The sequence below is a fragment of the Ascaphus truei genome, chromosome 1 (genome assembly GCF_040206685.1).
Source record: "Ascaphus truei isolate aAscTru1 chromosome 1, aAscTru1.hap1, whole genome shotgun sequence".
Lineage (NCBI taxonomy): Eukaryota > Metazoa > Chordata > Amphibia > Anura > Ascaphidae > Ascaphus > Ascaphus truei.
In genome coordinates this window covers 382542062-382830419 of record NC_134483.1, presented here as the reverse complement: position 1 = coordinate 382830419, position 288358 = coordinate 382542062, and the positions used below count along the sequence as shown (strand labels likewise).

Here is a 288358-nt window from a genome sequence, read left to right as displayed (position 1 = left end):
AGAGTTACCTCTCATTTTCAAGTATGTCCTGGGCACAGAGTGAAACAAAATAATACATGGTTACAAATACAGTTACATAAATGAACAAGGTATACATTATATACAAGACATTGCGTGCACAGTTAAAGAAAATATATATTATGAGCGTAGGAAACAGTTACAGACCAGATTAAAGTGTGAGACAGCCTTAGATTTGAAAGAACTTAAGCTGGTGGTGGATATGAGAGTCTCTGGTAGGTTGTTCCAGTTTTGGGGTGCACGGAAGGAGAAGGAGGAATGTCCGGATACTTTGTTGAGTCTTGGGACCATAAATAGTCTTTTGGAGTCTAATCTCAGGTGAGAGGTTCTGCATGTGGTAGGGGTGAGGAGCTTGTTCAGGTAGCTGGGTAGCTTGCCCAGAAAGTATTTGAGGGTGAGACAGGAAAGGTGAACTTTGCGCCTAGACTCTAGTGATGACCAATCTAGTTCTTTGAGCATTTCGCAGTGATGTGTGTTGTAGTTGCATTGGAGAACAAAACGACAAATTGAATTGTAGAGGGTGTCAAGTTTGCTAAGGTGGGTTTGAGGAGCCGAGCCATATACTATGTCTCCAGAGTCAATAATTGGCATTAGCATCTGCTGTGCAATACGCTTTCTGACCAGGAGACTTAGGGAGGATTTGTTCCTGTAAAGTACCCCTAGTTTGGCATAGGTCTTGGTTGTCAGGGTATCAATGTGCATCCCGAATGTTAAGTGGGAGTCAAACCATAAGCCCAGGTATTTAAAACTAGTGACAGGTGTTAGGGTGGTGTTAGCATTGGTTCTAATCAGGAGCTCAGTCACTGGAAGCTTTACAAATTTAGTCTTGGTCCCAAATACCATTGTTACAGTCTTGTCAGTGTTTAAAAACAGTTTGTTTTGGGAAATCCAGTTTTCGAGTCTCAAACAGTCAGACTGAAGTATGTGTTGAAGGTCAGAGAGGCTATGGCTGTGTGCATACAGGATTGTGTCATCTGCATACATGTGTATTGAGGCTTCCTTACAAGCTGTGGGAAGATCATTAATGAACACTGAGAAGAGTAGGGGCCCCAGAACAGAGCCTTGCGGGACACCACAAGTGATATCCAGGGGGTTGGAGTTAGAGCCTGGGATGGACACATGTTGGGATCTTCCTGATAGGTAGGACTGAAACCAGTTTAAAGCATGTTTCCCTATTCCAGAGCTCTGGAGTTTGTTAAGCAGGATAACATGATCAACTGTGTCAAAAGCCTTTGCAAAATCTAGGAATACTGCACCAGTGAGTTGTCCCCGTTCCATTCCACACTGGATTTCATTGCAAACTTTTAGCAGGGTAGTTACGGTGGAGTGTTTGGGACGAAACCCAGACTGGAATTGGCTAGGGAAATTTGTCTTGGTGTAGAAATCGCTTAATTGGGAGTGGACACATTTTTCCATAACTTTGGATAGAATTGGGAGAAGTGAGATTGGCCTGTAGTTTGAGACAGTGTTTTTGTCCCCACTTTTGAAGATTGGGACAACTCTGGCAGTTTTCCAGGTCTTAGGGATATGGCCTGCAGACAGGATAGAGTTGACTATGGACGCAATTGGTTTGGCAATGTCTGGGGCACCAAGTCGTAGGAACCTAGATTGTAGTAAGTCGGGTCCACATTGGCTGCTTAGTTTTAGTTTGAGGAGCGCTTGTGTAATCTCCTCTTCAGATACTGGGCTAAATTGAAAATTGTGGGCATGTCACATTTTGAGGAACAACACATCTATGGCACACAATTTTTTGGTAAGATGCTCTTTTACTGCCGTTATATAGACGACCTCTTTATCTTCTTGGCGGGAAATGAAAACGAATTAATTGAGTTCTTTACATACTTGACAGAATTACCTACGCCAGTTAAATTTACTAAAAATTGGAGTAAATCACAGATATCATACTTAGATGTACACATATAATGGACATGAGTTGCATACAGATCTATTCCGGAAACCTACGGATAGAAATACTACCTTACATGGATCTAGTTTTCATCCAGACTCTTTAAAGAGAATGTTACCCTATTCACAAAAAATAAGGGCGGGAAAAATTGTTGACAGGCCTCTGCACTTGGCTAGAACCATAGAAGAAATAAAAACAAGGTTCACAGAAAGAGGACACAAAGCATCTATAGTGGAAAAATCTTTGAGAAAGGAACCACTGGAGGAGAATAGGCCAGTTGATAGTGAATAAAAAATGACCTTTGTCAGCAAATACACGACTGCAAGTAGATTTGTTAAACAAACTATACAAAAACAATGGAAGATTCTTCAAACAGATCTGATATTAGGACAAATATGTAAGGAAACACCTAGATTTGCCTATCAAAGAGGAGAAAATATCAAGGATATTCTGATCAAAGCAGACAAAAAGGAACATTACGTGGGTACACACTTTCTTAGTGATCCTAAAGCAGGCTGCTATAAGTGTTTTAATTGCTCGGTATGCAATAGCTTAATGACAGGCGATGTATTTTGTCACCCAAGAAGTGGTGCAAAATTTAAAATTAACAAACGCATCACCTGCACTACCACACAAGTTATATATATTATTAAATGCCCCTGTGGTCTTTTATATGTGGGTAAGACAAACAAGAGTCTGAAGACCAGATTCATTGAACATAAGAGCAGAATCAATAATAAATCAGAAAACACTGTTTTTATTGACCACTGTATAGATTACAAACACCCAGCCTCATCCCTTCGTCTAATGGGGATAGAGCACATAAAAAGAAAAGCAACAGGCATTGATATTAATGCACTTTTATTACAGCGTGAGTCATACTGGACATACACTTTAGACACAGTTCATCCGAAAGGCTAAATGATTACATATCATTCAACTGTTTTCTTAATAGGAGATAAAATGTTTCTTAGGTGGCATGGCTGCTGTTGGTGTTAATGCCTTAAATGTGAGTAAGTGACAGAATAGATTGACAAGCATTCCAAACGTTTTTATTAAATGTTGTTTTTTGCACTTACTACTTTTTTTTACACTGGTTCACACTATAGAATGCCACCCCTGATCACATATAATGATTTTCTCTATGCATACTAAAGGACTGATATTGCACACTGAGAGACATAGAAGAATAGCTCACTTTAACAGAAGGAGAACAAAAGACCAGGATGACAACAAGATGACCATGATGATGGAGGATGCAGGAGTATCTCCCACACCGCGACGCAGAGAGAGGGAAGGCTAACAGCTCACAAGATGAGGAAACCGCCCCCACAGGATCACGAGGATGGGAGAACCAATCCAAACGCGATGGCAGACGTCATACCTGGTCGACGGAGAGAGGAGGACGACGCTGGAACGCAAGCACTGATGGTGCATGCACAGAAGAGGATAATGACGTCACTGGAACGCAAAACCGGAAGAAGATCAAAAAAATGGAAGAAGACTCTCACGGACTGTTATGGCAATGTACGAAGATAGGACTGATCAGGGGAAGCGGATAGGGGACAGCTGAGCTGATTTTATAATTGTTTTCACCTGTTTTGTTAATGTTAGAGGATATATATACTGGGTAGATCCTCATTTGGTGTATGCCTAGTCACTTGAGAAAGACCTATTGGCCGAAACGTCGTGTGGCACAATAAATTTACTTATTTAGAAATCCGTGCAGCGCTGGATCCCTTTTTTCCTGAGTGTACTTTGGAATTTGCCTGGCAGGTACTTCCTTGAACCAGCAGCACCGGTAAACTGTATGTCTTATTTTATTTGTGGAGTGCAGCCTTAACCCTCTTTACATTAGCTTAGGTGGAGCCATGTTTTGCAACAATGTTCTTTGTCTATCAAAATACATTATACAAGTGCAGTGTACACCATCAATTATTTTATATTTTATCTTGAAACAAATGTCACAAGCTTATTGGTCTTTTTATAGACCTGACAGGTTTTTTTTTTTTTAAGATAGTCTAGGTTAATGTCAGCTCATGCTTAACAAAGTATTTTTTTCATTTTGCCACAGACATATGTCCCTTCCACAACCCTCCTGCCTTAAAATGGGTAATGATAAAACTTGATGGTACTGTAACATTATTGGGGGAAAATGTTACAGATATTTAATGTATACCAAGAGAATGATTCATCACATAATTGATGCAAAACAGCTAGAGACATGACTTTAGGACAAACATTGCATGTTTTTTTAACAACCATCATGGAGCTTGATACAGACCACATTGACTAAAAAACAAGATAACCAAACTTGTAATATTAATGACCCAAATAAATTATAAAAGTATGCTGTATCTAATAGCAAGAAAATATGGTTTTACAAATGCGAGTGGTACAAGGTATAAGGTCAGCTGGAAAACAGCTTTTCTATTGTATGGTAGGTCAAAGAGTGTTGAGTGCATATGTAGACAGGAAATATTTAGACGAATTGGGAATAAGATAGGGAACAAATTAAGTAAACTGCAGGAAACTATATATTGTTTCCCCAGACAATGTATGTTACTTTTTCAAAAATACATTTAGAAATTAATTTAAATTGCAACAATCACAAACCCACATCTATATGTGAATATATTCTTGAATAAAATGCAGGATGTTTTATTAATGCACTATATACAATGCGTGGTTAACCGCTAAGGTAATGAAGAGGTTAAATAATAGTGTTTATTAGTAGTTACTGCGCGCTGATTCCTCACTCTCCTAATACCAATATTGTTGATCTCTCTTGCAGCTCATCAAATCTCTTGTGATCAGCGGGGTGAGATAAGACACTATAATAAACAAAAAAGAAAACCGCACACGAGAGAGCTATCAATCAAAAGATTGAGTATTTTATGTCAAATATACACTTATTACAGACTACATGTCATAGATAAAAACGGTTGTATCTCCCCTCCAACAAACTCTAGTATGTTGAATGGTCAGCCAGTTCCAATATCGGTAAAGGGAAACCCTGGTGTCTCCTATGCACTCTGTAACTAGCAGGGCCAGGAGCAACCAGGGAAAGGTAAGGGGGTCGGAAGGGGAGGGGAAACAAGGACCTAATATGGAATACAGTCTCAACAAATACAACCCTACATGGAGACAGTGAATGAGGCAATCACAGTTGTACCCACAGCTGCTGTTAGTATGCCAAAACGCAGTGCCTCTCAGAGGAATGGGGTGAGGAGGTGAGTTACCAATACTCTAAGGACCGGGCAGGGAGAGAGTTCGATCCGGACAAACGCAACTGTAATAGAAACGCCGGTCGCGGTGTCCTTGTGATGGGTACTGATGTCGTCACGGCATCAGGCATCAAGCATCGTAGAACCAGAAGACTCCAAGCTTATACGCGTTTCACGTCATATGACGCTTCTTCCGGAGGTGAGTCATTGGTTGTGGGGGAGCTATATATATATATACTACCTCCACTTATTACCATTAATCTAAAAATCTGACAGAGGTATCCCTCATATACTAACTAATTAATTATACAAATCAACTTAAATAACCCTAACAATACGTAACAGTTAATTTATATAAAACAAACAACAGTACAACATATTTACAATGATTAGAACCAGGATGACAAAATTAGAAAAAGGAAAAAATAAAAAAAATAACAAGTATAAAACTCATCAATACAGATATTCATATGATGTTCCAATATATTTCCTAAATGATACCTGTTTCAGTTGATTCTAAAAATATAATTATTGCATTAGGACGGACAATTTCTTAATGTGTTCTTGCTATAATACAGTATCACAAATCATGGTGAAATCCCAGTCATATTAATTCTCCACTGATCTAATTATATTAGAAATATGTTATATCATACAAATTTGCCATTGCTTATTTTATAGCTTAATATCATATAGTAATGAACTCCATATGATATGTTAACTCCACGAAATATATCTACTAATAATAGGGTCATTATATTCCACACAACATGTATACTTTTGTAACCTATTATTCGATATCATATGTTGGTTTAGCATTTCCTTCAAAAAAGAGGTCAGTTCACCCATCTCAAGGTCTGTCTGATTTTTAGATTAATTGGTAACAATGGGGAGGGATCAAACTCTCTCTCTGCCCGGTCCTTAGAGTATTGGTAACTCACCTTCCTCACCCCATCCCTCTCGGAGGCATGCATTTTGGGTTGTAGTTTTTGGGACTTTATTCCATCTTAGGTCCTTGTTTCCCCCCCTCCCCTTCCCATCCCCTTACCTTTCCCTGGTTGCTCCTGGCCCTGCTAGCTACAGAGTGCATTGGAGACACTGGACCTGGCTGACCAATTAACATTCTGGAGTTTGTTGGTGGGGAGATACAACCATTTTTTATCTATGACATGTAAGTCTGTAATAAGTGTATATTTTACATAAAATACTCAATCTTTTTATTGATAGCTGTCTCGTTTGCGCTTTTCTTTTTTGTTTATTATAGTTAAATAATAGTTCCGGTTTATTGTGGGTAGCGGGGTGGGTGAAGGTGGTATTTGGCCAGTGGTGGGAGTTTATGCCTACGGGTTGGTAACGGGATGTGGTTAACCGCTAAGGTAATGAAGGGGTTAACTCCTCCCACAACCGTCCCATTCACATAAACACCCACCGCGGGCCAAAGACCACCTTCTACCATCCCCTTTACCCCAATAAAAATTAAAACGCAATACTAGCCAATACACCCATTGATTGCCAGTGTGGTTATCTATGCCCTCAATGGGAGCAAAGTTAACCCAATGGCAATTAATGGGTACCCTACTACCTACCCTCTCTACCCGAAACAACCCCCCCCCCCCCCAACACATACAATACAGTAATGGGCAAAAACCCTATTATCCATATCTGGATAATAGCTCATTTGCCCATTACAAATAAAACATTATCCAGCCAGCCATAAAGTAAATTAAATTTGCACTTACCCATGCTAGGATGAAGACCATCCTCGTCCCCCTCATCTCCTATTCTTCAGTCAAGCAGCAACATTACAATAAAAAACTAAGTACTGGCCACTAACCCCTTAATCACCTTAGTTGTTACTAACTGCTATAGTAATTAAGGGGGTAACCCCCCTCCCGCTACTCACCTGGGGGGGTTAACCACCCTTTCCATCGCAACTACCCCCTCCCCCTCTACCTATTGATTGTCACAGTGGTAAACCATGCCCATAATATGGGCCACATAATAATTGCCACAATGAATGGGCAAGCTACAAGTAAAAAAACAAGGACTGAATAAAAGACATAACATTTCAATAGAAAAAACTTTTGCCAATAAACCAATTGATTGACACAGTGGTAAACCATGCCCATAATATAAGCATGGTTTGCCAATATGGCAATGAATGGGTAAAGCAGAGACCCTAAACTAGTGAAAGGAACAGAAATAGTATTGGGGAGTATGCCCTGGGGAAAAGTTCTCCAAACACTAGGTTCAAGTGCTATTTATGTGTTTTTCGTGCAAGAGAAGTGGGATTTCACACTTCCAAATATGATACCCGAAAAAAATGTGCAACAAGGGGGATTCACCTGTATAACCTGAGGCCACATGCTTTAAATTTCCTAGATATTTATTTTTTTATTTGTTCCTGCAAATTGTGTGATTTGCTTTTTCATGCACTTAATGCATGTTTCTTCCAAAAAATTTGTTTGCTTTGTTTCATTTAGACTGTCTTTAAAGAAGACTATATTGTTTCTTCTGTTACTTTTCTGTTCCTCTGTTCTGCTGTTCTGACTTTGATCCAGTCACAAAAAGACCCCATAAGAAAGACAGAATGTAGCCAATTCCTATACATTTTTTTTTAGAAATACCTTTTGCAGAAACAATTAACCTTATCAATAAATCTGTTTTTATTCAATTCATATAGTAATACTTGACACCACTGCATGACAATGTAACTTTTGCCAAAATTATGACAGCTTGTTTATGTTGTGCTTGTAAAGATGACATCACCAAAATTGTAGTACATGACATTGGATGAAATGTGTTCATGACTTGTCATTGTAAGGAAGTAGCTTGCTTCCTGCATGGAAGTAATAGAAACAATCAAATAAAACAGAGGGTAGTTATCTTGTTAAAGCAGCTGTCTATATTTGTATTGTTAACAGAGGATAATGTATTTAAAAGCATTGCTGAATTTTAGTCAGTATACATTGAATTATGCTTTGCAAACATGTTTCATGAAAATTCCACCATATACAAATATAATAATAACTTTATTTCATATATAGTTCTTCACAATTACAGTATAGTGCACGGTACACTGCCCATAGGATTTTTACAGACAGTCCTTGCCCAGATGAGCTTACAATTTATGATTGTGTACCTGAGGCACAGGGAGATAAAGTGACTTGCCCAAGGTGAACCAGGTTTCCCCTTATTCAGACTCAGGGCCTCATCCAGTAAAGTCCGATAGAAAATATTACCAGGGTTTTTAATTCACCATTTTTGACAGCATTACTATCACGGTATGCAGAAAGCCCTGAATACCAGTGATAGCAACATTTGCAAACATGACGAGGAGCTGGAGACGAGATGATCAGCCCTCTGAAAAGGGCTCACCCGGTGAGTTGATTCTGCTGCAGAGAGAGACGCTTCTCTCTGCGCAAATCTTGGCCAAAATAAAAAAATTCTAATTTCAATTTTATTACTAGTGTAGAAGAGCAGGGCCGCATTTATTTCAGGTCCGGGGACTCCCTGCTTCCCGACATACAGGCCCCATTATGGGGTGCCGGTATCTCCTATGCATTGAAATGTCACAGTCACGTGACACGGGACATTTACATGCATAAGAGATACCGGCACCCAATAACGGGGCCTGTACAGTATGTTGGGAAGCAGGGGGTCCCCGGACCTGAAATCAATGCGGTTCTATGCCGGAGACCTCCTGCTCATCTACACTAGTAATACATTTTAAATTAAAATATGTAGTAAGCACAAATACACAACCCACCCCCATGACCCCACATAAACCATTATTTATTTATTTGAACACATGATTGATAACATAGGCCGGCGGGGGACCTATGGTTGCCCCATTGGTCCCCGCTGGCCTGCGGTACCATTTGTGTTGTAAAAAAATAAAGATGGCCTACATTTCAATAAATACACCTCCCCCCCACCCCAAACACATACAGTACAGCAATAAAATGATGTTGTAACGATGCTCGTTTCAAGCAGGAAGTGGAACCGCAGGAAGGTGAAAGAACCGACCTGAGCTGAGGGACAGATTCCTGATGAAGTAGTGTGTTATAGGCCGAAGGTGCACTGCAAACCTGGCAAAGAAGAAGTGCTGGACGTAATCCGTAAGAAAAGGTTAATTTGACCAAAAAAAATCACATATCTCCAGAAAAAACTCTGACACTTTTCGTACCTGAGAAGATACTTTATCAAAGAGTAACTGGGTATGCTGAGGGGTACAAAAATTATATATCAATGGCGCTCTGCACTAGTAAAATATAAACATATAATATATAGTAATGGAAATATACAACCAGTGGCGTGGATGTTTCTCCTGGGAATGGATGTTCCACATGTGATGGGAAAACATGTAAGGGAAAAAAAATCACAACATAGTGTAATACTGTGAGACATACATACAAACATATAACATAAGACGGACGCTGGGAACAACAAGTGACCAATTACAAACACATTTAATAAAGCATCTCATTAAAAATACATAAAATACATAAAATAGAAACTGTTAGGGCACTCCAACTCAGGTGGGGGTACCTGCTGTCCCCCTTGGAACCTGCTAGCAGATGCCCGTTGGCTGCCGAATCCGGGCGGATATCCATCCGCGTTCACTACAGCTCCGTTTGGCGCGCTTTCAACAGCCGAGCAGGAAGAATCTTCCGTGTCCAGGGCGCACAGAGGCTTATGCTACAAACAGAGGGAGCAAGCACTATCCACGGCTAACAACACACGTGTGAGCCCAGCAGTCCGGTGCAGCAGCAGCCATCCATAGAGGGGATACTCTTATATATCCACTGCCTGATACCTTCTTACTTTTGGTAAGCAGGTACCCCCACCTGAGTTGGAGTGCCCTAACAGTTTCTATTTTATGTATTTTATGTATTTTTAATGATATGCTTTATTAAATGTGTTTGTAATTGGTCACTTGTTGTTCCCAGCGTCCGTCTTATGTTATATGTTTGTATGTATGTCTCACAGTTTTACACTATGTTGTGATTTTTTTTCCCTTACATGTTTTCCCATCACATGTGGAACATCCATTCCCAGGAGAAACATCCACGCCACTGGTTGTATATTTCCATTACTATATATTATATGTTTATATTTTACTAGTGCAGAGCGCCATTGATATATAATTTTTGTACTGTTCGATACCTGACTGGGGTTCAGGGATATATCATAGGCTGCCTACACTTTAGGATATAGCGCTACCTATTTGTTTTGGGTATGCTGAGGGGGTCCTTTTATAGCGGCTCTGGATAAAATTAATCCAAAAATGACCAGGTAAGTAGAAAACTTCACACCTGAAAACTAATGCAAACTCACAAAGATACTAATAGTCTATGAAGGAAAACTGCTATTCATTGATATCCCCTGAGAAAAATATACAAATAACTACAAGATTAAAATGTATGGCCAAAATAATATTGTAACTAAAATGTAATACTGTACATGTTACTTGACAAAAACACTTATAACACAAGGAAACACCATACATACACTGGCGACACACTTTATTCGAGCTCGGCTAGTCCCACGAATTCGGGTACACCCGGGTGTATTGAGGTTTGTGACTGTTTTCTGCCCGAGTGCATTGAGGTATTTTCCAGGCAGGGATTGAAGCATTTTATTCCCGCTGGCTGCAATACTGCACAGTATATATATATATATATACTGCATTACAATTCATGAATTTATGCCATCTGGTAGACACGCGAAGCATTGCAGCCTATTAAATCCTAATCATTATCATTTAACAGATCAGCCGCCCGTCAGCCAGGCATGAACCCAGGCTGGGAAGGCAAACGCAACGGGGCTTGTCAGAGGTGAGGAGCGGCGCATTCCAGGTATCTGCCAGGTACATACTGGGTATTTGCTCGAATAAGGTGTGTCGGTGCAGTAAGCAAACATAACATTGCATATATATATATATATATATATATATATATATATATATATATATATATATATATATATATACATTGCATCTGTATATATATACAGAACTACTTACCAGGCAGACCCTCAGATCCAGGAACGCGCATCAAAGAAGAGACAGCACTCGTTGTAAAGTCCAAAAAGATGTATTGTATGAACAGGCACAGTGGTCCTGGATCTGACGGTCTGCTTGGTAAGGAGTTCTGTTATATATTTTTACCTATTGGACAAACACCCACTTACCCATTTATGTGGGTGCCATCTGGTTCTTATAACTATATATATATATATATATATATATATATATTTCTGACTGGTAACAGTCTATGGAGGTTAGGTGGCACCTCCCCCCAAAGCTCGCCCCTCCCCACCTTTTTAACTTGGGAGGTTCTGGCAACTTGCTGAAATGGACAGGACTCACTGCAGTTCCTTCCCCTCATACAGAGGTAACAGGAAGGGTTCACAGTTTTAGTGTTAGGACCTGCATTTTGGTTTACCTTGACGTTGGTATGCAGGCTTACGACGCTTTGGCCAAAGGGTTTAACTAAAAAAACAAGTAATTACTATTATTATTCAAGTATTTAAACTTTATACTCATTACCATATATGTTTTCTCAATTTGATGTAGCATTGGGCACCCGTGTCTTCTGTTGTACGTATACATTTGCCACGCTCAGTAGCACTCATTTTGGCATAAATATATATTCATGATGTGGTGGATGTAGGAGTTTGAGCTATCTGGGAATGTGTGTTAATATATACAGATTATGAATATATGATACCTATACAGACTTTGCCTCCTTTCTTAGCAAGGGTAGTGTGTCATATTTATATATACTTATTTGATAATTACTATTTTTTTCTATGATTGTTTCATTAATATTGACTAATACTTAGTATTAAGTTTTTTCATGTTAATCCGCTTTAGCATGATTTTCATATACAGTATATCTATTTTTCATTTTATATATATACAATGAAATGAAAAATAGATATATATGAAAATCATGCAAAAGCGGATTAACATGAAAAAACTTAATACTAAGTATTAGTCAATATTAATAAAACAATCATAGAAAAAAATAGTAATTATCAAATAGGTATATATAAATATGACACACTACCCTTGCTAAGAAAGGAGGCAAAGTGTGTATAGGTATCATCTATTCATAATCTAATAAAGGCTGGAGCACGCTTTCACTGTTACTCCAGATCACTATGGATATTTCAAAGTGGTGAGCTTTTCTATTACCTTCCTTTGCATTGGTTACGGGCCAGTGTGTGACAGCAGGGGGTTTAGTTGGTCGTGGATCAGTTTTGATCTGCACAAAAACACACCAAACGGTGGGCTCGCCGGTTGCTGGTCTATACTTCCCCCCTGCCCATAACTGTGTTTTTATTTTTTGTCCACACGAATATGAGGTATATTTCCTCATAATTTTCATACAGCAATTATTATTCCCATTGCTTCAGAAAATACTTTTATTTTTAATCATATATATTTGATATTATTCAATTCCTCCTCCGTGTTTCTGGAGCACAGGATACGGAATTGGCTCCCATTCTTCACTTTCAAAATGTTTTTTGTCAATACAGTACATTTAGTGCACATGTATTCCATAAAGTTCTTATACTGTATACTGTACAGTTCGCATTCGCAGAAATTCAATGACATGCATAAGCGTTTCAACCAGGTTCCATAGAAATATGCATGCACTTACAAGTTAATTTGTAGTACACGTACCACACAATGTAATGAATGCATCAAATAATAATAATAGCATGTTCTTATATAGCGCTGCTAGTTTTACGTAGCGCTTTACAAAAACATTTTGCAGGCACATGTCCCTGTCCTGTGGACATGTTTTTGGTGCCTGAAGCACAGGGAGATAAAGTGACTTGACCAAGGAGCCAAGACCAGGAATTGAACCAGGTTCCCCTGCGTCAAACTCAGTGCCAGTCAGTGTCGTTACTCACTGAGCCACTCCTTCTCCTGTTTCTTCTTGGTTATTAATACATAACATTCTCATTTTACAGGTGAAAGTGTACAAGAGCCAGCCCGAAGAAGATGCCGATTGAAGATGATTGTACATTTGGAAAAAGATCAAAGAAAATTATATAATTGTATTTTCACTGTCTTTGTGCATTATCTCTAAACAGTCATTTACTTTAATCTATTAAAAAAAAAACTATTTTAAAAATTATTTGAGTCACCTGAAGTTTTTAGGGGAATGATTGGTGGGTTACATTGAAATAAATGGGATATGCTATCATATGAAATGAATGGGAATAAGGGATGGGTTACATTGCATTTAAATTTTAGACACTGTAGCACACTAGCGCCGCCTATCATTATTGCAAAGTATTTCAACCAACACACCAGTGAGTCTGCTATCAGCAGCCAACAAAACATTGGGAGATCAGACTTACTCCGCAAGACCCCATCAAAAGTATATGACGCTACATCTGTAACAAACAAGTTTTGTTTGGTTCAATGGCAGACACCTGTATCAACATCTAGGTACAAAATACTTTTGAAGATATTTTATTTTTAAGAATCACCATGGCTGTCAGCTCAATTTTGGTTCTATAATAAAGTTAAGCATTCTAAATGGTGATCTGGATGTACATTGTTCTGCTACAGGGACTTTGTAGGATGTGGATGACAAAGTATTCCAAGAAAATCAAGTCTTGATTTGATAAAGGAGACCATCCTGTCTCAACCCAATTACATAAACATAGTCAGATCCAAAAATGAAGGAAATTGGCTTAACAGATATTTTCACTAGAACACAGATGATCATTTTCAAAATATTTACTTGACCGTGATAGTTCTAGCTTCCTGTTTATCTTCCCATGTACACATTTTCACTACAATATAATGCAGAGAAGAAAACAGAGTCAATTTGTTTGCTATCGCCAATGTCTCCCAGCATCTTCCAGTAACTCCATACATTTAAACAGCATGTTAGGCATACAGATTTATGATGCCTCAGTCCAGAAGGGTTTGTTGACTAGTGAGATAAAGAATAACCTATTAAGTTTTTCATGTAATTCTGTAACTCCTGCTTCCCGGCTGGCTTACTGATGCAAGAAGAACAAAAATAGGAGTAACAAAACTTTAACAAATTGATTCTAAGAAAAGTATGGTAAAAACAGCAATATGCAGGAAGTTGACAAACATATCTATAGTGCATACTGTCTACAGATCCCTATTTAGTTCAGAAAATAAGCAGCGTGCTATAAAAACTACCTATCCAGCTTAGTGACATGCATTTGAAATAAATGTCAACCTTCCAACACACATGTATACTCTTCAGACAATTTGAGTTAACCATTCCAATTGAAATAGTCCATATCATATTATCATAAGTATTTAAATCACAACACACAGTTTCTCTTTATTCAAAATATAAACAAACAAATTGATCCCCATTCAAAATAAGAATTTAAAGCAAGCTATTCTATCATTCTTTGGTATTTTTCACCATCCCCCAAAGCAATAGATGTTTCCCCACTCCTTCCCATACCCTTCCCTGGTTACCTCACTCCTTCCTCATCTCTTTATTCTGGAAATAGTCATCATTTGCAAAAACCCTTTGATACTTGTTCCAAGGCCAAACCTCACATGAAATAATATATGGTGAGTAAAATGTGAAAAAAAAAAACCATCAGCATACAGCAAATAAAAATATCACTTTTTTACCCACCATAACCTATTTGAGGTGTTTGAAACATATACAGAGAAAAATATCTAGGCACACGGTCTTCATATAATGTGATTTAATCAGCAAAAAACTTCCAACATTACGACTGCCACACAGTCTTTGTCAAGGTGACGGCAGACGAAACGTTGGAAGTTTTTTGCTGATTAAATCACCTTATATGAAGACTGTGGGTCTATGCACTAAGCTCAATGGCTTTGCGTTCTGATTTTCGAAAAAAACAGGTTTGTTATAAAGTGAAGCCAGGGACCCGATTCACTAAGGCCTTGAGCCCATTTTTTAACGTACCTGCTCAAAATAGCTCAGAACACCCACAGCGTACGTGATGCTTTTTCCCCCCCTGCTAGCATTCTTAACCTTTACGTACGCTAGCTGATAGAAAAAAAAGCCGCTTGTAACATTTGCATGGAGATTCTGTATCTCCATGCAAGGCTGTTACAGGCGATCGTACACTAAATAAATAAATTTTAATAATAGTGTACATGAGCAGGCGGTCTCCTGAGCTGAACCGCATTGGTTTCAGGTCCGAGGAACCCCTACTTCAGGAGATATAGGCCCCGTTATGGGGTGCCGGTATCCCCGGCACTTTAACGCTCCAGCGTCACGTGACCGGGACATTTAAATTCTGTAGGGGATACCGGCACCCCATAAAGCGGCCTGTATCTCCTGAAGTAGGGGGTGCCCGAGGCTGAAACCAATGCAGTTCAGCTCAGGAGACCCGCTGCACATCTACACTACTGTCAAAACACACATATCAATAAACAATAATTCCTTACCGTAGCGGCTATCCGCTATGGTAATGAAGCTGCATTAAAGTACATTTTAATAATATTGTGCGGGAGCAGGGGGTCCCCTGAGCTGAACCGGTTCAACTCAGGTGACCCCCTGCTCCTGCACAAAATTATTAAAATTTACATTAATGCAGCTTCATTACGTTAGCGGATAGCCGCTAAGGCAATGAAGGGGTTAAGGCACAATAGCATGTTTTTTGGGGACAATTGCCCCCAAAAAACATAGCAGTATACAACACACATCCCCCCCGCCCCCTAACACATACAGAACTGTAATGGGCAAAATTACTATTATCCACATATGGATAATAATGCATTTGCCCATTTTAAATACATATAAATTACAATAAATACAGTAAAAATATATTACACTTACCTTTTACAGGCACCCACAATGAAGGCCATCTTCATCCTCATCTTCATCCTGCCCATGCCCCCTCCGATGCTGCAAAACATACACAAGAATAAAAACATCCTATGTAATGTCCCCTAACCCCTTAATCACCATGGTGGTTATTAACCGCTACAGTCATTAAGGGGTTAACCCACCCTCACCCACCACTCGGGAGGCCTACATACCCTCCCCACTAACCCCCCACCCCGTGAGGCCTAACCACCCTCACCCACTACCCAGCCGGGTGGCCTACCCACATACCCTTGGGGCCAATACCCCCTCCCCCCACCCCCAGTACCCACAATAAAAACAATACACAGCCCCACAATAAAAATCATTCTATTTATTAAATACATAACCCACCCCGTGCCCCCCATAAATATATGATTTATTCTTTTACATACAGGGTTCATACCCCAGGCCCATGTGAGTCCCCGGTGGACTTGACAGGTCACCTCACAGACCTACAGGTTACCAGCAACTTGTTTCATACAGGTTCTGGAGGCCTGTTGGTGGGTCCCCCCAGGTGCCATGGCCCACCAGGTGGTCTCCGCGGGTCACCATGGGCCACAATTGGGTCCCCACGGTAGGCCCGCGGATGTATGGGAGCCCCGGGTCAGACCCACAGGTGTCTGAGGGGCCGCGGGCAGATGCGTGGTTTTTTTTGGTCCGGAGTGAATTGCGTTATTTTAGCGGTCATGATAGTAGCATTGTATTCTCGCTGTCTGCAATACTGCAATACCGTCTAAAAACTCAGGGGGGCGTTCGCGATCTGTTGTCTTGGAAGTCTAATACTTTAGCAGTTCAACCTACGTCAGTACACAGTCTGCGTGTGCGCGCGTAGTAATTGTAAATTTGCATATTTACTGTATACTGCACCGACACACCTTATTCGAGCAAATACCCAGTATGTACCTGGCAGATACCTGGAATGCGCCGCTCCTCACCTCTGACAAGCCCCGTTGCGTTTGCCTTCCCAGCCATGGTTCATGCCTGGCTGACAGGCGGCTGATCTGTTAAATGATAATGATTAGGATTTAATAGGCTGCAATGCTTCGCGTGTCTACCAGATGGCATAAATTCATGAATTGTAATGCAGTATATATATATATATACTGTGCAGTATTGCAGCCAGCGGGAATAAAATGCTTCAATCCCTGCCTGGAAAATAACGCAATGCACTCGGGCAGAAAACAGTCACAAACCTCAATACACCCGAGTATACCCGAATTCGTGGGACTAGCCGAGCTCGAATAAAGTGTGTTGCCAGTGTACATGCATTTGCAGTGCTGTATGTCTCATTTGAAAATTGTTGAAATGCATAGGCATGTACAGTACTGTAACAGTGTCACATTTCGGCATCTACAGCGCTCTCCCCTCGCTCGCCCTCGCACACACACAGGATAATTTACTGCACTGCAGGGTATTTCAACTTCTTCTCTTATCTACAGTGCAGTACATCTCTCCCACACCATTCCTTTGAATGTGTGTCTTTCTGGTTTCAATCACATTCCTGCTTGACAGCAGATGATTACTGTGCATGCACCTGTAACTTCACCAATGCTTGCTTGAGTGAGTGACAAAAAAATAAAAAAATAAATTTTCTCCTCATTTTTTATTTTTATTTTCTCCACAAGCCTGCAAAAACCGTCTTGATATTACGATATTCAATCTGTGCTGTAGCTTTTGACTGCGACCCTGTAGCGTTTGACTGCACATGGTTGATTTGTGTGCTTTTTATGTACTGTATTTGGGGGTGTAGGGATCAAATTATTATGATGACCTGCCTTTTGAAATTATGTCATTTATTTGAACTGCAGTTCAACTAATCCTTCCTGCAGCTGTACCATGTGCCCCCCTCCCCCCCACACACACACACACAAGGCTTGCTCAAGGATTTGAAACTCTTATCGACAGACACCTCTACAGAGTCATTCATTTTTTGAAGCTTTTCATTGTGTTTTTAATCCGTCCCTAGCCGAGCGTCACCTCACGTGCCTGCGTGTAATCCTCTTTGAGATTGGAGCTATCTGATTACTGCGAATGACTCACCCAACCCCCCCCCCCAACCCTTTGAGGCTTTGTTTACGGTAACGCTTTGGAAAATCCCTTCTCGAATTTGATATGTAAATCTGATTTGCACAGCATTGTGAGAATTGAGAGTTAAAAAAAACATTAACTGATTCATGTTGTTTTGTCATTCATTCTTTTTCTTTGGTGTACTGTAGGTGTGTGTGGGGGGGGGGGTTGTTGTCAATGATTATGATTATCATGATTGTAAATAAATATTTATTTTATCAGGAACAAAAAAAAAAATATAAAACGCTTGCCATTGTGTTTTTACTGTAATCCGTCCCTAGCCGAGCATCACCTCTCTATGCGCCTGGGTGTAATCCTCTTTGGGATGGGAGCTATCAGATGATTACTGCGCATGCGCCTGTACTGTGACTTCACCACTGCTTACTTGAGTGAGTGAGCAAAAAAAATTAAATATTTTTTTTATCCTCATTTTTTATTTTTATTTTCTCCACAAGCCAGCAAAAACCATCTTGATATTACGATATTCAATCTGTGCTGTAGCTTTTGACTACGACCCTGTGTGTTTGACTGCACATGGTTTATTTGTGTGCTTTTTATGTACTGTATTTGGGGGTGTAGGGATCAAATTATTATGATGACCTGCCTTTTGAAATCATGCCATTTCTTTTAACTGCTGCTCAGCTACTGTAATCCTTCATGCAGCTGTACCCTGTACTCTCCACCCCCACGCACACACAAGGCTCGCTCAAGGATTTGAAACTCTTATCAACAGACACCTCTACAGAGTCATTCATTTTCTGAAGCTTGTCATTGTGTTTTTAATCCGTCCCTAGCCGAGCATCACCTCACTGCGCTTGCGTGTAATCGTCTTTGAGATGGGAGCTAGCTGATTACTGCGCTTGACTCACCCAACCCTCCCCCAACCCTTTGAGGCTTTGCTTACGGTAACGCTTTGGAAAATCCCTTCTCGAATTTGATATGTAAATCTGATTTGCACAGCACTGTGAGAATTAAGAGTTAAAAAAACCATTAACTGATTCATGTTGTTTTGTCATTCTTTGTTTTTCTTTGGTGTACTGTAGGTGTGTGTGTGTGGGGGGGGGGGTGGTGGTTGTTGTCAATGATTATGATTATCATGAATGTAAATAAATATTTATTTTATTTTATCAGGAACAAAAAAAAAATATAATAGAAATAATCATTAATAATACATAATGCAGTCTTTATTAAGTTTTTCTGTCAGATGGAAATTGAGGGCCGTTGGATGATCATGAATAATGCACATTGATAATAATATTAATTAATAATATATCATATATAATATATAATAATATGTATATATAGTAACATAATTTTTTCCGTCTTTATCTTCTTCCTCATTCTGTGTACAGTACAGTAGTTCATTGAGAGAGGAGAGGTTTTGTGTACTGTACATCATGACTGCAGTTTAGATACTGTACATTTAGCTGTACTAACAGTTCACAGACTTCACACGATACCCCCCCTCTCTCCCAGGCCATCCTTTTTTTCTGAAAAGACAAGAAAACAAAAAATTAGTGCAGTTATGTGCATACTGTATTATGGCATTGTGTGCTGTGTAGTACTGTCAAACTAATCTATACTTGAACTACTGTATACTGTGACAACTGTTAAATACTGTACTTTGTAACCAGATGGCTGGTGCTGCTCTCTCTGGAAAGGAAAAAATTGAGCAGTTACTGTATGTGCATACTGTATTATGGCATTGTGTACTGTATAGCTACTCCATATTGGACTACAGTATGCAGTTAGTACTGTCAAACTAGTCTATACTGGAACTACAGTATACTCTGACTTCTGTTACTGTAAATACTTTGTAACCAGATGGCTGGTGCTGCTCTCTCTGGAAAGGAAAAAATTGAGCAGTTACTGTAGGTGCATACTGTATTATGGCATTGTGTACTGTATACAGTATCTACTCCATATTGGACTACAGTATGCAGTTAGTACTGTCAAACTAGTCTATACTGGAACTACAGTATACTCTGACTACTAGGAAAGAAAAAATCTGTGCTATACTTACCTGTATCATACTGTACTTACAATACTACAGTACAGTACTATACCATACTACCTTCCTGATGCTTGCCCATTATGCGTGATCACAATCGGCAACACAGTCGCAATATGGTCAATATATTTATTGCATCGTTCCACGGTGAGTACATCGTTCCAAAAACTTAGTATGCCATGCGCCAATTCATCCTTTTTGGAGGGTTTCATGACTTTTCGGATATGGTCAGCTGATGCCAGACCATTTCGATCGGATTGAAGTCTGGCGATCTGTCATTGGAGGGGGAAAAAAAGGACAATTAGTTTAAGAGATACAGTACACAGTAAAAACAGTGGGAAAAAATGAGACACGGTTACCGCACTTACTCCGCTGGCGTCTTCACCCCATCAAGGATATGCGCTGTTGATGCAGTGTGCTTCGGATCGTTGTCCTGGTAGAAACAGTGACCATCCGGGAACTCACGTGTGATGTATTCCACAATCTCAGGCACAATTTTGTCTTGGAGGAAAGCTTTATTCATGATTCCTATAGCAAGAAAAGAAAAGTGCTCAAAAAACTACACACTAGTACAGTGCATAAGGCAAAATTATATTTGATATATTTTACCTTCAAAGATGACAATGCATCCTGGTCCACGCCTAGAGATGGCACCCCACACATGCATCTTCACTGGGTGTTTTGGACACGGCTTTATAGATATGCGACCTTTTTTGTGGAATGCAAAGGTGGCCAATTTCTCCAGCGATACAATAGACTCGTCAGTGAAGATGCAATCCTTGAAACCTCTCTTGATTTTGTTAACGTCCCTTATCATGGGGTACGCTCTGTAATGAGAAGGAATAAATAATTTTAGAGGTACAGTACAGTTTCCTCCTGTACTGTCCAGTACTAACCTCACACGTCCATATTTCCATCCAATTCTGAGTCTCATCTTCTTTATGCTGGTCTCGGATACAGTGAGATTGTGATTTTCTTGCAGAGTGTATTTGACCTTTAATGCACTCTTCTCATCATTCTCCTCACTTATTTTGTCGACCAGAAGAGTTGTCTCCCTACAATGTACAGAAAAACTTTCTGAGGAAGAAAGCGGATAGCTTTCGAAACACGTAGGGTGGCGGATTTAGTACCTCTGCATCAGTGTGTTTGGCGATTTCCCCTCCACGACAAAATCAGCGTTTGTTGATATTCAGATAGCTGGTCGTCCGTGACAGTGAGTTGAATCTGCTGCTGCCAATTTGGAATAGCTGTGCGTCCCCTCCAGTGTGCTGCGTGAGACCATCTGCCCACACGCCGGCTGGCGTGCACACATCCATGGAGACGCCCAGGAGCAGCAAGCAGCTAACATCACCGAGAGGGGATACTCTCTAATATATCCACTGCCTGCTTACATCATCCATCTGGTGAGTGGGCATTACATCTGAATCCACCGGTGCTGCAGTGTGCTTAAACAATCTTTTATTGTCCATATTGTTTTATATGTCTATGTATGCTATATGAATTGTGTTATTAAATGTTTTTAACTTAATTTTTCACCCATCTGATCTCTCAGCTGATCTATGTTGTCTTAAGTGTTGTTTGTCCTCTTACCAAACAGTATTATGCTATTTCTTTCTTTTAAGCACACCCTGAGGAGCCATTTCCTGATCGTCCAACAGGCTTGGTTTTTATATCCTTTTTTTTATATATCATTGTTCTTACAGGCGCCTCTAGATACATATTCCCTTTCCATGTACTTGTTCTGACCAGGGGGTCAGTTTGTTGTATCACTAGGCAGCCCCTTACATGTGGATATTGGTCCACACATAAGGTGTTATAAAATATTATATTATATTTATTGCAAATTGGTTAGCGCTACCTGTTTTGTTGTTTTTTTCTGCCTCGGTGGTGATTATATATCACATATTGCCTTAATATCATTTATATATTGTGAGTGTTTTTAATCCCCCCCACCATTCCCTCCCCATATTAAATGTTACAGTGTCACACTATGGGGCGTGTGCTCTCTCTGTTTTTTTGTTCTTATAGATTTCACATTGTTCACATGGTTCTTCCATCTGAGAGCTGCCGTGGCCCCGTGGATCCTGTACATCATCCTGTTGCTACCTATCAGGACTTACCTTAGGGTTTGGACATTTGCACTCGGACTATATATTTATATTTTTTATGTACACATTTTTTGTATTAGAGTGTATATTCTAGTTTGTAATTAATTTATTAGTTTGGGATTATTATTATATATATTTTATTATTTTACAGGTTATTTGTATCCATTTGATATTATCTCATGTTTATTATTGTTTCACGATTGGCGCTACTTTTCACTCCTTTCCTGTATATATATATATATATATATATATATATATATATATATATATATATATATGTTATAGGAGAAAGAACGAACCCCGCGTCCACACAACTATGTAGAGGCAACCAATAAACTGACAACATGAATATAAACTACGTAATATGTCAGTGGTGCTACATGGGCCGGTAAGTATGTAAGTAAAGAGAAGAAAAGAAGCCCAACATTATAGCACTCAGGTATACCAAGTGGAATAGCAAAATACAATTTTATTAATTAAAAGTCACAAAACAAGTTAAAAGATAGCAAAGAATGTTTACAATTAGGCATGAATCCCCTGTACGTAAACCATGGCAGTAGCTATCTCACACAGCAGATGCCTAAGACACAATATCTCACATGAGAAATAACAGACAGAATAAGTCTGAAACATGGGAAAGTGACTACAGGCATACCCCGGTTTAAGGACACTCACTTTAAGTATGTACACTCGCGAGTAAGTACATCTCGCTCAATAGGCAAACTGCAGCTCACGCATGTGCCTGTCAGCACGTCCTGAACAGCAAATACCGGCTCCCTACCTGAACCGAAGCTGTGCGCAAGCGGGGAGACTATAGAGCTTGTTACACATGCGTTATTTACATCAGTTATGCACATATATGACGATTGCAGTACAGTACATGCATCGATAAGTGGGGAAAAGGTAGTGCTTCACTTTAAGTACATTTTAACTTTACATACATGCTCCGGTCCCATTGCGTACGTTAATGCGGGGTATGCAATATATACAAGACTGAAACCCAAGTTGTTCAATGTAATAGACCACTACACTTGGAGTGAGGAAAAAAAGTACCCTGGTATGCTCAACAAGGCAAAACTTCATACTGTGGAAACACAACTGTGAGAATGTATCCAGGCAAAGTCCTATAGCCAGTGAAGTATGCAGCACAATCCTAACATGTATCACAAAAAGTGTCAAGGCAAATAAATGCTTGGAGCAGCAGCTCTCTATATAATTACGTGTCCCAGAGGGGGGAAAGACCAGGGGATTCTGCCTGCTTCACCCACTCCTACGCGTTTCGGCGAAAGTGCCTTCAACTGGGAGAGGTGGGGTAGGCAGAATTAATGACAAGCTTAAAAAGGATTCCTTTGGCGCCGAGAAACGCTGTGTACTGGTGTAGATAATCATCTTTTAATTACCTAAAGTGTTCTCAGTTTTGCTACCGCATATCCTATTGGTTTGCGTGGTAGCGTGATGACGTCATGGGCGGGAGCCCGACGGAGCGTCTCTAGACCTATATTTCCATTAAGCTGGCAAAAATTGCCTTCACATCGCAATCTGCGCATGCGCAGCCAGACAGTGCAAATATAAACATGTCAGGCCGCCTGGTGCTTCAGAATAAGCTGGTGCGCTTGCGTAGATCTGAAATCATAGCCCTATGTTTAAAGGGAAAGTGCCAGAACTCACCACACTGTATAAAAACCACACAGAATAGAAAAAAACATGGATAAAGAACCTCCATTATATTAGTAATACCTGGAATGTGTGTCAGTATAACAACAGCATATCTAAAGATATATTTGATCTATAAAAAGCTGATTAAACAGATGCAGTTTGTAAATCCATACCAGATATATACATTTGGAGACACAAAAATATATTATTTAGAAAAATGGTTTTCCCTCAAAAGGATGAGTCTGTTATGTCCAGTCTTCATTCCTATTATCATAGGCAGTGGTTGACAAATCACCAAAAAATCTACTCGCCACACAAAAAAATCTACTCGCCACTTAGTACCAAACGTGTGCTGCTTGGGCCAATATTTACTCGCCCGGGGGTTAAATCCACTCGCCCGGGGCGAGCAAATGTATAGGTTTGTCGAACACTGATCATAGGTATATCTATGTGAAAGACATTTTTAGCAAACACTTGGTGATAATAGACAAATAGCACTCATGAGAATATCTATTGACAGAGATAAGAACTGATGAGACATAAAGTCACGTAAGGGAAGTCCCAGTATATATATGTGTGTATATATACATTTGCATGATGAAGCCACTGTCCAAATGAATGGGTGAAGTGTGGTATCGGGCCAGGGTGGCTTAACCCCTTAATTACCTTTGCTGTTATTATCTGATAAGGTGATTAAGGGGTTAATTGATATCTGAATGTAATTGCAATGTATTGGCTATGTATTTTGTTGGCAGCGGAGGACAAGCATTTTGCTGGCAACGGGGGCTTCTTATTGATGAGGTCAGTAGAACTTTATTTCTGTTATTATGCTAGTTAATGTGTTTAATAATGGGCAAATAATCTATTATCCATATCGGGATAATAGTTATATGGCACATTATTGTACTGTATGTGTTGTGGGGGGGGCGGGGGGATTGATGTATTGAATGTATAGGTCAGGTTTATTTTTTTTACATACAGGGTTGGTTCCTTTGGTCTGCGAGAGACCTCTGGAGACCACCTGAGGTATCCTCGGGCTTCTCACGGGTACCAGGCTGCGTGGTCCACGGGGGACACCTGTGGGGAAGAACCGGTGGCCACACATCTGTGGGGGCACCGCGGACCCATAGGAACCACCCGTGGGTCGCCAGACCCCCGTGGGAACCACCCGAGGCCCCTCAGACACCTGTGGGTCTGACCCGGGGCTCTCAGACATCCGCGAGCCTACCGTGGGGACCAATTGTGGCTCGCGGTGACCCGCGGAGACCACCTGGTGGGCCATTGCGCCTGGCGGGACCCACCAACAGGCCTCCAGAGCCTGAACGAAACAAGTTGCTGGTAACCTGTAGGTCTGTGAGGTGACCCGTCAGGCCCACCGGGGACTCACGTGAACCTGGGGTATGAACCCTGTATGTAAAAGATTAAATCATGTATTTATGGGGGGGCACAGGGGGTGAGTTATGTATTTAATAAATAGAATGATGTTTATTGTGGGGCTGTGTATTGTTTTTATTGTGGGTACTGGGGGGTGGGGGAGGGGGTATTGGCCCCAAGGGTATGTGGGTAGGCCTCCCGACTGGGTAGTGGGTGAGGGTGGTTAGGCCTCACGGGGTGGGGGGTTAGTGGGGAGGGTATGTAGGCCTCCGAGTGGTGGGTGAGGGTGGGTTAACCCCTTAATGTCTGTAGCGGTTAATAACTGCTATGGTGATTAAAGGGTTAGGCGACATTACATTGGATGTTTTTATTCTTGTGTATGTTTTGCAGCATCGGAAGGGGCATAGGCAGGATGAAGATGAGGATGAAGACGGCCTTCATCGTGGGTGCCTGTAAAAGGTAAGTGGAATATGTTTTTACTGTATTTATTAAAAGTTATATGTATTTAAAATTTGCAAATGCATTATTATCCATATGTGAATAATAGTAATTTTGCCTATTACTGTATGGTATGTGTTAGGGGGGTGTATTTAATTATAAATATTGTTTATTATTTTTTGAGGCGCAACATTGGTACCGCGGGCCCGCGGGTACCCCGGGACTCCCACGGGGTCAGCCGGGGACACCCGCACGACCCCCGGGCTCCCCCTAAGTCCAGCTTTTTTTGCGTCTTCTCTGACCTGACGTGTTCTGATCAACGCAACTTTCGCGTACGCTAAGGTTGCGTTGCTTTGTGCATCCCGCTTAAGGGCAGAATTTAACACAGACAGGGTTACGAACGAGCAAAGTTGGACTTAGAAAAAATTCTTGAAAAAAAATCAGTTTTAGAGCGCAAAGTGCCTGTTTGCATTGCTTAGTGCATCGGGTTGAGCGCAACATCACGTTCTAAGAGCACTTTGCGCTCTAAAAGTGACTTATCGGAGCTTAGTGCATGACCCCCTTTGTGTCTGGATATTTTTCTCTGTTCGTGATACCTACTGGGGTTATGCAGGATTTTCCCCTATTTCTGTGGGCACCGGCAACCTACTTCTAAACTACACTGATGAGACGTGTGCCTGCAATCAAGTTTGTGTGTTTGAAACATATCCCAGTTAAAAATGGCAAAGCTAGTATAACAATTCTCACACTGATGAGACCCCAAAGGTAGAAACAGTTGTCTGTGAGTAAGTTTAATGGCTATGTACATCTTTAACCCAAGCTGTGCTGGCATACTGTGTATTACAGCAGATATAAGCTTATAGGGAGTCCATATTCAAATGGATATGAAGCAAAAAGTGACAGTGTGTTCATTTGCATGTCATTTCCCTGAATCCATGGCTGGATGGAAGCCTTGGCTGATAGGGCTTGGTCCCCGCTTGCTGCTTCAGGGACAAGAGCCGCCCTCAACGGGGCCGGGCCCCCTACAAGGGGTGGCCGCAGTGCTGTCAGTTTTTCCAGCACACTGGAAAATTGTGCTCAGTACTAGCGACGCAGTGCTTGGTCACGCCCCCTGGCGGTTCAGCCAATGAGGGTGAACCTGTTGGGTGACGTCATGGCCGTGCTCCCCGTCATGCCCTCCCTGTATTTCCCCCTGCAGCTCACTGCAGACAGGGGAACTCGGCTGCACACTCAGCCATCCTGGCAGGCGCGCATGCAGCGCAGACAGCGGGGCCGAAGCCTAAGATATAATGGTGAAAGGCAGGGCTGCAGACCTGTCTGATACATGTGAATGGGCTCACAAGTGAATTTTATTTGCTATATGTCCTACGGTAGAGGTTTTTTTTTTCCATTTTCGCCCACCATAACTTATTTAATGTTTGATTGAAAACTATCCCAGCTTCAAATCGCAAAGCCAGCGTAACCATCGACACACTAATGTGACCCAAAAGTTTGAACTAACTGTCTGTGAGTAGAGTTACTGGTTATGCACTTAACCCAGGCTGTGCTGAAAATCTCTTTGAGACAGCAGGCATAAGTTATAGGGGTTCATGTAAAAATGGCTAAGAAGCATAAGGTGACACTGTATGCTCATTTGCAGGTCATTTCCGCGAATCCCTAGCTGCGGAGGAAGCATTACTGCTGCGGCCGAGTTTATTCGAGCATTTGCCCGTTCTCGGCCGCAGCAGTATTCTGGCGCGCGCCAGAGGGTGCCGGGCGCACGCCAAAGACACGGAGGAGCGCCCTCCGATCGGGGCTTTCTCCCTCCCGCTGCCGGGTCCGCCGGGTCCCCCGGAACCCCCTGCCGCCGTCCCCCACATCGCGGGACACCAGGGCTCCCTCGGGGAGCCCTGGACGTGCGTGCAGGGGGCGCAGGCACCCCATGACGCGTGACCGCGCGTCGATGATGCGCGGCACGCCGAGGGAGTGCGGCTAGCATGCCGGGGCCTCCCCAGGCTTGCGGAGCTAACCGCACTCAAATAAAATGTGCCGCCTCTGTATATGCTCAGAAATAATGGTTAAAAACAGGGTTGCAGACCTGTCTGAGACATGTGAATGTGCTCACAAGTGATATTTGTATTCGATGTATGCGGTAAAGCCCAGTCTGGAATTCCCATTGCTTTCATCCTGGTTCATAAAGTTGGCCCAGCAGCGCCACCAGTGGGTCAGCAACATGCATGACTATCCTATAAAGATAAATGCTGCCTTTTTGATAATAGACTTTACTGAAAGTTTTGAGATCCCAGTACAAAATACAGTAAGGTTAATAGTAATACAAAGCATAACAATTTAAAGTCTGCCAGTATGCATCCAGAAACAGTGAGAGAGAAAATTGTTAAAGAAATCAAACTTTAGTCAATACAATGGCTTTGCTAAATCACCTTTTAAGGACTTGGTTAGATTACTGCTGGGTAGGCCCCTAAAAAAGAAAAGTGAAAGAAAGTAAATTCAGGCTAATACAGCTAACGACACCATTGATTTTTGCAAGATACAATACATGTTTTTTGACCCTTTTGATGCTTCAATTTCCAAAAAGTCTTTAGCTTTTGCCTCTAGGCAGCGGGCTTTGTCACAAAGAATCTTTTGCATGCACGTTCATAATGGGAGTGGCAACCCCCAATTGCTTTAAATAAATCTCCTGCTCCACTCCTCACTCTCCATTGCCACTGCAGCATTATCCACCATCCTCTACTCCATTACAACAACATCATCCTGTGGTGGGTCGCATCATTCCTTCTAAATAATGCTATTCTTTAATCTACCGTAGGCCACATTTGGACTGTACAAATACCAGACTGCAGAAATAATAATACAGATGTAAGTATAACATTCAAACACACACACTCAGAAATGGGTGCCAAGAGGATACTAGAACACATATTTCCTAGATGTACTGTATTGTGCCTTGCCTGCAGATAGCATGAAAAATAGGTACAGTAGATAGAGGTGTGGATAATGGGCTATTCATTATCCACTGGGCAGGAGCAAGGGCGTAATCTGTTGATGCAGCTGCCGTTATTCGAACGGATCACGAATTGGAAAACGATATAATCCCCTAATTCTCTCCGGTTTTGGCGCATTATAATTTTTTTAATGACCGCGATGCATTAGCTTCCCAAAGCTGGGACCCCAGCTGTGTGAATGCTACCGGCGTCTGCCTCTGTGTAATAGACGCGCAGAAAGAGAGTCTGAATCAGTCCCTCTAACTGCGTGCCTGTCACAGGCGATTGCGGGGGTTTTATTAAAATTTTAAATGACAGTTTTGTAGCATGTGGTCTCCTGAGCTGAACAAAGTTGATTTCAGGTCTGGGGACCCCCTATGTCCCGAGTTACAGGCCCCGTTATGGGGTGCCGGTACACCCGCCATGGTAAAATCCTGTGGGATCGAATCAAAACAATGCCGAGCGATACCGGCACCCCATAACAGGGCCTGTATCTCGGGAAGTAGGGGGTCTCCAAGGCTGAAATAAACTTTGTTTAGCGCGGAAGACCCCCTGCTCCCCCACACTAGTATCAACCCCCCCTCCCCTTCCAAATAAAAAAATCATTACCTTAGCGGGTAGCTGCCAAAGTAATGAAGCTGCTTACATTTTATTTTTGTTCATATTGTGCGTGAGCAGGGGGTCCCCTGAGCTAAACAAAGTTTATTTCAGCCTTGGAGACCCCCTACTTCCCGAGATACAGGCCCTGTTATGGGGTGCCGGTATCGCTCTGCATTGTTTTGATTTGATCCCACAGGATTTTAACATGGCGGGTGTACCGGCACCCTATAATGGGGCCTGTAACTCGGGACATAGGGGGTTCCCGGACCTGAAATCAACTTTGTTCAGCTCAGGAGACCCCCTGCTACAAAACTGTCATTTTAGAATTTTAATAAAACTCCCGCGATCGCCTGTGAGAGGCGCACAGTTAGAGGGACTGATTCAGACTCTCTTTCTGCGCATCTATTACACAAAGGCAGACGCTAGTAGCATTGACACAGCAGGGGTCCCAGCTTTGGGAAGCTAATGCGTCGTTGTCATTTCATTAAACACAGCGAGCTATGTCCCCATTGTGATCACGGTTTCCCGCATTAATTGCCTCGTGAAGTGTTCGAATAACGGCCTCTGCATCAGTACAGTACAAAACACAGGGAACAATTAGGTGTGAACTTAGAGAAACATGTTCTTGCACTTGTTCGGCTACAGGGGTACGTCTTTGAAGAGGCTTCTACCAGAATTATGTATAATTAGAGAAAAAAAATTCTAATTTGGTTCTGCTAAAATCCTAGTAGTGCAGTAGCAAAAAAGAGACATTATAACCTTTGTAAAGATTGGATGGTAAGACTCTGTGAGTGAACTCTGTTCCGCTGTAAACCTGAACCAGAAATAGAGCAGGCAAGGAAAAGACCAATATCTGTGGTCCCATGCTAGGCAACATAACAGGTAAGGTCAAATCCTGCTCTTTGCCATAGGTTCAGGTAAATAAAATCATGCATGGATTGTAGGAGTGGCTCAGTGAGTAACGACACTGACTAGCACTAAGTGTGATGCCGGGGAACCTGGTTCAATTCCCTGTGTTGGCTTCTTGTGACTTTGGGCACCAAAAACATAGATTGTAAGCTCTACAGGACTGTGTCTGCAGAATGTCTCTGTAAAGTGCTAAGTAAAACTAGCAGCCCTATATAAGAACATGTTATTATTATTATTATTATTATGCAAATCATATCCATTCCCAACCTTCATAGGTATCTCCAGGGATAACGGTATGTAGCCTACAATAAGTTAAATGAAATGTAGTAATGTACACAAAGATCTGTTGTACCGAGGGTAATCAGTCCAATCATCGGGCGCAAATCCCACAGTGCAGCCACCAGTATTAGAACGCTTACCTGGGAGATTTTGGGGCAGTCTCACAGTAAATGCCTCAACATTTCTGTGAGATTCTTAATGGCTCATCAGATTAACACAACGGGGCTTCCCTGCTGTCCCATTCAAACTGAATGGGACTACAGTGACCCGTGCTGTGTTAATCCGATGGGCCATTAAGAATCTCACAGAAATGTTGAGGCATTTACTGTGAGACTGCCCCATAATTTCTCAGGCAAGAGTTCTAATACTGGTGGCTGCATGTAGAAATAAACAAAAAAAGGAGCACTGCAAAGCAAGAGAACTGGAGACACTGGATCAAAAATAGAAAACAAAACTTACTACCAGAATTAACCAAGATACAGTAAAGAAGGGGTGGGTGACATTGTTGTACACCTCTGCGGAAACAATGTAGCAATAGAAAATACTACAGTATAAACTTAGTATAGAAAATTCATTCAAACGGTGCGTGGCTGAAGGTACTGTAAATATAGTCCAAGGTAACAAAAAGTAGTGGAATCTGCCATGGTTATATTGAAGCAGAATTGATAGTGCTAGTAGGAAACTGAAGAAGGCCATCAGCAAATTGATTAGATCAATTGGAGATTCAAGAAATAAAACATTAACATTCAATACCACAGCCTTAACAGGAAAAAGGGGGAACACCTATCCAAAATTGGCCTTGACATATTTAACATTACAGCACACTTTACAGGATGTAGGTCATAAGATCAGAGCTGTGTAATACAGCGAATATGGGACCTTCATATGGTGGTCTGGCCAGGCCAACTTTAAGCAGTACCCCATTTGAAAATCTCCACTTTCCCAGGTAATAGAAAAAAAAGCAGGACATGGGATCACTTTTCTGGCTGGTCCAAGCAACTGCACTAAGCTGGGCAAGTCGGGAGTGGGGCCTGGTGGCCACAACAGACTAACCCCCTATAACCGCACCCGAGTACATGTTAATAAAGATATTTAGAAGCTGGCTGGCAGGCATTAATACAAGCTGGCTTGCATAATATACATGTAGTTTATATTCAGAATGTGTAATATACAGATAAAGCAGGTATTATTGTATCCATTACCGCACGCCATCTTGCAATTAATTAGCAAAATTGCATTATGTTATCACTGGCAGCCCTATTTGTTTTAAAAGAGCCATGACAAATTGCGAGACATACATCACAAACGTGTTAATGCAATATCATGCAAAGGAGTGTAACATTTTTAATATATATTTTATGTGTTACTGTATATGTAAATAAAGCTACAATATGACCTTATTTTTCAAATAAAAAGCTGTGTTCCCTCATTTATGAGGATCATTGTGTTAGTATGGGCAGGGATTCTGGTGCCCATGTGCCCCTTAAGATTAAATGAAGGCACTGGAGATAGTTAGAAAGGAAGCCATCATGAGCAGAGTGCCAGAGATAAGCACTTTATCACAGCCAGATACACCAACAGTCTAGTTAAAAGGGCACTATCTGTTTAGGAGAGATACATATTTACAGTGTTCCAATGAAAATAAAAGGCATTGTATAGCTGTTGTAAATATCTCTGTACAGTTCTAGCTTCCTATTAGATTTAAACTTAGAGAAAATAGAACTCAGTGAAGGAACATTTCTTAGAGGATCACCATACCTGAAATATCAACCTTGTACTAAAGACCAGAAATAACGAACAGGTCATCTCTACAATAAGGGTTTCACTATTGTGTGCTGAGTTAGAGGAACAGCTACTGTACAGTTGGTCAGCTATTCCAATTTTGTTATAGAAGTAGTCTGTGTTCTCTTAGCAGGAGAACCACTAACAGGTATTGCCCAATGGTGTGTGTGCTGGCACTGTACTAAGGCATAAGGAGTATCACTACTATTTATTTACAAACTATATTTACACTTTCTTTTAAACAAAAAAGAGATTTACTATAGAAATCTGTCCCCACTTTCTGTTAATACAACATCAATATTGTTTAAGTCCTTCTAAAATATACTGTAGTTGAATGATCTTTGTCCGATGTTTAATAAATTTAGATATATTTTTTAAACCAAGTGCAGTACCACAACTGTTGTAATCCACTTCTACCAGTTGCATCACTTTATTCCACCACCTTCCTTTCCAGAATAGTTGTGAGGGCCCGAAGTGATAACATACAACTATGAGGTAATTAAAACTGATACTGCATATGGCAGTATTTATTAAGATTGTTATCCATTTTTAATGCTAGAATACGCCAGACGTAAGAAAAAATATTTTTCTGTCAGATATCAGGCAAGTAATAAGATTTTCCACTTTCTGGTGAGCATAATTTTGATACGAAACACATGGTGAATGTCAGTGAATGAGAGGTCAGGAGAAGTTCCTTTTCTCATTTTATCAAGGGAAAATACGTACACTGTGTTTTCTCAAGATAACATTTCACTTCCTTATATTTTTCTGGCAGAGCTTTTGCATGCTCAAGTGCATTCTATTAATTATAAAAAAATAAATTAAGGGAGGTTTAGAGGAAGTTGATTAATAAAGAATTATCGTTATATTAATGTGTACTATGTGCATACTGTATTAACTGGTAGCAGTCAATCCCTGACATACTGTCGGTACAATTGATATTCCTTAATTGTCTGCCAATTTAATATGGAACTCTTATTTAGAATCGATGAAGATGGGATTAAAAGCATGCAGCATATCTCTAATATTAGATTGCAGAATGGTTGATGGGTTGATTGATTAATATATATTTGAAATATGAATCTATATATGTCTGTGACTGCCCTCTTGCATCAGGCTAATCAGTAATTGGAACACTGCATTTTAATAGGTGTGCGTGCCATATTTCTATTTAATAGCCTCCACTTCCCTAAAAGAGCCTAATAGCCAAAGAAAAACAAACAAAAAGAAGCACTCGAAAATGTGTAATAAAGTAGCAAGTCCCAATGGGACAATTAATCAATGAAAAATTGAAAACCATGCGCATCCAAGGGAGTAGTTACCGTATAGTAGTTGTAATTGCAAAAATAGCCAGGTTCAGCATGAGGCATGTAGACGTCACAAGGTTAAAGAGACACATTCTCATTGTAGCATAGTGTCCATTACATCATTGTTATGTTATATCATCTTACCAGAATAATCGTCTATCCATGTCATTTAGGAGTTCTAACCTGACAACGGGTTAAATGATAATATACGTTGTGGGAGAGTCCTGAGAGATGTTTCAGACCCTCCATTCTGTCATCTGCTAATGATGGTGAGGTACTGTAATACTGAACATATGTCCCAATGATATGGACAGACACATTCTGGTAATAGGATATACTGTATCGCCACGCATTACGGAATGGACACAATGCTAATAATCTGCAATGAAAAAGTGATTTTTTTAAAAAATGTTGTGAATGTAATATGCTGCTAGAATTTTAATGTTGAGCAAACACATGTTACAATAACCTGGAAAAAAAAAGTATGCTGTTCTCAAAAATCTTCTGCTTGGATCTACTTTTACACCCCTAATAGACATGAATCTCATCTGTGGAGATTTGCTCTCTCATCCTGGATGAGTGAGATGATGGAGTGAGGGAGTTATTCTGTGCTTTAGGTGTGGGGACTCTTGTGCCTTAACTTGGGGGGCTTCTAGAAGAAGCTGCATTAGAGGGAGCTGCAGGATAAAGTGAGTGAAAAAGGGTGCTGCACATTGTTCCCAGTTCCCACCTAGCCTTCCTTTGGTGCTGACACATCAGGTCTCATCAGTGTAAGGGGGTTGCTGGCCTTGCAATATGAAGTTGTTGCCATTACAGTATATACCAGGGGCAAAAATAAGTTATATTGAGACAGACATTTAAACAGTTATCCTTGAGTAGGTTTGCTGGGTATGCACTTCTTTGACCCAAGATTTGCTTTAAAAGCTGTAGCTTTTCCTATCCATGGATAAGTGGATCAGTGGATAAGAAACATAAAGTGACACCGTGAGTACTCATTTGTATGTCATTACCCAGAATCCCTCGCTGCAATTGAAACAATGCCTGCGGTGTGAATATGGAGTAAGGCACATTTGGGGGTCCTTTTTCAGACATGTGAATGTGCTCATAAGTGTTCTTTAGCCATACTGTACTGTATTAATTATGTACAGGGTATGTTTTAATTACCCAGTACCTATTAGGACCATTGTTCTCTTACTGGAAAATATACTGTAGCTGTGGGCCCATGCAGACTGGCTTGTTATGGGTAGGCTCTGGTAGCTGTAAAGGAACTCAAGAAAATTGGCATGCATTCCATGTCCTTTTAAAAGTAGTTAAGTTCAGATGGGCAAAGAAACAGAAAACAAAATGTTCATCTTCAGATACTCCTGCAGACAAACACTTTAGAACACCCACACCTGCAGACAGGTCCCATGCACACCACACCTACAGGTAACCATACATACCTACACCTGCAGACTAGTACCTTAGCATACCCACACTGGCATTCAAACACCAATATACACTTATACCTGCAGACAAGCACTTTTGAATACCTACAGATGCAGCAGCCATTATCCGACCATTTCTCTGGTTGAATCAAGCGCTATAGTGCGTGATAGTCCGAGATGGTCCGCTGCAGACTAAATGGCTCATTCTATTAACACAGTAGGCTGAATCAGTCACTCTACCTGCGCCCCCCTATCAGGCGATCGTGGGTGGGTTATTTAATTTTAACACTACTGTATTGTAGCAGGGGGTCTCTGAAGCTGAACCGCATTAATTTAAGGTCTGGGGACTCCCTACTTCCTGAGTTACTGGCCCCATTATGGGGTGTTTGTATCCCTGCCATGTAAAAATGCTGTGGGTCACGTGACCGTGGTATTTTAACATTGCAGGAGACACCGGCACCCCATAATGGAGCCTGTATCTCGGAAAGTAGAGGGTCCCCAAGGCTGAAATCAACTTTTTTCAGCTCAGAAGACCCCCTGCTCCTGCACACTAGTATCAACCCCCCCAAAGAAAAAAAACGTTAACTTAGCAGATAGCTGCTAAGGTAATGAAGCTGCTTACTTTTTATTTTTATTTATAGTGTGTGTGAGCAGGGGGTCTACTGAGCTGAACAAAGTTGATTTCAGTCTCGGGGACCCTCTGCTTCCCACGATACAGGCCCCGGTATGGGGTGCCGGTATCCCCGCAATGTTAAAAGCCTCCTGTCAGGTGATGCAGAGGATTTAAACATGGCAGGGATACCTGCACCCCATAACAGGGCCTGTATCTCAGGAAGCAGGGGGTCCCCGAGGCTGAAATCAACTTTTATCAGCTTAGGACATCCCCTGCTCACACACAATATAAATACAAATTAAATGTAAGGAGCTTCATTACCTTAGCGGCTAACCCCGAAGGCAATGAAGGAAGGGTGGGAAGGCGACTCCCTTTTGTATTTGGAGCCTTGTGAAATCCATCTTTCTTGGAAGTTGTAGGGTAGCTTCTCCAAGATGGGTCTCACTTCGTGAGCTGAGTCTAGGACGTTGAGACCTGTTAAGGAATGGTCTTTCCTTGCAAACTCCAGCTCTTGCAGCAGGTCCCCGAGCCCTCGTAACTTCGAGTAGTCTTTAGCTGTGATCCAGGAAAAGCTGTCGACTCTCTTGAAGAACGAATCTTTGACTGCTTCGGGGCTACCGTAGCACTCTATGAGCCTTTCCCATACTAGGTCGAGACCTACTTGGGGGTGGTTCGCGTTTGCCGTCCAAAATCTCTTCGCGTGCTCCCTGGATTCGTTTCCCAGCCATTTGGATAGCAGGTTGAGCTCTTCCCTTGCTGAGAAGCCCAGGCTGTTGATTGCGTCCTTGAACGTGAACTTCCACATCCGGTAGTTCTCAGGACGGTCGTCAAAGTTGGTGAGTCCTGTTTGCACCATGTCACGCCGGATCATGTACTTGGCCATGTCTGTCAGGCCTGAGGCATCGGCGTGTTGGTCGCGTTCTGAGGTAGTTGCTGGGAGGGTCCTTGCGGTCGCCTCTTCCTTGGTGTGGACGCGTGATGACTGCTGGTCAGTGTGAGGGGCTGTGTTTTCCCGTGTGGGTGTACCTGGATTGCGAGCCTGTTGAAATGTACCTGTGTGCACGCTGGCATGTGGGTCATTGTTGCGGCTGTGGCTATCCCAGGTAGCACGTACCCTTAAAGGAACAGCGTTTCCTCCATGTGGACCTAGCAAGTCTTCGGTGTCTGTGAAGTCACTCCCTTCGTATTGAGATGGTGCGCTGGTGTTTACGCTGAAGAGGCTCCTTACGTAGTCTTCAGTGCGTTGGGTTGGATCCTCTGAGGCTATCTATCTGTACGGTTGCTCCCCACCATCCTGTTGCGTGGCTGCTTCTAAGACTTTGGCTTGGGCTATGGCGGCAGCAGCTTCCCTTTCTTGATTTAGGGCCTCTAGGTTAACTTCCACCACTGTTTTTTTCCATGCAGTTGCTGCAGCGGCGGTGGCAGCGGCTGTCTGCTCCTCCTCTTCTATGCAGGCCCTTTCTAGTTTCATGGCTGCCTCTTTCTGAGAGTATGCAGCCTGAGACTTGCGGCCTCTGCGGTGCCTCGCGCCTTGGTGGCATTTGCGCTTGCGCTAGACACGTGAGATTGCGCTGATCTTGCTGACCTTGACGAGTGTCTGGATGTGCTGGAGCGCTGAAATGCGGTCTCCAGGAGGAGCTCTTTTCTCTCGCTTTGGGCGTCCGTGATGGCGGTTCGCACGCGGTTGTCACGTGTCAAGTCAATATTATGCTGTAAGTCCCTTTCTTGCAGGCTTTCGACGGTGTTAGCCCTGGCCATGTAAGTGACGTATGCCTCTGACAGCTCTTGGTAGCATGAGTGATCTATCTTTAATTGAGTTATTGCCTGCTCGAGCTGTTGTATGGAATTGCCAGCGCCGGCGACATTGCGTATTCCAAGTTTTGTTGTTTCCCAGGCCTTCTCTAATTTAGTGCAGTGCGCTTCAATGTCAGTCTCATATTTTTTGCGGACCTTTTGTGTCAGTGTAACTATCCGTTTAGGCCTTGTGTCTGCCTGCGCCTGTTGCAGTTGCGCCGCGGTCTCTGTGTCTGAGTGGTCACTCTCCTGCGTGATTGTGATTTTTTATAACATTTTTATAAAATTCTCCATACAGTATGCACTATGTCCGTTCTTCTGTTATTCACTTAAGGTCTCTAGTATTTACCTTTCCATTGAGATTAACCTATCTGATGGGCTGCCACTCAAAGATACCTTTTATGGGAACATTACTCACTCTACACTTGTGAGTATTTAGCACACTGCGCCTTGAATATTTATTCACACGTTTATCACATTTATTGCACCATCAGAATATTTCTTCTGTTTTACATGGTTTGCGCTTCCCGATGATCTTCAATTCTTCACTCTCCTGCGTGATGTCTGGTGAGGATCTGAGTTCTGCCATGCTGCAGGTGTGTGTAGGCCTTTAGCCAGTGCATGTGGCGTGCGGTCTGTTTACCTGCGTCAGCAATGGATGACTGTCTCGGATAGTGCCAGTAGGTGTCCTGCAGCGGTAAGTGTAGGGGTAGCTGTACTCACAGGTGTCCGGTGGCTCTGACCCATGTCCTGGTAGGTGTCTGGTGGTGTGGCCCTTGGTGGCGCTGGCCGTGGGGACGTGCGCAGGGTTAGGTGAGATGGTAGCACCTCACTGAGAAACTGTGCAGAGGGTGGACTCAAAAACAGAGAAGGCAATCAAAGTTCTGTGTGCTATGAACTGTCTGTCTGCAATGCTGCTGCCTTGTGTGCAAAGTTGTTTTGCTTTTTTGGGTTTGCTGTTTAAAACTGCTGCTTTTTTTCCAAAAAGCTGCTGCTTTGTAAAGCTGTGCAATGTAAAACTTTCCTTAGCATGAAGCTGTCGCTTATTTCTGCTGTAGAGGCTGCTCTGAACATCAGTGTGGGGCATAAGCTTATGCTGTGCTAGTTTGTAAGGCTGCTGCTTGTCAGTCTGCAGACACTGCTCTGTGTCTAGCATAAGACTGAGTAGCAGCTCCTGTGTGTGTGTAAATCTGCTTGCTTGTCTTTGCATAAAGCCATAGTAGTTTGCTGTATAGAGGCTGATGGCTTTGTGTAGCAATGTGGAGCAGTATGCTTGTACTGTGGTGGTGAGAGACTGCTGTTTATTTGCTGTGTACAGGTAGATGACTCTGTGTAGCAGTGTAAGCAGTCTGCTAGTCCAGTACCTGTTTCCAGAAGCTGTGTCACTGCAGCTACTGTGCTGATTTCCCCAACACACGGTCTCTGTTTTTACTTTCCTGGAACCAGGGTCACGAATGATGTATGAATAATTCCAGTTAGCTAAACTCATGCCTTCCCTCTTCCAAAGCACAACAAGTCCGTTTGTCTTTCTTAGTTTTATTGAGGGAAAATCACAGGAAGAAACGTACTTGCAGATGTAGTGTGGGTAGAGAGTGCTTCTCTCTCTGAAGTGCAGTGTATCAAGATAAGCCAGTGTAAAAACAGAAAGGCCTTGCTGGGGCAAATAGCAGGCAGGTACTCACTCAGAGTCCAGGGTGAAAAGGAAGTGAGGGGCAAGGGCTACACTAGAAGTGAAGTGAGACTATACTTATTGTCAGCAAGGACAGGGGGGTAGGAATAGCCCACTCTCAGATATGAGAATAGGAGATTGTAGGCAACCAACACTGACTAGGGCTGTGTAAACAACATGTAACAATAATGTTGCCTTTTCACATGCAGCTAGCTGCTGAGACAGGGAAAATAGCAGGCAGCTAAACTAGGGAGACATGAATCCTATGAGCTGCAAAGGGAGACAGAGAAATGTAAAATCCTATTCCACGACAGTCAGTGTGTGTCAGTCAGTGTGTGTGTGTGTGTGTGTCAGTCAGTGTGTGTGTCAGTGAGTCAGTGTGTGTGTGTGTGTGTGCGTGCGTGTGTGTCAGTGTGCTGCTGCTGCGGTGCGCTCTCCCCCTCTCTCCTGGCATGAGCATTCCAGGTCCCCCGGCTGGGAGCAGCCCCCCCCCATCTCCTCCCCCGGTAGAGCTGGTGCGGTGTGCTCTCTCCTGACATGATCTCGAGGAGATTGTGTAAGGTGGGGGGAAGAGTACGTGGGGGAGGGAGGAAAAGGAAGACAATTTAGCACTGATAGCTACAGGAATCTCAGACAAGTGATGGAGCAGAGAGCAGCAAACATTACTGAGAAGGCAGACCAGCGACAGAGTGCAGTAACAGAGAGAGAGAGTGAGTGAGTGTGTGTAAGTTGACATACAGTAGCATTGTCCATTTAACAACAAGCATTTTTGGGTGTCAGAACATCTTGTGTTGTACAGTTTGTGTTTCTGATCCCAGTAAGGGCAGGTGGTGAAAAGCTCCAAAGCACCGGCACCCACATTTATTGTCCTTTTTAAGTTTTTGGGGGGGAAGGGGAGAGGAGGTGGATCCCTCGCTGCGAAGAAGCTGCACACATTTAACAGTGTGTGTATCCAGCGCTGACTCCTCCTGGTGGAAGCTGTCAACACTGACAGCCTCTTCTGCCAGGAGTAATGTCACTTCTGTCATCACTGACTTCCGTCTCAATCAACTGCATTCATGCCGCTAAAGAAGTTTCACTTCAAAAGTTTGTGAACCCTAATGATGATTTTGGAAATTCCATCGTTTTTTATGATAACCTTCTTTAATCAAAACCACTGAAGCACGGGATCAAGAGCACAAATACTCCCAAAATTATGTGGAAAAAACAAGACAAGAACATATGGTAGAGAAGGTCAGGGGAGCATCATTACCTATAGGAAAAAATAAATAAAAACCATAGTGCAAAAAGTAATAGTAAAATACACTTGAAATGGTAGAGCTCTCTTAAGAGCATAAGATGCTAGATGGTGTACACTTCATCCATAGACTAGCAACAAGGAGCAAAAATCAGGAGGAAAGTGCGCCCAGGACAGAGACACAGAGTCAAAAATAAAATGCCAAACTTTTATCCGACAATGATAAAATTGGAGGCTTACGAGATGTCAGATGTTAAACAGCATTGGTGTATGGTAAAGATGTTCGCCGAGTCGCGTTCTCGGAATCCCCGCACACTGCTGCCGCATTCACCGATCTCAGACCTCCAACCTGTACTGCTGGAACCGATACGTCACATCCGGTTCTCTCAACTCGTATGGTAGACGCCACCGGAACTCCACCGGAACTCCACAGCAGTCTCTCCCTCTGGATCTAACACTGGGGGTTACGCTCTACGCGTTTCGCCGTGCGTGATGACACTTCATAAGTATCTCAATCACAATTGTGAAGATGAATATAGGTGGTGCAGTTGTTCACTGACCCAGGGTGGTCCATATGCCTGTATTTATAGCACTTTTGTAAGTGTATTACTTTTATTTTTAACTTTATATAAACAAGCTATACAATCTGTGTTCTCTCTGTTCTATTCTTCACATATGGGAATTGACCCATCCTTCTTATCCTGTTCCTGAGGGATGTCCTTCAACAACATTAGAAGAAATTTTCTGTGAGTTGGTGACTGAACAACAGCACGGCCTATATTCATCTTCACAATTGTGAGTGAGATACTTATGAATTGTGACCGTATTAATTAATTAGCCAAACAATATTGCACCATATGTTCTTTTCTTGTTTTTTCACATAATTCTGGGAGTATTTGCGCTCTTGATCCCCTGCTTCGGTGACCTGTTTGAATTTGAATTGAGTCTTTTTTCTGGAGCTGCAGTACTTTCATATGTAATATATTTTATTATTATATCACTAGTGTGTTCACTGAGGTTTCACTTAAATGGTATGTGCCCTTGAACCCCTTTTTTGTCTTAAATCAAAACCAGACTTTTCTTAAAATTCTAAAAGTTTATATTAAACAATTCCATGTCTTTTGAAACAAAATGATGTATTAAGTAGTCAAACAATGAGTAATTAAGAGTCAGGGTATGTGCAAAAGTAAGTGAAACACTATTTTTCAAGCTAAATTAAAGGGGATAATTAGAATCAGGTGTTTAAATGATTAAGTAGATTTTTAGGTGTGAGTTTGGGAGGCCCCACCCTATATAAAGATCAGAAACTTTGTGAGTTTTGTCTTCACCATACAGGTGTGTGGAAACATATCATACCACGATCAAAATTAATCTCTGAGGACCTCAGAAACGCAGTTATTGATGCTCATCAGTCAAAAAGGGTTACAAAATATTTCTAAGGATTTGGGGCTGCACCAATCCACTGGCAGACAGATAGTTTACAAATTGAGTCACTCTACCAAAAACGGTCGTCCTACCAAAATCTCTCCAAGAATAAACCAGCAAGTTATCCAGAAAGTCACAAAGAACCACAGAGTAACATCCAAGGATCTGCTGGACACTCTCGCCTTGGCTAATGTGAGTGTTCATGACTCTACTATAGTTACATAGTTACATAGTAGATGAGGTTGAAAAAAGATGCACGTCCATCAAGTTCAACCTATGCTAAATTTAGACAACAGATACTTTATCCTATATCTATACTTACTTATTGATCCAGAGGAAGGCAAACAAAAAAAACCCAGAGTTATATCATCCAATGATATCTCATAAGGGGAAAAATAAATTCCTACCTGACTCCAAGGCAATCGGATTAATCCCTGGATCAACATCCTTCCCATGTATACTTATTTGGTATATACCTGTATACCTTTCCTTTCTAAAAAGATGTCTAGCCTTTTTTTGAACAAATCTATTGTATCTGCCATCACAGTCTCCATGGGTAATGAATTCCACATTTTAACTGCCCTTACTGTAAGAAAAAGACTGGACAAGAATGGTGTTCATGGAAGGATAGCCAGGGTGAAACCACTGCTCTCTAAAAAGAATATTGCTGCCCATCTGAAGTTTGTCAAAGAGCACATAAATGATCCACAAGACTTCTAGAACAATGTTCTCTGGACAGAAAAGTCAAATGTAGAACTTTTTGGCCTCAATGAGAAATGTTATGTTTGCCAAAAACCAAATACTGTGTTCGCACAAAATAACCTCATCCTAACTGTCAAGCATGGTGATGTGATGATTTGGGGCCACTTTGATGCTTCTGGATCTGGACGACTTGCCCTCATTGACACAACTAATGAATTCTGTATTGTATCAAAAGATTCTAGAGACTGTCAGGCCATCCATCCATAAGCTTGTACTGAACCAAAAGTGGGTCATGAGTTGAAGCAATTCTGTAAGGAGGGATGGGCCAAAATTCCTCAAACTGAAGTGAGAGACTGATCAGCAGTTTACAGGAAATGGTTAGTTGAAGTTATTGTTGCTCAAGGGGTACTGAATCTAAAGGTTCACATACCTATTCACATATAGATATTGAATGATAAATCATGTGTGGATAAATAAATGTTGAAAAAGTATCATATTTTTGTGTCATTTGTTTGATCAGTTTATCTTTATCTATTATTAGGACAGATTAAGATCTAATAACATTTAAGGTTTGAAATGTGTCTACTATAGAAATATATCTCTAGTTCCATAATGTATTTTCTATGGAGTGATGCCCAAAATTGTACTCCATATTAAAGGTGTGGTCTTACTAATGCTTTATGAAGAGGCATACTTCCCTTCCATCCATTGCCCGTTTAATGCAAGATAATATCTTGTTTGCTTATGCTGCTACTGCATGACTTTGGGCACTATTGCTAAGCCTGCTGTCTACAAGCACTCCTAAATTCTTCTCCATCAAGAATTCTCCTAATTTATCCCCATTTAATTTGTAAATTGCCTCTTTATTCTTTTTTCCCAAAAGCATAACCTTACATTTATCTGTATTAAACCTCATCTGCCATTTACCTGCTCAAGTTTCCAGTCTATCCAAGTCCTTCTGGAGAGAAATTACATCCTGCTCTGCTTCTACTACCTTACACAAATTAGTGTTGTCAGCAAAGATGGAGACTTTGCTCTCTATGCCAACCTAAAACAAGTTAAAAAGCAGGTGTCACAGTACCAATCTGTGACGGTGAAAGGGTTAACCAGGCCAATAATAAAGGTAATATGCCCGTGCTGGGACGGAAGGGGTTAAAATGTATTGTAACCATAATACCGTTTTCCCCTACACTACCTTTATTGTCTCTGTTTTGCAGCTCAGAAGCTAGCTGCAGTTAAATGAATGAATGATAAATGTGCTAACTGTATTTGCAACACAAGGGTGAGCTTCTAGCGCTGTGCCAAGCACTGATTGAAGAAGCATGCCTGTGAGTAAGTGGCTGCTTTGAAGATGGGTATCGCTTTCTAAGCCGCAGACTTCTAAACCGCAAAGTCAATAGAATAAGTGGTCTGCGGTTTAGCTGAAGTGCCTTCTTCATACATGGTATCCTGCCATCTCGTTACCCTCTTAAGGTAAATTGGTGGCACGCGTCTGCGGTTACCGGTCAAAGCCAGCACGGATACATTGTAGGCCGGCTTTTAACCCAGACCAATTATAGGTCAAACCGTAACCCACATCATAGAGCCTCTTCAATTAAGTGGATAACTTGCACTAGGAAAGAGCTAGCACTCTAATTTTTGGAGTGCAGCTAGTTACAAGTGTCCCAACATAGTGGTTTTATATTTGTTGCACCTACAGAACATACATATATAAATAAACTATATCTCAATGGTGTTTTCAATGCAAAGGCAGGAACCCCTTTCCTGCCGGTCCGGCGATGAATCCATTAACATGCCCATATGTTATGGATGAATGAGCTGAGGAATTTTTCATCTCCGAACTTCAAAGGTCACCCTGCTAAATTGGTGCCCCAGTGTCTAGAGAAGTCCGGAGTTGAAAAGCCTCAGAGACCCTAGGTGTTAGGGTGGCCGGATTGTTCCCAAGTACCAGATACCAGTGTGAAGTATGGGTGCTTCACACTTGGTAGCCAAACCCCAGACTTACTGTCGCCAGGTAAGAGGTTGGACTCGGTATGCTAAGTAGCTCAGGTGTGAGGTTAACGCATGCTCTTAGTAGACCGGGAAGCAACTTCTGCCTGTTCTATGAACTCTTGGCAAATCTGGGATAGGTGGGAAAAGTTGTTCCCACAAGAGGATTGGGTGTGTATATTAGGAATAGGACCCTTAATCCTATAAAGATGCCTGCAGCACAATACCAGTCAGATTCACCTGATTCAACTAAGATCAACCAAGAAACGTCCAAGTACAGCGTCAGTGGTTCCGGAGTGTGAGGGGTTAACTACACCATAACAAAGAATTGCACCCCTCTTCTAGAATTCGTTTGAGCTAAGGATTCCCGAACAAATCCTGTACGGACATTACGAAATCTTTCCTATTGGCGGAGATATAGGGGTGGCAAGTTGCACCCCTAGCCAAGGACTGTCGCACGTCTCAAATCGCATACACACTTGCATGCGTGCAGGGGTGTCCAGAGACTTTGTTTCATTCTGTTGACATTTTATTTAGTTCCCCATCCCAGTAAGTGTTTATTGAGTGTAATTATGAAGTATTGTGTGTTTGTCCTAAAAGGAAATAAATTACAATTTATTTTAACCGCCTTGTTCTGCTCAGTCCAGAATCCCAGTATTATTTTGTTGGTAAGACCTGGTCTACTGTGACACGATCCTTGAGGTACTCCACTCACAACTTTAGCCCAACCATGAAAAGTTCCATTTATGACAACTCTGCTGTCTATCCTTCAACCAGTTTTCAATCCATGTGCAAATATTTTTGCCGAGTCCAATTTGCTTTATGTTGTACATGTACATTTTTTGTTTTATGCTTTGTTTAGTTTAATTATTGATGTAACCTTAAATACATTTAAACAACAGTATAAAGAACAACAAAAATCTTTATTTTTTACACTAATATTTACAATGACAGGAATATATGTTTATATAAGCTTCACATGTTTGGACATACAGTAATCTTTTGAAGCAAGTACTTCTTGGAGCGAATGAAAATAAATTACGACAAATAAAGCATGCAACACAATTTCTAGCAAAAAAATTATAATACATTTTCAACTATGAAAACAACCATATTTTGTCTGTGGTACCATCTGAAGAGAATAATAAATTACAGACACATATTAGACAAAGAGATAGACCTTGTTGTTTTTATGTTACCTCTTTTTAAACAACTTGGTAAACTATTCCACATTTATATTTTATATCATGTTCAAAGTTAATGACAAATATTATGGCACATGTCTTTTATTACAGCACTCAAATTATATTAAAATAATGACATTTACAGTAGTCCTTTCTGTTAACTGACACAAGTATATATATATATATATATATATATATATATATATATATATATATATATATATATATATATATATATATATATATATATATGTATATATATGAACATACAAACATAGGCAATGTTTATTTGTTGCATATTTGACAAGCATGTACAGTATGTGAAGTGCAATAAAATTCAAGCATATGGTACGACCCAATTCTTTTCTTTTTTTTTGCGAGAATTGAAGCAAATGCTTTATTTCACATTCTACTGATTTAAACATCTTCCATTTCTATTTTATATTATGTCTGTATCTTTGAAGCAACAGTTTTAAATGAAATATAACTGTATTGAAGGAGAATGATATTCACAAGCAAGTATATAACCCACTGTTTCATATTTATTTAACGTTTTTCGAGTTTAACCTTTTCACAGAGTAAGCAGTTTGGTTTTACAGATTGTTGCCATGTTACATTCAACATTTTAAATTCATTTTGGTAGGTTTAACTTATTAATTTGTAATGTTTAATATAATATACAATTATTGCTGAAATAGAATACACATAAAGTATATACATATTTTCTAACTATACTAACCAGAAATGGTTAAGGAAGACTTCTATGTTGGATTTCTTATACAGGAAATTTTGTAATAATTAATCAACGTTGATATAATATTTCGTTTATACATATTTTGGGTATCTTTACAAGGATCCTATTAATCTTTGGAATTCAGGTTCCTCTCTATTTATGGTGAAAGGATTTTCACTCCATGATTGAACAAATGTCAAAACATTTTTTTCAAAGGCATCTTTGCATTTGCAAATACATTTTCATTTTTCCTTTGATGACATATTTGATTATTTTAAATGTAAAGATTAAGAGGCCTGTGTACTAAGCGTCAAAAACAGCTTTGAAGTCAAACTCAATTTAACTTGCACTTGTGCGCACCTATGTACAATACTAAAATGTCTCCATCAGTGCCAGTCACAATAAAATGTGTGATTTATTTAATTTATATTGGCGCATAGTATGTATAATGTCTGCGCACCACGAAATCAAAGAAAAATTGGGTCAAAATTGTCAGTCAATTTGAACTTGGCATAAACCTTTTAAAGACTTAATAATGTTCACGGAAAATGAGAAATATTCCCTTTTAGTACATACCATTTACATCTGCATGCCAATCACAGATCATTTCTGTGCGCCAAAACAGATAAAAAAAAAAAAAAATTCTTGCAGGTGGCACAGGTGGAGACATTTGAGCTTAGTATGTACAGTAAATGCACACAAGTGCAATAGAAATTGAGTTTGACAAGAGCAAATTTTGCAACGCTTAGTACATATTGTAGACCCTAAAATGTTAGTACAAATGCAGCCACCAGTATTAGAACAGTTACCTGGGAAATTCTGGGAGGTTCTGGGGCATTCTCACAGTAAATGCCTCAACATTTCTCTGAGATTCTTAATGGCCCATCGAATTAACACAGCGGGGGGTACCTGCAGTCCCATTCAAACTGAATGGAACTGCAGGGACCCCTGCTGTGTTAATCCGATGGGCCATTAAGAATCTCACAGAAATGTTGAGGCATTTACTGTGAGACTGCCCCATAATTTCCCAGACATGAGTTCTAATACTGGTGGCTGCATCTGTACATACTGTAGTGCCGACGAGTATTCTAAAACAAATCTGGGGCAATCACCAACAAGACCCAGGTACATGCTGGGTACATCCTGGGTACATGCTGCAACATTTCAGTGACATTTCTGCAGACAGACTAATGGCCCATCGGATTAAAAGCGGGGGTCCCTGGCAGTCCCATTCAAACTGAATGGGACTGCCAGGGACCCCTGCTGTGTTAATCCGATGAGCCATTAGTCTCTGCAGAAATGTCACTGAAATGTTTGCAGCATGTACCTGGATATTGTTGGTGATAGCCCCAGATTTTCCAAGGCAAGTTTAAGGCAAGTTTTAAAACACTCGTCGGCGCACCTTTACGTCCCTTTGTTAAATCTCACTTAAGCATTTTCAAGTTATTTAAAGGGACGGTGATATGTTATAATGGTTAAGACTGATTCTTTTTATCTAAACAACAAACAAGTAAACATATTTGTATATTTTTTTTTTACTCCAACTGTCCTTTTGGGTGGCTGTTAAGGAAGGAGTGATTCTCGTAGCATGAGGTGTGACATGTAAGACAATCATTTTCGTCCTCAGGGCCCGTCTTCATTAAAACAATATAAAATATCCAGACTTTCAGAAATTATGGCACAACCCTAAGTCCCCTCTCACAGTTCGAAGCACTGCAGCAGCTTTAAGATACTGTATATTAACACCAATAAACATAGATTTTTCTTCTAGCTTAATTTACTGTACCACACTGCAGTGTTGAACTATTGTACACCATTTAAAGTGACATTCTGGGTTCCCCATCACTTTCCATTGCTGTTTTTGTTAACAGATTCTGATAAAAGAGATCACTCTGAGTTCAGTGCCTTAGAATAGAATAATGGCCACCAGCAACTTTACTGCTGTTGGATCAGCACTATGAACACATCTTACTATTTCTAATACCCCAATGCCTTCCAAGATCTTTTATATCCAAAAATGTAAGAAATAAGTTTGATTTCCTGGCATTACACATTTATCAACCTAATAGTATGTATGTATCCTGAACTGGAAAACACAGGTTTGCATGATAATTTCCAACATTTTACCTAAAGTTATAATGAGAAAGCAAAGGTAATATATAGATGTAGCCCATCTAATGTTCCCTGCAGCCGGAGAATACCGGGGAAAGCCAGTGGACAACATGGAGCTGCTATGGCTGCTCGCGGCTGTCACATTCTCTGGCGCCTCAGCTTTTTTCCCACAGCTCTGGGGAAAGTAATTTGTGCTACAGTACATCTGTATGTCGTCTGCTTTCTTCCTTCCCATATAATATCTATGAAAAATACAGGTTTAAATCGTATTGTAAAAAACAGAAAGACAAGGCGCACAACGCACATAGTGTGATAGAGTATAAAACGTGACTTTATGGTTAAATCGTATTGTACCTACAGTACATGTTAATCATTGCTCCGCACTAGCAAAGCTAATAACAATTTGCATGCCAAGAACTCCTAAACTCTCCAACTCTAATTTGCAATGATTCGTTCTGTAACTGCTATACTGTACAAACACGTACTGTATGCAATGCTTATATTTTGAGCAATGGAAAAAAAACCACACACTGCAAACCTTATCTAAATGTGACAGACGGTTAAAAGAAAGTATTAGACAAAAATGTTCAAAAAAAGAAAGATTAAGCTACAGTAGTTGTTCTTTCATCTTAAAAGAGATGTTGTTTATTTTAATTGGAATGTAAGAAAATAATATTTGAATGCCACATTATAAATAACAATTTTATTTAAAAAAAGGTTCTTAATGGTGGTGACGGTTTCAATGTGTTAATGATGCTATTAATTAATTTAATGTATTAAGACAATTTTTGTTAATACACCAAAAGAAAGCTCAGATTTAATGGATTGCACTGCAGCTCTTGTATAGAATATATAGGTAACAGCACTGCCCACAGGCTGTATTGCATAACATTTTTCTAAAACGGGATTTGGCACCACAAAAGCTTTGAAAATATTTTGGGCCATATCAATTTAACAGTGCTATGCCAAAACACACCTTCCAATTCCGGAAGACATCATATGGCCCTTGTACTGTGCTTTATGGTATAGTACTGTGCAGTAAGTATGGGCTATTAAATTTACACTTTCATTTCAAAGCTGAGTTTTATGAAACGTACAGTACAAGTACCTTACATTATATGTATTGTGGCATAGGCATTTATGTGACATTTGTCTCTTTATTTGCTCACATAATTATACTGTTTGAGCATGGACACTAATATCTGGTAATATTAAAACTCACAAACTGCCGTACCTCTGCAAACAAAGCTGAAAATAGTACACCGGCTTAAATTATTTCTGTCAAATTGTAGTGAACTTTTTAGAGAGAATGACGTTTATTTGGTTTAATTGTCACAAATTGACTAAAGAGTCAAATATATAGTTTACAACTTGTTTTAAACCTTTTACCTTTTTATTAACTAAACTCAATTAACAGTCTAATGTTACATATAGTGTGTATACCTGTATCCAGATGATTTAAAGAAAGTGACAAATGTAAGCATAAGGGAATCATTTAAACACATTGGTTGTATAGCATTTTTTATCTTCAGTTACTGTGTACATTGAATCTGTTCACAAACCATTTTCAACAACGAAAAGAGTAACATAAAAGCACACATTACTGGTTGGTGAGCAGGCTATATGGTGACAAACAGATCATAACCGTCCATGCATATATTAGCTACAGTATGCAAATAAATGAAACACATTTTAGTATACTGTAGGTGAACATAGCATTCAATTACTAAAATGAATTGTCTTCATGAGATAATCCAGAACTGTTTTTAATTAGGTGATTTACAATTCCACAGGTTTATCACCATAAAAACCCTTGTTGCTGTCCCTAATGTTCAATGCAAAGATATGCAATATGTTTGAAGCCATGAAACAGATGTTTGCTTTTAGCTCTGTTTTGTATTCTCTGAGGTGTATTCTGAATAATAAAAATGCCACAACATATAAAAGGCAGCGAGAATGAAGGAATCATGCAATAAGCTCTTATATTGATATTGATTATGGATAATGCAGTATATATATATCACATATTTACAGCTATGTGCCGGACAGACCTGACCGTTATATGTATAATTAAAGAGAGTGTTGTACATTGTGACGCATAGTCCATTATTTTAATACTGTATAAGATATTTTATATAAGATAAAGTACAATATTACTTTGCTTTTTAAGTGTACTAATATCTCTATTTTGTTTTTATATATCACCAAACTATGGATAAGACAGAGGAAATGAGCTGGAAATGGGTAAACAGTAGAGATGGGCAAATCCGCCCAAATTAGTTTCCCGGAGTTTCTCGCGTTTTCCCCCCAAGATCTGTTTTGTAGTGTCAAATCCAACAGTGTAGTGTAAAAAAACAGATTTGATCGGTTTTAATCCGCGTGGATTGAACAAAAACTGCCATTGGATACAATCCATTGACGGATTTGTAGAATCTAATGAGTGGATTCAGAGATCCATTGGCGGATTCTTAAAAATCCGTCAACGGATTGCTGAATCCATAAATTGAATGCTACAAGTCCGTCAATGGATTGTATTGGCAATCATAATAAACAAATCTGCAAAACCCGAATCCCTCTTTGTGACATTGATCCGCTGAAATCCGCGGAGCAAAGGAACCGGCAGATCCATTGCGGATCCAAATCCGGCCAAAAAATTGCCCATCTCTAGTAAATAGGACTTGAAGCTTATTCATGTTACAGAATACTGTGAAAAATGACATAAACATATATTAGGATTTCTATGAATGGTGATAACATCATTATTTTGATGCATTTTAACACATTTAGATATTGTATATTCATTTATAATTTAGACATACTTTATGTATTGCACCATACCCTTTCTTCCACTATTCTTACTCTGACACTATTGGGCTGATGATCCAAACATCAACCAAGTGAAGCAGGAAAAATACAATGGGGCTCTTGCCACAAAACAATTCTTTGAAGTCAGCTAAGAAAAGAATGCAGTATAGACTGATTCTAAAAAAAAGCACTCAGATACAGTATTAACAAAACTAGAACCATCCTACAGTAATGACATATAAAAGGGTGCTCCATCATATAAATAGCTAGTGCTAATAAATTGAGTTTGCACATGGTCCACATGTATACTAAATGCTACATTTACACTGAAGAAACATTAAATACATTCTAACGGAGGAAATATCCCCTATAACTTTTCTTTCAATCATTGAAAATCATTAAACTCAGTACAAAATATTTTCCTGATAATGTTATAATATAACTATCTCTTTAAAATAATGCAAAATCTCAAAGAACTAATATATATATATATCTCAGAATTGTTAATAGGGTGGTAACAGGTACCACGTATTGTGTGGAAGTAGCAAGGCCATTCAGAAATATGTTGCTATTGTGGTTTTCACAGTATTATAAGAGTCTAAGCAGAAGTTCTCATCAAATTGGACAATGCTTGACTGGAGCCTACGCTCCCTTAGGCATTACATGGTCATTTATTTTAAGTTCAAGGGGAAGCTATTTTCCATTTACAAAGTATCGTATGCCAGCCTGATTATGGTTATGCCCTATATATTTCCTGTACTTGTACAAAATGTACCATTGATCTTATTTCAAGAAAATATTATTTTCTACGCAAAAATATAAGAAGTCAATGCATTGACAAGTTTTAAAAGTTGAAAAAAAATCTGTTGTATGCAAATATTATAAGTTGTAGTCACAGTTGTAGCATTTAAGCAAACCGTTTTGGTCCTGTTTTGTAAAATTGTTTTATAAATAGTATCATTTAAAAAAAATGAAGTATGTGTATCGATCTCACGGAATCATTGTGTATATAAACAATTGGCAGTATATTGTAGCTGTAATGCATATTGTTGTGGTTTTCCAATAGTAAAAGATTTTCATTTAGTTGGGAGGAAATAAAAACAGATACTGAAACTTCATTGGTTAATGTATCATACTGTAACTTTGCACAGCTAGACTCTTGCTGAATATACCAGCCTGTACAACATCCATTCATTCTTTTAATCTTGCTGCTGGTGAATGTCCTCATGTCTGAGAATTTTATAGATAACCCAGTAGAATATGTTGAAAATCAAAAAGGTTAGAGGGAATCCAGCTCGTGAAATTGTGTCAATCTTCTTTGCTCTGTCGATAAATATCTTCCTCATCTCGTCATGGGATTTGGGTGCTGCTATAGCTGGGTTTATTGGTCCCTTTGGAGTAACCCCATCTTTTGCTTGTAGACATGGTCCCATTCCATAGGCTGTAAAACTAAAACGGCTTTCCCTTACCTCATCATCCTGCAAAGACAAAGTTACACTTCTTTAATTACATGCAAAAGTACAGCTGCCTACAGCTGTATATCTTTAAACACTATGCATATCTTGTACATTCTCATTTATGCAAATAAATATGTTTGTCTACATTGCAGGCTGTGTATCTAAGAAAATGTTAAATTGCTGCATTCAAAGTGGTGCCAAGAGAGGGATTTTATATATATATATATATATATATATATATATATATATATATATATATATATATATATATATATGTCCGTTAGTAACGATATTCAAGCAGCAGTCCCGCATAAAATAAATATAATGTTTTTAACAGCATTGGGTCCGTCAGAGCTGAACCCCGTTACATGCAGCCAAAGGGAACGATCTGCTTTCCAACATATTTACAGTGTAATTATATGGCCATCCAATAAGAAGGCACAGAGAATAAGATGTTGCTTCCTGTTGGCTCACAGGACAATAAGAGGGTTCCAATGCTGTTAATAAAAAATAAAGTAAAAAAAAAAAAACTGCAACCAGGATTGTTGCTTTAATGTGTTCCCCGCCCTCCCATTTATTTTCCCCAGTGAGAGATTTTGAGAGGAGTTACAGGTCCTACTAAAATTGATGAAATGTTTACATTTTTGCGACTCTCTGGCTATCATTTTTCTTCCGTTACAACCTCTGCCATACAAGTGAGGGAATAAACTTCTGTGGATAACAGATCTGCATCAAATACTAAAGAAGAAAACTATGACGATAACATATGGGCTAACACTTTATTAGGTTGTAAAAAGGAACCAAAAAAAAAGTATCAGCATTTTGATTTTAAAGCCAGACCTTCATCAGGGACATAGAAATGTGAGAAGTTGTCACAGTTCTATTTGTGAATATTTTTTAAAAAATATTTTTAAATGTTTACGGGTTCCTATGATATGAATACTCTTTTCTGAGGTGGAGAAGATATCAGCACCACTCATATAAATGGGATATGGAAGCAGCTGCAGAGCATATCGAATAAGAAAGTAACAGGGTTATTTATTACAATGCCACAGTTTTTATCACATCATTACCTTTAAGACAGATAGGTACAGATAGGTACAACAGTATGGTAGTCTAGTGAATAACTCTCTAAGACCATTATTTTCTTCATACATGATAAATCTTCTAAATAATGGGGCTGATGGAACTAAACAGCGTAGGCATTTTAACACTAAAATTCACTTTAATGAACTTTTCACTAGTTATATTTACATTGTTTGGGCTTTACCAAAGAAGTTCTAGGTTACCTCGACAAATTGTAGTATTCACTACTTTCCAGGAAAATGCCAAACATACCTGCTGTCATTAGATAATGACATGAAATGAAATATATAAAAGCTGCAATATACCTGATAAGAGTAATGGGTGTGGATTACACTGGAGACGTTCAAGATAAAACAAAACTAGCAGGGTAAACACAAGTCACATCACAAAGCATAAATCTTACCTAAAAAGCAAGAAGGTACCTCTCCTGTAAAAACATAAATTGGAAGATATATTCTATATTTTAAAGCACTTAAGCAGTGTGGTTTCAATTATGATTTATAAAACTATATTTCATAAATGAGCCTTGTGCCCTCTGCTGCTTCTCAGGAAAACTAATTTTCATGATCTGCCCGCTCTTGCTCTATATTCAATTATGTGATATTATTATTTTATTACCTTTACAGCAAGAACACTGAATTATCTACATACTGTTCAGTAAGTAGTATTACACTATAAGCTATAGCCGGGTCTAAAGGGATGGAAATACATTTTTAAATTAGGAAAAATAGTAGACATAATAAGTTTAGTATTTAACCATACAGTGTAATTCAAGTATTAAATTAAATTAAAGGGATTGTGTGTGCCTAATAAGTGATTTTCACATTTGTCAACAAGGGATGAATTACCTTTAGCTTTGGACTTTGTTCCTTGTTAACACGGATCTAGTTTGTAAATGTTGAATAAGCACCTTGGGTAATGAACAAATAGAAGACTGTTCCTCAATATAGCCAGATAAGATTGTCAATATAATTTTGGAAGCATTACGAAGTATGCTACAGAACATGGCCCTTGTAATAATAATAATAATAATAATAATAATAATAATAATGTGTGCATGAATTGATGGGCAAATTGACTTGGCCATGGCACAGATTATTTTTGCAGTGATTATTCTGCTTATTTTGTAAACTCTGCCAGTGCATACATTTAGCTACTAATAACTGGAAGCTTAAAAACACCATACAATGGTGGCATTAACTGGCATACACTGATAACAACTACAAATGTCAATTTAATATGTAAGTAACTCCTTGTCACCAATAAAAGATTTGAAAGTAGAAGGTGCAAAGTAAGTAAGTAAAAGCCCCCAAAAAGTAGGTGGTGTTTTTAATAACTGTATCAAATATGATAACCTTTCTTGGTAAAAGATCTGGCAGGACGCATAACTTTAAATAGCGTCTGCTCTAAATAGTGAACACCCACTGTAGCCAAGCATACAGTAGGTCTCTAATTTATATAAAAAAATATTAGAGTGGGTAAAGCACATACAAATACTACTAATAATATGGAACACGTCAATGCACTTGTTTTATCTACAGCACATGAATTGAATATTAGAGTGCTTTTTATATTTCCTTATTATTTTGTTTCTGCAAAGTCTTATCTAAATTTTACTCTGAATTGTAGAATTTTACAATTTAGGTTAGTTTACTAAATTAACAAGACAGGTACCTTAATATCAACTATATAATCACACATGGTTAGCAATGAAGGTTAACATGGGAAAACAAGGGCTATATTAATGACTGGATTTCACAGTTTGACAAATGGGATATTTGTTTGTCACATAGTTTACCCTGAAATTTGAACTGTAGATTTGAGCCAAAGTCCCGTATATAGGTTCTGCACTTCTCATGCCATTGCTACGCCGCAATGATTCAAGGTTTTCATTTCCACCAAGCACTCCCTCAACATTCTTTCATCATAATGGAAGGGTTAAAGCAAAAGAAATAAAAAAAAAAATCATAATTGTAAAATCCATGTTTGTAAAAATGTCTTCATAATCAGAGACATGTCATGATACTGAGGAATGGAAAGTAATTTAAACTGACAAACCGTTTTAACTTTTTAACGTTTTAGATGAAAAGTAAATGTAGCAATGCAGTTGAGGTACAAATTAAACCAGTGGCCCAAAAAATTAGCAAATAATTTAAACTATATTATACAAATGTTACTCGTTGGGGTTATCCCTAAACTTTTATTCGTTTGCCTATGGCCTAATAAAATATATTTTTATCATGCTTTGAGTAATCCACCTTTATCTTTTTTCACGGAGGAGCTGTGCACCGCCTAACCACTCTCCCACGGGTCTCCACTTCCGGTTCTTGATCTACGGCAGTATTGGTATTTGGTACCTTCCAGATTAAAACAAAAATATCCTATAGTCTCAGACAGATGTTGACGTAACTGTTCGATGAAAGGTTCATTTTTTCATATATAGTGGTCTTGCTCTAAAATACAAACCTTTTGGATACAAGTTGTAGAAGTCATAAAAAAATGACTGGTTTTAGTCTCCAGTTGGATCCTTTAGTGGTTTTGTTGGGTGAAGTAGATGTGGATAAAAAGTATGTCCTTAAATCTAACACTAGTTTTCTAATCACACATTTACTATTAACCGCTAGATTGTGCATTGCTTCCAACTGGAAGAAGGTATCAGCACCAAATATGTCACAATGGTTGACTAGAGCATGGGAGTTATGTGCTTTAGAGAGCATTCATTTTTCCTTACAACAAAAACACTCTAAATTTATGGATATCTGGTTTCCTTTCTTGTCTTATTTGGAAATACATAATTCTATCATAACGAGACCTGATGATGCTGGGAGTTATATTATATAGATTATAAAAATCTGAATTTTCTTTTTCATATAAATACAGCTCAACCCCGGTGTAGTGTGATCCGCTTCAACACGAATCTGCTTATAATGCGGTCTGAGCATGGCTCCCGAGATTTGAAAACCTCCATTTTGCCGTGCGAGGACTTACCGCCATCTAGATCTGTCTCTCCTCTTTCTTTTCAGCTCTCTCCTCACTTCATATGGCTGTGTCCATGTGCTCTCCTCTCGACAGCTGTCAGCTCTCGTGTGCGGCGTCGCAGAGGAAGAAGGGTCACATGACACAACACACATTTTTTAAACATTCAATTCAATGCTTTAATGCTAACGGCCACATACACATACCTACACCATGTGGGAATTGAACATTAATATTAATACATTTTATATAATACACCTGAAGGGATAGAACTTTGGACCTTCCACATGAAGTGAGGAGAGAGCTGACAGCAAAGAGGAGAGAGATCTAGATGCGCTCTCATTCTGTGGCCCCCAAGGACCGCGTTATAATGGGGTTCAGCTGTACATATTTATTTATTCTGAAATGAAGAGGTCTCAGATATGAAGATTGTGTCTTTTTTTATTTTGTTGCAATGTCTAATGTTCTTACAGAATACTGTACCTAGATAATATATGAGCTATGGTAACGGGGGGGGGGGGGGTAAAAGTTTAGTAGTTATTAATAAGTTTAGTTTTTTTGATGCTAGATTTATATAATATACTGTAGATGATTTGACAGTATGTTATTCAGTGTTTTAAATATTTTATATATATTCATTCTACTATGTAGGTTTAATTGTTTTATTTATATTGTTTCATATTATTCAAAAACTAATAAAAATATTTTTTTGTAAAAGCATACTTTAATGAGGTATTTCTTTTTTTAATGAGTGTCTGTTAATTTACTCTTAATACAGTATATTGATTCTATATCTAATTTTCTTTTTGATACCACAGGTACATCTTTCCTTCTCTAGACCTATGTGGTATTGTCAAATATCCTCTCTACTGTATGTCTATTTTAGTCTCTTGTGGCAAAGAATCAATAAATGACTACATCGTTGAAGAAAAATGTCAGTTTTGTTCTTTATTGAAACTACAGCCCAGGAAGATGTACTGTTTTCGGCACCAGGATAGCGACCGCAACTGCCCTAGTGCCGGAGAATTATTGCTATGTGTGATCCGATCCGGAAACATGGATGCTCCGCAGCGATAATGCATCATCATCTCTGGGGTCACAGCTTTAAGCTTTTTCCGCCACGGCTCCAGAGACAGAAAGTCCTGCTACATCTGTATCTTCTATGCTGTCAACATTCAATAAACGGAATAGATTTGCTAACAAAAAATACCTCTTTTCAGTATGACTATCGTGGGTAGAGCTGAGGATATCCAACTTGCCCTAATCGGTTTTCTTGCTGCTAATAATATTATTTCAATTACTGTTGTTTTTTTCTTTTTTTCTAGACTTTTTCTCCTGCTGGTGCCTGTTTTATATCACAGGCTAATTCTGTTCTGTGCATTAGTTTGTATAGCTTTTCTCTCCCAATGTCTGCTATTATTAATTGGTTAATGATTAACATTTCCAGAAGCATCTCATGTACGTTTCCTATCTCTGGAAAATCTTTTTCGCCCGGACTCCTTCCTCTTCTGTTTATGTAATTAGTGAAGTGGCGATCATGTGATCACTCTGAGGAGCGGGCTCGCGACCACAATATACGAGAGGGATGTGGTACTCTGAAGATGCAGCCCCTCTTGAACACAAAGGGTTAAAGTAATGGTCTGTGCCTCGCAAACAAATTTTAAATTTACTTCACATTGAGGAAAAGCTATTGTGACCATCTTTTAGAACAATTTATGCAATATTCATGCTTTAAAAGCATAAAGACGAAGAGGCTTCCTAAAATATATATATTTTCTTTAAATAGAAAGTGGAACCATTCGTCTGTCAACAAATTCTGTGGTTCTCTGGGGTTTGTAAATGAAACATGAATGGTAGTCTCCGTAACCCCAAGTAGAAATGTGTATACTTTTCACCAACTTTTGCAAATAAAATTAGCCTTTTTTATAACAACAGTTCACATTAATCTGCAAGGTTTGCCTAAATAAATTGTCTGGCATTAAACGTCAATGAGCAAGGTCACGTAGCCCTTTATATACTGCCATTTATTGCCAATTTGTAAAATTTCTGTTGAAAATGGCAACATTTAAAAAAAAAAAAACATTTTTGAACATTGTGAAAATGTAGCAAAAAACGCAACACTTTCTAAGCATTTGCAATACATTTTGCACTTTGAAGGCATTTTTACACTTATTCTAGTATTATTTCACTTCAAACACTTGGCAAAACTATTCCTTACACATGACACACAATAAGCCAGGGAAATTATCACTGCCAAATAATTTTATTTCTTAGTAACAGAAGATGTTATCTGTCAATAACTTCAAGAACGATGTTAAAACAAATAGTGTTTAAAGGGAGTTGTCTTTCTTAATAGACTCACTGGGGTTCAATTCAGTATACTTTGACAATGGAATTGTATTTCTTAAGATTTTATTGCATGACTACATCAGGAAAAATGTATTTTGTCTACAAATTCGTTTTGGCTATGTAATTTAGTGATTAGCTGGAAACTCGTAAAATTACATACAGATGTAGCCAGACTTTATGGTAGCGTGACGGTGCTGAATGCGGCCTGGGAGGATTAATGCTGTGGGAGATCTCATTGAAAATAATGGACCCCCGCAGTACTATTGTGGCAGCCACCTCCTATAGTATCTCCGATTTACAGTGTGTCATCCGCGGCTGACCCGAACGGAGAGGCCGGATACATCTATATTCATGGACTATTCATTAAGGTGCAAGTTTGTATATAACACAGAATGTCACGGCCACAAATCTCTCCTCAAATAGATAGGTAAAATAGAGATATTTCTCTCTCTCCATCTCTCCACTCTAGCATAAGCCTAATTTTACATATCTGATGGAGGTGAGATTTGTGAGCGGTATTGCTGCAAATCAGGTGAAAAGTGTCAAACGTTTCCATTTTTATGCATATAATATTATCATTAAAAAAATGTAGAACAATTTTTTTATTTCAGAAGTTGAGTTGCATGTATGGAAAAAGAGTGAATAAATAGAGAAAAAACACCAGATTTCCATGTTTTTTTTACGGGTGACTTTGCATTGGCAATATCAGATTTGAATGAATAGGCCTCACAATTTTCTACTCTTCCAAACAGTTTTCTGTTCTGCTCCCTGCTGAAAACAGAGCATATTACCTGTCTAGATGTACCACTAGGTTAAATCTGGGTTTGTAATTTCAAAATGCTACTGTATATTGCTAACTGATACATCATTGGTTGCTGTTATTTTGTCTAAGCAAATGTTTATTAGTACAATATATTATTACATAGGTAATAAAAAACTAATCGCCTATAATATACAATGTCCTAAAGAATGGTATGTGCAAAGGAGGTAGTTAACACATATTAAACAGAATGAACTCAAGAAGAAGAGTTCAAAAGCACCCCTCTACAGTATATGCACTCTTACCTAGTAATATTGAGTGACCCTTTAAACCACAAGATGAATACCTACAACCAGGAACTAGAGAGCGAAAGACGACGAAAAACAAAAAATAATTTAATACATCATAAAATATATACACTCAAAAATTAAAATATGTGATTGAATACCCTCAGAGGAGCAGTGGAGAAATGATAGGGACATATCAATCTAATTGACTGTATATATATTGGTATTAACAGAGAATATCCCTATCTCTCCCTGCGGTTGGATTAGGCATGTGATACCCACTATGGCTAGGCAATAAAATAACAATTACCTCAGATAAATAGTGTGGTATTTAGCAAACAGTCAGGCAAGGTTAGTCTTTAGTACAGGGTAAGTATGCTCATTCAAGTTGTTCCACATTGGGATGATGTTGTGGTTATTTTGGGGGTTCAATAGGAGCTTGTTAGGTGTCCAGTATATTCCACATTGGGATGACCCTGATTTCTTGAAAATGCAATAAACCACAGACTCTATCCTAGCCTGAATAATGCCACATAGTATCACGCATATAAAGCAACAAAATCAACTGTTGTTACGCTTGTAAGGGCAGCCATCCGTTCAGTACTATCCTTCTAATGGCAACACCACTTCCCTAGCTCTCATGTGAATAGTATATAGTATACAGACTTAGCCAAATAGTTGCTGCATATAGTACTTAAATTGAAACTGCAGTGGGTTACAGCGAACCCCAGCCGAAACAGTATGCAGTTTGTATATACAAAGTTACAATCACAGCTGTATGGAAACAGCACGCAGCTCGTCTGCACAGGACAGGCAGTGAAGTCACTAGTATGAGAGGTGTGGGGAAGGGAGGGAGGGGAGAACGGGTTACGGCGAACCCAGACTCCTCCCCCTGAAGAAGTGCGTCACACGCGCGAAATACGTGTTAGTGATACTGACGTCACGAGGTTGACGTCACAGAGGAGCGACTGCGGTGCCTGTTCCAGATACCCACACGGCTTGTATACCTCTTGGCCTCTGCCTGGGTTCGCCGTAACCCGTTCTCCCCTCCCTCCCTTCCCCACACCTCTCATACTAGTGACTTCACTGCCTGTCCTGTGCAGACGAGCTGCGTGCTGTTTCCATACAGCTGTGATTGTAACTTTGTATATACAGACTGCATACTGTTTCGGCTGGGGTTCGCTGTAACCCACTGCAGTTTCAATTGAAGTACTATATGCAGCAACTATTTGGCTAAGTCTGTATACTATACAGTATACGATTCACATGAGAGCTAGGGAAGTGGTGTTACCATTAGAAGGATAGTACTGAACGGATGGCTGCCCTTACAAGCGTAACAACAGTTGATTTTGTTGCTTTATATGCGTGATACTATGTGGCATTATTCAGGCTAGGATAGAGTCTGTGGTTTATTGCATTTTCAAGAAATCAGGGTTATCCCAATGTGGAACAACTTGAATGAGCATACTTATCCTGTACTAAAGACTAACCTTGCCTGACTGTTTGCTAAATACCACATTATTTATCTGAGGTAATTGTTATTTTATTGCCTAGCCATAGTGGGTATCACATGCCTAATCCAACCGCAGGGAGAGATAGGGATATTCTCTGTTAATACCAATATATATACAGTCAATTAGATTGATATGTCCCTATCATTTCTCCACTGCTCCTCTGAGGGTATTCAATCACATATTTTAATTTTTGATTGTATATATTTTATGATGTATTAAATTATTTTTTGTTTTTCGTCGTCTTTCGCTCTCTAGTTCCTGGTTGTAGGGATTCATCTTGTGGTTTAAAGGGCCACTCAATATTACTAGGTAAGAATGCATATAGAGGGGTGCTTTTGAACTCTTCTTCTTGAGTTCATTCTGTTTAATACAATATATTATTGTAAGAATTCTTGATGCAGTTCGGTTTTTCCAGGTTGACTGCCCTTTTTGCTCAGTTCAGCCATATTGTTTACTGGCAGCCTGCTAAATACAGATGCAGTGGTCATTATTCGAACATTTTGCCTGGGTACATTTTGCATTGTGCCGCGCGTAGATTGCGATACATTCATAAGTTTTGCCGCTGCAGACATAATGACCCATCATATTAACACAACAGTGGTCCCTGCTGTGTGAGTCCTACCAGGGTCTGCCTTTCTGTAATAGACACGCAGTAAGAGGGCTGAATCAGTCACTCTAACTGCGTGCCTCTCACAGGCAATCGCGGGTTTTTTATTTAATTGTTAACATTACAGTAATGTAGCAGGAGGTCTCCGGAGCTGAACCATATTCATTTCAGGTACAGGGACCCCCTTCTTCCCGAGATACAGGCCCCGTTATGGGGTGCTAGTATCTCCTATGCATGGAAATGTCCCGGTCAGGTGGCGCGAGACATTTCCATGCATAGGAGATACCGGCACCCCATAATGGGGCCTGTTTCTTGGAAAATAGGGGGTCCCCGGACCTGAAACCAACGTGGTTCTGCTCCAGAGACCCCCTGCTACATTACTGTAATGTTTAAAATTAAATATCTACAAGGCACCAATACACAATGAACCCTGTGCTGTAAAAATAATATTTTTGTGGGAACTATATCCCCAATCTGATTGGATGAAGTACCACATGAGGGCAGCCATTTTAGATTTAATTATGTCATCTTAAAGGGAAATTAAGCATAGCCATTCTGATTGGCTGCTTCATTCCCTTTAAATGACTCTCACAGCCAATCACAGGCGTGAGAACCATTTGCCAATCAAATGTGACATTACAGGCCATATTTAAGGCTGTGAAGGCTCATTTGAGATCAAGAAGCCGGCAAGTCAACATCGTGGATTTAACAAGGGGTTTGATTGACAGATGAAGAAAAAGAAAGAAGATAAAGAAAGAAGATAAAGAAAATAAAGAAATGGTCACAGATGAAGAAAGAAGCATTTTGTTACCTGGTCCGGATCTTCATCATGGATTCATTGTGGATTTACATGGTTTTATTTATTTAATTGATTGGTTGGCTAGAGGTTTTAATTTTACAGTTTGGGGGTTTAGGTGCTTGTTGTATACTGTAGGTTTTATTATTTAGTATTTTGGATAGTCAGGCTTTTGTATTAGGGTGCCCATTGACTGCTATAGTAGCTTATTATGCCGTATTATATGGATATGATGTACTACTATAACAATCAATAGGTACAGGGTGGGTATAGTGGATCCGGGGTAGTTAGGCCTCCTGGGTGGGTAGCTGGTCAGGGTGGGTTAACCCCTTAATTACTTTAACGGTTATTAACCGTTAAGGTGATTAAGGGGCTAGGGGCCATTAGATTGTATTTATATTGTATGCTTTCTGGCAACTGAAGACATGGACCTGCAGTAAGTTGCCAAGGGCGCCCTTCACATTGCCAGGGGTAAGTAGAGCGTTTTTTATTTACTTTATTTATGCTGCATGGCTAATGTTGTGTTTAATAATGGGCAAATAATCTATTATCCATATCTGGATAATAGTTATTTTGTCCATTACTGTACTGTATGTGTTGGGTGGTGGGGGTGGGGGGGGGCGTTTGTATTAATTGTAATGTAGGCCATGTTTTATTTTCTTAAATACAGGATTGGTATCCCAGGCCAGCGGAGACCCACGGGGACCACCGGAGGACCCCCGGATGCCCACGGGAACCACCTGAGGACTCACAGAGGACACCTGTGGGTAAGAACCAGGGGCCACATAGCTGTGGGGGCCCTTGGGACTCACCTGAGGGCCCTCAGACACCCGTGGGAACCACCCGAGGGCCCCCAGACACCTGTGGGGATGACCCGGGGGCCCCAGACACCAACGGGGACCACCCGTGGACCCCGTTGGGGCCCACGGAAAACTTCAGGGACCACCTGGAGGCCACAGAGCCTAGTGGGACCACCCAGAGCCCCCCAGACACCCGTGGGCACCCCGTGGGCGCACTGTGGGGCCTGCAGACACCCGTGGTATTTGTCCTCTGGTATTTATCCTGTGTGTAAAATAAATAAATATTGGTTTTACAGTATGTGGAGGCATGGGGTAGGTTGTGTATTGGTGCTTACTAGATATTTAATTTTAAACATTAAAGTAATGTAGCAGGGGGTCTCCGGAGCAGAGCCGCATTGGTTTCAGGTCTGGGACACCCTGCTTTCCGAGATACAGGCCCCGTTATGCGGTGCCAGTATCTCCTATGCGTGGAAATGTCTCGCATCACGTGACCGGGACATTTCAATGCACTCTGTCCCTGGGTCTGGTTGGTTTTTCTGCATCCCTAACTCAGCCCTGCGGGTCCGCTTCCTGATTCGAGATGAGCACTGTCATAATTATTACATAAATTGTTAGTACAATTTATTACATAAACTCAGCGATTTTTATACATTAAATAGCAAAAGCTTTAAAAAGAGCTGTAAACATCTCATTATTTTTAAGGGCAAATCTGTTTCTGTTTAATCTCTGTAGCAAAACTGGCAAAAGTTCTTAGACTATTACACATGCAATTAGGTGCTCATGCTCTAAAATATGTAATGGTTATAAGTGGTTGGCATTTCATTAGTTCCTATGAGGATTAATTCTGTTATGTCGGTGATAAAATAATTATGTTCTCCATAGGAAGTGTCAGTTTTAATTACGATAAATTATGATATATGGCTATATCCCCTGCTACAAATATATGTATACTGTAGACAATACAGAATGAATCTGCTCCACCTATCACATGCTGCAATAAGGAATAAGAGATACTGCCCCTGATCTGCATGGCATCACCTGACAGCAGATATGGGATTGGCTATGAAGAAAAATGGATAGAATTAAGAAACCAGTTGTCAGTGAGACAAAAACAGAGATAGGTATTAACAGTCTGAGAGGCACACAGAGAGACAGCCCAGGTGACCGTGACAGGGGGTTAAGAGATACAGTCTGACACTCACAGAGGTGAAAGAGGAGGCTTGTAGGAGACTGCTAGCCAAGCAGAGAGGAAGTGAGAGACAGCAGAAGATACACATCTCTTACACACAGAGAAAAAGAGATGATCAAGCTACTTGTCAGGCTGTTACAGCCCTTTATCACATCTTCTGGGTATCCTTTGTGTATTACAAAAACCTCACAAATGTTTCACACTTAACATGCCTGCAATGCAACTACACACCATTTTGAGATAAGAGCTCCAACACAGTGATGGCTATATTATTGGCCTAAGTGGCTTCCACATTGGACACTGGGATTAATATAAGGGAAAATAGCGCAGCGTCCTCATTTATTGTGTATTGCATATCTACACACACACAAATCTTTCTCTCTCTCTCTCTCTCTCTCTCTCTCTCTCTCTCTCTCTCTCTCTCTCTCTCTCTCTATCTACATATATATATATATATATATGTACAGTGTTCGACAAATCCGGTCGCCCACACGCCCCGGGCGACTGGATTTGACATTGTGGCGACCTCCTATTGGCCCAAGCAGTGCACGTGTTTTTTTATTTTTTTTAAATTTTCCCTGCTCTCACTGGAAAAAAAAAAACACAATCCCCCTACCTGATTGCTGATTGGCACACGCTCCCAGGCTTTGTGGACGCGCGGCCAGGCTCTATATGAGCCTGCACCTCATGAGCGGCATTATTTTTCCACCAAGACACAGTAAGTACTCTCTGCCTCCCCATGCCTCCTGCACGGCCTCCAGCCGCGATCCCCCGGTCTCCACATGCCTCCGGCACTCACCCACGCGGCCCCCCTGTGTCTGTCCTGCTGCCTCCCCATGCCTCCTGTGCGCCCTCCCGCCACTATCCCCCGGTCTCCCCATGCCTCCCGCACTCACCCCCATGGCCCCTCTGCCTCTGTCCTGCTGTCTCCCCATGCCTCCTGCTCGCCCTCCCTCTGCGATCTCCCGGCCTTCCCATGCCTCCCGCACTCACCACTGTGGCCCCTCTGCCTCTGTCTTACTGCCTCCCCATGCCTCCTGCAGTTCCTCTGGCTCCCACGGTTCATCCGTACACCACCCGAACGCCCGCCTGCCTAGATAAACTAAGTACACCCTTTCTGCTTCCATAGGAATTAAGATGCTACGTAGCAGACAGGTGCTGGTAATCAAATGCCCTTGATTAATTGATCATCAGCAAGTGCGACCACCTCTATAAAAGCCGAAGTTTTAGCAGTTTGCTGGTCTGGAGCATTCAGGTGTGTGTTAACACAATGCCAAGGAGGAAAGACATCAGCAATGACCTTAGAGAAGCAATTGTTGCTGCCCATCAATCTGGGTAGGGTTATGTGAGGACTCAGGGGTCACGGCAGTCGCACGTGACCCCCCCCCTTACTTCCTACAGCTCCCGCTGCAGTGGGATGTCTGCGCCGCCAGTCCCATCTGGTCCCCATGGATCTGGGGTTTCCCCGTCGTCCTCGACGGGCCATCGCTGCCCCGCAGGCACCCCGCACTCAGGCGGCTGCCATTTGTCCTGGGCGCGCGCTCTCCAACATTACAGAGCGTGCGCCAGGCGAAGATAATTTATTCACTGCTCTGGCACTGAGACCACGCCCACAACACACATGCAGGCTCAATGCCAAAGCTGCTCACCTGTCTGCCTATCAAGGTAGTAGTAGTATGTCTTTATTTATATAGCGCCATAAATATACATACACTGGCGACACACTTTATTCGAGCTCGGCTAGTCCCACGAATTCGGGTATACCCGGGTGTATTGAGGTTTGTGACTGTTTTCTGCCCGAGTGCATTGAGGTATTTTCCAAGCAGGGATTGAAGCATTTTATTCCCGCTGGCTGCAATACTGCACAGTATATATATATATACTGCATTACAATTCATGAATTTATGCCATCTGGTAGACACGCGAAGCATTGCAGCCTATTAAATCCTAATCATTATCATTTAACAGATCAGCCGCCCGTCAGCCAGGCATGAACCCAGGCTGGGAAGGCAAACGCAACGGGGCTTGTCAGAGGTGAGGATCGGCGCATTCCAGGTATCTGCCAGGTACATACTGGGTATTTGCTCGAATAAAGTGTGTCGGTGCAGTAGCGCTTCACAGTAGTAATACATGTTGTAATCATATAAATAACAAATAATATAAATAACAGGTCATGGGAATAAGTGCTTCAGACATAAAAGTAACATTAAGGAAGAGGAGTCCCTGCTCCGAGGAGCTTACAATCTAATTGGTAGGTAGGAGAATGTATAGAGACAGTAGGAGGGAATTCAAGTAAGTGCGTCTGCAGGGGGCCAAGCTTTATGTTTCATGTGTCCAGGATTATCCACAGTGCTATTCATATGCTTCTTTAAGCAAATGTGTCTTAAGGTGGGTCTTAAAGGTGGATAGAGGGGGTGCAAGTCGGGTATTGAGGGGAAGGGCAGTCCAGAGGTGTGGGGCAGTCAGTGAGAAAGGTTTAAGGCAGGAGAGGGCTTTAGATACAAAATGGGTAGAAAGAAGACATCCTTGAGAAGACCGCAAGAGTTGGGATGGTGCATAGCGAGAAATTAGGGCTGAGATGTAAGGCGGGGCAGAGGAGTGTAAAGCTTTAAAAGTGAGGAGGAGAATTGAGTGTGAGATGCGGGATTTGATCGGAAGCCAGGAGAGGGATTTCAGGAGGGGAGATGCGGAGACAGATTTAGGAAAGAGTAGAGTGATTTTGGCAGCAGCAATTAGTATAGATTGTAGGGGAGACAGGTGAGAGGCAGGGAGTCCAGATAGCAGGAGGTTGCAGTAATCGAGACAGAAGAGAATGAGGGCCTGAGTCAGAGTTTTAGCAGACGAGTAACAGAGGAAAGGGCGTATCTTTGTGACATTGCGGAGGAAAAAGCGACAAGTTTTAGAAACGTTTTGAATGTGAGAGGAGAATGTGAGAGAGGAATCAAGTGTGACCCCTAGGCAGCGTGCTTGGGCTACTGGGTGAATGATCGTATTTCCAACAGTAATGTGGAAGGAGGTAGTAGGGCCAGGTTTGAGAGGAAGTTTAAGGAGCTCTGTTTTTGCCATGTTAAGTTTCTGTCGGCGAATGGCCATCCAGGATGATATTCCAGAGAGACAGTCAGAAACTTTGGTCTGTATAGCAGGTGTAAGGTCAGGGGTTTAAAGGTAACCAATCCAGGACAGCTCCTCGTGCTCCTCCAGGCCTGCCTCCGCTTCCTATTGGTCAGCCGCACTACTTAATGCCTGTTGTACCACTTTCAGATTGCTTGACATAGACTCTGCTTGCGGATGTCTATTCTGGCTCTACCTTTGCTCTTCGTTTATTCAGGTTGCGACCTGGCTTGGCGGACGTCCCTCTCTAGCTCCGGACCCCGGCTCCCACTTGACCTTGCTGCTTCTCTCATCCCTCGACCACAGTTTGGACCTCGACCTCCCGGATCTTCTCTCTCCCTGAACTTGGCTAACGGCAACGATTTCATCTCTTCTGTACCGGTACCGGCAAGTATTGCTACACCTATTCCCACCTGGCCTTGCAACGCCAAAACACCACACTCCGGACACACTCCTTCTGGTGCAGGTGCATGCTCATATATGTCCCCACCTCAGTATAAGGGACGAGTCTGGTCTGCAGGCACCACCGGCGTAACATTATGTCGAGCCCACAAGACGCAGACCAGACTGATATGGCCTCCATGATGACGACCATGTATTAACAAGTTCAGGCCCTAACTGATCAGATGGCTCTCCTCACTCAACAGGTACAGGACCTTTCATTTCAGACACCACCTGTGGCCGCACCACCAGTGTCGGCAGAACTGGTATCCGCCGCGATCTCCGGCCCGAAGATCCCGGCACCTAAGCCATACGCGGGGGATCCGCACGCCTGTCGTAGTTTTCTCAATCAATGCGAGATCCAGTTTGAGATGGCCCCGCAGCAGTATTTTACTGGTCGTAAGAAAGTGGCATATGTGTACAGCCTACTCACAGGGAATGCGCTGGAATGCCTCAAGTCTATTCAGCAGTTTCTAGGGTTTTCCAATTATTACCGGAAGTTTATTCGTAACTTTTCCACCATCATCGCTCCGATCACGGCACTGACCCAAAAATGAGCTGATCCTTGGTCTTGGTCTCCTGAGGCAGTCACGGAACATTTCGAAACATTGAAACAAGCATTTGTCCCAGCTCCCATCCTCCGACACCCGGACACCAAATTTTCTTTCACCCTAGAGGTAGACGCTTCGGACTGCGGGGCCGGAGCAGTCATATCCCAGAGATTTTCTCCCCAGGATAAACTTCAACCTTGCGGTTTTTTCTCTAAGAAGTTTTCCCCAGCTGAGAGGAACTATGACGTTGGCAATAGGGAACTTTTGGCCGTCAAGTTGGCCCTTCAGGAATGGAGGCATCATTTGGAGGGGTCAAAAGAGCCATTCACTATTTTCACGGACCATAAAAATCTTTTATACATCAAGAATGCCCGCCGCTTAGGCCCCCGCCAAGCCCGCTGGTTGTTATTTTTCTCCAGGTTTAATTTCATTTTGTCCTACATTCCCGGCACCACGAACGTCAAGGCAGATGCTCTCTCTAGACAATATTCTTCTGAAGAGAGACCGGAGAAAACTACCAAGTCTATCCTTCCCAAGCAAAAGATCCTCACGGTCGCTGCATTCAAGAATCTGGAGAAGATCATCAAATCTCAAAAACACCTTCCTAGCGATCTCGAGATCCCGAAGGACACCTTATACGTGGAGCCCAAGTTTATTCCTGAGATTCTGGAATGGGGGCACACTTCCCGTTCGGCAGGACATCCGGGTTTCAAGAAAACTTTGGATCTCATCCATCGCACCTTCTGGTGGCCCAATATCGCCAAATACATCCTTGAATTCACTCAGGCCTGTCCGGTATGTGCATGTAATAAGATTCCTCGTCAGAGACCCCAAGGTCTCCTTTTGCCTTTCCCCATCCTGGAACGCCCCTGGTCCCACATATCCATGGACTTTATTGTCGAATTGCCTTAGTCGAATTGCATGAACACCATTCTAGTAGTGTTGGATCGGTTTTCCAAGATGGCACATTTTATTCCTCTCAAAGGATTACCCTCTTCACCCGCCCTTGCCGATATTTTCTCCAAAGAGCTTTCCGGATCCATGGCATTCCCACATCCATCGTATCGGATCGTGGCTCTCAATTCGTTTCCAGATTCTGGAGGACCTTCACCAGAAGACTGGGCATTTCTTCCTCTTTTTCTTCAGGATATCACCCTCAATCTAATGGGCAGACTGAGAGGGTTAATCAATCTCTCGAGAAGTATTTAAGGTGCTTCTTCTCTGACTCCCAGGATGACTGGGCGGAATTACTTCCCTGGGCTGAGTACGCCTTTAATTCCTCCAGGAATTAATCCACTTGTGAGACGCCTTTCTTTATAAATTACGGATTCTACCCGGCTCGTCCACCTATTTCCAATATCTCCTCTGGAGTAACAGCTGTGGATGAACACATCTCCCTCCTACAGGACTCTTGGGCTAGAATTCAATTGGCACTTCAAAAGGCCTCCTTGACTTCAAAAATCCAGGCTGACCATCGTCGCCGACCTGCACCCAATTACAAGCCAGGGGATAAGGTTTGGTTGTCTACCAAGAATATCCACCTCAAAACCCCTTCCCCTAAATTGGCACCTAGGTTTCTGGGCCCATTTCCTATCATGGAGCAGGTAAACCCGGTGGCCTTCCATCTTCAATTACCTCAAAGCATGAGAATTCCTAATGTTTTATACACATCTCTTCTTAAACCGTTCATCTACAGTCCCCTCTTTCCGGACCACACTCTTAAACCAGATCCAGTGATCATACAGGGCAACGAAGAGTACAAGGTCAAAGCTATACTAGATTCCTGTCTCTCGAGGGGTAAGGTCCAATTCTTGGTCCATTGGAAGGGCTTTGGACCCGAAGAAAGGTCTTGGATACCACTTAAAGACATTCATGCACCAGGTCTTCTCAACGCTTCCGTAAGAAGTTCCCATCCAAACCGTAGGAGAATCGTCCTGAGGCCGACTCTATGGCTCCCGCTGCCGTGGGACATCTGCGCCGCCGGTCCCATCCGGTCCCCGTGGATCTGGGGCTTCCCTGTCGTCCCCGATGGGCCACCGCTGCTCCGCAGGCACCCCACACTCAGGCGGCTGCCATTTGTCCTGGGCTCGTGCTCTCAAACATTACAGAGCGTGCGCCAGGCGAAGATAATTTATTCACTGCTGTGAGACCACACCCCCAACACACATACAGGATCTTACTTAGTGCCAAAGCTGCTCACCTGTCTGCCTATCAAGGTAACCAATCCAGAACAGCTCCTCGTGCTCCTCCAGGCCTGCCTCCGCTTCCTATTGGTCAGCCGCACTATTTAATGCCTGTTGTACTACTTTCACATTGCTCGACATAGTCTCTGCTTGCAGACATCTATTCTGGCTCTACCTTTGCTCTTCGTTTATTCAGGTTGCGACCCGGATTGGCTGACGTCCCTCTCTGGCTCCGGACCCTGGCTCCCACTTGACCTTGCTGCTTCTCTCATCCCTCGACCACAGCTTGGACCTCGAGCTCCCGGATCTTCTCTCTCCCTGACCCTGGCTAACGGCAATGACTTTGTCTCTTCTGTACCGGTACCGGCAAGTATTGCTACACCTATTCCCACCTGGCCTGGCAACGCCAAAACACCACACTCCGGACACTCTCCTGCTGCGGGTGAGTGCTCATATACGTCCCCACCTCAGTATAAGGGACGAGTATGGTCTGCGGGCAGCAACCGCATAACAGGTTATATGGCCATTTACAAACAATTTAAAGTTCATCATTCTACAGTGAGAAAGTTTAGCCAAAAGTGGAAAACATTCAAGACAGTTGCTAATCTTCCCAGGAGTGGACATCCCAGCAAATTCACCCCAAGGTTATACCGTGCAATACTCAGAGAAATTGCAAAATACCCAAGAGTTACATCTCAGACTCTACAGGCCTCAGTTAGCATGTTAAATGTTAAAGTTCATGACAGTACAATTAGAAAAAGACTGAACAAGTATGGTTTGTTTGGAAGGGTTTCCAGGAGAAAGCCCCTTCTCTCTAAAAAGAACATGGCAGCATGGTTTGCAAAGTTGCATCTGAACAAACCACAAGACTTCTGGAACAACGTCCTTTGGACAGACGAGACCAAAGTGGAGATGTTTGGCCATAATGCACAGCGCCATGTTTGGAGAAATCCAAACACAGCATATCAGCACATACACCTCATACCAACTGTCAAGCATGGTGGTGGAGGGGTGATGATTTGGGCTTGTTTTGCAGGCACAGGACCTGGGAACATTGCAGTCATTGAGTTGACATGAACTCCTCTGTATACTAAAGTATTCTAGAGTCAAATGTGAGGCCATCTGTCAGACAGCTAAAGCTTGGCCGATATTGGATCATGTAACACGACAATGATCCAAGCACACCAGCAAATCTACAACAGAATGGCTGAAAAATAAAAATATCAAGGTGCTGCAATGGCCCCGTCAAAGTCCAGACCTCAACCTGATTGAAATGCTGTGGCTGGACCTTAAGAGAGCTGTGCATAAACAAATGCCCACAAACGTCAATGAACTGAAGCAACGTTGTAAAGAAGAGTGGGCCAAAATTCCTCCACAACGATGTGAGAAACTGATAAAGTCATACAGAAAATGATTACTTCAAGTTATTGCTGCTAAAGGTGGTTCTACAAGCTATTGAATCATAAGGTATACTTAGTTTTTCACACATGGCTTCTCCATTTTGGCTTTATTTTTGTTAAATAAATAATGACACAGTGTAATATGTCATGTGTTGTTGTTCATCTGAGGTTGTATTTACCTAATTTTAAGACCTGCTAAAGAACAGATGATTGTTATTATGTCCTGATATGTAAAACCATGGAATTTAAAGAGGGTGTACTTTCTTTTTCACATGAATGTATATATAGTGTGTTAAGTATAGAGTGTTTTCTTTAAGAGTAAGGGCTGCTGGGTTAAAGCAGCAGTCCAAGCTGCTGTTTTTTGTCCCCCTTTAATATGTGCATCAATACAATCCACACAATGATAAGCAATTAGTTAAGTTGCCAATCGTTCTCCTGTGATTGATCCATGAAGATTCGTCTCAGGGGTTCACTAAAAGGTTGCAGAGGAGTATTCTGCAGTCAGTAGAATGCATATGCATATTAATATGACAAAGTTCTGTGGGGAAGATCATGTGACCAGGCTGTCACTAGATACAATTGGGGCACTGCTAGAGAGAGGGCAGGGCTGGCAGAGGAGGAGGACTGCAGGTGGCAGTGGGAGAAGAGGACAAATGATGGCAGGAGTGGAGCAGGGTGGCAGAAAAGGAGGACGGCAGATGGTGGTGGAAAAGGGGATGGAAAACCGCCGGAGTGAGCAGGGCGTTAGAAGAGGATGGTGGGCGGCAGCAAGAGAAGAGGATGAAGGATGCAAGAATAGAGCAGGGGGTGGCAGGGGAGGAAGGTGGTGGCAGGAGAAGAGGATGGAGTACAGCGGGAGTGAAGTAGGATGACTGGGAAGAGCTGCGCTGTAGCAGCGGAAGACACCAGAATTCAGTGAAGACTACTTGTTTGCACTGCTGGGGCGTACTCCTCCCTGTCATTCTTCTCTGCCACCTTGCTCCACTATCCTCTGTCCTCTTCTTCCGCTGCCGCCTGCTGTCCTCTGCCACCCTGCTCCGCTCCAGCCATCTGCCTCCTCACCCTGTGGCCACCGCCCCTTTCCGCTCCCGCTGCCCCCCAAAAAATGTGCGCCCTAGGCGACCTCATAAGTCACCTAGTGGTTGTATCGGCCCTGTGTGCACAATTCCTTCTTTTTACTGTTCATGTTATTGTTTTGTTGGAAGTTAACTTCTTAGCTACAGTACATTTGCATTTGACAGTTAAACATTATATATACGTGAGAGTCATCTAATGGCACACTATAATGTGCTATACATCGCCTATTCCTTCCCGCCTTCATTTTTTATTTCTCTAAAAATGCTGTGCCAGTTTGAATGCACAGAATGTACTTGAACATCTTAAATTCATGATACTTATTACTATAAAAAACTGGTAACAGATTACAAGATTTGCAAAGCATTTAAATCTATAATATACTATATAAAATAGAAGTAGCCGAGTTGACCAATATATTATACAATTAGCAACAAGCAGCAGTAAACATTGTGTTGACAAATTAAAATTGGTTATAACATTATAACAGCCATAAAATAAAGAAAAAGCATGACTAATTAGACTATGAAGTAGGCAAAACATTTGAGAATAATGTATAATACGGTAAATTGAATAAACTATACATAGTGCAAAAGCAAAACAATAAAGCATAGATTTGCCTTGAATACAAAAGCATTCTGCAGTTATAACAGATGTAGGGCAATTTTTTACAGGTAACAATTGCCTTCAAACCAACAGTGTGTAGCAGATAGAAAACAAAACAAACCAAAAATAAAACCAGTACAGATGCAGCGGCCATTATCTGAACATTTCACGATTTGTATTCCTAGGGCATTCCCAGGTCGTGCCGCATGATTTCTTCAAACTTTCCTGCGGTTAGACGCGTGTTTACTAGTGTTTTTATCAGGTGTTTTTGTCTTAAAATCTGAGTAATTTGAAGATTAACGTTACGAGTTCATACTGTACATGGGAAAGAAGTCCTTTCTGAGGCTCCTTAGCCATACATAAATCCTCTAACTGTAGCAGATTACCGGTGTGATTGGCGGCATTCACGGCAGCATTCATGGAAGAATAATGAGTGAATGCTGAGTGGAATACAGCAGAGTTCACAAAAATAGCTCCGTGAAATGTTCGGATAACGGCCGCTACATCTGTATATTGTTTTGCTGACAATTTTTAAAGAGCAAGATATTCTCCTGGTCAAGATACTAACATTATGTGAGTTACATTTATATAGTCTTCTGGGGTTAATGCTGCTTCAATGACATAAGCCTTTGGTAAAGGATTAGTTATAACGTATTTTGTTTATTTTAACATTTTTATAATTTAGCATTTTAATTTTTCAGGAAATGTATATATTCACTAAAGTGATCATGAAGATTTTCAACATAAATATTCAACCATTTTGACATAAAATTTTACGATACTTGCCAATATACACAAAAACAGATGTAGCAGACACTAATACCCCTATACATACCATGAATAATGTAGAAAATAATGAGTGCGCTAAAGAGAATGCATGAATTAACATGGTTTTCATATGGAGCTGTGGTATTTATTGCGTTAAATATCACAGTAGCCTTAACACATCCATTGTGTTTATAGGTACAATAACATCAGCTACATATTTATGTATTTTAACAGGTATAAATGCTGCTAGAGCTAGTTCAACATCCATTCCATTTTTCAGTCTTGGAAGGAAACTGATAGTTCTCTAATAGGCACTGTAACAGGTGTTGCTGGGACCTGCCGGCCGGCAGGCCTGCCTTTGCACCTTGCTTGCACACAGAGAGGTTGAGAGTTGAGAAACATGTTCAGGATTCTCTGTTTCACTCCTTGTCTCCCCCAGTCCTGAGTGGCCAATTGGACAATGGGTATTAATAGTCAAGACCCCAAATACTGTAGTAATGACACCAGTGGGCCTTGCTGGGGGCAGCTGGATAGTGCCCTTGCATACTTAGAGAGATTGATACTTGTTGATCATCCCCCTCACTTTGTAAAGTTAGTCAGTAATCCAACATCATCAAACACCAGCTGCCTGCAATACAATTTTCCTTAGCAGCGCAGTAACTCACTCTCTACCAACTTCAAACTCCAATCGGCTAAGATTGTATTTCTCGGTATCTGTTCTCTTTTTGCACTAAATCATTGAATTCAAAGGAATTTTCTCATTAGAATTTACAATATATCATTAGTTAGCTCGCCAAATTTTGAGAGCGATAAAAGTCCAAAATGTACCAGTTTCATAAACTTGTGAGAGAGTTTCATATGTCTTTCCCAAGTAGTATTTTAAGGAATTATATAACAAAATTGTTGCAAAGTATTTTCCTACTGTTTTGTGCCAATGTATCAAGGTTATTTGCTCTAAGTGGGGGCCTCAGATGTACGAGCTTACTGTAGATTTTTGAGGTGTGTTATATAGGAGAAGGGAGTTTCAGATACCCATGATTTAATTGTTCAAATTAAATTCTCTGCCTCTTCCCATCATTTTCATTCTCTGTCTAATCTGCATAAAATATTTCTGTGCCTAAGAACCTTTATCAAATTTGTTTACAATGTTCTTACATTTGACACAGTTGCAGGCAGAAAATACAGGAGTGGGGCAAAAACTGTGACAAAGTTAGTACATTGGATTTGTGCAAAGAGGTGCAACACAAAAGTGAAGCAATTTGCACCACTGTCGCACCCAAAATCTGCATTATCAGTGTTATTTTATTTATTAAATATTTAGAATGACCATCAGAGTACAATTGCAGAAAATCTCCCATTGACTCAATTGGAGTTTACGTGCCATAGTACCATGTTCTGTATTATTGAAGCTTCAACTAATGACTTTATGTGCGAAAAAAATGCAAGTGCTCCAAATACAGCTCAACTCCGTTATAGCGTGGTCCTCATGGGCTACCCGATCCAACCGCGCTATAACTGGAGTCGCAGTAGTTCTCCCAGCATTCCCGCACTCCCCTCAGCAGCGCCACACCAGCCAACCACGGATCCCCGCAACTATCCCCCAGCCTCGCACCGATCCCCCCCACCTATTCCCTCCCAGCCTCGCACTGATCCCCGCACTGCCCCCCCCAGCCTTGTGCCGATCCCTGCACTGCCCCCCCAGCCTCGCGCCAATCCCTGCACCAACCCCCAAGCCTCGTGCCGATCCCCTTGCCTTGCACCATTCCTCCCCCCCAGCAGCCCCATGATGCCCCCAAAGGGGGGCTGTGACACCAAAGGTAGGGGGGCTGTGTGTGTGGTGTGTGTGCTGTGAGTATGTGCAGTGTGTTGTGAGTGTGTGCTGTGTGTTGGTGCTGTGTGTGCTGTGAGTGTATGCAGTGTGCTGTGAGTGTGTGTAGTTTGCTGGTGCTGTGTGTGCTGTGTGCTGTGAGTGTGTGCAGTGTGCTGTGAGTGTATGCAGTGTGTAGTGAGTGTTTGCACTGTGCAGTGTGCTTTGTGCTGTGAGTGTGTGCAGTGTGCTGTGAGTGTATGCAGAGTGTAGTGAGTGTATGCAGTGTGCTGTGCTGTGTGCTGTATAGTGTGTGGTGTGTGGTGCGAGTGTGTGCAGTGTACAGTGAGTGTATGCAGTGTGCTGTGAGTGTGTGCAGTGTGGTGTGAGTGTGCTGTGAGTGTGTGCAGTGTGTGCAGTGTGCTGTGAGTGTATGCAGTGTGCAGTGAGTGTATGCAGTGTGCAGTGAGTGTATGCAGTGTGCTATGTGTGTGTGTGTGCAGTGTATGCAGTGTATGCAGTGTATGCAGTGTGTGCAGTGTGCAGTGTGCAGTGTGCAGTGTGCAAAAAAAATGTTTACATTTTTTTTTTTTAATTCGGGGTCCACGCTCAAACCACGTTATAAGCTCCGGGGTTGAGCTGTAACCTGCTATTTATAGTACAAATTCCCATGCCATTTACTGTACTGGCAGGATACAGCATGTGGTTACATACTGTACTTTTATAGCGTTACAATACATGTAAATCCTATATAACATTTAGGGGCCTATGCACTAAGCGTTCATAAAAAAAATCGTCAGGCCTGTTACGCCGTAGTTTTTTTCCAGTGTATTTATCATGGTATTCACAAAGACTTTATGAAGGCTGCTAGAATAGGCCTCTTTCCTTGACCAAAACTTATGGGGATTGGTGATTCGATATTCGCCTCTATCAAAAGGTCTCACCTATGCATCTGCAGCGATCTGGCCCAGCTGCATAGAGAGCTGCACAGAGAGAGCCACCTCTCCCTGCGCATATCTCTCCAGCGATCGCAGGGTTTAAGAAAATATGTATTACTAGTGTACATGAGCAGCGGGTCTCCGGAGAAGAACCGCGTTGAATTGAGCTCCGCGGGCTCCTTGCTTCCCGAGATACAGGCCCCGTTATGGGGTGCCGGCATCTCCTATGCATTTAAATGTCTCGCGTCACGTGACCGTGGGATTTAAATGCACAGGAGATACCGGCACTCCATAACGCCTTCATTGCCTTCACGGTTACTGGCTAAGGTAATGAAGTTGCCTGTAAATGCATTTTTATTGCATCGGATTGATGTCGGGGGTCTCCAGTGCTGGTATTAATGCGTATCAGATCCAGAGACCCCCGGCATCAATCTGATGCACGAAAAATGCTTTTTTTTTTCTAAGTCTTCTCTCGCCGCCTTCTCTGCTGGTTCTCCCCAGCTTCACACCAATTTTTCCTGGCGTGAGGATTTTTGGAGAAATTCACCATTCTAGAGCATCAATAAGCCTTCATAACCTTATCAAGGCTACTAGAATTGCACACATTTTAAAACCTAGTGATAAGAGCTTATCACCACTCGCCCAGTGATGTTTTTTGAATGAGAGTAAAATGTTGCGATTCAGCCCTTTATCACTGACTTATCAAGGCTTACTGACTACCAGTAGGCATTTTAGCCTTAAAGGCCTTCATAAGTCACTTATGAACACTGAGTGCGTAGGCCCCTTAGAATATGTTCTACTATAATTGATTGATATAACATTTGTTTAAACATTCTAAATGCCAAGTATAGATTATGCACTTACTAAATTAATACAATTGATATAAATAAAGATCAAATTTTGTTTTCTGCTTGAGTAGAGGTTTGTAATGTAGAGTACATTAACTGTGTGAACAAATTCCTAAATTCAATTACACATTTGCCTAAAGATACCAACTTGTCTAGTCTTCTGCTGAAAGTTAAAGGGGATATGTCAAACAATGATCTGGATCCCATTTGAGTTTCCAAAATTAAACAGTAAAATTGTTCATTATTAATAAAAATTATTTTTATGGTTATACTGTACTATATGTAAGTTCAAGAAATGTATGTATTTCTATATATTTCATTACACTATTATGACTACAACATTGTTGTCATTAAAGGTACAAATAGGAGGACCTGCCAATGTGAGACATTCATCTATACCTCTCATTTAATACTTTGACAATGAAACAAAATGGGGGCTATTTACTGTATTAAACTGTAATAGTGCCAATCTGGAAGTGCGACGCAGAAACTCATATTTACATAAATGGGATCAGCACTATTGCAATTTATTGGAAGAAAAAACCCACCATATGTTCTAAAAATGTTTTAACATAAATCTTATTTTATTCAACATCAAACTTATTTACAGATGTAACAGACATTAAAAATCCCGTTACATAGTTCCATATTAGTTAAGGTTGAAAAAAGACGTACGTCCATCAAGTTCAACCTATGCTAAATTTAGACAACAGATACTTTGGGGGCTATGCACTAAGTTCCGAGCTTTTGCACCGGGCTGAAAAAAATTAGCACGTCCGATAAAAAATGAAGCCGGCGGCGCGATTCACTAAGGCCCTCAGCCCATTTTCTATTGGACGTGCCCAAAACTGGCTTATCGAGCTTGCAAGGTTTTTTCCCTCTGCTAGCACACTGAAACTTCCCGTACGCTAGCTGATAGAAAAAATAAGCCGCCTGTGACATTTGCATGGATATTCTGCATCTCCATGCAAGGCAGTTACAGGCGATAGTACACTAAATAAATACATTTTAATAATAGTGTAGATGTGCAGGGGTCTTCTGGAGCTGAACAGCATTGGTTTCAGGTCCGAGGACCCCCTACTTCAGGAGATACAGGCCCCGTTATGGGGTGCTGGTATCCCCTGCAAAATTTCAATGTCCCGGTCACGTGACGCGGACGCTTGAAAGTGCAGGGGATACCGGCACCCCATAACGAGGCCTGTATCTTCTGAAGCAGGAGGTCCTCGGACCTGAAACCAATGCTGTTCAGCTCCGGAGAACCCAAGCACATCTACACTATGAAACACATGTATATTAAAAAAAGATTTAACAAACATCAATACACAACACTCCCCTCCGCCCTAACATATACAGTACAATAATGTGCAAAATTACTATTATCCAGATATGGATAATAGATTCTTTGCCCATTATTAAATACTGCATTAGCATAGCTAAATAAAGTAAATAAAAACAGTAGCCAGCTAATCCAATGAATACAAGCAGTAACAACATCAAAAATGAATTAATTAAACCATTAACCAATTAAACCAATTTATTCCTAAACCAACTCAAAATGAATAGTAACACTAACCAATCAAACCAATGAATTACTACAACATTAATGAATGTAAACATTAAAAGACAAAGAAATACATTCAAACAATATCTGAAATAACTATAAAACGCATTAGCTAACATAATACAACATTTACTACAAACAAACACCAATCGCAAACATATTATTACCATTAAGCAGGAAAAAAACAAACAATCACATCCACATAAGAAATTGATATTTAAAAAACCAACAGCAATACCAAGCCACAAATGCCCCCCAAATATTGTCATAATAATGTATTAATCTGTACCCTAAGTGGTACAGATTAATATATTATCAGTCAATGTGCCTCCCACAAAAAATCAAAAAACACATCCAATGAAGAAACCTGTAAAAAGAGACATTTACAAACATTCAATATATTACTTACCATTAGAAGTGATGGCCCTCCGACTCCCGGGGTAACCGGAAGCTTACGTACCTTGAAGGCCTCCAACAGCATCCGATGCCATCTGCCATTAAGATCTAGATCAAGTACCCAAATCTTCTTTTTTCTTTCTTTAATCACCTTCTTCTATCTTCATCTGTCACTATTTCTTGATATTCTTTATCTTCTATCTTCATCTGTCAATCCAAAAAAAACACATGGTAAATCCCAACCGATGTTGTCTCGTCGTCTTCTTGGGCTCAAATGAGGCATCACTGATTAAATAGGGCTTGAGACGTCACATTTAGCCTCAAAATGGTTAACAGCCACCTGATTGGCTGTTCAAACCATGTTCCGACTTTAATTTTTTTTTACATGACGTCACTTAAAGGGAATGATGCCAGCCAATCAGAATGGCTGTGCTTCATTTGCCTTTAAGATGACGTGCCGAAGCCAGCGTCACATGGTATTTCAGCCAATCAGATAGTGGGAACCAATTCCACACTCTGATTGGCTGAAACACCATATGACGCCGGCCATCTTGGATTTAGTGAAGTCATCTTAAAGGCAAATGAAGCACAGCCATTCTGATTGGCTGGCATCATTCCCTTTAAGTGACATCATGTAAAAAAAAAAATTAAAGTCGGAACATGGTTTGAACAGCCAATCAGGTGGCTGTTAACCATTTTGAGGCTAAATGTGACGTCACAAGCCCTATTTAAGGCAGTGACGCCTCATTTGAGCCCAAGAAGACGACGAGACAACATTGGTTGGGACTTAACATGGGGTTTTTTGGATTGACAGATGAAGATAGAAGATAAAGAAGATCAACAAATGGTGACAGATGAAGATAGAAGAAGGTGATTAAAGAAAGAAAAAAGAAGATTTGGGTACCTGATCCGGATCTTCATGGTGAATGGCATCGGACGCTGTTGGAGGCCTTCAAGGTACGTGAGCTTCCTGTTTCCCCGGGAGTCGGAGGGCCACCGCTTCTAATGGTAAGTAATATATTGAATGTTTGTAAATGACTCTTTTTACAGGTTTATTCATTGGATGTGTGTTTTGATATTTTTGGGGGAGGCACATTGACTGATAATATATTAATCTGTACCACTTAGGGTACAGATTAATATATTATTATGACAATATTTGGGGGGCATTTGTGGCTTGGTATTGCTGTTGGTTTTTTTAATGTCAGTTTCTTATGTGGATGTGATTGTTTGTTTTTTTCCTGCTTAATGTAATAAAATGTTTGCGATTGTTTGTAGTTAATGTTGTATTATGTTAGCTAATGCGTTTTATGGTTATTTCAGATATAGTTTGAATGTATTTCTTTGTCTTTTAATGTTTACATTCATTAATGTTGTAGTAATTCATTGGTTTGATTGACTACTGTTACTATTCATTTTGAGTTGGTTTAGGAATAAATTGGTTTCATTGGTTAATGGTTTAATTAATTCATTGTTGATGTTGTTACTGCTTGTATTCATTGGATTAGCTGGCTACTGTTTTTATTTACTTTATTTAGGTATGCTAATGCAGTGTTTAATAAAGGGCAAATAATCTATTATCCATATCTGGATAATAGTTATTTTGCACATTATTTTACTGTACAGTATGTGTTAGGGGGTGTATTTAGTTAGAAATATTGTTTAGTATTTTTGTAGGCACAACATTGGTACCGCAGGCCCGCGGGTACCCCGGCACTCCCGCGGGGACCCCGGGATGGCCGCGGAGTCAGACGGGGACACCCGCGCGACCCCCGGCCTCCCTCGGGGACCCCTGCGGGGTCAGCCGGGGACACCCGCTGGCCTGTTGTATGGGTTTTGCGCCTGCAAAAATGTAAACAAAGAAATTTTTCAAAGTCCAGCTTTTTTATCACCTGCCTTGAGCTGGCGACGTTTTTTGAACGCAACTTTCGCGTACGATAACTTTGCGTAGCTTAGTGAATCCCGGAGAAGGGCAGAATTGAGCGCAAACAGGTTATCGTACGAGCAAAGTTGGACTTTGAAAAATTTCCAGGAAAAAGTCCGTTTAAGAACGCAAAGTGCCTGTTTGCGTGTCTTAGTGAATCGTGTTCGGCGGAACATCACGTTCTAAGAGCACTTTGCACTCTTAAAATGACTTAACAGAGCTTAGTGCATAGCCCCCTTTATCCTATATCTATACTTACTTATATATATATCTATGCATACTTACCTATATATATCTATACATACTGATAAATTTGAGAATATGGTTTAAGGAGGAGGGGGGAGTCTGACGTAAACAGCACTAGGATCTGAGCAGCCATTTTTAGTCAGCATCCATCTTAGGTGCCTGATATTGTCATCCATTTTGTATATTGTCTGCATGAGTGTTGGTATGAAAAGGTAGGTTTAAAAGACACATTTTTTTCTTCTTTTTCTGCTCCTAAGTTTTTGTGATAATAAGCCTTTCAGCTAACCACAAGACCTTGGAGATGGGAGAACTGTTATGAAAATAAAATATAGATAACAGCCACTTCTCACATTTAGGGGGAGGTTCTCATGGTCAAATACACCCTTTCCCAGAAATCACGTATATAGAGAAAAGGTCACTGGCTTGTATAATACATTTAAGTATGAATCTTACAGTTATGTTATTAACTCAATGTTCTCATATTCATATTTTGTTTATCTTATACGCTTATGTAATGACGCACTCGCCACCTCATATAGGGGGTGTGGACGTAGTATTTTGGTATTAATATGGCTTGTAGACCAATATTTTGATGGGGAAGTTTTATTTAGAAGGAAGCTTCAATGTGTGCATTTTTTATTCTGTGATTCTCAGATTTGTTCCTTTATTCACGCTTTTCATAATACCCTATATCTATACATACTTAGAATGCTTTGCGTTAATGCTGCTGCAATATTTACCCAAATAAACTACACAGCTCCATTGACAACAATTAGAACTCACGTGTTATATCTTGAACACATGTATACAGATATGTCTGTCATTGATTGATTGCCTTAACATCGGTAATAATGCTTGCTTACATCTGTGTCTACTCTATTGTTTCCATTACAGTTACTCTGTTATTAAACCCTTAGTGAGTATGCCCACAATTAGAGCATATTATCACTTAATAAAATAGAATACAAAAAGATTTGTTATAGAAAATTAGGAGAAAATGTTGTCATTGAAAGTATTCATCATAGCAACATTAGCTAGTATGACAGTAACGAAGAAAGATTTTATGCAATTACTGTATTATATTATTTGTTAAATACAAAATAATAGCATATAAAGTTAACGGAATGTGTCAGGATTATTAAGATATACAGTACATGAAATTGTTTCAATTATTTATTTTTTTCCAACTAGATTATTTTTCATTTAAACTTTCTTTTTATTACTGTATAGTCAACCAAAACTATGGTAGCAAAATAAAATCTGAAATTGGAATGGTATGATATGATATGACATTGGGCTTTTACAAACCTTATCCTTCTTTCTCTTGCGTCGGAATCTCAGAAGTTCTTTGTGCTGCCTTGACACAAAGTTTACAGCAGCATACTCCAGTAAAGCAGAGAAAACAAAGAGTAGACACACTGCCATCCAAATGTCAATTGCTTTGACATAAGACACCTATGAAGTACATTAATGGAAAAAATCTGTTAATATAAATGTAGCTGAGATATTTAAAGATTTTAAAGCTGAACCAGTAATTTTCTTATGTGAACAATTTATGTGTCCAGTAAAGATATCAATATTTGTACACATACAAAAAACGTCTAACAGTATAAAATCCCTATGAATAACTTATTATTATTATTATTATAGATATGTGAATTTATTTTTGCAGATTTGGATCCCCCTCGGATCGGCCGGTTCCTTTGGTCCACAGATTTCCACAAAATCAGGATCAAAAAGGGCAATTCACTGACAGTCCACATGGCGGATTCTGCAATCGTCGGTGAATCTGTGCACGAATTGCGGAGTCCATGGATTGGATTCTTAAAAATGAGTCCGGATTGTATCCAATGGCAGTTTTGCACTAATTCACACGGATTGAAAGTGGAACAATCCGTCTACGGATTTTACACCAGAGAACAGATTTTGAATGGAAAGCTCATACAATTCTGTGGCTTACTGTAATAAAATGTTTCGCAAGGAAAAAAAATTGGGGGAAAAAACATAAACATTTGAATGACTGCATTTTGGATAATTTTGTCCATCCCTACCTAAAAGGTGTAATTTTGCTCTATGTAAGGAAATGTAAAAGGTCAGGAAGATTACAGCCTATTTAGGTGACACTGCCTAGCCCTTGAAACTGAAAAAGATAATGTTACCTTAGTAATATAATAATACATTGTAGCTACTGAGTTACACTGACAAGGATTGATGGAAACTGAAAGGCAATCATTTAGTGAACACTCGGAGACAGGATATTTGCTGATTGATCATGGAAAACTAATCGATCAGCAGTTTAGTTAATTTGTTTTCGATTAAAATAATCAAAGGCTTTTTTCTTTTAAATGCAGCTTGGATTGCCTCTTTAATTCAGCAATTACATAGTATTACAATTAATTGCGGGATATGGACATGTTTCTTGCATTTAAAGTAACTCTCATGCAGCTAAATCATTTAATAAGTAATTTAAACCTATGTCTCACATATAACACAGATCTATTGCCAGAGGAGCTTTTGACTGTTCAAGTTATTAGCAAGTAAAACATAAATTGATTTAATCTGGAGTGTTAAATCAAAAGCCAACTGCGATTTATTTTTGTTTTTTCAATGCTCTGCCCAATGTTCACAAAAATAATTATCAAGATAGTATGGGTATTACCACCCTATTTTCATGGTTGATGATTGTGAAAGTTCATGCTCAATACAGTAAGTCAAATTTCACGGGATGAATAAAACTGCAAACATCCTGATCGGGTCTACAGGCCAATTTAGTAGCAATCTTTGTACAATATTAAATGCATCTTTAAGTAGTCTCCCGTACCTTAGGAAGTGAGGCTCTGGACCCAGAGCTCTGTGTTGTCATAGTAAGCACAGTAGTTATACCTAAAGCCACCCTGGCTGGAGCTGCATCCATATTGATCCAAAATGACACCCATGATAAAATGACGATCAAGAGACTAGGAATGTACATCTGAATCAGGTAGTATCCCATTTGCCTCTCTAGATGAAATCGCACTTCTATGCATGTAAATTTTCCTTAATGGAGAAACACAAATAATTAGTAACTACACAAGATATAAATGTAACTATTGTTAACATACAGTATTCTGTATAATATTATGACAATGTCAAAATCATGCATTATATTATCTCTGATGAAGTGGCATTGTCTGAGTACATTTGTTTCTATTTTATAGAGGGTACACTATGTATTTTGTCCACAAGGATTAAACAGCATATTATGTTGACTACTTTATTTCCCCTGTTTACTCAAACTGTACAGCAATACTATGTTGAACATTGCCTGACTGACATTGTGTCATATATCTTTATATATCTATTTCATATGTGCGCTCACCACCTCCTCCATTCTACCGTACTTCCTTCTATGTCTACATAATTTGCTTGAGCCTATGCACCGGAGGACATTCTGCTTTTTCCAGTTTAGATAATTACACTGTTGACCTACATGTATATTTATTGACTACATGTCAATTAAATTTTAGAATTTGCAGGGAACAGTGCTTTGATTTAAATACCTGTATTGTAGTGCTTGGTACAATAACGTAAATCTTTTTCTTCTTTTAGAACGAACTGCGGCAAAGTGAGTCCATCTGCAATTTGTACAGGTGCCTGCTCTTGCCACTCAAAAATGAGATCGTTCATGGTGTATCCAACTGGGAAAAAAAAAATCACTGAATACATAGATGTTCTGACAGCAGAATGCACAGTACAACTGTTATATTTCTCTGCAAGATTCAGAGCAACATGAGATGGTGATGATTTATTGATAGTTATAGACTGTTTGGTTTCTTTACCTTTTCTATTATGCATTTCCTAAAATGTTAAGACAGATTGTAATCCTTTATCAACTCAAATTGATAAAAGTCCAATGAAGATTTTGTAAATCAAGGAAGCATGTTCATCTGCTATAAAATGAAGCACGGGATGGCGAGTGACGGGATGGCGATGTGACGGGAAGTTGGCCTATTTAAAAATAGGCCAATGACCAATACAGGTTAAAAGCCGAAATATAAATGAAGAATAATATTTTACAAAAATCCATTAGAAATCCTGGGATTCATGTCCTCATGCAATAAATAAATAAAATAAAAGGTACAGAGAGGGTGTGTGTCTTTTACAAATACTTATTATTTGACCTCTTTATAAATGTTTCTTCTAAATGCTATTACCAATGGAGTCGGTAATATGATCGCAAAATTCGCTGATACTTAGAAGATATATAATATATCTATATGATGTAGACCTCCAAGTCAAAGGACTTCGATACTCAGTTGCATGGTATGCATTCAATTGAAAAGCAGCTGTGAGTAAAACTGATTATCATTTGAAGCATGTCATTTATTGCCAGAAGAAATATCCCAAATTCAAAGTCATTGAACTGACAAGAAACAACTGCTGTGTCAAAATGTATTTCACCAAATTTAATTTATTCATTTAAGATGCATCTTTAAAATGCAGATTTCCTTCTACGGTCATCAATGTTACATTTTTTAAAGTTTAAGTTTGAAAACATTCAAATACTATTTTATTTAAGTTGTAGTACAAGAGTTGCAGTACAAGACATGTGGGAATTTCATATAATCCAAGTGCTAAACTTATAATGAATTAATATATAATGTATGTATGCAGATCAATTGATACCAAACAAGAATATTGGATCAGTGTTATATAGTTGTCAAAACAACACAGTGAATTCACTCAACCTCTGGGCATGGAGAAAGAGCTGTTATACATCTCTATAACAAAAACTAATACAATAATAAAAGAGAGAAATGTCTAAAATGCCATAGTGGCTCAATGGTACACAGGCTACCTAGAGGAGTCAATAAGAATAAATCATTGAATCATGGGTCTACATGGATGTCCTCTTCACTATTTCTCGTAATACAGTTTACTCTCCAATAGTCTGTGACTCTCATGCTCAATCAGTGATGATGGTATCTGGTTAATATGACTAGCATTTGGGTAGTAGGCACCAAACATACAGTATCTAGGCAGAGTGCGGAATGTGCACATTACCACTTACGCTGCCCTCATGACGTACCCTGTCCATCAGAAGGGCTGGCAGACCAAGGGCCCTGATGACATACAGGGTACATCATGAGTTTGTTTGCTTATTTTCTAGGGGTCGCATTCATCTCATCCGTTCACGTCTCTGGGAGCTGGTTGTGACTACAAGCAATGTCTTTCAGTACAGAAAGGGTTAAATAAGCCCAGTATAATTCAAACATTTCTTCAAATAAAGCGGTCTCAATTATAAGGAAAAAGCTGAAAGTAAATCATATAAAAGGAAACTCTGAAACATCAAACTTTCAGTCTAACTGTAATTTTAAGTGCTGGCTAAAAATAGTAACTTTATTCATTTACAACAGTATCTGCTGAAAATGTCTCTGTCTTCCATTAATCTCTACACTGTATAAACGACAAACTTCTGCACCGTTCATTAAAGTCTCCTCTGCATCGTCATATATCTAAACCCTCTCTCGTTAGACCCCTACTTACAGTACATTCGTGCCAAGGATTTTTCATCTTTGCACCTTTAACCTCTACAATTAGACCCCTACTTACATTTGTGCCAAGGATGTCTCATCTTTGCACCTTTAACCTCTACAACATTCACATCTTAAACCTTTTTCACTCATCTCTTCTCACCTACAGTATGGCTCTCTCTTATACGCAAAATTCTTCAGCCAAATTCTCGTTCTATTTTTACATTTGGAAAATTTCCCTCTAGAAAGAAGCACCTTATTAAATGATTTACTCCTGCACTATCGACTCCATGTGCCGTTGACCTCCCTGACCTGCACTTTTAATAAATGCACTTTTACTTTTACTGCAAGTCTCAAAATATAACACTTGGGCTCAAATCCACAGAGGTCTGTTCTTGACTTAAGTATCTTCAAACTAATGCATTGATAAGTGCTGTTTTCAGAAGGAAATGGCATTGCTTTAACTATAAAATGTGTTATTGCTAACGATATGCAACAGAGGTATTCCCTCTAACACAGAGCTCCATTATAGTTAATACAGGAATGTAAGGAGACTTTAGTTGTGGGAGAGAGTAATTTAAATACACTTAGCATATCCCAGATATCTCTGCTGTGTTCCTTTTTGTGCACAGGTGTCTCTCCATATTTTGTCTAACCGTTTGTTTGGGGAGGTATATCATTAACTTGGGATTTTAACAAAGAAAAGTCTCTCCTGCTCTCGCTCGATCACATTTATCACAGATCTCTTAGCAACAGAGGTTAACACCACGTAAACCTGGAGGATTTATCTAACATAAAATAAAATGATATCTTAGCGGGGGCATCTTCACCTCCTAGGGCCCTCTCCCCATGGCTGGGATTTATCAGTCAGTAACTGACTGAGGTGGTTGTTGGGAATATTACTGTAGCTTCCCCTGGAGAGCGCAAGGCTTAGCAGCAGCAGCTGATTCCCTGCAATTCAGTGAGATTTTGGTGCATAGGCAGTATAAATACAAGGCTACTTATATAATTGTTCCCGAGGATAGAAGAAACGTAGCTATCTGTTAAATAGAAATGGGTGAACCTGTCGAAATCCGTTCCACGGTTTTTCCCGGGTTTTTTTTTTTTTTTTTAATAACTTAAATTTTTATTGAGTTTTACAGATATATTGTACAACAGAACAAGACATATAAAATGTAGTATGTCTACCAGAGATATAAACTTATAACATATATTGGGTGAGTCCACCTTCTATTGTCTAATAGCTTAACTGAACAAGTTTTTGAGTTTCGCTGAAAATTTAACAAATACACGCCCAAATAAGCCAAAAAACACAAAAACAAAACAAAAAAAACAAAAAAAAATAAAAAACACAAAAAAAAAACAAAAAAAAAGGGTGGAGGGGGGGGGGAAGGAAGAAGGTGGGGGGGGGGTGGTAGGATAGACAGTGTCTGTGGTATTGCTCCTCATTTGTCGCATGGAACGTTCCAGTCCGTGGTCTAGCTTGATGTAGACGAGTCCTCCCTAATGTCCCTGTGGTATCTCAATGGTGCTATAGGGCAATGTCCTGTGTCTCTAGATTGGAGATAGTTACTCCCTTCCCAAGGAGAACGCATCTGTTTCTATCATAGCCAAATTGATTCTCTCTCAACCCCCAGGATATCCGTCTGGGCCAGCCAAGGCATCCAGACTTTTAGATAATTGGTGCCAGTGTCATTAACTAAACTCGTTAACTTCTCCATCTGGCATATAAACCACATTCGATTCCGAATCTTTGGGATATTTGGGATGTCGGGGCGTTTCCATAATGCTGCGATCTCGCACCGCGTGGCTAGTGCAAAATGTGCAATTAGTTTATTACTTGCTTTGGTGAGGCCCGTTAATGGTCTGTTCAGAAGGAACAGCCATGGGTCCAGTGGTATTTCAAGATCGAAAATCTTCTGGATCCGATTCCTAATTGATTCCCACAGTGGGGAGATCCGCGGGCAGGACCACAGCATATGTAACAGGTCTGCCGTTCCCCCGCACTGTCTTGGGCACAGCGGGGAGGAACCCGGCACAAACCTTGATAATTTCAGTGGGGTGAAATACCATCGCATAAGGACTTTATATGCGTTCTCCTTAAGAGTGGAGCAGATGGAACTCTTTGCCGTGGCTAAAAAGATAGCCTTCCACTCCTCATCCTCAAGGGTCTCTCCTAGATCTGTTTCCCATTGGGACCTGAAGGAGGGCATTTGTTGTCCCTGTGCAGCAGAACTAACTACCTCTCCATATAACTGTGAGATAAGTCCCTTAGTATCTGTTTCTGCCAGACAGAGCTTTTCGAAGGAAGTTAATGGGGGAAATGGAGCAAATTTATTGTAGAACGCTCTAACCTGGAGATATCTAAAGAATTCTGAGTGGGGCATATCTTTTTCCAGTCTAATGTGATCGAATGTTTTGATCCTCCGATTATAACCCTCCAGGTCTTTAATACATTTATAGCCTTTTTGTTTCCAAATTGAGGTATTACTACCTAATAGGCCAGGAGCGAATAGAGGATTGTTCCATAAGGGGGTCATCATGATATTGTGTTGACGTGAGGGAATGCCGCAACTTATTTGCCTCCCAGACTGCCAGTGACTTGGTCATCGAGGAAAGCGGCGTGGCAGCGGATTTTCGCACTGTTTTGGGCATCCAAATCAAGCTGCGAAGTTCCAATGGGGAGCAAGCAGCGCTTTCGAGCTCCACCCAGCATTTCGAATTTGGGTAGGATTGCCATTGAACAATTTGGCTTAATTGTGCCGCTTTGTAGTATGATAACAGACAGGGCACCGCCAGCCCGCCCGCCAGAACAGGTCTTTTCATATTCAATTTATTTACTCTCTGTTTTTTCCCTCCCCATATAAAGTTAGATATCTCAGACTGAAGTGAGAGTACATCCTTCAATCTGAGAGGTACAGGCAGCGTTTGGAAGAGGTAAAGGATACGGGGGAGTAAATTCATTTTAACGCTATGTATCCAACCTATCTAGGAGATTCTCTGGGAGGTCCATCTATATAGATCAGATTTTAGAGTCCGGATCAGATTGGGGTAATTTGCTTTATAAATGCTAGTAAAATCCTTAGTGATATGGACTCCCAGGTATTTAATACTCTTCTTTTGGCAATAAAATTTGAAATTCAGTTGAAGTAATTTCTCAGTATGTCTAGGGAGATTGATGTTGAGAGCCTCATATTTAGACTGGTTGATTTTGAACCCTGAGATCTTTGAGAATCTATCTAACAGGTCAAAAAGATTTGGCAGGGAGGTGAGGGGTTTTGTAATAATGAAGAGGATGTCATCTGCATATAGGGCCGCTTTGTGAGATTGTGCATAAGCGCTCAACCCTGAGATGTCTGGGTTGCCTCTGATTTGTGCTGCCAGTGGTTCAATACATAGGGCGAATAATAGGGGCAAAAGTGGGCAGCCCTGTCTCGTGCCACTCTTTATCGGAAATGGTCGAGAGGGGTAGCCCTGATGTTTGACCCTGGCGGTAGGGCCTGAGTAAAGCGCCAGAATCGCCTCACTCACCTGATCTCCAAAGCCGAATGCCGCAAGCGTCTCTTTCAGATAAGGCCAGTCTATCCTATCAAAAGCTTTTTCTGCATCCAGACTTAGTACCATACTTTGGGTGTTTGTTTTATTAGCCAATTCTATCAGATCAATAAATCGTCAGGTATTATCCGCTGCCTGCCTGCCTTTAATAAATCCAACTTGATCTGGGTGTATAAGTCTGGGTAGGATATGACAAAGTCTATTGGCCAGTAATTTGGCGTAAAATTTAATGTCTGTATTAATTAGTGAAATTGGCCTGTAGCTTTTACAGTCCAGTGGATCCTTACCAGGCTTATAGATTAGAGATATGAACGCCTGCAGCATTTCTCTGGGGATGGGAGCTCCCGCTAAAATTGCGTTAAACACTTGGAGCAGCCTCGGGGCGATCAGTTTGACAAATTTTTTGTAATATAACCCCGAAAAGCCATCCGGCCCAGGGGCCTTTGATGGTTTCAGCTCTTTGATTGCCTGTGAAAGCTTCTCGATAGAGAAATCTGCCCCGAGGGCCTCTCTATCAGTAGCTGTCAATCTCCTTAGATTTGAGCTGGCCAGGAAATCTCGCAGAGCCCCGCTCGTTATAGGATTATGGGCCACCTTCTCCCCATTATATAAAGATTCATAGAATGAGCCAAATTCTTCAACTATTTTCATCGGGTTGGCTGAGGTGGACCCGGATTTTAGGCGTATGGCTGGGATGTTATATTTTGACTGCCTGCTTTTTAGCATACGTGCCAGCATTGTGTCCGGTCTGTTTGCCTTCTCGTAAAATTTCCTCTTTGACCAACTCAGTGAATTCTCAGCTCTTGTAGTCAAAAGCAGATTCAACTCAATTTTGGTGTTCTTAATTTCTTGAAGGGATTGAGGGTCTGGGCTATTTTTGTGTTTTAAGGAGAGTGAATGTAATTTAGATTGGAGTGTGATAATTTTGGCTTCCCTTTCTCTTTTTCATTTGGCCGTGAGATTAATTAGCGTGCCTCGCAATGTTGCTTTATGAGCTTCCCATAATGTGAGGGGGGAGTTGACTGATCCTAGATTGAGATGGAAATTTTTTTGATTTCACTGCCAATAGCCTCACATATCGAAGGGATTTTTAGGATAGATTCATTGAGTTTCCAATTAGCTCCTGGTCTAATGGCCTGAATATTATTGCACCTTAGCTCTATCGGTGCATGGTCCGACCATGAAATATCATGGATCCCGGCTAGGGAGACCATAGGAACCAGTTGACATGAGATAAAAAAGTAATCAATTCTGCTGTATGAGCCATGAAGATGGGAGTAGAATGTGTAATCTCTGTCCGTCTGGTGTAACTCTCTCCAAATATGATGATTATGATTAGCTTTGAGGCCCCTACGGAGAGAGATCCCGGCTCCCTTATTATCTGCACCTGTCCCTCCTGACCTATCCATATGTGGTTGCATGACCATATTGACATCTCCCGCGAGCAGAACGTTCCCCTTAGCTGTGTGATTTAGGATCATAAAGAAATGATCGAAGAAGGACGCATCCTGCTCGCAAGGGGCATAGACCGAGGCCAAGGTGATATATTTGCCTCGAATTGTGCCAGTAATAATTATGTATCTGGCATCTGTGTCACGTTTGGTGGATTGTAATATGAACTGGGTCTTATTTCTAACCAATATGGCCACCCCCTGCTTTTTTACGGAGGCCGAGGATAGATAAACCTGGGAGAACTCTTTATCTAGGAATCTAGGGGTGTTTTGCGTCTCCTGTAGTAATAAGATATCTACATGCTTTCGTTTATAATCTGAGAATGCTATCTTCCTTTTGGTGGGATTGTTGAAGCCCTTAACATTGTGGGATATCAATGTTAAATCCATAATTTAGTGTTTGTGTGTAGCAGTAGCTTAACATTTGACCACTCACCCGAGAAGTCCTCGTTAGAACCGATACTGACCATGCCTGGGCCGTGTACCTGAACGATAACCCCACTTTTGCATTCAGATAGGTACCTCCAGCTGTGTGGGGAGGGAGGGGGATGGTGGTGGAGGCGGTGGGGGTAGGGAGGTAAGACAGAACATAGGGAAGTACAAGAGGGAGAAAACTTATATTACACCAAAGAAACAAATCAAACATAAAAACACAAAAAATGAAATGAAATAAGAGCCCCACTCGGGGGCTCCCGAGTGCGGCTCTTCTGCCCGAGGGAGTATGCAGCTCACCGAGCGATCTCTTTCCACTGGAATCTGCCCTCCCTGGGACCTGTATGCGATCCCCTGTTTTCGGGGACCGACATGAGAAACACATGCGCGCCGACATGGGTAAATCCACCGGCGCCTGTTTGTATGTATCCGCAACAGCAAACCTTCTGCACGGCTGAACATTGGTAATTTGGACTAACACAAAATCAACGTTAGAGAACTTTCCTCCGTTGCTTGAGAGCAACTCCTGGAGGTAACATGATAAACATTATAAACCGTTTAAACTATGTGAACAATTAACAAAAGTAATATGAACTAACTTTGACCTGGCTAAGAATCTAAGGATACCCGACTCTATGCTTAACGCTATTTTCCCTCGCATCTATTGCTCTGAGTGCGCTGATGGTGAAGATCCATAAGAGGATATTCAATCCCAGTGCCTAATAAGTAATTCACGAGAGGGAGGCGTGATTAGCTTTCCTTATCACTAAACTGTCTATCTATGTTGTGTCCGTAGCTGCTGTTGGGATAGTGAGGTGGATGTGTGATATTGGAGAAGTGGTTTTATTACTACCTCGCATACCCTGGAGATATCAGGGCTAATTTTAATCTTTCTGCCTTTACCTTACCCCCCTCGCTCCTAAATCCCCCCCTCAATCTCCCCCCGTCTACCCTCTCCCTTCTATTCCCTCATCCTCTCTTTTCTTAATTTTGACCCCTATCTTTCTCCCACCCCTCCCCCCTCCAATGCCCTCTCCCCCTCCCCTCTCTTATGCCCTCTCCCACTCCCCTCTCTTCCATATCCCGCTGCTCCCTTTACCCGGCCCTCCTCATTGCCCAGAGGTTATCAGGGGGCCATCTTGGGGCGGCCGGGGCCTTTGTAGGGCTGCGCCGACCCCCCCATGACACATGAGGGGTGTCACAGCCATCTCCTCATGCGCGAGTGATGGATCCCCTCCGTCTGCCGCCATGTCTGCTCTGGGGCTGCGCGCTGCGTTGCGTTGCTCTGGGGCTGCGTTGCATTGGCCTTTCCCTGGCGCTTCCTGCGCTCCGTTCCTTCCGGCACGTGACATCATCGGCAGGCGCCGCCGCCTCCCCCAGAGCCTGAGTCCAGGTCTCACGAGACAACGGAGCACCCCGCCGACGTCATCGGCAGGCGCCACCGCCTCCCCCAGAGCCTGAGTCCAGGTCTCGCGAGACGATGGAGCACCCCGCCGACGTCATCGGCAGGCGCCACCGCCTCCCCCAGAGCCTGAGTCCAGGTCTCGCGAGACGACGGAGCACCTCGCCGATGTCATCAGTATAGCCCGCGAAGGGCAGAGGGACTCCCGCGCTCCGCGAGGAAGGAGTAAGGCAAGATGGCCACCGTTCCGGATTTGCATGTGGGTCGTGGGAGAAGACATTGAGGTATTTATCATCCACCAGGGCTCAGCGGGGGAGGATTATATCGGCCAGGTAGTTCTCATCCTCTCCTTTTAGAAATCATAGTCCAGGTCGTTTAGGTATTGGTGAATGACAGAATCCTCTCGGGGGAGCTGGCAGCCGATTCTGCAGCCTGAATCTCCATATGAGTGGTACCAGCTCTGTTCCATGTGAGGGCTGGGGCGCCATCTTTAGCTGCTGTTAGCCTAGGGGGGCTTAGGGAGGGCTCCGAAGCCCCTACCCATTTGAGGAAATCATCTCCGCCGTCTGCATTTTTGAGGGTGTGAGCTACACCATTTTTTATTACAAGCAGTGCACAGGGGAACAACCACCGGTAACGGATATTCTGGCCTCTTAGTGACTTAGTTACATGGGCTAGGGTGCGTCTTTTAGCTAGGGTAGCTGGGGACAGGTCCTGGAAAACTTTAAATTTGATCCGTTGGAACTCTATAACTTTGTTTTCCCTGGAGATTCTGCAGGTCTCCTCCTTGACCCTGTAATGATGGAAGTGCATCACTATGTCCCTGGGGGGTCTCCTTTTTGGGGTCTCCCTTTAAGCGCTCGGTGACATCTGTCTAAAATAAGATCCCCTGCAGACTTATGTGGAAAGAGATGTTCCAGCCAGCTCGTTGAGAAAGCTTCAGGGTCAGTGACAGATTCAGGTACTCCCCGCAGTCTGATATTGCACCTCCGATCTCTGTTCTCCCCATCCTCTATTTTGTCCTCTAGGGTTCTGACTTGATCCATTAGTGTGTTCACTTGTTTGTGGGTGTTTGTCAGAGCCCCTGCAGTCTCGTCTGACCTGGATTCCAGGGCTGCAGTCCTCTCACCCAGCTCATCCACGTCCTATCTCAAAGCCCAATGCTCCGATTTAAAGAATTTTTTCATATTGGAACAAAATTCCTTCATGTCTTTGCGCCGCATGATGTCGTGATCCTCTGGTTCAGGCTCGTCGTCCGCAGTCTCCATCTCTGGGTCTGAGCAAGGTGGTGGGGCCTGGATCCCTGCTTTGCCTGTCTTTGCTGGTTCTTTACTTTTAAAGTAAGTGGTGATAGGTTGGGTCTTTTTCCGGAGAGCTTTGCTCGTTGCCATCCCTGTCTATTCAGAAACACACTCGTCGGGAAATAAGTAGTGATCGCCCGCTGTTGCTGCTATATTTTGAACTAAAGGCGCCGGTGGGAAGGGAGCTCTGCCACTAAGCTTCCATTCACCTTCCCGTCACCATGTGATCTCCCCCCGGCTTTTTGTTTGACGTCAAATCTGCGCAATAAATGAAATCCGCAGGTGGATTGTGCCCTCCTTAGTCCATGCAGAATCCTCAGAATCCACAGGTGGATTCAAGGCATGAGGTATCTGCGTAATACACGGTCGGAACAAACGGCATACGTTTCACGTATTAAACAGCGTCCGGAACCTGTTTTTCACACACTTTTTGGTGAGGGAAGGGAGAGGGTGTGTGGGATTGGGTGGTGAGGGAAAGGAGAAAAAGAAAAAGATAAAAATAAATTAGAAATAGAGAGCGGGTTTTATTTTTGCTTTGTTTTTTTATTATGAGTGTTAGCAGTCAGGGCAGGAGGTTCTCTGCTAGTGTCCCTCCCTTGAGACTGACAAGGAATTTTTTTCTTTCAGGTTCAGTTGGCAGCAAGGGCAGCAGTTGATATACAGTACTGTACCAGTCGATTTTTTTTGTGTCACTCGTAGCAGTAGCTGTAGTACTGTGGCAGTAGCAACCTCGGTTGTGTGCATAGCTCATGAGCCTGCTGCTCTCACAGCTGTTTAGCCTGTGTCAGAGGAATAGGTTATGTTTAAAAGTAGCTCTGAATAAGAAGAAGGTAGGTCTGAAAATTTGGAGGCTATTGCCTATTTTGTTGGAGAAGCAGTTTCTGCCAGGCCCTCCTATTTCTTCTGTGTCAGTGACCTCAGATGATTCTGTCTATAGTGATAGAAATGAACAAACTTGCCTAAGCAAGAGAGAAAGAGTCCCTTTAGAAATAGCACGCACCCTAATGTAAAGAGTTGTGACTAAAACGTAAACTTTAATGGCGAATGATAAATAAAATGGATGGGCATACAAACAAAAATGCGTACAATACACCACACGTAACTAACATATAATGAAATCACGTCTAAAGTTCCAAGTCATGTGTCAAGTTTGCTAAGCAAGATGTTACATTGGTGTCTGTTGTAACTGTCTATTAATGTATGCAGGTTTAATCAGTGGTAATGGAATCCTATTGTTTTTTTCAGGAACAAATAGGAAAAAGAGAACCACGTTAACAACGAATAAAATAAACCAATAATTAACAAGTACACTGTAACTGCAATATGCAGTGCACAAAGTCAGGAAGGTAAAGGGAAGATGTTAAAAATGTAATAATCCAAATGGGTGGTTACCGTCCAGCCCGCCTGTGATTCCCACTGGAAGGAAGATAAACTCTAAATCGTCCCACTGGACTCGGCATGAGTAAACTCTACCCGTATATGATAGGGCAAAAGTGCCAGCAACAATACCACAATGTTCATTGTGACCTTCAAACACAGCTTCCTGGTCTTAAATAGCCAGATTAGCTAATGCCAGGAGCAGGTACGTCATTGTGGTCACTGTTCATTAGCCAGTAGTATTGCTAGAAAAAAGTTGTAGACAAGACCTCCATAGTGTGAGTTTCGATTCTTAGTCTGGGGACTTGGGGGTGGAGGGAAATGGAAGCAATGCAGCATCTGTTTGTATTCTGGTCTTCCTCTCTGGTATAGTAGTGCTTGGTCCAGGTCTGCTCTAATGTCAGAATCAGTGGGTTGCTGGTAGTCCCTATTCTGAAACTTTTGAGGGGTTTATTCAAAGCCCGAAAAGGACTCCGCCAAATCACTATTTGACCTTGATGCAGCATCAAGAAGTTTAATTTCATACTCCTCCATTGTGAGATAGATTTCCCACAATGGTTTTGTGAAATACTGACCTGCTTGGGCCCCCACTTGATTGTCGTTCCAATTTTGTTTTAACTGATCTCATTCATGATTAGTTTCTTCTCTCCTATGTTGAGAGAGACTTCTGAAATTCCACCCTGGCATTATTTACAGAAAAAATATTATCTAAAATATATTAACTGAAGAGTGGGAGTGGCTGGGTCAGTGTCATTCACACATATAACACTCAAAACAAGAGTATTTTTCACAGTGTAATAAACATTGATTATTGAGAAGTGAGAATACACAAATAAAAAGTTTTTTTCCTTGATCCATGCCTCACACCTGCGAGTTAATGAAAGATGAAACAGTAACTAGATCTAGGACATACAAATGTTAAATAAGTCAAAGCACTATGACAACAACCAACCTTGATGTTAGCTAATGGTGGCTGTTAGTGGGCATGCAGTGCCAGGTAACAATTCCACCCTATAGTAGATGTGATGTTATGGAACTGCATGGCATAGCACCGCAGTTTGGGTGCTGGTTTGTTTGGGCTCCTACTGTATGGTCAAAGTTAAATAGGATGCTCCTTTTAATCTTTTGCAATTAAATAACGATGAGGGACCGGTGGTGGCAGTGGTGGTACATTTTGGACACTGAAAAGTCACTCCGACAGTGGCAGTGAGATGACAAGGGATACTTTACTTAAATACAAAAATAAGGAAAAGATACGGTGGAGAGAAGCACGAAACAGATTGCATTTATAACACAGTACAATGAGATGGCCCCAAAAATCAAACAGATTCTAAATAAACATTGGCCTATTTTACTTAAAGATGAAGTGTTGGTGGATATTCTTCCCAAAAAAACAAATATAATATTCACCAAGGCCAATAATTTAAAATCCAAATTAGCCCCCAGCTGTCCTATTAAACAGCATAAACAGAAACAAATAGGGAGTCTAAGGGGTTTCTTTACTTGTGCCAAGTGTGTGGCCTGTTCCTTTGGCATAAATGCTAGACAATTTACATCTACAGTTACCTCTAAGAGTTACCCAGTTAAAACATTTATTAACTGCCATTCAACATTTGTCATTTATTTGCTGCAATGCCCTTGTGGCTTGCAATATGTTGGCAGAACTGGGAGGACTTTTCAGAGACGTATCTACGAGCATGTCTACAATATAAAAAAGGGACTGGTCACACACAGTGTCTCACACCATTTTCTTTTATGTCACAATAAGAGCCCCTTAGGTTTACGGTGTCAAGCCATTGAGGAGGTACAGGCGAACCCTCGAGGTGGGAGCAGACTCAATCATGCCAGTATGCGTGAAGCATACTGGATCTATGAATTGAAAACACTCTCACCAAAGGGGTTAAACATAGATTTTGAATTGAAGGCCTTTTTATAATTCATTCTTGTTCCTGTAAGCTTCACTCAATATTTATATTTTTAGACTTTTTAGTAACTTTTATATGTTTTTAATGTTTTAATGTTTAATGTTTTTTGTTGTGTTGGTTTGTGATGATTATGTATATATGTAGGTTAGCCAGGCTTTGTAGCTAGCTACTCTTATTCTGGCACTCATGTGGTTAATGATCACCATGTTTAATTGTTTAATTAATTTTTTGACCAATTAGAAACATGGACCATGGGTATTTAAACCACCCAAACTTAGGGGCAGAGACATCCCTTGAGAAAGTGCGCGCATGCGCATGAAACGCGTTGGGAATACTGATTTTAGAGTTGAAGATTGTGGTTCCTGGTATTAGCAGCCTAGTATCCTGAATTGTGCTGTGGGGGGACGAGAATCACGAAAGGACAAGATTTCGGCAGAAGGAGCAAAGAGGAAGGAGCGTGACGTCACGTCCGTTTGGTGGTACAACTCCTGTGATTCCTGCGGCCCGTGCGGCTTCACACTGCATCCCTGTCACGTGGGACGCCAGCAAGAAGACTCCGGTTGCCATCTTGGGATCACTAAAGACTGTGTCTTTATCCTCACTGCTTGAAAACTTTCTTACTGCGTGAGTAGGGCAACGATTTTACCCCCCACCCTTCGATTGAGGTCTGCATACCATAGAACCCTACAATTAGTTGTTAATAAATTGCTTTTCATTAATTTATAGTCTGGCTTGTGTTAATGTTAGTTTGTCTAGTGTGTCATGTTTGTACTGTGTTGTTAATGTTATATGTTCCATGGTTTTATATCTGCATTGACTGATATACTGCACCATAATATATTTTCTTTTATTTTCACATATTTCACCACCCCTTGGAGAGTTTCCACAATCCGGTTGATTATCCACTGACCATCCAAGGACATTAATTGGACCATCACCCATTTGGTTTGGACTTTATATTATAAACTTATTAGTCACTGTCACGCTTGGCGCCGGCATTCTTTTTTCGTTATGCCTTCCCACTGACTGTACTGTCAGTTATTGTCTGGCTGCCATTATTGTATTTTTGATTGTATTTCACGTGTGTCCCATCAGGGTTGTTATTGTTGTTATTTTTAGCGCTGTTTTGCACCGTCTTTCTTCTGCTAGTGAGATGACAGTGTTATTTGTTGACTGTCAAGTGCAGTGGACTGGACATAGTCCAGTTGATATAGTGTCAGCAGACTTATCTATGCCACTATGGACATTGTCAAGTCAGTCACTTTGCTCGCCATTCAAATCAATACTCAGTCATACTCACTGACAGCAGCTTTACTTCTCAGTCACTCTCAGTCATCATTCATCAGTATCGCTTCTTACTTTCACTAATATTCTTTCACTAGTCTAGAGAGAGAACTTGTGGTGGGCTCAATTGATGATGTATAAGCATAATAATTTAGTGGTGGTGGACCTAGAGCACACAATAGAACAATAAAACAGCAAGACTGTTGCCAAGAAGATTTAAGAAATCCACAACATAATGTAGTGATACTTTTCAAACAATGAGATAGTTGTCAATATGATTGTCAAAACCAGCAGGAAAACTGCATGAAATGATGAAGCATTTTTCATCATAAGAAAAAAAAAAGTTTATGACCTGGGGCCCTCCCACCTACCCATGCATTAATGAAAATGGAACAGTGGTGCAAGGGTGCATGGGTAACTTAATATCTTATTGATAACTCAAGGGTTTGTCCGATGGTAAAATTATTGAAATATCTGCTGTTTAGGTCGCAGGAAGGGAAGTTTTGTTTATTCATTAGAATTGAGCTACAGTATCCAGTTTCCAATGTTGGCAGTTTTTGGAAAAGATTTGTGTAGGCTGGATTTAAATGTAAAAAATAAATACATTTCAAATCCAATTTTTTTTCCGCATAAGGGCAGTCGAAAGAGGCTTCCAGGTTGGGGCTAGGGAAGGACACTATTAAGTGAATAGCGAGGTGGGAAACTGGATATTATGTCATATCTATTGGAATCTGGTGAGATTTGTGTTATTGTATATAAATTTACAGTTTGGATTATTGGTCAGTAATTCGTGCATTGGGCAGCTAAGAGAGTGGCAGAATGGCCGTAGGAATATGAGCGGAGTTTATCTGCAATGATTTAGGGTGAATGAAGAACATAGAATTAATTATAACATTTACAAGGGATTCATTTCAGTTAGTGGAGCTATTTCAGAATACAAATGTATTTGGTCAGATGTTGTTCCTAGATTAGCATGGGAGAGGAAATGGAATTGTAAAATCTTAAAGCGTTGCCAAAGAAAATGACATAAAGGAGTTTCTGGTTTGGTTAAGGGCTGGGGAGTTTGTTATAAGGCATGTTGATTTAGAGGGTTGAGGTAAAGGCTTTAATATGGATAATGGGGCTCATGATTTATCTGTCTGAGCTATGGTGTGCAGTGGGACTATACAGGACAGCATTGGAAAATCTCTATTATTTAGGCGGATTGCCTTGGTCAATTTGAGGGTTCTAATGTGTTGTGGAAACCTTTCCAGAGGTCTGGGTATGGAGCAAAAGGTAGATTGGTCCCCAATTTGGGTATGTGGGAGGAGCATTGTAGCATGGCTTTGAGTTAGCCTTATTCTAGTGGCCTCCAGAGGTTTGACTATGGTTCAAGGTAACCATAATCCCCTCTTGGTTTAAAGCAAGAGGGGGGATTGGTGTCGTTAGGGCTGGCAAGGTTTAGATGTTGCTAACATTTTTATGTTAGCATGTTTGTTGCTGATACTTCCTAATCTTTAACTGTAGTAGAATCACGCTTTTCTTCCTCTGTAGGTGGACTGTATGGCGACAGTCGCAGAGCGTTTACGCAAATAGCTTTCTCTCACCAGCCTTCCTTGGATAAACCTCTGTAGTGTTTCTGAAGTGTCAGAACGCTTTTTTGTCCAGGAGCAAGTCCAGTTCCTCAGTGAGACCTCTGTTTCGTGATTGCATCCTGCAATTCTCCTCTCAGGGTCAACATCTCTTCCTTGTGCTTGCTCTGAGTTTGCATCAGTGCATCCTTCATATGTTGGAGCTCTGCAGATTTCATCACCAGGTAACCATTGCTTGCGATTTCCACATATCTTTTTCCTGAGTGTACTGACTTTTGGGGATGGAGCAGCCTCTCTGCTTCTCCATCTCTTGCTCTAGTTTCTCAACCTTCTTGTGCTCCCTCTCATACAGAGTCACCTGGCTTCTAAGCTCCACCTCCAGAGATGCTCTTGTGACGCTCAACGTGACCTTCAGCTGCTCATGCTGCTCAGCGAGTACACACTGGGTACACAGACGCTTCTGCTGAACTTTTACTTTATTAGCATCCAGGATAATTTCTTCCTGCAGGACCCACTGCTTCTCCTTGGCCTCCTGTAGATGCACACGCAGCTCTTGCAGCTGGCTCTGCAGCATATGCTCTGCTTGTGTATGCTGCTCTAGGGAGAGGCATTATTTTTCCAGCATTCTCTCAGCATTCTGCAGTGCTGCCTGTACTTCTAAATTTTCCATGGACAATTGTTCTGTCACTTTTTCTGGTTGGTGAAGCTTCTCCTTTCCTTCACTAGCCTGGTCAGACAAATCAGAATTGTCTTCTTTCAGACTTACATTTTCTCTCTTTACTTCTCTAAATCACTCAGGGCATACTTATAGGCCTCCTTCATTGTACACAGCTCTGTGTTTAGACCATGGCCCTCTTGGCGAGCTCTGTGCTGCGAGCGTGAACCTCTTTATGAGAGACTTCAAACTTTCTATGGCAATTGCGAATCTCTTGCAGTGCTTCGCAATATTTCTGTTTCAGGTTAGCAATTAGTCTGTCAGACTTGTTCTGCTTTCCATCCATGGCTGCTGCCACAATGGTTGCCCTTTCCAGACTGGCCATCACCTCCTCCAACTCACTCCGTAAGAGACTCTCTGTTTTTTTCAAAGTCTCATACTCATATTCATGTATAGCTTGGAGTATAAAACTCTGTAACTCAGCATTAGCCTCCTGTACCTTGGCGTTCGCTTCTCACTCCTTATTCAATTGTTCCCACAGGACTTCATAATCATGGTGGGCAGTTTGGAGTGCTGAAATTAAGGCCTCTCTATCCTTGATCAAGGATTCAGCTTCCCTTTGCTCCTCCTTTTTCTTTGCCCCCATTCCCGTGACGATTCCGCCCATCACTTCTGCCTGCAGCACATCTCGGTGCCTTTCTGACGCATGTTGTCCTGACATTGCAGACTCAAGTGGTTCAGTCACTTCCTCTGTGACTTGATAAATACTTTTCTTTTTTTTCTTCTTTCTCTTTGCTTTATTAGATCCAGAGACATCAGTAGTGCTGGGCACACACTCACTGGTATCAGCTTCCACATCTTCCTTACGCTCACAACGTGATGCTTGCTTTTGCAGCTGTGGGAAACAGTATTGCTCGTGCTGCTGCTGTTGCAACTGTTTGTATTTGAAAATTTGGGGAGACACTTCTCCCGTGTGCCCTGGTTTATGACAGACCCAGCATACCGACTACTTTAGTAAATCACCTGGTTATCTTCTAGCCATCACGGCTCCAAATTCTTTGGCACTGACTCCAAGGTTATGGGATCCTGCGCTCTTGACGCTGGTCACTTTTGCAGCTTCCCTCTGCAGGTATGGCTCCCTTACTAGGGCCACATATGAGTCATCATCATCGTATGGCCTGAACAGACACTTTGCATAATATATATTAGCCACAGGGGGGGGCACCAAATAATTCACTACTTGCAAAATAAATAATGAAGGAGAGCTGCCATCAGGAACACTCTACGCATTCATCCACTCTGGGATGAAGCCCACCTAAAGGGTGACACGCGTATAATGCGTAGTTATGCGAAGGACAGGTGCTTTACTCTGGCTCTATATGGACTGACCTTCATCATTCTGAGCTGAGTATTTCTTAGCCTTTAAACAGGGGCTTTTTTACTATCAGGACTGGTTCATCCTTCTGTTTTGTGGTACTTGCTGGTACAGCTAAACCCCGTTATAACGCGCCTCGCTATAACGCGAATCGGTTATAACGCGGTCTGAGCATGGCTCCCGAATTGAAAGCCTCCATTTTGCCGGCTTACCTGCATCTCAAATTTTCCATTTTGCTGCCTTACACTCACCTCTTACAGCTTCCTGTCCACGTGCTCATCATCTCTGTGCTCATCATCTCTCTGCACTCTTCCTGCTGTCCACGTGCTCATCTCTCTGCCCGTCGTGTGCCATCGGGGTTTTTTTTTTCAAACATTCAATTCAATGCTTTATTGACTACCAGACACAGACACAAATAAACATTAATACATTTTGTACAAAACACATGCAGGGATTGAACTCGGGACCTTCTGATACCAATGCCTTGCCTCTTACCTCTACACCATAGGCTTGGTGTGACAAGACAGAACCTATAAATATATTTATCCTCTACAACACAAGGTACATGTCAATGTGAAATCTTAAGTCTATTTCTAGCTGTCTATGACATCACACAGTTCTGTAGTCTAGTGGAAGAACTCTTACCAACATATGCAAGGGTCCTGGGTTCAATTCCTGTATGAAATGGTATAATTAACTTTTTTAATAAATTATTATTTTAATTATGTTGTATAATTTATAAATATATAATTCTTTATTATTCTTTATTAAATAATAATTATTCATTAATCAATAATGATGTATTAATAATAATTCATTATTAACCATTCTTTATGATTAATTATGTATTATTAATAAGTATGTGTGTGATGTCATAGACAGCCAGAAATAGGCTTAAGATTTCACATTGACATGTACCTTGTGTTGTACAGGATAAATATATTTATAGGTTCTGTCTTGTCACACCAAGCCTATGGTGTAGAGGTAAGAAGCAAGGCATTGGTATCAGAAGGTCCCGAGTTCAATCCCTGCATGTGTTTTGTACAAAATGTATTAATGTTTAATTGTGTTTGTGTCTGTGTCTGGTAGTCAATAAAGCATTGAATTGAATGTTTGAAAAAAACAATGGCATACGACGATGAGCAGAGCAGAGAGATATGAGCACGTGGACAGCAGGAAGAGGAGAGCACTGGTAAGGCGGCAAAATGGAGGAGATTTAAATCTGGAATGAGGAAGCTCCAGAGCTGATGCCGGTGAAATTTTAACGCGACCCAGGTTGTAACGCGGTCTTTGGGTTGTGGACCCCAAGGACCGCGTTATAACGGGGTTTAGCTGTATTTGTCTAGCTTTTGCATGGGAGCAGCATTTTTTGTATCCCCCAGTGCCATAAACATGGATGTTTTCAGGCACCTATGTATACATTTTGTACTATTTAAGATAATTTTTCTCTTACATGTGACTGTTTTGCATTGGGTATGAGTTTTTTTAATTCTTTGTTCTCCCCTCTCTCTTCTCTGGTCACATTTTTTCATGTGTGTATTTTTTAGTACATATAAGTTTATTCTATTATATCTTCTCTCCTTTTTGTTATATACAGTATATTTCTTTTGAGTTTAGATTATTATTTTCTAAACTTTTAGTGGATAGAGGAATTTAGGGAGTTTTCTGCCTTTAGACCTTATTTGTACCTTCCAATTTTTCTTTAACTATTTTAGTTATTGTTTATACAGTAGAGGCAACTCTTATTCGAACAAAAACCAGTGGCAATTCCCCAAAAAACCCAGGAAACACCCAGGTACATTCTGAATACATGCCTTAAACTTTCCTTAAACTAGCCCCAGCATTTCTGCATTGATTAATGGCCTATCAGATTAACAGCGGGGGTCCCTGGCAGTCCCATTCAAACTGAATTGGACTGCCAGGGATCCCTGCTGTGTTAATCCTATGGGTCGTTAGTCAATGCAGAAATGCCTTAAACGTGCCTGAAACTAGCCCAGAACATACCCAGCACATACCCAGCACATACCCAGAATGTAACCCGGCTAGTTTACGGCAAATGTTAGAATAAACGTTGCCTCTATTGTAGATAGGTTTATTATCTTGGTCTATTAGTGGAGCTTTACAGTCATTTGCTTACAGATGTTTTGTATATTGTATGCAATTTTTTCCTTGCTAATTATTGAGATTTGCTGCCATCAGTGTTTGTATGTTTTTAATGTTAGTGTGATCTCCTGCATTTAATTAAAACCATTTTCCATTTTTCTATATTGACTATTGTACCTTGTTTTGTTGCATGTTTTATTGATAAGTAGGTTTATTTGAATGCTATCTTAGGGATCTTGTTAGTCTTTTGTGTGTTTATGTATATATGGATAGATAGATAGATAGATAGATAGATAGATAGATAGATAGATAGATAGATAGATAGATAGATAGATAGATAGATAGATAGATAGATAGATAGATAGATAGAATTATGGTTGTACAGTAAATCAAGTTTGTAAATTAATAAATGTTCTTGCCTATAGCTCAGGAAGGCATTGTGTTTATTTCATTTAGGTTAGAGAAAATGCATCTGGGAGAGCTAGGAATACAAAACTGCACCAATAATACAGTAGGTGTACATTTTCATACATCTCATTAAAATATTGCTCTTACTTTCTCCTCCTGTAAACTCCCCCCAAAACGCTCATAATGCATTGGCAATTTGAAGCAAAAAAAATAGAGCAAAGCACTTTGATACATTGACACAGTCACACAGTGTACTGTAACTATGAAATTTGCTCTATTTTTAGTAACGCTCCAGTCTGCAGTGCTTCATACTGTACATATCCCCTTAACCAGCAATCAAGCTACTGTACCAATTAATTTTAAGGCAGCCATATTGGAAACTGATTGAACATGTCACGATATAAACATGAAAGTTTACAACTAGTTTTCTATGATATAATTAATAATATGAATTCCATAATGTCAGAAGCGGTGCGATTGGCCTAAAACTCCCATTAAAGTCATTGAGAGGTTTGTAGCGATCAGTCGCTTCGGGCAATACAGAATTACCCCCCTAAGAATATGCAATTTTATGGTATTAGGATATTCCATTATGTAGTTCTAAGCTTCTTAGCGGCACATTCACAAAACTTCGATAAGTGGCTTATAGTACTATAGATGCCCTTATAGTGCGATATTGCATGTGTTGCTATTCACAAAGCTCCGATAACAGTGCAATATCACACAATAATGGCTTTTTATAGTACTATAACACTCTGGCAAAAAAAGCCATATGATAATCAAAAAAATGCCCAAAACCGCAATTTTTGCCAGAATTGCAATTCAAAGCAGTGAAAAGCATATCATACTTTAAAAACTTGCAATATTTTCTCGCCAGCTACAAGCTGGTGCTAAAGATATTGCATGATGCATAAAAGCAGTTTCTTTTAGTTTTACTGCACAACATTGATACTGGTGGCCGGCGGGGAGGCCCGTGGGGACACCCAGAGACCTGCATGGAGTCTCTGTAGACCTGCGGGAACCCGCAGAGATCCGAGGGTCCCCGCAGGTTCCCTTGGGTCCCTTGGCTGTTCCCGCGGCCCCACATCTCTAGGGGGCCCCATGGGTATCCACATCGCCAGGGGACCTGGGGGTCCCCGCGGTTCTCCTGGGGTCCCCACTGGCCTCCGGTATCACTCCTGTGATGTAAAAATAAAATTCAGCCAGTTTCATTACCTTAGTGGCTAACCGCTCAGCTAATAAAAGGGTTAAATAGCAGGCACTGCATAGTTGTTGGTACAAGGGGTGGGTGAAGCTTGTAGTTGCCTCAGGGTGGGTGTTCAGGCCTTGCGGGAGGGTGGCAGTAGAGGTTAACCCCTTCATTACCTTAGCGGAGGTAACCATTAAGGTAACAACAGAAATGGCTAAAAGTGCTATTAACCAAAGATATCTAATAGCGCTTTTCCACATTAAAAAAAAAAAATACAGTGCAATACATAAATACAACCCCCCTACTCACCCCAACACATACAGTGCAGAAATGGGCAAAATTACTATTATTCAGATATGAATAATCCTGCATTTGCCCATTAAAAATTAAACCAGCCAGCATAAAGTAAATAAAAGTTACACTTAGCACTGCCAGGTTAAAGGCACTCATCACCGCCTCCCCCCCCCGTCCTTGTCCTTCATTGGCAGGAACATTTCAATAAAAAACCAACTAATGGCCACTAAACCCTTAATCACCTTAGCAGTTATTAACCACTACACTAATTAAGGGGATAACCCCTGTCCCCTGCTCGCACATGAGATACTGGCACCCCATACCGGGGCTTGTACCTCAGGAAGCAGGGGGTCCCCAAGGATGAAATTAATGCAGTTTAGCTCATGAGACCCCCTGCTCCCATACACTATTATTAAAATTAATATTTAACTGCACGATCGCCTGTAAGAGCCAGGCATGGAGACGCAGCGTCTCCGGTAGCTCTTCCAGGCTGCAGTTTAAACAAACAGATTCAGTGCGATAGGACTTATAATAATAAAAAAATAAAACAAGTAGTACGATCTTGCATTTTTTGACCGCACTTTAAAAAAATTGTGTTTCTTCTTAGTGAATACAATTTTGACACACATGTTTTAGTGTGCGGTAAAACAATGCAATGTCGCTCTGCAATGCACTGATTTTATCGAGGTGTCGTGAATAAGCCCCTTAATCTTGTACATTTTAATTAAAAGGAAAGTTCAAAGAGAAGTATTGGAATAACTTTCAAAGTAAGGACGCTGGCCTGGGAACCCAGCTTGTGATCTGTGTGACCTGATAACCTGACCTCTAAAAATATTACGCTATACACTTACCAGTGCAATGATGAGCCATTAATATATTTTTTTTTTATCAAACATTCTTTTTGTCAAATAAATAAACAATATGATTATAATTCCACAGAAAAGGATGCTACCAATTAGTTAGATGATGTCAAGTACATGTAGTTTATGCAACATCGTTATCTCTAGTTCTATATAAATGTATGCAATATAATTTAAAGTATTCATTCATTTTTACCACATCTCACTTACAGCTTTCTAGTTGCATTATACATGTTTGGACATCCATAGGAAAATTCTTCAGATCCATTGGACAAGACAACGTTAGGGTCAGTCTAAAATGAAACAAGAAGTAAAATAAATTATTTCATTTGTAAAATATCTGTGTTTTAGTAGCACCAAGTCAGATGTAATTTTGGTAATATACTGTAATTCTCATTCTATTTAGAGAACATGAATATAGTGTTGTCTATTTATTCTAAGTAAGACTACCAAGAGGAAACTGTTGTTGTAATATAAACAAATATACATTACCTGGAAAATATCTGTTCAGACATACAGTACAGTATTTATCAAATATTTTTACATTTTTCTCAAAATAAATTTACCAAATATTAGCAAATAATGGACATATTTTAATATTTGTTAAATAAGGGTCACAGTGGTGTTAAAGGTACAACACCCTCCAAACAGTTGGGAAAATACAGAAATTTCCATGCAAATATTTTGTTACATGAAAAAATGATATGCATCAGATATGTATTAAATGGTTCCATTTAAGGGTAACATTTATAAATGTTACAGACTGCATCTGTGAGATTTATGGAGCAAGGAAAGTGGTATTTTCCTTAGTTTCATTATACTGGTAACATGCAACACATTTTAGATACCCAAAGATCCCCGTGGAAATGTATTTTCCACAGATTTTCCACACCACCCTGAATGTGTCAATTATATTTAAAACTAGAGATGGGCGATCTTTTTTGGCAGATTTTAAACGACCTCGGATTGGACGTATCCTTTGGCACGAAGATATCCGAGGATCAATACCAAAATCTGTCCCCCACATGGTTTTTATGTTTTTTTAATGGTTTGAAGCAGGGGCTTCAGAGCTAAAACACGTTGATTATCCGTTCTGGGGACCTTATGGTGAACCATCTGTATTTGCTCTCGTGAAGTCTTCTCTTTATGGTAGACTTGGATAATTATATGCCTGCCGTTTGGAGAGTGTTCTTCACTTGGCTGGATCTTGTGAAGGGGTTTTTCTTTACCATGGAAAGGATCCTACGATCATCCACCACTGTTGTCTTCCGTGGACATCCAGGCCTTTTTGTGATGCAGAGCTCACCAGTGCGTTCTTTTTTTCCTCAGAATGTACCAAACTTTTATTTGACCACTCCTAATGTTCCTGCTACAGTATCTCTCTGATGGATTATCTTTTTTTTGCAGCCTAAGGATGCCCTGTTTCACTTGCATTGAGAGCTCCTTTGACTGCATATTGTGGGTTCACAGCAACAGCTTCCAAATGCGAATGCCACACCTGGAATCAACTCCAGACCTTTTACCTGCATAATTGATGATGAAATAACGAAGGAATAGCCCACACCCGTCCATGAAACAGCTTTTGAGTCAATTGTCCAATTACTTTTGGTCCCTTGAAAAAGAGGGGCTACATATTTAAGAGATGTAATTCCTAAACCCTTCCTCCAATTTGGATGTGAATACCCTCAAATTAAAGTAGAGACTACACTTAAAGCCCATATTCATTATTTAACTGTAACTTGAATTTATTTTGGTACACAGCCGAAATAACAAAACTTGTATCAGTGTCCAATTATTTCCGGACCTAACTGCATATATATATATATATATACAGCTCAACCCCGTTATAGCGCAATTCGCTAAATTGAGGATCCGCTTCTAATGCGATGTGAGCTTGGTGCCCGTTTTTTCAAAAAGCAAAATAAACAAAATGTTTTTTTTTTAAAGCCTTATTACACACACAATACTCCCCTGCACATCACATTCCATCCCCTTGCCGATCACATCCCTCCTTCCTGCACATCACTCCCCACCCATCATATCCCCCTTCCTGCACATCACCCCCCCCCCAGTCTACGCATCACCCCCCCTGCACATCACATCCCATCCCTCCCTGCCCATCACATCCCCCCTTCCTGCACATCACATGCCCCGGCATGTACATCACCCCCCCAGCCTGCAAATCACCCCCCTGCAAATCACATCCCATCCACCCCTGCCCATCACATCCCCCCTTCCTGCACATTACATCCCCTGCCTGCACATCACACCCCATACACATCCCATCCCACTCCCCCCCACCCATCACATCCCCCCTTCCTGATCATCACCACACACACGCATATACACACACATACACACACACACCTCTCCCTCCCACCTTGTACCTCCACTTGGGGGGAGAAGAGAAGGGAGCTTGTTTCTGCCTGGCTTCTCTTGACTCTGTGAGATCCCCCCCCCAACTCCACCCCCTCTCGCAGACTCAAAGCTTCTCTGCACAGCACACAGATCGGCTGCTGGTGCTTCAGGTAAGTGCTGCATGGGAGGAAGGGGCTGCTGCTGCAATGCCAGGTTCAGGGAGAGCTGGGAGAGTTATTCCAGCTCTCCCTCCTTGGCGGATGCGGACCCACTGATCGCGGCGGCCATTTTTTTAGATCGCAATCCCAGTTATAGTGCGGTCGTATAGGGTGGACCCGAAGGACTGTGTTATAACGGGGTGCAGCTGTATATATATTTTGCCATAGGGCAGGGAATAATCTTTCATGTTTTTTGGGCTTTACATTTTTAGTGGCCATCAGGCTAATATATATATATATATATATATATATATATATATATATATATATATATATATACACAACAGATGACAGAGAAGCCCAATGCTACATCCAACATGACAGAAATACACAGTAAAATACTTATATATTCTCTTGAAGTAGGGTCATTTAGTTTAACCCTTTGGCCAAAGCGTTGTAAGCTTGCGAGCCACGTCAAGGCAGACACCTTTTTTTTGGGCTTTACATTTTTAGTGGCCATCGGGCTAATATATATATATATATATATATATATATATATATATATATATATATATATATATATATATATATATATAAATAATTAAAGGTATTACTTATCCCTGCAGGGATGATGACCCTCCTCCTCATCTTCAAAAGCACCAGCAGATAATTCCAATTAATAATTATATATATATATATATATATATATATATATATATTATTAATTGGAATTATCTGCTGGTGCTTTTGAAGATGAGGAGGGCCATCATCCCTGCAGGGATAAGTAATACCTTTAATTATTTATTTTGGGCATACATATATTGACAATGTGGCTATCTAGGCCCCCATTGAGGGATTAGGAAGCCATGGTGGCAATCAACGGATTAAAAGGCTAGAGTTGTATTCAGTTATTATTTATTGTAATATATATTTTGTGGCCTGCATTTTTATAATGATTCTCTATGTATATATATCCCTATTACTGTGTAGGTGGGGGGAATGGTCTTATTAGCGGTTAATAAAGCATTTAATGGCAATGTTATAACTAGCCACTAAGGTGGCCAAGGGGGGATAAGTAATGTTTTTAAATATTATAAATGTTTTAGTTTATTTTGTTATACCATACCATTGATTGCCAATGGGGATTATAGGGCTATTGCCCATTTCTGTGGTGAAGGGGTGTTTTTTGAGGGGCTTAGGGGTTTGGGGAGGTTAGAGATGAGGGTAGTTACAGGAAGTGGCAGGAGGGGTTACCTTAGTGGCTAATAAAGCATTGCATGGCAATACTTTATTACACACTAAGGTGTCCAAGGGGGGTAGGTAGTGTAGTTGTATGTTTATATTAACCCCTTTGTAGCCCTTTCTGGCCATGGAAACTCATGACTAGATGACCTGTGGGCTACTAAGGGGTTAATATGTACTGTATTTTCTTATCTATTTCAGATTGGATTAGCTTCCCGAGATACTTATCTCCGTAGGTGCTGCCGGTATCACTGCAGTGTAAATGTCTAGGTTATGGATTCCTATTGGCCCACATAACCAGGACATTTAAACATCAGAGAGATACCGGCCCCTCCTTCCAGGGATAAGTATATCGGGATGCAAGGGTCCCTGGAGCTGAAATCAAATTGTTTTTACAGTTTGTTATCCGACACAAGACCTCATGCAGTAAGCAGTGATAAGCCACATATCGACATCTGTTCGGCAAAAAAGACTACTGCGATTCAGTAAGCCCCGAGAAGCTGGTGATAAGAGCAAAAATCACCGGGTTTTTTTTGCCCCCCCCCCCCAAAAAAAAATCAGCAGATGCGCGGCCATAAGCAACTTTAAGGCACTGATCTCCAGTTATTCAAACACGCTCAATTATATAAGCCCTGATCAGCTTATCGTGGTTGATCGCCATTTTAGAATTGAGATTTCTTCTCCAAATCGTCCCGCCAAAAAAAGTTAGCAAGAAGGTGGGGAGAAGCTACCGACGAGCGGCGATATGGCACTTAGAAAATAAAATGCATGTTTCCTACATCGGATTGATGCCGGGGTCTCAGGAGCTGATATCCATTAATATCAGTACCGGAGACCACCGGCATGAATCAGATGCATGAAAAATGCATTTACAGGCAACATCATTACCTTAGCGGCTAACCGCTAAGGCAATGAAGCAGTTAAACACCCGTGCCAGGCTTATTGTGGGTAACGGGGGTAGGTGAAGGACCCCGGAAGAAGTCGCGAGTAGAGCGACGAAACGTATGTCGGGTCTTAACCGACATGGTTGCACCTACTGTTTGAAGTTCTTTTCAGTTTGAAAGCGCTTATGTAGCTAGTCAGGACTTTCTGTATAATCTAGCAGGCACAGGCATCATAGCCAGAACTATCATTCATATGTGTCAGCGGATCACAGAACATGCACTAGCGTTTTGCAATACGATTTAAATATACCCACTGCGGTATTGGAGAGACGGGTTCAAAGTCAGTCTTCTGACTGGATTATTTGAAACTGGTAGCGATTTCGTTGTCAGAGGTGTGCAAATGGAATATAAGATCTACATTAGACAGCATAACGGGCTGTCCATTTTGTATGAACGATGTCACGAATTTACCCCAGCAACTCTCAGCCTGATCTTTTTACACATGCATAGCCCTGCTCACTAGAACCAAGATTAACCTCAATTTTAGAGTTTATCTCCACTGACTCCATCAGACGACACTAATAAACATTGTGAAAACAGACAGTCTCTCATGAACACTCACTTATGAGAGAAACGGTTTTCCATCTCTATTCCGAACAGGAACAACGTCTGTGTATATTAAAGTATCATCGCGGAGTTTATCTTGTACAGGGAATATCGCGCATGCGCAGATCATACACCATTAGGCTGAGTCCCCAGTCTTCACTGTGGCACGCGTGCCCGGCGGGGGGGGGGGGCAGCGCGTGCACAGCGCTACACCGCAATCTGCGGTCTGGGGGGAGAGGGAAGGTTTGCGACGGGAGGGGGCGTGGCTGTGGGTTTGCGGGGGCATGGCCATGACGTCCCGCGGCTGGTTCGCCCTTATTGGCTGAACCGCCGGTGGGGGCGTGGCCACGCCTCTGTCGCAGATGTTGAGTTTAAATTCTCCTGCCTCCCTGAAAACCTGTCGCGCACCGCTGGGGAAAGGTGCGCGACAAGGTAGGGAGTGGGACCGGCCGGACTGGGGGGGGCGGTACTTGATAGCACAGCGCATGCCGAGCCGTGCGCTGTGGCAGTCACTGGGGCCGCAGTCTTAGATCACCACTAGGGATCTTTTCACTGCAATACGCGTGGGTTTACTCACCCACTAGATGTCCTTTCTACACATACTTTGTAGTGTTTACAGTGTACCATACTTACTCAGGCAGCTATATGCATTCGTTTATGCATCACTGACCTGCACTATCACTATCTTGGATCACCAGCTATTGGATGATTCATCTCAGGTTAAACGATACACAGGAGATATCCCCTTTTCATAGGATAGATATTTATCTATCCAAGGGAACACTATGACCCTTATGTGAGGAATATACTTTACATTTCCTCTATTGCAGAGACGTCTGCTCACTAGGAGATAATAGTATATATGATCCCTGGTGCTATCTACCTATCTCATTGCACACCAGCTTCACTGGTGTTTTGAGAGTATAGCTGGTCCTGACATCCATCCGCAGAAAGCACTTAGACTATACCCCTCACTGAGTAATTTTGACATCAATATACAGCTGGAATTTCAGCTGGAGGAACCTTATACATGTTTATCCTATTCTTCTGAATTTGGATTCACATTATTATTTTTAACTAATATCACACATCTATGAATAAATTTTATTTTAACTGTCAACTCACAGTCGCACCTTGACCTTATTATATTATAACCATAGGTCTGCAGTGCGCCACTATTTGGGATTCTCGAATGTGTACCCTGTTTTCTCAACAGAGTATACCAACTCTTTATTCTATCTAACCTCTACCAGGCAGCACACAGCAACATACATTAGGGGTTTGAGCGAGGTTCTATATCATTTTGATATGCATGGTCATAAGCAACTTTTCGGCACTGATCGCCTGTTATTCAAACACGCTCAATTCTATAAGCGTTGATCAGCTTATCGTGGTTGATCGCCATTTTAGAATTGAGATTTCTTCTCCAAATCGTCCCGCCAAAAAAAGTTAGCAAGAAGGTGGGGAGAAGCTACCGACGAGCGGCGAGATGGCACTTAGAAAATAAAATGCATGTTTCCTACATCTGATTGATGCCGGGGTCACAGGAGCTGATATCTATTAATATCAGTACCGGAGACCACCGGCATGAATCAGATGCATGAAAAATGCATTTACAGGCAACATCATTACCTTAGCGGCTAACTGCTAAGGCAATGAAGCAGTTAAACACCCGTGCCAGGCTTATTGTGGGTAACGGGGGTAGGTGAAGGACCCCGGAAGAAGTCGCGAGTAGAGCGACGAAACGTATGTCGGGTCTTAACCGACATGGTTGCACCTACTGTTTGAAGTTCTTTTCAGTTTGAAAGCGCTTATGTAGCTAGTCAGGACTTTCTGTATAATCTAGCAGGCACAGGCATCATAGCCAGAACTATCATTCATATGTGTCAGCGGATCACAGAACATGCACTAGCGTTTTGCAATACGATTTAAATATACCCACTGCGGTATTGGAGAGACGGGTTCAAAGTCAGCCTTCTGACTCGATTATTTGAAACTGGTAGCGATTTCGTTGTCAGAGGTGTGCAAATGGAATATAAGATCTACATTAGACAGCATAACGGGCTGTCCATTTTGTATGAACGATGTCACGAATTTACCCCAGCAACTCTTAGCCTGATCTATTTACACATGCATAGCCCTGCTCACTAGAACCAAGATTAACCTCAATTTTAGAGTTTAACTCCACTGATGCCATCAGACGACACTAATAAATATCGTGAAAACACACAGTATCTCATGAACACTCACTTATGAGAGAAACGGTTTTCCATCTCTATTCCGAACAGGAACAACGTCTGTGTATATTAAAGTATCATCGCAGAGTTTATCTTGTACAGGGTTTATTGCGCATGCGCAGATCATACACCATTAGATCACCATTAGGGATCTTTTCACTGCAATACGCGTGGGTTTACTCACCTACTAGATGTCCTTTCTACACATACTTTGTAGTGTTTACAGTGTACCATACTTACTCAGGCAGCTATATGCATTCGTTTATGCATCACTGACCTGCACTATCACTATCATGGATCACCAGCTATTGGATGATACATCTCAGGTTTAACGATACACAGGAGATATCCCCTTTTCATAGGATAGATATCTATCTATCCAAGGGAACACTATGACCCTTATGTGAAGAATATACTTTACATTTCCTCTATTGCAGAGACGTCTGCTCACTAGGAGATAATAGTATATACGATCCCTGGTGCTATCTACCTATCTCACTGCACACCAGCTACACTGGTGTTTAGAGAGTATAGCTGGTCCTGACATCCATACTCAGAAAGCACTTAGACTTCACCCCTTACTGAGTAATTTTGACATCAATATACAGCTGGAATTTCAGCTGGAGGAACCTTATACATGTTTATCCTATTCTTCTGAATTTGGATTTGCATTATTATTTTTAACTAATATCACACGTCTATGAATAAATTTTATTTTAACTGTCAACTCACAGTCGCACCTTGACCTTATTATATTATAACCATTGGTCTGCAGTGCGCCACTATTATATATTTGGGATTCTCGAATGTGTACCCTGTTTTCTCAACAGAGTATACCAACTCTTTAGTCTATCTAACCACTCCCAGACAGCACGCAGCAACATACATTAGGGGTTTGAGCGAGGTTCTATATCATTTTGAGATGCACGGCCATAAGCAACTTTTTGGCACTGATCGCCAGTTATTCAAACACGCTCAATGCTATAAGCCCTGATCAGCTTATCGTGGTTGATCGCCATTTTAGAATTGGGATTTCTTCTTCAACTCGTCCCGCCAAAAAAAGTTAGCAAGAAGGTGGGGAGAGAAGCTACCGACGAGCGGCGAGGTGGCACTTAGAAAATAAAATGCATGTTTCCTACATCGGATTGATGCCGGTATCTCAGGAGCTGATATCCATTAATATCAGTACCGGAGACCACCAGCATGAATCAGATGCATGAAAAATGCATTTACAGGCAACATCATTACCTTAGCGGCTAACCGCTAAGGCAATGAAGCGGTTAAACACCTGTGCCAGGCTTACTGTGGGTAATGGGGGTGAGTGAAGGTGCTATTTGGCCCTCAGTGGGAGTTTAGGCCTTGTGGCGGGGTTGCGGTTGGACTTAACCCATTCATTACCTTAGCGGTTAATACCGCTAAGGTAATGAAAGGGGTTAACCCTCCAGCTACCCACCTGGTAGGCCTAAACACCCCTCCTTGGGGTTACTACCCCCTTCACCCACCACCGCTACCCACAATAAAAAACAATACACACACAACAGCCCTACTACCCACCTCCTAAGCTCCCAATAAACCATTACAATATCTAATAAACACCAATACACAACCCACCCCATGTTTTATTTTTTTACACACACGATTAATACCCCAGGCCAGCGGGGGTCCCCGGGTGGTCCCGATGGGTGTCCGCAGGCCACTACAGTGCACCCAGGGGGTACCCACAGGTGTCTGGTGACCTTTGGGTGGTCCCCGCTGGACTCCGTGGGTCTCCAGGTAGTCCCCATGGGTCACTGCTGGCCCCAACGGGGTCCATGGGTAGTCCCCACAGGAGTTCCCGGGTCATCCCTACAGGTGTGTGGAGGACCTTGTGTGGTCCCCGCATGTCCCCGGGACCCCACAGCTGTGGGACCCCCGGTTCATCCCCGCAGGTGTCCCCTGTGGGTCCTCAGGTGGTCCCCATGGACGTCCGAGGGTCCTCAGGTGATTATTTGCCCATTATTAAACATAACTGTAGCCATGCAGCATAAATCAAGTAAATAAAAACAGTTCTACTTACCCCTGGCAATGTGAAGGGCGTCCTTGTCAGCTTACTGCAAGGCCATGTCCTCCGATGTCAGCAAGAATACATAATAAATACAATCTAATGGCCCCTAGACCCTTAATCATCTTGGCGGTTAACAACCGCTATAGTAATTAAAGGGTTAACCCACCATGCCCTGCTACCCACCTGGGAGGCCTAACACCCACCCCGGACCCACTATGCCCACCCTTCCCCCATTCATTGGTACATTGGGTACATCATGCTCATATAATATGGGGATGATTTCTCACGAACTGGTGAAGGAATAAAAAAACTGGTAGTGTTAGGATTTTGCGAACTGGGTCTGCCTTGTTGTGGCTTGCAAGCTTACAATGCTTTGGCCAAAGGGTTAAACTAAATTACCCTTTTTCAAGAGAATATATACAGTAAGTATTTTACTGTGTATTTTTGTCATATTGGATGTAGCATTGGGCTTCTCTGTCACTTGTTGTATACATTTGCCACGCTCAATAGCTCTCCTTTTTGACACTTATATACATATATATTTTGTGGGGGCTCAGGGGTTCCCAAAAAGAGCTTGCTGGGGTTCTGTGTGTTGTTTCTTGAAGAAGCTCTCCAGGTGCTTTCCTTTTTTGTCTGTAGCAGCTAATTAGGTTGGACATCCATTGACTGACTGAAGAGCTGCATTCAATGTTGGGTTAATTTTGATCAAATATGGCCAATTCACTATCAATGTGCTTAAATGCCTCACTCAATGGTTTTGTTGTAAAGGCTTAATGTGGAGGAGTCTCTTCAACAGATTGGTGGGCCTCTTCATCATCTGCAACGTTTTCCTGTTCCAATTGCAGAAGGTACTCATTGCTTAACTCCTTAGAATGTGATGCCAGCAAGTCATTAATATCCTCTGTTTCCACCGCTAAGTTGAGATCTTTGCCCATTTGCAAACAGTTTAAGTAATCTTTGCCATTTTCACGGTAAAGCCTTGGAAATCAGAGAAAAAATCATAGAACAATTTGCACAAAACACCATTCAAATTTGATTGTTTCCAACTCATTCCATGCCTCACCAATGTTTTTCACTGCATGGAGAATTTTGAAACCGTTCCAAAACTCTTTAAAGGTTGGACTGCCTTCCTCATAAGTTACCCTGATTTGCCCAAGATAGTAACCCTTGAAAGAAGCAATAAGCCCCTGGTCCATAGGCTGGATTAATGAGGTGGTGTTGGGGGACATAACACCCCCATGATGTTTGGCTGCAAGTCATCCAGGGACATAGAATGGCCATTGTCCAGGAGGAGCAATGCTTTACAAGCAAGATTATTATTCTTGCAATATAATTCCACAACAGGCACAAAATGGTGTTGGACCAGTCCTCAAAAAGGCAAATGCGTAAGTTTGTCCTTGGCAGATTTAAACCCAGATTTAAAATGTTTCCCCTTCTGCAATGTAGGTTCTACTGGACATGTTCTTTCAGTATAGCCCAGTCTAATCTACATTGAACACTAGAGGAGCACAATAGCCACCATCCTCTATTATTTTTCCAATTCATCAGATCATTTTTTAGCTGCCTCATCAGCACTAGCAACTTCACCAGTCACTTTAATGTATGGCAAGTTTGCCATATTGTTTAAACACATAAACCAACCCATACTTGCAAAAGGAGGAGCACAAGTATTATGTACAGTCTTCCACAAATCTTAGGCTAATTATTTTCCATGCTGCATACTCAATAAGGGCATTTAATTATAGTCTTACTGATACATTGCGTCGTAGGAGTAGGTTTTGGCTCAACTGGTTTCTGCTTTACTGAGCAGTTCCTTGGAGGTGTATAGCTACTACCTTCAGGATAGAGTCCCTACCAATTCTACAATTAGCATAAAGGTATTATACACCTCATTGCCAGTCTCCACATCACCCTCCACTGAAGAGCAGGTGAGTGTTTATGGCTTGTTAGAAAGAAAAGATACGTGTACGTTTTAATATTTCACACTAGGGTATTTGTGCACCCACAATTCACCTTTATAATAAGGGAACACTGATACTGGCTTCGGCCAGCTTTTAATTGAACTAAATCACAAAAGCACATGCTTCATTTATTTAACCCCTTCATGGTATTTTCACATATTTCACAAAGTTTAGTCCATGGGACAGTAAGAAATTGCATATATTCAGTGTAGGTACCTTGATGAGTTTGACAGGCATGAATCATGTTTTAATCAAAAGATGCAACCAAATGACTCCTTCATCACACAGACAGGTTCTAAACATAAACATGTCACTAGTAGATTTCTGGCTCAAATTTGTAGGAGTGCAGGATCTGTGTTTGTTTTCCTTACTTGCAGTGAATGTTTCTTTGGACCCTTTTCCATGCTGCTGTTTAATGTCTTCAAAAAGACTCAAAGCCTTGGCTTGAATTATGGCTAAATTTATTGGCACACAATGCTGGAATTGATCTTTCAGCCATATGATGAGGAGTTTTTCAACCTAAGGCAAGAAGTCCACCACGTTTCCTTATTGTTTTTGCTTGCATAGGAGCTGAGTCCTTAACCTGCTCTAATATTCTGGCATTGTCTTTAAGAATTGTCACAATTGTCATACAATGGATATCCAATGATTGAACAATTTCCGTATTTGACTCTCCCTTCTCTGAACGCCTTATAATGTTACACTACACCTTGAAAGTGACAGGCTTTCTACTATGTTTTTTTTTAGTAGAAATATCACTGGTAGTAGTATTTTTCCTTTTCTCAGAAATGATTAAGGGCAAAAAATGTCTAAAACACTACACACAGTTCACACAGACTGAGCTGACGATTTTGCCGCGCTGAACCTTTTGCGATTTGGCAATTGAACTTGTTCGTCAGCGTGGCGTCATGTCGGCTATGAGTGTTGGTTAGTGCTGAAGCAGGTGTTTGGGGCCTGAAAACTTCCCATTGGTATGTATTATAAAGCATTGGATATGCTTTTTGTCGAAAAGTGAAAAGTCGGAAAGCAGGGACCGCCTGTATTTATAGATTATTCAATTAAGTATCTAGATGTTCTGTATATTGTATATGTAGATTATAAACATAATTGCCAACCATCTGACTTTGGTTCTACTGAAACTCTATAGAGCCTATTAATTGTACTGTGATCATGGCATTTCCGTGCAAATACATAGATTTTTGCAGAGATTTACATACTGTAATTCATTAGCAGTTCATTAAACTTATTAGTTTAGTAACACAAAAGTCATCAAAACATTCTGCAAATGTGATACTCTCAAGGGAGGTGTAAATACATGTGTAATGAATTTCAGGCAGGCAACAACCTGATAATTGTTGTTGTTTTGATGTTAAACAAAATATCTTAATAGTTCATACACTAACTTGGCATGATAAAAAGGAAGGTTCTGTTTCCTGAAAGTTAACCTAATGCCTTAACCACCATATTCAACCCAAAACCACACAACGCCATTTGTTGGGTAAATTCACCACAAGATATATTAAGAAATAAAAATACCTGGTAATATTAAAGCTAAACCGGTCCAGGTAGCACCTCCATATATAACCAAACGTATACCAGCCACCCACTATACAAGCCCAGTGGGCACATTACACAGGGATCTAGGCAAAAAGCTTAAGGCAAGGACCTCCAAGGTAGTATTTTCTGAAATACTACCAGTGCCATGTGCTACCACAGGGAGACAGTCAGAGATCAGGGAGGTTAATGCATGGCTAAGAAAGTGGTGCAGGAAGGAGGGGTTTGAGTTTTTAGCGCACTGGGACTCCTTTTCTGAGAGGTGCCATCAATATTCTAGGGACGGATTGCACCGCAATGAAGAGGGATTTTCTGTGCTAGGGGGGAGAATGCTAAAAAGGTTGGAGGAGATTTTAAACTAGTGTAGTCATGCCTAACAATGCCTACTGTCATCTCTCCTGCTGGCAATAAGACCTGGTAAGTTACAGGAGTGCCAGCAGTAATTATGGAGGTTTGCCCTCACACCCTGGTGAGGTGCCCTATGTATGGATGGGAGTGGCTACATGTTTTGAGTCCATTGTTAGTGACCTCAGAGATGTGCCTGCCTCCTGAGGTATATAAGGCACTGCACTGCCTAAAGTTAGTGCACGCACGTACGGGAGTAGAAGTGGAAGGTTGAAGTTACAAGTTAAAGGTGCCCCCTAGTGTCGTAACTAGGGGTACCACCAAATCTTTAAGTGAGCTAAGGCCAACTGTTCCAGGGACCTGGAACAGGGGTGATCTCCCTATGGGGAGAGGGAATCCCACTCCATTGGGAGGGCGTACCTTTTGAAGGGAATCACGGAGAATGTGCGGCTGAGAAGTTTCACTGCACAGGGCAGCTCGCCCACCTCTGGTACAATAAAGATGACTTGTAAAAAGGAAACCCCCTGGTGTGAGTTTGCAATTACTCTCCGGGGGCCCTCACCACCTAGAAGGAGTTCCTCATCAGGACCATCTACCTGCATCTGCATAGATCCTGATGAGGTGGAGGCGCTGCACATAATGTGAGTAAGACTCGAACACCCACTACCTCAGATACTGTCTTGCTTGACATCCCCCAATACCATCAAGCGGGAGACTCAGGAGTCCTGTTGCCTACAGGTTCACCATCATACACAGACATGTAACTGGGCTGGATAGACCACAGGGGCCAATGTGGGATCGGGTGGGTCAGACCAGACACGAACACCCGTTACACTAGGATGGAGGGGGGAGGGGAATGAAACAGATAATGAACTAAATTGAATAGAGGAGGATACAAGGTGGTATGGAGGTAGAATGGGGGCAAGTGAGAGTTTGACAAGCAGTGAGACACCCATAGTAAATACAGATAATACTAGAAAACTTCTAAAGACTAAACAAAGTGGGCGCAGAAAGGATGGAGCAGATAAGATAATAGTACAGGCTTTCATTGGATGTGATTTTTGATTTTATTGGGGGAGGCACATTGACTGATAATATATTAATCTGTACCACTTTAGGGTACAGATTAATACATTATTATTACATATTTGGGGGCATTTGTGGCTTGGTATTGCTGTTGGTTTTTTTCATGTCAGTTTCTTAGGTGAATCAGAAAAGGGGGGAAGGGAAACACAAAAATGACTGTGCACCCTAAAAGAATTCACTTATATGCACACCAAACTAGTGTAAAAATTAACTTTTAATAAATTCCTTAAAACATATATTACCAAAGTAATGTGTAATGTGGATTAAAAATGTATTAAATCAGAAATATCTGGCATCCATGTCTTTGATTATTGAATCGTGCTGTCCAAGATGTCTACTTAATAATAGTGGGATACAAGAGACAGGGGATGCTAGAAGTCAGGGTGTTAACCCCTCTGGAGCAACGATGAGACCCAGTAGTGAAATTATATAGTTGTTCATAAGTAGGTGGCCAGCAACTAAAGCTTCCTTGCTGGATGGACCAGCACTGCGCACTGCAATGAAGGCTTAAGTGTGTTAAAGTGCAATAGCCTGGATAGTAAAGCTAGCACATACAGTGTAGGGATAATACAAACACTGCAACATACGTCAGACACAGCAGTGCTGGGGTGAATAGCACATAAAATAACTGTGGAAACACCTCACATAGAGTGCAAGGGAAGCAGGCACACAAACTATGGAAATAAATAAATAAACAGCTAACTACTAGGGTCTATAAGGTTAGAACCAGGAGACTACAGACACTACATTAAAACAGCTCCAAGTAGGAGACTGACAACATTGCGCGTCCAACGCGCGTTTCCCTCCAGCAAAGGAGCTTCTTCAGGGACAAATTTTCTGATTCACTTTTCAGTTCACAGTTTGCACCCATCCTTTTGATTACCTCACTTAAATATTTGATTACATTACTCAATTGGTATGGTCCTGTGATCACTCCCTATCCCTCCGTTGTTTCTAACAGTTTCTTAGGTGGATGTAATTTGTTTGTATTTTTCCTGCTTAATGTAATAAAATGTTTGCGATTGGTGTTCGTTTGTAGTTAATGTTGTATTATGTTGGCTAATGTGTTTTATGGTTCTTTCAGAGATTGTTTGAATGTATTAATTTGTCTTTTAATGTTACATTCCTTAATGTTGTTGTAATTAATTGGTTTGATTGGTTAGTGTTACTATTCATTTTGAGTTGGTTTAGGAATTAATTGGTTTCATTGGTTAATGGTTTAATTAAATAATTGTTGATGTTGTTACTGCTTGTATTGATTGGATTAGCTGGCTACTGTTGTTATTGACTTTGGTTTCAGGTCCGAGGACCCCCTACTTCAGGAGATACAGGCCCATTATGGGGTGCCGGTATCCCCTGCACTTTCAAGCGTCCGCGTCACGTCCGCGTCACGTGACCGGGATATTGAAATTCTGCAGGGGATACCGGCACCCCATAACGGGGCCTGTATCTCCTGAAGTAGGGGGTCCTCGGACCTGAAACCAATGCGGTTCAGCTCCGGAGACCCCCTGCACATCTACACTATAATTAAAATGTAGAAGTAATAACAAATATTCAAGTCCTGGAACATTTGGGTAACAGTGATCATAACATCTCATTTGAAATAAATTATCAAAAAATTGATTTCTTGAGTTCAACAAAGACCTTAAACTTTAGTAAGGCAGATTTTAATAAACTGAGGTCTAGTAGTAATATAATGGGATGATGTTTTTGCAGGGAAAAATGTTGAAGATAAATGGGCAGTCTTTAAAACATTGTTAGAAAAGCACACTTATCAGTGTATACCCTTGGGTAATAAGTATAAAAGAAATAAGTCAAAACCAATGTGGCTAAATAAACAGGTAGGGGAGGAAATGGACAAGAAGAGGAAGGCGTTTAGATTCTTTAAATCAGAAGGGACGGAGACATTGTATCAGAATTATAAGGAATGTAACAAAAATTGCAAAAGGGCAATCAAATTAGCAAAAATGGATAATGAAAAAAGGATTGCAATAGAAAGTAAGGTCAACCCTAAAAAGTTCTTTAAGTACCTTAATAACAAAAAAATGAGAAAAGAAAATATAGGACCCGTTCAGTGTGAGATGGGAAGGCAGATTATTGGAGATAAGGAAAAAGCTGAGGTATTAAACAAATTCTTTGCCTCTGTGTTTACCAGGGTAGAATCAAGCTCAATAGTAGTGCCTCAGGAGGAAGCCACAACCTCCATATTAATGAATAATTGCTTAACTGAGGAAGAAGTTCATAAGCGACTTGAAAAAATTAAAGTAAATAAAGCACCTGGCCCGATGGCATACATCCAAGAGTTCTCAAGGAGTTAAGCTCAGTAATAGCCAAACCATTATATTTAATATTCAAGGACTCCATTTCCATAGGCTCAGTACCACAAGATTGGCGTAAAACAGATGTGGTGCCTATATTTAAAAAGGGAGCTAGATCACAACCGGGAAATTTCAGACCTGTAAGTCTGACTTCAATAGTAGGGAAACTACTTGAAGGTTTAATACGGGATATCATTCAGGAATACTTAATGTAAAACAAAATTATTAATAATAGTCAGCATGGATTTATGAAGGATAGATCTTGCCAAACTAACCTTATTTGTTTCTTTGAGGAGGGACCCCTGCTTTTTAACTTGTTTATTAATGACCTTGAGGTTGGGCTTGAGAGCAAAGTCTCCATCTTTGCTGATGATACTAAATTGTGTAAGGTAATAGAATCAGAACAGGATGTAATTTCTCTTCAGAAGGACTTGGAGAGACTGGAAACCTGGACAGGTAAATGGCAAATGAGGTTTAATACAGATAAATGTAAGGTTATGCATTTGGGATGCAAGAATAAAAAGGCGACTTACAAATTAAATGAGATATATTGGAGGAATCCTTGATGGAGAAGGATTTAGGAGTGCTTGTAGACTGCAGGCTTAGCAATAGTGCCCAATGTCATGCAGTAGCTGCAAAGGCAAACAAGATCTTATCTTGCATCAAACGGGCAATGGATGGAAGGGAAGTAAACATAATTATGCCCCTTTACAAAGCATTAGTAAGACCACACCTTGAATATGGAGTACAATTTTGGGCACCAATCCTAAGAGAAGACATTATGGAACTAGAGAGAGTGCAGAGAAGAGCCACCAAATTAATAAAGGGGATGGACAATCTAGCTTATGAGGAGAGGCTAGCTAAATTAGATTTATTTACATTAGAAAAGAGGCATCTAAGAGGGGATATGATAACTATATACAAATATATTTGGGGACAATACAAGGAGCTTTCAAAAGAACTATTCATCCCACGGGCAGTACTAAGGACTCGGGGCCATCCCTTAAGGTTGGAGGAAAGGAAATTTCACCAGCAACAAAGGAAAGGGTTCTTTACAGTAAGGGCAGTTAAAATGTGGAATTCATTACCCATGTAGACTGTGATGGCAGATACAATAGATTTGTTCAAAAAAAGTTGGACATCTTTTTAGATAGGAAAGGTATACAGGGATATACCAAATAAGTGTACATGGGAAGGATGTTGATCCAGGGATTAATCCGATTGCCAATTCTTGGAGTCAGGAAGGAATTAATTTTTTCCGTTAATGGGGTTTTTTGTTTGCCTTCCTCTGGATCAATAAGTAAGTATAGATCTAGGATAAAGTATCTGTTGTCTAAATTTAGCATAGGTTGAACTTGATGGACCTATGTCTTTTTTCAACCTCATCTACTATGTAACTATGTAACATTACCATCATACATTCAACAGTCTCTACTGGCACCATGTCAGTGACCATACATCACAACCACCTGGCTATACCGGGTCACCCCAACTGACTCACTACCCAAGGGTCCCTACCTGATATAATTCAAATACCCTTCATCTGCTCCCAGCAAATTCTTTTTTTCTCTCCTTCAAATCCTTAGACCTCACTAACACACTTCCAGGCCATCTCAGACTAGTTTGATCATTTGTCTCTTACATTTCTCCATTGCCTCCCAATTAACTGCAGTGCTACAGACTTTCCTCAGGACAATCTCCAATCATACCAAAACTGCTTACCGACATAAGACTACACATCTTGCTAAAACTCTCATACCATTGATCAAATTGGAGCCCAAACCTCTTACAATCTGTATTATCTGTGCCATTTTTTTTAGCCATTAATTTCTGTATACTCTACCACATTACCCTCACCTTATTGCTTCCTATTAAGGAAAACATTGTTCCTCTTACGGGCCCAATGGATAAAGGAAAGGCCCACTGGCTAAGTTGAAAGAGTGGCACCATCAAAAATAACAGAAACATTACACCCACCTGAGTCCTGCTCTGACTCACCACTTACCTCACTTTTAAAGATCCCCAAAATTCTAAAGAGAATACCAACCGGAAAAGATCAGCCTCATCCTGGGACACACAAATCTCATCTAATTTCAGCCAAAAAACAAATTCATCATTAAGTGATGCTTTCTGTCAGGACTTGCCTTACCTTTCATTGCTCCTTTAACCATTTGGCATTCTACAAAGTAATTCACCAAATCTTCCGAACATGACAATTTAATTTTTCTTACAACTTGTAGGCTAGTGGCACAACAAAGACCAACAGTTTCAGGGACATGTAACGTTATCCGGTTCAAATTGCTTGATATCATATAGTTCTATGCTTTCTGTGTATGCACTTGTATGTCCCTGAGACCAGGACTCTGACACTGTCTATGCGATTAGCAGATTCATATTCTTGTACATCAGGTTACACCACAGTAAAGACCTGTCATCCCGTTTTGTACAATTATCAGTCTTTGGTTTCTGGCAGATACTGTGAACAGTGTACAGACTGATCAGTACTTGTGTCTTAGAGCTGTGCTCATAAGATTGAGGTGTGCCTAAAACATAGTGATTATTTTGCTTGGCCATTATTTGTTTTTTTTTGCTCCCAGCAGGTGACAATAGAGACACTGTAATTATTATGAATTTGTCCTTGTTTAGTTCATTGCTGACTTCACAGTGTTTTCTGTCTGACACTACCCAATTCGTATTTTTACTATAGCAGAGGGATCGGTAGTAGGTGGGGTATAAGAGAAATACCACAGGCCCCATGGGTCTGTGGGAACGGGCCTGAAGAAGGGGCATTCCCCCCCGAAATGTTGCCCCCCATCCCTATAGATTACTTGTGCTTTCTGTTGTCTTATAATACCCAGTGTTTCCTTTGTCCTTTCCTCATCCTCTTTCCCTCCCTTCCCTTCCCCAACGTGTGTTCCCTCCCCCATCTTGTGTTCCCTTTCCCACCCTACACCATCCCTCTCACTGCTAACCATTGTGTCTCTTTGTACTGTATATACACATTCTCTAGTGTTGTTTGCATTGCACAAGCTGTAAGGCATCGCTCTTTTTTTGATATACAATATATTTCTTTATTCGTTGGCATAAACCCGTTGTTGTACTATCGTTTATTTCGAGTGCAGGTAATCTCCCCCCCTTTTTCCTAGAACATTGTGTAGGAGGATTAGGATCCCTCCATTATTCCCACGCACCACTAAAACGTTGGACGAGCCATATTTAGCTTTTATTGAATGCTGCCTATACACCATAATTTTTGTGTGTCAATTTAAGATAAAATTCCACATCAGCTAACTTTTGGTCCAACAATACCTTAAAAATATCTTTACCAATCAAGACCATGACCTAGAATTCCACCCTCTAAAATCTTTCACTACAACTGATCACAGATTGCACAGCTTCACATATGCTGCTGAGGGCATGAAAGAATTAATCACCAGTGACGTTTCTTCCTCCACCTACGTATGGACTAAAGATGACCAGAACATTTCCATTCAACTTTATCTATGCCGGAGCCAAGCAATGAAATGGCTCCCACTGAAATTGAGAAAGAGCATCAGCTATAGCATTATTAATCACAGGAAAATGCTGCGCCTGAAACCAAAGGTTAACCTCCAAACAGCGTAACAGTAGCTTCCACAGTAAGCGAAACACCAGAGGTGAATCCTCCAAAAGTCTGTTAATGGCCTGAACCACTCCAATTTATCAGACCAGAACACCACTCCATAGAACACACCAGAGATGATGTAGAAAGCTGTACCACCCTCCCCCCTCAAAAAGCTTTAACTAAAGATACTGTATGGGGGAAAGCTAAAAAAGAGAAAATCACATCTCCAGAACTCAGGCAATGCTTCTGCAAACAATCTACCCTTCAGAAAGGCCCCAAGCCTCTTTGACACACATCACCAAAAAAACTCAATTGTTACACTCAAAATTGCTTATAAAACATACTATTGTAATCTGGACAAATAATCCTGCCACGCAACCCAAGTTCTCTTTCTGGTCAATTATCAAATGATGAAAAAAAATAGCTCCTTTATCCCTGCAGTTGCTGTATCTACAGGAAATCCTTTCCATCTGCATCACTTGCACATTAAGTTCATTCCACCCAGCAGTAATTGAATCTGCCTCAATCTGAAGTGTTGGCCACCCATGCTGTCTTCACCAAGACCCTCATTCCTATAATTTATTATCAGGTGATCTAAAAATTATCTCCACTCTGTCAAGTTTGATACCCACAAATTTGAAACCCGCTTTTGGACCCTTCGTTTTCTCCTGGCCACAGGATGTCCAAATCTCCCTGTAACCCACTTGAAAGCCATTAGCTACCTACTATAAAGACCAGAATCTTTACGGTCAAGGAGGCAAAAATTGCATATATAATGTAGCTCATAACTGCTACCTAATTCCCAATGAACCACCTAAACAATTAAATAACTCAATGTTTCAAAATATAAACACGAAATTGAATAACTCATTGGTAAGCACATGTCAACATATAACTTTCTCTCCAGTTGTAATCCAGGGGGAGCATGGAGGGAAATAGAACAAAAAAGACAAGAAAACAATCTAAGTGTAGACAGTTTTAAAATGGTGTATAAATTCTGTGTTCTGTCTTGGCTCGTATGTGTTGCCTACTTACAAGATGTAAGTCAAAATCAAGCGGTTTTGACACACAATGGTCTCTGCTAGAAGGATTTCTCCACCAGGTAATGGGGTCTCCAACTCTCAGCTCAGCAGCAATGTGTATGTAAAAGAATGGATACCCATAGTGCAGACCAGTACAATATAAAAAACTCGACTTTATAGGGTTAAAAAATGAACACTTACAATAAAAACAAGTGATTTAAGCATGTGTCACAATCTTTGTGATCAAGGAGAGAAGAGTTTGTTAACTTCAGGCTCACCCGCCTCTTCCGATGTGACTTGGTGTGAACCACCACTCTCTGGGACGCTGTACCTCCAGCGGTGGACGCCGTCTTCCAGGCCTTTCTCCCCTCGTGGGCTCCCTCTTATGTGGGTTATTCGGCTCCCATTATCAGATGCTGGCAAGCACTGTACTTGGAGCTGTCTCTCGGGTGGATGATTCTGCCTCCATGCTCCCCCTGGATTACAACTGGAGAGTGACGATTTGTGGGACTAGTGAAACCAGTCCCCACCAGCTGGGTTTGAGCAGGGGGTTTGAACTTTATAATATCATTTGCACGTTATTTGAGCACATCACCATTGTTTAATAATCAACTATCTACAGTGTTCATAGTCCTGGAGGACGTGACAGTTCCACAACAGGGCTGAAGATTTAGAGTAACCTACACAGAACAAGCCAGGATCTCATAAAGGACATGAAGTAAGTGGAACCCCATAGAAGTTGATGAAAGAGGGGGGCCTGGTAAAATGAAGAGGAAGTCAATACCGTAAATGCATCTCCCAAGGAGTATTAAGAGTGGGCACTTAGAGAAGAAGTCGGTAAAGAATGATAGCGGTGTCGATGAGAACATGAATAACTAAGTCAATATGGTAGAATACATGAGTGAAGTGTGCCCATGCCAGGGGACACAAAATAAAGATTGTCATTGTACCATAAACATTTCTGGCGCCGATCATTATCATCGAGCAGCCGACCACCTCCAGCACCCTGAGACAAGGTAAATATATGCTGACGTCAACATACAGTACACCATACATTGATGAAAACTCCCTAGGAGATGATCATGGAGGGTAACACATAGCTCTAGTGAAAAAGCAAACCATATCCTTTCCACCATCCCGCTGACAAACTTAGCTGAACTGATCTTCCGACGACCAAAGAAAATGGCGTGGGACTTTAATGTATCAATAAAGACAACCATAGATCTATATCTTTGCTATCCAGCGTCATACCAGGCCTCACTGGTTTTTTTGGTAGAACTGATATCATATTTTTACCATGCTTGGCCATCTTGCTCTTTGTCCATCAAATAATGTCCAAGTATCTAAACAAAGCAAAGCTCTCTATTTTACCCAATTGTGCTAACCAGAATTGCATAAGCCTAAAGTCAGTTGCCAAAAGTCTTGGGGACTGGGTTTTTCTCCCCATACCCTCTTCCCTTTTCTTTTCTGCCTAAACTCCAGTTTGTCTCTGGGACTCAGATATTGAAACAATGCCACCACTACTGAGTCCGTAGACACCATCAACAACACAAAGGGCACCTCCTTATTTTCCCTAACCAAGCCTGATCTAACCCCATGAACTCATCTGTGCAACCTTCTATCCTTTTCTACCTCTTCCAGGCCCCCAAGACACTCAGCTCACCACAGCACCCCTCCTCTGAGGACTTGCCACACCCACTTGCCAATCAATGAGCTCAATACCCCTAGAAACTCTCTCATTCCCACCACTCTGCCTGAAAGTCGGCCACATTAGACTACCCAAAGTTCCTGCCTACCACAGTACAAATTGGCTCCTGTAGAGATCTCCTCTCCTGCCTGCACATGCTCCCCTCCAGTTCATGCCAATTTTTCCACAGACTCAACCATGCCTTCAGATGCACTTTGTTCCCATGGAGCTCCACTGCTCTGCCTGTGTCCCATGCTGACATTCTGAGCAGCTTCCATCTCCATGGTATTGCCACTATTACAGCCCACTATCTCTCTGCTTTGCATTCTGTTCCCAGCTAAGTGGTCCTTTGCTCCTTCATGACGCCCTGTAGTCCAGCCTACTAAGCAACCCTTCATGTCTAACACAGGCTACCAAGTAGCTCATCGTGTTGCTGTGATTCATGTCAGGACATGGACATTTCCTATATTGATGCTTTTGTTGCGCTCCTCATCCACACTCTTCCTGTCTCACATTGCTACCACTGACCCCACGCCTCACAGCATGGTAATGGCTATGGCCACCATGTACATATTGATAATCTATTTTACATTGTAAATATCCAATATTGCAAAAATCCATCTCTGAGTGCATGAATCATTTAATTGATGTTGATATTCCCACCATCAGGAAAGTTTCTGAAACAGAAAATGTCTTCTACAGTATGTTATTTCCAGTTGTTATCTAGTGAAAGTATATACATTTAAGTTTCACCTCCTGATTTTAACTTATTTATGTATGAAATGTTTTACCAGGAAGTAATATATTTAGAGTTACCTCTCAATTTCAAGTATACCCTGGGCATAGAGTTATTGTAACGATACAATCGAGGAAGTAAGCTGACAATGATGAAAAGCGTCATTGCGCTACCTTGAGGACGCGATTTGTATGCCGAAGGGAATCCCTGGTAGCCACGTGTGTTGCGAGTTTGCTGATCCATTTCATCTGCATTTTGTGCTGCCTGCATGCTGAGGGTTTACATCAACAACGCTGATTGTCAGGTTCGGAGGACTCCAGCAGCCTTAAACAGCAGCCCACAGAGCAGTAGGTGTTTTCGGACTAATCAGCTAACTACCGCATGATCCCTCAGCCGACGGTGACTACAGCTAAACCCCATTATAACGCGCCTCGTTATACCGCGATTCGGTTATAACGCGGTTTTCCCGTGGCTCCCGTTTAAAAAAAAAAAAAAAAAATTAATTTTTTTTTTAAATTTTTTTTTTGCACACTGCATACACTGCACACACTCACTGCACACACACTGCTCATTGCTCACACTGCCACACTGCACACTGCACACACACTGCTCATTGCTCACACTGCACACACTGACACACTGCACACACACACTGCTCATTGCTCACACTGCACACACTGACACACTGCACACACACTGCACACACACTGCACACTGCACACACACTGCACACTGCACACACACTGCTCATTGCTCACACTGCACACACTGACACACTGCACACATACTGCTCATTGCTCACACTGCACACACTGACACACTGCACACACACTGCACACTGCACACACACTGCTCATTGCTCACACTGCACACACTGACACACTGCACACACACTGCACACTGCACACACACTGCTCATTGCTCACACTGCACACACACTGCACACTGCACACACACTGCTCACACTGACACACACTGCACAGACACTGCTCATTGCTCACACTTACTGCACACAGCTCTCACAATACACTCACATGTCACCAGCCCACCCCCCTCACATGTCAGCAGCCCACCCCCCCCTCACATGTCAGCAGCCCACCCCCCCTCTCACATGTCAGCAGCCCACCACCCCCCTCACATGTCATTGCTCACACTGCACACACTGACACACTGCACACACACTGCACACTGCACACACACTGCTCATTGCTCACACTGCACACACTGACACACTGCACACACACTGCACACTGCACACACACTGCTCATTGCTCACACTGCACACACACTGCACACTGCACACACACTGCTCACACTGACACACACTGCACAGACACTGCTCATTGCTCACACTTACTGCACACAGCTCTCACAATACACTCACATGTCACCAGCCCACCCCCCCTCACATGTCAGCAGCCCACCCCCCCCTCACATGTCAGCAGCCCACCCCCCCTCTCACATGTCAGCAGCCCCCCCCCCTCTCACATGTCAGCAGCCCACCAGCCCGTTTTTCACATGTCAGCAGCCCACCAGCCCGTTTTTCACATGTCAGCAGCCCACCAGCCCGGTGGAGGTTGGAATAATGACATCACCCGCAGGGGGCGGAGAGCGGACGGCTTGATTGACAAGAAGAGGGCTGTGGGCGGGGCGACTGAATGAGGCCACGCAGTAAGAGTGCCCGGATGTGGGATGCTTGTTCTGCAGTCATTGGTGCCATATAGGAGGAGGTAAGTGGGCGTGGCTTGCATCCTTTACTCCCCTTTGTCTCTATGGCAACTCCTCCTGCCCGGGTGATTTGCAGTGCAGGGTGGGCGGAGGTGAGTCAGAGCCGGGCGTGGTGGACCCGGCCGGGGAGGGGGAGCCTCGCGCTCCGGGACCCTCTCCTAGCCTCTCCTCCCCACCCCTCTCCCTCCTTCCCGCCGCTCACCAGGACTCAGTGACCGGAGCTGCAGCTAACCCAAGTCCCGCAGGCTGTGCGAGGTGCTGGTATCTGTCACACCCTCCCTGACCCCGCACAGCGGCTCTGATGCTGGGCGTAGCGGTGATGACGAACAGGTAGGGGACCCTGCATTAAAGCCTGAGAGATTCACTGTTAGCATTGCTATATTGCAACTTTTAGGTGAGTGACTCCGGTAGATTAGTGTCTCCTCACCCTGCCCACCCCTTCTCACCATCACACACACACACACACTCTGTCTCTCTCTCTCTCACACACGCACACACACACTCTGTCTCTCTCTCACACACGCACTCACACACACACACGCTGGGAGGACACAGACACGTACAAAACCAGGGGGCTGAGAGGGAGGATGGATGAATCGCCGCCATTTTTAAAAATATATTTATTTATTTATTTAACTTCCTTCCCTCCTCACTCCCGATCAGGAGCGCGGCGGCCATTTTTTTTTTAAATTAGCGCGACCCCGTTACTAACGCGGTGGACTCGGGGTGGACCCCGAGCACCGCGTTATAACGGGGTTTAGCTGTATATACAGATGCACTGTCTAAAGTTGTAAAGATACTTTTACGTGATTTCTTAATTCTACTATTTTGTAAGTGGGCATTATTTACCCTCTTTTTTATAATAAATCCTATTTTTGTGGTAATGCACTAGGGTTGTGCGCTGTTTCTTTCATTTTTTACAGATATATATACAGTATATATAAGGCAAAAACAAAGAAACAGCACTCAAAGGTATACCAAAAACAGTGTATTAACAACAATACATCAGCACATAGTCAAACCAATGTTTCGGTCCTCTAAGGACCTTCCAAGGCAACCCTGAGGAAGGTCCTTAGAGGACCGAAACGTTGTTTTGACTACGTGCGGATGTATTGTTGTTAATACACAGTTTTTTGGTATACCTTTGAGTGCTGTTTCTTTGCTTTCGCCTTGGGGAAAGCAGTTGCTGCATATTTTTATAGAGCATGCACCTTGAATAGTGATAACTTGCTTGGAGTGCCATCTGTTTTGTTTACTATATATATATATAAACGAAAAAAGAATGCGCCCGATCCTATTGCAATATGTCTAAAATAACATTTAATGTTCCCACAAAAGTCCAACAATTTAAAACTCACAAACAACAAAGAATAAGAGCATTTTATGAGATAATATTCATGCACCAGTACTGGAACTCTGCTCCTCCACTCACAAGCCTCTTGGTTACATCTGACCAGACCCCTCTGAGCCTCAGTTCAGCAGGAACTCAGGGAGCAACACAGCCGCTGTTGGCGTCCTCCAGGAACAATCCTCGTGTGTAATTAGTTCCGGGCAGGGCTGAGTAAGACGGAAGCTGTGTAGAGGTAGATATCAGCGTCTTAGAGTCCAAAGTACTGAGTGGTATGGTGTACTGTACACGCTCTCACTAGCAGCACAATGCTAACCCTACGCGTTTCTTTACATTAAGTGATTTCAGTGAGAGCGTGTACACCACACCACTCAGTACTTTGGACACTAAGATGAATAAACATGGGGAGAACGAGGTAGATGGAAAGCAACTAAAAGGAAGGAATCCAGCTCCCAATGATGTGAATGTATTACTGAAAGCAGGGCAGTTAATGACGGAAGGCAGGCATGGTGGACAAATAGTCAGAGAATAGAGTCAAAGTTCATATCACCAAAATAACACCTGCGCCTCTGCTCAGATCATCCGGCTTCCATCCACGATATTACCGATGCATGCTGACTACCATCAATATCCTTGAGAGGCTGTGTATAAGCAATGTGGTAGACATAAGGCCAGAATCAGCCACGAGACCGCATCTCCGTGATGGCATTCCTTCCTTTTAGTTGCTTTCCATCTACCTCATTTTCCCCATGTTTATTTATTCCTATGCACAGTATTATCTAGCTCATTTTGGGGTTACCTGTGTATGTGCATGAGGTGTTTGACTGTTCCTCATATCCCTGTAGGATTGGTTCAATTTTCTTTGGGCAGTTGGTCCTTTGCACTTACCATTAGGGGGGTATATGCTTTGTATTTGTACATTATACCCCTGTGCAGACAGATTGCTCTTAGTTTGTTACTTACTATCCTTATTCTGTTTTCTGTGTGCTTATTGTATTCAGTATATTTACCTATGTGGGTATGCCCTCACTTTAGGTTTTCTTAGTTGGTACTATTTTGGTTCCAGCTATTTGATTGCTATTTTTATTTATCCTCCTAGTGTTTTTTTGATGGGGACTGGCCGGTCATGATTCTATGTGTGATATTCTGATTCCCACTGTGAATGTTAGGATCCTCCTCCCCATACCCCCTTTTTACATCCAGGTTTTCCACTTTTGTGAGGTTTTTGAGCACATAGTATGACTGGGATTTGAGTGTTTGACTGTGTTTTTCCCGTCTGTTATTGTTTTTATATGTATGTTTTTATTTAACTTGGTTCATCTGTTTTTCTAGTCCATGATTAATAAACTTTTTTGATTTCATTACTTTACATGATCAGACTGCTTGTTTTGGGATTTCTTTTTCTTTTTTGTGTTCTTATATTTATGTTCCCTTAGCACCGCCACTTACCTATATTTGGGCTTATTTGTGGTTTTTGATCAAATTCATATTATATTGGTTTTGACGCGGTTATGTCTGTGGTTTTATATATATATATATATATATATATATATATATATATATATATATATATGAAAGCGCACAGCCCATAGTGTAAAATTGTTACACAAGTCAAGAACCTTCATATATATTAAACAGCAATACTGCCAAACATATAAGATGAAACTCTAAGGAAACGTATACCCTGAGTCACCCTGACTGGCAAGGCAATGAGATAAACATAACCTAAGGAAACACAGTACAATGACTGATGACTAGGTAACATGAATACACCATACACATAAGAGAATAACAAATGTGGGGTACATCCCCATAAATAACATAGAAACCTTAGTGTATGTAAAGAAAGCTGAATGCTAATAGTCCATGATCCAAATATAGCAACTGATAATTTTCCAAAAGATCCACTCAAGGGGTAAGATGATAACATGGTGGGTCCCTTGAAAAGGGATATGTCCCCAAAGTCACAGAAAAACAGTCTTTTAAAGCACAAGAGGGGAAAAGAGAATATACAATACTTATCCCCCATATGAGATGCTGGATGGAATCAGAGATCTGCTTTCAGTAGCCTGACTGCTTTCAGTTGTCCCAGACCAAGAGTAATAATGCCAAAAATAAGTCCGTTCCAAAGGTCAGTGGTAGCAGTTGGTGCATAAATTCTAATGCCTTGGGGTCCACAGCAGCTCACACTCTACACGTGTTTCGCCATTACAGCTTCTTCACTGAGTTTGTTTGGGGTGGCAATCAGCCTAGCTACCCACCCTGTTAGACAGGGCATATACAGTACTGTCTAGTTATTCTCCAAAGTGGAGCAGGTTTTACTTTTATGTTTTGTGTTTGCATTGTTAAAAGAACAGGCAATAAAGCCTTCTATTAATTTCACCCTAAAATGGTCGCCATTTGCATACCTCTGCATACATCTCTTACAGTTACCAAAAAAAGTAATGCACATTAGTTTCCCCAGGGTTAATGTGCGTCCTCAAAGCTAAACAGCAGCAACTGTATATCCATTAGCATAAGATTAACCACATTTAATTGTAGCACAATCTATGTGACAATAACATGTATGTCTTAGCCTTACTCCCTTCCAGATCCTGAAATGGCTTTTATTTTTTTTAAAGAGAGAAGAAAGGGAGTGAGTCTGTTTGGCAGGAAATGCAGGGAGAGTACTATATTTCCACTAAGCCTGAAGTGAAAACAAGGTTCTGCCTCAATTTTTCCTTGGATTCAGGCCAGTGGTGTAACTACATTTTTTGGGACCCCTGCAAAAATGTTTCAAGGGCCCCCTAAATAAAATAAAAATTTCCACCAGGATCTCCTTGTAAGCAGCCTTGCGAGCACCTCCCCTCTCTCACACACCACCTTGCTCACACATCCTCACTCCCCCCATGTATTTATCTTCCGCTCTCACACTTCCCCACATGTAGTTCTCTCCCTCCCTCACACTCCCCCATGTATTTAACTCCCCCGCACTTCACTCATTATTTCTCTCCCACTCCCCCCGTGTATTTCTCTCCCACTCCCCTCATCTATTTATCTCCCTGCTTCACACTCTCCCTATGTATTTCTCTCCCTCCCATGTATTTCTCTCACTTACTCACCCTGCCCCATGTATTTATCACCCTCCCTCACTCCCCCTCATCTATTTCTCCCCATCCCTCGCACTCCCCCATGTATTTCCCTCCCTCCTTCACTCCTCCTCATCTATTTCTCCCCATCCCTCAGTCCCCCTCATCTATTTCACTCCCTCCCTCACACTTCCCCCCATGTATTTCCCTCCCCCACACTCTACCCCCCCCTGTAGTTCACCCCTTCACTCATACTCCGCCGAGCCCAATCTCCAACGCTGGCCATCAGGGCCCCTCGTGCTACTGGCTCCCCACCCCCCTTGCATTACAGGGTTTAGTGGCATGGTTGTTACAGTACATTACTGATTCAGGCAGTAGGGGCCAAGACACAGATTAGATCATTCTGGACTACGGTAGTTCAGCAGGGGATGCACACATTTTGCCTCACCCTCCCCCCTGAAATCACCCATTTATCCTTGTTAACACAAGAGGTGTTTTCACATCTCATTCCTATAACCCATTACTTTGTTCTGTGGAATTCCCTTTGTGGCCCTGTTATAATGTACAACAACAACACACTGTTTCATCGGGGTATACAGTATGTCTTACTACAGTATTAATATAAACAGCATGACAAAATTTTTTTTTTTTTACTGCTGATGGAACAAAAATACATAGCTAACAGGAAGGAAAAGTTCAAATTACTTGGGATTCAATGGAATTTCTTTTCTTTGATTTTTATTTTTGGAGAGTCAAAAAGTTAGTACTAAAGCACAGCTCTTTAAAAAAAAAATAATGTGAAATGTAGCCGTGTCAGTCCAGTTGCGATTGTGCAAAAATGAGTACGTTATTAGCACGTGATACTTTTTTCATTTGGACCGAAAGAATATATTTTAAATATAAGCTTTTGAGAGCAATGTTCTCTTCCGCTAGACAGGCAGTACTGATCTACAAATTATTTGTACCAAGAGAATAAGGGAAAGGCAGTGCTTATATCAAAAAAAATTGTAGTTTAAACTGCCTGACCTGATAAAGTAAGTTTTACTCTCGTAAACTCGTCTTTAAAATATAGTGTTAGTCAAAATAAAAAAGGTACCACCTAATATTGACGTATTCATTCATTTTTTTGCACAATAAATAACACATTTGCAAATGTACCCCTTTATGGTTTGGCAATTTTAGTCATGTATGTAAAATGTATATTTTGAATAATACATACACAATCGCACAACTGAAGAAAACATTTTTTTTAAATATGCATTTATGTATTATTGGGAATACATTTGTAGTGTCCAATATCTATAAATATATGTCTGTGTAAGCTGATTGATAATTTGAGACTGAAATAACAAAACAATCATGCAATATTGGTAAACAGAGTGTGGAATCAACATAAACGTAGCGCTAGTTTAATCTTAGTCACAGTATTATGTATACACTTAATGAATACAATACCAATTAATATAATTTCCAGTGTGCTGCAGCCTAGAAGACTTGAAGACTTGTCCAAAAACCTTCTTGATAATGACGCGAAAAGAAAAGTCCTCCTTGGCACTTGGACTCTGACTGATGATGCCTATGTTCTCCAATGGATATAAAAAGAAAACAATACAATATTGCTTCAATATATTTGTACAAACAATCTGTGATTTCTAATCAGCTCTTTGTGCATCCTTCCTGATGTAAATTCACATATTCCATATGGATCTGGCACCATGTGTTCTTTAAAGATTGTGCTTTATACTGATCTTTGATGCTGATCAAATATCTTAGTCCAATATATTATATCAATAATATATTAATAAAAATAATATAGGATCCCCAATTTACCGAATATTAATGTCAGTGTATTACATATATACTCTAGATCTTAGTGCTTGAATGTGTAAATAGAAAAAACCTCTTCATTTATACTTAGGAAAATACTTCGCTTAGCCCCCTTTCATGTGGGGTATTGTGTTGGCTGTTATAGGAGCCGCATACGTCATATGCAAAGAAAATAGAAAATAGCCATAGAACAATAACGTATATACATTTTGTTAACATTAAAAACATATAACAAAGACAATTGGAAATACACTCACGAATTCCCACATAAAAATGTGCGGTGTGAACCTTAAGGCCGTCACCAGCCCCTTTCTGGGGAGACTGAATACGTTGAGTTAGAGCCTTGATCTGTCCTGCCTGGGGTTTTCTCAAGATATTTGATCAAAGATCAATATAAAGCACAATCTATAAAGAACACGTGGTGCCAGATCCATATGGAATATGTGAATTTACATCAGGAAGGATGCACACAGAGCTGATTGGAAATCACAGATTGTTTGTACAAATATATTGAAGCAATATTGTATTGTTTTCTTTTTATATCCATTGGAGAACATACGCATCATCAGTCAGAGTCCAAGCACCAAGGAGGACTTTCCTTTTCGCATTGGTAAACAGAGAGGTGAATTACTGTGTGTGATGACAAAAATACAAGAGCTGCAATCTATTGCAACCATTACATGCCCCAGGTAATGTGTAGAAGAGAGGCAGCACACAATCAAAAAAGAAGGGAGTGAAGGTCCAGATAAATAGAATAAAATCCTTTATTTGGAAGACATGTAGAAGGAGGTAACAGCTCTCCTATGCATTTCGTGCAACAGTACTTTATCAAGGAGTGCACCATACTGTACTTCACACTATTTGAAGCTCAAAGAAACTCAAAGCCTGAATTTATTTGCAAAGGTTGTGTTTCATACATTAGTAAAACACATGCACAATAATTTATTTGTATGTCATATTTCCTGAAGCTATACTAATTAAAACTCTGCAGTCTCACTACATTAGAGTTATGCAAATTGAATCTCGTTTAATAGGATTTTAATTGTTTAAATTTGATGTTTGGTCAGAATACGAGTATACAGTACAGTAGGCAGATCATTTACAAGATACCAGAATAATTTATGAGTAAAAAAAACAACAACTAATACTACAAAATTTCACAAAACTAAAATAAATAAAAGTATTTTTGGTAACATACCTTATGGAGTAAAGAACATTTCCATCTTTAAAGATTCTCAGAAGTTTGTTGTCTGTAGTAACTTCATGAAAATTAGCACCTTTTTCATTGGCGAAAAATAAATCAGGTTTCCAGATGGAATCCAACATGGATGGATCTAAATCTAAGGAGTCATCTGGATATTCACTATATGCAAGACGTGGGTCATTCCACTTCTGACGTAGAAAGATATTCAGTCTGTAATCCTAGACAGAAAAAAAGGCTTTTGTAATACAAAATATCAAAAGTAAGGTAAAAGTGATAGCTTTAATGGCTAACTGATATTTCAAACTTTCCGGACCACTCAGCTCCCTTCTACAGGCGTATAATCTGTAATCCTGGATTGTTAAAGTATTCTAGTTTTATAAAAGATATAGCATGCACTTCATAGGAAAATAGTTATGGACTGGCCACTGAGTAACTACAACATTAAGTAGTTTAATCCAGGGGTGCGCAAAGTTTGGGGTATGTGGGGTTAGATTCGCTAAGGGTGGCGTGGGGTTTACAGAGGCCCCGCGCACTTCCCGAAGGCATTTAAATTAATGCCAAGGGAGCTACAAAGCTTCTTAAACTTCTCCTTACCTTGGTTCAGACAGCTCCTGGTGATGCATCACCATGGCAACTTGACGTTGCAGGGTCATGTGACGTCACATTGCCATGGCAATGTGACGTTTAGTCACCAAAATGTCAGAGCCAAGGTAAGCAGGGGGGCGTGAGGAAAGGGGGACAGCTGGCAGGGGGGCGCAGGGAAAAAAGATTGCGCTCCCTTGGTTTAATCAACAAAACTGAACTACTGTGTCAAACCATTTTACAAATGAGAGATGCACAGCCCTATGACTACAGTATATTGATATCACTCCATGCCATTTTCAGCTCTCGAAAGCCCTGATCCTAAGATACAGATGTAACAATATTTACTGTACCCAGGGCAGTGGGTGAGAAAGCAAACGGCCACAGCACCGGGGACAATGTCTGCCGCGATTGCACTGCAGGGTGGTTCATGCTTCTGGATCGGACTCCCCAGAGCAGTAATCTGTCCATGCCGCGATTGTCCTAGTCCTGAGCAGCCTCGGAAAGACAAACAGTCTGTCTTGCTAAATCTGTACTTATTACTGAAGTTACCGGCATCACATGCTGTATTTTTCAGGGGATTTGAAAGGCCATCCAATAGGCAACTGCAACGGATGATGTTGAAACTTCTGTTCATCAGCAGAATCCTTGGGATTTCGTGACCATTTTGTTTAGTTGGAGGGAAATTCAAAACGGGTAACTTCACTGGTTATAATCACATGAATCTCACCAGGTGCCCTCTCAACTAAAAATTGCGGGGTTCAGCTGTGGAGGACCTCCCGGTTCCATCCTGTATTTTGACCGTAGACAAGTTATCTTGTTTTCCTAAACTCAACTGTAAATATTCTTTATACATGTTTTGCAAACGTTAGAAGCTAATTTCGCCAAAGAAACAGCAGAATTGTATTGTGAAGTTCAAACATTATTTAATGTCAAGGACAAGAAGCAAAGGGTGACACGCTGTGTGCTCATTTACTGTACATGTCACTACCCAGAAATCCTGTTTACAGTGGAAGCATTGTATGCTAGAGATCATGGTGAAAAGAGGGGTTGCAGACCTATTTGAGTAGAGATGGATCTGCCTTGGATTGTCTGGTTCCTTTGGTCTACAGATTTCTGTGGATCAGTCTGAGACCAATCTGCCTTTTTCGTATTTTTTTTTTTTTATCACAGACAATCCACCTGGCGAATTACGTGAATTACTGAAAAGCAACTTGTATATGATTAAGGTCTTTTTTTTTTTTTTTTACGTCCCATAAGTGAAAGTTTTGTTAAACAAATGTTTAACCTTTCAATATGTACATGGTAGACAAAAGCTTTTGAGAGTTTTCACAATCTTATTTTTTTTATGTTGGATGGCATTTTTAAAAAGCATGGCATATAAGGAGTAGGAATATCATGTTTTTCAAAAATAAGGCAGGCGTGTTACCATACAAAAAATGTTTACATTCACTGGACTAACCTGAGTATGTGAAAATGCAATTGAAATAACTCAAACATGGATCCATATTTACAGTATAACTCACTAAACCAGTTGTTTTTTTTTTTTTAAACCCTTTTTGGTTTTGGAACCGTACAGTATTATATAGTGAATTTCTGAGAAACCCCAAACCCCTCTAATAATGTGTCTGAGATCAGATGCATTGTAGCGAACCCCAACCCTTTCAAATAGCATGTCTGAGATCAGATGCATTGTAAGGAACCCCAACCCTCTCTAATAGCGTGTCTGAGATCAGATGCATTGTAAGGAATCTCAACCGTCTCTAATAGTGTGTCTGAGATCAGATACATTTTAAGGAACCCCAACCCTCTCTAATAGAGCGTCTGAGATCAGATGCATTGTAAATGTTTCTGTATTTGGTACAATTTTCAAATGACCAGAACATTGCAGGGAACCCTCTAGGGATGCCTAGGAACCTAAGGGTTTATAGGAAACCCTGTTGAAAACCACTGCACTAGAATGATGTCTCTACTCATGTCTCAGCATTGTGAACTTGGCAATAATAGTTGTCAACATAACCAGTATTTGTTGGTAAAAAGAGACTAAAACATTAGTATAGAATAATACAATGTGTTTTGTCTGTATATTGTTAGATGTTTCTTAGAACTTACATTTTCATATAAAACAATGTACTTTTAGGATAAAGAAAGTAAGAGGTACAGTAGTTGAAAGTGTGTAAGCACCATTTCCTAGTTCCGTCCCATTAGCTTGAGTGTAATCAGTGCCCTTTCAAACAACTTCACACAAATACTATAGATATATGCTGTATGTGCATCTCTTGTGTCTATATCCTAGTACTCTGCTACATTACAGTACATAAATAGCAATTTCTACATAATACACCAGGGGTTGCCAACTCCAGTCCTCAAGCTCGGGTTTTCAGAATATCCCTGCTTCAGCACAGGAGGCAGAGTGACTAAGCCTCCTGTGCTGAAGCAGGGATATCCCTAGTTCCTGGCCTGTGGATAGCTCTTGAGGACTGGAGTTGGCTTCTGATGTCCTACATAATCTAACACTTAACCATTATCTCTTTAGCCAGCAGACTCAATGCACTTTATTCAATATACTGTAGTCCAAAGCAGCCAAACACACACTTACCATCCAAAAACTCTCATTACCTGGGAGTTTTCGGCAAATAACGGCCGCTCTAGACTATATTGAATTACCCCAGCTCGGGAATATCCATTAAACTGGGATGTTACCAAAGCTGAATAGCCAAAAATTAGCAAGTAATTTGGCGCAATAAAAATCTGTTGTTTACACTGTATTCATTAATAATTTTCCATGCATACAAATTTCACAGTTAACATATAATTACATCCGATTTTCTGCACTATGAGCCAGAAAGTAACAGTCTGCTCGGGAAGGTGAAATAAAACTTTGAAAAAGAAGATAGGAGAGAGGGATTTCTGGCTATGATTCTGGCGATATACAAACTCGTGGATTAACAAACAGCTTGTAAACAAGTAATTTTGCAAGTTTATCTCATTGGCATATCACACAGAATTACACAGTCATAAACTAAATTGTGTTTTAAAAAAAGCCATTTTGACTTGGAAAAATCATTATTGCAATTTAATTAATAGTTTCTATGTACAGTATACAGTATGTACAAATATAAGGTCATATTTATGAAACTATGCTTAAAATGTAAGGAATACGGGCAGTATACTACCTAATAAACCTGGGCAATAATATAATATTAGATACAATCTATTTACAGATCTAGATGGCTTCATTCTGTTCTCTTTTGTGATATATTCAGGTATACTGCAATATTCTGAAACATTACAGTTGAATTCAGTCACATCTCTGTGATATCAGAGGTGTACCTATGTAAGCCACATTATCTGGGGGAATAATGTCCTGTGCCACATCTTTTTTTTATTTTGTATAAAATGCAATGTTATATTATAAGACAGGCCTCTTGCATTATTTCCACGTCTATCGAAAGCTCTTACGTTTCTACTGACACTGTACATCATTGCTAAGCCAATGTTGTATTTCTTTTTGTGAAGCGCAGAATAAATAAGACTAGATACGAATTATACTACTACAACCACCACTGAAAAATCACAGTGAGAAAAAATATTAATTTTCGTCTACCGTATGACCTTGGATGGTGATTTTCATGTGCCACAGCTAAAATTGTAAGCTGGTGGCTAATCTTAGCCACCATCTTACTGTATAGTGATTATTTCACCTTGATATCACTCATCCTCCTCCCTTTGGAGTATCAGTATCTGATCGGACACTTTGTATTTGTTTTATATACATTTTATGTACATTGTATTTTTATAATATTTCTATTGTATCTTTCAATATACAGATGCAGCCACGAGTATTAGATCACTTGCCTTGGAAAATCGGAGGCAATCTTCCAATAACCTGCAACATTTCTGTGAGATTTCTGCAGCCAGACTAATGGCCAATCAGATTAAAACAGCGGGGGGTCCCTGCAGTTCCATTCAAACTGAATGGGACTGTAGGGACCCCTGCTGTGTTAATCTGATGGGCCATTAGTACTCTGACAGAAATGTTGAGGCATGTTGAGGCATTTTCTGTGAGATGCCTTAGTTTTCGTCCAGGCACGTGATCGGATACTGGTGGCTGCATCTGTATGATATCTTTGATATAGGGACTTTGTTTCCCCTGTTTTTTAAATAAATTTGTCCATATTGATATCTACTATTAGATTTTTGCAATCTTTTATTCACACGGTGGAGTCTCCATTCGGAGGAACTCCATGCTGTCTGGCGTCCTGCTCCACTGCAGCATAACACTACAAGGAATCACTGAGCTTGGGCAGACCTGACAACACTGCTCTACTATGCCGGGGAAGATAATTGAGGCCTACGGGGAAGACTGGCCTAGTCTAAGGGCTTATTAGCTCCCTGGACACTATCTCCTCCCTTGCTGCCTCCGTCAGGACTCACTATCCTTCCTGGTCCCACGGAGTATATCCCGAGTCCTAAGATGGCCGCTCGCACCTTTTCCTGCAAGGCCTTCTGGGACTTGTAGTCTCCAGTTGCTTGGGAGACATTTAAAGATGGCCGCTGCTCCGGCCGCAACTGTGCATGCGCAACAAGTCTGCAGCAGCCGCCGCTACCTTCCCCACTCGTGCGGAGCTCCGGCGCATACTTGATCAGCCAGGCAGTTCCCCCTCACCGGAGGTAAGAAGGGGGACTCAGCTACATATGTATAATGAAAAAGGTAAACAAAGGATATAATAAGCACTTTACTAGATAAAAAAATAACGAAATATACACAGCAATGGTACATAACTAATGCCAATAGGTTAACAGAGGGTGCTCTAATATGCTATTAAATGAGTCAACATAAAAGCCATGCCACAGAAGCATTGCCTGTAACAGTAGTGTTGGACAGGCTGCATATCATGAAATGAGCAAAATGGTTTGCATATTGTATATTCGTCTCATCTGTGCAGTGCAATCCTCTCTAGTTTAATTATTTTTTTAAAAGTCAATGGACTACGTATTGCAGTATACCTAGATCTTAATTAAATGTACTGGTATATTTCATAATGCCTGGATACATTACAAAAATATGAATATTACTAAGTATATTTCTAACACGGTAATGTAGTTCTCTAATGGCCTCAATCAGAGAGGGTTGATAAAAATTATCGCCAGGGCATTTAAAATGCCGTTTTTTTGGGTGTTGCTATCACGGTATTCAGAAAGGCTCGATTACCAGTGATAGCAAAATTCCCAAAATGGGCGAGTTGCTGCCAGCGAGAGCATCAAGCCTCTGAAAAGTCCTCATTTCTGCTGCAGAGAGAGCGGATCCGAGAGAGCCGCCTCTCCCAGCTGAAATGTCGCCCGAAAATTATTTATTTAAATATACATTTCTTTCATAGTGTAGATGTGCAGGGGGTCTCCGGAGCTGAACCGCATTGGTTTCAGGTCCAGGGACCCCCTGCTTCCCGAGATACAGGCCCCTTTATGCGGTGCCGGTATCTCCTATGCAAGGAAATGTCCCGGTCACGTGACGCGGGACATTTCAATGCAGAGGGATACCGGCACCCCATAAAGGTGCCTGTATCTCGGGAAGCAGGGGGTCCCCAGACATAAAACCAACGTGGTTCAGCTCCGGAGACCCCCTGCACATCTACACTATGAAAGAAATGTATATTAATAAATATTGTAATAAACATCAATACAAAAAATCGGTTGGGATTTAACATGGGTTTTTTTGGATTGACAGATGAAGAAAGAAGATAAAGAAGATCAAGAAATGGTTAGAGATGAAGATAGAAGAAGGTGAATAAAGAAAGAAATAAGAAGATTTGGGTACCTGATCCGGATCTTCATGGCGGATGGCATCGGATGCTGTTGGAGGGCTTCAAGGTACGTGAGCTTCCTGTTACCCTGGGAGTCGGAGGGCCACCGCTTCTAATGGTAAGTAATATATTGAATGTTTGTAAATGTCTCTTTTTACAGGTTTATTCTTTGGATGTGTTTTTTTATTTTTCGGGGGAGGCACATTGACTGATAATATATTAATCTATACCACTTTAGGGTACAGATTAATACATTATTATGACAATATTTGGGGGGCATTTCTCGCTTGGTATTGCTGTTGCTTTTTTTCATTTCAGTTTATTATGTGGATGTGATTGTTTGTTTGTTCATGCTTAATGCTAATAAAAGGTTTGCGATTGGTGTTCGTTTGTAGTTAATGTTATATTATGTTAGCTAATGCATTTTATGGTTAGTTCAGATATTGTTAGAATTTCTTTCTTTGTATTTTACTGTTTAAATTCATTAATGTTGTAGTAATTCATTGTTTGGATTGGTTAGTGTTACTATTCATTTTGAGTTGGTTTAGGAATTAATTGGTTTGATTGGTTAATGGTTTAATTAATTAATTGTTGATGTTATTGCTGGTAGTAATTGGATTAGCTGGCTACTGTTTTTATTTAGTGAAATGTGTTTTTTTGGAGTTTAGTTATGTTTTATTATTGTGTGTCTTGTGTATTAATGTATTGTAATTAGGGTGCCCATTGAGTGCTATAGAGGCTTATCATGCCCATATTATAATATGGGTATGATGTACCACTATACTACTCAATGGGTACAGGGTGGGTATAGTCAGTCCGGGGTGGGTGCTTAGGCTTCACGGATGGGTGAAGGGGGTATTAGCCCTAAGGATGGGTGTCTATGCCTTGGGGATGGGTAGCAGTTGGGTTAACCCTTTTATTACCTTAGCGGTATTAACCACTAAGGTAATGAAGGGGTTAAGTCCCCTGCAACCCCCCCGCAAGGCCTAAACAGCCACTAAGGGCCAAATTCCCCCTTCACCCATCCTCGCTAGCCACAGTAAGCCTGGCATGGGTGTTTAACCCCTTCATTGCCTTAGCGGTTAGCCACTAAGGTAATGAAGTTGCTGTAAATGCATTTTTCCTGCATCGGATGCGTGCCGGGGGGGTCCGGAGCTGCTATTAATGGCTATCAGCTCCGGAGACCCCCGGCATCAATCCGAGGCAGGAAAAGGGCCTGATTTTTTCTAAGTCCCGACACATCGCAGCTCATCGAGGCCATCTCCCCACCAATTTACCTAAACTTTGAGGTGAATTGGATTTGGGGAGAATATCGCCTTTTAGGGCTGCGATAGTCCGCGACAGCCAACTCGCGGGTATCTGAATCGCGTGAGTTTATGATCCTCCCGAAAATGGTCGATAAGCGGCTGATCGCCGCTCAATTGGCGATTTTCTTTTGATCATAAAATTTTGCATTGATACAGGCCGTTATCGAGCACTTATCGAGGCTTTCTGAATACGAGTAGCCATTTTGGTCGATAAGTGCTCGATAAGGGCCTTATTGAAGCTTTCTGAATGAGGACCTAAGAGTCTAAACTCTACATCAGAAAATTACATTTATTCCAATAATAGTACTGGAAAAGGGACGAACGTAAATGTATTTTATTAGAAAAGTAGCATTTACTCAAGCAAATCACAGTATTACTGGGATTAAATGATGGATTTTAATGATGTGTGTCACAACCCTTTCCCTGCATACTAGTAAATGAAATCTGCTGATAATCGCTAAATGTCTAAAAGATTATTTTATACCATGTTATTGGATGCGGCAAGGTAACATGTTCTGATGGTTATGAATAGAACATTATTAAAACACAAAATTGAAACACACAAACAAGATTAAAATGTTGTATTCATTAAGTTGTGTATCATGATGTATGTGTGCTGAACAAAACCTCATTTATAGAACACGTATAAATATTTTACAAATGTAAGGCTTTTGTAATCATTGCATGTTTTTCAATGTGAAATAAAGGTATAAACAATGCTACGTACTGTAGCTAAGAGTAAGCATTTATAACTCAGACATTATAGCTGGTTATCTTCTTATAAATGTCAGAGCAAATGTGTGACAATTTAAGCCCTACAGGGACCTGTATGAGTAAAATGTTATTTATACATATTAAACATAGTCACGACGGCCACACACATTTTTTATTGCAAATACATATTCAAATGTTGGTCAGTTATTAGATAGGAATTAATTATATAAATACCTTTCACATAATTATTGTTTGTTATGTTTTAGAAATGTTTTAATTTGTTTTATGTATGTATGTATGTCTTTATTTATATAACGCCATTAAAGTACCTAGCGCTTTACCGTAGTAATACGTGACAATCATATAAATAACAAATAACAGGTCATGGGAATAAGTGCTTTCAGACATAAAAGTAACATTTAGGAAAATGAGTCCCTGCTTCACATTGCTTACTTTTCAAACAAAGTTGCCCATATTTACTACACTCTGCTATTCCAAAAGACACCTGTGAGGGGGTAAAACTGACATCCTTCCAAGATGCAGCAATTGAAAGTTAAAGGACTTTGCAAGAGCTGAGGTGCTGTTATGGACCCTACAGAGAACCAACGTGCGGTTCTATGGCCCCTCCTTCCTTCCCCTTTCTCCCTTCTCCTCTCCCCTCTTACACACCTTCCAGCAACAAATGTGCTGTAATGTGTCTTCTAGGTCCAGAATGTGTATTATGCAACAGCAGCACTTAGTACATATATATGGGTCAATATGTTTTCTGGTTGAGTTGGTTATTTTGTACAAATGCATAGGGTTAACAACATATTGCTATAGAAAGAAACCACTAATTAGTCTATCAGTTACATCAACAAATTAAGGAATCATCAAATACAAAGAATTTGTGAGCCAATGATCTTCTACAGCAACATATTATCTTACATTAATTTAAGGTTTGTTTTATTTCATGTGCATCTTAAGTAATATTGTCAGAAGTCAGTAGATGGTGCTAGCATTCATTAATATTTTATTTTCTGGTAGGGCGAGCCTGGATAGCAAAGTGTTTGCAGGTCTCACATGATTACAGTAAGTAAAGCAAGAATGCTTCATGTTTTGGAGGAATATTATACACCGGGCTAAGAGTCTTGCAACGGATCTATGATTAAAACGGTGTGGTTCCATGACAGGAAGTTGTGATTTGATAATGTAAACTTACATTTAAACCAGTTTGGAAGCTAGTTATGTTTGAGGTAAAGACATACATTTTACAAATTTCTGTGTTTCGTGTTTTTTTTCCTTTCATTTTTATCCCACTGGTGCTCATTGTTTGTTTGTAAATGAATACATCCATGTGGGTCAGATAATTTACAACATGCAACACAAAGAATCACTAATGCAAATTGTATTTTCCTAGTTGATACTTCATAAATCAATGAAAACGATAAAACATATTTTGGACTGCAGACATGCAAATATGTACATATACATTGATTTTTTTAATTTTTTTATTTCATGGACCAAGAAATGTTCTCAAACTGGACCCCACGAAACATAGCTGTTGGAACCCACCAAGAGTTCCCGAGGTATATCTATGAATAGATGCCAGGTTATCCGTACTCCAGCAAGCCAACAGAAAGTCATCGGACCATTAGGATATTGCTTACTGCACCGACACACTTTATTCGAGCAAATACCCAGTATGTACCTGGCAGATACCTGGAATGCGCCGCTCCTCACCTCTGACAAGCCCCGTTGCGTTTGCCTTCCCAGCCTGGGTTCATGCCTGGCTGACGGGCGGCTGATCTGTTAAATGATAATGATTAGGATTTAATAGGCTGCAATGCTTCGCGTGTCTACCAGATGGCATAAATTCATGAATTGTAATGCAGTATATATATATATACTGTGCAGTATTGCAGCCAGCGGGAATAAAATGCTTCAATCCCTGCCTGGAAAATACCTCAATGCACTCGGGCAGAAAACAGTCACAAACCTCAATACACCCGGGTATACCCGAATTCGTGGGACTAGCCGAGCTCGAATAAAGTGTGTCGCCAGTGTATGTAGTGCTGCTTCCTTCCACCCTCCCCCTCTGGGAGATTTGGCCTTTGCTACCGGTGTCATGGTGCTTCATACCTGTTAGGTTCCAGGAGATGCTGAGGGTTCGTGTTGGTATGGGGAAACAGGACAGGCTTTTGGATGTCTTCCAGCTGTGTTCTTCTTTATCTGGGGCAATGCCGCCATTCACAGCAGACTCCAGCGTGGCTGGAGACAATCCCCACTGTGAAAGTCATCATTCTTACCCCTACCCATTAGACTGTAGACTCGGGCAGGGGTATATGAAACAGGTTCCTCTTTATTGCAGATAGCATTCACTGCAGATGGTATTACAGCGAATGCATTATGTCTAGCACAAGTCCCAGACCTCTGGATGGTGCCTGGCCTCTTCTCAGAATTAAGGCCTCCCAAGCCTGCTTGTTATTCTCCTCAACCCTCTAAGGGGCTGAAAGCACATCTCAATCCCAGCAGGGAGAGACTTGGATTTACTATAATTTGGCATGCTTCCTGTCTAGCAGAGAGGGGGAGGGCACAAGGTCTGCACCCGGATTAGCTGCACACAGACCAAGTTCCACCTTCACACAGTCACTCAGGGAGGCTGCCTGAGGGTGGGGAAAACCCAAGATGATAGCCTGCCACAGTCTGCAGCTATCAGGACTTACATGACAGGGAGGGGCAGAAGGATAGCCATTACCAGCCATAGCTACACATACAGTACATTTACCTGTATTTACGTCATACATATGTAACGGGTATCCCCCCCCCCCAATCGCAGATATAGTGTGGGGTGCAAGGGAAAATACAAGGTTACCATAGGTGTGGTGCATTACCTGCTGGCTCGCAGGAGGGCTGAGCTTCCGCCACGGGGAACCTGGGGCAATTATACTAGGGGTACTCACTTACAACGATGCAGCGCCTCAACCTGCGATGGCTCCCACCAGAGGGGGAGTGGTTCCTCACAGGACAATCAATAATACCATACACAGCATATATATAATAACTGGTGACTTTACTAACAGACAAGACAACATAGAATAACAGGTGTCCCTCTCACGAGGAGACACTAACTGCGACGTCTCGTAGAACGCTAACACTTTACACGTCACGGCGGACGCCAACACCTTATGCGTCACGGCAGACGCCAACACCTTATGCGCCACGGCGGACGCCAACACCTTATGCGTCACGCGGACGCCAACACCTTATGTGTCCTTCCCACGGAATGATCCCACCCCGTGTCCAGTAATCCCACTGTCTCACACTACCAAGTCATATACATGTACGTGTGTGACTGCGCAGTCACTATGTCTGATGATAGGCCTTGTCGGTGCACTTTATAACGGTACCTGCCCCGGGCTCCAGCCACGGGTGCTGCTATACCACTGGGATTGGATCCGCCGAGATATCCTCCTACGCGTGGGGTGAATTCCGGCGTGGATAATATCACTGCAGCTCCGCACCGTCTATACCTTGGCGAGGATCTGTCTGCTGCCAGCAGGCCACAGTCCCGGCTTGCTTGGCCTCCTTGAAGATAGTCCAGCTCTCTTAAAGGCCAGGGCTTAAGCCCAAGCCTCGTGGCAGGAAGCACAGCGTCCACTGGATCCCTAACTAGCGAATAGCTAATGGGGCAGGGTCCCTAACCTAGGGCCTGTCCCTACAACACTCAACTAGGGTGACTCAGGGCTATCTGGGGCCTAGGGGAATTGCTGGCCTAGTGCAGAGAGTCACTGACTCCTGCACCCTACCTCCTTCCCCTAGCTGCTCCGGTCACCAACTGCCTGCCTGCAAAACCCCGCGAAATGTATCTATATCTCGCAAGCAGGGATCTCCTGCAGCCCTATTGGCTCCCTGGCGTCATGGGGTCGCTCCAGAGGCTCATGGGACTTGAAGTCCCCTTACAGAGCCCTCCTCTCATTGGTGGCCTTTCGCGCGCTTGTCCTGCGCATGCGCGACCTTCTCTGCCTTCCCCGCGCCAAAATGTCTTCTGCGCATGCGTGTGCAAGTCTCTATGGTGGCGCCCTGCACCGGGACACAACAGCGGCCTGGCAACGCGTCCACACGCGTTCTTGGCAACCGGCCGCCTGCCAGAGAGTCGCGCTATCCCCGCCCACCCTCCCGCATCTCCCCACGAACGGCTAATCTTCCCTGCTGCCGCGGTGAGTGTCGCGAGGGGGGGGGGACAGCGCCACAGCGGGGGACCTGACTACATCACAGCGCCACAGCGGGGGACCTGGCTACACATATTAAATCTAAAACATTTACATTTAATAAAGTAAATAACCATGCTATTAAATGAAATAGGCTAACGTCTGTGGGGTTTTTCAGTAGGAACAAGACCACCCTCCCTATTATTTATTACATTTTTTTAAATAATGCGCTACTCACAAAGAAACTCAGAACTAGAGCGTGTGTAGGAACTTAGGGAGGATATCCATCCCAGACCTACAACAGGGACCTACTGAAAACATACAGTATAAAGGAATGACGAGGAAGACTATCCCCCTTCCTGAAACGTATCTCTTGAAACGGGGATGGTCCTGTCGTGGCATAATTCCTAGCCCTAATCGTTTATAATTAATAAATATGGCCAAAGTCCTCCACATTAATTTGTACAAAATGAAGATTTTCTCTCTGAGTTGTGAAAACACAATAATTATTTATACAACATAATGAAAGAAAAATAATCAGAGAACAGTCTGCTGAAGAACATAAATAATTTGCACAAGCACAGACACCAAGCTACAAGCGAAATGTTGTATATAGGCATGTTCACAGCAGTAAACAGTATAGTCATCAGAGTCAGAAAATCACTCTTTGATACCTTGTGCTCATGGTGTAAAATTAAATGGAGCAAGTTTGAATTACTGACAATGGAAGAACACAATTTAATTGTGTAGCACAGATGCCAAAGACAACATTTCATATCAACCAGATAAGATAAATTAAATCTAGCCCATTAATGATCTCATGCACTAAGCTTTAATAAAAATGGTTAATACCCTGAGATGTGATGTAGCTTTTCTATGTGGTAAGATTAGCAATAATTGTCCCAGAGTTGCACCAATTAAATACTGATCCATTACCTTCTGAGCTATCTATTAAACTCTAAGCACACACTGGTTTTAGCAAATGTAATGGCTCACAATTATATCTGTTCTTAATGTTTTTAAAAATACTACATTGTATGTTGGCTGCATTGTACAAATGCAACCACTTGAAAACAGCGATCCAGCCGAAATAACCCACCTTTTTACAGCATGGGAACTATGTTATTCTCAGCTCATCCCCCTGGTTCGTAAAATGTTTCCTCTCATCCCCCTGGTTCGTAAAATGTTTGCCAATGTAGTTACAATTTTTTCAGAAGGGCATTTTAATGGCTGTCTAATGATCCACGAGATTTTGTGACCATGTTGATTTTCCTTGAGGAAGCCTTAACACCGGCAACTACACCAGTATCTCAGAATCAGTGGATCCCCAGAGCTAAACATAGTTTGATTGAGCTCGAGAAAAAACCCTGGTTTCCTTGATAAAAAAAAAGTAGTCTCATTTTAGCCAACCACAATAATGGCATAACCAGTATCATATCAAAGGCCAAAACAGGAGATAGGAAGACACCTTTTCTATGGAAAAAAGGTACAGTATATCCTACTCAGTACACATGATGTCACATTAAAGGGAGTTATTAAAAGTAGTGAAATGCTAAAAATGTCAGGTTGCCAAAGAAACAAATACATTAATTTTGAAAAATGTACAGTTTTAATTTTTTATTTTGAAGACATCAAACACTGAAACGTGACAACCTTAATATAATTTAGATATTGGTGCACTCTGTTTCCAGGAGGGAGAGCACCTTAAAAAAAAGAATAATGCTTTTTCTAAAGAATTCTGCAAAGGAACCGTAAGTCATTTCATGGGCCATTATACAATTGTGGACTTTTCATGGTACTTAGTAGAATGTCAGCTCAATTTATTTTTCTTGCATTTTAATCTCCCTTTTAACTGCCATTTCAGTAGATCAGTCTAACAAGTGTCAGTACCCATTACATTATCTCTACACTGCTCTTTTCTATTAATTGCTGCTCTTAATTGCAGTGATATTCTACCAGAAAAAGCAAGACAATAAAGAAATTAAGACTATATTTACCCATGCAAATATAGTATTATATTAATTTACTTAATCAAATTGGATAGGGATATAATGTATTATTTGTAGTCTATAAAAAACTACACATTATTTTATTATTTCATTTCGTTATACAATTTTAAAAAGAAAAAAATTGCTGATTAACACCTATGGGGCGATTCACTAAGCAGTGAGCTTTTTGCACCCAATTGGGAAATTTGTAATCCCACGATAAAAAAATGAAGCCACACGCGGGAATCACTAAGAAGTGAAGCGCATTTGGTTAGGTGCGAGCAAAAACATGCCCGATCGTGTAAGCTGTTTCCCCCCCCTGCTACCGTGCTTACAATTCTAAAGAGCGATAGCTGATTGAAAAAAAAGCAGCCTGTAAGAAGTGCATGGAGATGCTGCGTCTCCATGCACGGCTCTTACAGGCCGTACAGTATACATATACATTTTAATACTGGTGTACATATGCAGGGGGTCTCCTGAGCTGAACCACATTGGTTTCAGCCTCAGGGACCCCCTGCTTCACGAGATATAGGCCCAGATATGGGATGCCGGTATCTCCTCCATTATTTAAATGTCCCGCGTCATGTGACACGGATGCTTTAATAATGGTGGCGACACTGGCATCCGATGCCTGTAACTTGGGAAGCAGGGGGTCCCTGAGCCAGAATTTATTTTTGTTAAATAAATCATTACACGGTGTAATTGTTATGCCAATGCTCGCCACAAACCGGGACCGGACCGCGGGGATGTGGGGTTATATAATCACCGACCTTAGTCCGCGCAGACTGATCCGAAGTGCGCAGTTCATAGTCGTACATCGCAGGGTCAGGATTGGAGAAGGCAGCATCGTCGTTATTGAAGCCAAAGTCGGGGTAGGAGAAGACAGGACAATCGATGGCCGAAGCAGGGTCAAGATAGAAGACATCCGGGTGGTCGTAGTCATAGCAAGGAATCGGCAACAGGCAGACAGGAGTTCCCTGCTTCAGCTTAGGAGCGTGAGCGTGGGAGTGGTCTCTGCGTGAGGAGCGGCCTCGGCCCATGACGCCGGTTTCAGCAGGGGGAGACAGCAGGCTGGCCAAAGTACACCGCAGGGCAGCGTCGGGGAAACCAACGCTTCAGCGCAGAAGTCCAAGGCAGGCCACTGCATAGAGATAGCAGCAGGCCACAGGAAATTAGGGGTAGCCACTGCTAGGAGTGAATGCAGCAGGTACCAGGAAATAGGGGTAACCACTGCTAGGAGTGAATGCAGCAGGTACCAGTGCTGGCAACAACGCTTCAGCACAGGAGACAGGAACAGGCCTCTGGATACTCAGGAACTTGGAAGGTAAGAACGCTAGGAGAGAGGCCTGGGACGGTTTGTGGCAGAGACAGTAACGTCCCAGGTAGGAGTTATGCTTGGCACTGGTTCAGTGCCAACGCCCAGGATATAAAGGGCAGAGATCCAATCACAGGAGGAGGGTGTGTGAGTATTCCTCCAATGCTGAAGCACAGGGCAGAAGCTGCAATGAGAAGCAGCACATGTGCCATAGATTGCCAGAGGAAGCTTGCAACTGCATAGGTCTGCAAGGCTATAGTCAAGCCAGTAGTGGATTCCTTACAGTACCCCCCCCCCCTACAGGTGAGACCTCCGGACGAACAGGAACCATCACAGATTTGGGGGACATGGAATTGTTCCTAAACCTCCTTAGGCGAGAGGTGGCGTTGAAAGCCCATAGTTTGTTGGGATTCCTTACAGTACCCCCACCACTGGGTGTGAATCCTGGGTGGACAGGACCATTCATAGGTCTGGGAGACATTGTTGTTGTTCTTGAAGTGTCTCCGGCGAGAATTAGGTCCACAATCCAGGTGTACATTGGCGAGTGCCATAAAAGACAGCGGTGGCACTGCAGTTCTTGGTACATGGACAATGGGACCTGAGGGCTCCGGAATGGGAACATCAGAAGGGCAGTAGCCAGGTGTCCGGTGCATAGTAATAGTCCAAGAGTACGGGACACAGGACACAGATTGTCGGACAAAAATGGAAGAGGGACCTTCAGAGAAGGCAATGTCTTTGGTGAAATCAGCACGGAGGAAGTTGCGAGAGTCTTTAGCTTCCAAGGAATTCCGGGTGATGGTTAGCGAGGGAATGGGGCGGGAGGGTTCACTACACACTATTGCAGCGGTACTTTTGATACAAAGCAGGGTTGCTATCCCAAGCAATTTGCGAGAGTCTGTAGCAGTGTGTATGCAACTCATGGTACTGGCAGTTGAAGGATCCGCTTCCTTTGGTTTGTGATCTTTAGAGAGAATCAACTCCGAAATTGTGGCCTTGGCGAAGGACATAATAAGCATGTCTATACCCATAGTGGAACCATAGAGAACAGGGACGGACGCTTCAGGTAAAGCGACGAGGTCCAGTAAGGGTGTTTTCGTCTTAGAGAAAGGCCAAATGCCATCCAGAAAGGGCACTTTAGGCACCGCACAGAGACCTGCGAGTAAGGAGTCTGTTTGAAAGGTGAGAAAACAGATTTTATCCAAAAAAAACAGGCAGGCGGTTAAGCGGTGCATCAGCCTTAGGAATAATAGTCTTGAGGTTAACGCTGGGTACCTCCAACACAGAGAAAGAAAACAGAGAACTAGAGCTTGGCTTAGGAGTGGAGGTCCCAGGTACCCAGGTCTCGCATGATACTATAGGAGAAGCAATGCTAAATATTACTGTTTTAAACATAGGGTTCTTTACATCGGTAGCTCCAGGCACCTTCTTGAGATTTAACCCTAGTTTTGGGACAAGACAGTCAATAGCAAGTACCCCAAGTATTGTGGAAGACACAGGGAGATATAAGTCCATCTTCAAGACGGGGTCTTTTGAAAAAAGGGACACAGCGGGTATTACTGAAAGTTCCAAATGCGATACCCCTGAGTTCGTGGTATTAGACATAAAGCCAGTAGTGGATACCCTGAATACTGTGGGCGAATCAGCGTGAAACAGTAATATTAAAGGAGTGGGCATCCCAGACTTAAAGTCATTTTTAATTATCCCGAAGGCTGTGGCATGATCCGTGAAAGAAACTGGGGTAGACTCTCCAATAGAAACAAGGGACATCTTGCTAGTCACTGAAGTGGGTGATTGAGAACCAGCAGGAACTGAACTAGCTACTGTAATGAAATCAGATAGCATTGCGCTTGTTTCAGAATTGGATCCCTGAAAATCCCTAATGAGGGCATCAGACTCCATGGGCAACTCGGTGACAGGGGTCTTGGAACCAATTAAAGGAATTGCAGGTATCACAGACTTAATAGGAGAAATACCTTGCAAAACAGAAATTTTAGTAAAGGTGATAGGCATAACAGATAGGAAAAACAGAAGTAAGCTAGAGAAGGTTGCTTCTACAACAGAAGATTTGGCAGCGGCAGAGCTTAACTCAGCGGCTGCTGGAGAACTTTTAGCTACAGTGAGAAGGGACTGTAGGTTTACAAAATCAGGGATAAGGGAAGTTTCAAACTTGAAAAGCTGATCCTCCAAATAGGAGGGTCCTGAGTGTAATTGTACTAGTGGAGCAACAGCAGATACGCTGATCTCAGAAGGGGTCACTTGGAAAGGGACATAATATGTACTGTTCGCTTTAAACCCTAGGATTTGAGAAGAGGAGAACACAGACAGTGCAAATGGGGCAACCACGACTGTGCTGGTCTCTGAAGTGGGTATTTGGGAAAGAGTGTCTGGGACATCAGAAACGACAACAGATTCCACGAAAAGGGGTCTATGCTCAGAAGCAGGGGTCTCAGCTCTCTGAGTGACAGACGGGGTCAGCAAAATACCTAGGAGTAGGGATTCTGCGAACAGGTTTAGAGAAACAAACGGCTCCAGAATACTTTTAACTGGAGCCAGTATTATTACCGAATGTTCAGGGGGCATAGCCCCGAGAATTTTAGCCGAGTCAGGGGACATAAGGGGTTCATCCTCTGAGGCTAAGGAGGTGTCCTTGACTGACGGACTACAGGGATTTACCAAGGGAGGTTCATAGGGCTGACCTGTAGGGGTTAACATAGGAAAAACCTCAAGGGTTAAATTACTCTGTACCTGAGAATCAGAGAAATAGAAGCTAGTCTCCAAGAGTGGGGTCATAGGGGGTTCTGCCTCTTGCCCTAGGGACCTAACATTAGACTGTGGAATACTAGGGTTAGCAGTAGGGACCTCACAGAGCAGACTAGCAGGGGTTAAAACAGAAAAAACCTCGGGAACAGAGCTTAGAATTTTTGGGTTAGAAAAAGAGGGCAAACAGGATTCATTCTCTGGTGCTAGGGAAGACACACTGACCTGGGGAATGCAGGGATTTACAGTGGGGGACTCATAGGCCTGACTAGCAGGGGTTAAGACCGGAATAACCTCGGGGACAGAATTTAGGGAGGTTAACTCAGGATTAGGGAGCGTGGCAGCTTCTTCCTTAGCGGGCAGCGACAGAGAGATGGTTTGGCCAGTCTTAGGAGAGGGAGGTACCCCCACAGGTTTAGCAACAGGACTGGCAGCATAGGGGATCTGCCAAGCAGCAGTAGCTGACAAGGAGGGGGTCCTGTTCTTTTATGCAAATGTCAAGTGTTAAGGAAAGTAAATGGAGTGTATCTTGAGACTGAGCCAACATGAGGAGGGCGCCCTGTTGTACTAGATGAATGTCCAGTGATGAGGCCAGGGCATAGAGTGCCTCTTGGGCGTCGGCCAGTTCCATAGGGTACACGTTATCCCATGTTAAAGGGGAATCAGGGGAGCGAATACAATCGGCTAGAGACTGTTTTAAGTTCTGGATGCAGCAAGCCTTAATAAAGAGATCACAACGGCATTGTCTTTGCAAAGGGGTTAAACCTTCATACGTAAACAGGTCTTCAATCAGGGCTATTATTTCACACAGATACTGGCCCTCATAGTGGGGCTGGTACGCAGGCCGGGACATAACTTCAGTTGGAAAATTGCCAACCCCCGCCACGGTGCGGTCCGGTTTTTGTTGGCCGAGCATACTGTTACGCCGATGCTCGCCACAAACCGGGACGCGGGGCTGAGGTGGGGTTATATAATCACCGACCTTAGTCCACGCAGACTGATCCGGAGTGCGCAGTTCGTAGTCGTACATCGCAGGGTCAGCATTGGAGAAGGCAGCATCGTCGTTATTGAAGCCAAAGTCGGGGTAGGAGAAGACAAGACAATCGATGGCCGAAGCAGGGTCAGGATAGAAGACATCTGGGTGGTCGTAGTCGTAGCAAGGAATCGGCAACAGGCAGACAGGAGTTCCCTGCTTCAGCTTAGGAGCGTGAGCGCGGGAGTGGCTTCTGCGCGAGGAGCGGCCTCGGCCCATGACGCCGGTTTCAGCAGGGGGAGAAAGCAGGCTGGCCGAAGTACACCGCAGGGCAGCGTCGGGAAAACCAACGCTTCAGCGCAGAAGTCCAAGGCAGGCCACTGCATAGAGATAGCAGCAGGCCGCAGGTAACTAGGGGTAGCCACTGCTAGGAGTGAATGCAGCAGGTACCAGGAAATAGGGGTAACCACTGCTAGGAGTAAATGCAGCAGGTACCAGTGCTGGCAACAACGCTTCAGCACAGGAGACAGGAACAGGCCTCTGGATACTCAGGAACTTGGAAGGTAAGAACGCTAGGAGAGAGGCCTGGGACAGTTTGTGGCAGAGTCAGTAACGTCCCAGGTAGGAGTTATGCTCGGCACTGGTTCAGTGCCAACTCCCAGGATGTAAAGGGCGGAGATCCAATCACAGGAGGAGGGTGTGTGAGTATTCCTCCAATGCTGAAGCACAGGGCAGAAGCTGCAATGAGAAGCAGCACATGTGCCATAGATTGCCAGAGGAAGCTTGCAACTGCATAGATCTGCAAGGCTATAGTCAAAGCCAGTAGTGGATTCCTTACAGTAATATGTCATGTGTTGTTGTTCATCTGAGGTTGTATTTACCTAATTTTAAGACCTGGTAAGGAACAGATGATTGTTATTATGTCCTGATATGTAAAACCATAGAATTCAAAGAGGGTGTACTTTCTTTTTCACACCACTCTGTGTGTGTGTGTGTGTGTGTGTGTGTGTGTGTGTGTGTGTGTGTGTGTGTGTGTGTGTGTGTGTGTGTGTGTGTGTGTGTGTGTGTGTGTGTGTGTGTGTGTGTGTGTGTGTGTGTGTGTGTGTGTGTGTATATATATATATATATAAAAAGAAAAAAGGCAGTTGGCACACTACTAACCAAGTAAGCGCAGATGCTTATCCCATATGGATAGAATAAAGATGTATATTACCAGATTGGAGTCTAGCAAAAAGAGAAAGCACACTGCATGTACAGTTACAATCTCCTGCTCCCTCACCTTACCATCCCTGTTGCAGGGTACATGCAACTACACACGTGGGGTATCTTGATAAGTCTTATTTATTTAGCCTTAAAACATACAGCACACAAAACAAAATAGCTTCTTTTCAGCAGACAAAACAAAATAACTTATCTTCAGCATGGCAAACAAAACAGGTTCTCTTCAGCATGTCAAACAAAACAGGTTCTCTTCAGCATGGCAAACAAAACAGTTTCTCTTCAGTGTGCAGGACACAACAGTTCATAAAACATATACTTTTCAAACAGACCTTATATCAGTAATCTCTTCAGTAACTCACTCCTGTCTCCTGACCAGCTAGGCTGCATGTGTGCACATCCTGGGGTTTTTAACATACCTTGATTAGGCAGCTGGGATCCAACTAATTGCCATGAGATTCCCAGCTGAAGTTAACCTCATCACTGCTGCACTGCAGACTAAACATATGTCTGCCAGGCATATAGCTGGTGGCTTTTATTTACCCTGTCACATTCCTCCCCTTATATGTCACTTGCCTATTGCAGCACCCTGCTACTATCTGATATTGATTGCTTTTTAATCACACCACTTGAACATTGGTCCTTTTGACCACTCTGTTTTTTTTAATAAACTCTACGCATTACTTTATATTTACGGAACTGGCGCGTCTTTTTTCCTGTTTTTTGTTATTATCACTGTGGTCAGGCTTGACCATATAGAAGCTTTGCCTCCTCCATACAGACTGTCCCTGTGCCTTAATTACCTATCTATCCCACATTATTCACGTATTACATTATTATAATTACCTTCTATATAATTCACTCTTAGCACACTTTTTGCACATTACATCATTTATAATTAACGTACTAGCGCTACTATTTGTTTTTGTGTTTATCTATCTATCTATCTATCTATCTATCTATCTATCTATCTATCTATCTATCTATCTATCTATCTATCTATCTATATATATATTTATATATATATATATATATATATATATAAAAGAAAAAAGGCAGTTGGCACACTACTAACCAGGCAAGCGCAGATGCTTATCCCATATGGATAGAATAAAGATGTATATTACCAGACTGGAGTCTAGCATAAAGATACAGCCCACTGCATGTACAGTAGTCTTCAGACAAGGAACTGTATTAAATCCCAGGGCACTGCAACCAACGTTTCGGTCAACCAGAGGGACCCAGGCACAACCCTGATGAAGGTCCCTCTTGGTGACCGAAACATTGGTTGCAGTGCCCTGTGATTTAATACAGTTCTTTGTCTGAAGACTACATGCAGTATATATGTGTATATATATATATATATATGTGTGTGTTGCTTATCTTCCGAAAAAAAGATGCTTTTTATGCTGGTTACTTCAGCATTAGTCTGTATAGATTTCTAGGCATGTGTATGTGTAGTCTTACCCCTGGGTTCTGCTGCATGGACTGTTGTTAACTCCCAGTCCTCGCATATGCCCGGTGCTGCACTAATGCCTTTAGCTATTCACAGCAGCCTTGCAAAGTAAGCTCTTTAAATTGTCCCTCAAACGGACACATCCAGGAGGCAGGGGAGGGGGTGGGGGGGCAGGGGTCTCCATCTCCCCTGCACAATGCTCTCTACTGACCGCAGATACCTCCGTCAAAGCTCAGTATAGGAAACCTCCTTCCTTGCTGCAGGTCTTTACACCAGTGATCATGGGCAGCTATGCAGGTGAACTACAGGTCCTCACAGGGTTTCAGGTGTGTCTCTCAATCACCCTACGCGTTTCAACAGTCTCCTGTCTTCATCAGGGGTTCAAATTAAAACTGCATTAAGCACCCTTTTACAGTGATCACTGATGCAATTAGCAGAATTTGCATATATGATTTGTGCAGTGCAGCACCCATCTGTTAGGTGGATTTCGGACGATTTCCTGTGTAGTGCACTTTCCCCCAACCCTGGGAGATAAGGCGTCTATTGTGTGTGTGTGCTACCTGTGGCTCGCAGGATACCTGGGGTGTACCTGATTCGATAGGTGACAGCGCCTCCACCTGCGTGGGATCCTAACTATGTGGGATAACCCCGTGCAGGAACCAATAATACTAACACACAGATTATAATGATAATCTTTACTGTAACACATATATATATATTTCTTAACGGTTTCTACTGAATGCTAACAAGAACCACCAAGCCTCGCACACCGTAACCCACCACCATGTAGACAATCCCGTGTTCTTAGAGTCCTGCACCCATCCCCATGTGTGAGACAGCGCTGCCCCTTGGACTAAATGTACAGTTGGTGCACGTGGTGTATTTAGGTACCTGCCGGGTGCTCCAGCATCCAGGCGCGCTGACTGACAACAGACAGGATCTGCTGATCCAGCGATGGAGTCCGCCGCCGTGATGAGTCCGCCTCCCCGTGGGGTGGTATCCGTCTGGAGTGTCCCAAATGAAGATAGTGTCTATGATGCAGGTGTCTGGTCCCAGATCACCTGTAATCAGGATATAGCAGCGTCTTGGCTGAATCCCTCAACCTGGTTCTACAAGGCAGTGTCCTTATCTATGGGCCTGTCCCTGCAGCAACCACAAGCTATACAGGGGAGTCAAGGCCTAGCTGGGGCCTACAGGGAATAATCTGGACTAGTACAGGGGTCACAGACCCCTGCACACATACACCCTACCCTGATGGCATCCCAGCTCCAACTGACTAGCGTGGTGCAGACACACCAAATGTATCCCCTTCGTGCAATGGAAGCTCGCAGCCCTATTGGCTGTTGGGTCTCACATGTTCCTGCAACCCCTGTGCATGATGGGGCTTTTGTCCCTGCGGAGCCTGCTCGCAATGCCTGGTGCTGTCCCTATCTCCTGCGCATGCGCGACTTTTCCCTACTGGCCAGTGTTGCCTCGGACGCTCTGCGCATGCGAGCACTTCACAACATGGCAGCGCCCTCAGCACTCACTCTCTCTGGAGCTCCAGCGATGCGATCGCCAGCATGACCGCCTGCAACTACCCCCGATGCAGCGGAGGTAAGTGAGGGGGACGGGGGGGAAGGCACTGCTATACTTGTCTCCTCCAATGCTAGATATCACTCAACAGAGCTCCAGCTCCTCCGTAGTATCGCCACCCGCTCTAACCGCCGTCTAACAGCCACAATACGGCCGGCAAAACGGGCAGTGCGTCCAGCGCGTTTCATCACGATTGTGACTTTCTCAAGGATAGCGTCCACACACAGATTGTCTCAAGTGAATGTGTTTTTACCCACTATGTGAGTCCTGTTGACTACTCCATGTTATAATAAATACCTTTTAGCATTATGCTATGGATCTGGCGCTTCTTTTCTTTTTTGTTTTGTAGGTTATTTTGTGATCAGGCTAGATCACTAAAGAAGCTTGCCTACTCCTTAAGGACTGTTTCCTGAAACTGGACATTTCATCATCATTAACATTGGGATTGGTTCGATATAATTTATCACAATCATTCACTGTTATTTGAATTTTTTTATTGTTCATCACATTACGCACATTCGTATCAGATTTGTATTTATTATATCGCCTGTCTAATCATCATTCACATATTTATACACTATTAGTGTGTCTGTGTCTGTGTGTGTGTTTGTGTTTGTGTCTGTGTCTGTGTCTGTGTCTGTGTGTGTGTCTGTGTGTCCGTCTGTGTGTGCGTCTGTGTGTGCGTCTGTGTGTGCGTCTGTGTGTGTGTCTGTGTCCTCAAACCTACAACTAAATAAATTAGGGAGATATTCCAGTGCTGAAAAAGGTGTACACCCGAGGTACTCTGGTATTTAAAAGTATTTAAAAGGTATTTAAAAGTATATTTAAAAGTATATTTAAATGTGTCCCATCCCACACTTATTAAAAGCATTTTCATACCAACTATATTGAGTTGATAATAAAACCCACAACCACTGCTTTTCAAGGCAACAGCTCCAGCAGGGTAAACTAAACCAGCTAATGGGTAGCATCACTGTCACATCATAATTTTGAGCTGCTCACTGCTCACACGTGTACTTAATCCAGAAATTAGCATATTTTACAGATATCCGATATGTGCTTCTCAAGGAACATTAAACTGTCAACCAGGAAGTGGAAGTGGCCTGCTTTAAATGGAAGACAGGGTGAAGGATCTACTACAGGAAAGAGCAGTCATTTTGTACATGATGGATATGCAAAAAAGTGACTACTGTATACCAGAACAAGGACACAAATATTCACTGTGCCATCTGCCAGAGTGCTAGACACACACTGAATTGAAATACTTTATTTTAAAGTAAATTTAAAAACTCTACAAACTGCAGGAAGTGATTCCATTGACTTCCCACAGAGCACAAGGTGTTATTGGTCTGACAAGTCTAAGGCACCATATGAGGAATGGCTGTCAGACCCAACATGAACAGAAGTTGAACCCACACAACCTCGTTTATTCAGGACAACAGCTCTAATAGTGTGAGCTAAACCAGCCTATAACACACCACTGTCAAAGTATACTTTTGATCTATACTTCTCATTGAGTGCTCACACCTGTACAAAGCCCTTTACTGTCTTCTGGGATAGAGATCATATCTAATAAGTAGTTTATGGCCATGAGACACCCCTTGGCATGGGAAGACACCTTACTCTCAAATTATTCAAATAGACTGTAATGTATTCCAGCACCGAATATTCTTTATGACAGAACACTGCTTAGTAAATATGGCCCACTGTCTTTGTCCTTAATAACATTAGAAATACTAACTCGTCACCAGGTCACTATAATATTACTTTCTCTCTGCATCTGCTTTATTTGCTGTTCTTTGCCTTATTTTTACTTGTGTGTGTGTCAGAACACCTGTGTTTTATTTAATCTAACCTGGCCACTTTGTGCTTTAAGTCCTTTCAAGGTTACAATTACAAAATAGATATTCCTAGGAGGTATGCTAGTAGACAGTTACAGTGATGCCCTGCTAGCCATCAGCTTGTTTAGCTCAAACTGCTAGAGCTTGTGCCAAGAAAAGCTGTGGTTGTGGGTTCTAGTCCTATTGTACCAGACACCAGTACACATTCCAGTCTCTAGGTGCCTTAAGCTTATCAACTAAATAGAGTTGATATGGAAATTCTTTAAGGAAGGGTGGGAAGGGTTTCATTTAAATAGACTTGCATATCTTCTGGGGTACCTCAGGTATGTTCCTTTTGAGATACACATTGACTAAACAGTACAAAACTAAGTGCTCCAGGCATAAATGGAAACTGTGAGGAGTCCCTGCCCCCAAGACCCAGTTCAACAAAACAGTGCTATGGTTTATCACACTTTCACTATGGTATACATGAATGGGAGTGAGGCATGCTAAAAAATAGATCTGGGCCTAGAGGGAGACAAGCAGAAAAAATACAATATATACTGTAAGTGCAAATGGTTTAAACGTACAAATGTGTGTAACAAAAGAGGTTGAAGGATAAATTAATAATTGGCAATAAAAGACGATAATAAGAATGCAAAATATGCCTTTATATGTAGCCCGGTCCTCCCTTTAGCTCTCCTCACCTCCGTGGCAGGCGGGTAGCCGGTAAGGGCGCCGCCATTTTGTTTGTATGCTCACATGCGCAGAAAAGGTTTGTGCATGCAAAGGTTCCAGCAGCCCCAGGGGCTGCACAACACATGACAAAGTACAGCCAATAGGGCTGCTGGAATGGGTGTGCTTGAAGTTTGAGCTGACAGTTAGGAGAGTGGCAGTTGGAGCTGGGACAAGGAAAGAGTAAGTTATATGTGGAGATGTAAGTGGCATCTGCACTAGGCCAGATACCCCTTATTATGCCCCAGCTAGGCCCGACTTCCACGTAGTTTGTGGCTGCGATAGGAACTTGCCCCTCAGATAGGGCCCTGCCCTGCTTAGCAATATTAGTTTTAGGGACACAGGGAGATGCCTCATGGTGGCTGCGGCCTGTGGTCCAGGACACAGATCACCCTACATTAATAAAGACATTGTTTACGGGGCTACAATCCACAAGGGACCCACCCAACGTAGAGGAGGAGGCTATGCAGTATCAGCATTGGATCTGTGGATCCCAGCATTGTGGCATCAGCGTGCCCGGGTGTGGCATCACCCGGCAGGTACCCAACGCATCAATGCACCAACTCAAACACTATAGTGGAGCAGTGCTTTCGCACACACCTTGGGTGGGGGAGCGGAGCATTGGACCGTAGTCACACATCTTTCAGGGGGTGGGGAAAGTGCGCTACATATACGTGGGAGGAGGTGACTAATATTAGAAGAAGTTGTAATGAAAGTCTTTCTCTCTGAGCTGGTTTTTTTTGTGGAGCTTTACAAATATTGAGAGTTAGAGCCTAGAAAATCGAGATTGATAGGACCTTTCAGAAATATATTGTTTTGTTTTGAAACCTATAATGAAGAGTTGCGCACAAAATACTTTAAGTTAGGTCTGTAGAATAGAGTTGTGCTAATGTCTTCAAACGTGCTTTGCAAAAATGTTAGCAAATTATTAAATAACCTTAATTACACATTTGTTTTGAAATGTTACCAAAAGTCCACATTCTAGAGCGCATGAGAACGCAATATTTTTGCTAGATTGTCGTAAAATGACATGACTGTCACCTGAAGTTTGTAAAAATTACATTTAGAGTTTTGTGCATATCTTCAAATTTACTTTGTTACATTGTTTGTATAAATGTATTTGAAAATTTCAGGTGGTTGGCAAACTTCCACAAAAAAAAATAATCACATCTCTACTGTAGAACCAATAGGTGTGTCCCCTCTATGTAATTAATAATGTACAGTACAATCTTCTCTTGTATTAAAGTTAGTGCCTTGGTAACTGTGCCTTACAGTGCTCACTATAATAAATAGGAGCTTTTAAGTTTATGCAAGAAATAGCAACGTTGCTAATGGGATTAACAATGTCAAGTTTTCCGCAAATTTTTACTCATAAGAATAGCTTTTTCTCAAACAGTTTTTTTGTACGGAGCATTCGAAACACCGATTTGTTACCAGTACCGGGTTAAACTGTGATCGCACAACAATGGCTGCCCCGGCACCAGAGTATTAATACTGGGGGGGGGTATGATCTGGAAGAATGGAACCCCAGCAGTGCAATCACAGCAGGCACTGTATCCGCAGCTGCGGCTCATCGCTTTTTCAGCCATGGTTGTGGAAACAGTAAGTCTTGCTACACCTGTATGTTGTGTTAATTTAACACTTTCAACAATGCAAAGCAAATAAATAACAATTTGCACTTGTTTCATAATTGGAATATGAAATATAGGAGGTATTGAATACAATATTGTCTATACAATGTAATTTCCCTGATTTCAACGAACCTGCAGAAATTCATCAATCTACAGTACATGAATGGAATTGCAGGAATAGTAATCAATTTAAAGAGGCAGTTCAAGCGTTTTCTTCTTTTTTCTTTTTTAAAATAGGATTGAAGCAGGGGGACTCCGGAGCTGAACCCCATTAATTTCAGCTCTGGGTACCCACTCATCGCTGAGATACATAGGGAGCTTAAAAGTCCCATATTACAAGGGCCTTTTGGAAGCCATGACGCCACCCCTTGTGGCCCGCATGACCAGGAGATTTAAACAGCATTGAGATACCAGCACCCCTTCAGAGTAAGTATCCCAGGAAGCAGAGGGTCTCCAGAGCTGAATGAATGGGGTTCAGCTCCAGAGACCATCTGCTTCAATCCTTTTTTTTTTTTTTTTTACATAAACACAAAAAATACATTGCTTGGACTGCTCCTTGAAGTATAAACTGCCTCTCTGATTCACCTCAATCCTACTCTGCATTACCACAAGGTCATTTTAATCTGTGCAATCGATAACTCATATACTTTATTGTATGGCTATCAACTAAGATGCTGACTGGATGCCACTTTACAATACGTAAATGTGGACATAAAAGCTACAGTGTTACCACAAAATCATTTCATATACTGTAGTGTTTTATATGGTTACTAAATCAATACTAGCCTTTGACAAACACATACTACTAAATGTCACCCTGATAGTGATTCATGGGCTTCATATAGTGTTCATTATATCACTTAAATATTATTTTAATGTAACAACTTTTATTAACATTATTTAAATGATAAGGAACTGGGGAGTCCCTTTCCCAGAATCCGACAGTTAAAGCCCCTTCTTAAAAGGGCTATAAGTAAATAATGATAATATGAAAATAATATGTATTATATTTTAAGGGGATAAAATGTAACATTTGGCAGCAAATAATAAGCAAATACACAAGAAGTAATGTGCATTTGGCATTTCCTCAGTATCACTATACAGTACTGTATACCAGCATTTTCTTAAGTCCGCAATTTCAATAATATCCAGTCTGCTGTTTAAATATTTAAAACATATCAAAAAAATAATTCATGCAATACTTCTCAATAAAGATGATATAATGAAATATTCTGCCCCCACAGTACAAAATCTGGGGTTTATTGGAAAGCACAGTACAGTATATAAAAGCAATACATCGCAAGTGCAATTGCAAACATTTTAATCTTTAAAATGAAATCGATGATGGAGATGGAGAGTGAAATGAACCCTTATGCAAGTATGAATAAATATTTTTTTCTGAAATATAAAGAAGTCATGCTGTGATATTTTGAAATAAAAATACTAGGTTTTAACCACCATATTTCAATTTGAAATGTGCTGATTTCCCTCATATATATAACCTTTCTTCTTTTACCAATATATGAGCTAAAATCTGATGAAGAGAAATCCATATCTGATTGTTTTCAATTTCCTATAATGTACAGTATTCTTTTTTTTCACACTGAAGATACAGTATACGAATATATAAGTAGTTCAATAAGTCTGACTAAAACATTTCCACTGATGGATCTTCCAATATAATACTATGGGCCATATTTATTATGTTGTGCTCCAACACCCTCGAGCACAGCTTAGCAATGAAGGCACCTTGAGCTGTAAAGTGTGTTCCGGCTAAGAAAGTGGCATACTGTAGAGAAACACTGGTTAGGAAATATGGCCATTTATGGCACATTTACTCTTCCAGCGTGGATGGAGTTTTATAGAGTACTGCCAACGCTATGCTCAGAAAAACCATTCACTCACACGTAAAATTATAATTGTATTTGTATTCTGGGAAAAAATATATAGATTTTCCTTTCCTTTTGGTCCTGCTGAATTTATGTTTATCAGTCAATTGTATTTATCTGTGGTACCAATATCATATAATAATAACCTTATAAACTAAGATAAAACACAACAATGAACCTGTGAAAAGGGGGATTGACAGTCCAATTACTAAAAGACATTTATGAAGATGGTAAAAAAAAAAGTCTCAAACAGCCCTTTACATGGAAATGTTAAAAGTAGAAAACAATATTTTAAAAACTATATTTTTATAGGTATCAATCATCAACATTTGACCTATTATACCTGCCATTGTGCCTTGCTCACTTCAGCCCTCAAATGAACTGACCTTTAATATTTTGTAGAAAAGTGAAAAATTGCATCTACCTGTTTCAACAAATACACAAACAATAATCAACTTAGATCAACAGATAAAGGTATCTGGAAGCTGACCACACTGGAGATATCAGAACATACTGTATGAACTACTCTTCTAAAATCTTGATGAATGTGTAGCCCATAGTGTAAGCAATTCTGCCTATTCTGCAGATATATACATTACGTCCTGTTAGCAAAATCATGGACTGTGCTTGGCATGGCCAATCGTTGATTCTAACTCCAGTTTCATGTTAGCAGAAAATTGTAACTTACTACTGACAATGATGACGACTATGATTTTTTTTCACTGATAGTTGATCATAAATATGACAGCTAAAGCAAGTGTGCACGGACTTTTTTGTTTGCGCCTCACCCTTACCTTTTTGCAAAACCTATTTGCATTTTACAAGGTTTGGGAGCCGTGGATACTCCTTACTAGAGAAAGGCAACCCGTTCCAACCGGATAGAAACCCACCCCCTCCTGAAAGGAAAAAGGGATAGAAGGAGCTAACACTCTAGCCACTATCTGGTCAAGACCCCAACAGCCAGGGTGGAGACCCACTCCACCGCCCCTCCCCCCCCTTCCCCCACCCTCCCCACTGCCTTCCCTCTCTGAAGGCATCCCCCTGTTTCGACAACTCCGGTTGTCATTCTGTTTCCCCAAAAATGTTAAAATGTCTATGGATTAGGCAATGTGGTTTGTTGTGCATTTACTGTTGTATCAATGCCTAATAAAAACATTTGAAAAAAAAAAAATGTGCAAGTAACTGTAATGTGTAGAGTATATATTTACTTTAGCCTAATTTAAAAGTGATCTCCAGTGTGAAATATTGCACTTATTATAGATGTCTGAGCAACTGCAATGAAATTAGAAAGAACGGACAGTCCGAGGGCCACTCTAAGGTTCCGTGTGGGCTGCATTCGACCAATGAACTGTGAGTTGTAAGGAAGGACCTGACACAGCTTCACTCAAAAAAAAACTACTGAATATACAAGTTAAAATGCTTTTAATATTGCTTTGATTAAAGTATTTAGATACGTTGGCCTGATATTACAGTATTTTACAATTCTTAAGATAATGACACTGGTCATGTTACATGTGTGGATTGTCCCAAATGGCTTTATAATTGTTTTGCAGAATAGCCCTTTTTGATTTTAATACCTCTGAACATAATCCACCATTAGGTACTTTATAAACCAAATTGCCTTCATAAAAATAAAGCGACTGAGCAGTTTGTATGGAGTATGTTTCTGGTTTGATATCACGCACAGTGTTTGCAATAAAAGTGCTTTGAAATGTCACTGAATGTAATGATATCATGCATCTCTCAGATGGCTGTCCCCCTGTGTATGATTTAAGTCAAAGCACATTCTACAAAATGAGCGAATGAAACAATCTTTATTTGATAACCAGCCAACAACCTACAGAAAAATAATATATTTGTGACCTAGATGGCCAATAAATGTTTTGTTTTTCATCTTTAAATGAAGAAATCTAAGTGTATTGCAGCAAAGTACCAGTACTAAGAATATTATTTAAAAAATGTCTGTGCCTCTTTGTGTAACATAATTTTATTGGTAGTCAGAAAGTCAAGATCTACTATACAGTACAACTAATATTGGTATACTGTATGTCATTAACTTTACAAGCCAGCTGCCTCTATCCGGTAATTTTAGCAAAACTCTAACATACAGTGGTGGTGCATCCACAGAGCTCTATGTTTTTTGTGCTAATAATGTGACATTCCCGAAATTAGGAATGGTTGTTATTTTTCACCTTATTAACCGGTATCCTAAAAAGCTAATGAGATGCAAAAATGACGACCGTTAGCAATTCAACCTTCGTATTGTTACCTGGATGAACGGGGATTATCGTAGCGCAGAGACGCATTAAACAATACACTGCACGTGCATTGGGAGAAAGTGTTATTAGCGCACGTCAGTTTGTGGTGCATTGTGAATGTGCGTTACCTAACGCCCATGGGCATGTTGCAATTTAAAATAAATACACATTACAAACGGAATAACTCAGCCATTTGATTTTAACTGCAAAACAGTTGAGATGGCTGAGCAGGCTGAGCTGGCTTCTACCTCTAGTAGTGTTTCTGCTCGTGCTGCTGAGGCAACAGAATTTGAGGCCTCGAATTTCATGAGGAGCTCGAAATTTTAATTAATGAAGTAATGTATAGCCACTAAAATATAAAATATATCAATCTCATGTCACTTTAGACACAACCTTGAAGGGCAGAACAAACATAACTGTCTTATTTGCAATGCACTCACACATACAGGTGAGGAGTACTTAACAAAATAACGTATGTTACAAGCTTACGTGTGCCCTTAGAAGTTTACAAAACACTATAAGCCATGCCTTCCCCATTGCAGTAAGGGATCAATCAGTATAACGTGGTCCTTTGCCCATTTGTATAACTACTCATTTATCACAAGAACACTAGTTTAATCAACAATTAAAGAGTCACAGTGTCTCACAAAGTTCCTGTTAAAACCTGATTAATCATCTTATGAAAAGTATCTACCCAGCCATTGTGCCTAACACTTATCTCCTATTATTCAACATTAACAACCTGTTTATTGTTGTAAGGTTCACAGAAGAATATTGTTGCTCTTCTGTTAATGATCATCACACTGCTTTTCCTATTTACCTGTGTCCCTCAAATAATCTTCCTGTCTAAATGCTTTCCAGACATGACTGCACCGACACACTTTATTCGAGCAAATACCCAGTATGTACCTGGCAGATACCTGGAATGCACCGCTCCTCACCTCTGACAAGCCCCGTTGCGTTTGCCTTCCCAGCCTGGGTTCATGCCTGGCTGACGGGCGGCTGATCTGTTAAATGATAATGATTAGGATTTAATAGGCTGCAATGCTTCGCGTGTCTACCAGATGGCATAAATTCATGAATTGTAATGCAGTATATATATATACTGTGCAGTATTGCAGCCAGCGGGAATAAAATGCTTCAATCCCTGCCTGGAAAATACCTCAATGCACTCGGGCAGAAAACAGTCACAAACCTCAATACACCCGGGTATACCCGAATTCGTGGGACTAGCCGAGCTCGAATAAAGTGTGTCGCCAGTGTGATGTTAGCCATTGCAAACATGTTACAACTAGTCACTTTCAAGTACTTAACATAACTTTGTGCCCATAACATACTTGAAAAGGAGAGGTAACTAAACTTAATTGCACCATAAAAATCATGATAAAGTATAGCATTCCTTAGCTCTGATTCACGTGAATGGAAGTAAAGGCATTCTAAAGATTGGAAACAGTTTGTGGATCAGGGCCTCTATCTATTCTATTGCTAAAATGTGCTACAAATAAAGAGACACGTTCAAATGCCTTTTTTGGCTTTCAAATCTATCCCAATGTGGTTACATGTACCCACGTTCACTATTAATGTATTTATTGATAAGATGTCTTTATTTTTCAGGACCATCATACAGACGGCTATTAGCTATTGCCAATCTTCCTCATGGAGGTGACTGACAAGAGTTGACACAGCTGCACCCGTCTCTGCCCCATCAGCTGTACCCATCTCTGCCCCATTAGCTGCACCTGCTGCTGCCCATCCAGCCACTCTGTTGAAGCAGGGAGCTGGACCACACCTCTGTCTCATATAGCGCGTGTGGGGCACCAACGAGAGCTGCTACAAAATGCAGTGCTCTAGTTTTATGAACATCTCGGCCCAACTTGGCCATATTGATGCCATGGCAGGGCTGAACTTTTGTCGTTTGGATCAAGCAGCTCGCCTACAGGAGATAGCTACCGTGCGCCATTTTCAAGCTGGACCGTGCAACTACTGGGTCATGATCCACAACATGTGCGAGCAGAGCAGTGCTGTCATGAACAACATGGCTCATATTTCCACATCTGTGAATGGACAATACAGCAGGGCCTGGAGACTGTACGTGATCCCTTCAAGGACACAAGCCCTGCAGCATCATTGGAGTCCGTGGCCACATCAGGGGTTTCTGTCATTGTCGAGACTTTATCTCCTTCTCCTCCATCATCAGAGGATATGGCCACACCATCCACACCATATGTGCACACCCTTAGTCGTGGTAGATCATGAACCCGTGGGCAATGATTAGGTGCAGATTGTAAACAATTACATATGTGAATTATGTTTTTATAAAGTGTTCATGTTTTTTATTTTTTTATTTTAGTGAATACATTTTATTTTACTAACTTCTGTCTCTCTGAAATTATTGATCTCATATGTAGAAATATTATTATGCACCCATACTTAATGCACTCAATATTACATGCCATAGTAGGCCATACATACATATCCTACGTTCCTTTTAATCATTAAAAAGCATAATATAGTTTATTCATGAAAAATAAACCGGTCTGCAACCCTTTGTTTCACCATTATCTCTTAGATTACAATGTTTCCACTGCAGCTAAGGATTCTGGGAAAGGACAGGCTAATGAGCACACAGTGTCAGTTTTTACTGGCTATAGTATGTAATTCTTTAACCCAGGCTGTGCTGAAAAGCTGTGTAATATGGCAAGCATATGCTTATAGGGGTCCATGTTAAAATGGACATGAAGCAAAAGGTGATACTGTGGGCTCATTTGCATGTCATTTCCCAGAATCCCTGGCTGCCGTGGAAGCATTGTACTGTATGCTGAAAGGTAATGGTGAAAAGCAGGGTTGCAGACCTGTCTGAGACATGTGAATGTGCTCACAAGTGATATTTTTATTTTTGGCACACTGTACGGTGGAGGGTTTTGGCCCCTTTATTACCCACCATAACTAATATAATGTGTGATAAAAAATAAACCATTTCAGATGCATCTGGTGATGTGTTTCATCCATTAATATGTTCCACCATACATATGTTAGTATTACACATGCAATGAAAGGGTTAAGTTCTTTCTTAGTGGGTACCACTTAAAACATGCCCTTTTTCTTTGTAGGCTATTTGTAGAAATAACACACTGATAATTAGGGCATGGATGTGAGTAAGGGCAGCTTCTGAAAGGTGTTAAATATCGTAGCATTATTATCATGCGCTAACATGAACGGAGGTCTGAGGATCTCCGTTGTTAGGTAAACTGCTCATTACCATATAATTTAAAAATGTATTTGATTTGCTATTTTGAAGGTAAATGCAAGGACATTATAGCGCTAAGCACCTATGGGGATACACGTTACGGATAATAATACGTTAAATGAAGATAACGTAATGTTAACAAATTAACAGAGCTCTGTAGTTCTGTGGATCTACCTAATATAGGCACTTACAATGTAACTACAATATACAGTACAATGCATGTACAGATGTAGCAGGTTTTATTATACCTGCTGTACAATAAGGTATTTGCCTTGCCCCCTTCCTGCGCACAGCTAATGCATATGCAATGGCATTGTGTGGTCCCGCTGCAACATGACAGCAGGAGCATTAACACCTGTACATCTGTAGAGCTATGCAAATGTTTTCAAAATGTGAAAGAAAATCTACTATACACAGATTTAACTCATTCTTTAAGAAGTGTGTAGCCCCCTTTCCCCGTCACTAAAGGAACTACCGGTGCTGCCATTACCTGCTTGGCTAACAGGAGGCCTGATTCTCCGCTGCTGGGAGCATGGGATACGCTCTCGATCTCCTCGGTGCAGCGCATCCACCTGCGAGGGATCCCAGCGTAGCGGGATACACCCTTCACAGGAACCAATAACAATAGTAAGCACACACACAGGGTATATATCAACTGGTTTACTACACATAGGATACAGTAACCTGTACCACACAGTATAAGACACATACAATACAATACAAAAGGTGAGTGTCCCCAAAGTACATAGGGTGCGGAGCACCAATAACCCTGATGTCCTTCCCCTAATGTCAGTACCCACCCAGAGTGTAGGGAGTAGCGCTAATGCTGTGGACCATTGGTGCACTTAGATGTGATACCTTCCCAGGCACTCCAGTACACGGGTACCGCCAAATAACACAAGGGTCCTCTCTGATCCACCGACATAGGTCTGTCCGGTCCGTCCACGAAGGTTCACGTGGGGTGAACTCCCGCTGGAGGGTCTCACCGTAAGAGTCTCTTAGCTCAGGGGTTGTCTGGTTCCAGACCACAGGCCGTAAGTGACCATGCGGCGTCTTGTCACTGGTGCCTAAAACTGATAATGCTACTGTGGAAATGTCCCTATCTATGGGCCTTTCCCTGTAGCAGCCACAAACTAACAATGGTTGGGGCCTAACTGGGGCATGCTCTAGGCCTAGTCTGGGGAAGCACTGCTCCCTGGACACTGCCTGCTCAGTCGCTGTCCTGCTCCCAACTGAGCGCAATCCTCAGGAAATCTGGGGAGACCTATTGGCTAACACTGCCCACATTGTACGCCGTCGCTAAACACTATGGAACTTGCAGTTCCTCTGCGGAGCATGCCTCAAGATGGCCACCACTACCCTAGGGCTTCTGCGCATGCGCACATCAGTACTGTGCATTCGCAAACCTCACAGTAGCCTTCGGGACCATGGGATCTCTGTGCACACGCAACCTGTGCCCCGTGCATGTACAAGGACAACATGGCCACCGCCTGGTCCACGGTCCCTGCTGGTACCGCTCAGAACCTCGCTTATGCGTTTGATAGCCCCTGCAGCTGTCCCCCCCTGCAGGCCAGGAGGTAAGAGGGGGACCTGGCAACAGGTAAATATTGCTTGTCTAAACAACCTCATGGTTTGTTACCACTGTAGATATTGTGCACAGTGCATTTAAATACTTCAACAGAAGTATATCCAGCTTCTAGGAAAAAAATTGTTAAAGATTTAATAAATTGCCCCACCAATTACGTTGCATTGTTTACTTGCCCATGTTCCAATTACTATGTCCTAGATCCACAAAAGGGTGCTACACTTTAGCTTCCTATTCTGGGAGTAAAGGCGTGATAAAGCTTTGCATCTTTTCGTGGGTTTGGGCCTACAGTATGTTGGTTTAAAGGTTTAAAGAACAGATTGAGCAAACATAGAAGTAAAATGGTTCATTTGGATAATCATGTGGTAGCAATGCACTTTAAAATATTTAATCACAGTCGTGTAGTTAGTTTGAAATGTATAAGAATACAAAGGGTAACGTCAGAAAGAAGGTGTAGAGACCATTTTAAATGTTTACTACAGCGAGCAGTCTATTGGGTTGAGCAAGTGAGAGCTAAGTCTCAATATAGATTGAATAGATATGTAAGTATAGTTTTTTTTATGTTTTCCATTAAAAACTACATATTATACATTTTTTATTTATTTATTTATAAAAAATATTTTACCAGGAAGTAAACATTGAGAGTTACCTCTCGTTTTCAAGTATGTCCTGGGCACAGAGTTATATATAATATATACATGGTTACAATAAAAGAACAGGGTTATATAATAAATTCACAGACATTTCATGGACAGATAAAGTTGGAAAATTGGGTACCGGGGATAAAGGGCTTGTGAGTTTCAGGTTGAAATAGAGCTTTATCATCACCAAACATCAGCGAATGGCAGCAAATGGCTCACACCCCTTGGCTGCCCTTCGGCTGCGCCAAAGGCTGTCCGCCTTCGGGGCAACGCAGATGGGAGCAGTTCTTGGGGAGCCCCATCACGCTGTCTGCCTTTGGGGCAACGCAGATGTACACTGGGTTGGTTGAGATTGAATCTGTTGCAGCTGTGAACAAAAAGTTCTTTGTGTCCTCATGGCTCATTAACATTCCAGTGGGTGGGGTTGATGTTGCACAAAGTAGAAGCAAATGTTAACCCTTAGCACGCTGGTCCTGTGCAGAGGGGAGCAGTTCTTGGGGCGCCCCATCAGTCTGTCCGCCTTTGGGGCAACGCAGATGTACACTGGCTGATGTACACATGTAGCAGTACTTACAGTACAGAGCTGTGGCTGAAAAAGCTTAAAGCTGCAGCTCTGAAAATAGTGCTGCTGCAACATTGCTGCGGGGGTACGGGGGTTGTCCACGCATCTGGATCGCACCCCCTGCTGCAATAATCCTCCAACACCTGGGGTGTTGCGGTCGTGGCCCTGCGGCTTGCCCCAGTGCTGACAACAAGAAGTACTGCTACATCAGTATTTTAGATACAGAGTGCATAGTACATATTTCAACATAGGATATTAGCCTTTAAATAGTTGAGTAGGAGTATTTTCTGTCTGTATCAATGAAACAAGTTCTTACTTATGTAGCGGTGTTTCCCCCCCTCTATGGGAGATTTCGCCATTACATGGTGTGGTGCGGTGCATACCTGCTGGCTTACAGTAGATCTGAGCATCCTGCGGTGTTGTGGAAGAGAACAGGACAGGCTTCTGGGATAGTAACTGATTCTTTGTCACGGTGACAGCGCCTCCATCTCTTGCAGGCCCCAGGGATTTGGGGACAACACCTGCAGGAGAACTTATTTCCCCTCCCCCTGATAGATTGTAGTCTCAGGCAGGAAGATATATTTGATCAGGATCACTTTATTTAGTACACTGGAAGATGGATCAGCATACACAGCATACTTCACTTCATGGGGCTTCACCCTCAGGATGTACTCTGGACCTCTACTCCAGGCCAAGGGGCCCTGAAGCAGTCCTTGCTCTTCCCTTACTGTTATTTTTGTTATTTATATGATATGTATTACTACTGTGAAGCGCTATGTACATTTATGGCGCTATATTAATAAAGACATACAATACAATACTCCCTGGTGGAGTAAGGGGTATTATCTCCCATCGACTCCCCTAGGGGAGAGAACACAGATTGGCAGAGCGCTGCACAATTGTTAGAGTAGACCAGCCTCTCTCAAGGAGTTAGAGGCACTGACTAAATTTAGCAGTACACTGGCGACACACTTTATTCGAGCTCGGCTAGTCCCACGAATTCGGGTATACCCGGGTGTATTGAGGTTTGTGACTGTTTTCTGCCCGAGTGCATTGAGGTATTTTCCAGGCAGGGATTGAAGCATTTTATTCCCGCTGGCTGCAATACTGCACAGTATATATATATATATAATGCCTTACAATTCATGAATTTATGCCATCTGGTAGACACGCGAAGCATTGCAGCCTATTAAATCCTAATCATTATCATTTAACAGATCAGCCGCCCGTCAGCCAGGCATGAACCCAGGCTGGGAAGGCAAACGCAACGGGGCTTGTCAGAGGTGAGGAGCGGCACATTCCAGGTATCTGCCAGGTACATACTGGGTATTTGCTCGAATAAAGTGTGTCGGTGCAGTACAGCTCCTGAAGCAAAAGGGAAGTAGGTACCAGGTCTGAATCCATGATTGGACACACACAGGCCTAGTCCCACCACTTCCCCTGTCAATAAAGAAGATACCGTGAGTGGGGAAAACCCATGATAACTCCTGCCAGGCCTGCTTTTACCAGGACTTACTGCCAGGAAGGGCAGATTAGTAGCCAAGGAACCAGTTTTATAGATTTCACATTGTCATTTGTGTCAGTTGTCGTGAAAATTGCATTTCTGCACGTCGTAACCGGTTGGAAATGATTTTAACTGTAGAAATGTTTTTGTTTTTAGAAATTTTTCTCCCCATAGTTATTATCCCTCATTTCTAGGACTTGAGCATTTATCACAGGTAATTTACCTGTTGAGTAATACAAGGGAAGCAGTAGCTCTACATTTGTTTGTGAAAGTTTTCAGCCTCAAATGTCTTAAAGAATGAAAGACGGTACTGTGTTAACTATATATTTATCTGCTTTGACCCGAGAGACTTCAAAAATGATCACACCAAATTTCTCTTGATTTTTTGTCAATGTTGTATTTCTTTCCAAAAATGATGCAAATGTATTTGATTTCTTTAGTTTCGCCAGATTCTCAGTAAAATTCATTTTGCAAAAAGAACAAATGGTTTTAGAAGGGTAAGATCACTGGCTTCCTTTGTGTCTCCTAACTCGTTTGATTCACATTCATCTCGCGACAATTTGCATAGTATTTTAAAAGGTTTATTTTACAAATGTGGTCAATGTACAATTTGTCCATTTGTAAAGCAAACCAAAATACTTGAAAATGGACATAAATTAAAAACCTTTATGAATAACTCCAGTTATAGTATGTGATTTACTACCTACAATGTGCCTGTGGTATGGGCTACATAGGACGTACGGTACGAACAGACCATTGAAACACAGAATTATGGAGCATGTGCGCTCCATAAAAATTGAGGATGTTAGATTCCCTGTATCACGTCCTTTTTCCAATTGCCCTTTACGTATTTTGTCCAATTTATCATTTGCGGGATTGAACATATCCCTACCCCCATTCGGGGGGTAAGGGGGAGATAGGTTCAATATTCTCAACAGGAGAGAAATACTGTATACTGAATATTGATGTCACTCATGGGCCTGATTACACATCCTTTTTAAGTTTGCATGTTACCCTGCCTACCCCACCACTCCCAGTAGAAGGCTCCCGGCCGAAACGCGTAGGAGCAGGTGCAGTAGGCAGGACCCCCTGGTCTGTCCCCCTCTAGGGACACGTAATAATGTTCTGAGCTTTTGCTCCTTGCCTCCTCCATGATCTTGCTGTGTGCCTGACAATTGGTGATGTATGACAACTAGCACATAGGCTTTTGGGTGTGCTTCTTTAGACTGTATAGCTTTTGGTCCTATCATACACTGCTACACTGTGTCACTTGAGACACTCCCAGAGACTATGTGGGGATGAGCATGCTTTGATATTATGTGATTTGACTTTCTGGCCTTAGCCACCTCTATCTCGGCTTTTTGTCTGTATTATTTTTGTTCACCTTGTCAGATACATTAGAGTGTATTTTCTGTCATTTGACATGGTTTTTTCCTATTTGGAATAAATTGTTGGAGGATTTATGTCAAGTTCTTTACGTACAGGGGATCCATGCCTTGTTTTAATCATTCTTTGCTTTCTTTTATTTTTTGTTCTGTGACAGTTATTCAATAAAGATTTTGTGAATTTGTACTTTGAATTTGTATACTAGAGTGCTTTTGTTTGGGGCTTTCTCTTCTATATATATATATATATATATATATATTGCAAAGAATGACCTAGGCGCACATATGCAGGGGAAGAGAAAAGAAAAGGAGGAAAAAAATCATAGGGCAGTATATCAATACAAGCAGATAAGAATTCGGTGAGATATGCACTTACACTAGTAAGATCATTAAATGCCTTTAATCCACTTAGGGACTCTCGAACTCAGCTCCTGTAGTTCGTCTGTTTCTTGGCTCCTGGATCTCTGGAGAGGCTTGTCCTGAAGGCTCCTTGCAGCAGTCACGATGAGTCTGTTTTTAGCAGACTATACCTTGGTGTGGATCTCAAATAAAGGGATGGGTAGGGAATAAAAGGAGAAACATATGTGTAAAACCTTTTAATAAAACATCTAAGGATAAAACAAAAATATTTAACTCACATTCTATGAGTTAAAAACGGGCAGTAGAGAGTGTTTAGCGAGTCTCTCACACTCGTGGTATAGAACGCCGACTTCCAGACCTCCTCACACCGGCAAGTGCTTCCGCATCAGGTGATCAGATCTCGTACGGCTCTCGCGAGATTTCCCTCTGTGTAATTCACTGCCAATGCTCCGTTCAGCTCCGTTCAGCTCACACTAGGAACAGTCTCTTGGCGTCACTCTCCCTGCTCCAATCACGCTGGCCCTACGCGTTTCTCCACTCGGGCTTCGTCAGGGGCTGCTATGGTTACCTTATCCCCACCCTGGGTATTTAAACCTACCTCTATTGACCGATTGGCTGATATCTCCATCTTCTATCCTAGCTATCTAAAAGGAGGACATATAGATACTTTTTCCAAACTTGTGCAAGAGGACATAGAGAAACTTGGAAGGGATAAGAGAAATAAAAGCATAAAAAATCTAACAAAAAAAGAACTAGATGCAGTGGACGAACTTTCAAAAAGGGAAGATATTGTTATAAAACCCGCAGACAAGGGGGGGGGAGTGGCTATCCTTAATAGAAGTGACTATAACAGGGAGTCTCAGAGACTGTTGGGAGATATAATTACATACAGAATATTACCAAACAACCCGACTGATCTCTTTAAAAAGGAATTATTAGAACTATTGAATGAGGGATATAGAGATGGAATCCTAGAAAAAACTGAATGGGAATATCTAAATGTAGAGTCCCCTAGGATTCCTATATTCTATTATCTCCCAAAACTTCATAAGGATGCCACTAACCCCCCAGGACGACCAATAGTGTCCGGAATAAAGTCCCTAACTGCTAACCTTTCAGGCTATATCGATACATTCTTAAAAAAACCAGTTCAAAAACTGAAATCATATGTCCAGGATAGTATTCAGATTCTGAATATTGTTCAGAATATGGTGTGGAGTGATGATTATGTACTAGTCACTTGCGACGTGTGCTCCCTGTATACGGTAATTGACCATATGCAGGGATGCAATGCAGTGAGAGAAAATCTGACTAAAAATGGTGAATTGGACAAGTTACAGATTAAGTTTATTGTTGATTGCATTAAACATATACTTACCCATAACTACTTCTGGTATGACGACAAATACTACCTACAAATTAGGGGTACTGCCATGGGTACCAGATTTGCTCCAAACTATGCCAACATCCTCATGGGGATGTGGGAGGACAACTACATCTGGTCAGGTCATGGGTATGGAGCAAACCTGGTATCCTGGCATAGGTACATAGATGACATACTGTTCATATGGAACGGCAGCATAGAATCATTAAACATCTTTCTGAACCAACTAAACAACAATCCATATAATCTGAGATTCACCCACAAATACAGTCAAACGAGTATAGAATTTTTGGACTTGCAATTGTATGTCTCCAATGGTATACTGGAGACCAAAACCTTTGTAAAAGAGGTAGATTGCCACAACTTCCTAATGGGAGATAGTGGACATCTTGACAAATGGATCAACAACATCCCTCTAGGACAACTACAGAGAGTAAGACGTAATTGCACACAGGAAGACATTTTTCACGAACAAGCTCATGAGCTAATGGAAAGATTTTCTGAGAGAAAATATAAGAGGGAAATAGTCGATGAGGCCTATAAGAAGGTTACCAAGATGGAACGGAAAGATCTGTTATCCTATGGGTCACATGGGGAGAGGAAGGAGAGGGGAGAGAAGGATAAAATCTCAATACCTTTTGTAACAAGGTATACAGACTCCTCAAAACACATTAAAAGAATATTCAATAAGCATTGGAATATTCTTCACAAAGATCCAATCTTACAACAAATTTTACCATCTAAGCCAGAAATAATATTTACAAAGGCGCCAAATTTAAAACAGAAACTGGCGCCAAGCTGTTTGAAAAAAGAATGTGTTAAGCCAGTGAGTGTAACAAATGGATTCTTTAAGTGTCAAACATGCAAGGGGTGCAAATTGAATTCTAATACACAGAAAACATTCAAAAAGATAAAATCTGAAATAACACAAGAGGAATACGAAATAAAGGATTTTATTGACTGCAATTCCAATTATATAATCTATATGTTGCAATGCCCTTGTAATAAACAATACATAGGGAGAACAACTCGGAAATTAAAAATGAGAGTTGCTGAACACATTAAGAACATAGAGAAGGGATTCATGCAACATAGCGTATCCAAGCACTTTAAGGAACACCATGATCAAAACCCAAGTGGTCTGAAATTCTTTGGAATAGATAAAATTCATCCCAATTGGAGAGGGGGTAACCAGGTAATTAAAATTTCAAGGCAAGAGACCTTCTGGATTTACACCCTAAAAACACTCATACCAAATGGGATGAATATAGACATCGACCTGGGGTCATTCCTTAAAGATTAAATAAAAGTCTGTTAGCGCAATGTCCCACTCTGTTCTTTGTTGAGTGAGAACTCATATCTCCAACATAATTGATTTATATTATGTACAATTGATTCACACTATGTACTGGTGACATCAAAGGTCAACTAGGAGATATATATTCGTTTTTTCCTCTTTGTATAAAGTTCGCAAAGTTTATGTGTATTTCTTGATTTATCTTCTATAATCTGGTTTATAGTCTGGTCTGTGATATGTGTAAAATACAGGATGTAATAACATAATCCCCTCCCCAAAATGGTGTACTTTACTTTTTATGTGTATGTACAATTGCATATACTCAAACTCTATGCAATAGGGATTATCAAATGCTAATATTGCAAACTATTGTGTAAAAAGTGACATCCTGTAAAATGGTGTATTACGCTCTCTGGTCCATTTTATGAATTAATGTAAAGAGAGGGAGATCAATTACAACTCCCCCTCAATTCTTGTCTTTACCGTAAATATATATACAGTTGTATATATACAATTGTAAATATCCATTTTTTCTATATAGAACGTAATATCGTAGACTAAAGTACACAATGCTGAGTGGTATCCTTTTAAGTATTATTTTCAATATCATCATAAGATGACTCTTTTCGTCTAATAAATACATAGGGATAACCCAACATAATGATTTGCTATATATATATAAATTTGGATATACTTGACATAGCGAAGTGTGGATCAATTAAAATCGGAGTTATGGTGCTGTTATACGTATGCATAAAGAGATGTATAGACCTAACATTCGTATACATATGACAAAATTGGCAAGATTTAGGCCACGTAAACACGTGATCGGTGCATATGTTTATATTCACAAATCATATTGTTGTCCCTGATTGGAGTAATGGTATATAAATCTGATACATATTGTTTATTTAATATGGCCAATATATATTGGTTAGATAAATGGGTTAAAGATAAAGTATATATGATGTATTTCATGTATATTTCACTAATAGTAATCACAAATAAGGATATAGTTTATATAAATTCATATCACTCCTGTATTAGTCACTCTTTGAATAAATTCATTTATGTTTTAGGAATCTTTATATTAATGATACACATATTAGTTATTTATAATAAATACACGGGTTTGTTTATTAATTATTTGTTAAGATAATTTGGGCCGAAATGATAAATTATAATATCTTTAATAGGTATCATCCAATATGCTCTAAACATTGGAATAAGTATGGTGAATATATAAGACGGACAAAAATCGTTATGTATATATATTGATGCAATCTACGAATATAACCCTCTCTATTACTGAAACAAAAACAAATAAAAATCTATTAATATTTTCATCTCTCTAATAATGGAAATATATGTTCCAGCAAATTATAGGTAGATTAATAAGTCCTCTCTAGAGATTATGAGAAATAATTAATGTAAGTCTGGATATGGTCTATTGGCAACATAGGGTTGCATTATTATATGTATCTCATGTTGCTCCAAAAACGTGGTTACAAACAATATAGAAACTGTTTATTTTAGATATTTAATATATCGAATGTGCTCTGTATTACAAACTAAATTAACTTTCAAATTCAAATTGCCAAATGCACAATAACTGCCATTAAGTGTATGAGTCTTTAAAAACATCCTTAGATGGGGTATATAATTAAACCCCAAATCGGAACACGTTAGTGATTTCCAGTTAAACACATATTTGCTATCTATATATGGCAGGTATTGTGTATATAGGGCCATTGAATAGGAATAAATTGTTATTCAAGTCCCTTGATGTGTCACTATGGTCTAGATATGCCTGCTATATGTTTAATTAATTATATGCCAGCTAAATGAAATATCAGCCAATCGGTCAATAGAGGTAGGTTTAAATACCCAGGGTGGGGATAAGGTAACCATAGCAGCCCCTGACGAAGCCCGAGTGGAGAAACGCGTAGGGCCAGCGTGATTGGAGCAGGGAGAGTGACGCCAAGAGACTGTTCCTAGTGTGAGCTGAACGGAGCTGAACGGAGCATTGGCAGTGAATTACACAGAGGGAAATCTCGCGAGAGCCGTACGAGATCTGATCACCTGATGCGGAAGCACTTGCCGGTGTGAGGAGGTCTGGAAGTCGGCGTTCTATACCACGAGTGTGAGAGACTCGCTAAACACTCTCTACTGCCCGTTTTTAACTCATAGAATGTGAGTTAAATATTTTTGTTTTATCCTTAGATGTTTTATTAAAAGGTTTTACACATATGTTTCTCCTTTTATTCCCTACCCATCCCTTTATTTGAGATCCACACCAAGGTATAGTCTGCTAAAAACAGACTCATCGTGACTGCTGCAAGGAGCCTTCAGGACAAGCCTCTCCAGAGATCCAGGAGCCAAGAAACAGACGAACTACAGGAGCTGAGTTCGAGAGTCCCTAAGTGGATTAAAGGCATTTAATGATCTTACTAGTGTAAGTGCATATCTCACCGAATTCTTATCTGCTTGTATTGATATACTGCCCTATGATTTTTTTCCTCCTTTTCTTTTCTCTTCCCCTGCATATGTGCGCCTAGGTCATTCTTTGCAATACATTCCCAGCGGCGTTGTGGAGCCGCAGACCTAACTTGGCTGCAAGTCTGTAGGGTTAGTAGATTGTAAGGGTATATACCTTGTATTGATTGATTGGCTGAGAGTGTGGTTTTATCTAACCATATTCAACATATTGTCTATATCTGCGCTGTTGTTTTTTGTCTATATATATATATATATATATATATATATAAAATAGAAGAAAAAGCGCCCAATCCTAGTGCATTACTGTGCAAAAAATGGTTTAATTCCCAATAAAAGGCTCATAAAATGAACTCACAAACATAAAAGATAAAAAAGCATTGTATGAGTAATACTCATGCTCCAAAGGATCTGTAAGCGCTGCTCCTCTACTACTCTGCTCCGTGACACCACCGCATCCAGTACAGCCCTCATGTATCTCTGCCAGCAGGAACTCACGTCATCAGGCTCCTCACAGTATTCTTTCCCCGGGAACACACCTCCAGATAGTTTAGGTTCCCACCGGGGACAATGTTTGCGGCGGAACGAACAGATGACGTCACGCCGTGCACGGAGATGGCAAGCAGGAGAATGTCAGGTAGAACTCATAAATCAACGCTGCAGGAATCCACAGCACACCTGGCCCTACGCGTTTCAACAGCTAAACTGTTTTCATCAGGGGATGGACTATGGGTGTGCTAGACACATATATATACACCCACACATCCAATTAGCTATGCAAAGATAGATTAAAAAATCAGGTGTAAACAATTAGCATAATGAGAATGAATCTGATACCCCCACATAAGAAAAACATATGCAGCTATAGATTTAAACCATAACAATCTTAATCTTACACAGAATAAACTTGTAAATAATGTATAATACATAAAATTACTACGCTTGCAATTGTCAAATTATTTCTGAGGTAAACAGACCATAAAATATCTATATATAATAAATATCTGAAATCAACTGAGTGAACAGTGAAAAAAACCATTGTAATATTATCAATAATTAGCTTGAGGAGAATGGACTTGATAATAATACTAGTTCTATAATCTATATAAAAATAAAAAGAAAATTATAAAAAAATATATGAAATAAAAGGAAAAATGAATATAAATATAACCTAAAATAAACAAAATCAACAATTAATCCAAATAAAATAAAAAGTTAAAAAGAAGAAAATGTATAGGTATACCAATATGAATCATAGAAATGTTAATACAATATAGAATAAACACAACATGTATTAGATATATCTATTAGTTCATGAAAAATAATATATTCAATCAAATATGAAATGAGGTCTGGGTTGAACATGCTAGACATGTTCCCTTCGTGTCATTCCATAGGTTGTTGGTGTCACGGGGCTCGATCGCGGCGCGCATGCGCGGGGGATTTCATCCTCATTGGTTAGTGGTGGTATGACAGGGGGAAGAAGACGAAAGGCCGCGTGACCATCTCCAGTCCCGCGTGGGGATCGGCGGGAAGCCGGGGTAAGCGGGGACAGGGAGAGAAGGGGGAAACACCCCCACTACCATCTCCTGCCCCGTGCGATAAGCCGGGGCAGGGAGAGAAGGGGGGAACACCCCCACTACCATCTCCTGCCCCGCGCGATAAGCCGGGACAGGGAGAGAAGGGGGGAACACCCCCACTACCATCTCCTGCCCCGCGCGATAAGCCGGGACAGGGAGAGAAGGGGGGAACACCGCCATTACCATCTCCTGCCCCGCGCGATAAGCCGGGACAGGGAGAGAAGGGGGAACACCCCACTACCATCTCCTGCCCCACGCGGGAAGCGGGGAGTAAGGGGGCTTGCAGGGAAAGAGCAGAGGGGCCGCAAGATGGAGGATTGGAGAGTACTTACTCTCCAACAGATCTCCGGCCAGAAAGAATGGCCGCTCGTTGGGGGCGGGCTCATATAGAGCCTGGCCGCGCGCCCACAAAGCCTGGGAGCGCGCGCCAATCAGCTTTCAGGTAGGGGAGTTTTTTTCCAGCGCGAGCAGGGAAAATTTCAGCGCGAGCAGGGAAATTTAAAAAAACAAACACGTGTTCTGCTTGGGCCAATATTTACTCGCCCGGAGGTTAAATCCACCCGCCCCGGCCGTGTAAATGTATAGGATTGTCGAACACTGTATATATATATATATATATATATATATATATATATATATATATATATATTGCAGAATAAATGAGTACTTCAGTATTCGGTGATACCTTTTTTATTGGACTAACAATTTATGTCATAGGACAAGCTTTCGAGAGTTATCCTCTCTTCTTCAGGTCAAGCAATACTGATATACCTGAAGAAGAGAGGATAACTCTCGAAAGCTTGTCCTATGACATAAATTGTTAGTCCAATAAAAAAGATATCACCGAATACTGAAGAACTCATTTATTGTGCCCTATCGCAACTGGACTAACACGGTTATTTTCTGCTTTATATATATATATATATATATATATATATATATATATACAGAAAAGGACTGCGCTTGGGTATGGTGTGACAGCAATAATATAATAATAAATGATCAGAAAATCAAGATCAAATAACTGTTCAAGAACGGGCACAAATAGGCAATAACTTGTTGTGTCCTAATGTTGTTTCCTAATGTGGCTCAAGGGCTTATATTAATGCCTTCAGTGCTTAATTACCAATATGTTTCTGTAAGGCTCTCCTCAGAGGAAATAAATTAATATTTGAGCATTTCTTTATATGGATATAAAGATCACAATGTCGTCAGGAGGGAGCACAATTGTTTTTACATGAGTATAGCAGTATACTTGTATTTTAAGGGTGTATTTAGTTTAGTTTAGTCAAATTTTTAACCAATAAATTGTATAAGTTTGAGTTTTTTATAATGATGTATGGTGACATTGATTACCAAACTAAACGCGTAGTCTGTGGAGATAAGCCGCTTTCTTAATGTATATTTGTGTAATTTGTTATTGCCTTTCCTTATGGATCGCTGCATATGAGTGTGCCTCTTCTACTCTTAGGCAGCTCAGGCGCATCGATCCGTCAATGGATAAGGCACTTTAGGTTATCCACATGCGCATGCGTGTGGCGGAGGGGCAGGGATACTCAATTGCCGCGTCCAGGGTTGGTCTCCTGAACATGTATTAGCAGTGACTATAAACCCCCCTGAGGAAGGTCCTGCTAGGACCGAAACGTTGGGTTTATAGTGTGCTGTTTTGTCACTGCTAATACATGTCTTTTTGCTATATCTGAGTGTTGCTGCTTTTGTGCCTTCTCTTATGGGAAGACAGGGTTCTCTCTCTCTCTCTCTCTCTCTCTCTCTCTCTCTCTCTCTCTCTCTCTCTCTCTCTCTCTCTCTCTCTCTCTCTCTCTATATATATATATATATATATATATTATTGTACCAAGATCTATTATCGTAGATGGATATTTAGAGGCTTTTTTTCTACAGGGGATCAGTTTCCATCTAATATCTTTATTTATATAGCCATGTATATACGGCCTCATGTTTATTCCTGGGGTGATGGTAGACATAGATGGTAGACATGGAAGACATATCCATGTTTCAGTTTTAATATGATCAACTGTATCTTATCTTCTGGATTTTTATCTACATATCTGGAGTTGGGAAAATAATTTATATTCATATGTCTTTCCATTCCATCCGTCTCCACATTAATTCTATTCTATTTTATCAAGATTGTGATAACTGATTCTTAGGCAAAATTATTATATCCTTTCATACAGCTTTTTGATAGATGCATCACATGTATTGTTATATTTCAAATTTTTATGATCTTATGACTAAGGTGTGCATTATTTATAGCACTTGTATAGATGTCTCTAGGTTTCCTCCTTTATATACAAATCTTGCTCCTCTATAAAAGTTTATTACAGTTTTACAGAGTTCCGCTTCTATTTTTATCAATTTCTCTGCACAGTATATGCTATATTTACATATACCTACAGGCTTTCTCTTCCCATTCAACATCTAGGGGGTGTGGAGGCTGTTTGTATAAACATATTAAGAGTAATTAACCAAATACTGATGTCTATAATACACGATTTGATTTATGCATTTGCTGTTTATATACTTACATGCTTTTTGTCTAAATAACCCCAGAAGTCATTAAACATTATTTACCTTTTTGTGGGCATGGTCTATTCCATCTGTCCAAGGTTTCTCTAAATGTTAAATGTTGATTGACTATCAGGTGTAATGCAGGTGTTTATGAGTCTCATCAGCCCTGTGATGATATTCGCAGTAAGTCTTAGCGTATTTAAACCATTGTGTGTATGTTTGTTCTCTACTCTTTGACAAAGTTTTGAGGTAGCGCGAAACCCAAACAGGGATCTCTGCTGTGGATATCCATTTTTTCATTTATGTGTTCATAAATCTTCTTATCGCTATTTGGATTTCCAGCCCACTATATATATTTTTAGTCAGCTGTGCACCACCATTTATCTGTTTTTTATCCTGTTCGGTTCGTCATGGCAGGGAGCAAGCCTGTGCAACGTCCAACAGCCAGAAATCTGTGAGTACTTTGTCTACGATCAACATTTCAGAGACTGCTATGATTTATTATGTTCTTCTACTATCTAAGTGTTTCCGTTAGGCTGCTGTCTTTGGATGAGAGACATGTTGCCTTAGGCCGCGATTATAGTGGCGGCGTGCACATGCGCGACGGAGCACATGATGTCACGCACATCTGCAGCTCGTGCGGAACCTGCACTGAGATAGTAGGCGACAGGGAGGCGTGGCGAAGGCGTGGCCATGATGTCAGGTGAGCGGTTCACCCTCACTGGCTCAACCGCGCACGTGACCTGGCCATTGTGCAGCAAAGACAAAATTATTTGTCTGGCCGAGAATCGCAGTCGAACGCTCTATGGCCTGCCTCATAGAGGTACAGCCTTTTGTTCACGGCACGGGGCAATTTAATTGCAGCCTTAGTCTGCTGTATCCCAGTGGTGTCAGGCACATTGTTTAGTAATCCTTAAAGCATTTGCTACACTTTATGAACACAAACTCTCAGACCTTGAGTAGTCTACTACAATATTGATACCATATATTATTGAAACACTGATGCAATTATTCAAAGACAAACAATCTTGGCAAGAAATAAATGGAAGTTTGCCTATTTTCTGGGCTCTTTTGAAGTATCATGCAGAAATTTATCTTTTCTATTTCACATTCAGACTATTTTGTTTTATTTTACCTACTGTTGTAATTATTATGTTGTGGATTTAATTGCATCAATATTTGGACTGGTTCCACGTTTTTCCATGATAACCTTCTTAAATCAAAACCAGTCTTTTCTTAAATATCCAATAGGGTTTATATTACCAATTACATGGCTTTTGAAACAAAATGATGTACTTAGACAAACAAAGAGAAATTAAGAGCCAGGGTATTTGCAAAAGTAAGTGATGTAAATAAAAGGGGATGATTAGAATAACGTGTTTAAATAATTAGGTAGATCTTCAGGTGTGAGTTTGGAAGACCCCACCCTACATAAAGATCAGAGACTTTATGAGTTTGGTCTTCACCATACAGGTGCGTGGAAACACGTCATGCCACATAGTTACATAGTTACATATAGTTACATAGTAGATGAGGTTGAAAAAAGACGTATGTCCATCAAGTTCAACCTATGCTAAATTCAGACAACAGATACTTTATTCTATATCTATACTTACTTATTGATCCAGAGGAAGGCAAACAAAAAACCCCATTAAGGGGAAAAATTAATTCCTTCCTGACTCCAAGAATTGGCAATCGGATTAATCCCTGGATCAACATCCTTCCCATGTATACTTATTTGGTATATCCCTGTATACCTTTCCCATCTAAAAAGATGTCCAACCTTTTTTTGAACAAATCTATTGTATCTGCCATCACAGTCTCCATGGGTAATGAATTCCACATTTTAACTGCCCTTACTGTAAAGAACCCTTTCCTTTGTTGCTGGTGAAATTTCCTTTCCTCAACCTTAAGGGATGGCCCCGAGTCCTTTGTACTGCCCGTGGGATGAATAGTTCTTTTGAAAGCTCCTTGTATTGTCCCTGAATATATTTGTATATAGTTATCATATCCCCTCTTAGACGCCTCTTTTCTAATGTAAATAAATCCAATATAGCTAGCCTCTCCTCATAAGTTAGAATGTCCATCCCCTTTATTAATTTGGTGGCTCTTCTCTGCACTCTCTCTAGTTCCATAATGTCTTTTCTTAGGATTGGTGCCCAAAATTGTACTCCATATTCAAGGTGTGGTCTTACTAATGCTTTGTAAAGGGGCATAATTATGTCTACTTCCCTTCCATCCATTGCCCGTTTGATGCAAGATAAGATCTTGTTTGCCTTTGCAGCTACTGCATGACATTGGGCACTATTGCTAAGCCTGCTGTCTACAAGCACTCCTAAATCCTTCTCCATCAAGGATTCCCCCAATATATCTCCATTTAATTTGTAAGTCGCCTTTTTATTCTTGCATCCCAAATGCATAACCTTACATTTATCTGTATTAAACCTCATTTGCCATTTACCTGCCCACATTTCCAGTCTCTCCAAGTCCTTCTGAAGAGAAATTTCATCCTGCTCTAATTCTATTACCTTACACAATTTAGTATCATCAGCAAAGATGGAGACTTTGCTCTCGATCCCAACCTCAAGGTCATTAATAAACAATTAAAAAAGCAGGGGTCCCAGTACCGATCCTTGAGGTACTCCACTCACGACTTTAGCCCAACCTGAAAAAGTTACATTTATGACAACCCTCTGTTGTCTGTCCTTTAACCAGTTTTCAATCCAGGTGCATATATTATTACTGAGTTCAATTTTCTTTATTTTGTACACCAACCTCTTGTGTGAAACCGTATCAAAAGCCTTTGCAAAATCAAAGTAGACCACATCAACTGCATTACCCTGGTCTAAATTCCTACTTACCTCCTCAAAGAAACAAATAAGGTTAGTTTGGCAAGATCTATCCTTCATAAATCCATGCTGACTATTACTAATAATGTTGTTTTCCATTAGGTATTCCTGAATATTATCCCGTATTAAACCTTCAAGTAGTTTCCCTACTATTGAAGTCAGGCTTACAGGTCTGTTATTCCCTGGGTGTGATCTAGCTCCTTTTTTAAATATAGGAACCACATCTGCTTTACGCCAATCTTGTGGTACTGAGCCTGTGGAAATGGAGTCCTTGAATATTAAATATAATGGTTTTGCTATTACTGAGCTTAACTCCTTGAGAACTCTTGGATTTATGCCATCGGGGCCAGGTGCCTTATTTACTTTAATTTTTTCAAGTCGCTTATGAACTTCTTCCTCAGTTAACCAATTGGTCATTAATATGGAGGTTGTGGCTTCCTCCTGTGGCACTACTATTGAACCTGATTCTTCCCTGGTAAACACAGAGGCAAAGAATTTGTTTAATACCTCTGCTTTTTCCGTATCTCCAATAATCTGCCTACCCATCTCACACTGAAAGGGTCCTATATTTTCTTTTCTCATTTTTTTGTTATTAAGGTACTTAAAGAACTTTTTAGGGTTGACCTTACTTTCTATTGCAATACTTTTTTCATTATCCATTTTTGCTAATTTGATTGCCCTTTTGCAATTTTTGTTACATTCCTTATAATTCTGATACGATGTCTCTGTCCCTTCTGACTTAAAGAATCTAAACGCCTTCCTCTTCTTGTCCATTTCCTCACCTACCTGTTTATTTAGCCACATTGGTTTTTACTTAATTCTTTTATACTTATTACCCAAGGGTATACACTGATAAGTGTGTTTTTCTAACAATGTTTTAAAGACTGCCCATTTATCTTCTACATTTTTCCCTGCAAAAACATCATCCCATTGTATTACTACTAGATTAGACCTCAGTTTATTAAAATCTGCCTTTCTAAAGTTTAAAGTCTTTGTTGAACCCAAGTAATCTGTTTTTTGATAATTTATTTCAAATGAGACCATGTTATGATCACTGTTACCCAAATGTTCCAGGACTTGAATATTTGTTATTACTTCTACATTGTTTGATATGACCAAATCCAGAACTGCCCCTCTCCTGGTTGGTTCCTCAATAATTTGGGTCATATAATTATCTTTAAGCACCCCCAAAAACCTGTTTCCTTTTGTTGTAACGCTAATCTCATTGCCCCAGTCTATGTCTGGATAATTAAAATCCCCCATTATGCAAACATGACCCAGTTTTGATGCCTTCTCCATTTGCAAATGTATTTTAGCTTCCTCAATCTCACAGATATTATGTGGTTTATAGCATATTCCCACAAACATTTTCTTTATACTTTTACCTCCACTGCTAATTTCTATCCACAAGGTCTCTACATTTTCATCATTCCCTTCATAGACATCATCCCTTATAATAGGTTTTAGATCTGGTTTAACATATAGACATACTCCACCTCCCCTTCTATTTGTTCGATCCTTCCGAAAAAGAGAATACCCCTCTAAATTAACTGTCCAGTCATGAGTTTCATCCCACCATGTTTCAGTAATGCCTATGATATCATACTGCTCCCTTGTAGCTATTAATTCAAGCTCCCCCATTTTATCTGTCAGGCTTCTTGCATTAGCAAGCATGCATTTCAGGTTTTTTTCAGCCTGTGCTATTATCTTATCTGCTCCTTCCTTTCTGCTCCCACTTGGTTTAGTCTTTAGAAGTTTTCTAGTATTATCTCTATTTATTATGGGTATCTCACTGCTTGTCAAACTTGCACTTGCCCCCATTCTACCTCTATACCACCTTGTATCCTCATCTATTCCATTTAGTTCATTATTTGTTTCATTCCCCTCCCCCCTCCATCCTAGTTTAAAATGTCCTCCAACGTTTTTAGCATTCTCCCCCCTAGCACAGAAGATCCCTCTTCATTGAGGTGCAATCCGTCCCTAGAATATAGATGGCACCTCTCAGAAAAGGAGTCCCAGTGCTCTAAAAACCCAAACCCCTCCTTCCTACACCACTTTCTTAGCCATGCATTAACCTCCCTGATCTCTGACTGTCTCCCTGTGGTAGCGCATGGCACTGGTAGTATTTCAGAAAATACTACCTTGGAGGTCCTTGCCTTAAGCTTTTGGCCTAGATCCCTGTAATCATTTTTTAGGACCCTCCATCTTTCTCTAACTTTGTCATTGGTGCCAACATGTACCAAGACCGCCGGGTCAATCCCAGCCCCCCCCCCAACAATCTGTCTACCCGATCCGCAATGTGCCGAACCCGAGCACCCGGGAGACAACAAACTGTTTGGTTCATGTGGTCCCGGCAACAGATTGCCCTATCTACCTTCCTAATAATGGAGTCCCCTACCACCACAATCTTTCTTTGCATCTGAGCATCCTGAGTCCCCACTGTGCTGGAGGAACTATTTCCCTGGCTGCTAGAGGAATTAGTCTCCCCCAGCCTTGCCATTTCTGCCCCAACATTCCCAATATCTTCACTTAACATGGCAAATCTATTGGGATGTGTCAGCTCAGAAACGACCTGCCTCTCCCTATTGCCCCTGCTTCCCCTTCTAACTGTCACCCAGCTACCTACTTGCTCCTCACTAACAGCAATTAAGCTACCTACCTGCTCCTCACTAAAAGCGCCACCATCTGCACCACTAGTCGAAGCAAAGGCCTGCTCAGTGAGCTCTAATTCCCTTTCAAGATTGCCAATGTCCCTCAATATTGCAAGTTGCCTCTTTAGATCAGCAATCTCTGATTCTAAAGAGACCACCTGCTCACACCTCTCACAGCGGTATGCTCCTTGGAACAGCTGCTCCAAGTGCACATACATGTGGCAAGATGTGCATTGAGTGGCATTTTCAATCCTGCTCATTCTAGCAACTATGAAGTTTAGAAGTACTAACAGTAAACTGTACTTCAATAAACTATACCTTGTTTAACTGCTTCCTTGTTCAAACTGCTTCTGGTTCTAACTGCACACACTTTAACCAACAGCACTTCAATCAACCACACAGATCAATCAGTACACGCCACGATCAAAAGAAATCTCTGAAGACCTCAGAAAAGCAGTTATTGATGCTCATCAGTTTAGTAAGGGTTGCAAAACCATTCCAAAGGATTTGGGGCTCCACCAACCCACTGTCAAAAGTGGAGAAGGTTCAAAACCACAGTCACTCTACCAAGGAATGATCGTCGAACCAAAATCTTTCCCCATTAAACTCCATTAAAATGTTGTGGCAGGACCTGAAGCGAGCTGTCCATGCAAGGAAGCCCTCACTGAGTTGAAGTAGTTCTGTAAGGAGGAATGGTCCAAAATTCCTCAAAACCGATGGGAGAGACTGACCATGAAATGCTTGGTTGAAGTCATTGCTTCTCAAATGGGGTGCTACCAGGAACTGAATCTAAAGGTTCACATACTTTTTCACAAATGGATATTAAATGTTGAATCCTTTGAGGAAAAATAAATATTGAAAAAGTATTATGTTTTTGTGTCATTTTTTTGATCAATCTAATAACATTTTACATTTGAAATATGTGAAAATCCTAAGGTGTTCAGAAATGTTTTCTTGCCACTCTATGTGTCTATTAAGTGTTTATTTACACAGAACATACATATATTTTAAATAAAAGCAAGTTGTTCTTTACCCGTCATTATATCTGTGTTCAGTGACAACTTGTTCCTTAATGATACAGAATTAAAACATGAGTTTCTATTATTCAAGCACAAGATTTTGCTGATTACTAGTCAAAATGATGCACAGTCAACTACTGTAGATTCACTTTGTAGTAATAAAACATGTAATAAAAAAGTCAGATAAGTATAAATAGAGAAAAACAAGAGGACATTATTAGAATACTTACACAAATCAAGGTCATAAAAGCAGTTGCATATGGATTTTACCTTCAGCATAAGTCATACTGATGTGCTAATATTCTGTAAATCAGGGGTGGGCAACTCCAGTCCTCAAGGACCACCAACAGGTCAGGTTTTCAGGATATCCCTACTTTAGTCTTCGATTAAGTTACATTTTCTGAGGCAGGGCTATCCTGGAAATCTGACCTTTCAGGTGGCCCTTGAGAACGGGAGATGCCCAACCCTGCTGAAAATGCTTTATCCTACAAGCCATAACCCACTAAGTTTAAAATAATGGTAGGAAATATGCGTTTTGGCAATTATGTTGCCTCAATGAAGAAAGGATTTTTTATAGCTTTATATATTATGGCCAGAGGAAGCATAACTAAACAAAGGACTGAATTCCTTAAATGTCACATCTTATTTTCATTGTTGGCATACAGTATACAACAGGGGCTTATCTCTATATTGCATAGCTCTGCAATGCCATCAAATATTAAATTCCAACATAGATTAAAAACATTATCCAATGGTAAAGTACTAAAACTCAGAAGTGAAAGGGTTAGTATGTTTGTATGCATTTTATTATGATGTAGTCAGCTTAAAATGCATAAGGGGAGATTCAGCTGTGGGATTTGAATAGATTAATTTGCCCATGCAGCAACTAAGCAGCTGTTGTTCAGTAGAATTTAAAAGATCTGTGTTCAGAATTGATTCAAAGACTCATGGCCATGGTTAAGCCACAATGTGATGCAGTCTGGGAGGGTACATAATGCGTATTCAGTAAATACAGCAAGACAATTTACAATATCAAATTATGTCATGTCAACAATTTCTGGGGTAATGCTAATGGATTTAATGATTAGAAAAAAATTATTTTATAAACATTTCATTAATAAAAAGTCATGCAACTCCTAGATTTACAATCCATTTCAGCATCCACCATCACAGTAATGGTTACGTAATGCAGGGCTGTCATGCATGAATTATGGCTATTATTTATGCATGTAAATTCACTGAAAACACTTACATAAGTACGTTTTACAATAACCTTGAGGAGTGCTCAATGGAAAAAAATGAGTTAACTACTCTGTTTGATACTGGGTGTACCGTTATGTTGCAATGTTGATTTTTTTTTATTTAGTAAACTATTTATTTACATGTTCCTTTATTCTCTCCAGTTCACACATTTTTAAAATAATGTGAAACCACAATATACTGAAAGATGAATGGTAAATACAAACAAGTTACGGTCATGTATAGAAGCATCTGTACAGTAGCATAACTACCACCCGGGATGCCCAGGCATGTCCCCAAGACAATGGGGACCCTCCCTCGAGACTCGATGAAGCCCCCAAGTGGTTTCAAAGGCCCTGTGCTCTTCCCCTCAGCAATGAAACTGATTGTCAGGGTAGAGAGCAGGGCCTCTGTAACAGAGCAGCCCTCCTCCATCGACGTTGTGCCGTCATGTGATGCTGCATTGTCATGGCGACGTGACATCACATGGCAATGCGTTGCTTTGACAATGCGTTGACATGTGACACAGCGATGTTGCCCTGGGGGCCCCTTATATCGCAGTTGTGCCACTGCAACTGGATCCCACCAACGTGTAGCAACAATTTAAAAGCACATTAAAATAGATGAAACAAGTGTGAAGCATTAACAAAATGAATGTGTATTAAAACTAGGAAGACATTTAAATGTGAGAGAATAAAACTGGAAAATGTTAACTGCAAAATCCAATATACTGTATAAGAGTTGGCCATTTATTGTTCTTTTCTTCTTTTGGCTGCAATACGTATGCAAACTGTGTCCAAAAAAATAGAAATAGAGATATCACAAAGAGCAATCTCATTGAAAGCAATGAGAAATAGCCCTCATAGAGATCTAAACAACAAGAAATCATTTATTTTGTTCATTCAGGGTCATTTTATGTTTTCTCGAATTTACATGACATAGTAAATTGCCTTCATGGTTGCAAGAAGCTCCACAATCTTCTTTAGGAAAATTAGCTATGATGGGTTTTTTTTTCTTTAGTATTACTGTTTTTAAAGTACTGTATTATATAGATATCCCCAAATCTACAGCATCCATGACGGTTCTGTTTCATTGCCATGGACAGAGAAAGCCTCCAATTATAATATGTAACTGCATGTAAAAAAATAAGATGAAGCCATTAGTAAAGTGTGCTTCCCAGCACAGCTAACATTTAAAGAAAATGACTATTGATCCATGACCCTGTTCTATAATTAGAAAACTACAGTATACCCATAATTCTTCCGGCACAGTTCAAGGACAATGTGGACACTGTCAGATATTAATCGATTAAGAAGCAATAGTTACAAGGTATGCTCCAGATGGAGAAGCCTTTAAAGTATTCAATACAAAAATGGAGAAAATTAATAGTTGGTGATAAAAGTGAATGTTTCTGGAAGATCTGCTGCACAATATGTATGCAAAGAAAAAAAGACAGCGCACAACCTCCCATAGTGTTTAATTTAGCAAATTACTGCTGCGGCACAGTTTATTCGAGCATTTGCCCGTTCTGTGCCGCAGCAGTAGCCTGGCGCGCGCCCGAGTGTGACGGGCGCGCGCCGAAGCAGCGGAAGAGCGCCCTCCGATCGGGGCGCTCTCCCTACCGCTGCCGGGTCCGCCGGGTCCCCCGGAACCCCCTGCCGCTGTCCCGCGATCGCGGGACACCAGGGCTCCCTCGGGGAGCCCCTGGACACGCGTGCAGGGGGCGCACGCTCCCGATGACGCGTGACCGCGCGTCTATGACGCGCGGCACGCCGAGGGGCGGCCACTAGCAAGCCGGGAAATCTCCCGGCTTGCGGTACCGGCCACACTCGAATAAAGTGTGTCGGTACTGTATATTACAAAATATTTAAGTGGTAATAATATGCACGTACAGCAAGTATAAATTAGTTGGACAGGGCATGTTTAAGGTACATGTAACCGCTCTGATGGTCAAATGAAATCGTCTGGTGAGTGTCAGCTATTCCCACGCTTCTCCTGCTCCAGTCACCCCAGGTAATCTTTATGCAGGCTGCACAGGACTCCGATCGGGACACACAATCCAGGGACACGTCTACTTGATGTTCCTTATAGAGCGGCAGAATCAGTGCCTAATCAGCGGTATACCGGAACGAATCTCTCATACCCCTGTGAACTACTGGCTCAAGGAAAATCCCTTACACAGAGCTTAAGACTGCATGGCACCACTTGCGGCACTCCTGACGTCACAGAGATACTCCGTATGAACGGTAGACCCGCGCTGTCTCAGTTCGTGTGCCGAAGGCTAACCGAATCAGTCACAGTAGCATATGGGGGAGGATACTTTCCAACAAGCTGCTTCAGTTACACTCCTAGTGTGTACACAAGAGCTTACACTCTAGTATTCTAACATTCTGCAATATATTTTCATAGGACGATTGAAATGTAAAGCAAAGGTGATAAGCGTAGAACAGAGCTGGAAAGCTGGGAAGAAGCAAAGTCAAGATGTGTAATATATTTTGGTTGGACCAGACAAAGAGGGGACATAGAACACAAAGAGACAATTAGATTCCCATAGAAAATAAATAAGAATAAACTCAAGTGACCCTGTGGAAATTATAATATTGGTTAGGTGGAGTTGCCCAAATGCATGACTAGTATGATAAGAATCACTTAGTAATGAATAGTGTATAAGTTTGATTGCTTTCATATATTTCTTTGTACCAATTTTCCATCCTGCTGTTTCCTTGTTTGTGAGAGACAGAATAAATTCAATACTTAGACAAAGCCTACTGGATTATTTATTATCAAGCCTTTAGAAACATTACATTAGACTGACTCCTTCTAATTCCTTATACAAACTCCTAGCGGACTGTGTGTGTCAGCATCCAGATGGGAAATTGATTGATTATTGCTAATAATAGAAGAGAGCATCCATCTCCTCCAGATGTTACTGAGGTAAAGCTAGTAGAACATTTAGGCCCTATGCAGTAAGCGTTCATAAGCCACTTATCGAGCACTTATCACCCAAAATGCCTACTGCTATTCAGTAAGCGTCAATAAGTGGGCGATAAATGACTGAATCGGCGGGAAAAAAAATTGGTTAATAAAAAAATCGCTATGTGAGCGGCGATAAGCCACTTATTGCCGCTTTTTGGAATGTTCATAAACTTGTACAATTCTAGTAGCCACGAATAGTTTATCGAGGCCTATCGCGGCTCTAGAACAGCGATTTTTTCCCCCGAATCCAAACACCAGGAAAAGTTGGCTGGAGGGTCGTGAGAAGCCTCAATGAGCGCCGAGAAAGGACTTAGAAAAAAAATGCATTTTTCCTGCATCAGATTGATGCTGGGTGTCTCCGAAGCTGATACCCATTTATATTAGCACCGGAGACCACCGGCATGAATCCGATAAAAAATGCATTTACAGGCAACTTCATTACCTTACCGGCTAACCGCTAAGGCAATGAAGGCGTTAACCACCAGTGTCATGCTTATTGTGGGTAGCAGGTATGGGTGAAGGTTGTATTTGGCCCTTGGTGGGTGTTTAGGCCTTGCGGGGGGTGGTTGCTAGTGGAGTTAACTCCTTCATTACCTTAGTGGTTAATACCACTAAAGTAATGAAAGGGTTAATTAACCCCTCCCGCTACCCACTCGGTAGGCCTAAACATACATCATTGGGGCTACTACCCCGTTCACCCACCACCGCTACCCACAATAAAACAAAATACTCACAACAGGTCCACTACCCACCTCCTAGGCCACCAATATACATTACAATAGCTAATAAACACCAAGACACAACCCACCCCCTGTGCCCACACATAAAACCATTCTTTATTATTTTACACCCAGGATTAATACCACATGCCAGCGCGGGTCCCTGGTTGGTCCCCACAGGTGACCACAGGTACCACAGTGCACCCCGGGGGTGTACCCACGGGTGTCTGGGGGCCCTCGGGTGGTCCCCACTAGGTTCCGTGGGCCTCCAGGTAGTCCCTGCAGGTGTCTGGGGGTCCCCGGGTCATCCCCACGGGTGTCTGGGGGCCCTCAGGTGGTTCCCACAGGGGTCTAGGGGCCCTCAGGTGGTCCCCATGGGTCCCCGGGGGCCCATAGGAGTCTCTGGTTCCTCCCCGCAGGTGTCCGTGAGTACTCAGGTGTAGCCATCTGGGGGTCCTCGGTGGGTACCCGTGGGCGCCTGGGGGTCCTCGGGTGGTCCCCGTGAGTCGGAAGGCCAACGCTTCTAAATCATGTATTTTGATTAGGTGCCCATTGAGTGCTATAATGGCTTATCATGCCCATATTATATGGGTATGATGTACTACTAAAAAAGAAAAAGAAGGTGTATAAATAGCGCTACTGAGAGTGAATGAATAGTGACACCTCTATTGGGATTAACCCCCTAGTGGCGGGCTAGGCTGCCTGGTACAAGCTGATTCGTACAAATCAGAATGGAACATAGAAACAAAAGGTAATACTGGCGCCTTACGAGTCCAATAAGTTTATTGTCCTGGAAGTCCAATAAGTGAGGAGAAATGTCCAAAGGAGCAACCCTTCTGTTCTTAGGGCTGGGACCCGCTGCGCCCGGCAGCGCGGGCGGCCGCATGAGTGTTCCGCACCAGCAGGGGAATCCTCCCTAGCCGGTCCCAGTCCCCCCTCGCTGCTGGCTCACTACGCGCTGTGACGCGTCAGCCGCCAGGGAATGCAAGAAAATTGTGATCCCGAGCGGTGACGCGTCACGTGGTGTGCTATTGAGCCAATCAGCGGCGGGGGCGGGAGCGGGAGTTGTTATCAGGCAGCTTCCTACACAAGGTTGTGTGTGTGTGTGTGTGCGCGCGTGCGTGGAGGGCATTTGTGGGGGAAGGGGGAGGGAGCTGCTTACCTTACAGCAGCCCGCAGCAGCTCCCTCCTGCAGCCCGAGCCCGTAGAGGGAGGAGGGGGGAGTAGCGGGTCCTTCCGCTCAAACCACGCCTCCCCCATCCCACTCCCACCCCCCTCCCACTCCGGCTCCTGCTCCCTACAGACTGCATATCGCGGTCTGTGCCTGTCAGCGCACCGCCTGTCTGCAGTGCGGGCGCGCTGACTGAGGGAGCGGGGCCTTAGCCTTAGACTGTCAGATGGTCAGATGCGATTTTCTCCGTGCGTTGCGTGATATGAAACGAAACAGAGAGAAATATAGTGCAACATAGCCCACACAAGAAATGAAAATCAAATGATGAAAAAACATAAAACGATAACTAACACACCTACATGACAATACAGTTCAAACAAAACAAACATGTGACACACAATAGCAAGGCTGAGAATAAAAAGCTAGTTTAATACAAAAATAAAACAATATAAACTTGATACTATGCGAGTGACAGAGAGACCGCCGGTCCGGTGGAGTAAAACCGGAGCCCTACTCACAGAATGGTGGAAGTATACAGGCAGTGGATGTCAGCTGTAGAGAGATGTAAATCCTCCTCCGGTCACACTGGAGCGCTTGTAGGCGTACTCCTGTGTTTCCCCGCGTTCCTCAGGCGGATGTTGCGTCACTGGGGGGGGCGGGCCTTGAGGGGAATAGTTCTTCCTGCTTCTGATCCACGTCTGTCGCGTTCCTCTCGTCAATTCGTCAGAATAAGTTTCTGAAGATTACGAAATGCACGAAACACGTAGGGTAATCTTCAGAAGCTTATTCTGACGAATTGACGAGAGTTATGCGACAGACGTGGATCAGAAGCAGGAAGAACTTTTCCCCCCACGCCCGACCCCCAGTGACGCAACATCCGCCTGAGGAACGCGGGGAAGCACAGGAGTACGCCTACAAGCATATTATCAATTTTATATTGTTTTATTTTTGTTATTAAAATAGCTTTTTATTCTCAGCCTTTTTATTCTCAGCCTTGCTATTGTGTGTCACATGTTTGTTATGTTTGTACTGTATTGTCATGTAGGTGTGTTAGTTATCGTTTTATGTTTTTTCATCATTTGATTTTCATTTCTTGTGTTGGCTATGTTGGCTATGTTGCACTACATTTCTCTCTGTTTCGTTTCATATCACGCAACGCACGGAGAAAATCGCATCTGACCATCTGACAGTCTAAGAAGAGAAGGGTTGCTCCTTTGGACATTTCTCCTCACTTATTGGACTTCCAGGACAATAACCTTATTGGACTCGTAAGGCGCCGGTATTACCTTTTGTTTCTATGATGTACTACTATAACAATCAATGGGTACAGGGTGGGTATAGTGGGTCCAGTGTGGGTGGTTTGGCCTCCCGGGTGGGTAGCAGGGCAGGGTGGGTTAATCCCTTAATTACTATTGCGGTTATTAACCGCTAAGGTGATTAAGGGATTAGGGACCATTAGAATGTATTTTGCTATGTATTTTTTTCAGGCAACAGAGGGTATGGATCTGCAGTAGGCTGACGAGGATGCCCTTCACATTGGCAGGTGTAAGTAGAACAGTTTTTATTTACTTTATTTATGCTGCATGGCTAATGTTGTGCTTAATAATGGGCAAATAATCTATTATCCATATCTGGATAATAGTTATTTTGCCCATTACTGTACTGTATGTGTTTGTTGGGGGGGAGGTGTATTTATTGAAATGTACTGTAGGCCATGTTTTAGTTTTTTTTTAAAACAGGAATGGTATCGCAGACCAGCGGGGACCAACTGGGACCACCAGAAAACCCCCCTGACACCCACGGGGACCACCCAAGGACCTCCAAACGCCCACGGTGACCACATGAGAACCCACGGACACCTGCGTGGTTGAACTGGGGACCCCTATGTGGCCACGGAGACAGGAAGGGACACCCTGAGGACCCCCAGGGTGCACTGTGGGGCCTGTGGATGCCCATCAGGACCACCAGGGGACCCCCACCGGGACCACCAGGGGACCCCGTCGGCCTGTGGTATTAATCCTGTTTAAAAAAATAAATTATGTTTTTATGTGGGGGCACAGAGGGTGGGTGGGTTGTGTATTTGTTGTTTATTAAATATTGTAATGTTAATTGGGGGCCTAGGAGGTGTTTAGTAGGGCTGTTGTGTGAATTTTATTTTATTGTGGGTAGCGGGGGTGGGTGAAGGGGATAGTAGCCCCAAGGATGGGTGTTTAGGCCTACCGGGTGGGTAGCAGGAGGTGTTAACCCCTTCATTCACTTAGTGGTTTTAACCACTAAGGTAATGAAGGGGTTAACTCCACCTGCAAACCCACCAAAAGGCCTAAACAACCATCAAGGACAAAATACCACCTTCACCCACCCCCGCTACCCACAATAAGCATGGCACTGGTGTTTAACCCCTTCATTGCCTTCACGGATATCTGCTAAGATAATGAAGCTGCTTTAATGTAATTTTAATTAATAGTCTGTGGGAGCAGGGGGTCTCCTGAGCTGAACCGCTTTGATTTCAGCCTCGGGGACCCCCTGCTTTCCGAGATACAGACACCTTTATGGAGTGCCGGTATCTCCTATGCATTTAATTGTCCCGCGTCACGTGAACGTGGGAATCAAATACATAGGAGATAGCGGCACCCCATAACGGCGCCTGTATCTCGGGAAGCAGGGGGTCCCTGGACCTCAAATCAACGTGGTTCTGCTCTGGAGACCCCTGTGCATCTACACTAGTAATAAAATGTTATTACAAAATATAAATTTCAGGCGAGATTTGCACAGGGCAAGGCAGCTTTCTCTGAGCATCTCTCTGCAGCAGAAAGGAATCGCCGAGTTAGGCCTTTTCTGAGAGGCGATCATCACGCCGCCGGCTACTCGCCCGTTTTGAATTTTGCTATCACAGGTAATCAACCCTTTCTGAATACCGTGATGCAACGCTCACAAAAACAGCCATTTAAATGGCCAGGCAATTTTTTTATGAACCTTTAGTGCATAGGCCCCATAGAATCATACCTAAAGAATAGAAGCAAAAAAAATATTTACATACAGCCTATTTTGAATCCCAAGGAGGTCAGGATATATAAATTATATTACATACAGGGCCTCTGACAAGGGGGGGGGGAGAGCTGGGACAAGTGGTCCAATGGCTATGGGGGGCCTAGCTGGCTGGCGCTGGAAGTTGGGTACGATCAGGTCATGCCCAACTTCTGCATCTGGCCGCTAGGCTTCTGGTTGCTGCCGGTCCGCAGCTCTCCCCAGCTCCAACGAGCCTCCCCCCTCGCTGAACTTCTCTCTTTCACCATGTAACGGGGAGTTATCCCTGTTCATGTAATGTGCCTCTAATCCAGCAGTGTGGTGGTTAACTGCTGGTAGTCAATTAACAAACATCACCTGCCTGATTAGATGGCTTAGAAAAGCCTGTCTTTTGAGACAGGAAGAGAGACTCCTTAGCTCACACCTGAGCTGAACTTGGAGACACTTGTCTTGAGCCCTGCCAGAAGAAACAGCAGAGCTGCTTTCAAGACACAGGGGAAACTTCTAAACTGGAATGCTGACAAACCCTGAAGAAAAGGTAGCAACCAGGGACAGAGAAGATTTTCCCTCCAAATCACAAGGAACAGATAAGACTTTTATTTACAAGACTTTTTATATCTGTTCATTTCATGCTATATGTTTGAGGCTGGGAGACATGCTTATCTAAGGGAGTTGTGAACTGCATAGTATTTCACTAGAAATACTCCCAAGTGAATAGAAGCTTTGTTTACCCCTTGTTTGGATGGTTTCCTGATGTTAAGGAAAAGGCGCAATAAAAGGCTTATTTAATTTCACTATAACCAGTCTCCCTTGCATAACTCTGTGAGCGTCTGCCTACATATGGTGTTTGAAGTGGGATGAGAGGTGGTCTTTGAAGTTAGAAAGGACCGGAGATTTGTTCTGTGAAATTTTTTTAATGCTTTTTGCCTACAAACAGTCTGAGCAACTTAAAAAAAAAAAAATCTTATGCAGCAGAGATCAGAGTTAAAGTGATACACACCACTGCACTGAAACTTACAAAACCACAGATGGACTCTTTTCCCCAATCCCAAGAGGAGAGAGAGAGAGACTGCTGAAGCAGGTAAAACCTTATTTGCCTATCACAATAAAGTGTAATATGGTCATTGAAATAGGGGGTTTGCCTTCCAGCCATAGTCAGGGTTCAAGAAGTGAGTTAGCCCTTGAAAGGGATAGGCGTTTGTTATTTTCAAATGTTTAGCTGAAGCAGTGAATACAGATGGTGACTCATGAGCGGTATTGATTCTGTAAGTAAAGGCTGCCACACCGCATAGGACTACCAGTTGTGAATGGAGTATATGCAGAAAAATGTGAAAATTGATGCAAGACTGTGCTGAATCAGGGGAATTTTCAGTAAACAAGTGCTGAGGGTAAAATTGCCTACTAGAAAAAAAAGGAATTGCTGAACGGTGTAAAAGGTATCCCAAAGTGTGAAGAGTGAATGTCATAATACCCAAAGTTGAGACTGAACTCAAGCAGAAAACCACATTATTTGGCTGAAGCAGAGAGATTGCACCTAGCAAGTAAATGGTGTAAAGCAAACAGAAGTTTTACCTAGCAAGTAAATGGTGTAAAGCAAACAGAAGTTTTTACCTAGCAACTACACATTCAGCATACCCAATGAGAGATTTACCAAGCAAGTAAATGGTGTAAAGCAAATAGATGTTTTTACCTAGCAACTGCACATCTTGTATACCTGATGAGAGAAAATGCATGCACAGTACTGCTGATTTTGTAAAACTAACCCAAGAAAGAAAAAGTCTACAGAGATGCCTGTGAGAGCTACGACCTCTACAAGCAAAATATGCCCACCTGTAGGACTACCACAATTGGGGGTTCTAGCAAATACAGTGGCAACAGCTGCAATAGTGCCTCCTGAGGTCAGGAAGAAAATTACACCTGATAGCCTAAAAATGGAGGACAAGATGCAGCGTTCCTGTAATGAACCCTACCCCACGGATGAGTGGCACTTCCAGTCCAATAAAGAGGAAGACATCTCTTACGGGAAACCTGAACCGAGTCACACCCACAAAACACCCCAAGAATGGTGGGGGTGCCTGAACTCAGCACGAACCGAAAAGACCGCTCCCTTTGATGACGAATATGATCAGCAGGAGAAAGAGCGGGAGCAGTGGATCACCGAATATTTCCGTCAGCTATTACAGTTGCAAGAAAAACCGGGAGGATCCAGTGACGCTGCTAAAATTTCAAATGAAGATGGAGACCCCAGTGTCCCTGAAGGGATGGTGTCATCCAAATCAAAAAGGCAGAAAAAGAAAAAGAAAAGCAGTTCTTCACTTACCGTGGAAGGAACAGACACGTCCGCAGATCCTGTGGAGAAAAAGGGGGGCCGAGTTGCCCTGCAGCCTAGAGAAAATGGAGAATTCGTCCCGCGGTTAACCAAATATCCAGAGGGCCCAAGGCAGAAGTCGTGTACCCCAAAGAAGTGTCTGTCCGGTGCCAACAGTGAGGAACCCTCAACCAACCATCCCAGGGAAGCAGAGCCGGAACCAGTGAGTGTCGATCCCTTGACCAGCCCTGAGGATGCCCTGAAAAATGCCAGGCGTGACTGTGATATACTCCGTGAACAATTGAAACAAAAGAAAGATGGTTACGCGGAGCTACTGAAAAATAACGTGAAGCTACAGGAACATGTGCTCGCAATGTACTCTGCAGCCAGGACAGAATTGGACGATCTCAAGACTGAGCTAGATACTGCAAATGCTACTATTTCCGCCATGGATGAAAAGCAGAGCCAATCTGATAAAATGATGACTAAGCTGAAGCGGAAATATGAGGAGGCACTAAAGCAGATGACAGTCTTTAAGCAAGAGGTTCACACTCTTCGCATAGAGCTGAATGCCTCACAACAGGAGGTCAACAATGTCCGGACAGAGGTGGACATATCTCAGAAAGAGTTTCAGACACTCCGCAGAGCACTGGATGCCTCACATCATGAGACCAACAGCTGCCGCACAGATCTGGAAGTTTCCAGAAAGGAACTGCACAGTCTCACTGAGGAGCTGGACATATCTAAAGAAACTATTGTCAATCTTGATACAGATCTCAAAGTCTCTCAGAAGGAGCTTCAGACCCTCATCCTAGAGAAGGAAGTCTCACGCCAGGAGACTGTCATTCTCAAAGCCGATGTGCGTAAATGGAAGGAGGACTGCAAAGAGGCCCTGAATAGTACAGAGACTGAAAAAGGAGAAAATTCAAGATTAAAAAGAGAAAACTTAAAACTGAAAGAAGAAAATTTTCAGTTGACAGATGAAGTCAAGAAAAAGAATGAAAAGCTACACGAGCTTAAGGAAATAAATAGACTTTTGGAAGGTGAGAAGTTTGAAGCAGAGCAGCGACTGCAGAACCAACTACAAGGTCTGCGTACGCACCTCGAGAAGGCCGAGGAGAAGCAGCGAACTCTGCAGGAAGACAATCTGCAGGCTGTTAAATAAATTCAAGTGCTGCAGGAACGTCTGATGACCCAGTATGTCCCCGCAAAGCAGCATGAGAAACTGAAGGCTACCCTGAGCGTCACCAAAGCATCGCTAGAGGCCAAGCTTAGAACCCAGGTGACCCGGCACAAAAGGGAGCACAATAAGGTCCAGAAACTAAAACAAGTTACTGTGGCCCGAGCAAAGAAATTCATAGTGATTCACAATGCAATAAAAATGTGGAAGCAAGCTCAGAGAAAGCAAAGCGTGCAGATAAATTCCCTGAGAAGAGACTTGCAAGACGCACTCAAAAAACAGGGATCTCTTGCGGATGAGATTACAGTCCTACAAGGACAAGTATTGACCCTGACTAAGCGTCAGTATCCCACAGCCTCAAAAACCCATGAAGACAAGGGTACAGTGAGAGCTGGGAATACCGCTCATCTGAAAGACAAGGTTGCAAAATTTGAACCACCTAAACAAGCACTAGCAAAACCTTCAGCCACCCAACAGGCAACAAAAGAAGGTACACGTGCTGAATCAAAACCAGAAGAATCCTTAGCTGATGAAGCTGAAAAGATGGGACTTTCTCTGGAAATGGGGTGGAATTGCAACTTAACCCCAAAGAGGCTGATCTAGCAACCCCATTGAGTGGGAAAAGGGCAGAGAGACAGCTTCAAGAGCGGAAAACTCTAAGGGCTGTTTTTAAACGCTCTGCAACTGCTGCCATACAGTATGCCTACAATAAGACGAGCACCCGACGCGAGGGAAATCTCATGACCGCGCACGTAGCAAAAAGACTATACTTAGAAAAGTCCTCCTCGAGCGACTGAGGAGTGCTGATCTCAAGCACCTTCGGGACGAGACATGAATAAACTGGAGAAAGGGCTCCAATCCCAGCAGGACTGAGGGTTCTCTTCCTCCATCCACTCTCATTCAAGTCACAGAGATATCTAGAATGAGAGTGGAAGGATGGGCTTTGGCCGTGGCAAGCCCGAGCTTCCCACAAACAGGGGAGGTATGTAACGGGGAGTTATCCCTGTTCAGGTAATGTGCCTCTAATCCAGCAGTGTGGTGGTTAACTGCTGGTAGTCAATTAACAAACATCATCTGCCTGATTAGATGGCTTAGAAAAGCCTGTCTTTTGAGACAGGAAGAGAGACTCCTTAGCTCACACCTGAGCTGAACTTGGAGACACTTGTCTTGAGCCCTGCCAGAAGAAACAGCAGAGCTGCTTTCAAGACACAGGGGAAACTTCTAAACCTGAATGCTGACAAACCCTGAAGAAAATGTAGCAACCGGGGACAGAGAAGATTTTCCCTCCAAACCACAAGGAACAGATAAGACTTTTATTTACAAGACTTTTTATATCTGTTTATTTCATGCTATATGTTTGGGGCTGGGAGACATGCTTATCTAAGGGAGTTTTGAACTGCATAGTATTTCACTAGAAATACTCCCAAGTGAATATAAGCTTTGTTTACCCCTTGTTTGGATGGTTTCCTGATGTTAAGGAAAAGGCGCAATAAAAGGCTTATTTAATTTCACTATAATCAGTCTCCCTTGCATACCTCTGTGAGCGTCCGCCTACACACCAGTAAAAGCTAAGCCCAACTTCTAGGCAGGCCCAGCTTTCGGCGCACATTGGCAGGAGTCAGAGGCCCAGCATGGTGAGGGACAGAAGCATGCCTGGTTGGAGGCCCAGCATGGGAAGCAGCCCGCAGGAGCTGGGATGACCCGGGGCACCAGAGGCATGAGACCACAAGAAAGGTAAGTGTGTGTGTGTGTTTGTATTTTGTGTGTGTGGAGGGGGTTACTGGATTGTGTGTGTGGAGGGGCATTATTGTATTGTATGTCAGGGGCAGTGGTGGGATTCAGCCGGTTCGCACCGGTTCGTGCGAATCTGTTACTGGAATTTTTCAAATTCGCAGAACCGGTGCATTAACCGGCAGTAGAATCACTGGTTTCAGAGCAGAGCAGGACTGCAGGGGAGGTGCGCCATCTAGCTGTCTGACCCGGAACTTCCGGTGCCTGCAGCTAGAGCTCCTCACATCCTGCTCTGACTGAAGTGATTGCTCTGCAGCTGCATACCATCTCCCCCCGCCTGTGTGCAGCCAGGGAGGCTTGGAGGAGGGAGATATATGAGGGAGGTTTGAGAGTGACTGGGGGAGATGTGAGAAGGACTGAAGGAGATGTGAGAAGGACTGAAGGAGATGTGAGAAAGGCTGGGGGAGGTGTGAGAGGGGCTGGGGAGGTGTGAGAGGGGCTGGGGGAGATGTGAGAGGAACTGGGGGAGGTGTGACATGGGCTTGGAGAGATGTGAGAGGGACTGTGGGAGGTGTGAGAGGGACTGGGGAGGTGTGAGAGGGACTGGGGGAGGTGTGAGAGGGACTGGGGGAGATGTGAGAGGGACTCTGCCCCCACTGGTCTCTCTCTGCCCTTCCCTCCCCTGATCTCTCTCTGCCCCCCCTGATCTCTCTCTGCCCCCGCCCCTGATCTCTCTCTGCCCCCCCCTGATCTCTCTCTGCCCTCCCCCCCTGATCTCTCTCTGCCCTCCCCCCACTGATATCTCTTTGCCCCCCCCTGATCTCTCTCTGCCGTCCTCCCTGATCTCTCTCTGCCCTCCCCCCCTGATCTCTCTCTGCCCTCCCCCCTGATCTCTCTCTGCCCCAACCTTGATCTCTCTCTGCCCTCCACCCCGATCTCTCTCTGCCCTCCCCCTGATCTCTCTCTGCCCCCCCCCCGATCTCTGTCTGCCCCCCCGATCTCTCTCTGCCCCCCCCCCTGATCTCTCTCTGCCCCCCCTGATCTCTCTCCCCCCCTGGCTCTCTCTTCCCCCCATCCCCCCAGCTCTCTCTTCCCCCCCTCCCCCACGGCTCTCTCCTCCCCCCCTCCCCCCTCCCAGCTCTCTCCTCCCCCCTCCCTTCTCTCTCCTCCCCCCCTTTCTCTCTCCCCCCCCTGGTAAGAGAGAACCTGTTGCTAAAAAATTTGAATCCCACCACTGGTCAGGGGGGTAATTTTATTTTTTATGGGGGGTAATATATTTTCTGTGTGCGGAGGGGGGTATTGTTTGCGTCTGTGAGCAGGGTGCATTATATTTTGTGTGGGGAGGAGGTATTGTATTTTCTGAGAGGAGGGGGTATTGTATTTATTCTGTGTGGGGAGGGTGAGATTGAATTTATTTTGTGTTGGGAGGGGGTATTGTTTTTTTTTGTGGAGAGGGAAATATATTTTGTGTGCGGGTATTGTGAGAAGTAATTATTGTGGGGGGATTGTGTGTGTGTGGTTATGGGGGAAGGGGTAATGAGTGTGAGGATGGGGGATCGAGGGAGTGGGATTGAGTGAGAAGGGAGTAATTAAGTGATAGCAATAGGGGGAGAGTGTGAGAGGAGAGAGGCGGTGGGGGAGTGAGAGAGTGGTTGGTGGGGAGAGTGAGTGAAGAAGAGAGGGAGGAAACATGAGAGAAATACATGGGGCGAGAGGGGGAATAGAGGCGGTGGCTCGCAAGGAGGTGTGAAAGCGGCGGGCTTGCAAGGCTGCCAACAGGGGGGGTGGGAGGGGCTCAGAAGGCTGCCAACACGGGGTTGCCCGGTCAAAACTCTAGTCCTGGACAAGGGAAAATCTGTCTGTGGCTCTGATTACATATACATATCTACAGGAGATACATGAAATTTGTTAAACTAAATTGTCAGGGTGTTAAGTTGCCCAAAATGCTTTTAATCTACAATTGTAACATACACATTGGAATGATATTGTGTTTCAGCTGCTGTGTGCTGTTTCTTTTAACTTGGTTTCTGTTTAGCTTTCTATTGAAACAAACACTTATTAATGATACAAGTGTTCATTATAAATTATGAATTTGAAATGGCGCATCCCATATCCAAATCCGAAACAGTCACCCCCTACTGTGGCGGCAAAAGCTACAGTATTTATAAGCTAATGTCTTGGTTTTGCTGTATGCATTCTGTATATTGCTTTTTTGTGGGGGGGGGGGGGAGGAGGGGTTCACACAAAATGACCCGGACATCTCCATCAGCCCAATGGCCACAGTGAAAACTTAGTGTGTAACAAAAGCAGTAATTGCCAGTATATTGCAGTCTATATGCAATAAAAAAAACATTTTAGGTACCTAGTAGTTTAGAGAAAATATAGTCCAGCATCAGCTTCTACCTGCTCTGAGCTAACATGCACAAATGCTTGGACATACTGCACCGACACACTTTATTCGAGCAAATACCCGGTATGTACCTGGCAGATACCTGGAATAAGCCACTACTAACCTCTGACAAGCCCCGTTGCATTTGCCTTCCCAGCCTGGGTTCATGCCTGGCTGATGGGCGGCTGATCTGTTAAATGATAATGATTAGGATTTAATAGGCTGCAATGCTTCGCGTGTCTACCAGATGGCATAAATTCATGAATTGTAATGCAGTTTATATATATATACTGTGCAGTATTGCAGCCAGCGGGAATAAAATGCTTCAATCCCTGCTTGGAAAATAACTCAATGTACTCGGGCAGAAAACAGTCACAAACCTCAATACACCCGGGTATACCCGAATTCGTGGGACTAGCCAAGCTCGAATAAAGTGTGTCGCCAGTGTAATCAAATGTATTTTTAACTAACATCATTTTTTTATGCCTAATGATTTCATATCACTAATAGCTACTAATTGTAATACATGGAGTAATGCCACACATGGAGAATCACTTGAAGCTTTTTAAACCACAAAGTGGACCTTCTTAGACTACATACAGTAGGTTCCTTTTTAAAATGTCAATTGCAGAAGTTTGCCAATGGGAATATAGATCTATGGATAGTTCTAATCCAGCCCCAAATTAACACATAGAAATATATGTTAGAGCAACTTCTTTGTTATAATAATTAAAGCATAGCAAATTAAACAAAAAAGAAAATGTAAAATTAAATCTAGAATGATATTCTATAATGGGCTGCAAGGTATTTCAATGGAACTAGACACAAAGTAAAAGTGTGTGCAAATGAAAGTAAACATTCGTAAGAGCATCAATACAATCTAAGTAGAGATTCTATAGATATTGAGACATTCTTATAGAAAACTTGACTGACAGAATGATACTATTGCTGCTAGGGAAACCTAAAATTTACTGTCGTGCGGCAAAAATGTTCAATGCAATCATGCATCCATGCATAAACCATGTAATAAACAAGGTGAGGAAGTCAATACTGTAACATAACAAAGTTGACAGTTCAATTTAGCACACAAGTCCCTAAAGCAAATCACCAAAGGCAGTTATTTTAAATATTTTTTTTCTACTGCAGTGCACAATAACTACAAGTGAAAAAACACTACAAAGTAATTATTGTGTTATAATGTTTTAAAGGTGACATGAGAAATGGGTTCCTCAGTGATCTTTTTTCCAGGAAATTGCTAAGTATAATTACATTTTTATTCTAAAAGCATACTGTATGATACGGCAATGCTTTAATTTCCATAATCTTTAATATTTAATAATGTACAACTATTAAAATGTCAAATACATATTTGTAAACAATCCAGTACCAGAGAATTTTCAGTATATTTGCGCTTTGTTTAAATGTAATGTTTAGCTAGTGTGCTGACCATTCATGTAGTTTCCATTAATGTTGTTATGAGCCATTAATTCTATTACTGTAGATAATACATTGAACCTTCTAAGCCTCAGGTATTTTGCAAATGATTAGATTACTTTCCCTGTAATTCACTGGGTGGGAGATTGACAAGAAGCCGTCTTATTATATGATACATTACCATGGTGGTTTCAGCAATGGATCCAAAACTATTTACAAATATATTGCATGTGACATTCACCGGTGGTCCTGTGGATGAAAAGAGTATAAGAATTAACTCATTCTGATAAAGAAAATGAAACAACAAATACAATGTCTAACTTTTAAAATTACTACACACTAGCAAATATACATAAACTGTAACATATACATACATACATAAGCCTACACACATATATACGTATATAGATTATTAAAATCAAATTACATGTAGCACATTTTAATATGGAAATATAAAATCATGAACACAGTGTTCAGTATGAACTCCAAGATTACATATAGTACAGATTGCAATGGTATACCGTATAAGGGATCTACTCAGTCTGACAAAAGAAAATCTAAAATCACATATTGCATACTGACAGCTGCATATCTGTTCAAATTTTTATATTTTTGGTTAAAATGAAAATATACCATTTGGGAGTTTCCTCTGCTCCTTGTACTGTAGTCAGTTTTATAACATTATTCATGTACAGAACATACAGTACTGCTGGCGAAATAACTGGTATTATATATTTATTAAGAGCACAGCGAATTCCATGTATTCTACTCTCTTAAATCAGAGGCAGAATGAAAATGATTTGCTACAAGGATCAAGTTAATCCCCTTTAACTATAACACGACAGGTGAGATAAATGCTTTTAGTGTTGTCCAGTAACAGATAACAGAACCTTACTGAAACAGCTTCTGAATGTCTTGATGAACTGCATCTATACATTATCCTAAAGACTACGAATGAGGTGAGCAAGCCTTCATGAGTATTCCTATTTTGCTACTATTGCTTATTTGTTTTACTATGGCATCTATTCCTTTATTTCTATAATGTCACACCATTAGTATTCCAATAAAATTCCTGCTTTTACAAAGATCTGAAATAGTCCCAAAATTCAGTTGCGCTGATAAAGAATACCGTGCCAATCAATTGTTTTTTAGGCATTTTTAAGATTAAAATTGAATGTGTTTTTAATTTGAGGCTTGTTTTGGTGATTGGCAGGTTGTATATTGCCTGGCATGGTGGCAGCTCATGGGTGTGCCACTGTGCCAATAAATGTTTGGGGCATTTGTAATGGGTTTTTAATTTCTATGTAATACTGTGTTTTATTTTTTCTTCCTGTTTTTTTTTTAGATTTCACATTTATTGCTATAGTGTTAAAGCATGCCCATATTTCATGGGCATGCTTTAACATTGTGCCAATCAGTTGGTAGCGGGGGTGGTGTCCCTGGGTAGGTTGGTGGGCAGCCGAGGAGGGTGGGTTAACCCCTTAATTAATATAGCAGTAACTCACCGCTATTGTGATTAAGGGGTTAGGGGCCATCAGATTGTATTTTTTTTATTGTGCTGTTGCCCACGGAGGACAAGGACGGCGATGAGGATGAGGACAACCTTTATCCTGGCAGGGGTTAGTTTAATTTACTTTATGCTGCTGATTTATGTTTTCTTTTAAATGGGCAAATGCAATATTATCCATATCTGGATAATAGTAATCTTGCCCGTTGACACCCGCGGGAACAAACCGAGGACCACCGGACAACCGTGGGGATCACCTGGAGGCCACCGGACACCCATGGGAACCACCCGAGGACCCCCAGTCAACCACGGAGACCACCTGAGGACCCACAGGGACCACCTGGAGGCCCCCGTACACGCGAAGGAAACACCCGAGGATATCCAGATACCCGCGGGGTCTCTGCAGGTGTCCAGGAGCCCCACAGGGGTCCTCGAGTGATCCCCATGGGTTTCTGGGGGTCATCTAGTGGTTCCCACAGGTGGTCCTCGGGTGGTTCCCACAGGTGTCCAAACACCCATGGGGACCATCTGGAGGCCCCCGGAAACCTGTGGGGACCACCCGAGGACCCCCGGACACCTGTTGGGACCACCTGGAGGCCCCTGGACACCCACGAGGACCCCACCGGCCTCTGGTATCAATCGTGTGCAGAAAAAATAAAAAATGTTTTTATGTGGGGGAACGGGGTGGGTGGCTTGTGTATTGGTGGGTAGTACATATTGTAATGTTTATTGGAGGCAGAAGGAGTGAGTGAAGGGCCAAGTACCCTCTTCACTCACCCCCTCTGCCCCCAATAAACCTGCTATTTTGCCTTAACCCCTTCATTGCCTTAACGGCTAGCCGCTAAGGTAATGAAACTGCATACATTTTATTTTTATTTATAGTGTGCATGAGCAGGGAGTCTCCTGAGCTGAACAAAGTTGATTTCAGTCTCAGGGACCCCTACTTCCCAAGCTACAGGCCCCATTATAGGGTGCCAGAATCACCGTCATGTTAAATTCCATGTGGGATCTAAACAAAGCAGAGGGATACCTGCACACCATACCAGGGCCTGTATCTCGGGAACTAGGGGTTCCCCGAGGCTGAAATCAACTATTTTCAGCTCAGGAGAACCCCTGCTCATACACAATATGAATAAAAATAAAATGTAAGCAGCTTCATTACCTTAGCAGCTATCTGCTTAGGTAATGATTTTTTCTTTGGGAGGGGGGTTGGAGGCTAGTGTGCAGGGGAGCAGGGTGTCTTCTGAGCTGAACAAAGTTAATTTCAGCCCCGCGGACCCCTACTTCCTGAGATACAGGCCCCATTATGGGGTGCCGGTGTCCCTCTGCTTTGTTTAGATTCCACGGTCACGTGACCTACAGCACCCCCTGCTACATTACTGTAGTGTTAAAATTTAAATAAACCCCCAGCGATCACCTGTAAGAGGCACGCATGTAGAGTGACTGATTCAGCCTATCTCTTACTGCATGTCTCTTATAGACAGGTAGACCCCGTAGGATTAACATAGTTACATAGTTACATAGTAGATGAGGTAGAAAAAAGACGTACGTCCATCAAGTTCAACCTATGCTAAATTTAGACAACAGATATTTTATCCTATATCTATACTTATTGATCCAGAGGAAGGCAAACAAAAAAAAACCGTTAAGGGGAAAATTACATTCCTTCCTGACTCCAAGAATTGCAGGGACCCCTGCTGTGTTAATCCGATGGGCCATTTAGTCTGCAAAGGACCATCTCGGACCACCACACACTATAGTGCGTCATTCAACCTCATAAATGGTCGAATAACGGCCGACGCATCTGTATATTCTACTATCTTAGTAGGCATCTCCAGGTTACGTGCCCAATAGAGATGTGCAAACTTGCCAGAAATTACTGTTAAACACCTCATACACTTTTGTAAGAGTAAAAAAAATTGAAATTTGCAAAAAAGGTAAACTTTGTTATATTCACAACGTCAGGAGAAATGTTCACACATGTCCAGTGCCCGTGAGGATACCAAATTTCATCTAGATATAATTTCTCTAAAATGATATTCTAAATCTGTACATAAAGCTGCAAGGCAAGTCACCAAGGTCATAAAAAATATACAGTATTGTGCGAACTAAGGACTTTATGGCAGTGAAGTCTGCAGCTTCAGCAACACTATCTCCATTAAGTACTTGCATGGGGTTCAAAGAGGTCATGTGCCTCCAAGCTAATTTATGTACTGCTGCCTTCAAAGCATACCGGTGTCAGCGTCTTGGATAAACCGAGTACTTTAGCATTAGGTGATACATTTTTTTATTTGGACTAACAATAGATATTATAAGACAAGCTTTCCAGAGTTCTCCTCTCTTCCTCAGGTCAGCAATACTGATTTACAGAGATTCCTTGAGCTTAACACAGATGTAAAAAAAGAAAGATAGCAATCTAAGGCAGATGCTGCAGAGAAGGGTTAAACAGACAGAGCAATACATGGATGAAAGGGACAGTGAGATACAGGACCCTACATCCATCAGCAGTGTGCAGGGGATGGAGAGGTGGGGGGGAGGGGGTTTATTGTAAATTAACAGAGGGGCAGGATAAACATTACAAAACATTACTGTAGTGAGCAAAAAAAAACACATCAGCATTGTCATCTTGTTTTACTGTCAAAGTATATTATAATAATAATGAATTAATTAACAAAACAGGGGACACTGGGACACACGCTAAGTGATTCTACATACAGTATTTCTACTCAGTTCATCTTTAGAATATTTACCTGTGGGAGAACACAGAAGGGAAGTACCACGTTCCTATAACGTAGGAATGGGCCTGAAGAAGGGGTTCTCATCCCAAAAACATTGCCCCCTTATATTTGTGTTTTTCTGTTATTTCCCTGTATGAGAGGGCTCCATTTACGTTGTATTAATTAGATATTAATCATGCTCTTGTGAATCCTTGATTTTTCCTACAGACACACTGGACCAATAGCCTTTCTCCTCAGAATTTACTGATAAGTATTTGCTTTCAGACATTTAGCTGATACAATTGTTATATTTGTCCACAATGCACTAATTGTGAGACAGTTGATTACTATCCCTTTTTCTAGTATTCATTGTGCTTAGACATATAATGGTCCATGTGATGCATGGAGTCTGTGTATATATTGTGTTTTGTATTTAATTGGTCTGTTTTTATGTTTATATATTTTTTCGTATCACTCCATTGAAATTATATATTTTTGCATTACCCTTTGCTGTCTTGATTAATTCTTAGTGATGAAGTGAGTGCGGGGAACCCTCATGGATATATATATGTATATATATAAAAGAGAAGAGAGAGCACACGTCCCATAGCGTAAAATTGTACATTTATTGGAAAGGGGTAGGGGGGATGGGGGGGGGGTTAAAAATTCACTCACAAGGGTAAGTAAAAATAAGCAGTATGTGATATAAAATCACCGCCAATCAGGTCAAACTGCATCCAGATTCCGCAGTCCAACTCTCACTTGAAGCTGCTAGATGATGGTAGCTGGTGCAGGACTCCAAAGGCTCAATCAGCAGGCACATCCAGTTCTTTTAGAGTTCAAAAGAAGAATCCTGTAGTTCCTGGCCGCAATATTTGTCCGCGTTCGATACGGCCCGTCTGCGCATGCGTGGTGACATAATTCCGCTCCCTGACGCGTTTCGTCACTAGACTTTCTTTGAGAAAGTCGCTGTCTAGTGACTATATATATATATATATATATATAAAAATAAAAAAAATAAAAAAACAGAGAGCGCACGCCCCATAGTGTAACACTGTAACATTTAATAACGGGGAAGGGTGGATGGAGGGATTAAAAACACTCACAAAGTAAAGGTTAATATTAAGCAGTATGTGATATATACTCACATACTGCTTAATATTAACCTTTACTTTGTGAGTGTTTTTAATCCCTCCATCCACCCTTCCCCATTATTAAATGTTACAGTGTTACACTATGGGGAGTGCGCTCTCTGTTTTGTTTTTTCTATAGAATTTGCTGTGGAGCTGGTTATTCCATGTGAGAGCTGCAGTGGACCCCTGGAATCTGTACATTTGTTCTGGTGCTATCTGTCAGGACTCATCATAGGGTTTGGACATTGGTCTTTGATTTTGTTATCTTGTGTATCCATATGATTGGTCTAGTATAATGCTGCTTGCTGTATATTATTAATTGTTATTAATTAATTTTTTAGGGTACTTATATATTAACATTTATTGTCATTTATTGGTATATAATTGATCACCTTTTGGCGCTACTTTTTTAAAAAATATATATATATATATATACAGTATATATATATATATATATATATATATATATATAGGGTTTGATTAAGGAATTGAGGCTCTGGAGGGAACTCGCAAATCCTATCTCGCCTGCTTTGAGGTGGCGGGAAAAAAAATGTGAGTTGTTAGAAGTGATTTAACCTTTTGGACTTTTCAGAGCTACTAGAATACAGTGAGTTTGCAAAGCATGCGAGTTTGGTCATTTCCGCCCGGATTTGCACGGCCAGAATGAAACTGCTTCTAAAAAGGCCTTTTTTGCATGATATGGAAATGTGAGAAAGGCTTACAGATTAGCAAAATATGCAAATGAACTTCTAGCGTGTACTTTAGAAGTGGATGCACAATTCGGAGCTACAAGAATAGGCCCCTTAGGCCATGATTATACCAGAAATCGCCGTCTGGAAAAGAAATTGCTGAAATGCGTTGAAGGTTTACCAGCGCGCCGTCTGGAGCTGCAGGGCGGCAGTCTCCTGAAGAGATTTGAAAACTAGTTTTTGGCAGGTGACGGCCGTGCCACGTGAGCGGTTCAGCCAATGAGAGCGAACCGCTCACGGCTACGCCTCCTATCCTGTCTCCCCTGCATAATCAAGATGCCGCTAGGCGGCAGCACAGGGTGACGTCACCAGATCGCGCTGCCGCTCAGTGGCAACGGTATAATCAAGGCCTTAGGGGTTCATGCAGTAAGTGGCGGAAAGGCACTTCTCGCCACTTTCCCGCCTAAAAAGCCTATCCGTATTCAGTAACGGGCGAGAAAGTGCCGAGATTTAAAAAAAACGCCAGTTTGGCTGGCGGTTTTTTTTTCCGCCGGTGGCGGGGCGAGAAGGCACTTTCCGCCTAAAAATCCAACTTTTTCCGCCACACTGTATTCTAGTAGAGGCGAGTAGCTAAGCGGAGCTATTCGCTTCTCTAGAATACCGTTTCGCTGGCGGATCAGCAACGCAAGAAAAGGATGGAAAGTTGCAGATCAGAGGCAGCGGATGAGTGGCGGATCGGCACTTAGAAAAAATTCAGTCCTTTTTCCTGGCTGGGATTGATGCCGGGGGTCTCCGGAGCTGATACCATTAATATCAGCACCGGCCCCCCCCGGCATGCATCCGAGGCAGGAAAAATGCATTTAAAGCCCACTTCATTATCTTAGCGGTTAACCGCTAAGGCATTGAAGGGGTTAAAGAGCCGTGCCAGGTTTATTGTGGGTAGCGGGGGTGGGTGAAGGGGGTATTTGGGCCTTGTTGTTTGTTTAGGGCTTGCGGGGGGTTGCGGGTGCACTTAACCCCTTCACGACCGTAGCGGTGAATACCGCTACGGTCATGAAGGGGTAAAGGCCTCCCGCTACCCACCCGCAAGCCCTAAACAACAACCGTTGGGGCTAATACCCCCTTCACCCACCCCCACTAGCCACAATAATAAAAAATACACACACCAGCCCCACATTAACTAAATAAATATATATATATATATACATATATATATATATATATATATATATATATATATGACCCCAACAACACCTATACCCTCCTAACATACAAAACAGTAATGGGCACAATGACTATTATCCACAAATGGATAATAGTGCAGATGTCCATTTAAAATACTTACTGAACAATAAAGACATTAAATACATATAGCACTCACCCATGTGCGGCTGCCACGATGAAGGCCATCCTCATCTTCATCCTGCCCATGCCCCATCCGCTTCTGCAAAACAGACACAAGAATAAAAACATCCAATGTAATGTCCCCTAACCCCTTAATCACCATAGCGGTTATTAACCGCTACAGTCATTAAGGGGTTAACCCACCCTCACCCACATACCCTCCCCCACTAACCCCCCCACCCCTGAGGAATAACCACCCTCACCCACTACCCACAAGGGAGGCCTACCACATACCCTTGGGGCCAATACCCCCTCCCCCAGCACATACAGTACAATAATGTGCCAAATAACTATTATCCACATAGGGATAGTACATTATTTGGCCATTATTAAACACAGTAAATACCGTAATAAAATAAAGAAAATTCTACTAACCTCATCAATAAGAAGGCTCCGTCACCAGCATCATCCTTGGGGTCCGTTGCCAAAATAATAAATAGCCAATACATATCAATGACATTAACATACCAATGAACCCCTTAATCACCTTATCGGGTACTAACCTCAAAGGTAATTAAGGGGTGAAGCCATCCTGCAATGGCAACACCACTTATCCATAACATCCTCAATGAATTAAAAAGCAATTTCCTAAACAAATCTCATTTAATCATTCAATCAGAAGCCACAAATGCCACTTAAAACATTGCATTTACAGTGTATACATGTAGCATAACATGTAAGCTACATGTACATGCTGCAAATCAATGTTAACAATACAATAATCCAACTCAAATAGCCTGACATCACAAGAAGTATATTATGTAATCCAATAAAGTCACCATCAATGAATTAACAGACATGAATTACATCCCTAAACAATTAAAATACTATCCATGCCAAATACACAATTAACTATTGTCACGAGAGCTTGCTGTAATTGTACACCAAAAACTATATATAAATATATATATACCTGGGTTTGAACTGGGACGAGACTTAGATATGATAAATAGAATTTATTCCTTGATAAAGGTGAACACAACAGATTATACAATAACAGGCAAAATATAGACACTTACGTAAAGATTATGGCAAGAAAGTCAGCAGGATTACAGACTGCCACCTCTCCCATAATTCCGTTGACATCTCAGCAAAGCAGGCAGGTCATAAAAGACACAGGCCTGATGACATGCAGACATCAAGACATTTGCATCAAGACAATGAACAGCATGAACAACTTGATAGAGGGTGGACAGCTAGTTTATATACCGTTTGTCCCTCTATCTGTAACCTTAGGTGCCGAGACGGCTAGCAAATGTCCCTTGGAAGCGTTTGAAGCTCATTTTGGGACTTCCAGCTTGGGGTAGCCCCCCCATCAATAAAACCTTTGAAGCAGGGAGGACATTTGTCATGTTCACTCCTGCAGGAAATCTTGGTGTGTAAATGTGAGTTACCACGTTTACAAAGACATCCTCTTCCCTGCTCATTATCATAGCAGGGGGGCTGCAGTTTCTCAGAACTTCAACCAAAATTTCATATTTACTGCAAATCATTGCATAACTTCCGTTCCGTAATACACACAGTCAGGTGAGATATATTAATACGGTCTGTGGCACCTGACGCTCGCAGGAAGACCAAAAATTACATTGTAATATGAACATTAATAGAGATATTAATATCTGGCATTTAGCAGCAGGTACCTATACAGGGTTTAGGCTCCCCAAGATCGGCTGACTCCCGCCAATACACTTATGTAATTCTTAGCTGGTTCAGCCAAGGACATCTCATAGTATTCTTATATTTAATAAAGTTACCTCCTCAGATATCCAGTTGGGGTAGCCCCCCCCCCCCCCTGGCCCCATCAATAAAACCTTTTGAAGTGGGCTTTTGGCTTTTCGCATAACCAATTAGGTCAGTTACCTATTGATCAGGGCGATGTATCACACCTCTCTGTTGATATACACTTCCAGTGAATAGACTCACGTGAATACTCATATGAGGCACCATTTGGTTCCTTACGCATTACAAAGACAGGCATTCTGCCTGTACATTAGCACACCATTAGCATTCTGCCTGTGTATTTCAAAAACTGCAAAAAGTCACTTTATCAAAAATATATGTCCCTCTTATGACAAAGTTATATTTTTAATATGTGTGTACTTGGGGGGTGACCCGGAGGCTGTACCCCAAGGCTCAGAATACCTTGCTGGCAGGCAAGACAGGTTAAAATATTCCCCTCATGTTCCAGACATCCCTGCCCTGCAGCTATTCCTCATAAGAGGCCACCCATACAAGGCAATCCACTTACACGCTGACACAGGCAGTTGCAGGCCCATGAGGCAAAGGGAATACACAGATAACGCATTAACTAGCCCACTGGGCTTACACAATTAACCCCTGATGACCCAGTGTGTGTGTTATGCAGGTACTGATTAACCCAGACATTACAATGGGATAGGGACACAGGGGAGAATACATTTACAGGTTATAACAAGGGTAAAATCACATTTCTGGGCCTCAGCCCAGTTAACCCCTTGTCTCCCTGGCGAGGTTAGAGGGGGGCCCTTGGGGGGTAACCCCGTTAATCCCGGGCCAAACCCTCCCTACCGCCACACCTCCCCTGCTCAAGGGCCCCTGGTACACCAGCGGCCTCCCCATGGCCCTGGGATACCACTGGCGCTCTTGACGCACTCAATACGTCCTGAGGGATCGGCCTGGCAAAATTGTCCTCCAGCATTGACCAGTACACAGTGGATTGTAAAGTCCAGTTCCTGCAAAGCCGGGCATTCTCCTTTGCCTCCCTCTGCCCCAGCAGGAGACCAGCTATATAGCACAGACCGTCGCATTCCTGTCAACCAAGTCTGGGACAGGGTTATGTCACTATTCTGTAGAGACCCTACCTGCCCTGGCTCTGTGCCCACCCGTAGCTGCTCCGCTATACTCCTGACTCTCCTCCATGGCTGCCTATCTACCCACAGCCCTTCCTTTGGGGACCCGGGGGAATCTGTCAGGGGGGTCACTCCTGGCCCGTCATAGCAAGGGACTTTCTGCCTACCTAGCCCATCCCTAGCTTCTGCCAGCTGCCTGACACCCCACTGACCTCCTATCTCCCCCTGCTCCACGGTGCCTCCCTGCCTAGCCTCTCCTAGGCCCAGCACCTCAGCCTGCTGCTTACCTCCCTGCAGCCCACCTGCACTCCTCTCCTCCCTGGGCAATCCTACCCTAGACCCTGGAACTACCTGAGTGCACCTACCTCCCTGAACTTGTCTCCCCCTTACCAGGGATGAGCTCAGGGGCACCTCTCCAGATGCAACCGCCTTAGCGCTTGGCTGGCAGGTATCCCTGGGGTGGCACAAGCCTGCCACTGCCCCGGATACCCCCAGCCCATAGCTAGGCTGCAACAGGGGGTTGCTGATCTGAGAAACCCCCCTGGGGCTCTGCCAGGGTAACGGAAAACTCTAGCGGCACTACCTGATGCTTTCCCTCCCTGGCTACCACTAGCCCTCCTTCTCTCACTGAGATCTGCTGCTGGCTACCTACCTGCAGCCTCCCCTCACTCCGCTTCTCCATAGCTAATCCTAGCCTGGACCCTAGGGACACCTGAGTGAGGCCATCTCCCTGACACTGTCTCCCCATTACCGGGGATGAGCCCAGGGGCATCTCTCCAGATGCAACCGCCTTAGCTCTTGGCTGGCAGGTAATCTGGGGGTGGTCTAACTGTGCCACAACCCCTGGTACCTCCAGCCCATAGCAAGGCTGCAACAGGGGGTTGCTGATCTGAGACACCCCCTGAGGCTTTGCCAGGGTAACGGGGAAAACTGGCTGGCTCACTCGCTGCCTTCCCTCCCCGGTTCCCACTGGCCCACCCAACCCTCTCCCAGGCAATCCTACCCTAGAGCTGGGTGCTAACGGGGCTAGCCCCTCTCCCTGAAGCTGTGCCCCCATTACCGGAGGTGAGCTCAGGGTTGCTGGTGCAGATGCACCCACCTTAGCTCCTGGCTGGCAGGTAATCTGGGGGTGGTCTAACTGTGCCACAACCCCTGGTACCTCCAGCCCATAGCAAGGCTGCAACAGTGGGGCTCTTAACTGAGAGTCCCCTTGCTGCTCTGCCCAGGTAATGGGGAAGCCTGGCGGCCCTACAAGCTGCCCTTCCTTCCCCTCCCCTGGTAACTGATGCGGGCTACCTACCTGCAGCCTCCCCTCACTCCGTTTCTCCCTAACTAATCCTAACCTGGATCATTGGGACACCTGAGTGAGGCCATCTCCCTGACACTGTCTCCCCATTACCGGGGATGAGCTCAGGGTTGCTGATGCAGATGCACCCACCTTATCTCCTGGCTGGCAGGTAATCCGGGGGTGGTCTAACTTTGCCACAACCCCTGATACCTCCAGCCCAGAGCAAGGCTGCAACAGTGGGGCTCTTAACTGAGAGTCCCCTTGCTGCCCCACCAAGGTAATGGGGAATCCTGACTGCCCTACCAGCTGCCCTTCCTTCCCCTCCCCTGGTGCCCCTATCTCCTGCCACCCCCCAGTCACCCCTAGAGTGAAACAACAGGGTACAGTCATAGGGAAACATAAGTCAGAGTCAGTCTGCGACTTGGTCTGGCTTACCTTGCTGGTCCCCGCAGAGACCGCCGCCTTCGTTGGTCCCAATTGCAGGGGGACTGGAGCGGCCGCCGCCGGCCCCATCTGGGCTGGGCAGCACCGGGCCACTGCCGCAACAGCGCCCGGGTTGGGTACAGGTAAAACGGTGCAGGACAAGGGTCCCAGGTCTTTGTGGAGGAACACAGCTCCATGCAAACTTGGTAAAATAACCCCCTCCCGCAACCCCTGTCCCTCCCCCCGAATAAAACTGCCGCCGGCAGGATGCCGGAGTGGCGGCGTCTTCTCTGCCGCCGCCGCTGGTTCTCCGCCGGGATCAGGTGGATGGCCGCTGCTCTCCGCCGCTGTTGCTGATGCAGCCCGTCCAGGTTCTCCAGGAGACGTCCCGAGGAGGGTTGTCGCCCCGGCTGGGCGGGAGCCATCAGAGGATGCCGCTAACTGGGTCATATTTTCCGCAGCTCGTGAGCGCTGGCCCTGAGGGGCTTCTTCGCCTGACCGCGCACGGTCAGGGCACTGGGCATTATTGTGGCCCGTTTGTTGGCAGTGCCGCAGCAACTGACGGTACTTCTCCACCACCGGTGGACTAACCCCAGCAAGGGGCAACGGAGTCCAGAGCGGAGTTGCCTGAGCGCAGGGCTCATTCCAGAGCTCCTCCGCCGCCGGTGGACTAACCCCAGCAAGGGGCAACGGAGTCCAGAGCGGAGAGGCTTGAGCGCCGGGCTCTGGGAGGGGATAAGTGGGTCGGATCATCGCCAGCTTCAGCTGCTCGAGCCGCTCAGCCGGGGACATCTCTCCCTGCGCAAACATCAGGGCCAGCAATTCTGGGTAAAATGGACTGGCCGCCGCAACGGCCAATACCTCTCCTGGTGCAAGACCACCCGCTCCCTCCACAAGTCTCTGCCGTCCCGGAGCTGGGTCCCTTCCCTGCTCTCCGGGCGGTGTGATGGTTACAGCAGCTGCAGCTGTGGATCTTTGCTCAGCCTGCCGGGTTTCATGCTCACCGATTGCTGTCTCTCTCTCAGCCTTGCTGGCTGCTGCTCCCCGCGCCAACTTGATGCACTCCTCTGGTCTCAGTGCCCGGCTCCAGTCAGACGGATGGCCGGCACTTTGGTTCTGGAGGAAATGCTTCTCACAAGTAGGGGAACAGTGAGGAGGTGCCATATCTTGTGTTATATGTTGTACACTGTGTGTTCAATATCTTTAGTCCCAGGAACTTGCAATTACCATCAAGTTCCCACTGGATCACAGTACCCCGCAGAATACTGTAATCCAGGTCCAGTTCAATCCCACCGCTGCCACCAGTTAATTACAAGCCTGTCACGAGAGCTTGCGACAGGCTGTAATTGTACACCAAAAACTATATATAAATATATATATACCTGGGTTTGAACTGGGACGAGACTTAGATATGATAAATAGAATTTATTCCTTGATAAAGGTGAACACAACAGATTATACAATAACAGGCAAAATATAGACACTTACGTAAAGATTATGGCAAGAAAGTCAGCAGGATTACAGACTGCCACCTCTCCCATAATTCCGTTGACATCTCAGCAAAGCAGGCAGGTCATAAAAGACACAGGCCTGATGACATGCAGACATCAAGACATTTGCATCAAGACAATGAACAGCATGAACAACTTGATAGAGGGTGGACAGCTAGTTTATATACCGTTTGTCCCTCTATCTGTAACCTTAGGTGCCGAGACGGCTAGCAAATGTCCCTTGGAAGCTTTTGAAGCTCATTTTGGGACTTCCAGCTTGGAGTAGCCCCTCCATCAATAAAACCTTTGAAGCAGGGAGGACATTTGTCATGTTCACTCCTGCAGGAAACCTTGGTGTGTAAATGTGAGTTACCACGTTTACAAAGACATCCTCTTCCCTGCTCATTATCATAGCAGGGGGGCTGCAGTTTCTCAGAACTTCAACCAAAATTTCATATTTACTGCAAATCATTGCATAACTTCCGTTCCGTAATACACACAGTCAGGTGAGATATATTAATACGGTCTGTGGCACCTGACGCTCGCAGGAAGACCAAAAATTACATTGTAATATGAACATTAATAGAGATATTAATATCTGGCATTTAGCAGCAGGTACCTATACAGGGTTTAGGCTCCCCAAGATCGGCTGACTCCCGCCAATACACTTATGTAATTCTTAGCTGGTTCAGCCAAGGACATCTCATAGTATTCTTATATTTAATAAAGTTACCCCCTCAGATATCCAGTTGGGGTAGCCCCCCCCCCTGGCCCCATCAATAAAACCTTTTGAAGTGGGCTTTTGGCTTTTCGCAAACCAATTAGGTCAGTTACCTATTGATCAGGGCGATGTATCACACCTCTCTGTTGATATACACTTCCAGTGAATAGACTCACGTGAATACTCATATGAGGCACCATTTGGTTCCTTACGCATTACAAAGACAGGCATTCTGCCTGTACATTAGCACACCATTAGCATTCTGCCTGTGTATTTCAAAAACTGCAAAAAGTCACTTTATCAAAAATATATGTCCCTCTTATGACAAAGTTATATTTTTAATATGTGTGTACTTGGGGGGTGACCCGGAGGCTGTACCCCAAGGCTCAGAATACCTTGCTGGCAGGCAAGACAGGTTAAAATATTCCCCTCATGTTCCAGACATCTCTGCCCTGCAGCTATTCCTCATAAGAGGCCACCCATACAAGGCAATCCACTTACACGCTGACACAGGCAGTTGCAGGCCCATGAGGCAAAGGGAATACACAGATAACGCATTAACTAGCCCACTGGGCTTACACAATTAACCCCTGATGACCCAGTGTGTGTGTTATGCAGGTACTGATTAACCCAGACATTACAATGGGATAGGGACACAGGGTAGAATACATTTACAGGTTATAACAAGGGTAAAATCACATTTCTGGGCCTCAGCCCAGTTAACCCCTTGTCTCCCTGGCGAGGTTAGAGGGGGGCCCTTGGGGGGTAACCCCGTTAATCCCGGGCCAAACCCTCCCTACCGCCACAACTATAGCTATCGCTACAGAGAACAAGTTCAAAACATACAAAAAAGGACACCAAAAATTACAATATACTAAAGCAAGCCTCTCCATAACCTACAGTACAGCATAGAAGCCCAAAAATTACATCTCTCTAATAATAAAATACATTTAACACACATCTATGCATAGCAGCATAGCCACAATCATTTACAATACAGTAAATCAAGCTTTAACAACACTATCATTTCTTACCCTGTATGTATATATCTCTCTAGACATACATACATACATACAGTGGCAAGAAATGATATGCATAAAAAAAAATTAACACATGAAAAAGCAAAAAAAAACACAATTACATTAAATACATTTCTTTATTTAACTTACCATTACTTGCCCCCACCGACCCCCATTGATCAGCTTACTCACGAACCAATCCACGAACAGGAACCCATAAAATAATAAACCAGAAAATAATAAACATTAAAATAATAAAACACGACAATCCAGGGGTCTTCTAGTTGTAATCCATCTTCATCTGTATTCTTCTACCTTCTTCCGGGGTCTTCTTGCCGTCTGGTGCCACGCCCTGGTCTTCTTTCTTCAGTAGGAGGTCCTTCCTCCTCGGCGTCTGGCTTCAAAATGAGACGAAATAGGCTTTTAAAGGCCTATGACATCACATTTTCGTCATATGGTTCCCACGGCCCTGATTGGGCCATGAAAACCATGTGTTTTGGCCGATGTAAAAAAAAATGATGACATCACTTAAAGGCAAAGAAAGCACAGCCAATCAGAATGGCTTTGCTTCAATTGCCTTTAAGATGACGTCATGAAAAGACACATGGCCGGACTCACATGGTACGGCAGCCAATCAGAGCGTGGGAAGTCTATCCCTACTCTGATTGGTTCAAGTACCATGTGACAGGCTTTCAATGATGTCATATACGTTCTTCCCCAAGCCTCTGTCACATGGTGTACTAGAGCCAATCAGAGTAGGGATAGACTTCCCACGCTCTGATTGGCTGCCGTACCATGTGAGGCCGGCCATGTGTCTTTTCATGACGTCATCTTAAAGGCAATTGAAGCAAAGCCATTCTGATTGGCTGTGCTTTCTTTGCCTTTAAGTGACGTCATCCTTTTTTTTTACATCGGCTAAAACACATGGTTTTCACGGCCCAATCAGGGCCATGGGAACCATATGACGAAAATGTGACGTCATAGGCCTTTAAAAGCCTATGTCGTCTCATTTTGAAGCCAGACGCCGAGGAGGAAGGACCTCCTACTGAAGAAAGAAGACCAGGGCGTGGCACCAGACGGCAAGAAGACCCCGGAAGAAGGTAGAAGAATACAGATGAAGATGGATTACAACTAAAAGACCCCTGGATTGTCGTGTTTTATTATTTTAATGTTTATTATTTTCTGGTTTATTATTTTATGGATTCCTGTTCGGGGATTGGTTCGTGAGTAAGCTGATCAATGGGAGTCGGTGGGGGCAAGTAATGGTAAGTTAAATAAAGAAATATATTTAATGTAATTGTGTTTTTTTTTTTGCTTTTTCATATGTTAATTTTTTTTTATGCATATCATTTCTTGTCACTGTATGTATGTATTTATGTCTAGAGAGATATATGCATACAGGGTAAGAAATGATAGTGTTGTTAAAGCTTGATTTACTGTATTGTAAATGATTGAGGCTATGCTGCTATGCATAGATGTGTGTTAAATGTATTTTATTATTAGAGAGATGTAATTTTTGGGCTTCTATGCTGTTCTGTAGGTTACGGAGAGTCTTGCTTTAGTATATTGTAATTTTTGGTGGCCTTTTTTGTATGTTTTGAACTTGTTCTCTGTAGCGATAGCTATAGTTAATTGTGTAATTGGCATGGATGGTATTTTAATTGTTTAGGGATGTAATTCATGTCTGTTAATTCATTGATGGTGACTTTATTGGATTACATAATATACTTCTTGTGATGTCAGGCTATTTGAGTTGGATTATTGTATTGTTAACATTGGTTTGCAGCATGTACATGTAGCTTACATGTTATGCTACATGTATACACTGTAAATGTAATGTTTTAAGTGGCATTTGAGGCTTCTGATTAAATGATTAAATGATATTTGTTTAGGAAATTGCTTTTTAATTCATTGAGGATGTTATGCATAAGTGGTGTTGCCATTGCAGGATGGCTTCACTCCTTAATTACCTTTGAGGTTAGTACCCGATAAGGTGATTAAGGGGTTCATTGGTATGTTAATGTCATTGAGATGTATTGGCTATTTATTATTTTAGCAACGGACCCCAAGGATGATGCTGGCGACGGAGCCTTCTTATTTGATGAGGTTAGTAGAATTTTCTTTATTTTATTACGGTATTTACTGTGTTTAATAATGGCCAAATAATGTATTATCCCTATGTGGATAATAGTTATTTGGCACATTATTGTACTGTATGTGTTGGGGGGAGGGGGTATTGGCCCCAAGGGTATGTGGTAGGCCTCCCTTGTGGGTAGTGGGTGAGGGTTGTTAGGCCTCAGGGGTGGGGGAGTTAGTGGGGGAGGGTATGTGGGTGAGGGTGGGTTAACCCCTTAATGACTGTAGCGGTTAATAACCGCTATGGTGATTAAGGGGTTAGGGGACATTACATTGGATGTTTTTATTCTTGTGTCTGTTTTGCAGAAGCGGATGGGGCATGGGCAGGATGAAGATGAGGAAGGCCTTCATCGTGGCAGCCGCACATGGGTGAGTGCTATATGTATTTAATGTCTTTATTGTTGTGTATGTATTTTAAATGGACAACTGCACTATTATCCATTTGTGGATAATAGTAATGTTGCCCATTACTGTATTGTATGTTTTGTACTGCTGCTATGTTCATTGGGGGCATTTGTCCCCAATAAACATGCTATTATGCGTTAACCCCTTCATTGCCCTAGCGGCTATCCGCTATGGTAATGAAGCAGCATTAATGTATTTTAATAATATTGTGCGGGAGCAGGGGGCCCCCTGAGCTGAACTGCATTGATTTGTGGCTCAGAAACCCCCTGCTTCGCGAGTTACAGGCCCCGGTTTGGGGCATCGGTTACAGTGTGGACGCCATGTTTTTTGCGGGCACGTAGCGTATGGGACGCTATAAACATGGCGGCGACACTGCCCATCCGATCACACATACTGGGGCCTATAACTCGGGAAGCAGGGGGTCCCCTGGTTCACAAAGTGATGCGGTTCAGCTCGGGGGACCCCCTGCTCACTGTACAGTATTATTAAATAAATATTAATGCTGCTTCGCTACCATAGCAGATACCCTGTAAGGTAAGGAACAAGTCTTTATTGATATGTGTGTTTTACTCATAGTGTAGATGTGCAGGGGGTCTCCGGAGCTGAACCGCTTTGGTTTTAGGTCTGGGGAACCCCTGCTTCCCGAGATACAGGCCCCTTTATGGGGTGCCGTTATCCCTCTGCTTTGTTTACATTCCGCGGTCACGTGATCGGGACCTTTAAATGCAGAGGGATACCGGCACCTCATAAAGGGGTCTGTATCTCGGGAAGAAGGGGGTCCCCCGACCTGAAATCAATGCGGTTCAGCTCCGGAGACCCCCTGCACATGTACACTATGAATAAAAGTTGTTTTAAAAATAATTTTTATTGTGCTGATATTTGCGCCGAGAGAGCAGCGGATCTCTCTCTGCTGCAAACACAACTCGGCAGGGGACGGCTTCTCGGCAGCTTCTCACCAGGCAGCCATCCCGCCACCGGTTACACGCCATTTCATCAAATGGTGGTGGCGCATTCATTCCCCAGGGATTCGCCCCTTACAGCATACAGCCAGTTTAACGCTCCAAAAACATGGCTAATTGCTAAACTGGCTAATGCATTTTTCCGCCGCTTACTGCATGAACCCCTTAGACTCAAAATGTAGAATTTTACTAATAAAGTGCAAGCCAATTATTAAAGTTACCAAGGTCCAAGTTTGGACGAAACATTGATCCCTTTTGAATAAATGTTGATTTTTTTTCTTTCCATAAGACGATTGGAGTTCCACTGAAGTTCATTTTTTTTATGTACACAAGTTTGCCTGGCTGGCTGACCTGACCATTTACACATGCATGACAGAATACCTACAGTATCATGAGTGCTCCTATTTGTGGACAAAAGCCATACCTAGTCATACCCATAGAAGCATGGAGGGTGTTATTGCACGAGTACACGGGTGAGTACAGATGAGAGGTCATTAAGTTTACGTTAATTGCCAATAGCCTAAATAGTGATTCTCTGCACTTGGAGGTGAACAATTGCTTTAAGTAAAAAACGATATCATGAAGAATTATATGCCAAGTAGTCCTTCCAAAAAGAATTGTGCACAATTGCACCATTTCTGTGGCGAATAAAACTCACTAAAATTCTCTCACATATTTCAGGGTCTGCGTGAATTTAATGTGCAAAAAGTGTCCACTGGCAGAATTACATACATTCGCACACATTTGTTTTTTTTCACAAAAACTGTGCAGTCAAATACGTGACTATTAATAAACATTTATTCAAAAATATTTGCAGGCCGAATTTTTACACATTTGTCAAACTATTTTTTGTATGGGAAGTCTTTGCTCCAAAACATATATTGCATACATTTTACAAATGTGTGGACATCAATCTGAAACTTTTGCCAACATCTTGGATTTTGTGGATAAACTAGCTGTTAATTAATCAAGACATATTTAGCCTGTATTTCAAAATGATTAGGTGAAGTGGCATTTTTTTATACGAAGAGTTGGTAAAAGGATTAACATGCAAGACAACTTTTTATTAAACATAAAAGTTAGTGGCTATTGTGACGACCAAACTACACTAGTCTTAGTACATATTGTACCTTTGTGAACTCCAAGTAATTAAATTAAAGCCTCTTGCCATTAGATGTTCCAGCTCCATACAGTAGGAATTAGAATGGCTGTTACGTGTACAGTAACTGACTAAATGTAAGGGAATTCTAGCATTTAACGTATTTTATACACACTATCAGCCTGTGAGTTCTCACAAATCACAGGTTTGTGTAATACATGCTGATTACAAATATAATGTATGCTCATTTCTGTCATTCTGCAATAGCATATATCAAACTGCACAATCTCAGAAAAAACATAATCAACCCTTTTTTTTAGCTGAACCAAGTGGTCACAACAAGGTGGATTTAAATATCTCTAAACGATGCAGCAACTTGTGAAACAGTAACAAATCATTAGTAGCATGGAGTAAGGACTTTTGTTAGAACCAACGGAATCACTGAAGCAGCAGTACTGTACAGTACTTGAAGTGATTTTTGACAGATCAAAACTGAGCCAGGTCATACAGTACCTCTGAAAGCACAAAAAAGCAACTTCAAATGCAAAATTACAATTTTCAGTGACATACTCCTAAGTACAAATGTGTAATTAAGTATTTGCCAGGATGATACAAATTTAAGGTAACCCTCTATAATTTTCCTAATGCAGAACCTTACACTGAATGATATAGGTTCTTGAAAGGACTTTATACGAAGCTATACAGATGACACAGTTCCCGGGTTGTCATTGCCAAATTGAAGTGTGGGAATTAAGCAAATAATACAGGGCACAGCTGTACTTTGACATTGCCAGAAACTGTGTACTGCCCTTAATAAAGCTCTAAGCTCATGGTTTTCAACTTTTTTTTCTCCCTTAATCACAGTGCTCAGTTGCTGTGGCACCCCCACAACAGGACAGTCAGTGACAGAAGACACAGGAGAGAGAGAGACAGACAGAGGGCAGAGATAGACAGAGAAGACACACACACAACAGGAGAGAATAAATACACACACAACAGGACAGAAGAAATACACACATGCACACACACACACAACAGGACAGAACAAATACACACACACACACACACACACACTAAGACAGAACAAAAACACACAACAGGACACACAAAAGGACAGAACAAAAACACACACACAGCAGGATAGAACAAATAAACACAAACACACATGTACTGTACCCAAGTGTCTCCTTGGACTAACATTTTCCTGGCCCTGACCTCACTGTAAGTCCCTATAAAGGTGGGCAGTGTGGGCAGATTCCTGAGGGGATCCGTTATAATGTTCAGTGTGTGAAACGTTACATTGTTCAGCAGATATGAACAATAAAGATATAGTGGCCTCTCACTGAAGCAAGGGAATGACAGGAATTGGCTGGCTTACTAGCCAGTCCCAAGGGAAGGAGTGGGTGCTCTTCTATATAGCGTGGAGCAGTGAGTGAGAGTGGGGGTTCTGTCTGGGATAGTGATCAGAGAAGGATGTTCTTCGGGAAGAGATGCCAGAGTATACAGATACTGCAGAGAGGTCTTCTGCTAGAGAAGTGACTGAGGCCTAGTCCAAGAAGGGATAGGGTACAGTGATAATGATTCAGTGAACGTACTACAAATACTACTGCCAATAAACCTCAGTCAAAGCAAAAACTTGTGTAGTTCTTGAAGCATGGCTTGAATAAAGGAAAGAAGTGTCCATGAGGTGCATCCTGAAACCTCAGGATCCTCTTGGACTGGAGGCGCTGACCACTGAGGAAATCACTGCAAACCTGTCCTGATACTCCCCACACTACTGTGGAGATGTCTGGCCTTCTGTTTGCCTCACAGGTATGACCACAGCAGCCACGGAATACACCGATAGCAAGACCATTTCCAAGAGGGTAGGGGAAAGAGGGCTGCACACACAACAGGACAATAAATACCCACACAACAGTAGAGAACAATTGCACACACACAGACACACAACAGGACAGAACTAATACACACACACAAGGAAAGAACACACACACACAACATTAAAAAAAACAAATACACACAACAGGACTGAATAAATACACTAAAAATTAGACAGAACAAATACAAACACACAAGACAGAACAAATACATATGCATGTCAGAACAGACAAATACACACAGGACAGACAGACACACAGGCTCACTGCTCTCCTGCCCATGCTGCTTCCTCCTCTGCTTGGCCACATGCCCCAGGCACCTGACCCCACCTCCTGATTGGCTGCATTACCTAGCAGCAGCCAATCATGGTGGAGGAAACTGCCCAGCCCCATAGTAACTGCCCTGCTTTGCCCCTGCTCTCGGGAATAGGGAAATCCCGTGGCCCCCTTTGCATCCTCTCATGGTACCCCAGGGTGCCACAGAACCTTGGTTGGGAAACACTGCTCTAAGCATTTCAATGTTTTTGTAATATGAGTGGTACATTTTGGAAATCAGGCTTCATTCACACATTAAGACAAAGGGGGTAATTCTATATTGTCGGAAGCGACTGTGGATTTTCATCTGAAAACAGCTAAAATGGCAGCTTTGGACACTGTAGAATAAGGGACAAAGTTACCTTCATTCTTCCCAATAAACTCACATTTACAGCAAGCATTTATGAATAAATGTGTATTCAAAGCTCGAAACCTGAGAAAGCATTTTGTTTACATCCAATACGAAAACACCAAGCTATTGCCTTCCAGTAACTCTATTTTAAACAAACAAGTAAGCAAAGTTGTGCAGTGAAATGCACTAAACTTGTTCCTGCAAACAAGAATTAGCACAATTTTATCTTCTGGAAAGCGCCTACGTTTTAATTCGAGTGACTATGTAATATACAGTACCATGTTACAATGTAATAAAAAAAAAAATAATAATAAAGAAGTAACTACTATAATAATGTGAAAGTTCATATTGATCATGTGAACTGAATTATTAAAAGGACAGACAATAGCAGCAGTGCCTACAATAATCTTCTTATCTTGTCATTAGTGACATATACATTTACACTCATGCAAGTTGTTGTATCTTTTTACCATGATAAAGCAGTTTAGCTAGATTTATGGCTTCACAAAATGCATTAGTATGATGACAATACTGCACTTAACTTTTTTTTAACATTTTAATATAAAACCCTCACTAAATTTGGGAAATTCATGCAAAATAAATTAATTGTCTTCAGGTTTTTTTTTTAGGTAGTTTTAGTACTGGTCAATAAAGTGGATTTTTTTCCCCTTTGCAGGGGGATTATATACATTAGTTAATCTGGAGGCATTGTATGTCAACATGGCGTTGAACTGCATGTCAAAAGAAATGAAAATGAAGACATTACCTTTAAAGTTAGGTCTTATTCTTGCATCATAACCCGATGTTCTACCCATGAGTTTGTCCAGGAAATCGGATGGTGACATTGGTGGGCTACGAGATCGTGCACTGTCGGTTTCCTTTGTGGCAACCAAACTAGAAAAAAAAAAAATATATATATATACATATTGTTAAAATATGCTTTAATACCCCTATCAGCATCTATTATTAGCACTTAAGTTTAGGCCAAAAAAAACTAGCACAAGAATACCCACTGGTGTGGCACTCTAATCATGGTGAAGTCATAATATGAATAATTAAAATATATACACAACCTTGGTAGCTGCAATGTATTGTACAAAATAGTATTCATGTTTCAAAAAAACAAAAAAAGAATCATCATTTTAATTGAAGAAAATAAATACAACAAATGTGCTCAAAAACAGGTGTCACTGACATAATATCAGATGTAAACATAGGTTGAGAGACAGAGAGCTAGGTTATTGCAATGAATAGTATCTATAACTTGAAATTTAGATAATATAATATAGATACTCTTGATCAGTAGAATACATAAATAAGGCTGCTACCTTTCATAGAATAGGCAGATATAATCTCCACAGGAAAAAAAACCTTAATAGCTAAATGTGCTGTCGTACAGTATATGGTTATCTTCATGTATTCAGAATAAATAATACTTATGCAGATCTAGTTGTGGAGTCTGTCTGCATTTGATCACAAATGAACAGAAAATGGAGGTCCTTGGAATTAAACCCCAGTCAATATAAAGTAAATATTACTGGAGTAATAACCTAAGTGCCTAGGTCAAGTGGAGTCAGGAAGAAATTAAATAAGTATCAGTAATATATGAAGCCCTCTTTCCCCCTTACTAAAGAGACTACCGCTACTGATGTTACCTGTTGGCTAACAGAAGGCCGGAGCCTCTGCCACTGGGGTGATTAGATATCCACCTCTGTGCAGTGCCACCACCTGAAAGGGATCCTAACGCGGCAGATAAGCCCCTCCCAGGAACAATACCAGTAATACACACATACGTCTGTATATATAATAACAACCTTTACTATACTGTACACCATCAACAGTAGCCTGTACCACACAGTATACCAACCCCCAAAACCGTACCATCAATGAGTGTCCCCAAAGTACATTAGGTGCTAGGCAACAATACCCTGATGTCCTTTTCCCAAATGTCCGGGCCCACCCAAAAGTGTAGGAAGTAGCGCTACCCCATGAGTTGTTGGTGCACTTTGTGAGGTACCTGCCGAGTACTCAAGTACTCGGTGCGGCTGACTTAACTATGTGGATCCGCTGATCCAGCGACATCACCATCTGCGATGGCGTCCGCCTCTGCGTTGGGTGGTCTCCGGTATGTGGGTCCCACCTTTAAGAGTCTCCTTACGTAGGTGGTCTGATCCCAGACCACAGGCTGCAATTACCACGCGGTGTCTTCCTCTGTGTCCCTGACAATACTCAGTAAATGGGGAAGTGTCCCTATCTAGGGCCTTCCCTTAAACAACCACCAGCTCACTTGTGTGGGCCTATCTGGGACCTAAGGGGGTATTCTGGCGTAGTCTGAGTGGCACTTACACTCAGACCATACCTTCCCCTTGTCTGTCCTGCTCCCTATTCACTGCTGTGGACAATTCTGTGTCCTGTATTTCCAGTGCCTTCTGGGGGCTGTAGTTCCCCATGCGGAGCTTGTTGGTAATGGCCGCCGCTATCAATAGCACTGCGCATGCTCTGAGCTTACCAAGATGGCCACCGGCTGTCAGGGATCTTCTGTGCATGCGCAAAGCTTCAGCGCGTATGCGTGGAGGTACACAAGATGGCAGCGCCCTGTAGTAGGTGCCGCCATGGAATCCTGGTTACCCGGTCCCCAGCCAGTCTCTCGCTCCTGCAACATTCTGATTGCAGGCAAGGGGAGCATGGGGGGAACACCGGCTACATTAAAATTTAGCATATATTGACCTTGATGGACATATGTCTTTTTTCAACCTCATCTACTTTGTAACTACAGTATGTAAGTGACCCCTTCACTGAAATTGGGAAACAGGCTGCCACACGAAATGTGTGTCGGTTTTTAGTGACATCACTCAATAGTGACGCCAGTAGCGGGAGGCTGTAGTTAGTGGAAAGGAGAACCTATGTTGAATACTAATACCTATATTTGGTTATCTTTAGTGGCCAGTGAAATCTAGGCCAGTTGCCGCGATGGGGTGCTGGTATCTCCTGCAAGTTTAAATGTTCCAGGCACGTGACGCGGGAGAATTAAACAACCAAGAGATACCGGCACCCCATACCGAGGCCTGTAACTCCGGAATCTGGGGGTCCCCGGGGCTGAAATTAATTTGATTCAGCTCCGAAGACACCATGCTTCAATACTATGTAATTAAAATAAAACAATAGCAGCGAGATTGTCTGTTAGAAATGTGCTGGGGGGTGAGGGGTACCACTTCTGTCTGCGCAGCCCTGTAGGATTAATGCAGTGGGAGTCCCATTCGGAAGCAGCGACCCCCACTGTGTTAATCCTGATGAGCAATTCCCCCCTGCTCTGCACTTTGCTGTGAACACTCAACGTTTGGTCCGCGGTTCACCAACACATGTGCAGGGCAGGGTGGAGGTACAGCTAGCTACATCTGTAGCTCTTTGTCTCTCTACCTACGTTTACATCTGATATTGTGTTATTGATTCCTTCAATTAATACGGACACCCTCCCCACCTATTTTTAACATACACTTCTGTATTAGGGCACATGTTTTATATGTTTACTTACTGTAAATTAAAATTATGATTCTTTTTTTCTTTTGATTTATTAAGACTACTTTGTACAGTCCATAGTAGATACCAAGGTTGTGTACATTTTTTAACATTGTATATGTTTTTATTATTATCTAGTATAAGTTACATTTTGAACTTATTCAGATTATGATTTCGCCATTATTAGAGTGCAATACCAGTGGGTTTTCTTCTGGACGTTTTGCCTTTGATAGTATTAATCCTGTTGGCACCTTTTCATATGTTATTGTTATTTTTGTGGCTGTAGCGAGAGCTTCCCTCCCTGTGTGGTTTTTTTTCTGTATCACCTAAGTTTAAAACATGTTTAATAGATATCAATGAAGATCACAGATATATTCTGTAATATATAACATATGTTCAATTAGTACTGAACAATGAACACCTTTACCAAGTTGCCTATTAGTTCAGATTTTCAGGTGCAACATGCAATATTTGCATATGTACAGTATAGAATACACATTTCCTCCTGCAATGAAGTTGCGGTTCTTTGCTCCTGCACTATACAGGCTCTGTGTTGTGACCACACGGTCACAAGGAGCCTCCATTGGGGTTTAATAGGGATATATTGTATAAGGCACCTTAGTGATCTGAAGGGCTTCTACATTGTACTATATTATATTATACTACTCACACTGGTGCACCCTCTATGATCATTGTTGCATATACCATCACCACAGTTTATACCATTAGGACATGTTATATATAAATTGCTCCTGCTAGTCGTATATACTTGCAATGAGTACTAATTAGGTACAGGCAGTCCTCGGTTATCCGACACAATGCGTTACTCAAAATGGCGTTGTAAAGCGAAACGTTGTAAAGCGAAACACGTTTTCCCATAGGAACACTGTTTAAATGAAAGGTTCCGTTCCTGAAGGCATTTTTAACACTAAAATACACCAAATATTTTATGCAGGCAATAAGATATGCAGCACACACATAAATTATATAGTGTATATACTGTATTATATATATAATATAACATAATAAATAATATATTATATAGTATATATAATTATATAGTATAATATTATATATATACGCTCTTACGACTATATATATGACTTCTATATATATACACACATACACAACGTTGCAAAGCGTCGTAAGAGCGTTGGATAAGCCATTTTGGCGTTGTAAAAATGAATATAGGTATGCATTTCATAGCGTTGGATAAGCCATTCGTTGTAAAGCGAAGCGTTGTAAAACGAGGACTGCCTGTACTGTTCTTTCATACACTAGTACTCTGCTCTTGTATATGGTTATATCCATATGACTGATGGTGTACCTATTTGCTGGGAATATTTTGTCAAGTTTATTTGGGCTATATATTCTGTATTACTGTGGATGATTCGATTATCCTCACATAGATTGCAAGGCAATGATGTATGGTTTGGCTATTTTCCATTCTTGGAAGACAGGGTGTGAATCTTTATTTCCTTATTTTTCCTTCCTCTGGACTCTCTCCCAGTCCCCTTTCTGAGAATTTAAATTTTTACTTCGATGTTTTTATTTATGTAGACAGTGTTGTTTGTGTGCTGTTATTTGTGGTATGATTACCGTTAATTCCGGACTATAAGCCGCACGTGTATATAAGCCGCACCCATTGAATTTTAGATTTTTTTTATTTTGACCATATATAAGCCGCACCTGAATATAAGCCGCACCTGAATATAAGCCGCACCTCACATTAACCCCCCCTGCACCTCACATCAAGCCTCCTGCACCTCACATTAACCCCCCAGCACCTCACATTAACCCCCAGCACATCACATCAACCCCCCCTGCACCACACATCAACCCCCCCTGCACCACACATCAAGCCCCCAGCACCTAATATTAACCCCCCCTGCACCTCACATCAAGCCCCCAGCACCTCACATTAACCCCCCTGCACCACACATCAACCCCCCCTGCACCACACATCAAGCCCCCAGCACCTAATATTAACCCCCCTGCACCTCACATCAAGCCCCCAGCACCTCACATTAACCCCCCCCCCTGCACCACACATCAACCCCCCCTGCACCACACATCAAGCCCCCCAGCACCTCACATTAACCCCCAGCACCTCACATTAACCCCAGCACATCACATCAAACCCCCTGCACCACACATCAACCCCCCCTGCACCACACATCAAGCCCCCAGCACCTAACATTAACCCCCCAGCACCTCACATTACACAGTAAATACCTGCCGTGCAAGCAGGAGTGCACGCGCTCGCTCTAGCAAGCAGCAGGCAGGAAGTACCTCAATGGTAGAGCGTGCTGCTACTAGGGAGGGAGGGATGGGGAGAGCAGAAAGAGGGAAAAATTCACATATAAGCCGCACCTGAATATAAGCCGCGGGGTTCAATGCGTGGGGAAAAAGTAGCGGCTTATAGACCGGAAATTACGGTATCCACTACTCTGGTTTTTCATGACTGGATGTATATACATAGGGTAGGATTCTGTGTTGGTGAACACAGGGCTATTTTGAGGGACTTATTTGTCTGTAACTTTAACCTGTATGTTTGCTATGTGCCACAATGTTTTTCAAGGTGTGAGGGAGACTTAGAGTGAAGCTGCGCTAGTATTTTATGTTGTACACATCTTCTGACAGCCTTTATAGTTGCCTCCGAGGCTTTGTTATTGTTTTGACTGCTGCGTGGGTCTGCGCATGCGCGATACAGCTGTCAGCGTGTCCGGTGGCTAGGGACGTGAGCAGGGCTTTCATTGACTGTCCTGGATGATCGGGACAGAGGGGATGTTTGGAGATAGCTTGATCTTAGTCTCATTAACTACATTAGGACATACAGTTAATCTAAGAGTATGTACCTGACCCTACATTACCCCTATTGTTTAATTGGCTTGCATCACTATCTCTATGTGACAACGCATGCGCAGGGATATCGGTTGGAGGGACAGGTTAGCTCTATGCAGGTGCATTCATTTGACTCATTATGTCTGGCGCTATGTACTGACGTCTATCTTGCTGTGCTGAGTGCTCAACAGGGCTAGTCCTAGGAACATTCTCTACTATGCAGCTGTGGCTGATTGTTTAATTATGTCTCTGTCGCATTTTTATGTGTTCACCCCCCCCCTATACATGTTGTGCTGTTTCTGTTGATGTTACAGAACTTGAGAAAAGACCTTGGGGTCTGAAACATACGTCGCTCTGGAGTTTGTTTGACTGCCTGATGACTTTTGATTCAAAATACATTTTTTCACCTTGTGAATGCTGTGGATCTACTTTCCTCTAGTACTCTGCTATATACTGTGCACTTGGGATTACTCCCTCTCCCGGATACTGATGGCTATGGCTATTTGATTATGCATATATTCTATAGTACCTACTTTTAGTGCCTGCTATTTACTGCCTAGTTATAGCATCTACCTTACACTATATAGACAGTGGGGCCCCAAAAAAAAATCACCAGGCAATTTAAATCGCTATTTTTTTGAGCGTTGCTATCACGGTATTCAGAAAGCCTCGATTACCTGTGATAGCAAAATTCTCAAAATGGACGAGTTGCCGGCGACGTGATGAAAGGCCTTACCCGGTGATTTCTTTCAGCTGCAGAGAGAGCTGCTAAGAGAGAGCCACCTCTCCCTGCTCAAATCTAGCCCGAAATGAATGTTTTTTTTTAATAAAAATTTTATTACTGGTTTCAGGTCCAGGGACCCCCTGTTTCCCGAGATACAGGCCCGTTATGGTGTGCTGGTATCTCCTATGCATTTTATTCCCACAGTCACGTGAGGCAGGCCATTTAAATGCATAGGAGATACCGGCACCCCATAACGGGGCCTATATCTCGGGAAGCAGGGGGTCCCCGGACCTCAAATCAACAAGTTTCTGCTCTGGAGACCCCCTGCTCACGTACACTAGTAATAACATTTATATTAATACAGCTGCTACCCACAATAATCATTAAAAACACAACAAACAAAATACCCACCTCCTCTACCCCCACGTTTGATTCCAGGGGCCACAGGTGTCCGGGAGTCTTCAGGTGGTCCCCGCGGGTGTCTAGAGGTTTTCAGGTGGTCCCGGTGGGTATCTGTGGGCCCTCGGGTGGTCCCTGTGGGTGTCTGGGGATCCTCAGGTGGTTCCCGCGGGTGAAACAGAAAAAAACAGCGCAAACGCAATAGTGAAGTACTTTCAAAATAATGTATATTATAAAATAGTAATAATATCTACGTACATCAAGTTAAGATAAAACAGGCATGTCATGCACTCAGGCATATGTTACCAGGCACCGCTCGCCATAGAGAAAAGGAATACTCCTGCATACAGCCCCTCGGATTTAGTACAGCTGGGCATTCAGGGTGGGTGTCTGGATTCAGACAGCAAGTCCTGTGCTTGCATGGAGGACCTCCCTCCAGCATGTGGAAAACCTCCGTCCAGCTGGTCCGTGAGATCGGGGGGAGAACTTGCAGAAGCAGTAGGAGCCGCAGTCCGGCCTGCAGTTCAATTCCTCAGCGTGGCTTCACGACACCCCGCCAAGTGAGAACAGACGTCAGCTAGTAGTGACGTCACTCGCGATAGCACTGGGCTTCCGTAGAAAGGTAGTAGCAGTGACTGAAGGTACCCCCGCGGGTGTCTGTTGGCACTTGGGTAGTCCCCGCGGGTGTCCGGGCGTCATCAGATGGTCCCCGTGTGTGTCTGTGGGCCATCAGGTGTTCTCTGCGGGTGACCGGGGGTCCCCTGCGGTACCAATTCTGTGGCAAAAATTTGTTTCCAAACATTTTAATAAACACATCCCCTTCCCCCCCCCCAACACATGAAAAAATACAATCTAATAACCCCTTTTCTTGTATTCTTTCTGGCAACGGAGGACATGGACCTGGAGTACGTTGATGAGGACTCCCTTCATGATGGCAGGGGTAAGTAGAAAGTTTTATTTACTAAAGGGCAAATGAGCTATTATCCATATCCGGATAATAGTTATTTTCCTCTATTACTGTACGTATGTGTTGGTGGTGGGTGGGGGGGGGGTTGGAGGGGGGTGTATTTATTTAAATGTTAGCGAAAAACAAATTTGTCACAGGATAAGTACCGCAGGCCAGCGGGTACCACACGAGGGCCCACAGACACCAGTGGGGACCACTTGAGGACCCCCAGACACCTGCAGGGACCACCCGAGGGCCTACAGACATCTGTGGGGACCACCTGAGGACACCCGGGCACCCACGGGGACCATCCGAGGGCCCACAGGCACCCGCGGCCTCTGGTATCAGTCATGCGGGGGTAGAGGAGGTGGGTATTAGAGTTTATTGTGGGTAGTAGGGGTTGGTGAAGGGGGTATTTGGCCCTTGGAGGGTTGCGGGAAGGGTTAACCCCTTCATTGCCTTAGCAGTTAGCCGCTAAGGTAGTGAAGTTGCCTGTAAAATCATTTTTATTGCATGGGATTCATGCCGGGGGTCTCCAGTGCTGATATTAATGGATATCAGCTCCAGAGACTCCCAGCATCAATCCGATGCAGAAAAAAAGCATTTTTTTTCTAAGTCCCGTCTCGCCGCTTCTCAGCAGGTTCTCACCACCTTCACGCCAACTTTTCCTGGCGTGAGAATTTTGGGAGAAACTCGCCAATCTAGATAACCTAATTGCGGCTACTAGAATTACACAAGTTTCAGAACCTGCCGATAAGTGGCTTATCGACGCTCACCCTGCGATTTTTTATGGAAGGCTCCAAATTTTGGGGATTCAATGTATTATCCGCCACTTATCGACGCTTACAGAGTCGTAGTAGGCATTTTGGCCAATACGTGCTCAATGAGTGGCTTATGAACGCTTAGAGTGTCTTTTTATAGCTAGTGTGTTAACATTCTCCTATCCCACAGTTGCGGTCTCCTTTACTTGATAATGGATTCCTGCTTAACTAGTTGCATCTGCAGCCTGTAATCCAAACGAACCAGACTGCCAGTTCAGCGTTCACACTTGTGACTCGAATTGCAATTAATTACTTTGTCAATTACCTGGAGATCCCTCCTCTGGTATAATGCTTATGTAGCCCTTTTTCTGAACACCTTCCTAAGGGACTACTAGTGCTGTACTTAACCTGCGGCTCCAGGAGATATGAGCCTCCGCTAGCTGGGAGCCTGGGGTAAGGATTCTAGTGCAGCGCCTCCACTTACTCAGGATCCCCGTTACGTAAGATCGCCCTGAGCAAGAAACACACCAACAATGCGTGCAACCAAGTTTACTGTGCGCAATCATAAACTTATACTCTATATGAACTGTGGCAATAACCCAATATGCATACACTTATCTTATAACTCTATACTTATACTCTATACGTTGAAGTCCTTGTACTACGCGGCTCGGCCGCATTCCTAGTGAAAATGTCCTGTACAACTGTGGCCCTGCCACGCTCTATAGAGTGTTGTCCTTGCAAGAGGTTAGCTAATATACGCAGTCCGCTAGCCACTTGCTAGTGTCCTACTAGAGTTATTCCTAGGCGGGATCAGCGCCTGATGACCGGTGTTGGTGCACGTGAATTACAATAGTACCTCCCGGTCACCGCAGTGACCGGCACCTCTTCACAAAGGGTCCGCTGCTCCCGCTCGGATCCTCCGGACGCCGAGATGTCCAGCCGTCTGATCCCAGATGACTGTCCACAACTCCGTGCGCTGTCCCTATCTAAGATGACAATACTCTCCACTACCGGGCGTCCCTACAGTACCGCAGCCTACGGTGACTCAGGGAAATCTCCTAGGGGCCTGGGGATAATCTCTGGCCTATGCAGGCGGGTCACGGACCCCCTGCAATCACACTCCTCCTCCCGCTCGGTCCCGAGTTCCTCTCCTAGCGTGGTCGCTACCCCCACCTTCCTGTTCCTGTCCTCGCAATCCCCGCCCTTTCATTGGCTCCTGGCATCAGGTGATTGCCCCAGAGCTCGCGGGAGTTGCCGTCCAATATCAGAGCCTTTCCTTATTGGCCCCGCGTTCGCGCGCTCCCCCTTACGCAGGCGCAACCTTACGACCTTGTCAGTGTCCTAGCGATATCGCGCAACAACATGGCGGCACCCTGTATACCGTGCCGTCGCGGAACCTGCCATACACACGCAACGGGTTTTAGCACACCCTTACACTTAGATAATAACAAAGTGGTTACCAACATACTACTCTCTACCCCCACCCTTTCCATTATATTGACCCTTTATATTGAGGGACCCATTTTAGGGACCCTTGTAATATACTATTATTGCTTATCCCTACTAACATAGGAGTTTACTTTGACACTCATGACTGGATCATTTGTGCGTCTGTATATGTAATTTTAAAGCCCTATATTTTATTACTTGTGATTAATAAAAGGTTTCTTTAGTTATACCAATCATCATACAGATTGGGAGATTGAGTGCTATCAATTGGGTTCTTGTCTTTTCAAGTTCTATAAAGTACTGTAGAAAATAATAAAACCAAGAAATATCTTTCACAAGATGATTCCCCTTTTTAAAAACGGACAAATACCAGAATTTTCACATTCATAAATGAAATAAACATTTTTCTACATTAAAAAATAAATGTTGAATCTACCGTACCTAATTTCAAGATGCTATCAATACAAAAAAAAAAAAGAATCAAATCTTTTTTGGGGGGAAAATGAAAATAAAGAAAATTAAAGTATTCAAATTGCAATCCTGTAAAACCTTTATATTTAAACAAACAATAAAATGTCCTGAAAAAAACAGTGTCTTAGTATTGTACATATAATTTGGAGTATACTTTACTGCATACAATTTGACAATACAATGTGTAGTATTTGCTGTAAACTAGTAGTCCATACAAAGAAATTTGAAAAAATTACAGGGAATGTAAGCACTCTCAAATTTTACTCCCACGGAGCATACATATTTAATCAAATGTACATTTTTAATACTGTATACAGTAAAGTAATTGTGTCAGACAGAACTGAATAATAACCAGTGCAACTGAACACAGATATTTGTTAAATAAGTCAAAAGAACACCCCTCTTATTGTACACAAGTTATGTTACTTAATGTAAGCATTCAAACAACACAATTCTCTTATTTACAAAAAAAATGTAAGCAGCCAGAGAGAAGCAAATGGCGATTAAGGATAAGCAGGCATGAACTGTGGCTGAAAGGCCCTCTCTATGTCTGTGGTAGGAGTAAAGAGGGGCAAATCTTTTGGCGGATTTGGATCCCCCTCTGATCGGCCTGTTCCTTTGGTCTGTTGTTCACACTCAAAAAGACCAATGCACTATTTCGGATTTTTTTCTCAGAGACACAGAATGCAATCAGTTTCCGGAAAGATGAAAAAAAATTAATATGGATGAAATCCATTGCTGAATTGTTAAAGGGGAGACAGGGAGACAGGGAGACAGGGAAATAGGTTTGTATACTGTATATGTCCCTTCAAATAAATTAAGGAGACATGCCTGTGATAAAAATGGAGCTCATCTGAGGTACCTGGCTAAGCGATATGTTAGTGCCTATGCAAAGTATATTTAAATAAGTCCCATTCCACACTTCCTTAAAGGTTTTCCATGCCAACTATATAGAGTTGATAAGCCTAGGGCACCAACCTAATGACTAGAATGGTGCAGTGGTGTCAGACCAAACAGGCCTAGAACCCACAGTTCTAGCCGTGTGAGCTAAACCAGCTGATGGGTAGTATCACTGTCAAATCCATCTTTTGAGCTTCTCACTGGTCACACATGTAGTCAATCTAGCTATTAGTATATCTCACAGGTATATCAGGTGTGCTCCACATGGAACATTGAACTACTGTATCAATTAGGAAGCGGAAGTGGTCTGTTTTTAAAGGAAGCCAGAGGAAGGGAGCTACCACAGGTTTGTATATGCACTCATTTGGCACAGGCGGGCCCGCTCATGCGGCGGGTTCTGTTGTATTGCCCCGTCGCAAAGCGAAAATTGTCGTAAAGCGGAACTGGCGATTTTTGGCATCTGCGCATGCGCAGACCTGCAATTCCACCTTCAGCGCATGCGCGACCTCCTTTCTGCGCATGTGCGACCTCCGTTCTGCACATGCGCAAACTCCGTTCTGCCCACATGCAACCTCATCACCCCCCGTTCTGAGCATGCGCGATCACGGATGGCCCCGTTCTGCGTATGCGCAGACATGGCGGCGTCCTTCTCGGTACCGCCGTATCGGCTGACCGCAGTAAAGCAGGGTGCCTAGAAGTGGGGCCCTACTGTACTACATCACGGATATGCACAAAGGTGGCAACGGTATAACAGAACAGGGACAAAAATCAGTTATCAGTCTTCCAAACTTTTGAAACCAGGAAATACGGGATAGAATGGGGAGATAGCAGTGTAAGATGTGTGATCAATATATAAAAAAATACAAAATAATTACCTTTGTCATGGCTGTATATTAAGTATATCTATATAAAATGTATATTTATAATAATTAATGTATCATATTTCAGTTTTAAAGATAGTAAGATACCCACATGAGATAGCAGAGAAATGTATCTTTACATTCCTTATTAGTGTTTTCCAGGTGTATTGCAGTTTCCCCCACCCTATGGGAGATGTGACGTTTACCGTGTGTATGTGGTGCATTACCTGTAGCTCTCAGGAGGCCTGAACCTCCGCTGCTGGGAGCCTGGGGTGTACCTGAATGTCTGGTGACAGCGCCTCCATCTGTGAGGGACCCTATCAGTGTGGGATAACCCCGTCACAGGACACAATGTAAGAAATACACACTGGTATGGTGTAAACTCTGCTCTCAAGCAACCCTAGCTCACTGAAAAGTCAGATCAGAAATACATCTACGGTATGTGATAATACTGTAGCCCAGGCTAACAAGACTTTCCCTGTTTCAAGTACACTTCAAGAAATATATGAGATTTTGAAAGTTCTGTACACTACAATGTATCTATGAAGAAGACTAATGTGAGTCCACTAAAAGGAATCACAACCTACAACTAATCAACATTGCTTCAGGACCAACTGCTACTAGAACATTAACTTAACATTTATATGAGCATATTCTTTTCTAACAGCTATAGTATTTAAGTGATTAATAATGACTACTGCTCTTTAGTGATATCAACATAATCCCCTATACATGCAAAAAGTGCAGAAATAAGATTTGTTCCAGCATAGAGAAGATGGCTTTACAGGATAATAAACATGTACCATGGAATCGTCTATGTTAAAAAAAGAACAATAATATTGATGAAAACTAGTACAAACTAAAGTTTTGGCTCGCTTTTATTGAATGTATTCATTCATTCCTTAAATATAGTGTGTTTATATATGACCTGCAACATCTCAAAAATAAAGTAGAAGTAAGAAGACATCAAACAACATAATTTATGCAAAGCAAACCTGTATGCTAACAATGAATTTGAGTTAGTCCAACTACAGTATAAGATGCATATTTTACTCTCTATTTAATCCATTTGGTATCGTTTCTTTTATTATTCAAAAAGCCACTATACTTTTTCCCTACACCATGTTTTACATTTGTCATTTTCTTTGATGTCTGGAATTCTATGTTGTATCATGACACTAAGGTGGTTACATATGTCAAGGTCACAATATACTCATCTTGAGGAACAGCAAAGGCTTTTGTTTCTATCTGCCTCAAATATGAAAAACTACTTTAAAAATATCAGCTAATTCTTACTTTCTTTTTTCCACATTTTTTTTTGAAATTTTCTTCTTTTTTTTTTTTACAAAATTACAAATGTGAGGTTCTCTGGAGCCGAATCATGCAATCTTTAACTCCAGAGATCTCCGGTTTAGTCGCTTTCGTGTCTATTCCCTTTAGGGAAATCAATATGACCACCAGATCTTGCGGCCAATGGGGGTGTGGGGAGGGTGAAATTATGTAATTGGGGGAATGATGTTGCGGCTTCTTATTGGTTATTCCTGTTGGCCACATATAAATGTTCTGGAAAAACATTGGCATCTGCACTGTTATGTATCTAAAGAACAAACAAGGGGTTCTCCAGAGCTACAAATTGGATGGTGTAGCTCTGGAGGACTCCAGCTACAGGTTGTGCAAAAAAATAAAATACATATTGAAACTAGACGGGATTAATGCTCTACATTTCTCACATTTGATACAGATCCAGGGAGATTTATGCCTTTTAAGATTGGATAAAATATATTTTACAATAGAAAAAGGGAGTGATAGAACTTAATGCATTCCACTATGACATAGCTCCTCTCTAACACCTCCTAAAAAACACAGCTACTGAACTTAAAGGAGCAATCCATGCAATATCCTACTTGTGTATTTTTTTTATAAATAAATCAGTTCTGTAGTTTTAGATACTTCTTACTACATTTTTTTTCTATTCAACTCTTATTTATTTATTAAATGTTTTACCAGGATGTAATACATTGAGAGTTAACTCTCGTTTCCAAGTATGTCCTGGGCATAGAGTTAAGATGACAAATAATACATGGTTACGAATACATAGTTACATAAGTGAACAGGGTATATACATTATATACAAGACATTGCATGCACAGTTAGATATAATATATATTATAGGCATATGTAACAGTTACAGACCAGATTAAAATGTGAGACAGCTTTAGTTTTGAAAGAACTTAAACTAGTGGCTGTGAGAGTCTCCGGTAGATTGTTCCAGTTTTGGGGTGTATGGTAAGATAAGAGGAGGAGCGGGCGGATACTTGGCTGAACCTTGGGACCATGAACAGTCTTTTGGAGTCGGATCTCAGATGATACGTGCTGCATGTGGTAGGGGTGAGAAGCTTGTTCTGATAGGCAGGTAGCTTGCCCAGAAAGTATTTGAAGGCAAGACAGGAAAGATGAACTTTGTGCCTAGACTCAAGTGATGACCAGTCTAATTCTTTGAGCATCTCGCAGTGATGTGTGTTGTTGTTGCATTGGAGAAGAAAATTGCATATTGAATTGTAGAGGGTATCAAGTTTGCTAAGGTGAGTTTTGGGTGCCGAGCCGTATACTATGTCCCCATAGTCGATAATGGGCATTAGCATGTGCTGTGCGATACGCTTTCTGACCAGCAGGCTTAGGGAGGGTTTGTTCCTGTAAAGTACACCTATTCTTAATGCCATTTGTAATGGTTTCTATAGCAGTTTTTAGCACACTTCCCCAACAGTGCAAGATTTTTGCAAAACTTTCCTGTATATGATAAATTGTTGCCAATATTCCCAGCAGTTTGAGCTGCAAACTGTAGCAATAGATAATGTTAACTTAGCAATTTAAGAATACATTGTAGCTGCTGAGTTAGACTGGCTGAAAAATTGATTGAAACTGAAAGACAGCCATATAGTGAACCCTGGGAAGCAGGATCTTTGCTGATTGATTATGGGATAATTAATCAGTTGACAGTTTAGGTAATTCGTTTTCCAATAAAGGCAATCAAAAGCTGCATATATTACAACAACAAAATATATATATTTTTTAAAGTGCCACTTGGTTTGCCTCTTTCACTCAGTGATGCACAAGATGCAACAACACTCAAAGATAATAATTAAATCTTGGTACAATTGGAATAATAATAATTATTCAAATAGTTTATTGTAGAATTAGTATACAAGTATACAGACAAAAACACATTTTTGCAGTTAACGCTTATCGATGCTTTCACAATTTCCATTTATCTTTCATTATGCTCCTTTGCTGAGTTGGAAAGATTTTTTTATTTACCATGGTGACTAATAGCAATGGATCCAGCATTTCCATAATATTTTATGCTTTTCATTCTTTAGCTTGCTGATGGCTATGTTGTATCCTCATACTTCTTCACATATATTGAAAATGATATACAGTATACAGTTTTGTAGATGAATCACAATGTTGGGATTGTAAGTGATGATGCTTCATTTCTTTGCACAAAAAAAGTGTTGTGTCAACATTAACAAACTTCAGAAGTGGTGGTAAAGAAATAGTAATGTTTTTATTTTGGTTAAGTATGGAACAGGTGTGAATTGTCATTGCTAATAAATGTGTGCAAAGTGTGATAGTATTTACAGTATCTCATATGATAAAGACACTTGTAAACCATAAAGAAAAGTGGCTTTAAAAATGCATCATTCAATTATTAAGAACATCAATAGAAACACACAACTATGTACACCATGTTTGCATGTCATATTCTCTACAGGTGAAGTTAATATTGGGACTGACCCTATGGCTAATATAAACAATTATGAGTCTACAACACAAGGTTTAAGACTAGAAATTGTGTGTGACCGTGAACAATTTTTATTATTGTACCTTCCTACTGTTGGAACTAAATTAAATTATAAGGCTACTAGGGCATTCATTCATTACACATTAATTATTCATTACTTTTACTGGATAACATTATGAAATACAATAAAAATCCCCCTAGAGAGGAATCATCTGATGGGAACAAAACTATTTGAAAATGTTTTGTCATTATGCACATACCATTTGTGATATTTGATAATATTGGCCTTTTAGTTACTATAAAACTAGTATACCAACCATGTATCATACCATATGAATAGGAAAATAATAACATGTAATTTAAGTAGTAATGGCACCTTGTGATTTAGTGCTGATTGTCATTTAGAAAATGTCTTAAAATGTTAATATTTGTTTTTCTTTCATTTGCAATAGATAAATCATACAATATATGTATATGGATGTCATAATTCAAAATATATACAGTATGGCAAACAGCTACTTACTGTACAGTAAATAAAACAGAGACTAGAATTAATTCAAAACTATATCAAATATTATAGCATACCAAATTCCAACTAATCACTTTTGGAACAAAAACTTACATTTGATTTGAATAAAATGTAGAACCCTGTCATGTTACATAATAATCCCTTTGAAGTGGTTTTATCTCATTTAAAATAATTGATTAGCACTTTTTGAAAAATGTTTAGCTGAGCGCTCTCTTAATCAAGGTTGGTCAATATATTGATTCAATACTATGCTGCTAATAGGAATGGCTATTTTGCAGATTTTCAAATGCCGGTGCAGAATAAGAAAGAAAGAAAGAGGGGGAGAGAGGGGGAGAGAGAGGGAGCGGGAGAGAGAGGGAGCGGGAGAGAGAGGGAGAGGGAGCGGGAGAGAGAGGGAGAGAGAGGGAGGGAGGGAGAGAGGGAGAGAGGGGAGAGAAAAAAAGATACACCTGAAGAAGGGGGGCTGTTTGTACCCTGACACGTTGTGTACTTAGTCTAGTTTTACCATAAATGGTCTGAGTTTGCCTTTATATATAATGTGTGCGTCTAACCTCTTTTTCTATTTATATATACAGTGTGTGTGTGTGTGTGTGTGTGTGTGTGTGTGTGTGTGTGTGTGTGTGTGTGTGTGTGTGTGTGTGTGTGTGTGTGTGTGTGTGTGTGTGTGTGTGTGTGTGTGTGTGTGTGTACCGTATGTTATAGTTTTGGATGATATGAGAAGTAATGGGTGTCTAGTACTGTACAGTACATGCTTTTGAGTTAAAGTACCTCAATTTTAACAAATATAGAGGCTTGATATGTGTCTTTTGTTTTTGAATCTACGAGTAAATCTTAAATTCATAATTGCACTGTTTAAGTGTTCTTCTGTGTCTTCTAGCCACAACATAAACTCTTTCTTTTTAAAGCGCAGCACATTTGGGAATTAAGTGTTTACTGTATTCACCATAATGACATCAGTAACAAACAATGTTAAGAAAGACTGTCATCTTATGGTGTTAATACAGTATAGATTGTAATGGCATTGCTATGTCCTTCTTAGTTTACGCCCCTATCTTGATCTTGACATTTCTCTGCTTTCTAACTAGACAGGACCATTTTTCATGTGCTAAAACATAAGCTTTTCTTCAATGCCACAAAACGTCTATCAATCCATCTGGCTTCTCTGGAATACAGGGATAGGTGCCTTCGCCCAGATGCTAATACATATTATTACAATCTGCACGTTGACATCCAAATTACAATTTACAATTGCTCCTCGATCAGGAGAAGTTTTTAGGCTTTTACATAGAATCTTGTTTTCTGGAATCGATCTCCCACTGTGGCTATAAAAAAATAATATATTTATATAAAAAAATAAACATAAATAGAAAAACTCATGTAGGATTAACTGGTATTAAGATTTTGCAGATGCAATCGGAGCAGCGTTGCTATCGTACAAATGCATGATTCATAGTGGTGTATTAAATCACAGCTTTAGCTAATGAGGAACAAGTTGGAACCTACCTGAGCAAAAGTGCAGCTTCCCAGAAATAAAACCCAGAAACAGCTGTCAAGATGCACCTGGTCCGGGCCATTGTTCGCTGTGACAGGATGCGGAATGAAAATCATCAAAGTGATACAGTAGATGGCAACAGCAAGTACAGCACAACAAGAAAAGAGCACGATGCTACGCGGGTGCTGATTTCAGTACCTCTGACAGCTCCAGACAGCTGGTTTCCCAGTAATCCCAAACCGCAAAACACGCAATAGTTTAGTTACATAACATTTTGAATGTGTTTGATGGAGAGATGGATTTCATTGTACGCCAAGTAAAAAAATGTAAAATTTAAAAAAAAAAAAACCTAATCCAGCAAAGAAGGTTGGAAATAAAAAGCAGGTGAAAGTAGTCTGATCTCCCGGACACAGCCACATTCCTATACACCGAAATCTGGCAAAGCTCTGGAAGGAGGATGGCCGCAGCTCCAGGGGCTGGACAAAGACGTGTTTGCTAACAGCCAATGAGCAGAAGAATTGACGTGGTGTGTGGAAGAGAGTGGAGTGCTATTAATAACCATTCATGTGCTGGTGCTGCACGTGGATCCACACAAAGGAGGGGGATTATGAAATTTGAAGGCAGTACATAAACCTTTACAGGGATTATTATGACTACTTTCTAAATGGCAGCACAAACATGCTACAGGATTGCGGTCTTCCTTTCACTCCAGTCGGGTTTGTGCTGCAGTGATTGTGCTGGGCTTGCTGCCTTTTCCCCTCCCTTCTCTTCCCAAGCAGCAAACCCTGCTCATGAAGTAAATTGGTAGGGGGATGGTGCAGGAAGCCCACTACCATCAATCACTGCTCCCAGTACGAGCACTAGCAAAGCAGAGCAGAGAAAGCAGATTTCTGCTCACAGTCTGCCCAGCTGCCTGGGCACAATGCATCTAAGGTGGTAGAGACTGCCCTTAGATCAGTGGTTCCCAACCTTTTTTTTAAATATACATTGAACACCCTGTTCGAAAAATATTTGTTCCACAAACCCCTATAATTTTTTTTAAATAATAATAACCCCTTAATTGTATGACCCCTTAATTGTATGGATGTCAAAATATTAGTTCATAATATGAAACACTTAAAATTAATAGTGAGAATGTTGTTGTTTTTTTCCCCCCTAACCATTACTAATGTTAAACCGTGTCTACCTGTTTTATGATGTTAACTCAGATTAACATACATATTTGTGTATCATTTTCAATTTTAAGAATATTAATGCTAACACTAACAATATATGGATTTGGTCTTTCCAGTCTGCAGAATAATGTCAAACATGTTGTACTTTACTCGTTGGTTCTTTCTACATCTTGGCTTACTGTATCTTCACAACATCAAACGTATTTTAGTTTTAAGAATAGATGTTTCAAGAAAAGTGCAGACCCCCATTCTTAGCCACACAAACTCCTGAGTCCTAATTCTCACCTCAAATGTTTGACAGTTTTTAATCTGTATTTGCCAGCGTTGATGGGTTAATCATGCACACAAATTATAAAGATGGGAATGGTAACTATAATGATAAGGATGATGGGGATAAGAGACTCAGCCTAATTAAAACTCAGATAATGAATCCACCTGCTACTGACACAGAGGTAACCTTTGTACCCATTCACTGCCTCTGTAATATACATCACAACCCCTCATAACAGTATTATCCATTTTACACTGTGATTTGATGCAGGGCCACTATGACACCAGAGGAGATAGATGGGTTCATAAATAAATAAATATAAATAATACAGTTAAAATCAGCCCCGTTGCAACCAAACATAATTGAATCCACTTTTTAAAGAAACAATAGAATCTTAATCCTTCACTGTCATGACTACAATGTATTCAAAGGCACTGGAGACGAAAAATAAGAGTGACAAGTATATTATACAGTTACACAAATACTGATCAAATTATTCAGTTTACACTGCAGAAAATTAACTTGAACAGTGGCCCCACTGACAATATTTTTCGTGGCCCCCCTAAATAAATAAAAATTAGTTTCCACCATGGAAACTAGCCTTGTGAGCACCTTCCCCCTCTCACACACCACCTTCTCACATCCTCACTCCCCCCATGTATTTCTCTTCCTCCCCCACACTCCCCCATGTACTGTATTTCTTTCCCTCCCTCACACTTCCCCCTATGTAATTTTCTCCCTCACACTTCCCCCGCAGGGTGCCGGCCTTAGGGCAATTTGAGCAAGGGGATTGACTTGGGCACCATGCCTATGTGGGGGGGGGGGGGGGGCTCTCTCCCTTCTCTCTCTCCTCCTGTGGAGGCTGGGATCCAACTTCTGCCCGACCGGAGGAGGGAGCTGGAGGAGGGAGTACGGTGACCCTGGACAGGCAGGACTGCTTCTCACCTCAAAGTTTGTTTTGAGAGGGGTCTTAACTCCTCTTGAGCGGCTATCCTCCTGCAGCATCACATTGTCATGGTGCAAAAATGTCACATGATGAAGCAATGTCACATGATGATGTGTTGCCATGACAACCCAACATCGCATGTTGCAGTGACGTCATGACAATGCAATGCTGTAGGAGGAGGAACGCTCTTCACGGTAAGTACCACCACCACTTCCACCAGAGTGGTCCTACTGCCAGCATGCCACCTTGAGCCCCGCACATCCTAAGGCTGGCCTTACCCCAATGTGTTTCTCTCTCAGCCCCACCCCCCCCCCATGTATTTCCCACCCTCCCTCACTGCCCCTCTCCCACTCTTGTCTCACTCTTACTCCCTCTCCCCCACCTCCTCTCCCTCACACAACCCTACACACACACAACCCTACACACATACACAACCCTACACACACACCTCTACACATACACAACTCTACACACACACAACCACACACACAACTCTACACACACACAACTCTACGCATTCACAAAACTCCACACAATCACAGACACTTCAACTCCCCTCTAAAACTTTTATCGGGGGTAATAAGGCTTCTCTGATCACATCTGTGCATCTGCATCTCAGCCATGGGGGCAGAAGGAAACAGTCAGGGGGAGAAGGAATTGTCTTATGAGCAGTGATGGCCCACCCCGTATCAAGCAGAGAGGAGCACTAGCCTCTGACCTCTGCCGAGCCCAATCTCCAGTGCTGGCTAACAGGATCCCCTGTGCTATGGGCCCCACCTAATTGTGTGGTTTAGCAGCATGGTTACACCACTGAACTTGAGTCCATTATATAACCATAACATTGCAGAAAATAGCTTGCTGGTCTGGAACTGCTAAAATCAGTTTAGGTGATATTTTGATTTAGAATTCCTTTAAGAGTGCTTGTAATATAGTTAAACAATGTTATATCTAAACTTGAAGGTTTATTATTAATACATGTAGGCATGCTCAACACTGTTAAAAATAAATTAAAAAATAATTATGAGGCCCCAATCCAAAATCCTCAGTTAAGTGACTTAATGTGGCATTAACTCACTTTAACATCATGTTAAACCTAACCACATATATTCTAAGGCCAATAAGTTTACATTAAGACATGTTTCTCCCATAAAAAGTATTGTGTTAACTGTAACGACTGTCAGGGATAATTGCATGCAAAGTACTGCAGGTGTTATCATAACATATCTACAAAAGGGCATTAAGGTTAACACAGGAACTTAATGTTACTTTAGTTAGGTCATACCTAAATTAGGCGCTACTCACATCCAGACCCTGAAATAGGGCTTTAGCAGAGTCTGTATTATTATTTATTAATAAAGCACCAGCATATTCCACTGCACAGTGAAATGAGAAAAAAGAATGATTCAGTATAAATTACAAAAACAGAATGAGATACCAAACAAAGACAAACAAGCAAGGACAGATACAAAAAATGATGAGGGCACTGCTCATTAGCGCTTACAATCTAGAGCAAATAAGGGGCAAACTCAGAATACATCAAAATAAACAGAACCTACTTTCTAACAACATGCACTCGAGTGAAGTGCAGTCATATTATTCTTCACGAGTGTATCTTGTTAAAAAGTAGGTTTCTATTTCTATATATTCTGAGGGGTCTACATTTTACCTACTGAAAATGCACCGCCTCACTTGATCCAGTGATTACAATGATCCAGACATACAGTATACAAACATTGGGGCTGAACCTTGAGCAGCTCACATATCTACTTGTACTGTATGTGTTAGTTCGATTAAGGGGAAATGTTGAAAAATAGGTTACATTGGCTGCTAATTTTGGGACTGAGGAGTATGTCTCAGGATGGAGTTTGGTCAAAACACACGGCTGAAGAAAAAAGGGTTTAGGGGCTGTGTATATTAGGGGGAGGCCAAAAAGGTTTCCGTAAAATGGTTAGTTTCCAGGAAGCTTTAAAAAAAAGTCTGAAAGCTGACAGGGTGCAGCATGGGAGAAGTATTGTGGGTGGCAGTGAGAGGAGGTACTAAGGAAGGAGGAAATGTGGAGGTCATGAGCAGAACAGGTGGGGGGGTTTAAAGGAGTATTTGGAGAGGAGGGCTGAGATATAAGGGGGGGGCAGAATAGTTGATAAATTTATATATCAGAGTTAGAGTTAGAATTGTTTATGTCTAGAGAATATGGGAAACCAGTGTAGGGATTTTCATAGTGGAGCAGCAGAAGTGTAGTGGTGATTGAGATAGATGAGTCTGGCAGCAGCATTTTGGACGGATTGGAATTAGAACAGGTGGACATGAGGAATGCCAACTAGGTGAAGGTTTCAGTAGTCAATGGACAAGATGAGTAAGTGAATTAAGATTTCAGTTGCACCACGAGTGAAAAATGGAAGTGGACGTGAGTGAATGTTAGGAATGATGAAGCAGAGTCCAAGATTACCCCTAGGCAGCAGGTTTGGGAAATTGATGAGATTGTGGTATTATAAACAATGATGGAGCTTTTGAGTGTGCGGGTGACAATGGAAGGGGGTAAGATTATTTGTTCTGTTTTGTTTCAGTTTATGGTGGAACATCCAGGCGGAGACTGTTGTTGACACGACAAGAGTGGGGGGGAGAGATCAGGGTAGGTAAGGTAAATGTGGGTGCCATAAGCATAGAAATGGTACTGAAAGCCAAAAGAGTGTATTAGTACTCCAAGAGAAGAGGTGTATAGTAAGAAGAGCAGAGGGACAAACACAGAGCCATTTGTTAACAACACAGAGATTGGAAGTGAAACGAAAGAGACACCAGAGAAGAAACACTGAAGGAGCAGTTGAAAAGCTAGTATGGGAATCAGGAGAGGCATTTTCATGCAGGCAAATAAAGTAGAGATTGTACAGGAGAAGGGGATGATCAACAGTTTCAAAGGCAGCAAAGAGGTCCAGGAGAATTAATAAGGAGAAATGACCCTTAGACTTCGATGTGCGTAGGCCACTTTTGTTAGGGGTGTCTCAGTGAAGTATAAATGGAGGAAACCAGATTTCAAACAGCCAAGATGGGATTTGGAGGAGAGAAAGTGAGTTAAGCTGTTGTATATAAAATGCTCAAGTATCTTGGAGGCAACGGGGAGAAGAGAGATAGGTGGTAGTTAGAGAGGGAGGTTAGTTCTGATTGTCTCAATCTTACCTGTGAAGCATGTGGCAAGTTTTTGGGCCATGAGGGTGAGGGGACTTCTGGTATAGTTTGGCAGATAAGAGAGTAAAAGTAGGGCAGAGTTAGCACAGATGAAGTCCTCTATTTAGACATGTCCTGCACGGCAACCGCCCTCACGACACGCACACGAAAAGTGTGTGCACGCTTCTCCCAGCTTTTTAAAAGCCATAGTAGGTTAAACCACACTACGGGGAGCCACAAATTCCCCTGCGGGCAGCCTTCCTGGAAGAACGATGGAACCGGAGACCGCATCTGTATGTTATATACAGAAACCTAAAGCACTAAGCAAAAGATTAAAAAAAAAAAAAGAGAAACATGAAATCCAACGGTGGTGAGACCATATCCTGCTTTCTGTCTCTCCATTGCGCAATGTCAAGATGAACCCCAAATGTGATTTTTTTTATTGCTAACATGTGAGTGCAATGTTAATTTCTGTTAGAATTTTATAAAATAGGATTACGCTATGTTGGCATTTGTTCTCTCTATCCTTCATATAACCGTTTAATCTGAGCCGAATATCACTATCACGGTGGAGGACTTAACAACAAGGAATCCATCCACAAGAATCAGTTGCTACTTGCTCAACCAATAAGCCATTCTGTGAGTTCCATATCTTTGGAGTGGGGGACACTTTCTTTATCACAGATCACACTGTTTCTCTCTCTTTTTTTTTTTAACTGAAACTTTTATGCTGGCACCTTCAAAATGAAAATTTCCCATGGAGTAAATCGCCTTGTTGGAGATGTTAGCGCAGTCCCGAAAGTGACTTCAATGCTGGCAAAAGACGCTGTTATGGCAGCTGGCGCACATGTGGAGGCCTCCCATGCTCAGCGCGTATGCGCAGGAGCCAATGCCGGCTAGGCAAGCTCAGACGCAGCACCGGCACAGGCGCAGCACACAGACACACACAGAGAGACACACACATAGACACACACAGAGACTCAGACACACACACACACAGAGACGCGCACACAGAGAGACACAGAGACACAGGTACAGCACACACAGAGACACAAACAGAGAGAGGCACACACACAAACACATACTCAGAAACACACACTCATACACATACACACATACAGAGACACACACACACACAGACCAGAGATGCACACACACACACACACACACACACACACACACACACACACACACACACACACACACACACACACACACACACACACACACACACACACACACACACACACACATACACACACATTGAGAAACACAGAGAGAGACACACACAGAGATGTAAACAAGCGCACACACAGAGACACACACAGAGACACACACACACACACACACACACACAGTCAGAAAGGTCATTTGTGCCCAAACATGAGGGTATATAAAGATATTTGAAACATATGGGATGTCAAGGAAACCCATTTGAGAGGGAACCTGACCCCTGTATCAATAAAGCAATACAACAACCCTTAGAGCTAGACCATTGAAGCTTAAAGTTCTATATATAAGTACTCGCAACCTTCGTTGTGTGCAACTCATGGTAACAGCGTGCTCTCAGCCCAACATGCAGATCAGAACAATAATTCCTCCCAAGGGGGAAGGTATTGGCGGTGCACTGCATGCCAACAAGTGCTTGGTGCATTCCAGATGCAGGAAAAGGAAACGGATGCTGTATCCGTTTAATGAACGTTGAGCAACATAGAACTAAATCAAGAATCTTGAGAGGAACCTCTGACGTGTTTAGTCCAATCTGTGCTCTTTATCAAACTTTTTCAAACCAAATCCAACAGCTCAGTCATCCAATTTCTTATTGGAATATATACAGTGGAATTTATATCACCCGTTGTCCATTATGGCCTCAAGAATGATTATTTACTAAACAATATTCATATCTTTTTCTTAACGTTTTTACATTTGTTCATTAAATTGGATTTTTAATCTGTTTTTCCTCAGATATTGGATACATTTACCTAACAGCTTAAATACGTGTTGTTATAACATCGTTTGTTTGTGTACCTGTTTATCTGTAGGTATGTAACTTGTACTTCTGGACATTTTACTTTTTGCTCTGACTGTCTTTGATTATATTCTATGGTGCCTAGATGCTATTGGTGGTCTGACACCGATCGAGCTGACACTCAATCACCATACCCCACCATTGGTACTTGTACCATGGAGGAGGGTTCATTGTGTGATTGGAGGGCGGTACTTCTGGTTACCGACTCCCGTTAAGTATCAGCATCTTGAAAGGAACATCACTCTTTGACAAAGTGCACGAATTGCACGAAACGCGTCAGAGGTTCCTCTCAAGACTCTTGCTTTAGTTCTATGTTGCCCAACTTTTATTAAATGATTTTTGATATAGTGATCCAGCATCCATTTCCTTTTCCTGCATCTGGAACGCACCAAGCACTCGTTGGCACGCAGTGCACCGCCAGTATCTTCCCCCTTGGAAGGAATTTTTGTACTGTTTATACTTAGTTTTATTCTTACTATATCAAGCTCGAATTTTACCCAATTATTGTATTTGAGTTGCGCTATTCTAATTTTTTCTGTATAGGGTTAGTATAAGAAAGAAAAGTATGTCGGCTTGGGAAGGGAAAAAGCAATGTTATTGGAGGAAAGTATGAAATTATAGTGGAGAAAATCAGCTATAAAGCGTAATTCCCTCCAGTAACATACAGCAATGCGTGAGCACTTTGGAGATAACATGTAAAGTTTGTGTGCCATGGCTGTGGCTTAAATATTCAAGGGTGATATGTGGTGGCAGAAGCTGACTTGTCTAAGGCTGATGATAGTGTACATACAGTACAGCTATAATTCCTGACTATATCTAGGCATCCATACCACCTGTAATAGTGATCATGACTTCAGATTTAGCTGGGTTCTTATGAGATCTGTTCAATTTTATAATTATTGTGTTTGTCTACACGTCATTGCTTGTCTGATTTTACTTATGTTATGATTCCTAATAAAGGTTACGTTTTAACCATTATACCTTTTCACATACTCCCTGATCTGAGTGCTGCTCTATAGGGGATCTTTTCTTGCTTCTGCAAGTATCTGTTTACTCTCTACAATATATTTTGCTCCTCTTAACACCATTTCAATTATACATTAGACTGTAGCACGAGCTTCTATACTCTCGTTCCATTCCCCTTAGCATATTCCAAAGTGCAAGTGAGAAATTCAGAGGTAAAGAAGGGAGAGCAGGGTAACAATAGTCCAAACTTGAGAGGGAGCTGAAATCATTACATTACGTGAGGTAACAGTGTTTACAATTCAGAGTGTTGGCAGGTGCAGTACCTTTGGGGCAATGCTGATGTTAAGATGATGATGTTCAGATAGAATTCAGCTGTAGGCTGCCAGTTCTGAAGCCTACAGCTATAAAAAATGCAGAGGACAGGAATAACGAGAAAAGCAGTGAATCCCAGATGATCAGCATGCTGGATGCCAGTTCTGTGGAGAGGGGCAGCAGCTTTTGGGGAACCCTTTCAGACATCTGCCTTTAGGGAGACATAGATGTTAAGCTGAAGAGGTTCAGAATGAATTCAGCTGAATGAGTGTAACACCACTGTTAGGTATGGGTTAACCAACATAGCATTATTTCCACACATTATGTCCCTCTCCTCTCTTTCTCAACTTGACTTAAGCAGCAATCCTGTTTTACTTTAAAAAAAAAAGAAATAGGTTTGAAGCAGGTGTTCTCCTGAGCTGAACTGCGTTAATTTCCGAGGGACCCCCTGCTTCCTAAAATAATTCCATAGGGGTGCTGGTATCAGCTACAGCTGGGTTGTGTGTGGGAAACATAATGGCGGTTTAAATATCCCCCATCACGTGGGCCATTAGGAATCCATGATGTCATTCCTTGCAGCTTCCTAATGGCCCACTTAACCAGGACCTTTAAACTATGGAGCTGCCACCGGCACCCACTACGGAGGTATGTATCTCGGAGAGCAGGGAGTTCCTGGAGCTGCAATTAACGTGGTTCAGCTCAGGAGACCCCTACTTCCCAGCTATTAAAACAACCAACATGTTCTGCTCCTTTAAACACCTATTTTAAAGATCTGAATTAGAGTAACACCAAAACATACTTAACGTTATGCTATTGGCAGATAACATGTTATGCTACAATAATGCGAAATAGAACGGTGGTCGTTGTTGTTGCATACACTTAGCTTTGAGGATAAACGTTAACATCAGGAAAAATAATCATGTTGTGGATAATGTCACGTTATGAGTCCTTAGTTACCAGAGCTTTGTATATCAGGCACCTGAAAGTTTGCAGGACATACTGTAATTCTGATAAAGTTTATTATGGCACACTGTTATTACTTGCTCTCCTGGCAGTAAAAAGATTTAAAACAATTATGATTTTTAACTTTTGTTGAAGGCAGAATGTCGGTAGAATTCTTTGAGTAAAATTTAAGAAACCGTGTGTAACCCCATTTGCAGTCAGAAATGCATTGTAGAGCCCTGCAAAGTCATTTAAAGTACAGGGGGAAAAAACATGCAGAGCAGTATGTTTACTGGTAGCAAAGGGGTTTAAATCTCCATGCACAATTTACACTGAGGAAAAGTTTTAACTACAAGACATTTCTACCTCTGCTCCAAGCTTATGATAGATAACAGCTGTAGGAATCAAAGAGAGGGCTGCTTGTTTTCAATTATATAGGCAGGTGTGCTGGGATTTCAATAGGTGTCAGCCTACTGTACTTTCTCCTAAATATTTGTAGATAACACATTTTAAAAAGGACATAACTTGACTGTTAGAACCCTGTCTGGGTAAACACCTTCAACTTTACAATCGCAATAAAAGGCCCTTCTCTTACATTATTGTGCCCTCTTGCCCGGTCTAGTGAAAGAGCAGGCTCACCATGCTTCTTTATGTTTAACGCGTAAAGTAAAGACATTTTAGTTTTGAAATATGTAAAATATGTGCAAATCCTAAGGGGTTCACAAACTTGTAGCTAATGCCATCTTTAAGTAAGACAAGTATAACGTGAGTCATGTGAAGCTAACACCAGATAGCGCTAAGTTAACATGGCATTATGCCAATTCTAAAAGATAACTAGAGGACTTTGTGGATATCTGTTAAACTCAGGGAAAATAACATCCATTAGCTAATTAAGCAATGTCATGTTACCTAATTAAGCAATGTCATGTTATTTGCCTTTATTTAACTGAGTTTTGTGCATCTGGGCCTAAGTGAACAGGACCAGGAACCCACTCTATTACCTGGGATCAGTTAAATCTGATTAAAAAACAAGTTAATATTTACAGCCCTGTCATATTTTTGGTTTGCTAACCACTTGCAGATATCTCGTGAACCCTTAGGGATGCAAGTACCACTGGTAGGGATCTACTATTTTTTTTACAGAATCTTTATGCCCCAAAGTTGTAGGATCTGTAGGATGGAAGAATCTGGGTTCAGTGGTAAGTTTTGGTGTAGGAGGGAAAGTTAGGGCATACAGATGTATGCACGTTAATTGCAAATTCCTACTGAATATGGACTTCCAATGTCTGTTATGGGCTTGCTACCCTGCGGTATTATTAAATAATTTTAAGTTCTCTCATGATGTACAGTATGATCACATCTAGTCTTCCCCATCCCATCCCCAGATTCTTGTGTCTATAAATACTGCAGTGACGTTCTGTATCGCACCAGATGGAGCAGCAGCAGAAGACTAAGCTCTGTGAAGGCTCTGCCAGATCCCAACCAAAAAAGCAATAATCTGCACAAAAAAGGACATCAGAAGAGTAGAAAAATCTAGAGGAGAGGCTCCTTAGCATTTTAAAGTCAGATTACCCCCCCCCCCCCCAAAAAAATTGATGGGGTTTCTGTTTTGGTGTTTAGGCCAAGGGAAAGCAGAGTGCTGAGCTTTGCAGAAACCCAGCTAGTAATCACCAAAAACAGCACTAACCTGAACAAAAAGTGACAGGCCAGGAGAGAGGAAAGGGTACCAAGTGAGCTGGATGAAAAAATATCTCCCAAAAAGATCCAAGGTGGCACTAAAGCAGCAGCAATGTCCTGAGAAGGCAGAGAAGAATAAAGAAAAATCCAAGATGGCTGCTGACCTCACGGAGCAGCATGCAGAGAATCAGCAGGATGTCTGTGCCCCAGAGGAGAGTGAGGGACACAGGGAGCAGAGAGAGCATGGTAAGGTGGCCAGAGCTGTGGGGAGGGAAATCATGCCAACTCTGACTAAAAGCTTTGAAAAGCTACAGAGAGCCATAGAGGATCTTAAAGGGGAACTCGTCTCCCAGAGCACCAGAATAGGGGAGGCTGAAAATAGAGTGAGTGACCTGGAGGAAAACTCTGTAGCACCAACTAGAAATGCAGACTTTAAACAGAAAGAATCAGTCCCTAGAGGAAAAAATGGATGATCTACAAAATAGATCACGGAGAAATAATGTGCGCATTATTGGGATCCCTGAGTCTGTGAAACCAATACATTGAATGGACTTTTGCTCAAAATGAATACCAGAGACACTGGGAATTACTCATGGTGGAGTCCAGGTCAAGATGGAGAGGGCCCACAGACTAGGTCAGATCAGACCAGGGCAAGATATTCTAAAAATCTTAAGTGCGGAAATAGGTCTACCACTTAAGGAAGCATTCAAAGATATATTACAAACTGAAGAATACTTAGAAACAGGCAAGATGGCTTACATAAGGATTCTTCACAAGGAAGGGAAAATCCAGAATCATATAGACCAATTTCATTATTAAATCAAAATGCCAAGATCCTCTCAAATTTTTTAGCAGAGAGGCTAGCATTAATCCTACCAAAATGGATCCATCCAGATCAATCTGGATTTGTAAACGGGAAACATCCGGTAAAGAATATTAGAAAAGATATAGCTGCTGTAAACTGGACCAAATCTAATAAAAAAAATACAGCTGAACCCCGTTGTAACACGGGGCGACATAATGAGATCATGAGGCAGTGATGTAGAAAACCAGTGCTTCCGAATAAGCCAGCCTTTAAATGTATAAGAATAGCGCTGGGACCACTCCAAATATGCTTCTATAAATTATTATATCCCTAATAGGGGTAGAGACTAGCACCTAGTGCCATAAAACACCAATAAGCAGTACATAAATTGTCCCATACAGTGAAAAATTAGGGTATCACCCCATAAATGCAACTCACTGTGAACTTCCAAGATCCATAGGAGCAGTCCCAAAGCAGCAATCAGAAGCGTGCAATTCACCGGGCAGAACTGAGCAGGAATGGATGAGAATTGCAGTGCATTGCCAAGGAAGCAGGAGGAGGCTCACGGTAGCATTAAAAACACTTTAACGTGTAAAAGGATCAAACATAGCCCCCCACAGCAGCAGCAGGTAACACACCTACGCGTTTCAGGCTATAAGCCCTTTATCAAGGTGTATCTTTTACACATTAAAGTATTTTTTATGCTACCGTGAGCCTCCTCCTTCTTCCTTGGCAGTGCACTGCCTTTCTCATCCATTCCTGAGATCATGAGGCATCCTGATGAAGCAGGGAGAGGAGAGAGCAGCAGAGAGGTGAGAGATACCGATGCTGGGTAAGTCCTCGCACGGTGGCCATTTCATTAAGAAAAACAATTGGAGATGTTTTTAAATCGGGAGCCACACTCAGACCGCTTTTTAAGCGGATCCGCATCGTAGCGATCGTGCTATAACGGGGTTGAGCTGTAACAAAAATAATATTATAATATCAATAGACGCAGAAAAGCCTTTTGATAAAGAAAGCTGGATTATCTGTTACAGGTACTGCAAATAGAGGGGTTTGAGGGATCTTTCCTTAAGATAATACAATCAATGTACGCAGATCCAAAAGCTAAAATAATGGCAGTGGGGTTACTGTCTCCCAAGTTTAAATTATACAGAGGTACAGGACAGGGTGCCCTCTGTCACTTTGCTCTTTAATTTAGCTATCGATCCTTTGGCCAAATATCTGAGACATATGGAACGTTTAAAGGGAAGCAACATAGGGAAGTATAAATTAGCTCTATTTGCGGACAGTCTGCTGCACCTTGTGTCTTATCCTGAGGATGTGTTGCCCAACATATTTAAAGCTATTGGGGAATTTGGTAAATTATCAAGGTTCAAAGTTAATGTTACAAAAGCAGAAATATTAATCCTCACAAATAAGAATGCTGTAACATGGGATGCGATGTTACCCTATAAAAGGACAAGGAAATCTATAAAATATCTAGGTATTAATATTGCAGCGGACCTGGGAAAACTACTGTATATGCAGACAATCTTAAGAGTATTTTTCAGAAGGTAATAAAGGAACTGGAAGGGTGGCATAACCTCTCTCTGAACCTGTCAGGGAGATGCCAACTGATCAAAATGGTCAGCTTTGCTAGAATTCTCTACCCCTTACAAATGTTACCATTACTAATTAAACATACAGATACAGTACAAAAGAATTAAATAGAGCATTTAGTAGGTTCATTTGGAGAGGAGGGCAACCCAGAATAGCATTAAAAAACTACAAGTATGCAGAGAATCGGGGGGACTACATTTTCCTGATATCAGAAAGTACAATTTAGCATGTGTTATAAGGCATGCAGGCGATTGGATATTGGAGAAAGGTTTTGTAACAGGGGATTTATCCCTGTTCAGGAAATGTGCCTCGAATCCAGCAGTGTGGTGGTTAACTGCTGGTAGTCAATTAACCAACACCACCAGGCTGATTAGGTTTGTTAGAAAAGCCTGCCTTTGAGACAGGAAGTGAGATTGTTCCTGAGTCTCACAAGTTGTGAGACTGACCATAGGGACAGACGTCTTGAGCCTACCAGAAGAGGCTGCCAGCAAGACACAGGGGAAACTAATTCTAAACCTGGATCCTGACATTGCCTTATCACCCAAAGTTGTGGACACCAGAAGAACAAAGAAGCCTTCCCCTACAAGAAACAGATAAGACTTTCCTTTCTAAGACTTTTTGTATATCTGCACATATCAAGATATATGTTTGGGGCTGGGAGACATGCTAATCTAAAGGGAGTTGTGGACTGCATAGGTTTCACTAGAAATACTCCCAAGTGGAACAGAAGCTTTGTTTGACCCCTTGTTTGCATATGTTTGGATGATTTTCTTGTGTTAAAGAAACAGGCGCAATAAAAGCCTTATTTAATTTCACCTTAAAAAAGTCTCCATTGCATACCTCTGCACATGTCCTCTTACATATGGTGTCAGAAGTGGGATGAGAGGTGGCCCTTGAAGTTAAAAGGGGCCCCGGAGATTGCCTGTGAAATTTTGTTGTGCTTTTTGCCTACAAACAGCCTGAGCAACATCACATCCAGCAGAGACCAGCATTAAAGGGATACACATCCAGGCAGGAAATCTACACTGCACTGAAGAAAGCCACAAAACCACGGATGGACTCTTTTCCCCGATTCCAAGAGGAGAAAGAGAGACTGTGCTGAAGCAGGTAAACCTTACTTGCCTATCACAATAAAGTGTAATATGGTCATTGAAATAGGGGTTTTGCCTTCCAGCCATAGTCAGGGTTCAAGAAGTAAGTTAGCCCTTAAAAGGGATAGGCATTTGTTGTTTTCAAATGTTTCGCTGAAGCAGTGAATACAGATGGTGACCCACGAGCTGTACTGATTCTGCAAGTAAAGGCTGCCACACTGCTGTGAATGGAGTATATGCAGAAAAGTGTGAAAATTGATGCAAGACTGTGCTGAAGCAGGGGAATTTTCAGTAAACAAGTGCTGAGGGTAAAATTGCCCTACCGGGGAAAAAGGAATTGCTGAGCAGTGTAAAAGGTATCCCAAAGCCAATTGCTGAGTGTTGAGTCGCCCTGCCGGGAGTGAAAGAAATATTCCACTGCAAAGAATATATATTTTTTTTCTGCAAGTAAAGTCTGTCTATGTATCTTGGGAGTAAAACAGGCACCCAAAGTGTGAAGAGTGAATGCCATAATACCCAAAGTTGAGACTGAAAATTACTGAACTCAAGCAGAAAACCACATTATTTTGCAGAAGCGGAGGGATTATACCTAGCAAGTAAAAGGTGTAAAGCAAATAGAAGTTTTACCTAGCAACTGCACATCCAGTATACCTAATGAGAGAGAATGCGTGCACAGTACTGCTGATATTGTAAAACTTACCCAAAAAAAATAAAAAGTCTACAAAGATGCCTGTGAGAGCTACGACCTCTAAAAGCAAAATTTGCCCACCTGTAGGACTACCACAATTGGGGGTTCTAGCAAATACAGTGGCAACAGCTGCAATAGCGCCTCCTGAGGTCAGGAAGAAAATTACACCTGATAGCCCCAAAATGGAGGACAAGATGCAGTGTTCCTGTAATGAACCCTACCCCACGGAAGAGTGGCCCTTCCAGTCCAATAAAGAGGAAGACATCTCTTACGGGGAACCCGAACCGTGTCACACCCACAAAACACCCCAAGAATGGTGGGGGTGCCTGAACTCGGCACGAACCGAAAAGACCGCTCTCTATGATGATGAATATGATCGGCAGGAGAAAGAGCGGAGAGAGAGTGCAGGGAAGAGCCACCAAATTAATAAAGGGGATGGACAATCTAACTTATGAGGAGAAGCAAGCTAAATTAGATTTATTTACATTAGAAAAAAGGCGTCTAAGAGGGGATATGATAACTATATACAAATATAGGGCATCATGCAGTAAGCAGCGAAAAAATGCATTAGCCAGTTTAGCAATTAGCCATGTTTTTGGCGTGTTAAACTGGCTGTATGCTGTAAGGGGCGAATCCCTGGCTAATGAATTAGCCACCACCATTTGATAAAATGGCTAGTAATCGGTGGCGAGACGGCTGCCTGGCGAGAAACTGCCGAGAAGCCGTCCCCTGCCGAGTTGTGTTTGCAGCAGAGAGTGATCCGCTGCTCTCTCAGCGCAAACATCAGCACAATAAAAATCATTTTTAAACCATTTTTATTCATAGTGTACATGTGCAGGGGGTCTCCGGAGCTGAACCGCATTGGTTTCAGGTCCGGGGACCCCCTGCTTCCCGAGATACAGGCCCCTTTATGAGGTGCCGGTATCCCTCTGCATTTAAAGGTCCCGTTCACGTGACCGCGGAATGTATAGCCAATAAATTTCAATGACATTCACATATCAATGTACCCCTTAATCACCTTATCGGGTACTAACCTCAAAGGTAATTAAGGGGTGAAGCCATCCTGAAATGGCAACACCACTTATCCATAACATCCTCAATGAATTAAAAAGCAATTTCCTAAACAAATCTCATGTAATCATTCAATCTAAAGCCTCAAATGCCACTTAAAACATAGCATTTACATTGTATACATGTTGCATAAAATGTAAGCTATATGTACACGCTGCAAATCAATGTTAACAATACAATAATCCAACTAAAATAGCATTACATCACAAGAAGTATACTATGTAATCCAATAAAGTCACCATCAATGAATTAACATACATGAATTACATCCCTAAACAATTAAAATAGCATCCATACCAATTACACAATTAACAATAGCAACCGTTACAGAGAACAAGTTAGCATCATACAAAAAAGGACACCAAAAATTACAATATACTAAAGCAAGCCTCACCATTACCTACAGTATAGCATAGAAGCCCAAAAATTACATCTCTCTAATTATAAAATACATTTAACACACATCTATGCATAGCAGCATAGCCACAATCATTTACAATACTGCAAATCAAGCTTTTACAACACTATCATTTCTTACCCTGTATGTATATATCTCTCTAGACATACATACATACATACAGTGGCAAGAAATGATTTACATTAAAAAAAAATATACACATGAAAAAGCAAAAAAACCACACATTTACATTAAATACATTTCTTTATTTAACTTACCATTACTTGACCCACTCACCGACTCCCATTTATCAGCTTACTCATGAACCAATCCACGAACAGGAACCCATAAAATAAAAAAAACATAAAATAATAAACATTAAAATAATAAAACACGGCAATCCAGGGGTCTTCTAGTTGTAATCCATCTTCATCTGTATTCTTCTATTTTCTTCCGGGGTCTTCTCCCCGTCTGGTGCCACGCCCTGGTCTTCTTTCTTGTCCGGAGGTCCTTCCTCCTCGGCGTCTGGCTTCAAAATGAGACGACATAGGCTTTTAAAGGCCTATGACGTCACATTTTCGTCATATGGTTCCCACGGCCCTAATTGGGCCGTGAAAACCATGTGTTTTGGCCGATAAAAAAAAAAAAAGATGACGTCACTTAAAGGCAATGAAAGCACAGCCAATCAGAATGACGAAACGCGTAGGGCGTGGCTAAGGCTGAGGTTGTCACTTCCCCACGAACTTTACCTTTGCGGTTTGAGAGACGTTGCAGACTGTGTGAGGCTGTGAGGAAAGAAACGCTGGATCCTCTTCCCCTGATGTCTCACTGACCAGAAGCAAGAAACTGGAGGTGCTAGTTCCCGGAGGGATTTCCTGTGTGGTGCACCTGACCGGAAGGACGTAATTTCCGGTTGCTCAGACCATGCGGAGAGCAGACAGGAGAGGACTACATTGCTGATACCAGACGGCAGTACTGGCTTATGAGAGCCTATCTCATACCTGCTTTTAAACCCTGTACTTTTGTGAGTGGGCATTTGACTGTTTTTATTGTTCTATAAATTATTTGTTATACTTTAATGCACTAGGTGTGCACCTGTTTCTTTTCTTTTCTTTTTTCATATATATTTATATATGTATATTTATATATATACATATATATATATATACAGTGTTCGACAAACCTATACATTTGCTCGCCCCGGGCGAGTGGATTTAACATCGTGGCGAGCTCCTATTGGCCCAAGCAGCACACGTTTGGTACTAGGTGGCGAGTAGATTTTTTTGTGTGGCGAGTAGATTTTTTGGTGAGTTGTCGACCACTGTATATAATATATATTTCTTTAGTTAGTGTGGGGCTGTTGTGTGTGTTTTCTTTTTATTGTGGGTAGCGGGGGTGGGTGAAGGGGGTATTAGCCCCAACAGTGGTTTGTTTAGGGCTTGCAGGTGGGTAGCGGGAGGCCTTAACCCCTTCATGACCATAGCAGTATTAACTGCTACGGTCGTGAAGGGGTTAAGTGCACCCGCAACCCCCCGCAAGCCATAAACAAACAACAAGGGCCAAATACCCCCTTCACCCACCCCCGCTACCCACAAAAAACCTGGCACGGCTCTTTAACCCCTTCATTACCTTGGCGGTTAACCGCTAAGGTAATGAAGTGGGCTTTAAATGCATTTTTCCTGCCTCGGATGCATGCCGGGGGGGTCCGGAGCTGGTATGAATGCTATCAGCTCCAGAGACCCCCGGCATCAATCCCAGCCAGGAAAAAGGCCTGAATTTTTTCTAAGTGCCGATCCGCCACTCATCCGCAGCCTCTCAGCAGCAACTTGCCATCTTTTTCTTGCGTGGGTGATTCGCGAGCAAAACGCCATTCTAGAGTGGCGAATAGCTCCGCTTAGCTACTCGTCACAACTAGAATACAGCGTGGCGGAAAATGTTTAATTTTTAGGCGAAAAGTGCCTTCTCGCCTCGCCACCGGCGGAAAAAAAAAAGCGCCAGCCAAAGTTTTTTTTTAATCTCACCACTTTCTCGCCCCTTACTGAATAGGGATAGGCATTTTTGGCAGGAAAGTGGCGAGAAGTGCCTTTCCGCCGCTTACTGCATGAACCTCATAGTCGGAGAAAATACAAGGAGCTTTCAAAAGAACTATTCATCCTACGGGCAGTACTAAGGACTTGGGGCCATCCCTTAAGGTTGGAGGAAAGGAAATTTCACCAGCAACAAAGGAAAGGGTTCTTTACAGTAAGGGCAGTTAAAATATGGAATTCATAACCCATGGAGACTGTGATGGCAGATACAATAGATTTGTTCAAAAAAAGGTTGGACATCTTTTTAGATGGGAAAGGTATACAGGGATATACCAAATAAGTATACATGGGAAGGATGTTGATCCAGGGATTAATCCGATTGCCAATTCTTGGAGTCAGGAAGGAATTAATTTTTCCCCATAATGGGGTTTTTTGTTTGCCTTCCTCTGGATCAATAAGTAAGTATAGATATAGGATAAAGTATCTGTTGTCTAAATTTAACATAGGTTGAACTTGGTGGACCTATGTCTTTTTTCAACCTCATCTATTATGTAACTATGTAACTATGTAATGGAGCATGGTCCGTCACGAGAGTAAAATGGACTACTGCCAGGTAATGACTCAAAGCCTCAATTGCCCACTTTACTGCGAGGCACTCCTTCTCACTCACTGAGTACTTTTTTTCCCTCGGGAAAAATTTTCTACTCAGAAAAAGGATCGGATGTTCCACTCCCTCAAACTGTTGTGACAACACTACCCCTAGCCCTATCTCTATTGAAGTCTGGGCTTCTAAGGACGGGACCCTCTGATAGACACCTTTTTATGTCCTCAAAGGCTCTCTGACACTCCCTTGACCATACCACTTGTGTAGGGACACACTTTTTGGTGAGGTCCGTTAATGGGGCTGCAACTTCTGAGTAGTTGGGGATGAACCGCCGATAGTACCCTGCTAAACCCAGCAGAGAGTGTACCTGCGTTTTTGTTTGGGGGGTCGGAACTTCTTTCAGGGCAACTACCTTGTCGGCTAGTGGCCTTACTTTTACACCTCCCACTGCATACCCTAAGTATTTGGTTTCCGCCTTATCTAAAGCACATTTCTTAGGGTTGGCTTTGAGCCCTGCCTCTCTTAGAGATTTGAGTACCGCTTTCAGCCTATGTAGATGAGCCCGCCAGTGTTTACTATAAATGACAATGTCATCTAGGTAGGCTGTGGCATAAGCCCTATTTGGTCTCTTCACTTTATCCATGAGTCTCTGAAATGTGGCTGGGGCTCCATGCAGTCAAAATGGCATTGTCACAAACTGGTATAAACCCATGGGAGTGGCAAAGGCTGTTTTGCACTTGGACTTTTCCTCTAAGGGTATTTGCCAGTTTCCTTTTTTTAAGTCCAGCATGGATATATATTCCGCGTTACCAAGGGCATTAATTAACTCGTCCACCCTTGGTATCGGATATGCGTCAAACTTGGATACCGCATTGACCTTTCGGAGGTCCACACAAAATCTTACCTTCCCATCGGGTTTAGGGACCATAACAAGTGGACTACACCACTCACTGCATGATTCCTCAATCACTCCTAAGTGTAACATTTCTTGTACCTCCTTCTCTACCAGGGCCTTATGACTTTCAGGCAACCTATAAGGACGGGAACGTTCTTTTACCCCAGGTGCTGTCTCGATCACATGTGAAATTAAATTAGTTTGCCCTGGCAAATCATAAAAAACATAATGGAATTGTGTAATTATTTCTAACAAGTCCCCTTTTTGTTCAGAGGACAACTGTCTAGCCATTGGGATTTTATTGTCACCCACGATGTTCTCCCGTGGGGGCTGAGGACCCAAGTCCGTTTCATCCACCGGGTGGATGAATAGAGACTGCTGCATCTTCCAGGGTTTCAGCAAGTTCACATGGTAAATTTGTTTACCCTTCCTGGACCCTGGTTGAGCAATCTCGTAATCCACATCACCCGTGCGGCGGAGTACATCGAATGGGCCCTGCCATTTGGCAAGGAGTTTGCTCTCACAACTGGGTAACAGCAACATCACCTGATCTCCAGTGTGAAACACTCTCATACGAGCATTTTGATTGTAATGTCTCTCCTGACTGTCCTGGGCTGATCTAAGATTCTCCCTATCAAAATGCATGACCAAATCTAGACACTTAAGGTCCAATACATATTGCAGGGTATTCTTAGCAGGGGACCGCTGTACCTCCCAGGACTCTTTTAGGAGGTCTAGGATACCCCGGGGTTGGCGATACAGTAGTTCAAATGGAGAGAATCCCGTGGAGGCCTGGGGGAACTTCCCGCACTGCAAACAGCAGAAAAGGGAAAAGTTCACCCCAGGCTCTCTTCTCTGAATCTACAAATTTCCTCAGCATCCCTTTTAGAGTTCGGTTAAATCTTTCCACCAATCCGTCAGTCTGTGGATGGTAGACCGATGTCCGAACAGACTTGACCACTAGTAATTTTAAGACATCCTGCATCAGTTTAGCCATAAAATTTGTACCTTGGTCTGTCAACATAACCTGGGGAAGTCCAACCCGTGAGAACAGCTCCAAAAACTTGTTGGCTAATTGCTTCGCCGTTGCTGTTCTCAGGGGGAACGCCTCAGGATATCTTGTTGCATAGTCAACTATTACAAGAATGAACCTGTGTCCTTTCGCAGAAGGTTCTAGAGGTCCTACAAGTCTACCCCAATCCTCTCAAAGGGAACTGACACCAAGGGTAGAGGAACCAAAGGGGCTGGTTTTTGTCCTTTCGGACTAGTTAGCTGGCACTCCGGACATGCCGCACATAACTTAGCAATATCACTATGCATCCCTGGCCAATAGAATCGGGACGAAATACGGTCCAATGTTTTTTCCCTGCCCAGGTGACCACCCCAAGGGACAGTATGGGCTAGAGTGAACACAGATTTAACAAACGCCTTGGGAACCAATATCGGTCTGGTGACCTCCCGTATTTGTGATTGCCTATTCACCCTATACAGGATATCATTTGATAATTCAAAATGGGGGAATACTATCACCCCCTGTGCATTCAATATCTGCTCATCAATTTTTACCACCTTATCCTACTGTCTAGCAAGGACTGGGTCATCCCTTTGCCCCTGGCGAAAATCAGGGAGGTATAGGTCTGGTAAATCTCCAGGGCCCATACCCCCCTCCCTCTGGCCATCCCCAGCCATCACTTGTGACTTCTGGCTACTAGAATGGTCACCTTGAGACCCAGATTTCTGCAACCAGTCCTGTTTGTCAGAGCGTCTTTGCTTCCGAGTCTTTGGAACCCGGTGTCTACTGAGAAAAAGGTCTGCCGAGAAGGGGAACAGTTTGCCAGGGTTCTCCTGAGCCATAGAATAAGGCTCCTCGTGAGAGACTGGAGCCATTAGGTCTGAAAAGAAAGGCCAGTCCCGGCCGAGCACAACAGGAGCAGGGAGCCAAGGAGGGACTCCTACATCGAGGTAGGCCTCCTGACCTTTTACCGGTAGCCGGATTTTGGCCGTCGGATACCGTTTTACATTGCCGTGTATATATTCTATACTCCATGGAGAGTCAAAAGAACACACATTAGGCGGTAACAGTTCCTGGAAGACCAGAGATTTCCCAGAGCCCGAATCTACAAATGCCTGGACGTTTTTTCCCCCAACCTGGGCTGGAAGTAGCCAGGGCTTGTAATTTTCTCCAGTGAAGGCCGATGCGACGGTCCTGTTGAAGGAACAATCCATCTGTGGACAGTCCACATGCCGGTGGCCTTGTTCTCCGCAGGCGGAACATGGAGAGGGTTCCTGTGACAGGGTAAATAAAAGCCACCAGCTATATGCCTGGCAGACATATGTTTAGCCTGCAATGCAGCAGTGACTAGGTTAACTTCAGCTGGGAACCCCAGGACAATTAATTGGATCCCAGCTGCCTAATCAAGGTGTGTCAAAAACCCCAGGCTGTAGACACATGGGGCTGGCTGTTGAGGAGAGAGGAGTAAGCTACTGAAGAGATTACTCATACAAGGTCTGTTAAACAAAGTAGATGAATTATGAACTGTCTGTCTCCTGCATAGAAAAGGGTAGCTGCCTTATTTTTACACTGTCTACTAAGAGAAACTGTTTTGTTTTCTCTGCTGAAGAAAAAGCCATTTTTCTTTTGTTTGCTGATGAAAAGCTATTTTTTTGTGTGCTGTATAATTTAAGGCTAAATAAATAAGCCTTATCCAAGGAACCTGCGTGTGTAGTTGCATTTACCCTGCAACAGTTCCCTTGCAGGAGGGGGCCGTGGATAGCGCTCTGCTGGACCGGATACTGGAGACCAGGCATCTGGTGTGTCCTGTGGGCGACGTCCTCGGAAGTTCCTTTCATTTGGCGACAAGCCGACATCAGGAAGGGGATGAGGGTCTCGGCGGTGCCCGGCGTTTTGACTTCTTCCTTGTTGGAAGGACTGCTCCTTTCGTGGCACTTGGCGGTTGCGCAAGGAGGGGCCGTAGTTTCCCCGTTGTTCAAATCTCCCTCTTTGGGTCTCCGCAGGTGCTGGTGAAGTTGGATCCGTCATGTCCAGGTTACTCGCCTGATGCTCGGCCCCAAGGAAGTTCTCAACGAGTCGGACCGCCAAAGCTAGGGTTTCAGCAGCATGGCGTTTTACCCACGAACGTGCGGAAGGGGGTATTATCTGTAGGAATTGTTCCAAAACCACTTGCTCAAGAATTGCCTCCTTAGTGCGCTCCTCGGGTTGTATCCAGCGAGTACATAAGTCCAATAACCGCTGAGCGAGGACCCGGGGTCTCATCCTAGCGGTGTACTTCAGGTTCCGGAACTGCTGCCGGTAGGTATCTGGGGTCAGACCTAAGCGATCCAGTATGGTGGCTTTTACTTGTTGGTAGTCCATTGCCTTTATCTGCTGGGAGGCCCTGATATGAGGCCTGGGCTTCTCCTATGAGGAGCGGGGCCAAAGCAGTTGCCCAGCGATCTGCAGCCCAGCCCTGAGCTTCGGCAACCCTTTCAAATGTCAGTAGAAAAGCCTCTGAATCCTCGTTCGGAGCCATTTTCATCAGGAGGACCGGGGGTTTGTTCGCAAGTTCTGGACTGGCAGACCCCTGGAATTGGGTCAGCAGCTTGGCCATCCACTCATCCTGTGCTGCCTGCTGCTGGGTTAGGAGCTGGGTTTGCTGCTGCAATAGTAGTTGGGCCTGCTCCTGCATTAACAGTCCCTGCTGTCTGGTCTGCTCGCATATAAACTCTTTTCAAAATTCTTCCATTTTTCTCATGGAAGGGGCCTCTCAAAATCCCGGCACTTCTGATACCATATGTTGCAGGGCACATGCAACCACACACGTGGGTTCTCTTGATAAGGCTTCTTTATTGAGCCTTAAAAACATACAGCCCACAAAACAAAATAGCTTCTCTTCAGCATACAAAAACAAAATAGCTTCTCTTCAGCAGACAAAAACAAAATAGCTTCTCTTCAGCATAGAAAACAAGGCAGCTTCTCTTCAGCATGCAGGACACAGATAGTTCATCACACATGTATTTTGAAAATTCAGACCTTATAGCAGTAATCTCTTCAGTATTTCAGTCCTGTCTCCTGACCAGCCAGCTTGCATGTGTGTACAGCCTGGGGGTTTTAAAACACCTTGATTATGCAGCTGGGGTCAGACTAATTAAGCAGCCCTTCTCAACTGAAACTTAACCTCGTCACTGCTGCACTGCAAGCCTAAACATAGGTTTGCCAGGTATATGGCAGGTGACGTTCACCCTGTCACAGGCCACTTTTATATAATATTGTTCATATTCTAGAATAGGAAAACCCTAGGGAGGTGGTTGAAACTGTCCGGTTCTGTGAATATATATACAGATAATGTTTATCATATCCTGGGGTAGAGAAAGTTATTGTTACTTACAAAAGTGGTTTTGAAAATGGTTCCTTATTTGAAAGGCAACAGAATATGTTCGTCAAGAATAGTATGTTATGATTAAACATAGTGTCAGTAATTGCTGCACATAGCAAATGGAACTCTTAGTAAAAAGATTCACTCGTTTCCAGCGAAAGCTTAAAGTGTGGGAATTAGCTCAAGTGTTTTAGATGGAACATCATGGTCGCACACCCCAGAAGGTGTAAGCTGGGGGAGGATATGTGACATAGTCCCAGGATAGTAGGCAGCTTTCTGACTGATTTATAACAGAAAGTGCAGACTTAGTGTGGCTGTGATCCACTCCACAGATTCAGTCACTAAGGCTGGTGGATAGGAAATCCATACCAGACTTTACAATGGTTCTGGTTTCCCTCACCTGCTCTCCTAATTGAGGAACAGAAATATATTGCGGTTAGTTTGGCTGCTTCACTCTCTCTTAGAGCCTGGAGGCTGAGAAGATGCTGCTCTCCAGGATTCAGTTCAGGTTAGACGCCCCCACACGTGTTGCAGCATCTGAGAATCTATTGGGAAGCTGTCCCCATCTGACAGTTAAGAATTGAGTGTTATATCTGTGTGTTATTTAAAGTTGGTAACTTGCTTATCCAGCCAACATTGCAGATAGGGATATGGATGTGAGTTAGACTCCTGACAGGACTAGATGTTATTTTTATGATTTCTTTTGTTTAAAGGGGCAGTGTTTGAAATATTTAGTGTCACTAATGGAAAAATAAACCCCTGAAGGTTGAATGGCTGAGTGCCCCTTGTGTATATACACACGTCATTGTTCTTCTTTTCTATAAATTAAACCCTAGAAGACTGACGCAAAGAGCCTGGGCAAACGGTAGCACTACATAAAAGGAGCCATTTGCCACAATATACAGTTGTAGAGCCTACTGTTACTAAACACCTACAAACATGCATTACATGCTGTATACAGTATTTGTATATCCTGTATTAGGAGTCCTGTGGCAGGACGGCCTGTAGCCGAGGTCAGGGAATAGTCCACACGTATAGTTTCAGGATAATGAAAACATTCAGTGGCTTTATTTCTCCACAGCATACATAACATGCGGGTTCACTGTCCCTTTAAACAAAACAAATCCTGCTCCACATTGGGAGGACTGACTAACACACTAGGCCTATCTAGCAGGCTGGCTGGCTAAACCATAACCAAACCGTAAGTGTCTTTTAAGCAGTCAGGAAAAACAAATGAACAAGTCTCTTACTGTGGTTGCAGTAGTTAGCTTGATGTATCAGTCTGGCTAGCAGCACATATAGCCGTGTGCTCTGTTCTAGGGCAGCCAGCTACTGCCAGTAACAATATCATCTTATACCTTGCTGCTTCTCAGGTGTCAGCTTACACCCTGATTACCTAGCTTCCACCTGAGTTAACCCTTATGAATGCTGGATGAAGCACTCAGACATATGTCTCCCAGGCATAACTGATAGTTGACTTCACCCTGTCACATACCTCCCCTGTTTGTGTGTGGCTAGTGTCCCACACGGCTGAAGCCTGACCCTCCACTCCTTCTCTTGACAAAAAATCAGCATTTCCATGGTCCTTTCCAGGTCTATGCTGAATATCAAAAGAGAAGTGTTGGAGGGCCATGTACCACCTGGTTAACCTTGAGTTTGTGTCCTTCATGGTGTTTAACCACTTCAAGGGTGCATGGTCAGTGACCAGGGCGAAGTGTACTTCGGTGACATAATGTCTCAAGGCCTCAATTGCCCATTTTACAGCGAGGCACTCCTTCTCAATGACGGAATACCTCACTTCCCTTGGGAACAGCTTCTTGCTGATGAACAGTATGGGGTGTTCAACACCATCAAATTGCTGGGACAGAACTGCTCCCAGTCCTACCTCTGAGGCATCCATCTGGATGATGAAGGGCTCTTTAAAATCTGGGCTTCGAAGAGCGGGGCCCTCTGACAGGCACTTTTTTTAGCATTTCAAAGGCGTCTTGGCACTCCCAAGACCATTTAACTTGGGTCGAGGCACTCTTTTTTGTCAGATCTGTTAGGGGTGCAGAAATTTCTGAAAAATTGGGGATAAACCGCCTGTAATACCCTGCTAACCCTAAAAGGGAGCGGACCTCTGTCTTTGTCTGTGGGGTGGGGACTTCCGTTATGGCGGCCACCTTGCTAGCTAGTGGCCATACTATCCCTCCCCCAACGGCATAGCCCAAGTATTTTGTAGTGGATTTACCCAGGGCACATTTTTGGGGATTTGCAGTGAGCCCTGCTTCTCTTAAGGACGTTAGGACTGCCCTTAACCTTTTTATATGAGACTGCCAGTGTCTGCTATAGATGACAATGTCATCCAAGAAGGCCGCGGCATATGCCCTATGGGGTCATAGTACCTTGTCCATTAATCTTTGGAACGTGGCTGGAGCCCCATGTAATCCAAATAGCATAGTGACGAATTGGTATAAACCGAGAGGGGTGGCGAAGGCAGTTTTGCATTTGGATTCTTCCGCTAGAGGTATTTGCCAATATCCTTTCGTGAGATCTAGGGGGGAGATATACTCTGCTTTACCAAGCGAGTCAAGCAATTCATCCACCCTAGGCATTGGGTATGCATCAAATCTGGATACAGCATTTACCTTTCGCAGATCCACGCAAAACCTCACCTTCCCATCTGGTTTAGGGACCAACACTATAGGTCTACACCATTCGCTGTGGGACTCCTCGATCACGCCCAATTCCAACATGTCTATTATCTCTCTCTCTAACAGGTCTTTTCGGCCCTCTGGCAATCTATAGGGACGGGACCGTACTTTTACGCCAGGTTCTGTCTCAATCCTATGGGACACTAAATCAGTCTGCCCTGGCAGTTCAGAAAAAATACCTGGGAACTGGTCACATAATTCTAGTAGGTCTGACCTTTGTTCCGTTGTTAACTGCCCTCCCATGGGAACCTGATGGTCATTGTACGTACTACCCTTTGGAAGATGTGGACCCAAATCCGTCTCTCCTTCCTGAGGGTGGATGAACAGCGATCTCATCGTTTTCCAGGGTTTCAGGAGGTTTACGTGGTAGATTTGTTTACCCTTCCTGGACCATGGTTGAGAGATCTCATAGTTCACCTCCCCGGTGCGGCGGAGAACTTGGAAAGGACCCTGCCACTTGGCAAGGAGTTTACTCTCGGATGTCGGTAGTAGTAGCATCACTTGGTCCCCAGGTTGGAAGACCCTCAAGCGAGCATTTTGGTTGTACTGCCTTTCTTGACGTTCTTGAGCAGATTGGAGGTTTTCCTTAGCAAACCGACCTATCATGTCTAAGCGGTTTCTAAGGTCCATGACATACTGAAGGGTATTCTTGGAGGGGGAGGACTCCTCCTCCCAGGATTCCTTCAGTAGGTCGAGCATACCCCGAGGTTGGCGTCCATATAGGAGCTCAAACGGGGAGAAGCCTGTGGATGATTGGGGAACTTCTCGTACCGCAAACAACAGAAAAGGCAGATGTTCATCCCAAGCTCGCTTTTCAGTGTCCACAAACTTTCTAAGCATGGTTTTTAAAGTACGGTTAAACCTCTCTACCAATCCATCAGTCTGAGGATGGTAGAGTGAGGTCTTGACGGATTTTACTTCCAATAACTTCAGGACATCCTGCATTAACTTTGCCATGAAATTTGTTCCCTGGTCAGTTAACATTACTTGGGGCAGTCCTACCCTAGAGAACAGTTCTAACAGCCTGTGAGCAACCTGTTTAGCAGTGGCTGATCTCAGAGGGAAGGCCTCAGGATACCTGGTGGCATAATCTACAACAACGAGTATAAATTTATGTCCCTTCGCAGAGGGTTCTAAAGGTCCGACCAGATCTACCCCAATTCTCTCGAATGGGACGGCTACCAAGGGCAGAGGGACCAAGGGAGCCGGCTTCTGTCCTTTTTGGCTAGTTAACTGGCATTTAGGACATGTCTCACATAGTTTCATGATGTCACCATGTATGCCTGGCCTGTAAAACCGGGACGAGATGCAGTCCGTGGTCTTATCTCTGCCCAAATGACCACCCCATGGGAGAGTATGGGCTAGGGTGAACACTGTTTTAATAAACCCTTTAGGGACTAGCATCTGTCGAATGACCTCCCCTGTTTGTGTAACCTTATTCACACGATATAGAATATCATTTAACAGTTCAAAATGTGGAAACACTCT

The 288358-nt window shown here is 42.0% G+C and overlaps 1 protein-coding gene across 2 annotated transcripts; it reads right to left on the bottom strand.

The window, feature by feature from the left end:
- Positions 1 to 47581: 47581 nt before the first annotated feature.
- GLRA3 (glycine receptor alpha 3) lies at positions 47582 to 259855 on the bottom strand. Of its 2 annotated transcripts, XM_075611143.1 has the most exons (10): positions 259159 to 259855; positions 241218 to 241345; positions 218271 to 218338; positions 142609 to 142832; positions 109808 to 109890; positions 86442 to 86579; positions 85724 to 85938; positions 84211 to 84357; positions 55569 to 55688; positions 47582 to 52705 (listed from the first exon to the last, which is right to left on the bottom strand). In XM_075611143.1, exons 1-10 carry the CDS (start codon positions 259227 to 259229, stop codon positions 52427 to 52429), a joined length of 1473 nt encoding a protein of 490 aa, XP_075467258.1. In that variant the 5' UTR covers positions 259230 to 259855; the 3' UTR covers positions 47582 to 52426. The 2 variants fall into 2 exon arrangements, with proteins under 2 accessions (XP_075467258.1, XP_075467269.1); XM_075611154.1 differs by lacking the exon at positions 55569 to 55688 and having other exon boundaries at positions 259159 to 259853.
- Between the last annotated feature and the right edge of the window lie 28503 nt (positions 259856 to 288358).

Excerpts from the sequence above, each read along its gene's own strand:
- GLRA3 (XM_075611143.1), bottom strand. The coding sequence starts at position 259,229 with ATGGCCCGGACCAGGTGCATCTTGACAGCTGTTTCTGGGTTTTATTTC. Across the intron at positions 142,833-218,270 it reads CCATTGCTGAAACCACCATG|GATTACAGACTGAATATCTT; the intron begins GTAATGTATCAT and ends TTTTCTGTCTAG. Across the intron at positions 86,580-109,807 it reads TATAATGCAACTAGAAAGCT|TTGGATACACCATGAACGAT; the intron begins GTAAGTGAGATG and ends TTTTTTTCCCAG.